The sequence below is a fragment of the Gopherus flavomarginatus genome, chromosome 7, assembly GCF_025201925.1.
Source record: "Gopherus flavomarginatus isolate rGopFla2 chromosome 7, rGopFla2.mat.asm, whole genome shotgun sequence".
NCBI classification, from domain to species: domain Eukaryota; kingdom Metazoa; phylum Chordata; order Testudines; family Testudinidae; genus Gopherus; species Gopherus flavomarginatus.
Genome location: NC_066623.1, coordinates 53560642 through 53848999, shown reverse-complemented (window position 1 = coordinate 53848999; position 288358 = coordinate 53560642). Strand labels below are relative to the sequence as shown.

The 288358-nt window shown below is 46.3% G+C and overlaps 2 protein-coding genes across 2 annotated transcripts; both read right to left on the bottom strand.

Annotated features, from left to right (window-relative positions):
- Positions 1–65562: 65562 nt before the first annotated feature.
- LMX1A (LIM homeobox transcription factor 1 alpha) lies at positions 65563–211525 on the bottom strand. The gene is made up of 9 exons (XM_050963316.1): positions 211209–211525; positions 210730–210835; positions 208380–208566; positions 103628–103860; positions 75609–75778; positions 71570–71647; positions 71340–71409; positions 69467–69637; positions 65563–68690 (listed from the first exon to the last, which is right to left on the bottom strand). The coding sequence occupies exons 2-9, from the start codon at positions 210803–210805 to the stop codon at positions 68530–68532; spliced, it is 1146 nt and encodes a 381-aa protein (XP_050819273.1). The 5' UTR covers positions 210806–210835; positions 211209–211525; the 3' UTR covers positions 65563–68529.
- A 20223-nt stretch (positions 211526–231748) lies between these two features.
- Positions 231749–288085, bottom strand: RXRG (retinoid X receptor gamma). Its single transcript, XM_050963279.1, has 10 exons — positions 287978–288085; positions 264831–265090; positions 254341–254485; positions 253409–253588; positions 241985–242145; positions 240356–240485; positions 238535–238667; positions 237967–238058; positions 234102–234207; positions 231749–232127 (listed from the first exon to the last, which is right to left on the bottom strand). The coding sequence occupies exons 1-10, from the start codon at positions 288024–288026 to the stop codon at positions 231980–231982; spliced, it is 1404 nt and encodes a 467-aa protein (XP_050819236.1). The 5' UTR covers positions 288027–288085; the 3' UTR covers positions 231749–231979.
- Between the last annotated feature and the right edge of the window lie 273 nt (positions 288086–288358).

Below are 288358 nucleotides of genomic sequence, written 5' to 3'. Positions count from 1 at the left end.
CAGATTCACGCACCTGCTGCATCCTCATTTCACCAGGCCATGAAGAGGGGAGCACCGAGCCCAGGGGAAGAGGAGGGAAATATACCTCCTCTGCTGCCCCACATTACCTTTAACCGTGAAAATTAGCAACCAATCCAATTCTAAGAGTGACCCAATAAGGATGGTCTCACGGAATGTTTCCTGTATATACCCTAGTCTAGAAGCTCAATCCCACTCTCTCGCCCCATGCAATCTCATTGGCACCAGAGGAGTTGGACATTGCTGAAAGATGACTAAATTTGATGTGGCTTCTTCAGCTCACATGGTAAACCTAGAACAGAGGTGCTGTGGCTTCGAAGGACTTATGTTCAAACCCTCGTGGAATGGAGACAAGGTTCCACGTGATGGAATTTCTGGGAGTTTTCCAGTTTTGTTTTTAAAGAAAACAGGGCATTCCACACAAACCAGTACATTAAAAGAACACAATTAAGGCTGCAAAATCAGGCACTCAGAAGTTAGGAAATGCCAGAATTAAGGTTGCCTTTGCAGCCTTAATCCTGCTTCTTTGTGCCTATACATTATAAGACTGTCTTTAATTATCACTATTTCCACCCCCACCAGAGTCCTGCTTCATCTGATGACTTCCTACAACCATAATCTTCTCTTACTCTAGATTTCTTTTTTCTCAGAGGAATTTTTAAGGAGTTGTGTGTTTCATCTTGTTTTTAAGAACACAGCTAGGGGAAAACCATCAAAAGATCTGCTCAGTATAGGAATCTGAAGCCCAGCCAGCTTGCTAAATTTGGCAATAATGTATTCAAACTCTATAATCTGGAATGATTAGGCTAGACAGTAGACACTGCCAGAGCACCCTTCACATTGTTATTAGTATTATTAATTTGTTCTGCCATAACACATCAGAGCCCTGTTCATGTCCACAGTACATCTACCTCCATCTTCCATGTCTCCTCTGAACTCCGTGGGCTGTTGAACTACTAAGGTGCATCAGAATTCTTCTCCCAGATGTTGACCTTACATAGTCACAGTTGTCCCCCCTCACTCATTCGTCTCTCCTAAACACAGGAAAGGTAGCCACTCGCTCATGAATAGCTTATTGTTTCTTAACTATGCCCTTTACACACTTACCAGAAAACTCAGTGCAAACAGTACTATGTATTCACAATAAGTGCAATTTTCCGAGTCTCAGAGTTCGGTCAAATATTTTTTCTTTCCCCAGCCATTTCCACCGTCATTCTGTTCAAAAACTAGTTACGCAATTCTTTTTTTTTAATTTAGGGGAAGGTGTATTTTTTCCCATTGTCTTGCTCAAAAATAGCTGGTTTTGGTTTTGACTACAAAATCCAAAGATATTTACCTTCAAGCAGCCCCGAAGTCTAAAAAGTATCAGCCCACAAGGTGAACATTTTCAAAAAGTTCTGAGCAATTCAAAACAGGGTTACAAGGGAAAAGAGTTTGTGCACTCTTGACTATAGCCGTTGCCTCTGTTCCTGCTCTATTGATGAATAGTACAGAGAAAGTCTGCTGGGAGTTCCTATCTACCCTGTCTTACAGTACATGAAAAAGGAGAGCCCAATGAAATGAAAATTAAGGACACTGAAAATTGAATAAAGGAAACAAATTTTGCATGATACAAAATTATCCCTCAGAACTCACTGCCACATATTATTGAGGCAAAAAGATCAGCTGTGAAATATCACCCACATTGACCTTATCTAGTTTAAAAATATACACAAGGTATCAACCCCTGCCATAAATCATGCACCTAATTTTTTATCAGAGGATTTTACACCTTCCTCCAACATATCTAGTAAGGGCCACTCTCTGAGGCTCTCCTGAGACTCTACAGCTTGAGATAAAAAGATGCCCTTAGCTACCGAGCCTATTACAGACCCAGATCCTCTGTGGATTGAGCACTGACTAGTAAGCTGCAATTGCCATGGTCTCTGTCCATTCCATCTCCCACCACGCTCTTTCTTTCCATGACTCATCTAGTTACTGACCCCTCTCATGTGGTGATGATTGGACCAATCTGAGGGCTGGTCTACACTAGGGAAGGGGATCGATCTAAGATACGCAACTTCAGCTACGTGAATAATGTAGCTGAAGTCGGAGTATCTTAGATTGAGTTACCTACCGACCTCATGGCACGGGATCGACGTCAGCGGCTCCCCCTGTCGACTCCGCTACTGCCATTCGCGTTGGTGGAGTTCCGGAGTCGACAGGAGCGCGTTCGGGGATCGATATATCGCGTCTAGATGAGACGCGATATATCGATCCCTGAGAAATAGATTGCTACCCGCCGATACTGCCAGTAGTGAAGAGGTACCCTGATATAGCATTTCCTACGTTACTCTGTTATGTCTGCATCATGGCTGCTCTGAAATTAATCAAGGCAGCGGGGATACAGCTGAGATCCTGCTCCTACTATGGGGGCCTGTGCTTTGGGACATGACTGTGTTATAACAATCCTAGATATAACAAATCATTGGTATAAAAGATAGCATTGTGGATAGGCTCTCCTGAAAGCAAGCCTAAAAGCAACCCCACATGAGAGACGTGAGGTTTTTTACCCACGAAAGCTTATCCCCAAATAAATCTGTTTGTTTTTAAGGTGCTACCAGACTCCTTGTTGTTTTTGTGGATACAGACTAACGCGGCTACCCTCTGATACATGAGAGGGGTCAGTAACTAGACGAGTCATGGAAAGAAGGCGCATGGTGGAAGGTGAAATGGACAGGGACCATGGCTAGTCAGTGCCCAATCCACAAAGGATCTGGGTCTGTGACACCCTTTATCTGAAGCTGTAGAGCCTCAGGCTTTTAGCTTTGGAGGTTCCCGTTGTCTGCTGAGATGGCAGTCGTCACTTAAGTGGGCCCCCCCCTCCACTGTAGAAGTAGCTAAGAGCTGTAGCAGGCCAATATCTTCTGCGCACTGGGCACAGAGGGGACATGTGTGGTTACCAGAGCTTCACAGGGTGCTGTTACTAGAATAACAAAAACAAAAAAATCAATTAGGCTAAGTCTTGAAGCAAAGTAGAGTCCCAGATGCCCCTGATGAGTGGACTGAAAAGGCTTTGCTGTCCTACTGCCTGAGTTAAGGGGAAACTCTAGTAGCTGTTAGCAGTATAGGGCCCAGGACACACAGCTGAGTACTCAGATACATGCAGTAGAAAGCAGCGTTATGCATACACACAAGCCAGTTCATTACAAAAGGAAGTATGTTGGATGAGTTCAATAAACCAGAATGAAATGTTTTGATTTGGGGAATGTCAGAATATTTGCTTTAGATCAAAAATGTCAAAACCAAACATTTCAATGTTTCCCAATTGAATTTTTTTTGGAATTTCCATTCTGCCAAAAATTTTGAAATTTTACCCTTTGGTCACGATTTGGGAGCAAATATATGTCAAAGTGTCAAAATTTCCCAGGAGATGGAAAGTCTGAATTTTACTCGGCTTAAAACCTTCCAAGTGCTTTTTAAAACCTTAAAGAACTAATCTTTGGTAAAGAGGACTGGGGAAACTGAGGCACAGCAAGGTTAAGTGACTAGCTCAAATTGGCAGAGTCAGGATTAGAACACAGGCATTCCTGGCATATCATCCCACAGTGAATCCCCTACCCACACGGCCTTGCCAGCCTAACCCACCTTGTCCCTTCCAGAGACTGACAGAACAAAACCTACCTTCTTCACACTGGCCTGGTGAATGAGATCCTGGTTGTGGTGCAGAGAAACCTACCTTCTCAGGAAGGCTTTGTACAGCGTGTAAAGTACCTTGCTGTCAGAATGCTGCATCGCTAATAACTTTGTCAGCTGCCTTGATTTCTCCCTGTCTCTTCCTTGAGGTTATCCAGCTAACAACGTCATTCCCTGTCCCCTTTACCTCTTTGGGAGCACTTTGATAGTAGCTAGCAGTCTCCTGGCTATTCTTCTCAAGGCCAAGCCTTCATGAGTTGCCTCTATGACACAGGATCCAGCATCAGCACAGTCATTAAGAATAAGCTTCCTGGATACATTTCCCAAACAGACTCCTGACAGTAAGAGGAGCAAGATACAAAGTGATCACTGGTGTCTCATAGGCAAGCAAATGGAAAATAGGGTAACAGGGCTAATGGGAAGCGGAGACGAGTAATAGCTGTGGTGAGGGAGTCCAGGGTGACAGCTTTTTATAGGCTGCTCACTGCTCAGTTCTATAGTCTGCAAATGCCTGGCTGCTCCCCGCCTTACAAGAGCCAGGTCTGTCTAAGGGACTTATGACCCTATTAATGTAGTAGGGGAGCACCTTGCAATCATTAATCTCAAGCCATGCCTGGAAGGTAGGGAAGTGCTATTAACCCCATTTTTACAGTTGGGAAACAGAGAAACTTGTCCAAGGTCAAGCAGGGAGACCACCGCAGAGCAGAGATTTGACCCCTTGAGTCCTCAGCTAGTGCCCGAGCCGCTGTGCTATGAATGTAATGATGTGGCTTTGCAGCCAGAAGACACACTTGCCTGGAAGCACGGGAACATTGTCAAGGGCGTGGCACTCTCCAAAGATGCCCACTCCATCAGGGACTGTCTGAGGATGCCCAGGACGCAGCATGCTGACAGACACGATCCTCCAGCCCACAAGGGGGATGAGGTGTTCCATTGCAAAGGAGCCTAGTTGCAATGCCCCCTGGTGGAGAAGAGGACAAGTCACCCAAAAGAGTGCTGCTGTGCCCGGGAATGGACACTCCATCCAAAAGCCACCCTGGGCCAAGTGCACTGGGCATGCCACTAGGGTTGCCAACTTTCTAATTGCACAAAACCGAACACCCCTGCCCTGCCCCTTCTGAGGCCCTGCCCCCTGCTTGCGCCATCCCCCCTCCCTCCCTCCTTCCCTCCCACCAGAGTGGTGCAGGGGCTTGGGGAGCTGCAGGGACCTGGCAGCCGCTTCCAGGAGCCGGGGCACCTGCCTTAGCTCCGGGCCCCGCTGCGCTGCCAATTGGACTTTTCATGGCCCAGTCAGCGGTGCTGACGGGAGCTGGCAGGGTCCCTTTTTGACGGGGCATTTCAGTCGAAAAGAGCAGACCTGGCAACTCTAAGTGCCACTGAAAAGCTCCCTCTGCTGGGGCAAGGTGACTTTGCAGTCCCAAGACCCTTATTGCCATGGGGGCCTGTCATAAACAGATAGCTAAGGGTTAATGTCTCTTTCACCTGAAGCACCTGACCAGAGGACCAATCAGGAAACCGGATTTTTTTCAACTTTGGGTGGAGGGAATTGTGTGTCTGAAGTCTTTGTTTTCCGGCTGCCTGCTTTCTCTGAGCTTTGGAGAAGTAGTTTCTTTTTTCTAGTCTTCTGTTTCCAAGTGTAAGGACAAAAAGATCAGATAGTAAGTTATATGGTTTCTTTTCTTTGGTATTTGCATGAATATAAGTGCTGGAGTGCTTTGATTTGTATTCTTTTGGAATAAGGCTGTTTATTCAATATTCTTTTAAGCAATTGACCCTGTGTTGTATCATCTTAATACAGAGAGAACATTTGTACTTATTTTTCTTTCTTTTTATATAAAGCTTTCTTTTAAGACCTGTTGGAGTTTTTCTTTACTTCAGGGAAATTGAGTCTGTACTCACCAGGGAATTGGTGGGAGGAAGGAATCGGGGAGATCTGTGTGTTGGATTGCTAGCCTGATTTTTGCATTCCCTCTGGGGGAATAGGAAAGTACTTTTTGTTTCCAGGATTGGGAACAGAGAGGGAGATTCACTCTGTTTGGGTTCACAGAGCTTGTGTCTGTGTATCTCTCCAGCAGCACCTGGAGGGGGGAAGGGAAAAAGGATTATTTCCCTTTGTTGTGAGACTCAAGGGATTTGGGTCTTGGGGTCCCCAGGGAAGGTTTTTCAGGGGGACCAGAGTGCCCCAAAACACTCTAATTTTTTGGGTGGTGGCAGCAAGTACCAGGTCCAAGCTGGTAACTAAGCTTAGAGGTTTTCATGCTAACCCCCATATCTTGGACGCTAAGGTCCAAATCTGGGACTAAGGTTATTACAGGGCCACAGAAGAGCAGGCAGGAAAAAAGGGAGTGCTCCTGAGGAGACTGGATTATTGAGAGGGGTTGAGTTCAAAGATACCTGGTGTGCTATGGGAGCTGCTGGGGACTTTGTTAACCATAGAGGAACTACAGTAGAACCTCAGAGTTACGAACACCAGAGTTACAAACTGACCAGTCAACCACATGCTTCATTTGGAACTGGAAGTACACACAGTCAGGCAGCAGCAGAACCAAAAATAAATAAAAATTTAAAAAAAAAACGCAAATACAATACAGCACTGTGTTAAATGGAAACTATTAGAAAAATAAAGGGAAAGTTTAAACAGAAAGATTTGACAAGGCAAAGAAACTGTTTCTTTGCTTGTTTCATTTAAATTAAGATAGTTAAAAGCAGCATTTTTCTTCTGCATAGTAAAGTTTCAGAGCTGTATTAAATCAATGTTCAGTTGTTAACTTTTGAAAGAACAACCGTAACATTTGTTCAGAGTTACAAACAACTTCCATTCCCAGGGTGTTTGTAACTCTGAGGTTATTGTGTTTACAAAAAAGGAGCAGTGCAAACTATGCACTGTGAAAGCCTACAGTAGGCACAATGAGATGTGGTGTGATGTGTTGTCAGACTCAGACCTAGACCAGGTTCCTCACATGTTTGCTAAGGCTACAAACTTCAAGCCAGCCTGAGCACATGGAGGATTTCAGCACAAGGTCTGGTGAAACGTGATGCTTTCGAGGGAAGTTTGCTGGGGAGCAGAAATGTGTGTGTGGGGAGAGTTTGCTGGGGTGGGTTGTGTGGTGGGGTAGGTTCCATTTGGCCCAAAAGCACAGGGGGACAGAGCAAGCACATCAGCTTAGGTGTCTAAGGCTAGGCAATGATTAGCGCTTTTCATCCAAAGGCCTCCATGCACATCATAGAGTTCAGTATCTTTAGCTGTGTTTACAGATGGGGAAACTGAGGCACAAGGTGGCTCACCCAGCATCAGCACTGAGAACAGAATCCAGGTCTCCCAGTTGCTAGTTCAGTACACCATACTGCACCACACTACCTCTGTGAGGCACTTTAATACTCCTCCCCCCAGGACTGGAGAGGTGTTAACTAGTCACTCCATTTTGAATGGTTCCCTGACAGAAAAGTGTTACTTATCCTAAACAATCTGTTCCACCTGGTATTTAGCTGTGACACTGAGTTCGTTTCCCAGACCTGATGAAGAACTCTGCGTAAGCCTGAAAGCTTGTCTCTCTTTCCAACAAAACTTGTTCCAATAAAAGATATTCCACCACCTACCTTGTCTCTCTAATATCCTGGGACCAACATGGCAGCTACCCACACTGCATACACCCTTTTATGACAGCACTGGGGTCAAGTTCCACCAGAAGGGCAAATCTGGAGAAGCTCGGACTCCCAGTGCCAGTGCTGTGCCTGACTGGGGATTTAAAAGGCTTCGTTGGCTAGAGCTGCCGATCTGGCAACTTCCCGCCCCCTCCCCACCTTAAAATTCACTTAAGAAATCAAGAGGAATACAAACGAAAGCAAGTGAGACTCTGATTTTAAATAGATTCCCTGATTTGTGTGGAAGTCAGTCCTGGGTCCTGCTGCTCACAAAGAGGCTGACGGAATGAAAGGTAAACTGATGCCTCATGCATGGCGAAAGGTTGCTTTGGTTGCTGCTGAAATTGACCTGTCTCCCATCGTTGGCCAGAAAGGGATCTGATGCCTTCAAAGCAGCAAAGCCCAGGGAAAGATGTCAACAGGCAGAGAGATGTGGATGCTGCCTAATTTCACCTGACTGTCTTGTGGTTGCCTGAAGCCAACCCTGGATACAGCTTTGAAAAGACTTTGTAACCTTCTGAGATAGACTATGTACTGCAGAAGCAAAGCAAATGGTAAATAAATCAAGGGCAACAGCCAGCTCAACACTGCAGCAGCCTCAGAGTGCACAGCCCCAGGGAAAGGGAACACCTGGAATTAATAGGGTCATATTGCCAGCATGAAGGAAAGTTCATTAAAATAGCTCTTCCTACCAATCCCAGCATGTGCCTTGGGCCTGCTCTTGCTATACACTCTCAACCAGCACTTCTTATACCCTAGAGCTGGAACCAAATGGCCCTTCCCGTATTTGGGAGCCAGCATAATTGCCCATCTATTTGCTTTGATGCCCCTGAGCTGATAGGCATCCTGTCCTGCAACTAAGATCTGGCTTCTTGGGCAGATACTTCCATGTCATGCTGGAAAGCTGGCTCCCTTGGACAGAAGCTCTTTCTGTTTGCCAACAGCTGTGACTCTCATCTGGATGGCCCCTGCCATGTCTAAGGGCTGATGCCCTTCTCTAGCTTAAATGTGCTTTCTGCAAGCATCTGTGCCAGTAACACCCCAAGTGCATAAATGCCTCTGACACCCAAAAGGGCTGTGAATACATTCAAAGCCAATTCACTGCAAAATGCTCTTTGCACTCAGTTGTTTCCTCTATTCACCCAGCTCTGTTAATAACTAGACTACAGCTAGTTGGGAATTTTCCAAGAAATTTTTTTTTCAAATCAGAAAATGTCAACATGCAGAAACGGAACCAGTTCATGAGAAAGGGTCAGTTTCGACAAGTCTCCTGAATTGAAAAGTGTTGGGGAGGGGACAGGGGAGGTTTGAGATGGTCTAAACATCAATTTTGACAGTTTCCAAACAAAAAGATTCATCTCCTGATTCAAAGTGACTTTTTCTTTCAAAATTTTAGTTAACATTTTTAAAAGATCAAAATTGAAGAGAAATGTTTCAAAAGGAAATGTGTCAGTGGACTGATCTGAAATACTTTTCAGATGATTGGTTCATAACATTTTGTGAGATTTTGACATTTCACCCCATTTTGGGATGGGATCTAATTCTGAATTCTTGAAAATTTCCCATCACAGGATGGGAAAACCATTACCCACCCAGCTCTATAAATAACCACTCGCCCACCCTGTGCTGCTGTATCCTTGATGATCTTCCCCAACCCTCTCCCCCCTCAACATGTGCCATCATCACCCCAACTGCCAGACAGGCAAAGAGTCTCTCTGATTCATCTAAAAGGTACTAAAGGGCCTCAGTATGAACCAGGTTGTAGGATCTAGCCCATTGTTCTTCCCAGCCTGATAGATGCCCAACAAAGGGGATGGAAAACGTGTGTGTGTGTGTGTGTGTGTGTGTGTGTGTGTGTGTGTGTGTGTGTGTGTGTGAGAGATAGCACAGACTCAAGAAAACAGCAGAGAAAGGTTCTCAACGGGGGTGAATGAGTCACTACAGGACAGGCAGTGTCAGAAATTCTGTGTGGGTTGTACAGGCACAAAGGTAGCAGATTCCCTTTGGCACTGAAGAGCCCCAGGACCCCCTCTCCATCCTAATGGAGCTGCTGTTCACAACTTGACCACAAGATGGAGGCTTCTGCATGTAGACCTGGGAATCTCTGCAGGTTGAGGAAAGCACAATGCTTTCTACTCGGGGTGACTAGATGGGGAGTGGGAAAAGATCCCACAGGAAGGGAACACAGAGGGTAAGCAGCTGGCCATTAGCCCATTAGATTATGCTGGATTTGACAGTGACGCTCAAAGTGCTTTACAAGAACTCTTGGAGTAGCCTCAGCACCTTCTTTGCAAGTAAGGTTGCCATAGACAGAGAAGTCCCTGGGCTATTCATGCCACATGCTATGCTGGCCTCTGGAGCAGCCAGGAGGTGCAAAGCTGGTGTAAAGCACAGAGTCTGGGCCAAAACATCAAGCGATCCCTGTCTGCCGTATGGTAAAAATCTATTGTTGTTATTCAGAAATGTAATCAGCAATGGACAGTTAGACAATATTCGACACCCTTCATTGCCCATCCCCACTCTCATCCAAACTCACACTGAATGTCTATGGGAGTTAGGCACCTGACTGCTATTTGTGCCTTCAAAAATCTGCCCTTTAATTAGAGCTGGTGGAAGAGCTTCTGACAAAAGCTTCTGGCTGGAAAATATAGTTTTACTGAAAGCAAAAACTTCCCATAGGGAAAGTGTCAATTTTGGCAAAAGGGTTGATTTTTGCATCAGAAAGACTGAAAAGAAAATTTTGGTTCTGAATTGATGTTCTCTTCAAAACATAATTTTAAGTCAAAACATTGACGCATGATGCAGTGTTTAGTTTCCAAGCAGCATTCTTGAAACATTTCAAAAGGTTTCATTTTAAAATTTCTGAACTGAAATTTCAGAATGTTTCATTCCATGAAATGTTTTTGATATTTCAACTTTATGTTGCATTTCAGGACAAAAATGAAAGAATCAGAATTTATTTTGGCAGTGAAAATTCTATTCTCTAATCAGCTACTTTTAGTTATATGAATGTAAAAAAAAAAAGAAAATTTACTTGTCCACCAGAAAAATCAGTTAAGATGCTTTTGGCTAATAGGAACAAAAAGTTGGATGTGTTCTGTAACATCAGATTTGCCACAGCCTTAGAGTGCAGAATTTGTTTTTTCTATTGTTAATAGCCTCAATGTGCGGGGTGCACATAGTGAGAGACAGTCTCTGTCCCAAAGAGCTTATCATCTAAACAACACAGAGAAAGAGAGGGACACAGAAGTGATACAACCTTCCATACGCCAGTGGCAGAGACAGGAATTAGAATCTATGGCTCCTGAGTCCTACTCTGTGTCCTGGCAATTTAATTGAAAAAATTGTCCAAAAATTGATGTTTCAACAAAAAAATATATTTTCCACAAACTCAGATTGATTTTGAAATATTTCCCATGAAGAAAAATGTATTCTTAAGCTTTTTGTTTGTTTGAGAACATTTTGGAATACAGGTGAAATTTTCCCAAAAGGAATTTTTCAGAACAATTATAAAATCTCCTCTTTGCAGGAAATCTTGAATTTGTTTGTTTCAGAGCAAAACAAAACATTAACATTTCCTGCAAAGACAGAAAGTCCAAGTTTTGATGGCTCTATCTGCATTATGGTGTGGTGAAAAAATCCAGTTCAGATATAAAGAAGTTACATAGCTGAAAATGATGAAGATTATGTACAACAACCTCATAGACTTTAAGGCCAGAAGGGCCCATCATGATCATTTAGTCTGACCTCCTGCACTTCACAGCTACAGACCCTTACCCATCCACTCCTGTAATAGACCCCTGACTTCTGGTTGAGTTACGGAAGTCCTCAAATCATGATTTAAAGACGGTGATGGGCCCGTTCATCATTTGCAATTGTTTAATCACTTTTTTTTTTAAATAAAGGTACTGTTCTTTTCCACAGATCCAAAAGCAGTGTTAGTAGAAACTTTCCAAAACAGACAGCAATGCAGGTCATTGCTGAGACAGATAGACCTATATAGCTCAAGGTTCAGCCAATCACACCAAGAGACGTTGCTTGTGCAGAGAGACAGAAAACCCAACTCAAAGCCGAGAAAGAAGGCAAGCTAAACAAACCTAGCTCAAAGTCAAGGAAGGCAAAGAGACACAAATCAAAGCTGACACAGACAGACTGGGGGACAATGCTGCGACAGACAGACCCAGCCCGATCCTGCTTTTCTGTCCAAATCTCTCCTTTGCCGTCTGCTACCCTGCCTTCACGTGCGTCTCATATTGGGTAAAAGGCTGTCATGACTTTGTGGTTGAGGTGATTAATTAGCAGCGTTGTGGTGTTAGGGAACATGTGTCGGACTCCACATCTGCCCCATGACAGCAGGGCTCAAGAAGCAAAGTGTCATCCCTTCCCTCTCACAAATCCAGACCTAATCGGCTGTGACATACATGCCAGCTGTTTGGAGAGGCAAAACGCAGGCATCTTCCAAATGTGGAAATATGCCCAGGCAATGGCCGCAGTCCTCCAAGTCCAGGTCAGAGCAATGGGGACATTTTAAAGTTCCTGGGCATGACATTCCTGATTCCCTTGCAGCTTGGTTAATCTGGTCAGATTGAGATGCTGCTATACCCAACAGCTGGTGCAAAGTCTGTGATGTTGTCACAACTCTATAGCCATCTGGGAACTTCACAGGCATTGCTATGCCACGCATCACAGCAATGCAAGCCTTCCTGCTCCAAAAGCACAGTTCCCATGGGCCTGAGCTCTAGGAGAATAATGACTTGCTCAAAGTCAGGGCAAGCTAGCAGCAAGGCTGAGATTATAACCCAGAGCTCATGATTTCCACTCCTCTGTGGTGTGCACTAGCCTGAGAGAAGATTGAAGATAGAGACACAGATATATAGAGCCAGGATGGAACCAAAGACCTATGTCCCTGCTGCTAGACACTTGGGGTGAAATTTTCAATGGTGCCTAAGGCCCAGGATCCACAGAAGTATTTAGGCACCTAACTCCCATTGACATGAATTAGAGTTAGGCCCAGATTCTCAAAGGTGTTTAGGCACCTACATGACTTAGGTTCCTAGGTTTTTGAAAATGGGATTTGGTGCCAGAGTCTCACTGAAAAAAAGAGATTTATGCTTAAGTCCCTTTCTAAAAATGGGACCGAGCCACTTCTGAAAATTTTATCCTTGGGCCACTTTGTCCCTGTATATGGAATAATATAGTTATAATTATACATGGCTACTGTAAATACTAAGAGGAGATTATCCAAAAAGTTCAGGTTCCATTTGGGCTCATGAATGGAATTTTCAAAGTGTGCCTAAGTGAGTTAGGAGCACAAGTCAATGGCTCTTTTGCAAATTCAACCTCATAAGTGTTAAGATTTTCAATAGTGCACATACTCAGTATACCCAGTGGTGCCAACCCCCTATGATCACAAATAATGAGTCAGGCCCCCCCAAAAAATCATGAGATCTGAAAATAATAAACATTCTGCTCTTTGTCTTTTGGTTTCTGATCCTTTAGAATGCACTTGGGTCACATTTTCAATCTTTACTCTACAACCATGAAGGTTAGAAATATACTTAAAAAAACTGACAGCTGAGCTTAGCCTGTAATCACATGACTCCAGGAGGTGATGTATTAAGTAAAAACACCGAGTATCATGAGAGTTGGCAGGGCTGGAACAGAGCCGTTTTGAAACTCTGAGCACTTGTTTAGCTGTCTAAATAGGAGCCGAGTTCCTTAGAAAATTTGTCCCAATTTGTGGGTACTGAACAATTGAAAATTTGGCCTAGAACAATTTGGAAAATCTGGCTCAAAGTCTAATGATGAACAAAAACTCCGGGCCAAAGGAAAAACTGCCCCCAGAAAATCTAAAATGGTTATGTCATATTGCAGGTGATGTTTGTGCCTATCCAGACCTGGTCCTCTTAGCAGTCTTTGCAACAGGAAACTAAAAGCTGAATGTGCATGATGGCCCTGATTCAGCAATGTGTTGAAGCACATGCATAACTTTGTCGGAGAAAAACTCAGTTCTCGCTTTTTTGTTTGAGTGCAGCAAAATCAAATACTTTATTATTTCTCCAGCAAGTGCAAAAGAGGGAGGGAGTGCCTTAAGACACTGGGTCGCCCCAGTCCTGGACAGGTATCTCAACAGGTAAACAATTACAGCAGGCATTTATACCTTTGTTACAGCCAATAACAAGCAATAATACAGACAATGAGCAACAGCTGCATTTTGTTTATACATAGGCTATCCTGCTATCTTATTTTTCTCACTTCTGGGCACCAGTCTACGTATTTGATTATCAGTGCAAGGTCGTGATAACTTCTCACACAGTTCTTTCGTACTCGCCTCATGCTATCCTCACTTCTACAAATCTCATGTCATTAGGGTTACAGCTGGCCTAACTCTTGCTAACAGACTGACATGCATTAAGATCCCCTACAAATCCTTGTCAATTCTTTCCCTTCTTCCACAACTTGAATCATACAAGTGAACAGATATTTGAATGCTTTCCTAAACTGAAGCCTTAGCCAGCATATATCCTGGTCTGTTCTAAGCCACCTTTCATTTCTGCCTAGCTTGTTAGAATCCTACCAACTCTAAGATGAAAGTTAAAACAAGCAAGGGACAGGCTGATAAGAAAGTTCTGAGTTTCAGGATTGCCATAACAACTCCATAGGGCCAATTAACACTCCGATGCCCAAATTAGGGCACTTAGCCCTCCATTCAAGTGCTCAGCATTTAGTCACACAAATGTTCATTTTAGATGTTTGTCTGCCAGTCTGGGCATTCAGATGTGGAATTGGGCTCCCCAGGATTCATTATATGGACATTATTAATTATTTCTATTGCAGTAGTGGGACCGAAAGCACCCAGGAATCACACCCTTTACATTGTAGTAACTGTTGTACAAAATAGATCTTGTGAGGGATCATTTGAAAATTAATAACTTGGTGGCCAATAATATCCTGGTGTAATGTACATAGCAACCCCTAGTTCTTGTATCACCAAATGAAATTAATAGGCAGCAGGTTTAAAACAAATACAAAGAAGTTCTTCACACAGCGCAGTGTCAACCTGTGGAACTCCTTACCTGAGGAGGTTGTGAAGGCTGGGACTATAACAGCGTTTAAAAGAGAATTGGATAAATTCATGGTGGTTAAGTCCGTTAATGGCTATTAGCCAGGATGGGTAAGGAATGGTGTCCCTAGCCTTTGTTTGTCAGAGGATGGAGAGGGATGGCAGGAGAGAGATCACTTGATCATTGCCTGTTAGATCCATTCCCTCTGGGGCACCTGGCATTGGCCACTGTCGGTCAATTTACCTCAATTTACAGATAAGTAGTAAACTTGATCCTCAAAATAGCAAGGGGAGGAGGTGACAGAAAACAGAACAATTTGCATTGTAGCAAACACAGGTGGGGGAAGAAAGAGCATGGAGCCTCCTTTACCATCAGACTCCATGTCACCTTCTTCACCGTTGGGGTAAACTTTGCTTTTGAGGGGTAACTTTCACAGGAATCCACTTCAGACATTCAATTGGATTATAGAAAAGGGGACAGAAGATCTCAAATTCTCTCTTTCACTGAAGAGGACAAAGGCCCCAGCACCTTCAGTCCTCAGGCAGAGATTATGACCAAGGAAAGGGTCAGTCACCATCTTGCTGGAAGACTGGGAGTGAGAAAAAACAGCCTTGAACCAAAGCTTTCAGATTAAGTATTTGACTTTCAGAGGCATTTTCACTTTGATTTGCTTGTAACCACTTCTAACTTTCTCTCTCATAAAGATCTTCTTTTGTTAGTACACTTGTTTTATTTTCAATCTAAACCAGTCCAGAGCTGTGTTTAAACTGAACTGTTTGGTAACTGCAGGTAAAAGTAACAAAAACAAGAGCAACGAACCTTAAGATCTGGGCTGTCTGGGAGAGGGTTGGACATTGCAGAATCCAGGACTGGGAGTGTGGGATGACCCTGCAAGCCCCAACTAAGGTGGGTGGAAGCCAGATTGGGGCTGTAGACAAGTGGGGTGTTCAGACTGCTGAATCAGGGCTGTCTAGAACACAGACACTCAGGGAGTGACTTACATGCTCTCTGGCAGATATGAGTGGCCCAGATTGGGAGCGACAACAGCAAAGCATTGTGAAGCACCCAAGGTTATGGGGCAGGCACTGACAACCCCCACTGGTCTGGATTGCACCCCCCAGTGTGTTAAGTAGTGCCTAGGAGCCCAGTAACAGAGAAGGACCCCATTGTGCTAGGTGTTCTACAAAGGATTGTAGTGCAATCTGCCATTTTACAAGACTTTCCACAGGAGCCACGTCTGATTGATCAGCCTATAAAAGTAAGATTTTCAATGGGTTTAGATCAAAGTTTGCAAACAAGCTCATTTTTCAACGTACTTGCCAAGGTGTATGTTAATAGCAGTTTGATGTCAATGTGCACTAACTAGCTTTATTGGATTAGCAAACAGAGATTGATGTTTCTGTCTCGATGGCGTGTGTGACAATGAACTGTGGTTTGGAGATCTACAGACCTGAGCTGTGGGTGTGAACTGAAGAGCTCTGTGGTTAGCTAGTTGTATTATGGATAGTACACACACACACACACACACACACACACACACACACACACACACACACACACACACACACACACACACACCTTGTTTTCCATGCAGTATACAGAGTTGATGATTAAGGGAGGAAAGAGTTAATATACCTAGTCTGCCTCCATAGGTCCATTGCAGATTTCCCAGTGCTTTTGCCTTAAAACAGAATTTGGCCCAGTAGGTCATTCTTCCTGCAGGGACTTACTAAACAATATGTCCAGGTCAGACAAATAACCATTCAACACCATCTCCTGATTTCCCAAAGCAAATCTTGGCTTGGCTTAATACATCTCCCCTTTAAGAAGTCTCATGCAGAAGCTCAGGAAGGGTGAAACTTTCTTTCTGGGATAGCTACTTCCAGCCTTTCCACAAGTGGGATGGGAGAAGACGGAGCAGACAGAGGCTGATGCAGCCCGTCAAACAGCGGGACAGTAATAACCTCATTATTAGCCTGGAGATGCCAAGACTGCTGGCGCAGCAGCCCTTCTGCCGACCGCACTTGGTCAGCAGTTTGCCAAGCCAGTAATTGCTAGCGCGGCTCCTGGTTCACACCTTGCTTCTCATTAGCTCCCCACTGCGCTGCCACACGGGCAGATGAGGCAGGTCTGTCGAATGCCTGCCGGCTGCCCCCTTGACTCCAGAGGAGCAAAGCTACAGTTAAACAAAAGCAGCCCTCAGCCCAGCAATGGGTTTATACACTCTGCATAGCAGCACCAGCTTTGCTGGTGCTTAGCATCAACTAGCCGCTCCATCCACCCCGGCATGCAACTATTTAAGAGAGAGGCAGCCCTTTCACTGCTGAATGGCTGCCACGCTGCATTTTAAATCAGGACCAGCCCTGGCATTACCCTGGATCGGAGCCTCAGGCCCAGCCCTCAAGGCCTTTAACTGGTTAAGGGAATGCTTTGCTAGAAAAATGCTTCATGCCACAGTTAAAAGCAGGTGACTCATACCACTTGCCCTCTCACTAGCTGTCTAGTCCAGCACTAGTCAGTGTCACTGGTTAGCCAAAATTATTTTGCTCTTTGGATGGGCGCCCTTAGCTGAGCCACTGTAACCAGTAAAGCTAGTCTTCCCTCCTTCAGTAATTCAGCACAGTACCCTGCAGCGCACTTTCCCATGTATCGAGGATGCCAGTTTATGCGCCTGAGCTTGGAGAACTCGATCTCCCATGCATGACGCATTGCAGAAGGTAAGTTTAAAGAGCCTGTGGTTTGTTTTTCTGGACATAGAACTCACACCACCAGCTGAAGAGCTGGACATTGTGAGCTGCTGAGCAACTGCACATGCTGCCTCTCTGCTGAGAGCCATGAGAGGGTGATGCTGGTTTGAGGTGGGGGAAGAGAACCTGCCATTGAGAGGTCACAGGGCTCTGGCAGCTAGGAACTCCTGAGTTCCAATCCTGGCTCTGTCAGCCACTTGCTGGATCAGCTTTGGATGAAGTTTCTACGGCTTGTACCATGCAGGAGATCAGACTAGATAGTCATAATGGTTCATCCTGGCCTGTAGCTCTGTGGAAATCCTGAGCTGGCTGAAGGTACAAAATGAGCTCAAACTAGCTATGGGAATAAAGGGAAACAAGAAGACTTTTTATCAATACATTAGAAGCAAGAGGAAGACCAAGGACAGGGTAGGCCCACTGCTCAGTGAGGAGGGGGAAACAGTAACGGGAGACTTGGAAATGGCAGAGATGCTTAATGACTTCTTTGTTTCGGTCTTCACTGAGAAGTCTGAAGGAATGTCCAATATAGTGAATGCTTACGGGAAGAGGGTAGGTTTAGAAGATAAAATAAAAAGAGAGCAAGTAAAAAAATCACTTAGAAAAGTTAGATGCCTGCAAGTTACCAGGGCCTGATGAAATGCATTCTAGAATACTCAAGGAGTTAATAGAGGAGGTATCTGAGCCTCTAGCTATTATCTTTGGGAAATCATGGGAGACGGGGGAGATTCCAGAAGACTGGAAAAGGGCAAATATAGTGCCCATCTATAAAAAGGGAAATAAAAACAACCCAAGAAACTACAGACCAGTTAGTTTAACTTCTGTGCCAGGGAAGATAATGGAGCAAGTAATTAAAGAAATCATCTGCAAACACTTGGAAGGTGGTAAGGTGATAGGGAATAGCCAGCATGGATTTGTAAAGAACAAATCGTGTCAAACTAATCTGATAGCATTCTTTGATAGGATAACGAGCCTTGTGGATAAGGGAGAAGTGGTGGATGTGATATACCTAGACTTTAGTAAGGCATTTGATACGGTCTCGCATGATATTCTTATAGATAAACTGGGAAAGTACAATTTAGATGAGGCTACTATAAGGTGGGTGCATAACTGGCTGGATAACCGTACTCAGAGAGTAGTTATTAATGGCTCCCAATCCTGCTGGAAAGGTATAACAGGTGGGGTTCCGCAGGGGTCTGTTTTGGGACCGGCTCTGTTCAATATCTTCATCAACGATTTAGATGTTGGCATAGAAAGTACGCTTATTAAGTTTGCAGACGATACCAAAATGGGAGGGATTGAAACTGCTTTGGAGGACAGGATCAAAATTCAAAATGATCTGAACAAATTGGAGAAATGGTCTGAGGTAAACAGGATGAAGTTCAATAAAGATAAATGCAAAGTGCTCCACTTAGGAAGGAACAATCAGTTTCACACATACAGAATGGGAAGAGACTGTCTAGGAAGGAGTATGGCAGAAAGATCTAGGGGTCATAGTGGACCACAAGCTTAATATGAGTCAACAGTGTGATACTGTTGCAAAAAAAGCAAACAGTGATTCTGGGATGCATTAACAGGTGTGTTGTAAACAAGACATGAGAAGTCATTCTTCCGCTCTACTCTGCGCTGGTTAGGCCTCAACTGGAGTATTGTGTCCAGTTCTGGGCACCGCATTTCAAGAAAGATGTGGAGAAATTGGAGAGGGTCCAGATAAGAGCAACAAGAATGATTAAAGGTCTTGAGAACATGACCTATGAAGAAAGGCTGAAGGAATTGGGTTTGTTTAGTTTGGAAAAGAGAAGACTGAGAGGGGACATGATAGCAGTTTTCAGGTATCTAAAAGAGTGTCATCAGGAGGAGGGAGAAAACTTGTTCACCTTAGCTTCCAATGATAGAAGAAGCAATGGGCTTAAACTGCAGCAAGGGAGATTTAGGTTGGACATTAGGAAAAAGTTCCTAACTGTCAGGGTAGTTAAACACTGGAATAGATTGCCTAGGGAAGTTGTGGAATCTCCATCTCTGGAGGTATTTAAGAGTAGGTTAGATAAATGTCTATTAGGGATGATCTAGACAGTATTTGGTCCTGCCATGAGGGCAGGGAACTGGACTCGATGACCTCTCGAGGTCCCTTCCAGTCCTAGAGTCTATAAGTCAAGAGGAGTTTGGCTTTGACTTGAGTGGAAGCAGAATTTCACCCTAGGAATCCTGACCATTCTGAGTGTAAATCTGTACCAGCGGACCCTTGACAGCCTTACCCAGAACACAAGATGCTTTCATTACCGCACTGGCAGAGCCATCCTCTAGTGCCCCTCTTACAGTGAATTACTCTCACTAGGTATTGGATTCTTCCTGCAGGAGCCAACCTGCCCCATAGCTTGATGGCACTGCTATGCCCAGCACATACCAATGCCACCTGCTCTGATATCAGCTTGCTATGGGGAATAGCTTGCCAGGCGGAGGGTAGGGAAGTCCTTTTGGACACTCTGGGGGAACTGATGGACTGAGAAGATATCCATGTGCTAGTAGGTGTAGAGTGGCTTGAGGCCACCAGAGGGACTTGTGGAAGTAGGGAGGAGGCAGAAGGAGCAGCAGATGCAGGAGGAAAGGAAAGGTCAGGAGAGGTGATGAAGACAGCAGTTTTGAGATGCAGGCATATAGGATGCAAAGGATGAAGAAGATATAGGACCCCTAGTACACTCCAGTCCCATCTCCCACAGCAAGGCCAACAAGTGAAATAGTAATGATTCCCACCTCCCCTCTTCTCCAACTGAACATTACTTATCCCTGAACAGCAGGCCTGAATACTGCAAGAACCATGAAAGAACTGCCTGTCCCAGAATGATCCATCAGCAAGCAGCAGCATTAATTGCACTTCAGTGCATTTTTATGGACTGGCCTGCACAGCTATTAGCCTGGTTTACATTTCTCCACTAAAAATCCTGTTCTGGGGTAACATTTTTCTCAACACCACATTGGGCCACCACTGTTGCATAAATACTCCATTTTAATACATGGCACAATTGTTGCCCGCTCTTATTAATCTGAGTTTAGGTGCATCCATTGTATAAAATAATAAAGCAGAAGCTTGTCAGATGCAGCATCCTTCAACAGAGAGGCAGGTCTCCATGATCTGAAATGGCCACTGACCCCTGAAGCAAAGGATTATGGGGTTTGCATAAGAAATCTCATAATCCTCTGCGGAAGGGGGAAAAGCTGCAGAAATACCCATAGTACTTGGTTTATGCGTCTATCGCCAGGCACTACAGGACAGAATGTCCCCAGATTTACTCCTGAAACCAGTGTTAGGTTGAGGGCTAGTTGTGGACCCAGAAACAAGACAGCAATGGCAGGAAAGTTGCTGTTTGGACCCAAACCAAACTGTGCAACTTGAAGCCAAAGATAACAGACATATCTTATGACTTAGGGTGGATGCGCTCTACCACTGAGAAGAGTATATGGAAGGCTGCTCCATTGTCCGGAAATCTTGCAGTGAACACAGATGGGTGAAGTCAGGCCCTTGGAGATAACAAGCAATGTGTTTGATCTTGCCTCTCCTGCTGAATACATGTAGATTGGAGATGGTCCTGAGCTATATCTGAACTTTCTCAAAGTTCATGGGTGTTTGGCTATCAGGCTTGAGTTTGTCCATCCATATGCTGGCATTCTGTTCTTGACTTGGGATCCCTGCTAGCTCTATAGCCTTTTCTTGGTGCCAGCAGGTTCTATTTATATGCAATGTTTGGCACCTGCTTTTAGCAAATGTGTCATGTGGGAGGCATGTGTAGCTGTACAGAAAACACACAGGAATTGGTGCATGGAAGGATTAAAACAGTGCAACGCAACGTTACATTCAAAACACTTTACAGGGTCAAACCATTTTGGGGAGGGCTCCATGTAAGACATGGGAGGTAGCTGGCCCTTTCTACTCAGCACTGGTGAGACCTCAGCCTGAGTATCGTGCCCAATTCTGGATGCCACACTATGGAAAGTGGTAGATACATTGGTGAAAGCAATAAAAACCTGATCAACGAGGAAAGGTTAAAAAAAAGTGGGCAAAAGTTAGTCTTGAGAAAAGGCAACTGAGAGGGATCCTGATAATAGTCTTCAAATATGTTAAGCGCTGTTAGAAACAGGATACAGATGAACTGTTCTCCATGTGGAGGTGGGACAAGAAGTAATGGGCTCAATCTGCAGCACAGGAGATTTAGGTTAGATGTTAGTATCACCCACACACCTTCTAGGTGTGGTATTGTGTCCTATCTAGTGGCACCGAGACCACTTGAGAGAGAGAGAGAGAGAGAGAGAGAGAGAGAGAGAGAGAGAGTTAAATAAGTCTGCTCTGCAGCCCTAGCTATCAGCCACTTGGTTTTTAGCTCATGCGGTAGAGGCTCATGGACTAAGTTCCAGAGGTCCCAGGGTCTGTTGGCATTACATTGGGAAAAATGCTCTTACTATAAGACTTCCATGGGAAATTTTAAAAACCCTCCAGTGATGAGGATTTCACAAACACCTGTCAGGGATAGATTTGGTCCTGCCTTAGCACAGGGAACTAGACTTGATGACTTCTAGAGTCTCTTCCACGTAGGGTGACCAGATGTCCCGATTTTATAGGGACAGTCCTGATTTTGGGGTCTTTTTCTTATATAGACTCCTATTACCCCCATCCTGTCCCAATTTTTCACATTTGCTGTCTGGTCACCCTACTTCCAGACTACGTTTCTATGATAGAACAATTGCATTGGCGCTAATGAGAGAAAAGAAAGACTTGCTAATACTCACTTGGTACTGTGTTTAGCTCTGGAGAGACAGATAGACCAGGTGACCCAATGGGAATGCGAGCATCTGGAATCCTTGCATTTCCCCACCATGAACACTTGAAACCCCAAGCAGTTTCAGAAGGTTCAAAATGTATGGCTAACGATGATATACTTCATTTTTCATCTTTTGTGCCCTTCTGGGCTTACCGATACTGTCTGGGATCAGAAGCACCAAAGCACTGGGAGAGGTGGATGAAGGGGTTACCATCCTCATCAAAAGTTTGGATCTTGCCACCCTCAGAAAGACTTGAGCTCCTGTACCCCTTCCAGGATGGTCTCTTTCCACCCTCCCCCATCCAAACATGGTTTCATGTCTTCTTCCCAATTGTGAGCCCTGGATATTCCTTCCAGGAGAGGCAGCCTGACTCACCTCCCAGAAGGAATTACTTGTGTTTTGTGCTGAAGCCCGTTACACTGCCTAAGATCCACTGCTCCTTCTGGACACAGCAGTGACCCAAGAGTCACCTCTGTGCCGGCCAGCACTCTCACATCTCACCTTTCCTCATGAGTTTCCTAGCAGAGTGCCTGGAGGACAACAGCTCCATTTCACAGCAGCTTCAGAGGTTTTGAAAATGTGTTTTCATTTCCCACTGGAACAAACAAGGAATCCTCAAATGTTTTTTGCAAAAAAAAAGTGGTGTTGAAATGTCAGTTTTCAGACCAACTACTGAGCTAGGTGGGAACAGGGGAGGTCCATGCTGGTGTTAGTGCCCTTGCCTGCAGTGTAGGAGACCCAGCTTCAAGGCCCTATTTTCATCTCTCATGCAGGTAGACCACTCAAGTCCCAGAGCAGCAACTTGAACCCAAGTCTTCCAAATTCCAGCCCAGTGCCCTCATTGCCAGGCTACAGACTTATGAGCACCTCAAACTCTTTGTCAAAACCAACACCTCTTTCTGAAACATTTTGGCTTTGATTAGATTCCATTTTGTTAAAACTGTTCCAGCCAGCTCCGATTCCCAGCTCAGGTCAGTAGACCCAAGAGGTTGGGATAAACATCCAGACTTTTGAATGCTTATTCACATGGACCTCCTGTCTCCATTGACTTCTGCTTGTCACTAATCCCCACACATTCAGAAACCATACATCTAGCCCGTCCCAGCAATCATGAGATAGGTTTAAAAAAAATCCATGAGCTTTTAGCTGACAATACATATTTGGATCTTTTTCATTTGCTGTCTGGTTTTTGAGCCTTCAGGGTGCACTTGTGGAGAAAAGCTTGACAACATTACCCAACCCAGAAGGCTAGAAACTCACTTTTCTTTTTTAAATGAAAGTTGAGATTCTCCTGTAATCATATGACTGCTGGAGCTGGGGCTACAAGAAGGCCACCAAATATCCCCAGACTCACCAGAAGAATCATGAGTTGGCAACACGATTAAGGATACAGATTTAAAGGCACAAATAGCCCCCGAAACATTCCACTGGAGAGTACCAAGCAAGAAATCACTTATTGGTCTCCCAGATTTTTTGACCTCTCCCTTCTCATGGGACCAGATAATTAGCTGATGCCAATGAGTGTGTATGTAGCTCCATTGAAATCAATCAGGGATAGAAATCCTATTTACATCACTTGAGAACAGGCCCATGGACTTTTCTGTATGTTTTCTCATTTGCAGATAATGACGGGGTGCATTTTGGAAGTGGTGCAGCAGCTTTCTTCTGCCGACAGCTTTCCTCCAATTACATCAAATAATCCTCATTCACCTCGCCCCAGGACTGTCTTAACTTAGATGGGCCTTTATCAGAGTGCCATCCTGGCTGTGAAAACACCTTTGCTCCAGTGCGCAATTGTGTCCGCAGCCTTGCAAAAGGGCGAGAGAGAGGTTGAAGTCTTGCCTCATGTTGATGGAGGAGGCATAAACTATAGGAGCTGAATTTAGAAATAAGTCAGAGCTGGGTCTTTTTTTTGTAGGTGACAACGCACTTCAGGAAACAGGACTGCAGCATGATTTCAATACATGTCTACACCATGCCTGCATTATACCCTGTGTGAGGGTGAGTGGAGAGTGCTGCTAATTAAAACTGCTCCGTCAGATGCTAGAGAGAGATTAGTTGTCACATTGTGTTAAAGGAATCCTTGGCTTATTCCCGAGGAGGGGCTGGACTGCCTGCCAGCCTGTCATCTGTTCATGTGCCATGGATATACCCAGCCAGTATGGCTAATTGGCAGATTCTGTGGAACAGAAGCCACCTTGTTATTGGGAAAATATTGACTCCTAATGAAGAAGAAAAAGAAAGGGGATGTGCCTGCACTAAACTGCTCTCACCAGTTCCAAGGTTGCTCTTGAGTGGCAGATGCTGCCTAGGCTTGGCTTGTGTGACCAGGTGAATGGAAAAGGACCTAGAATAAATGCAGGATAGAAAGGAGGCTGGTGGATCTCTAGCAACTGCACCTAGCTTCATCTCAGCCTTAAGCACAAAGCAAGTGGCTTCTTGGGTTCTGCTGCCTTGGGGTCCTGTATCCAACACTACTGCTGCAGCCCATGGGCACCTCTTAACGGCAGGGCCAGAATGGAAAGTAGCCAAGTGACCTACCCTGGCCATAGCACTGCAGGAAAAACAAAAACAAAAAACCAACCCATGACCTGATTTTTCCCCATTCTAGTAGGTTGGGGCTTCTCAAATCAGGAGGCTGACCCCATTGTCCCTCCAGTACTCATCTAGGGGTTTGGATTGGTTGGTTGTTTTATGACACTGCTAGTTGTTTCTCTGGCTTTTTTCACTTCACCTCCCTCAGCAGGATATAGAATTCTCAGTCTGTTGCCTTCATTTTACTCTATGCTCCCTTTTCCAGCCTATGTCAAGGAGCTTCCATCCATCTCCTCTGCAAGTACATAGTCTGCACACTCCAGTTCACAGCCCTTGGACTGAGGTGGAGATGGACATAGGAGATGGAAGTGTTGAGAGTCTCTGGGTTAGGCTAAAAGGGGTAAAAAATACGGGTGATGTCGTGCTGGGAGTCTACTACAGGCCACCTAATCAGGTGGAAGAGGTGGATGAGGCTTTTTTCAAACAACTAACAAAATCATCCAAAGCCCAAGATTTGGTGCTGATGGGGGACTTCAACTATCCAGATATATGTTGGGAAAATAATACCGCGGGGCACAGACTATCCAATAAGTTCCTGAACTGCATTGCAAACAACTTTTTATTTCAGAAAGTTGAAAAAGCTACTAGGGGGGAAGCTGTTCTAGACTTGATTTTAACAAATAGGGAGGAACTCGTTGAGAATTTGAAAGTAGAAGGAAGCTTGGGTGAAAGGGATCATGAAATCATAGAGTTTGCAATTCTAAGGAAGGGTAGAAGGGAGTACAGCAGAATAGAGACAATGGATTTCAGGAAGGCGGATTTTGGTAAGCTCAGAGAGCTGATAGGTAAGGTCCCATGGGAATCAAGACTGTGGGGAAAAACAAGTGAGGAGAGTTGGCAGTTTTTAAAAGGGACACTATTAAGGGCCCAAAAGCAAGCTATTCCGATGGTTAGGAAAGATAGAAAATGTGGCAAAAGACCACCTTGGCTTAACCATGAGATCTTGTGTCACCTACAAAATAAAAAGGCGTCATAAAAAATGGAAACTAGGTCAGATTATAAAGGACGAATATAGGTAAATAACACAGGATTGCAGAGGCAAGATTAGAAAGGCAAAGGCACAAAATGAGCTCAAACTAGCCATGGGAATAAAGGGAAACAAGAAGACTTTTTATCAATACATTAGAAGCAAGAGGAAGACCAAGGACAGGGTAGGCCCACTGCTCAGTGAGGAGGGGGAAACAGTAAAGGGAGACTTGGAAAAGGCAGAGATGCTTAATGACTTCTTTGTTTCGGTCTTCACTGAGAAGTCTGAAGGAATGTCCAAATAGTGAATGCTTACGGGAAGAGGGTAGGTTTAGAAGATAAAATAAAAAAAGAGCAAGTAAAAAATCACTTAGAAAAGTTAGATGCCTGCAAGTCACCAGGGCCTGATGAAATGCATCCTAGAATACTCAAGGAGTTAATAGAGGAGGTATCTGAGCCTCTAGCTATTATCTTTGGGAAATCATGGGAGACGGGGGAGATTCCAGAAGACTGGAAAAGGGCAAATATAGTGCTCATCTATAAAAAGGGAAATAAAAACAACCCAGGAAACTACAGACCAGTTAGTTTAACTTCTGTGCCAGGGAAGATAATGGAGCAAGTAATTAAAGAAATCATCTGCAAACACTTGGAAGGTGGTAAGGTGATAGGGAATAGCCAGCATAGATTTGTAAAGAACAAATCGTGTCAAACTAATCTGATAGCATTCTTTGATAGGATAACGAGCCTTGTGGATAAGGGAGAAGCGGTGGATGTGATATACCTAGACTTTAGTAAGGCATTTGATACGGTCTCGCATGATATTCTTATAGATAAACTGGGAAAGTACAATTTAGATGGGGCTACTGTAAGGTGGGTACATAACTGGCTGGATAACCGTACTCAGAGAGTAGTTATTAATGGCTCCCAATCCTGCTGGAAAGGTATAACAAGTGGGGTTCCGCAGGGGTCTGTTTTGGGACCAGCTCTGTTCAATATCTTCATCAACGATTTAGATGTTGGCATAGAAAGTACACTTAAGTTTGTGGACGATACCAAAATGGGAGGGATTGCAACTGCTTTGGAGGACAGGGTCAAAATTCAAAATGATCTGGACAAATTGGAGAAGTGGTCTGAGGTAAACAGGATGAAGTTCAATAAAGATAAATGCAAAGTGCTCCACTTAGGAAGGAACAATCAGTTTCACACATACAGAATGGGAAGAGACTGTCTAGGAAGGAGTATGGCAGAAAGAGATCTAGGGGTCATAGTGGACCACAAGCTTAATATGAGTCAACAGTGTGATACTGTTGCAAAAAAAGCAAACAGTGATTCTGGGATGCATTAACAGGTGTGTTGTAAACAAGACATGAGAAGTCATTCTTCCGCTCTACTCTGCGCTGGTTAGGCCTCAGCTGGAGTATTGTGTCCAGTTCTGGGCACCGCATTTCAAGAAAGATGTGGAGAAATTGGAGAGGGTCCAGATAAGAGCAACAAGAATGATTAAAGGTCTTGAGAACATGACCTATGAAGAAAGGCTGAAGGAATTGGGTTTGTTTAGTTTGGAAAAGAGAAGACTGAGAGGGGACATGATAGCAGTTTTCAGGTATCTAAAAGAGTGTCATCAGGAGGAGGGAGAAAACTTGTTCACCTTAGCTTCCAATGATAGAAGAAGCAATGGGCTTAAACCGCAGCAAGGGAGATTTAGGTTGGACATTAGGAAAAAGTTCCTAACTGTCAGGGTAGTTAAACACTGGAATAGATTGCCTAGGGAAGTTGTGGAATCTCCATCTCTGGAGATATTTAAGAGTAGGTTAGATAAATGTCTATTAGGGATGGTCTAGACAGTATTTGGTCCTGCCGTGAGGGCAGGGGACTGGACTCGATGACCTCTTGAGGTCCCTTCCAGTCCTAGAGTCTATGAGTCTATGAGCCCATAGAGTCTGTCTGGATGGCTAAATGCCTTCTAGAGGTTGTATGACTAGCTAAATAACTTTCAAGAGCTTCGCAAGAGCCAGAGGCTAATCTTTGGATCAGATCTAACAAAGCTACAGCCAATATCACCTTTGATTTTTAAACAGGTGTGACTGTCATACAATCATCCCCCTCACAGAAGTATCTAGGTGCAAAAGATGCAGCTATGGCAGGAGATCCACTATGTTTTCCAAGGTCTTTTACACTCAGATGGTTCCAGAAGTCTCCATTGGCTATCTTGAGACTGGGCAAATGGCTCTTTGAAGTTCCTTTAGGCTTCTCCAATTGCTGCCTTTTCAAGGAGACTGAAGTCATGCTCAGTTTTGCAACTTGAACTATGGATTGACTCCTGTGACTCCATCATAAGAGTTCCATCCATAACTAGGTTAATGAGGATAAAAGTGATAAAGGTTACGAATCCTCATTCTTCAAGCCATCAAGTCATCACCAGCTAGGGTCAGGAAGAATTCTGTGCTGGGGACTAGGCATCTTTCACTGAAGCAGCTGGCATGGTCTACTGTTGAAGAAAGGCTCCTGGGCTAGAAAGGCATCCAAAACACACACTTTCATTCTGTGAGCCACTAATTCTCTCTCTTCTTCATGTTCAGGGCTTCTTTTCAGAACAACACTCTCCTGTTTACATGGAAGGAGGTCAATCACTGGTGTCCAAGCTAATCACAATGCTGCTTTATGAGCTACCAGTTTTACTGACCCCTCCCTTCTTACTCTGAGACCTAAAGATCTCACTTCTCAGATACATAGGAGTTCTATGGCACAGATCCAGAAAGATTTTTAGACTCCTAATTTATCTGGGCCTATCTGCCTATGGACTAACGACACCTGAAGTTCCAGCGTCCCATTTGGCTGCTGTCATTACCAGCCTGCCTGGTATCTAAATCTGATCATATATTAGTATTAGATTTAGGCTTCAAAATTTAGCTCCAAAGAGATCTAGTCAATGTATTTGATCAATGCCATTTAGAGAAGCATAAAGATTCCATTGATGGGTCAGCAACATGTTCATTTATCCACTGATAAGATTTCAGTGTTTACATTATAAAATTAGGGCAGGGATTTTCAAAAGTGCCTAAGGGAGTTAGGAGCAGAAACCACCTTGAGTTTCAATGGGTCTTGAATTCCTAACACCCATTCTCGATAGAGAGTCTGGTGTCTGGCTGAGTGCTATAGCTAAGATTTAAAACATTTTCTATTACAATCTTCTGTTTTCACATGCCCATAACTTTGAGAGAGTCAACATCAGGGCTGAAGTTTTCTAGGCCTGGTCATTGACAACAACCACCTTTTCCCATTTTTAGAAGGTTTGAGCAAAAATCCCTTGAGCCTTTTTTAAATTAGGAGAGGATTTAAAACAAAACAAAAATCCACCACAATTTTTCTATTTAAAAAAAAGGTCATTTTTTCACTCTCCAAAACCAGCTGATGTTTGAAAGGTGAAATGTGAATAGGGCTCCACAAGGATGGGCTGCTATATTAAAAATCTGGCTGCAAAACAATGGTGAGGAACATTTGCAAAATGTGCTCAGATGGAAACTCCATTAAGGTTTAAGCTGTCATGCACGTTGAGTTGTAGCAAAATGCTGCCTTGTAATCATGGATGCTCTAAACCAGTCAGTCATTCTCAACCAGGGTACACATACTCCTGGGTTACACAGAGGTCTTCCAGGAGTACAGCAACTCATCTAGATATTTGCCTAGTTTTACAACAGGCTACATAAAAAGCACTAGCGACAGTACCAACTAAAATTTCATATAATGACTTCTTTATACTGCTCTATATACTATATACACTGACAAGAAAGTACAATATTTATATTCCATTTATTTGGTAATTATATGGTAAAAGTGAGAAAGGAAGCAAATTGTCAGTACTAGTGTGTGTGAGACACTTCTGTATTTTAGGTCTGATTTTGTAAGCAAGTAGCTTTTAAGTGGGGTGAAACTTGGGGGTATGCAAGGCAAAAAAATCAGACTCCTAAAAGAGGTACAGTCATCTGGAAAGGTTGAGAGCCACTGCTCTAAACCAACTAGGACACTGGGTATTATGATGATGGTAGCACTTAGAGGGTCAAGTCATACTTTGTGCAGTTTACACCCATAGTAGGAGAGTTCCTTTGCCAGAGAGAGAGTTTACAATCAAATAGGTAATGTAAAAAAACCCTGCTGTTATCTCCATTTTCCAGGTGGGGAACTAGGGCTCTGTCTCACTCCATTGTCTCAGTTGCCAAAATCATCCTTCCAACACCTGTATGCAAGGCTGAGGTTGTGAATTTGATTGAGTTTACCTAATTGTTTGATAAGACCTAGTTCCTCCTGGCAGGATTTCTCTTTCTTCTGGTGGGAGGTAACCATTACGCACTCCAAGCACAGTTCTCAGGGCTGCTTACTGAAGCCAGGTCAAACTTCTTGGCTAGCATGGACAAGGAAGGAGAATTCTCCTATTGGCTTAATAATCACAATCTTATTTTCTTTAGTCAGTAAAGGCTCAAAAAGTGGTGAGAGAGGGTTAGATCCTCTGGAGTCGGCATGAAGCATAGAGGGTGTGGCTCAGAAGAGATAAGACATAGTAGGACACAGGCCTTCTTTTGGTAAGTAAGCTGGGGAGAAAGGATGGAAATCCACCCAGCCACTAGACAGAGCGATCAGAGAAGTGCTGTAGAAGCTCAGAGTTATGAGCTAACCAGTCAACCACATGTCCCCAGCCTCTGTTTGCCAGAAGCTGGGAAAGGGTGACAGGGGATGGATCACTTGACGATTCTCTGTTCTGTTCATTCCCTCTGAAGCATTAGGCATGGACCACTCTTGGAAGACAGGATACTGAGCTAGATAGACCTTTAGTCTGACCCAGTATAGCCATTCTTAGTTATGTTCACATGCCTCATTTGGAATGGGAAGTATATGATCAGGCAGAAGCACTGGGGGGGGGGGAAGAGGGGGAAGCAAATACAGTAGAGGTACAGTACTGTGTTAAACTAGTAAAAACAATTTAAGGGAAAGCAGAATTTTTCTTCTGCTTAGTGAATTTTCAAAGCTGTATTAAGTCAATGTTCAGTTGTAAATTTTTGCAAGAACAACCAAAATATTTTGTTAAGAGTTACAAACAACCTCCACTCCCGAGGAGTTCATCAGTCTGATGTTTTATTGCTCCTAAATACTATACATGACAAGCATCACACAAAACACAGTTTCACGCTAAGAGTCTAGCTCTCAGTCTTCACCTCAAGGAAACAAGTCAAATGACATAGCTAGATATTAACATCCCCTGATCCTCTTATAATCGATTATATGAGAACTCTTTCTTAGCTATCCTGAGGCTAAGATATAGTCCTGCACCTAATGTGTTATTCGTTATTTGTATACTAGAAGTAACCAGGGCCCCCCATCTAAGATCATGGTCCCATTGTGCTCATCATGGTGTGCAGTGAGAGAAGATATCCTTTGCCCCAAAGAGCTAAGAGTTGGAACAGGCAAAGAAGGGGCGAAAGGAAGTATTATCTCCATTATAGAGATGGGAAACTGAGGCACTGATTCAGTTACATAGCCAAGTGGCTTGACAGATGTGCCAAGTGAGTTCCAGATGGCTGCCCATGGCTTCTCAATTCAGTGATTATAGACTGTGATTTCCTACTAACAAAGAAAATTTCTTGTTGTTTTCAGCTCCCTGCATTAATCATAGATAGTTTCACTCGGTTTGGCACATTGGCCCACTCAAGATGGTTCCGAACCAAAAGATTTCCTCCAAATAGCCTCAGACTTGGAGGAGTTCAAAATTTTGGTCCAATGATTTGTGGCTTGAACCCATCTCAAGTGCACACTAACATTTGGGTCTGGACAGGCTGATAGATGTGGTAGGAGGAACCCAAAGATGCAGAGGCTGCTGTGCATTGACAGTGACAGGCACACCTGGGTCAGATTCAGATACGATGAGTGCCCAGGTGAAAGTGACCTTGGGGTGAGCTTGCCTCCTCTTTCCAGCAGGTGGCATTCTCTGCTCTGCCATCTCTCTGCTAAGGTCTCAGACCTGGGCCTTGCTGCAGAAATGAGTTCTGTCTGCTTTATTTTCAGGAGCCTTGTATTGTTGCAGTAATGAATGATAATGAAGAAGTTGTATCTGTGTGCTGGCAAGATAGGAGACAGGTGATTGACAGAGTAATAACGACTCTCCAGCTGGTATCCCAGTTACAATAGCTGGCTTTTGAGAATTGCCAGGAGGCAGAGTACATGACACAGACACATCAGCCTTCCTGTGACCTCTAGTTAGGAAAGCAGATTGGCAGAGTGGTCACCTTTCACAGGGCGTCCTCACCCATTTGCATCACAACGTGGTGACACCGTGATTGTGCACCATCAGTGAGGCCATGCAGAGTCATGAAAACACCACACTGGGTCAGATCTGAAGATAGATTAAAAGCACCCCAGACTCTCATGGTCTTTGAATGCAGAATGTAAGGTAATCTCATTAAAGTCATGACTGTGCTACAAGAATCAGGGGAGAGGGAGGAAAATCAGCCTAGCTGACGACTCTTTTGGAACAGAGAGGATGACCAGATCTTATTTCATACAGAAACGTTCTACACACCTACATGAATGATAACATAACACAGAAATTTAGCAATTGCAGTATCAGTGGGAAATAGATGCATTCCATTTGTCCATGTAAAAAGCACCTATGATAACATGCCAAAGCTGGTCTTAGTTATGTCTTAGGTAGAATATGAGTGCTTGTTTATCATTTGTATTTCATCTGTGTCTATACACCCCAGCCAAGACTCTATTCTGCTAGGGTCTGTACATTCACATAGCAAGAGGAGTCCCTGATTACTAAATAGACAGACAAAACAATCATCATCTGTGTTTACCATAAAGGACCCAAGACACTGAGGACCAGTTTTTTAAAGATATTTAGATGCCTAAAGATACAGGTGGGTGCCTAGTGGGAGTTTCAGAAGTGCCTAAGCACCTAATCCTCACCTTTGAAAATCTGGCCCTAAGTGAAGCTACTTTATCCATTAAATCAACTTTCCTCTACACAACACTGTTGAGGAATCAAGTTGAGTTTTAATGATCTAATATAATTTAATGGGATGAGTGACGATTAATTTCCATGTTCCCACTGAGTGAGAATTGTGAATTTTGGGCACTTGCTCAACGTGAGTGGCAGAGAACATAGAAACAATGGATCTTTGACCTTTCCCTTAAAAGTTACCAAGGGGTCATGGGATTGTCTTATGGGATTTCAAGAATTCAAGTATCCTTTTGGAACTACTCTCTTGAAATCTGGTAGATCACAGGAACATAGGGATTGTGATACAGGATCAGACCTATATAGTCCAGTGTCCTGTTTCCAATCATGGGTGGCAGCAATTACTTAAAGTCCTGAAGAGCAACCAACCTATTCTTTCTGTGGAGTCAGGGCCAGGAATCAGTTCTCATCCTCTTCCACCGAAACAGTAAGGACACCGGAGAAAATCCTCTCACTTTTGTGGAAGGTGCCACAGGATCTGTAATGAACACCAGTGTTCATCTACCCTTCTTCCTTCTCCTCAGTAATCCCCCAACTTCCTTCTCTGAACTGTGGTCTTACCTTGCTTTTTAAAATCTAGTCTTATTGAGATTGTAACCTCTTCAATGTCTCCTTTGACATGCATGAGCTACTGTCTAAATATAAAGGCATATTATAACAACAACAACAAAAGTGAGTATTGATGGTTTCATATAATAATGGGCATGAGCACCTGGCCTTTTTCCATCTCCAGGAGACCATCCATTAGTGGAGACCTGTCTCCAGGTGTCTTCCACAGACAGAAGAAGTTCAAAGAGCTCTTAATGCTTCAAATAGTGTCAGAGAGGCATCAACATACTCTTTTCAATCCTCCTCCCAGAGCAGAGCAGCTCATAACCAAGGCTATGATGGGTGAAATTGTTTCATTATTCCATCCCTTGTAGAGTCGGCCCCGTAAATGTGGGCCTTCTGGCCATATAACCTAGGAATCTGTGGTTAAGGTACTGCATAGCCTCTTAGGTAATCTAGGTTCAGATCCTGGCTCTGCCATGGACTCCCTTGAGCAAGTCTCTTAATGAGTCTGAGCCTCATCTCCCCACCTGTAAATGAAAGCTACAATCCTTCCCTACCCTTCCCCCTCACACACACCAGGCAGTTGTGAAGACAAGCACATGGCCTTGTGTTCAGATGCTACAGTGCTGGGAGACCAAAGTGCACAGAGAGAGATGGGAGAGGAGGCAACTTTGGGAACTTTAGTTGTAGCTTTGCATAAGAAGCCTCTCTCTGCTACCCACCACAACCCACTTCCAGCATGGCTGATCCAATGCCCATGCTCCTCATGCCACTCCCGGCCCTATGACTCCTCCGATGGAGGAGGAGGAGGGGAGGTGACATCTCCTGGATTCAGAAGAAAATATGCCACACACAGGAGCTCTGCCCCTACTCCGACCCCAGTACCCTGACGTGTCCTCCCCATGTCTCTTTCTGCCTCCTCATCTGTGTCTTTCTGTGTTTCCTTCTCACTGCACCCCCACCTATACAGTTATCAGTTTACTCTTCTCTTTGCATGCATGGAGTGCTCTTCACTCACGTGGTGCAGAACATCGGATAATAAAGAGCTCCCTGCAAGCGGGCAAGAGACCAGCGCCGAGTGCTCCTGCTATGCACGGCATTCCCAACGGCGGGCCAAGCTGGGAGATTCACCTGCGTGGGCAGACAGTGAAGGATTGTTCTGAGCAAAACACTGTGCAATCTAGTTGAGATAGTGGAGGCAATGGGGTCAGGCCAGCTGCCTGGGGCATCTTTCATCTCCAGTTTATAGAGGTGGGGTGTAAAGCATGTTCTGGATGGCCCCAAGGTGTGCTCAAAGACAGCCTTGTTCGGCTGCCTATCGGCCATCTCTCTGATGTCACAGGTTTCATTTGGGTAGCTCACTTCAAAGGCGCCTTGGGGGGTTGGATTTTTCTAGTTGGGGAATAATAGACAAGCTTTTCAAAAGCATTTTGCTGTGCAATAAAATCAACTATTCTTAACCGCAGCAGGCTGAGTTCACCCAGTTCAAGCCGGACAGCTCCACAAAGGAGCCAAAGCAGCCAGGCCAGGGCTGACACAGGGCAGCTAGGCTTTCTTCTCTCTTTCACATAGCCCTTCCTCTCTACAGCCCTGCACTAGGTCCAGTGCAGTCAATAGGGGGTTCTCAGCATGAGTGCTTCTGCTCACATGTGGCGCATACCTGCGCGTGAGCTTGCGCATGGAGGTATACACTAGTAGGCATGCTTGCAGGAGCACGTCTTTATCTAGTTCCATTGCAAGTCCATCAGAGCAGCAACTATCTCACACTAGCAGTAGGTACAGCCCCAGCAGTGTTTTCCCCAGGAATTGACATTAGAGGGGGTAGGAGGGGGATTGGAAAATGACTAAACTGGCAACACTGCGATGTCACTAGCTGACCCCTGGCAGGAGGTGGGAGAGAGATGTAGACGTTTAAGTACTGCTGTAATACACAGCACAATATGGTATCAAACACCACTACCTTGACCTGTCTAAGGAAGAGCTTTGGGAAGCTCAAAAGTGTCCCCCTTCCAACAGTAGAAGTCAGTCCAATAAGAGATATTGCCATATCCATACTTGTCTCAGTCTTATTTGAGACAAGCACAATCATATATGATGGTCTTTGATCCTCAATAGCAGGCTCCTAGTCGGAGGATTTTAGGACAAGGTTGCACTTCACCCCTACCTGCTGCATTGATCGAACATGCCAGTCGCTATGGTCCATCAGCCATCACCATTCACTAGAGAGCCTCCAATGTTGCTCCTAACCATAGAGGAAGCAGTTGCATATTCTTGCCTGTCTCTTTAATTTAATTGTACCAGGGTTCAGAATTGGAGGACCACTGTCCCAGTCTTGTTGCAAGGTTGGGAAGCACAGACAGCGTGTCCCATCCCCAGTACGAAACGCAAAAAAATGAATTTATTTATTTCTTGTTTTCCATCACTTATTGCTAGTGAGTCACGTGCATTGTTGCTTATGTAGGCCAAGCTGTACGCCTATGGTTGCCAACTCTCTCAGTTTTGCCGGGATTCTCCCAGAATTGGGCTCTATCTCCTAGAGGTTAGAGAAGCCAATCCAGGAGATTTTAGGCTGCTAAAAGTCTGGTGGAGCAGCGGGGCCCAGGGGCAAAAGCAGGCTCCCTACCTGCCCTGGCTCTGCACGACTCCTGGAAGTGGCTGCCAGGAACTGTGGGGACGGCGCCTGAGGGCACGGGCAGCACATGGAGCCCCCCTGGCCCCACCTCAAAGGACCACTGAGATGTGCTGGCCACTTCCCACTGACTGAGGTATGCGCTGCCTGGCCAGAGCCTGCACCCCAACCCCCTGCCCTAGCCCTGAGTCCCCTCCTGCACCCAAACTCCCTCCCAGCGCTTGCACCCCTCATCCTCTCCTGCACCTCAACCCCCTCCCCCAGCCTGGTGAAAATGAGTGAGGGTGGGGGAGAGCAAACAATGGAGGGAGGGGGGATGAAGTGAATGGGATGGGGCCTCAGAGAAGGGGCAGGGTAGGGGTGGGGCCTTTGGAAGGGAAGGGGCAAAGGTGTTTGGGTTTGTGTGATTAGACAGTTGGCAACCCTATGTACACCAAGCCAGGCTCTCACTCCCACTACAGCTAGCCTCCTCGCCCTCCCCTCCCACTCCAGTCTAAACTTTCTGGCTTTCTGAATGTCACCAAAATCAACAGAGTCTGATTTCCCCTAAAATCAGGCTGCTTTTCACTAAAAAATAAATAGGATTCTAACCAAGAAGTAGAAGGGAACTGAGAGAGTGGGAGCTAGAGGCCCAGATGGGGGGTGGGCTGGCTGGAGTTGTGGGGCAAGTGGCTTGGCTGAGGGGGATTGGCTGGAGTGGGGTGAGGGACCCTAAAATCACTGCCTCACCCTTGTATCCAGAGGGACTCTGCTTCTCTGCCACAGATCTGAGATGGGCCTGTCTGCCGCCTGTATCCAGCACTGATTTTAGTCGACAAAAGGCTTTTCTGGTTCTCATTTTCACCAGATCACTAGGCTTCTGCCCCCTGGTGTCTAGAACGGTCCCTGAAATTTTGGAATAGATTGGACAGTTTTCAGAACGACCTCATTGAACACCAACAGGGACATGCCATCAAGCTGAGCGCAGGGCCTTGCTCGTCAGCCAGCGAAAGCTCAAGGAAAAGAGTGCAAATAAAAAAGTTTTCCCACAAACATGTGGTTAAATTCACTCTTCCCCACAGTCACTCTCCTAAACCCCATCCATCCCAATCTTGGGCCCTGTTGGAGCTGTATTCAGCACAGCACAGGATGGGGGCAGGGAAGCAGTAAGATACTTTATTGCTCATCTCCTAGCAGGCACAGCTAGTTCCCTGTATAACGCAGAGCAGACTCGGGTCTCACCGGGGTGCAGAGTATGCAGGCCAAGCCCACAGCTCTTGGAAATGAAGAAATAATCCCGATTCTGGAGACCAGAAGAGAACAGAGCCACAGTAGTTCTATGCCAGGCAGGGGTTCCTCTGTGTAGGACGACTCCTCCAGCTTCCCTGTTACTTTGTGCCACTGTGAGAGTCTGGATATGGGTCATGATCCAAAGCCCACTGAAGTCAGACACCTCCTAGGCCCAGATCCTCAAAGGTATTTAAAGCCCATTGAAATCAGTGGGGAGTTAGGCACCAAAATCCCTTAGATTTACCTGGATTTTGGATCAGACCCCTGGCCCAAGGAATCACGTGCATGTAGCCTCAGCCTAGCTGCAAAGGTTGCAGTCACAGATCTTTGAAGCTTTGGTGGATTGGAGGCCGAGAGCTACAGCATTTGCACGAGCCACATTGCCTAGGCGGTGCCACATGCTGCACACAGGCATGAGGCCAGAACGGCAGACTTCATTAATTCCAATAAAAGAGCTGCTGAGATGCTCGAGTCGGCTGTAACCTCTTGCTGAATGACAAAGATAATGGAGAAGTGACAAGAACTTTTCCAAGCCTTTTACATTGTACGAGGCAGAAAGAGGCACCCAGGACCAGTTTCAGGCTCACAAGTCTCTAGGCCCAATGCAGACACCTGGTCTAACAGGCATTGTTTAATCAACAGTTCTGAGATTTTTGTAGGGTGTGAATTACCCACTGGGGAATCTCTATTTCCCAGGAAATGAAACACTGAGAATTGTGAAGAACGATGAACACATGCAGATGCACTTCAGGGGTGATACACTTACTTTTGGCCACTGTAACCATTCCAAAATAATGAGCCAGGTCTCAAAAAAATACTCAGAATAGTCCATGAGATTTTTTTTTTTAAGTAATTTTGTGGGTGGGGGGTGTTTGCTGGTTTCTCAGCCTTGGGGGTGTATTTGGGGTCATGCTTTCAAGATCTCCTTTACAACCATTTGTGCTAGAAACTTTTTTTTTTTTTACACTGAATTTCACATGTAATCATGAGTCCTGATGCTGGGGCTTTAAGAAAGACACCAAATATTGTGAGACTTACAGTAAAAATTGAGAGAGTTAGCAACACTGCATTCCCTCAGTGAAAGGCAGACCTAACAGCATGAAAAGTGTTATGAATGCAAGATCGTCAGAGACACTGCTCTGTTGCACTAGCACAACATTTCAAAGTGTCTTAAAACCAACTAGCTCAACGTCTTACAGAATCTAATCTATCTAAATGGTCTCATGAAAAATGGCCAATGACAACAGTTCTTTAACAGCACATGAATATTTCTCTGTAGTATTGCGAAATAAAACCCAACAACCTCCTTTCAGTCCTGGAATCCCTGTCCCCAACACATCACATCAGCATATAGCAATGGCACATTATCCTAGACAAGTCAACCTCCGGTGCGTAAACTCAGCCATACTAAACTAGACAGCCCTTGGGAATGGTTAGAGGAAGGGCCTGTAGTCAGGACTCCTGGGTTTTATTCCCAGATCCTCTGCTGATGTGCAGTGTGCACTAGTTAAAATCATAGACCACATTCTGGACCCCTCATTGGCACAGGTGAGCAGCTACATGCATGAGTAGAGGCAGTTTTGTCAATGAGACTACTAGTATGAGTCACTGCACCTCCCAGTGGGCATCGCTTGACCTATTGCTTCTGTGATTCATTGCGCTCCTCTGCACAATGGAGAGAGCAATTAGAGCTCATCAAAAACCAGCAATGACATGTGGATGACGTTATTCATTGGGAAAGAGACATTTTGGGGGTTGAAATTCAAATTTGTCCCAAAAAACAAACAAACAAACAAAAACCACCACAACAGAATGCAAGCAATGCCCTTACCCCAGGTGCAACCAGTGGTCAGGTTGAGGGCCTTACAGCGGATCCATCTGTGTGGTTAGAGAAATCAGTGATGCAACATCCAACTGTGAAGGCACAACCTCACCTCCAAGGCGACCTATGCTGTCTGAATGTGCGGTTGTAGGGGACCTGGCCTTTTGTGCCCCCCCCCCACCCCCCAGCCACTTCCTTGGCCACAAAGGCCCCGTCTCAACCAATGTCTTCACCCATCTCCCTCTCTGGGCTCAGCCCTCCTGCCAAGTCATGCAACAGTTCACTCCCCAGCCAGGTAACAAAAGTCCAACTTAAAGTCCAAATCACATGCCCAAACTAATAGTGCTTCTGTCTCTCCCAGGCACCATTGATGCCCTCTGCTTCTTAGCCCTGGCAGAGCATCTCTTGTCTTGCTTCTTTCCCAGCAGGATTCTCCTGCTGCTTCCCTTCACCAGTGACTCCAGAGTTTAATTCTGGGGGTCTTCCTGCTCCTGTCACAGGCCCTAATTTAGGGCTCCCCCCACAGAAGCCTGCTGTGCTCCCTGTGGGTCTCTTTCTCCTGCCACAGGCCCTAACTAAGAGCTCCCAGAGGGTGACTCACCCTGACTTCCTCAGGGTCCTCCAGAGGGCACTCCCCTTGTTCCAGCCTCCAGGGGCTCCACCTCTACTGACTTCCCAGCTCTGTTTAAGTAGTGCTCACCTGCTGCATCAACACAGCTGGGGTCAGTCCTTCTAACTAGGCCTCATCACACCCAGTTGGGGTCACTAATTAGCCAGCTCCTCAGGATGGCTGAGGGCTAGCTGCTAAGGCAGAGTCAAGGCTGAGCCCAGCTCTCCTCCAAGTGCTGGCTGGTCTGTGCAGCTGATGTCAGGTAATTTAGTTGTTTATAGGAGGCACCAAGTTGTGTTTGTGTACACGATGCATGTCAGCCTTGTTGATCTTAGGGTATGTCTACACTGCAGTCATGGGATGTGACTGTCGACATGCCCAAGTTTTCATGGAGCTAGCTCTGATCCCAGAGTAGTTGAGTTGAGCCCTGAAGAGAAAAAAAACAACAAAAAAAGAGGGTTCCTGGCAGGTTTGAACTGCTACGGCTTCATTACTCTGGACTGTGAGCTACCAGGATGAAAGTTCATGCAGGTGTGTCTCCTCAAGCTGTAAGCACATCCTGTGATTGCAATATGGACATACTGTCAGGCAGCAGTGCACCAAAATGCACACAGGCAATCCTGCTGCAGAAAGCTCAGTTCAGTTCTCGCTGCCCTGCTACCTAGGAACAGCCCCTCTCAATCCTTTCACTCCTTGGTCTCCAATCACCTGGTCTGTCCCCCTTTGATCCTGGAGCATTTTAGAAAACTCTATTCTCCTCTCCTCCTCCAGCCCTGGGGCTTTTTCTACCTGAGATGCCTCTAGTCCAAACCATCTGTCATAACATAGTTTGTGTCCTAACAATACCCTCCTCAGAAGGATGATGGGAAGCCTAATTAATGTATTTGAAGCATTTTCAAGTCCCTGGAGAGAAGGTAAACATTAGGATCATATCTGCCTGGGGCTCCTTTTCTTGATTTTGGCATTTTAGACAAAGGGAAATGGTGGGGTTTATACAAGTGTGCAACTTTGCAAGAATATATGGTAATGGCAGCTATTGAGGTAATGTAAAGTAATAGAACCCATAAGGATCTATGGGAGACGCACACACACAGATCTGATTGGTGGGTATTAAAAGTTCACAGGAGCCCTAATAGAAATCTGTCAACTCCCTGCTAATCCTTCTTGACAGAAACCCTATAAGACGTTTAAATGTGTTAAATAGCTCTAGAGTCTAATCAGTGTGAAAGCCAAAGGGAATGGGGAGTTTGGAGTAAGGATTATATTTTCCTTCTTCATTTAACTGATTTACTCTGCAGAGTCACAGGGGAAAATGATTTGGCTTGTAAATTGCTTTCTTATGCAAAACCAGATTACACGTTTCAATGTCCACAGGCTTGCAGTCCTTATTTCCCTGGACTCTAGTGAGTTGTGGCACAACCTCCCCCACCAATATGCATTTGATCTCCTGCCCTGCATGCATCTGATGAATATGCATTGGACACCTTGCTACCTTCAGTACAATAGTGCGTCTGTCTGCCTGAAGGTAGAGTGGAATGCATGGGGGGACCAGACTAGCACACCTGTGCTCACCTGAGCCCAGTCAAGAATGTGAATAATTTATATTTTCAAGTAGTCGGAAACCCATCAGCGATGAGAGAAGCTGGATGGCCTAGCCCTGATGGGGAATTTTTTTCATACTCTGTTAATCATTTTGGTGTGGGCAGTTCTATCAACTAATCATGCTAGACTCCTAGATTTAGCTTGTGTTATGCAGGTGGTCTCACTAGAAGACCATAATCCTCCCTTTGGGCCTTAAAAGCCATGACTTTTAAGGCCAAGCAGGACCATTACGATAATCTAGTCTGACTTCCTGCATAACATAGACCGAAGAACGTCATCAAGTCCCCTTATGTGCAGTTGCACTACAGCATCTCTGTTAGCAAGACATCCAGTCTTGATTTAAAGATTCCACATGGAGACTCCACCATTTTCCATCAGTTAATTACCCTCACTGTTACAAATTTCAAGCGTGAACGTGGCTGACTTCTGTTTCCAGACATTGGTTCATGATGTGCCAGAGACGGTTCTGAACCAAACCCCCATGCACACACACTGCTGAAATCTGGAGGAGTCTAGATCGGGAAGCCAACGTTGTGGCATAGCCCCATTTCTACTGATTGTTAGGCACGAGGCAGAAAGCACCATATTATTTGCTTTTTGGCTGAACAGCTAGAGTATATTTCAATAGTGCCTTTAACTATGTTGTGTGACAAAGGTCTTCACAAACTGTATAGATGTTTTTATATCTTGCCCATCTTCATGGTCTTTCCGTCTTGTGGTACAGGGATCATTCTGCCCACCACTGAAATGCAGCCACATTTGGGGTAACATGTGACATCCACTCGTCATCTGCAACATTACACAAAAGTTCCCAGGCGATACAAGAGCTGAAGGACCAGAAGAAATTTTGGGGATGGAGAATGTAAACGCCAGACCTGCAATTTGTCCAGCACTCCTCAGCCAACACAGAGAAATATAATGATATCAAGGATTTTGATGGCTAGTCTTCGGACTCCCTCTTCAGCAGCATAGAAACATCAGGTTGGGGAAGTGGGTTCAGTGCTGACAGAGGGATGAGCCAGAGCTACTAAACCACTAACGCCACTGGGTTTTCCTTTATAGTCCTCCATGTAAATACTGACCAAACTGCAACCTACATCAGGCCTAGTTCTCCACATCTCACTCAGATCCCTGTGCATTTGAGGCTACTTGGCTAAGTGTCCAAGGAAAGCTTGCACAACCGGGTCCTTACTTTCTAAGCTCAATGAGATAACAGCCCAGGACCATGCGGCTAGAGAGAAGCACAATCCCTTAAATGTAGGCAACATAGTACACAACGGGTCATAGCCAGAGAAAATGAACAATTTACCTTGGGGTAGGATAAATCATTTACAGTTGGATTGGACAGAGCACTTCAGATCACATGCTGTGGGGAACAATCTTTCTTTGGTTGGAGGTAGGTACGCTGAATAACCCAACAGGCCTTTCTCCAGCTCTGATTCCTTTCATTTGCTGATGACAGTGCACCATAACGGGGCAGGACCCTGGACTGGAAATCAGGAAACGTGGGGTTTATTTTCAATTCTGCCACTGACAAGCTGTGTGACTTCAGGCAAGTTGATTGTCTAGGCACGCCTGCCTTGGTTTGGGGGGAATGAACTAGATGACCTCTTGAGATCGCTTCCAGCACTACATTTCTATCATTGCTCCGCCTCTGTTTCTCCTCCCAGTCTTTGTCTATTTTGATTGTAAACTCTTCAGCGTAGAGATGGTCTCTCACGAGGTGTTTGTACAACCTTTGGCACAATGGGGCCCTCTTCTTACTTAGCACTATCATATAAATAACAACAGCAGCAGCTCGTGGAAAGATCAGTACCTTTGCTAATGGCCACTTGAAGCCATCTGTTGAAAGCAATCACCAGTCACTCCTCAAGTCCGATTTCCAGGGAACATCAGCAAGGAGCAAAGACGTCACACTCTGGTGGAAGTGCCCCTTTCTGGAAAGGGTTAGAATATATTATTCTGTCGTAAACTCACTGGTTTGACCAAAGCCATCTCAAACAGGGCTGTGCTTCTTTCACCCATTAGCAGATTCAGAGGCCAAGGGCTTGTAGGCTTGACTACTCCACCCTGACAATTACGGTCACCTCAGAAGCAGTGCACATTTATTGGGAGTGTAATATTTATTAGTTGCACAGAGCCTAGAGGCCTATCAGTAAGTGTCTTATAAACAGTCTGAGATTTTCAAGGGGACTAAACCCATTAGACTTCCAACTCCCACCAAAAGCCAAGGGGATTTGGGTGCCTGATTCCCTTTGAAAAAAGTCACAGGGGTATTAAATAAGGACCAGGTTGGGAAAGGCCCTTTCACTTCTGTGCACACAAAGATCCTGCCCCCTTGAGCATCCTGCCCAACTGACATCCCTCAGTTAAGCTCAGAGACTGCTCTCTCCACACACACAGATGTGGAGGGAGATGGGAAAAGATGGGACCATGAATCCACCCCCGTCCCCCATATTCAGAGGAACTAAGTGATGGGGTAGGCCTTATGCTGCCCTCTATGCAGCATGTTGGTGAATTTCACCCTCACTGGTTTAATCCTGATTTGTGGTGTATCGTTTTCTTAGCCTCAGTTACTCCCAGAAGAAGCAGTTTGGCCTTAAGAAGAGATTCGGGCGTTAGGGGAAGAAGCGGAGATGTGTTTTGTTGATCGTGAATAAGGCCTGGTCTACATTACGTGTTTATACCGATTTTAGCAGCGTTAAACCGATTTAACGCCACACCTGTCCACACTACGATGCCCTTTAAATCGATATAAAGGGCTCTTTAAATCGGTTTCTGTACTCCTCCTCAACGAGAGGAGTAGCGCTAAAATCAGTATTATTATATCGGATTAGGGTTAGTGTGGCCGCAAATCGATGGTATTGGCCTCCGGGCCGTATCCCACAGTGCACCACTGACCGCTCTGGACAGCTATCTGAACTCGGATGCACTGGCCAGGTAGACAGGAAAAGCTCCGCGAACTTTTGAATTTCATTTCCTGTTTGGCCAGCATGGAGCTCTGATCAGCACAGGTGACCACGCAGAGCTCATCAGCACAGGTAACAATGCAGTCTCCTGAGAATAGAAAAAGAGCTCCAGCATGGACCACATGGGAGGTACTGGATCTGATCACTATATGGGGAGAGGATTCAGTGCTAACAGAACTCCTTTCAAAAAGACGAAATGAAAAAACTTTTGAAAAAATTTCCAAGACCATGAAGGAGAGAGGCCACACCAGGGACTCAGTGCAGTGCAGAGTGAAAGTGAAGGAGCTCAGACAAGCCTACCAGAAAACCAAAGAGGCAAACGGAAGGTCTGGGGCATGGCTGAAAACATGCCGCTTCTACGCTGAACTGCATGCGATTTTAGGGGGCTGCGCCACCACTACCTCCCCCGCCCCCGTCCTTGGATTCCGTGGTGGGGGTTGTAATCTCAGCCATGCCTGAGGATTATGCGGACGGGGAAGGTGAGGAGGAGGAAGAGGAGGACGAGCTTGAAGAGAGCACACAGCACTCTGTTAGACCCAACAGCCAGGAGCTTTTTCTGACCCAGACGGAATTACCGTCCCAGCCCTCCCAAGCCACTAGCCCAGACAGTGAAGCCATGGAAGTGACCTCTGGTGAGTGTACCTTTGTAAATATAAAACATGGTTTAAAAGCAAGCTTTTTTTAATGATTGATTTGCCCTGAGGGCTTGGGATGCATTCACGGGCAGTAAAGTTACTGGAAAAGTTTGTTAACATGTCTGGGGATGGAGCGGAAATCCTCCAGGGACATCTCCATGAAGCGCTCCTGGAGGTACTCCAAAAGCCTTTGCAGAAGGTTTCTGGGCAAGGCAGCCTTGTTCCGTCCACTATGGTAGGACACTTTACCATGCCATGCATGTAACAAGTATTCGGGTATCACTGCATGACAAAGCATAGCTGCGTATGGTCCCAGTGATTGCAGGCATTCAAGAAACATCCGTTCTTTATCTTGCTCTGTTATCCTCAGCAAAGTGATATCGTTCGTGGTAACCTGGTTGAAATTCAGGAATTTAATTAAGGGGACAGAGATGGCCTTTTTCCTACAGGGGTGTTTGCCTGTTGCTTACAAGAAATCCTTCCTGGCATGTAGCCAAGCAGGGGGAGGGGAGAAAGGATAGCGCTGAGCTTTCTCGCGTTTGGCTAGCAGGAATCTTCCCAGCTACCAGCCGCACGGTGGGGGGGGAAGGGGGTGATTAGCAGTGATCTTCCATGATACCAGCCATGCGGTGGGGGGACGAGGTAAAGCGATCATCCTAGAGAATTGGAGGAGGGGTGGGGGTGGCTTCTGTGAATGGAAGTGAAGGCTGCTGAAGCCGAAAGACAATGGCTTACCATGGTCGCATGCAAGCTGAATTCTGATGCCTGGACCTGCGTCTGTGAGATCTGTAACACCAGAGCCCAGGCACTCAAAGTTAAGATGCAAAATGCGACCTTGTAGTGAAATCAGATGTGCTGTGTAAGGTGAATAGAGTTGTTCACTGTGAAAGAGTATAACCATTGTTCTGTAAAATGTATCTTTTTAAATACTTCTCTCCCTTTTTTCCCTCCCTCATGCAGCTGCACATTTTTCAAGCCTCCCTACTCCATCCTGAAGGCTAGCTCAGATAAGGCGGAGGAAGAAGAGGACATGAGACGAAATGTTCTCTGAAATCATGGAAGTAACCCGCAATGAAAGAGCTCATCTGAATCAGTGGAAGGACGTGGTATCAAATTACAGGAAAGATACTAGTGAACGTGAGGACAGGTGGGACCAAAGTGAGGAGAGGAGAGACGCTCGAGATGAGAGGTGGCCGCAAGAAGATCAGAAGTGGCAGAATGAAACGCTGGGGCTGCTGCGTGATCAAACTGACATCCTCCGAAGTCTGGTGGAGCTTCAGGAAGAGCAGCGAGGTCACAGAGTGCCACTGCAGCCCCTGTGTCACCACCCTCAGTACTCACCATGTTCCATATCTTCCTCACTCAGACGTGTAAGAACGCATGGGGGAAGGCTTTGTGCACCCACCCACTCCATCCCCGTGGACAGCCCAACCAAAAGGCTGTCATTACATTGAAATGATTTTAGTGGCCTTTTCCTTCCCTCCTATCCTCCTCCCAAACCGCACCCTTGCCAGTTCTCTCCCTCTTTTTATAATGAGCTTTTTAATAAAGAATACATGATTTTTAAACGATAGTGACTTTATTTTCTTAAGCAAGCTGTAATCGAAGGGGGAGGGTGGGTTGCTTACAGGGAATGAGTCAATCAAGGGGGTGGGGTTCATCAAGAGGAAACAAACACAGCAGTCACACCGTACCCTGGCCCGTGATGAAACTCGTTTTCAAAGCTTCTCTGATGTGCACTGCTTCCCGGTGTTCTCTTCTAATCGCCCTGGTGTCTGGCTGCGCATAATCAGCAGCCAGGTGATTTGCCTCAGCCTCCCACCCCGCCATAAAGGTCTCCCCATTACTCTCACAGAGATTGTGGAGCACACAGCAAGCAGCAATAACAAAGGGGACATTGGTTTGGCTGAGGTCTGAGCGAGTCAGTAATGTGCGCCAGCGCACCTTTAAACGGCCAAATGCACATTCTACCAACATTCTGCACTTGCTCAGCCTGTAGTTGAACAGCTCCTGACCACTGTCCAGGCTGCCTGTGTATGGCTTCATGAGCCATGGCATCAAGGGGTAGACTGGGTCCCCCAGGATAACTACAGGCATTTCAACATCCCCAACAGTTATTTTCTGGTCTGGGAAGTAAATTCCTTGCTGCAGCATTTTAAACAGAGCAGTGCTTCTGAAGACGCAAGCGTCATGAACCCTTCCTGGCCATCCCACGTGGATGTTGGTGAAACGTCCCTTGTGATCCACCATTGCTTGCAGCACCACTGAAAAGTACCCCTTGTGGTTTACGTACTGGGTGGCCTGGTGCGCTGGTGCCAAGATAGGGATATGGGTTCCATCTATCGCCCCCCCCACAGTTAGGGAATCCCATTGCAGCAAAGCCATCCACTATGGCCTGCACGTTTCCTAGAGTCACAACCTTTTGTAGCAGCAGCTTAGTGATTGCTTTGGCTACTTGCATCACAGCAGCCCCCACAGTAGATTTTCCCACTCCAAACTGATTCCCGACTGACCGGTAGCTGTCTGGCATTGCAAGCTTCCACAGGGCTATTGCCACTCGCTTCTCCACTGTGAGGGCTGCTCTCATCTTGGTATTATGGCGTTTCAGGGCAGGGGAAAGCAAGTTACAAAGTTCCATGAAAGTGCTCTTACGCATGCGAAAGTTTCGCAGCCACTGCAAATCGTCCCACACCTGCGAAACTATTCGGTCCCACCAGTCTGTGCTTGTTTCTCTGGCCCAAAATCGGCGTTCAATGGGTAGAACCTGCCCCATTACCAGCAGGATCTCCAAAGCTCAGGGGCCAGCGGTTAAGGAGAATTTAGTTTCCATGTCCTCATCACTCTCGTAGCTGCGCTGGTGTAGCCGCCTCCTCCTCCTCGCCTGGCTTTGCAGTTCGTGGTTCACCATAGACTGCACAAGAATGCGTGAGGTGTTTACAACGTTCACGATCGCGGTGTTGATCTGAGGGGGGTCCATGCTTGCAGTGCTATGGCGCCTGCATAGTTCACCCAGCAAAAAAGGCGCGAAATGGTTGTCTGCTGCTTTCACTTAGGGAGGGGTGAGGCTGTACCCAGAACCACCCGCGACAATGATTTTTGCCCATCAGGCACTAGGCTCTCTAACCAGAATTCCAAGGGGCGGGGGAGACTGCGGGAACTATGGGATAGCTACGGGATAGCTACCCACAGTGCAACGCTCCAGAAATCGACGCTAGCCTCGGACCATGGATGCACACCGCCGAATTAATGTACCTAGTGTGGCCGAGCGCAATCAACTTTATAATATCTGTTTTATAAAACCGGTTTATGTTAAATCGAATTTATCCCACAGTGTAGACGTACCCTAAGTGTGGCCAGTCTGAAGGAGGCAGCTTAGTTTCTACAATGGGTAGCCCTGCCCCTGCCTACTCATGGCCGCACACTGGGCTTGCTGGGCAGAGATTAAAAACACAACCTTCCCCTCATCTCAGCAGGCTGCAGAGAGCTCCAGGCATGAAGCTGTCCTGCAAAATCTGATCCTTGCAAAGATGGGAGAAGATAGAAACAGCTGAGTCACTCTGGCAACAGACTCTTCTTCTTACCCTCACTCCATGACACGTCTATAAATGCAGCACATGTCCTCCATCTGCACTTCTTCCCCACCCCTTAGCTACACATTCAAACCAAGCTGGCCCTACCTCACCGTGCCTGTGTGCAAACATATAGCGTATCCCATGTGCACACACTTGTGCTCAGCCCACAGATCCACCTAGTCACTTCCACATCCTCGCATTGTACCCATACGCACTCACCTTGCGCACACCAGCATCCTGCCACACACTTGCTGTAATGAGCTTTACTCAGAATTCCTCTAGTCATTCCTCACCTGTCCTGCCCCCTATCTCCTTCGTCCCACATCCTCCAGCAACCCCTCCATCTCCGCCAGCCCCCCCCCCCATTTTCCCCTGCCATCTCCTCCATCTTCTCCTGCCCCCATGTTTCCCAGACTCAGTTTTCGGCCTTGTCCAACACTCTCCAGGCTGCGAGCTGTGACAATTCATTCCAGTTACACACCATTATGTATTAAACAACAACGGCAAAACCTGGAATAAAGAGGCTGTAACTCACTAGGTGGCATTTTATACCCTAGCTTTCCTCCATGAAGAGAAGTATAAAGTTACACTGAAGGTTCTGTTTAAAGACCAGCCATTTCTCCCTGGCGATTTGTAAACACACACCGAAGCACTGTGAATGCTAACCTCAACTCAGATGCTCACTCCTCTGCATCTTAGTGGTTGGCTTATGTTTGTTAACATTTGGCACGTCTTTCTTTGCAACTTACATGTTTCAAGCTTATTTTTTCCAGACTTGCCAGAGCCCATCACCTGTTTATAAAGGACTCCTTGATGGAAACACCCTGTGTAATTTAAGAGAGGCTGGTGCTCAATCCCATAGAATTGAATGGAGAATTATCTTTCTGTTGTAAAATTCTAAAGGAAAGTTCAAACCAGTTGTACAGGAAGGACCTCATTCTCTGTTCAATTCCAGAGATGTTGAGTCATTTCTGAAGAACCCTCTTCATTTCAGTGTTACTAAATTCAGTAGAACTCATCCTTAAGGGAAAAATTTTCCACCCCAAAAGGCACTGAATAGGTTAGTGGCATAGCACTCATTACGTGTATTAATTATTGAAGAATATTGATGACTTTTCCAAATATTGGGCCAAATCCTTAGCTAGTGTAAATGAGTATGAATGGCTGCATTACTCTACTACCTACTACCCACTAGTGTACTTACACTCGGTGTGACCCTTACAAAAATCCCACCGAGGTAGGACAGTGGCATTAGCCCCATTTTACAGATGGGGAAACTGAGGCAAGGAACAGCTAGGTGATTGGCCATGGTCACGCAGGAAGTATGTAGCACAGCAAGGAACTGAACCCAGGTCTTCTGAATCCCAAGCTAGCCTCTTAAGCACAGGATCCTCAATGAAGCTATATTAATGCATATTAACAAAGGATCTGGTCCTACCACATCTGTGCTATTGAGACTACAGTTACAAAGCATTGCCCTTGTTTTATGTTGTGAATGCTGATACACATGGCATTAGCCCCTTCAGTTCTGCTTTACTCATGCGATCACATGGGAAGCTTTGGTACCAGCAAATTTGCCATTGGTACCAGGCCACTTCCAATCCAGCTTAGGGCGGTAGTGGCTGAAGAGTGTCACCATCTGATGGTTATTCTGTGGCTTCCTGAATGCAAAATGAGTTCAGAAACTTATCGTGGTCATTTTAGACACCCGTCTGCTGGCACTGGCCCTATTCCTCCCCAGTGCTGGATGCCTCAGCAAAGAGACCAAGGACTGAGTGATGTTTTAGCTCCCCCACTTTTGCTTTTCCATGTCAGGAGCCAGGCCCATTTGTGGAGGTCAGAGCAGAAGAAGCCAGCAGGGCTAGTGTTTGGGACGTGAACGAGAAATGGTTTTCTGCTACCTGACATTTGGGGGGGAGAAAGGTTAAATACTATTATTGGGGGCTCCAGTCTTGCTTCAGGTACCAGTGAATGGAACCAGGTTGGCAGCAAATAGGGAATTGCTTCTGTGAAAAGGAAGCCATACCATAGCACAGTAAATACACTTTCCTCTCCCCTGTGTATGCTATGCTCAGCATGCTCCATTATTACTGTAGCACGGCAGCAGCGAGCATACTGGCAAATCTCCTGCTGGAAACCCCTATAGAATGAGCTCTCAAACCAACCTCAGGTACTCCCCCAAATTCCCTCTGCATGAAGAGAGTTTAACAACAGTGATCAGGCTGATGAATTGGGAAGCACCTTAAAGGACAATCCGATAGGATTTCAAAACCAATCTCTTTTAATGCCTTTTTTACTTAGTCATTCCCTCGTTCTTGTCATCTTGCACTCAGCCTCCATTGAGCGGTTTCCAGGTAACCAGATCCCTTCCTGTACACAATGTGCCTACTATACTCCAAGTGATGTTATCAAGCCAAGCTCGGCCTAGTGCATGCGGTCAGATAGTGGCTAAGCTAGGGTGGCCCTGGGTTGATGGAGCGAAACAGGACTCTTCATCCCCAATCTAAATACACAGTGGGCTTTGTGAGGCCTGTTGGGATCAAAACACATTTATAAAGACTCATTAGTACTTAATTGGGTCGTGTTTTACTTGCTAACTTCGGAATTCTCTATATAGTCATCATATGTATCTATCTGTCTAGCCTTTCATTCCAGATAAATGAGAAACCACGGTAAACATTTGATAGTTCCTTGAGTGTTATGAGCCTGAGGTGAGATGGACAGTGCAGTAGCTGATATTCTGAGAGAGAGAGAGAGAGAGGAGAAAATCAAAGAAACAGATGTTAAACTGTAGGAATTATTAATTAAGGGATAATTCCATTTTCCTTACTAAGCTTGTTTGCACTTAAAAGCTTTTGGGAGCAAGCAACTAGCATCTGCTTGATGGGACTTTTGTAACTGAGGAGGAAAAAGACGTAATAAACCACAATGCACCAAAAGATATTATTTAAGAGAATTACTGAAACTCAGACCTACTAATTGCATCATTCTTGTTTAATGGGCGAGGGATGTGATTGCCAAGATGCCAAAAAGTTCTAATGACACTGAAGGGCTAGTCTGCCAAACAGTTCTTTGGCCTACATGGGGACTGAAAGAGATGGGGGGTGGGGGGAAGGACACTTACAAATGCATGGCAGACAAGTATCTTCACATGTATAGCTTCTGTGGGCCAGGTTGTGATCTCCTCTCTCATACTGACTAGGATCTGACTGAGTGAAGTCCTGATCCCAATGAAGTCAATGGGAATTTTGTCATTGATGTCAATGGAGTTCGCCCCGTGATTTCAGTGGGACTAGTCATGGTGTAAGGCACTCTGGCCTTCTGTTTGTAAGAACCGAAGAGGAAGGCAGGCATCAGCAGATTATGAAAGAGTGCCCTAAAATATAGGCATGTTACCAAAAGTATCACTGGGATGAGAAAGTTCTTCCCATGGGTTGTTTTAGGACTAGGTCATCCCTACAGCAAAATCAAAGAGCTCATTGAATGATGATTGCTATTCAGGAAAGGCTATAGTAAGAGCTTGGGAGTTTGAGATTCATGCCTCTCTTATGGGTCCTGATTCAGAAGTCAACTGAAGCCAATAGGAGCCAAGGCTGGTCATGCAGTACATGGTATGTAGAGCCAATAGACTGTTGGCCTTGCTCTTTTCTATTTTGAAAAAGGTAAAAGCTGTGCAGATGTTTCTAGGTTACACAGCAGCAGCTCCTCACTGCCAAAAAGGAGAAAGAGAAGTGGATAGATGCACTATTTAAACTGAATGGGATGAATTTTAAATCCATATTTGGTAGAGTAAAGAACTTGTGTCAAGAGTTAGCAGAGCATAGTGGTGAATTCTTCTTCAGTCGGGGGTTTGTTCCATAATGTACAATACCCTCTTGGGTGTTATGATAGGGAAGACGGTTTGTTATTTGACTTTTTAACATTTCTTAGTGTCTGTGCTTTATGGTTTGCTATTCTGAGAGTTTGTACATCATAAGCACCATTTGACAAATAGGGGGCAAGGATGCTCTTGAAGAAAAACTAGGGTTGAGATTTTGAAAGCCACTTTAGGGATCTGAGCACAGAATTCCTCACATTTTAATGGAAATCAGGCTTCCACAGCCCTGAGATGGCTTGGTGTGTTTCAGCCCAAGGTTGCTGCACACGGTGAGTGCATAGTCAAAATGTGCACGAGTGATCTGTAGAAAGTACGACTTCAATAAAATCATCTATTACAAAAGAAGTCTTAATTATATTTTTGCCCCTTTAATATCTTGGGCCAAGTTCTCTCCATTGAAGTCATACTGAATTATATCACGGATAAGAAGATTCTTTTTTCTCCATCATATTTGACACATTTTGCATTGTCTTAGTTTACATGGGAACACAGCTGACCCTTCTTTCCTCATTCATATCATTTCCCTTTAGTCCGTCTATTCCCGGCCAATCACTCCCTCTTTCATTAAGTGTAAAACTTTCAAAAGTATCTAGTGACTTAGACCACGGAAAGTCATTGAATCATAGGGTTAAAAGGAACTGCAAGAATCAACTAGTCTAATGCCCTCATCTAGTCTAACCCCCCGCTCACTAGGACTTGGGCTCTTATGTCACTTCTGATAATTTTACCCTAGATCTTTAAGGAGTCAGATCTCTTTACTTTCCCCCAAGTCATCCAGTGCAACCTTAATTCAGCCTCCTTGCATGTCTGCAATTGTCTTTAATTGTATGATCACATACTATTTGTTCCACAGGCCCACTGCCTCATTCAGGGAACTGCTAGTTATTCAATATTTCTTTTTATCTTCTACATTCACTGTGGGCCCCTCATCATGACAGATATTGCTACCTTAGTGCACAGACAGCAAGGGGGCAATTGAGACGAATCACTCAGGTTGCACACACCTCCAGAGAGGCACAGCCCCCCCCCCCCCCCCCCCCCGGGCAGCTTGTATATACTGCTTCAAACTAGGTTTTTCAGAAAAAACAGACAAAGAAAGGGCTTTTGCTATACAAAAGTTGCATTTAAACTGACTCGGGGCCTTCCTTCCGGTCCAGCAAACAGAAGGGTTGGAAGAACTTTGGCTGACTACAGCTTCATAAGACTGAGGGGTGACCTCTGGTAAGCTCTTAGTACATTTATAGGAACTTTTATATGGTTTTTTGGTAATGCTTTTACTTTAAGAATAAATATGCCTGTTTAGAAAGCGCTGGGCGGGAACTTGTAACTGCTGGCAATATGCAGTTCACAGTACTCGGAGAGAAAGCAAAGTGCAGTTGCTCCTCTTAGGCAGTCTGATTTGCTGGGGGCAGCACAGTGTAATGCAGGGAGCTGTGCAGCCTTAAAAACCGAGTCAGAAGGGAATGGGTCAAGGGTCCGTACCTAGAGACATGGGATTCCTGGAGCGGGCCACGAAGGGGAGAGATACAAGTGCAGTTGCTATGAAACTGTGACAGCCCTGTGCCTTATTTACCGCATGCCATCCAACCCCTGCACTGAACACAGAATTATTTGTTTCCTTCTGGGTGTTTCTCTGGTGCTTTCACCACAGTATCTGAGTGCTTCACAAATGTTAATTTCATTTCACACACCCCTCTGTGATGAGGGGGAGAAACTGAGGCACATGGAGATTAAAGCCAAGATTGTCAAGCATGACAGTTAATTTAGACTCGCCTGGCCTGATTTTTCAGAGAAATTAGAAATTTTGTGCCACTTAATATGTTCAAAGTACTGCTCCAGTCAACTTCAGTTGCAGCTGTGCGTGCTCAGCACTTTGACAAACCTGGCCCCAGGTATTTCATGTTGGGCACCCAGAAAACAAGAAGCATATAATCAGTGACCACCTGTGAAAAGTTTGGTGTACGTGACTTGCCAGCATCACACAGTAACTCTGTGGCAGAGGCAGGGATAGAATCCAGTTCTCCAGGGTAGCATTCAACTGCCTTGACCATGAGACTGTCCTTTTTCTTCCTACAATCCCTTGCCTCATTCATGACACACCTTCCCAATTCTGCAACAAATGAAGCAGAGGTCCTTCAGACAACAGCCTCTTTCACAACACAACCCTGATTTATCCCCAGAGCAGGTCCATCCTGTGCACTGAATGAGGCAGGGATCCTGTGAAAAAAATATTCTGTAACCATGTAATTAAAGACAATCATAATGCATATGCACAAGAGGGTCAAGTTAAGGTTAAATGGATAGCCTTAATTCTGGCATTTCCTAACTTTTGAATACGTGACTTTACATCCAAAAACTATATTAAACAATATAAAGGTTGCAATTTCCTGTTTTAAAAAATAGAGTAACTGGTAGCAGTAGCAGGCTGTTATCCTTTATGTGGACCAGTGACTAGAGGAGGACTGAGACATTTTGCTAGTGGGTTTCACAGCTCTTTTTTTGGCTCTAGCATGACTCTGTCCCTGTGTGCTCCCATCTGCCCACTCCAGTTCCTGCTGCTCTCCCTATTTAGCCTCCCCATCCTTTGCTCCTTGTGCATCCTCTCCCACTGGCCCCCACCTGCTCATTTTCACCCTTCTGCACTGCAGTGGGGCTGCTCTCTCTTGGCTCTTTGTACCAGCAGGGGGGGGCAGTAAATGCACAGGACACACTCTCACTGCTATCAGTTCCAGTGCCCAGCAGGGCAGCAGCCAGGAATAGCAACAGCAGCAAGCCCTGCTCTGCCCTGCAGCCACAGGAGGGAGCATGCTCAGTTGCTCTATGGGGACAGTGCATGCAGTCTGTTCTGCTCTAGGAGCTGTGAGGTGACGGAGCATGCTCAGTGAAGAAGGAATCTTCAGCGGTTGTAGGTGGCGTGCTCTAACACGTCCCCACTGAGCATGTGCACACTGAGACGTTTCAGAGGCTTATAACTTGGCTAAATTTTCCAGCTGTGGCAAAAGGTGCATCCTTGACACATTCCAACTCCCTGCTCCAAAGTAAGGGGGTGCTAGAGCTTCTCAATGGAACAGAATTTTTCAGCATGGGCAAAATACATATTTTTCCCTTAATCTTAATCTCGAAAACAGCTGAATTGTTTGATCTGAAACTTAAAAACAAAATTCAGTCTGAGGCATACACCCAGCATGGGATATTTTAGACCAAATGGTTAAAATTTGATAAAGTTATAAACCCCTGAAACCAGGGTCTTATAACGGACAGCATCTGGCAACTGTAACAGGCAGTGCTGTCTGTTCCCCTAGAAATGTTGTTGCTCTTTTCCCTGCTTTTGGTATCATCCACGTTAGTTGGCAGCTGTGCAGCACATTCCTAAGCTGGATTCTGGCTCACTGCCTTGGGCTCAGTGGTGGTGGCAAAAGACAGCTGGCCCCCCGACACAGGTATGGACAGCATCTTGTGATACAGTGGCTCACAACACAGACGTGTCATGCCTCCTACGCACAGGCCTCTTATTCTTGATTGTCCCAGCTGTGATCTGTTCCCCATGAGCTGTGCATTTGGGCAGCCCTGCTGATGGCTGTCACGAGTCCCTGGGCTCCAGGGTGCATTGGTGGGCTCCTGGTGTTAGGGTAATGCTGTTCACACTGCTCCGTGCCCGGCCACGTCATGATCTCAGGGTGGGAGTGATTGTTGGTCATTACAGACACGGGTCGCATCAGCTGCTATTTACATGCACTTTCTGGTTTCCATTTCACAGGGACCTGGGGGTCTCTCCTGCTGGCCAGTGCCTACTGTGGTGAGGAAGGCCACAGCTTCTCCTACACCCTGCTCTTCCCCACCATCCATGCCTGGTTTCTGCTGCACTGCTCCTGGTGAGGAACATCTCGGTGGCAGGCTGGCACTCACCCAAGCCTGTCCTTCCAGCCGGCCTTTGCATGGGCCACCCAAGGGAGGCTGCAGTCTGTCCCACTCACATTTGCGTCAGTCAGAAGCAGAGCTATTGAAGCAAATGAAGTCACAGCAGTATAAACCAGAGGCGGAACAACAGGCCATTGCTCTTTCCCTGAGAAGCTGCTATCTGTGACTGCACGTAATTTTTGCCAGTCAACTGCCGGCCATCACTACTGTAGCCAAACCCTGCTCTTCATTCTACCCACATGCCTTCAGAGTAACTCCAGTCACGGTCTGGATACACACCATTCCGAGTACAGAATTCACTTCATCAAGTTCCCCTGTGAAAGGAATCCATCTCGTTTTCACGGGCAGCTCACAAAAGGAGAAATATGAGACATTCTTCGTGAGCAGCAACCTAGAGGGGACCGAGGTATCTGGAATCTGAGTTCTTTGTTAAAAGGCCCATCAGTTGGATATACTCATCTTCTGTCTGTGACCTTATACACGTCAGCCTGGAAACCACCAACTGTAGGAGGTCTGCGGTCACCTCTAGATGACCAATGCTGAGAGAAGAGCAGCACTCAGTGGGACTGCACCTCAGCTAGCCTCAGCCATTGCAGCTGTATTGACAAGCACTCTGCCCATTTACACCAGGTGAGAATCTGGCCCTTTGTCTGCATTTCCATTGCACATTTCCCTTGCCACAGGTTTATATAAAACTTTGAGTGAACTTTTCCTCCTGCTGAAACGGTGCATAGAAAGCCCTCAGCAGACAGAACTCAGCAAAAGCAAAGAAGTTATGCCATTTTCACTACTGGAGGATCTGGCTCCCAGCGTCACTTTTGCACCTGAAGAGTTTGCAAAGCTATTGATTCAACCCCTTGAACTTGATACAAAGGGTTTTAAGGGGTTTTCTAGCATTGGATGGTGCTTTGTGCTGGACAATACATCCAGGAGTTAAAAACTCTGATTTGGTTTAAACATGAAGACACTCAGCAAATGATTAAACCATAGAAGAGATGAAATGGTGATATATCCACCACCTCTACCCCAAGGGACCGGATATCAATGGCTTCACTGTGCAAGACACTCAGGATTTGGTAGCCATAAACTCTGAGGAATCTCTACTTGTACCACCTGCACGAGACCAGATTTTACTTGACTCATGGCATTTTGCTTAATGCTTCCCAGTCCACTAACCCAGTCGTCAAATTCTTTAAGAATCTCTTCTGCATCCTAGTCTGGAGACAAGAAATGCACCTGTTTGCCCAACCACCTCTGCAGATGGAGCCCACTCTCGTATCGGACTCGTTATGTGAGTTACCTGATCCTCCATCGGAGTGGAGAACTCCCCATTGACACGTGGGAAATGAGAACCTCGCTGTTTTGCCACAGCAAAAACCCTAAGCCCTTTCTGCAGCTCCAGCTCCAGTGCCGTCCGCTTCTGTCACTCTCTTGGGCTTGGGAAGCTCCTCTCATGGAGCTCTGCCTTCTTGCTGGCTGCCGAAACTGGGCCTCACCAGGTGAGGGGAGCTGAACAGGGAGCAGTAGGCAGAGCTGGTGCCTGGCTATGGAGCGCATGAGACTCCAGACCTTTCCTGCCACTAGGGAGAAGAGCTGCCCCATCGGAGTCCCCCACTTACCTCCCCTCCTCTCCCGAGGGGGAAAGAGACAGATCCTTCTGCCTCCAGCTCTCCCTCCCCTCCTGGGGAAAAGGGAGACCCTATCCCCACCTTCCCCAGTGGTACAAGACCAAGGACTGAGATCCTCCCACCCCTCGAGGTGGAGAGAGGCAAGAGACCACCTGGAAGCACAAGGCATTCCCCTACACAGCTCCACACACAAATACACTCACCTTCCCATGTCTGGCTATGAGCTTCCTTCAGGTGCACTGATTCCCTTCCCCACACAGACACAAGACAACGCAGTGTCCTCCCACCGACAACCTGCTGCCACCAGAACTGGCAAGCTTCACCTACCCACTCCTCTCTCCTTTTTGCAGTTTAACTTCTGGGTTCCCGAACATGCCACTTAGCAACCACCGCTTTTCTCCACTGCTGGGGTCTATTTAGGGCCAGATCCTCAGCTGGTCTAAATCAGCATCGCTCTATTGATTTCAACAGAGCGATGCTGATTTAAGGCAGCTAAGGATCCGACACATAATTTGGAGTGTATTTGTTCTAGACACAGAATTCCTGCTCCCATTGTTACGTGCTTCTGGACAGCGCAGCCTTGGATCTCTGCTGCTTAGAAGCTCACATGCTCCATCTGACTTCGGCTGAGTTTATTTCTGCTTCATTCCATGCTATGTCTGGCCAAGCTACTGTATAAACTCGTCACTGGAAGCAAGTTAATTAACATAATGTCATTCAGAGCTAGCTAGTTCCTTCCTATCAATATCATCTAATCAGTAGCCTCACCTGAAAGGTAATCTCTGCCTTGATCTCTGGTTGGCCATGGAGCAGCCTCTGAAAACACTGGGGGCTTTGTTAATTCAGTGCTCCCACTGAGACGCCAAGGTCGCAGCCTGGTCCTTCCCCTTCAGTGTCCTTGCTTTGGGTAAAACAAGAATGACTTGGTTTCTGTAGGAGACTCCCAGAGAACCCCCTCGTTTCTTTCCTTCTCAGTCTGGTGGCAGGCTGTAGTTTGTCTGACCCAGAGAAGGAAACAAGGCACTAACTGGGCCGGGAGCAGGCTAAGCAGAAATGAAATTGAAAGTATTAGTTAGCACCACAAAGGGGCCCCTCACATGGAGACGGTTCCCCGTGAACTGGACAACTCAGGAGATCAGTAATGGGCCATAGCGAAGTTTTAACCTGATACGTAGCTGATAAGAGGGCTGCTAGTGACAGGGGCTGAAAGTTGTCAGTCATGTGCTGACTGCTGGCTCCCCTAAGTCAGATGATTTGATGGGCTTCAGTTCATGCTTAGGAGACAACAGTCACCACTGCAGCTGGTGCTGCTTGGCCACTTAGGACATGTCTACACAGCACTTAAACACCTGCAGCTGGCCTGGGTCAACTGACTTGGGTTTTTTGGGAGGGGCAGGGTAAGGGGCTAAAAATTGCTGTGCAGACATTTGGGCTCCAGCCCAAGCCTGAGCTCTGGAACCCCACAATGGGAGAGGGTCCCCGAGTCCAAACATCAGCACAGAAGTTTGTAGCCCCATAAACCCAAGTCAGCCAACCCAGGCAAGCTGTGCCGCAGGTCTTTTATTGTAGTGTAGACATACCCTTACGAACGGCCACACGTCATGTGCTGAATAATTAAGGCACATTCGTGGGAAGACAAATGAGGAAACAGCTTGTGCTACTGATTGATTAAAAAGATACCCCAGGTGTGTATGATACCCCAAGAAACTGCCCAGGAGAGAATTTCCTGCACTAAGAAATGAATAAATGACCACTAAAGGGCTGACTGGCCAGCTGCTAAGCCACAACTCCTATGCTGCAATAGGTTCAGGCTTGATGGTTTTCAAGGAGAACTGGAGTCCCAAGAAAGACGCCCCACTCACTCCTTCATCGAGGCCAAAAACCACCCCAAGGGGGATATCACAGAGCAGAGGCATGAGGATTGGTGCTCCCGCAATCCCATCATCCCACCACAAGGGGACAAGGGTCAAAATAGAGAGGTAGCCAGTGAAAGAACCTTATCAGATGACCACCCTAAGCTGCTTCAAGCCCCCTCATCAGGTGATCCATTGCTTAGTTCAGGCCCACCTGAGCATTTGGGGTAGAGTCCATGTACACACAATGAAGGGGATTGTGTCCTCCTCTGGGCCAGAGGATCGGGATTTGCCTAACATGTGCATTGCCCGGTACAGCTGAACCTGCTCTGTTGAAAGCAGAGGGCTGTAGTCTCCCAGAAACGTTAGGAGAAAGGGTTATGCCACGGTGATAGGAAAGACAGCTAGAAGAATCCTGGCCAAGATTTTCCAAAGAAGCCAGCGATTTGGGTTGCCCAACTCGAGATACCATCCCGGGGTCGATTTTCAGAAGGCGTTGAGCACGTGCCCTCTGACACTCAGACCCCTTTAATGTTGCTCATGTTGGGCACCCAAAAATATAGGCCCCTCTTAAACCCTTGGAGGGGATCCCCTGGTGGATGCTCAGCAGATTTCCTTGTTTGGACCTAAGCCCCTGGATCTGTCATGCTCAGTTTTTGCTAGGGCTGGGCAGAGTCTAAGCATTGTCAGTGACCCTGGATCTCTCCACCCACAATCAAGGAGGAGATCCTGTGTGTAGCTTCCCTTTCTGAGAGCTGGAGACAGTCCAACTGTCTAGGCCCTGAAAGCAGCACCAGCTCTCCCAAGCCTGCTTAGGAGCTTTTGCACATTCCCAGAGTTCCACTGAATCTGGTTTATTGTTCCTTTGTTCAGGGGCCAGATGACAGTAAAAGCAAGTAACAAAGAGACTCTGCAAAGGAATTTCTAAACACACACACACGCTACTCTTTGACAGCACTAGAGATATGCAGATCTATGAAAACACAACAAAACCTTCATGTAAAACCCTGCCTCAGTTTTCGCACCACTCTGAAAGTGCTGTGGGAGCTGGTCCATGTCCTTTCAGGATCTCAGGACCCTTCCTTCCGCATAGCCTTACCTGCTTCTAATCTGCTTCTAAAATGGATGGGGCAGTGAGAGCTCCTTCCTTTTATAGAGTTCCAGGTCCTTGTCAGGTGACCACCCTGAGTGGCTTCAAGTCCCTGTCAGGTGATCTGTTGCTTAGCTATGGGCCACCTAATTAAACTGGTTTCTCTACACTGCAGCCAGCTCATTGTTCCAGGGATTTCCCATTGAACAGAAGATCATCTAATTTAATGATTCTTGATTGTTCTCCATTGTTAGCCTTCTGCTAGGTGGAAGGATTTCTTCTGACACTTCTTGATGTTTTCAGCTCTAGAGAAGGTGACAGAGCTAAGGTGAGGGCTCAGAACAGTTTCACAATCAAAAAGACAGTCACAAAGGCTGGGGGACACTACCAAATGAGTCTGGCTTAACTGCATTGCTCAGAGTTGTGGAAAATTTCACACCCTGTGCAACATAGTTAAGCCGACCTAAGCCCTGGTGTAGACAACACTAGGTTGACAGAAGAATTCTTCCATATATCAAGCTGCCACCTCTTGGGGAGGTGGATTAACTACACTGACAGGAGAATCCCTTCTGTCACTGCAGGTAATGCTTACATTGAATCACCTCAGTGTCTACACTACAGCTGTGCAGCTGTAGCATTTCTAGTGTAGCCATAGGGGTGGGCTCCACAAAGGGACTTAGGCGTTGAGATGCTGAGCATCACAGTACCTAACTTTTATGTGTCTAGAACTTCACAGGAAAAATACTGCACCCCACAAATCTTGAGTTAGGCACCAAGACTTCCTGTACAATGAATGGGGAGAAAGAGGCGCCTTAGAATGCAATCCACAAAAGCCAGCATGCAAGGCATGCAACCTGAGAGGTGCCACCAAGAAAGGGGTGTGCTAAGCCCTTCCCTTCCCTCAGAGCTGAGCGCCTAAATCCAGGCTTCAGTGAGGGGACCTAGCTCTACTTTGAGATACACAAACTGTCTGGAGTGGGGGGCTTAGGTGTCCAAGGCACTTTTTGAGGGAATGCATTAGGTGCCTACCTGGTGCCTCACAAAATGGCCAGAGGAGGAGGTGTCCACCTTAGAACCTTCAGCCCGCCCAGTCATAAGAGCACTTGTCTGGGATGAGGGAGATCCAAGTTTAATTCTCCCTCAGACTGGGAAGGAGAGTGACAAAGGATTTGGACAGGGGTCTATTATCCTGCACAGCCCGCTCTAACCAGTGAGCTTCAGTAGATTCTGATAGAAGTGTCCCTCAGTCTCTCCTGTTGAACCTGCTGCCCTCTGGATAAATCAGGAAAGTGTGATTGGAGCAGGGGGGCTGGACCCAGGGTCTGCCACCTTCCAGGTGGATGCCCAAACCACCAAGCTACAGCGTCTTCATGCTGTCATGCTCTCTTTCTCTGGCCTAATCAGGGCCAGCTCCAGGCACCAGCATTCCAAGCAGGTGCTTGGGGCGGCAATTTGCAAGGGGTGGCAGTCTGTGTGTTTTTGCCCCCAAGCAGCACACCGAATTGCTGCCGTGGACGGTGGGGGCAGTCTGTGTGCCGTTAGGGCAGCACATGCGTTTCCACGGTTGTGACAATGCGACAGAAGCTTCTGTCTTCAGCCGGAAGACAGAAGCTGCGCTGCCGCAGACAGCTGAATATAGAAGCTGCTGCCGAATTGCCCCCGCCTTGGAAACGTGCTTACCGCCCTGACAGAAGCTGCGCCGCTGCGGGCAACTGACTATAGAAGCTGCCGCTGAATTGCCACCGCCGCGGAAACATGCGTGCCGCCCTGACGGCAGGGGTTAGGGCGGCACGCACATTTCCACAGCAGCGGCAATTCGGCGGCAGATTCTATGTCCAGCTGTCCATGGTGGCACAGCTTCTGTCTTCCAGCTGAAGACACAAGCTGCCGCCGAATTGCCGCCACCACAGAAACACGCGTGCTGCCCTAACGGCCCACGGACTGCCCCCGCCATCTGCGGCGGCAATTCGGTGCGTTGCTTGGGGCAGCAAAAACAGTAGAACCGGCCCTGGGCCTAATGACTATGTATGTATTTATCCACAGTGGGCCAGACAATTACTCTGTTGCCCAGTGGTTTGGGCACCTACCTGGGAGGTGGGAGACTCTGGGACCAGTCGCCCTGCTCCAATCACTCCTTCCTTAGTTATCCAGCATGCTACAGCTTCACCAGGAGAGGCTGAGGGAGATTTGAACAGAGCATCCCATAATTCAGGGGTTAGAGTGCTCTCTCCTGAGAGGCGAGAGACCCTTGTTCAAATCCTGGCCCCCCATCAGGCAGAGGGGGAATGCACTGGGTTTCCCATGCCCCAGGGAAGTGCTGTAACTACCAGGCTAGGAGTTATAGCACATACCTCCTGCTCTTTCCCCCCTGCATTTTAAAGGGGCCCCAATCCAGTACAAGTGCTCAGAGGCCACTTGCCAGATTGGGCCCTGCCCATAAGTTAGACTGGTGAACTCCTAACTTCCCCTAGTTTGTGAATCGCCCTGGGCTTAGGGGACCCTAAGAGTGACCGTGTCCAGAGACTGGAATGTGGCCACTAGGGAAGATAGGGGACTTTTACTCTGAAAAACATAGGCAGCCAGTGAGTCCAGATGCTTATAGGAGGAGTTTTGCGGATCACAGTGGAACCAAAATTGGGATTTAGGCACTTAAGTCTGGTGTTTAGATGCCTATGCACCTTCATGGGTGCCACCCAATGCAAAATGGAGGATGCAGATTGATAACAAGTGACAACGGCCCAGCTCCTCAAAGGTACTGAGGTGCCATCCTGCCATTGATTTCAGTGGGAGATAGGCACCTAAATACCTTTGCAGATCTGGGCTGCTGTGGCTATGAACTTGCCGAGACCCACAATCAGGGCAAAAGGAACGAGCTCATTAGGCCAGAAGAGGTATTGTCCCATTGAGCGGGGCCATTTCAGGGGCAGTTGGCAGTATCAGGAGCAGTCTAGCTAGCAGCTTTGTAATGCTACTTCTGAAGGTGGCACAGGAAAGACCTGCCACGTGCCTAGAAATCATTTCTGGTGGAGGACAGGTTTAAGAAACCATATTTTCACTGCAATCCAGGGCTTGCTGTACCCTACACACCACTGGGAGCATCGCTGTCTTACAAAGAAATATCATCAATGGGGAATAAGCTCTGAAATACACTGATGTGGCCAGCAGCCAACCCGCCTCAGACGTTTCTATATTTGTATGGCCAGATCTGGGAATCCAAGAGGCCCAGCCTACCGCCAGCCCTTTCAAAGGAGGCTGAAGGAGAGTGGGTGCTCATCGTCCACTGAATTTCAAAAGGGTTTCAATGCCTGGCTTTGAAAACACCAGCCCAAGCCTTTACTGAGGTGAAACTCCAGCTGGCTTCAATGGGAGTTTTACCAGAGTGAGAGCTGTCTGTATGATTTGGCCTCTAGCTAATACTGTCTTTTACCTGTCTTTTTCAGAGGAGATCTGAAAGGTTTTGATCATCATTGCCTAAGGCCAGATTCCTTTCATTCCAGCCTCTTTAAGCAATCCTATTATTAGGATATTGTTCCATAACTCTTTCCAGCCACAATTACTGAACCCCTTGAAGTCCAGAGGTTCCAGCAGGTACCCAGCAGCTTGGAATAATATCCCAAGCAACCCAGCCTCCTTGGTCTGCAACATTTGGCTGTTTCTAAGGAGCAAGACCTAGATTTTCAAAGGTATTAGGCATCTAAATCCCATTGATTTCCCAGTCTGAAAATGGGGGGGCGGGGGGAAGAAATTAAGATATTTCAGTTTGAACTTCCAAAGGCTTCAGGTTTTTGGTTAGGAGGTGAAGGTGCAGCTGGTTTGTTTTATCTGTGTCAGTTCAGCCAGCCCTGATCCTCACCACCAGCCCTGTAGGGTTTGGTCTCTCACTTCAGCACCCAGAGTGAAAGTCACCCACTATAAGGCCTAAGCACCATTTAAATCTTCTGCAGAGGGGTGAATTGAAATCCCTGTCCCCAACTTCCTCCACCTCTGTGCTTTTCTCTTTGCTGTCTTCCCCCCAGGCAGCCATACAAGCAGCAAAGAAAGACACAGGAACAGCCGGAGAAACCTTCTGTGACCTTGTTAGTATTAAAATCTCCCTAGTGCAGCTGGCAGTTCTGACAGCATTTACCTGTGATCGAGATCATGTTGGTGCAGGGCATGGAATACATGTTGAATTACCTGCAGCACCACTGTCAGGAGACAGCCAGTGTGTCAGCCCCATGTCTAAAGAACATGGGGGATCAGGGACCCATTGTGCTAAGCACTGCCCCGATTCAGCTAGACACAATCCCTGTTGCACTTCTCTGTTTTGAAACCAAACTTGCCAGAGTTAAAGGAAGGGACAACCACTGCTTGTTTTAAAAGACAGTTAACCAATGGTCTGAATACATGCAAGTGAGGATCCTGGTGGTTTCCGTATAAAGTGGGTCTGATCCTATGGTGACCACTGAGTCAGTGCAGGAAAACAATGAGTTGCGCAAAGTGCTTCAGTGAATGGTTACCAAAAGACAGCAGCAGAGAGACCTGATCCTACGATCAAAGAAGTGAATGGAAAAACTCCCACAGTCCTCAAAGGCTCTTGTGCAGGCCTCATAAAGTGAGCAAACACCAGGCAATGCAACAGAGTAGGGCTGTAGCATCCCAGGAGTTAGAGATGGAAAATCCTTACTGCTATAATTCGTTTTGTCTACCAGATTTCCCCAGCCCTGGTAGGGATTCTCCAGGGTTTTGTCCTGTTTGATGTTACCCCTTTGACTTTGAAATGCCAGTTAGTGGGGCTTTCCAGTTGGAAAGCAGCAACTGGTTTATTTCTAAGTGGGAGGCAGGGGTACAGATCAGTTGTGGACTTTTGATTGCTTCTATATATATATATATATTCATTCTTTGGTCAGTTTCTCTCACTATGCCCTGTCCAACTCCTCTTCCTCTTAACATCCCCACTCTTCTGATAAATGCAGAGAAAACAAAACATCTCACACACAAAGAGACCAGCCACTTTGCGGAGATTTTTAATTTAATCTTCGTACATCAGTTCCAATGGTGTGTCATTTTCATCCATTAGCCCCTCGTAACATTCAGTGTCAGGTCTTTAACATGGCTGCTAGCTGGACAGTACAGCACCACAGTTACTTTCATTCATTTACATTTTGTTGTTTGCATAATTTATCCATAACAACAGCACAAAATTACACAACACATAAACTATAATAGGATAAGGACTCATCTGCACCTGCCTCAGCAGAGGGATTGATTCTAAGAAAAACTCTGCCAAGGTGCCCATGGCTTCCCCAGTGGTTCAACGGAGCATGTGGGTGGTAAGCAGGCAGCCCTCCCACACTTGATTTGTCCCAAAGACCATCGGGACATTGACACTTCATGCTTTTGTGCTGCACTGGGGAAGCAAAGAGCAGGGTAACCCATTGCTTAAAGAAAAGTGACCGTGTGAGGCTCCATATGTATTCTCTCTTCCAGAGGCGGAAGAATAGCTCACTTGGATCCAGAGTTGAGCCTCCGTTTTCAAATGAAGGGCTCGATCAGAAACCCTCTGATGTCAATGGGATTTGGATCAGGTCCAAATAGAGGGTGTTTCTCAGGGCTCATCTATGCAAACACTTAGGGTGCGGCAAGCTAATGCTGGGTAGATTGACACCTGGGCTTGCTGAGCACCAAAGGTCCTGTAAGTGCATTTTGATCTAGCCTGCTTTGCAACTGGAGAAGATGAAAATGCAGTAGGGAACGGTTAGTGCCTGTCAGCAGGGTCGGCATGGACAGCTAGTGCAGTGTAGATTCACACCCCATCTGGCCGCAAACTAAGCATTCGCATGAGAAAACCCAAAGTGCTGGCTTCACACTCCTCGCTTGGGTACTGAAAATCCATCTGTGCTCAGCTGCAGCAGCAACGTAGGGCTTGTCTACACCTGAAACGCTACAGTGGCACAGCTGCAACACTTCAGTGTAGACACTATCTGTGCTGAACAGGATGGGTTCTCCCATCCGCATAGGCAATCCACCTCCCTGAGAGGCAGTAGCTATGTCAAGAGAAGAATTTTTTCCATCCACCTAGCGCCATCTACACAGAGGATTAGGTCGGTTTAACTGTGTTGCTCAGGGGTGTGGATTTATCACACCCCTGAGCGACATAGCTGCAGGGGTGCTGGAGAAATTTGTACAGTGCAGATGCTGAGAGCAATTGAACCAAACTGTAAACCTGGATACGATGGAAACCACTTCAAGCCAGGGAGTGTGGCAGCACCCCTAGTTCCAGCACTTATGCGTAGCTGTGCAGCTGCAAGTTCCCAGTGTAGACCAGCCCTTAGATTCTGCCATCTGAGCTTAGCTGATCAGGGTTGGCCCAAGGTCAAATACAGCCCCCGGCAAATGTTCACACAAGGATCTGCATACTCTCCCCAAGATCATGAAAAACTACTTCCTGTTCTCCTTCCAGGGTCTGATTCAAAGCACAGTGATACCAATGGGAGTTTTTCCATTGACTTTGATGGGCCTTGGATCAGGTCCTTACTGGGAGAATCGAGATCCTGTGCAGGTCACCAGATCTGCAGTTGTCTAGGGCTAATCCACTTGCTGATGATGCATGGGGCAGAACATATTCCATCTCACTCGTCCATCGCTTTATTGGCTCCTACTGGGTGGGCTAGGAATGGAAAACTCCTGAGATGGTCAGTGAAGCCAGCAGCTGTGACTCAGAGACACAGAGGGAGCAGAGCAGATACAGGGCTCGATCCTGCCCTATTAAAGTCCATGAGAATTTTGCCTTTTGCTTCAGTGGGCCCAGGATCAGGCTCCAATGACTGACATGGACACTCTTTGGATTATAACCAACCTTTAAAAGCAACCAAGCAGATGGAAAGCACCAAAGACCTCTCAACTGCAAGGAATCAAGTGTTCCTTCCCTGCCGCTGGGCTTTTGCAAACTAAACATAACCTTTATAAAAGTAAATTATTGTCTTATAACTTAAGTGCATCAAGCATTTCCTTAAATATGGTTCACGCTGAAAATAAAGTTACTTTTGCTGTACAGTACATTTCTGATAGAATTAGGAATAAACTTTGTTGATACTATATGCAGGTGTGTCTGTGCAGTACATACATTTACACACCCACCCCATGTGCAGGCACATAGGCATACACCCAAACATACCTATCTTTTTCCAGGAATTTCCCAGTTAGTGAGAGACAGATTAGGAGTTTCTAGATGTCTAAACTTGCATGAGAATGTCTATATTAAAAGTCCCTGTTTTCATCAATAAACACTAGAGCTGGTAGAGAAACAGGAAAAAAATGGCGAACATTTCTTTGAAATTTCCCCTGTTTTTTCATCAAATTTTGCCAAAATTACAAAATTTGAAAAGTTTTGGACCATTTTTACAGGAGGACTGAAATCGTATGGTCAGAAACTCTAAGGCCAGAAGGTCACTCAATGCAATCATCTTGTCTGACTTATATGTCGCAGGTCAGAGAACTTAGCTGAAATAAATCCCATAAACCGCAGGAGGAGGGTGCGGATAACGGAATTGTGAAAACTTTGCACAAAGTGTTTCCTGTTTTTTTCTTTCCCCATCAAAATTCAGTCTAAATTTCAAAATAAAAAATAAATAAATATATGAATAATTGTTTCCTAAATCAATCCTTTCTATAGCTGGACAGGGGGGCAAACAGGAGATGGGGGATGTCAAAATTTCATAGAAATGTTTAACCTGTTTTTCCCCCATAGTTGAAATTTCAAGTTGAAAACACCTAGCAGCCCAGCTCTAACAAACACTTAATATCTAATACTAGAATTCTAATAAAAACATTACACTATGCGATCCATAACTTAGTCAGTCTTTGGAAATACTGAGCTACAAAATATTGTCTGACAGCATTCCAGCAACATAAACCCCTTGCCCGCCATATCTGAAGTGGGTTTAGCCTGTAATGTCATAGACGCCTGTGCCTGGCCAGGTGACACAGACAAGGTTCAAGAAGTGAAATAGGAGTTCTGCATGGAGTACAGATGGTCGATGGGATTTCCCATTCTTGACTGCAGCGGTCCAGCTTCTGAAGTTGCTAGGAAACAGTCGCCCAGGTTGCTAAGTGAGGTATCATCACTATCCAGGTCATGGAAAAGGGGCTCAGCGCCTTAAAGTGAGGCAAACAAACGATGTTGAAGTATTATTGGCGATGGACAGTCCTAGCAAAGTGCTTTGCAGTGACATAGCGCTGTCCCCCTGCAGAGCTAAAGGGCTGGAGTGTGGGCATTCAGCAGCTGCTCACACTAGGGGGCGCTGCTGATCCATGACACTTCAGCTGGAGCTCTGGAAGGCAGCATGTGCTTCAGGAAGGTGCCAATCTCATCAGCCATGGAGACTCGCAGGGAAGGTGAGAACTGGCATGCAGGGCCGGCTTTAGGAAGTGCAGGGCCCAATTCGAACAGTTTTGACGGGGCCCCAGCAGGGAAGACAAAAATAATAAAATAAATAACTATAAAAAAAACACATGGGGCTTGTACTCACCGGGTGGTGCTCCGAGTCTTCGGCGGCACTTCGGCGGCGAGTCCTTCACTCGCTCCAGATCTTCGGTGGCACTGAAGGACCTGCCGCCGAAGTGCCGCTGAAGACCCAGAACAAGCGAAGGACCCACCACTGAAGTGCTGCCGAAGGCCCAGAGCACCACTAGGTGAGTAAAAATTAAAAAGGTGCCTTTAGCCAGGGAAGAGATTCTCACTGGGCGTGGGGCCTTCTTAGGCGTGGGGCCCGATATGGGAGAATTGGTGGAATTGGCCTAAAGCCAGCCCTGCTGGCGTGTGTGTGTAAGTCAGAGTGGAATCTCCACTCTGGCCCTGTATTGGTGGGTGGAAAGAGACTTGCTTCAGAGCTGCCTAGAGATGAGCACTGCAGTTTCCCAGAGGCTCTTACCATAGGGGTGCATGTGGTCTCCTGGCATCTGGGGCGGGGTGAGCCCTTGCCGGAAGGGGTCCGAGCTGTAGACGCCCTGTTCAATAGCCAGCAGATGTTGTGGTGGGGCCAGTGTGGTGTATGGGTTTATGATCCCCTCCAGGCCAGCATTCCCACCATTGTTTGTCTGAGCTGTAAGACAAGGGTGAACTGATGTCAGAGCCAAATGCTGCTGTACACCCACCCTGTTTCTAACCTCCCTGGGCTGCTACACAGGTCTGCACTCCAAACCCCTCCCCAGGCAGCAGTGCTGGTTCCCTTCTCACTCCTCCGGGCTCTCCTCTGACACACATCCATGAGCCTACAGTCCCACAGTGGCACCCTTTACTCTACCTCACCAGCGCCAGGACTCAGCTCCCCCGTTCTTGCCCTGTCACCTAAGCTTCTGGCCCCCTTTGGCCAGAATCAGCGTCTCTTTGTGCAGTGCTGCTGTCATCCCTCCTTTCCTGCAGAAATGGGCAGAGATGTCAGGCTCCATCCACTCCAGACTTCTGGACAAATCATAGCCTTGCATGCTCCCAGGAGAATGCTCTGTCAGTCACTCTAGCCCTGTGCTTGGGGCCCGGATGGAGGGGTAACACAAAGGTGGCTTTAAGTCACTTTCACACACCATGTATGCTGGTGTCATTCTGGGGCCACCATGCCCTGCAGTGTAAGTTAGAACCTCCTCCGGGCTGCTCTAATTGACTCTCGGCTTCCCATGACTCCTCATGGGCCTTGGAATGCAGAGAACAGATGAAGAGCAGTGTGATTTGGCCATGTCCCCTCCCACCCCTGCCACGAACATAGCCCTCCCTCCTGCTCCCTAGTGCAAAAACTCCCCTTGCCCAGGGTCGTAGCTCAGGACTGTGGTAGAGCCATTTCACCAGCTCTGCATCAGCCTGGGGGCCATTCTCGTTCCCCTTCAAGCTCCTTTCCACTCCCAGAGCAGCACCAAGGGGCCTTATCAGAAATGAGAAACTCTCCCTCGCTGGCAGGAGCAGCTTTGCCACCTCCAGTGCACTAGGCAGGTCTTCAGAGAAGCATTGAGTCGTTAGTCATTAAAGCCAAACCACCTTTTCCTAGCCTCACCCCTTGCAGCAGTGAGAGGCCCTGACTCCCTTTCCCATGCTAGCTGTCCTTTCCGGCCCCTTGCCCTTATGCTGTAAGCCATGAAACGCTACTTCACCCAGCATGTAAACAACCAGTGGAACTCACTGCTGCAAAGAGATTATCAAGTCTCATGCTGTGGCTGGGCTTTTAAGTGAGCTGTTTATCTTATGACAGATAGTAACATTTTCAGCTCTGCTGCCCACGCATGTAGGGCATTCTACAATGGGCTAGTGCAGTGATTCTCCAACTTTTGTACTGATGACCCCTTTCACATAGGAAGCCTCTGAGTGTGATCCCCCTTATAAATTAAAAACTCTTTTTTCTATATTTAACACCATTATAAATGCTGGAGGCAAAGCAGGGTAGGGGTGGAGGCTGACAGCTCATGACCCCCCATGTAATAACCTTGTGACCCCCTGAGGGGTCCCAACCCCCAATTTGAGAACCCCTGGGCTAGTGGCTCTAGGGGTAACACACCACAGAGCTGGGGGATCCCGAGCAGAGTTCTGGAGTGCAGTAAGGGCCGGTCTTGCAGCAGAATGGGAGACCCCAGCTAGAAGAGTTGGGGTTCTAGGCCAGGAAATGGGACATGGGCAGCAGAAAGCGGGTACTGCAATTAAACTGGGAATACCATTGCGTCAGATTGGGGCGAGGGGCAGCATTGTGCAGCAGCTCTGTGATCTCCAACAGTGGTCATGGGGATCTCATGCAGCAAGGGGGCTAGGGGGGCCTTGGGCAGTACCTGAACTGAGCCGCTGGGTGTTTTGCTGATCTTGCTGCTGCTGCTGCTGTCTCCTTGCAAGTTTCTTCATCTGTTCAGGAAGGAAAGGAATGTAGAGGGTTGAAACAAGTCAATCTATGGAGGAGGCAAGAGCAAAGCTCTAGGACAGTGTTTTTCGGAAGAATACAGGGCCAGAGCGACCTCCTGGGTCACTGAGTCCAGACCCCATATCATCCCCCAAGGTTACGTACCTTCGCTCTCTGATTCTGGAACCAAACCTGCACGACTCGCACACTCAGCCCCGTCTCAGCTGCCAGTGTCTCTCTGACCTGGAATAAACGACACAGCAGATGGCCTCAGTCTTTTAACCAGCGGTTTTGCAATCTCATTCCAGGGGAGGAACAGCGATCAGGCAAACCCCAGTGACCCAGAACATCAGGGAGTCTCCAGTTCACACAGTCCCCAGGAGGCCCGGCAGGCAGCCATGCTTAGCTAGCAGCCTGCTGGCAGGGAGTTTTCCTACCACTGGAGCCAGCTCAGAGACAGAACCATGGACTGCACCATCCCCTCCAGATCCCTTTGGGTAGAGGCTTTGCCTTGAGGCCTGTGAACCCTGCAGCTGGCCACCAGGGCCGGCTCCAGCTTTTTTGTGGCCCCAAGCAGTGAAGAAAAAAAAAACCAAACCCCCCGCAATTGAGCTGCTGCCGAAGACTGAAGCGGAGCGATTTAGCTGCCGCCAAGGAGGAAGAGAGGGACTGAAGGACCCGCCGCCAAATTGCCACCGAAGACCCAGACGTGCCTCCCCAAAAACGGACAGACTGCTGCTCCTTTCTATTGGCCACCCCAGGCACCTGCTTCTTTCGCTGGTGCCTGGAGCTGGCCCTGCTGGCCACACAGATGGTGAGCTGTGAGCTGCTTCCCATATGAAGCACTTGTTTCACTATCCCCATCTTTTCTGCCTTCCTACAGTCTCCCCTCACTTTGTTTGCTCTCCCTCTTGGGTCTGGTGTAGGGAGACCAGACAGCAAGTGTGAAAAATCAGGACAGGAGGTGGGGGTAATAGGAGTCTATACAAGAAAAAGACCCCAAAATTGGGATTTTCCATATAAAATCAGGACATCTGGTCACCCTAGTCTGGTGATCAGTCTAGACCATAAGCCCTTTGTGCTAAAGACTCTTTTTTTAAATGACCTACATGTACAACAATTAGCACCATGGGATCCCGATCCCTGACTGGGCCCTCTGGGTAATTCTGTAGTAAAAATAATAACGAATAAGGAATCACACAATGTGGTTGCTTTCTGCCTCACATGTACACACAAGCAATCAAATGCCTAGGGATGAGTCCCCAGTCTGCACTGACTGGAATTGAAGGGATTTAGTTCAGCCTATGAAGCCTGGGGGTGAAATCCTGCTCCCCACATCTGTTTTGCCATTGATGCCAACGGGGCCAGGATTTCAACTTAATGGCAACTCTGTGCCCTGGCCCAGAACACGGCCCCGGGGGAAGAGAAGGATGCCTGGTGCCTGCCCTCTCCTTCACATCCCCACATGGGGATGGGGCACAAGTGCAGTGCTTGTGTTTGGGGGAGCACAGGGACTGTTCCCTCCTAGCTCCTCCAAGGGCACAAGCTGCACCAAGGGGGCAGGGAGGAGATGGCAGCCATGCACGCCTCCCTTGCCCTCACCATCCCTTGCAGCTAAGGCATGGTGTAGCAGCTACACCCTCATGTGATCTGGAAGGAGTCCATGGAGCTCCCCACCAGTGGGGCAGTGCCAGCAAGATACAATCTGGCCCTATATGAACTGGGCCCTGGTTATCTCAAAGACTATCTCATGTGATCATACAGCAGCATTGAGCAAGCACTCCTCCTGTTGAGCCTGGGTGTGACTAGAGGCAGGGCCTTCTTAATGGGGGGGTTTCAGCTATGGACCAGCTTCCCCATCAGTTCATCAGAGCCTGAGTTTGTTGACCTTCAGGTCATGCCGGAAGGTCCACGCTCTTCCTAGGTGCCGGAGGGTAGGCAGATGGGGCTGGGGGAGGGCTGTACTACTGGGGAATCCCAGACAGGTTTCAGCTGTGGGACAGACTGAGCACCTCCTTTTGCGACCAGTGGAGAACCTCACAGATAGGGCACGTGACTGTAAGATGCTCTCTCTTCCACAGACGCAAGATCACAGCCAGGCCCAGTCTGGCTACCTGCAGCTTCCGATCATAAGAACTGGCTGGGAACATCAGAACAGAGATGGGGTCTATAATCTGGCCCACAGCCACTCAGGACATTAAACACAATAGAAGAACTTTAAAGAAAATCAATGTCTAGCTTGACAAGGAGTGAAGGCAACAATTTCTGCAGCGAAGTAATGTCCTCGGGCAGCTCCATGCCTGCAAAAATGGAATCCGCAGCAGCCTGAATGAGCCGTTAGCCTCGATAGGTGATGAGAAGGAGCCCCGTATAACAAACAATTACTGTAATCGAGCCTTGAAAAAACAGAGCCGTTTAGCCGTAACTCTAAATCTATCTGCCGGAGCACTGGTGGGAAAAGGCCCTTTTAATGATGAAATGGCGAGAAGGGGCCAGCTGTCCAGCGGGTGTCAGTTGGCGTGGCTCCATTGTCTTAGATGGATTTTTGCTGATTTACATCAGCTTAGTAGCTGGCCCAGGAGAATGGCCAATTGGAGGATAATATGAATTTCAGAGTTGGGTGAGGATGGAGTCAGGGATATATTGTCCAATGGAATTACCAGGACAGACGCACTGCTCAGCAACTGAATCAATGTTATTGGAGTCAATAATCAGAGCCCCTGCTTTCTTTGGGTTCAACTTCATGAAGTTCTAGGACATTAAGGTCCATCAAACACCTAATCTGAGTAGAAATTGCAGGTGCTTGGGACCTTTTTAAAAACTAGACTTAAAACACTGAGAAATGTACAATAGAAAGGAAACAATCCTTCATTTTTCAGGAAATAGCCTGGATGATCTAAGAGATCCTTTCCACCTCTAACTTTCCTGGATGATTTAAGTCAGTGGTTCTCAATCAGGAGTCCAGGGGCCCACCAAGCAGGGCCAATGTTAGACTTGGTGGGGCCCAGATCAGAAAGCCAAAGCCCAAGCCCCACCATGCGGGACTGAAGCCTGGAGTCCCAAGTCCCATCACCAGGACTGAAGCCGAAGCCTGAGCAACTTAGCTTTGCAGAGCCCCCTGTGGTATGTGGCCCAGGGCAGTTGCCCTGCTTGCTACCGCCTAATGCCTTCCCTGGCTTTCATATGCAGAATTTTTTTTTGTTGTGGCATGGTTGGGCCATGGAGTTTTTATAACATGTTGGTGGGACTTCAGAAAGAGAAAGGTTGAGAACCCTTGATCTAAGAGATCCTTTCCACCAGAAAGTCCTTGGCACAGAGGTCGTATCCTCTACCATGTGTTGTACGGCACCTAGTACACAGTGTCTGGGACAGACGCTGCCTTACAGAGACTACAATCTCAATAGACAAGACCAAGGGGAATTAAAATCTCTATTTTACAGACAGGGAACTGAGGCACAAGGGACTTGCCCAAGTTTGCACAGGAAGTCTGGGGCAGAGCGAGGAACCAAACCTGTTCTGCTGAGCCTTGTGCCGGTGCCGTAACTACAAGACCCTTCTTTCCCCAGCTAAGCGCATCAGTGGTACGAAGCAAACCCACTCCAAAGATAGGATATTACTTGTTAACCTTCCTTGCAGACAATACCATTCCACCTGACTCCCACTAGGATACTGAGCACCCAGGGAGATATAAGCAGGCTCTTCCATAAGATTTTTGGAATCTCTGGGGCACTGGTAGGTGCACTTCATGCATGTCACAGACAGCAGTAACTCTATCCACCCTCCCCCAGTGAACACGGCATGGGACTGGGACTCAGCAGGTGTAAATCGGTGTTGGTCCAATGACTTCAGTGGAACTAGGAGGATTTACTGCCGCTTGGGGGTTGGCCCAGAGTCAAAGAATTACCCATCATGCTGTGCACACACAGGCGTATATACACTTACAGCACATACCTTCATTTCTTCTTGCATGCACAGCTGGGAAATTTGCTCACATTTGGAGGTGCTTTGGAAAGCTGGGTTCCCTGGGTACGTCTGGCTGCACAAGTACATGTTACACACACACACAAACATGCAGCAGAAATAGAGCAGGCCAGATCCTCAGCCGATGTAAATCAGCACCGCCCCAGTGGCTTCAATGGAGTGACACCGGCTGAGAATCTGGCTCAACATCTCCAACATGCGGATGGGTCTCTTCTCACTGTACCTTCCTACACGGCTTGGAGGAGACCTCGAATGATGCTTTGAACGCCCTCCGCTGCTGCGTTGTCAGGATTGTCCTTGGTCTCTTGGGGCGCTTGTGATCCTTGCTGTCCTCGGCGCCTTTCCCGGGACCATGACCCATTTTGCATAGACTCTCTTCATCATCACTTTTACCTGAAAGAATTAAGCAGGCCCATAAAGGTAATGGACAGAGCGTGCCAGCTTTCTGGGCAGTGCGTCTTGGTTTAGCTGAACTGTGCATTTTAGCACCCAGATCCTCAAAGGGATTTAGGTGTCCAACTCTCACTAGGCCTTAGGAGCCTGAGACTTATTGACATTCAATGAGTATTAGGCTCCTAAGTGACTTTTGAAAATGGGATTTAGGAATCTACATTACTTGGCAACTTTTGAACCCATAGTACACGTATCTACACCTTTTAAAGACTTCTTGCTGCAAGTTCCCCAGCCACCCAGCCAAACCTCACATAGATTTATTTACACTTTCATCTGGCCACGGATATTTGATCCAAACCACCACAGACTTTTTGGGGATTCCACGTTCCCCTGCCTCCTCATAGTTTTCTATCCACCCTCCTAATGACAAAGTGGCAACCATCTTCCTTGAGGGCAGCCTGGCTTCACTGAAAGCAGAGGGGATGGCCACCTTCACTAGAGGCAGCCTCACTTTTGCATGCAAAGCTATTGTGGAATTATGCCATCTTGACTGGGGAACATTTGGCTTCAGCTCTGTTGAAAGCAAGGGGAAGTGGTGGCCATTTTGAACAAGGTGAAATTCACAAGTTGGAATGCCAGGATCATGTGAAACAAACTCCACCAAATATTGTGAGATTCATAATAAAATCACGTGGATTGGTCACACCATAATAGGGCTTAGAATGGAAGTCTAGATGCAGCCTTAGCTATGGAGGCCCAACCTGCACTTCCCATAATTCCAGATTCTTGTGTTAAGCACTTTACAAAGGTATCATTATTCCCATTTTATGGATGGTGAGACTAAGCCTCAGAGAGTTGAAGTGACTTAACCAAGGTCACACACCAGATCAGGGGTAAAGCTGGGCCTAGAAGCCAGGACTATCCATTGGATTGTGTCTCTATTGTACAATGACCTCCTCAAACCACCCTTCTGTTGTTGTCTTGTGGGTCTCATCATCACACACTGTGTCTGGACAGCTTATATTGATTCAAAAGAAGGACAAAGCCATTCTTGACTGATCAAAAGATATTGCTGTGCATTCACTTGCAGATCATAGATCAGGCCCGATATAAATGTGCATGTATGCAGTTTATATAACAGGACATTATGATTTTGGGTAGAAATACATCCAAGGTGAAACATGAAACTGTAGAAGCTTCTCCCTAGAATTCATGTGGGCGAATTTTTCTCTTAAGAACTAAAAATGCTGTAGCAGTCAAATATTACAGAGAGATAAAGAGGGGACAGGCTCTGACCCCCAAATCCAAGGTCTAGATCAGGGGTAGGCAACCTTTGGCATGTGTGCCAAAGACGGCACACAAGCTGATTTTCAGTGGCACTCACACTGCCCAGGTCCTGGCCACCAGTTCGGGGGGCTCTGCATTTTAATTTAATTTTAAATGAAGCTTCTTAAACATTTTAAAAACCTTACTTACTTTACATACAACACTAGTATAGTTCTATATTATAGACTTATAGAAAGAGACCTTCTAAAAACATTAAAATGTATTACTGGCACGTGAAACCTTAAAGTGGAGTGAATAAATGAAGACTCTGCACACCACTTCTGAAAGGTTGCCGATCCCTGGTCTAGATGTTCTTCATAATTTAACCTGACAATGTGAATGCGAGATGAAAGGACTAGCACTCGATGTTTGCCGAACTGTAGGCAATAGGAGCATACATCTCTTCTCTGACATAAAACCACCCAAACTCAGGCACTTGGGGAAAAACAAGAATTAATGCCATGTGAAGTTTAAACTTGTTTCATATGTTTGTTAAAGATTGGAAGGAATTTGAGGGGGGTTTTCTCTTTCCCTTTTTTCCTCTGTTCATACCACCAATTTATGATGTGAGCAGTCTCCACTGAAGGTTATATCCTGTGAGAGCTAGACACCTGTGGAGCCTTGCTTGAGACAACAGTGTCAGCACTAGAAAAAGGAACAACAATTTATAAATCCGTTTTGAGGAAAACTGAACTTTCTACACAAGGACAGGAGGTGGAGCCTGAAGCCATACAAGCTGGACATTTTTCCCTGGAGGTCTAAAATACTTAACAATTTATAAACTCCCTGCTTAGTGCCTCAGGTGGCAGATTAAAAGCTGAATTGTCCAAACAGAGGAGCAGGAAGGGAAGTAATTTTGGCAGCATGAGAAATACAGATGGATCGGAGTTCAGCTGATGAATTCATTGTATTTTCAAAGGCTGTAACTTACCTCTCAATCCCCAGACTCTGAAATGAGGGACAGTGACATTCAAAATGAGAGACAATGAGGGACAACCCACTTTAAAATGAGGGACAATTTTTTTTTTATTGGACACACTGGGTTTGTTTTTAAATCAAAGTACAAGCATACAAATAGCCTGGAACTTATTATGATGAAACTAAATAATGATTCTGTGCACTAAACGCATACTTAAGATGCTAAGATGAAAATAATACGAGTGCTTGTCTCTTTAGAGTCTGGTTCTTGGCCATAGCCATTACCTTCAGCCATGAGTGTCACAGGCTTTGGAAGAGCAAAACATTAAAGCAAATTACTGATTTTTTATACTAACGAAATGCAATAATACAGAAAGAATGTTAGGATGAACCCATACAGTTAAGATCAAGCTCCAAACTGTGGAGTGAGGTGACGGGCAGGTATTATGGCAACTCCAGTTTTCTTGATCCAAGTTTGCAGCTCATTGAAAAGGGGAGCAGGTGGATCAACGCAATGGCCCCTCAGTTCCCCTGGGATGCTGATGGCCCTGGCTACAGGGAAGAGCATGGGCAGGGGATCCCCCTCCCTGGCAGAATGGATCTGCCTGTGAACCACATCCTTGCAGCTGCAGATGGTCTCCCCGAACCTGGACTGGAAATGTGCCTCCACTCACCAGAGCCTGCCCAGCTCCAGCACAGGCAGCTCCATGTCCAACTACTCAAGGAAGCAGGTGACTGAGGAGCAGTCCAGGGAGGTGCTAAGCAATTGCTCGGCTGCCCCTTCCTTGGCCCTGGGAGCCAACATGGGTGCCTGAAGGATGCCCTTGAGCTCAGGCTCTGAGAGGAATTTGGGCACATTCCCCTGGTGTATGGAAGCTCTCAAGGCATCCCTGCTCCACTTACTTGCAGCATGGCAGTGACTGGTTGCGAATGTGAAGTGTGACAACATCACGCACCAAGACATGCATCTCACAAACAGGAACCTGGCTGAGCAACCGAATCGGGACTTCACAATGGCAATGCACAGGACTGAAGGACAACTTTAAAAATCAGGGCCAGCTGTGGGATGCCCTGCACAGAGCCATTGGAATAGCTGTTCCACATGACTAGCAGCTCACAGGATTTGCTCCAATAGTCTAGATCACTGGTCTGTCTAATTTGAAACCCGTTCTATACCACAGCAGACCATTGTTCCATTTTATACAGCAGCCAACCTCCTAGTGTGCCAGACAGTTCACTGATCCATCCACTCTGGGCTCTTATCTCCTGCCACCCAACTAATGGTACAAATGGCCTAAGACTACCTAAGACCTTCTTTCCCCTGCCGGTCATATTAGTCAATATTTACCTCTTGGGTTAATAAATGTCAATTTCACATCAACAGATGTCAAAATTCATTTATTATTCAGTAGACCTGGCTGAGATTTTTCAACCAAAACTTTTTTGGTAAAAAAAAAAATTCAGATTCAGCCGCATCAAAAAGTTTCACCAAACTGGGCTCATTTTGCTGAATTGCTTGGGTCAAAAATACTACAAAAAAAAATTAAAAATCAAAACATTTCATTTTGACTTTTCCTAAATTAAATGTTTTGCTTTTTGGTTCAAAATGACTCTTCATTTCAAAATTTCCTTTTGTTTTATTAGAAACAAGCAAAAATGATTCCATTTTCTGGAGACTAATCATTTTGTTCTAACTGAAATGAAGATTTTTTTGTTTCTTTTTAACTTTATGGTTTGTCAAAAATTTCTAACTATTTCATTTCCAGTTCAACTCCAAACCCTTTTTTTTCCCAGCATTGCCAGTGAACTGAAAAACTCATTATCCGCCCTCCCACCCCCCATTATTCAATTCCATAACGGAATTTTCTAAGAAAGTACAGAATTCTGGAATACCGCTTAAAAGAGAGACACTATACAAAATACAGGCCTGGGTGCTTCCTACAAGGTGCTGACTTTGTTGACTCCTCTATCAAATCCGCATTTTTAAATCAGCAAGTCTGAAAGATTTGCATCCAAGAGTTTTAAAAGAGCTGTCTGAAGAGCTCTCTGGACTGTTCATGTCGATTTTCAGTAAGTCTTGGAACATGGGAAGTTCCTGAAGACCGGCAGAAAGCTTAGAATGTTTAATTTACCCTGGTCTCTGCACTTATTTCACTGCCGCACAGGCTGTGTCCAGGGAGATTCTCCAGACTGAAGTATCCCTTTCACAATATACTGAGGTTCAGTTTGGAAAAGAAACATTTTATGTCCTTGAAATTCCACAAGGATTTTTTCTGTGCTCCTGCACTGAGCTATTGGAGACAATAACCCACTGGGTCTTGTCCTGTTCCAAGCCCCTCGACGTCTACCAGCTGCAGCTCCTTCACAGCTTGCCCACACTGCAGCAGAATCCTGGACCAACATACCTCCACGGACCGTTCCAAGAGGAAGCGTTTCTGTGATGAACTCACAGTTGAAGTTCCGGGCAGGGCCAACGAGCAGGTCCAGTTCCAAAGATTTGTGGCTAGGGAAAAGACATGGCGACAGGCAAGCGGAAAGATTCCGGCTGGCCGCACAGAGTGAGGACAGGGTTTCAGCGCGGGAGCAGGTACTTGCTTCCCAATTCTTTGAACAGGAACAGTGGCTGAGGGAGGCGGACATTGGTCAGCAGAGAGAACTGTTTGAGCAGCTCATATCTATACTGGCTCCTGCTGCCTCTCTCACACCACAGCCTGAGTCCCTAGCAACATATCCTCATTCCAGAAACAGCTCAGAAAACTCCCTGGTTGGGTGACCCATGCAATCAGTCCCACGAGCAGCCGGGCAGGGCAACTTAGCCCCATGCAGGCCTTAGTCTTGAACCCCCTTCTCCTGGAAATGCTTCCACCCCCTTTCCCCAATGTTAAATGTGCGAAAAGAGGGAAGGAATCATGCCCCAGCCCATTTCATAAATTGTCATGTCATTTGCAAGTATGTTGCACGGTAACCAGCACCCCTGCAGCACTGAGCCCCCCCAAAATCAATTAATCCCATTCTCTCCCCCCCAAAAGCACATCCATAAAGGTGCTAGTCTCCCTCTTCCATTGGTCTGTACACATCCATAACACAGAAGGGAGCACAAAGCATCCCTGACTTCTGTTGCCTGGGCATGGCCAGCTCCAGCTGTGGTAGCTGCACTTTCTGGCTGTGTGTATCAGCTCAGTGGCCCCTTGCCCACACAGGTCCTTTCAGGGGGAAATGGCTCCGGCTTCACAAAGATTGGGAGGAGCACAGCAAGCCACGGTGAGGGGGACAGCATTGATGACACTGGCCTCCAAATGGGTCTGCAGCCACCTCCAATGGGTTTTCAATCTGCCCAAAGCACATTCAACCACCATTCTTCACCTGCCGAGAGCATAGTTAAACCGTCTTTTGCCAGGGCCTTTGCAATTAGGGTATGGTGTCATAAGCCAAGGCAAAAGGGGGAATCCAGGGTCCCCTGGAACAATGGTGAGGACAGTAGCTCCACTGATGACAATGTCATGTGGTGGAAATAGTGTCCCAGCCTGTCCATGAATGTAGGCTCCTGATCAGCGAAGAACCCTGGTCTCATGAACTTTCCCAATGCAGCCTACATTGGCATTACTAAATCTCCCTCTGTGATCCACAAGGGTCAGCAGAACAGTGGGGTAGTAGTACCATTGTGGAGGGCAAATTATGGGCATGAGTCCCACCAATGGCTTCACTGCAGATAGGAAACCCCATTCTCTGAAAGTCAGCAATTACCTCAGGAATATCTTTAATGCCCACCGCCTTAGGGTAACCCATACACCTGATTGCCTGTGATTTCCACCACTGATTTATTCGCAAATTAACTTTCCAACACCAAACTGGGTTGGCAACGGACCTGTAGCAGTCTAGTGTAACCAGCTTCCAGATGGTTGTAGCAACCCTCTTCTGGACTGGGAAGGGTGCCCTCATGCATGTGTCTTTATGCCAGACGGTCGGGGCAAGCTGCCCACAAAGCTCCAGAAATGTAGCTTTCTTCATGCAAAAGTTCTGGCCCACTGCTGGTCATCGCAGGTCCTCATGATGATGGGATCCCACCAGCCTACGTAGGGGACATCAGTGGCTATATTGAGTGTCATGAGCAGCATTAGCGAGTGCGAGTCTGCCATGCCTGGATACATCTCCTCCTCCTCCATATTTAGCTCTGTCAGATGCCTTTGGTGGGTCAGAAAACACAGCCTAAATGCCCACCAATGCCTCATGGAAGCTCTGCCCATTTCCTGACACAGAAGTGAAAGTGCAAGCAAGAGAACTTGAAAAGGAGCCTTCTCCATGTTGCTCGGCTGGCAAGGTTGGCAGGCTGTTAAAACTTCCTGTAACATGCTGGGTGCACAATAAAGCTTTCCCATGGTGCACTGCAGTCAAAGGCCTAGAGCTGCCATTTCGAGAGAGTGGTAGGGAGTCTGCGGTATGGTTGGTTTGACTTGGGTCTTCATGCTGCAGTGTGGATGCCAGAGCCCTAGGTTTGAAAATTCTTAACCTAGGGTTAACAATCAGTGTAGATGCTCTAACCTGGGTCAGCTGACTTGAGTCCCACTAACTCTGGGCTTACAGTGCAGTGTAGACATCACTCAAGAAATTCAATCTATTTAGCTTAACAAAGTGAAGGTTAAGGGGTGTCTCCATCACCATCTATAAGTAACCTACATGGGGAACAAATATTTAATAATGGGCTCATCAATCTAGCAGAGGAAGGTCTAACATGATCCAATAGCTGGAAACTGAAGTGGGCCAAATTCAGATTGGAAATATGATGTAAATGTTTTTAACAGTGAGAGTAATTAACCACTGGAACAACTTACCAAAGGTTGTGGTGGATTCTCCATCACTGATCATTTTAAAGTCAAGATTGGATGTTTTTCTAACAGATCAGTTCCCAGAATTATTTTGGGTTGAGTTCTCTGGCCTGAGTTATACAGGGGGTCAGAGTAGGTAATCACAACAGTCCCTTCTGCCTTGGAATCTGTGAATCTTTGGACTTGCAATACTTCAGTGGGAGTTCAGAGCACCTGGTATCCCATAGTGCGCACTCATCAGATAGCAGGATCAGGCCCAAAAGTCATTTTAGGATTATTTATTTTATAGTAGCACCAAGAGGCCCCAACCGAGACCTGGGCCCCTTTTTGCTGGGTGCGGTATAGACACACAGTGAGAGATAAGGCAAAAAAAGGTTGGGGAAGAAAAGAGAGAGGGGCTGTGACTTGCCCAGGGCCACAAAGTAGGTCAGTGGCAGAGCGAGGTATAGAATGGTAGTCTCCTGTGACCCACTCACTGACACCTCCTGGATTTTATTATTGCTCGTTTACTTGGGAACAAATCAACAGCGCTTGCCCACCAGTTTAAGTGGTGTCTGCACTGCAAATTAGCAGAGACTGCAGCAGGAAGATAACCACCAGCGTTTCTGTTCTGCTTGCATATGGTTGAACCAGAAGCCACAGAGATAGGGATGTGAAATTTTTTTGAAAATCACTAAGCACTGTAAAATTGTTTCAAACCATTTTTATTCCAAGGCTGAAGTTATCTTGATTAAAATAATAGTAATTCATGACGTGGGCATGTTTTAAAAAAAATTAAACCATTAATTAGTGATTTTTAATACCCTCCACTGTAATTTTCTATAACAAAACTTCCTTTTTCATTTTTTAATTCCTCAGTTATTAGCCCAAACTGCTTTAATGTCTTCACCCCCTCAGTGCCTCCCCACAATTGTTCTCTTTAGCTTGTGATGCTTTGTGCTTTGTGATGCTTAACTCAGTGTGGCATTTTGGGACACAGCTTGCACAGAAGATGCTATGCAATGAACACTTTATTGTGCTGCATAATTAAGAGACCTTATTTATGACTTAAATACTGTATTGGTCACCTCGGTTATTAATCCTCAGAGGAGCACCATGAAAGCACTTGTAAAATGACCATTGTACTGTGTACGAACTCCCCTCTAATGTGCTGTAAATCAATCATAACCTTTCCAGCAAAGCTCCTCTAGGATCCATTGGGGAAGTGTTTATGGTAATTACACCTATAATAAAGCTAAGCGGCTTGTTTTAACAACATGATACACACAGTGTGGGCAGGCTTGGAAGGGGCTTCACTGTAGGGATAAGCAAAATGGCAGTAATTAAGGCCAACCTTAGAGGATCTGGGGAGGGCCTGGGAAGAGCCTTCCAGGCTCTATGTTTCCATGTGCCCTCAAGGTGGTGACCCTGCTCATGGGGAGCTGAGACTGACTGCGTCAATACAATGCAAGCTGAAATGCAGTTCTAGTAGGTCTGCACTGAAGCCAGAAAAGGTGAGTGTGGTCTTTGACAGACATGGGTGTGGTCTGGGGAAACCTCAGCTGTGCTCCACACCTGACAAGCTGTAATTTAAAGCAGGCAGTTGGCTGTGATCTCTCTGGCCCATTTTCACAGTAAGAATTGGGGGGCTAAGCAGGGCTCTGAAATAGAATGGGCCACATTGAAATGCCCAGATTTGCAGACATATTTCTGTTCCACTTTCAATTAATTATAAGAAACAGTCAAACCTTACTTCACCTTGCAAGGTCTTTTGAAATGTGTGTTAACTACTTACGTTAAACAATCTGTTCCACCTGGTATTTGCACTATTCCAAGACCTGAAGAAGCTTGTCTCTCTCTCACCAACAGAAATTGGTCCAGTAAAAGATATTACCTCCCCCACCTTGTCTCTCTAATGTCCTGGAACCAACATGGCTACAGCAACACTGCATATGCCTTACTAAGGCAGTCTAAGAAACTGGGAGTTACTCCAGGCAGCAGCACTCCACAGAAGATACATTCATGCGGGACCAGGGAATTTCTCTATCAGTGGACAATAACTTGAATCACAAATTCTAGAAAGTCAGTGAGGATCTCACACTCATTCATGACCTGTCAATTGCGCTAGAAAAATGTAACTTCAACATCAGACAGACTTACAAAAAGTGTATTCGCAAAATAGGCAAAAGTTGTTCCTGGCAAAGGGAGGAAGGATGGCGCTGTGTTTAGAGCATTAGACTGCAATTCAGCAGATCTGAGTTGACGTCTCAGCCCTGCCACAGACACCATATGTCACCTTGGGTAAGTCACTTGATCTTTCTGTTCCTCATCTGCAAAGTGGAGTTAATAGTTCATTTTCCTGCTCTAATTCTGCTGTGGCTATTTAGATTACCAGCTCTTTGGGGGTAGGGACTGGCTCTTGCTATATGTCTGTACAGTGCAGGCTCTGACCTCCACTGGGACCAGTAGGTCCTACTGGAATAGCAAAAAATAAATAATAATACAATGTTTGTGTGTTGAGCTCTTCCTCTCCTGATGTCTGCAGCAGCTGCTGGACAGCCAAGAATGGATCCTGGGAAACTGAAATGAGGAGAAGCTCTATGCTACTGTTGGGTGTTGGGCTGAAAGCACATTTCACGCTGAGGCGGGGGTTGCGAAGGGCTACCACAATACAACTGATAATGATCATTAAGGCTTCAGCAAGATACAGCATAGATTTTAAGATCAGCAGGGACCAGTGCGATCATGTAGCCTGACTTTCTGCATCATTACACGGGCCATAGGACTTGCCTGAATTAATTCCTACTTCCAGTCCAATAGCTGTGGTTGAAAAAGAGCAGATCTTTTAGGAAAAAAACAGCCGATCCTGATTGTAAAATGTCCAGTAATGATGAATCCACCACGGCTCTTGGTAAGTTGTTCCAAGAGTTAACGACCCTTTCGGTCAAAAATTTCTCCTTATTTCCAGTTGCAATTTGCCTGGCTTCAATTTCTAGCCTTTGGAACTTAATATATCTTACTCTGCTAGACCAAAGAGCCTTTTATTATCAAATCCCTGTTCCTCGTGTAAATACTGATAGATGGTGATCAAATCACACTTTAACCTTCACTTTGTTACTATAAATAGATTGAGCCTAAGACAGGTTTTCTAATCCTGCTATCATTCTCATGGCTCTTCTCTGAGCCCTCTCCAATTTATCAGCATCCTTCTTGAATTGTGGGCACCATATCCAGCAGCAAATGAACCAGTACCAAATAACTAACTAACTAATCCCTCACTCTTACACAGCATTTTTCATCAGTGATCTCCAAGTGCATTACAAAGGAAGTCAGTATCACACAGCGTTAACAAACCTCCTTTCTCCTACTCGATATCACCTTATTTATTCATCCAAGGACCGCATTAGTCAACAGGAGAGGAGTGGCACAGTACTGCTCAAGAGATTTTGCAGCTGGCATATCATCATCACCGCTGTTATTATTATAGCTGTGCCTAGAGGCCTGAGTCCAGGATCAGGGCTCTACAGATGACAAAAAGACAGTGCCTATGTGCAAGAGCCAGCAGCGGGATAGGACAGGCAGATGGGAGGAGCACGAGGTAACTAGACTATGATTGGAGTGGTAAGCAGCCATCATAGCACAGCTGCCTAAACCCTGTACTTAACTAGCTCCTTATGGCACCCCTGCCGTTTTGCATGCTTCCAGCCCCACTCTTCCTTGAGCACACACACCTGGTGTGGCTAATAGGCACTGCGGACATGGAACAACATGCTTTATTAGCAGCATGCAGCTGCTTTCCTTTCCCACCCCACAGGCAGCTTAGGTTCAGGGGGCAGACCGGTCACACTAATTCCCACCAATCTCTGGCTGCTGCTGCAGGGGTTTTCTCTCCCTCCCTCTCCAAGAAAGAAACCCACTCTCCTTGCAGGCTACTGGGAAATGAAGGAAGAGGGTTTGCTCACTGGGTTTCAGATGCAATATGTAACTGCAGAGTTAGCCACTTATTGGTTCTTTGCCACTTTGTGTATGTGTAATGCTGCATTAATGCCAGTGTCCTGCTTACATTCCAGTGTGAGTAATTACATTTTTCCGTCTGCAGTTCCAACTCCACATGACATTCTTATGCCCATTCTAAACCACTGTGCAGCAATACTGTGCCGTTAGAAACCTGTGAGGGGTGTTCCACACCAGAGATGGCTGCATTTCAGTAGTAGGTAAAGCGATGCCTATATAAACAGCTATATTCCACTAAGCATTATGCCAGCTTCTGCAAAAGAAACTGCTGCTAGATCTGAACTTTCCCAAAGCTAAAGGGGTCAGGCCCATTTCTATTCAGAACCTATTCATGTTTGCCTAACACTATGTGTAATTTATCAATAATTATATACGGCCTAAAAGAAACCCCCAGATCTGAACTTGGTGGCTTCAGCCCATTGCTGGAGACTTAAGAATAAGGAACCTGAGATTTTTCTGCTCGGGACAAGTGACCGTGTTGTCTTCATTTATATCCCACCGCAGAGGTGATGGCAATAAAAAACTCTCTCTCTTGATCTCACTAAAGGAAGGCTGAGTTCTTGAGAGCATCTTATGGCGATGCCCGTAGGTGTTGTACTGCCCTGACGCTATTTCCCAGCTAGCATCTGGCTACTATTTCTAACCACATGATTTCAGAGTGCAACAGGACATTTTGCTGTTAGTGCAGGACAAGTGCAGCTCAGGGGATGATACTGGAGCCGCTACAGCTTTCAAGACATTAAAAAAAAAACCCACTGAAAACAAACAGATCTCTGCGCTCTACTCTGCAAGTGATGAAAAGGGGACAAAACTCCTCAAACACCTGCTCCAAGAATCCATCTGAGTGGGAAAAAAAGTTGAGTCGGATTTAGTGTGGTAATACTTTTAATTAACTCTGCCTTTAAAGCCTTCCGTGAACGAGGTAGGAATTAATTAATCTTTAAGGCTCCTCCTGACGTCACATGGGAAAGGGCTGGGGGCCATTTCTATTGTCTGTGGTGACCTCTGGGTGACCCCACAGCTCAATGGGGAAGGGAGCCGGGTGGTGTGGGGAGGCAATCCAGGGCTACTCAATTTCTTGCGCGGAGATGAAAAAATTCTTTGGTTGGAGGGAATTAGAGAGAGGAGAAATGTTAGTACACTTTTAATTGGAAACCAGGGTCTTCTTTCAGAAGGGCTTGTTTACTTAGGCTTGGCCACTGGAGCTCAGGGGAGGCAGTTATTGAAGCAAGGGTTTGGGAGATTAAAGAGAACATATGGCTTCCACAGCCTTGCTTTTCAGCTGCATTTTCTCACAAAATGGCCTTCGGTCTGTGTCTCTCCCTCCCAGCCTCTTACATTTCTGGAGGGCCTTTGGGAAGGCAGCCACTGGCTGGATACACAGCTCTTAATGTCACAGCTCCTTCCAGCACAGGGAAAGTCAGGGACTAAGCTCCATTGGAGATCTCGATGGGTTCACCTGGCACTGGGGGAAAGCCGGCTGTGGTGACAGGTTCAAGGCCTCAGGGTCTCACTCCACCCAAGGTGAGTTCGAGAGACAGGAAACCATGCAAAGGAGAGTCACAACCTCGCAGGGAAGCACTCTCTGGTTTCATGCCTGTAGCTCTCATTGCCTTGACTGGGATTTATGGCTGCTCAGCCCTTCTGGAAATCAGGCCAGCAGCCTGAGAAGAGTTAGGGGACTCAGAAGCCATGGCAAAAAGTTAAAGGAGCATGGAGGTGGCTGGCCAGACCGCACGGGTGACTCCTTCATGAAAGGCTGTACTGGAGCTCTGCTTATACTGTGGTTCTGCCTGCGGAAGCACAGCCTCGTCCTCTTCACACGACATGGTATTACCCCACCTTCCTGGAGCACTGCTCTGCTTTGGGGCTTACAGCTCGGTCTCCTTTCCACAGGGCATGGCAGCAGTCCACTGGTTCACGCAACTGCTCAGCCATAGTGAGTGCAAAGCCATCCCTCTCCAGAAGAGGGCAGCGTATCTCCCATTTCCCTTTCACTCCACCTCGAAAAAGGCACACTGAGATGTTGGGTTGCCAGATGGCATCACAAATCAAAGTCACCGTGTCACACGTACACCACCACATTTAGTGAGATCCCGCTACTGAACCCATTGGATGGGAGGAGCAAAGAGATGAACATCCTGGACTGAGCTACAAAGCAGTCACGTCACAAGCAGCAATGGCGGACCGCTACTAAAAGTTTAGGCATTGAGTCTGCTTTGGGGATAGGTTCAAAAATTTGGATCCTGTTCTGAAGTTTGTCCCAACCCTCCAGATCTCCTGGGTCTCCAGAATCTGGCTGGAGTTTTCATAGGAAGAGACTTTTTTTTCCCCTGAGGTTTCTGCCACTCCTTTTGGTTGGGCTCGAAGTACTGTAAGCAAAGCCGAGGTTGTTGAGAATACCTGGGAAAAAGTTAGCCAAACTTTTTCAAACCACAAAAAAAAAAAAAAAACCCTCACAAATCAGATCTGGTTCACTTTTGGGGTGAGACTTCCTGTTGGTTCTTATTTTATCTGAATTGGCTCGCTTGTTCCTCAATATAGATATTTATCTCCAGTAAGTTAAAAGTGGAGGAAAGAGGGATTTTTTGCTAGTTGACTTTCCAAGGTCTGATTCAGCACCATAACAGCACCATGTTCCCAATTCATACATTCCAATATTGGACAATCATCTACTTGACTTTCTAGCAACAATACTTGCAACTGCTCCCTCGGCTGTTGGCGTTCATCATTCGTGACGCTAATTGACTCAATATCACATGGCATGAAAGCCCTCCAATACAGGCCATCCAAATCTGTAGAATATCAGCTTCTTTCTCCAGGAGATCCACTGGCTATAAGGGATCTCACTCATTCTCTGGATACTCACTCACCATAACCGCTGCATCCAAAATATACAACCCCACAACAGCGAAATCAGCAATGCACCCAACACTCACTACAACAGCTGCAATGATTTTCCACCTCCATTACAAGTGCAGAGAAAGGTCCCAGTACATCTTCATCACACCTGTACTGGAAAGGGACATTCTGAGTCAGTGGATAATGATAACTATTTGTTTTCCAAATGGCTTAGGGGAGGCAGTGCGACCTAGTGAACAGAGCACTAGACTAGGAGAGCTGTGTTTTATTCCCAGCTCTGCGACTGGCCTGCTGGGTATCCTCGGACCAATCACGTCGCTGCTCTGTGCCTCAGTTTCCCCGCTTGTGAAATGATGCTGACCCCTTTTGCAAAGCATCTTGAGATCTGCTACAGAAGAGCTAGCTGTTATTACAGCGACAAAGACTTGCTACAAATGACTGCCGGCTGTTCCTTTCACAGGGCTCCGGCCTCCAGGTGTTTAGCACCTTATCGTCTGACAACATGTTTCAAAAAGGAAGCAAACGATATTTTGGAAAATCAGATGCAATTGCAAGACACGGGGAAATGGCATGTGCCTGTCTGCCCCTGCTCTTAGACAGCGTCTTTAGGGACTGCAGCCTGTCTTTAGAGACACCGTCTAATTGAAATATTTCTGCTTAAAGTTCATTTTCTTTTTCTAGCCTTTGCTGCGGGACTGTTCTTATTTAGGATTTGTGGTTTTTTGTTTTTTTTTTTTTACAGGAAATGTTAAAGATTTATATGTAAAATAATGAAAGAGGCCAATCCAAAGCTCTGGCATCCTAACACATCATTAATAGCACAATCAAATTCCAGCAGCATTAAAGTCACCATTTCAATAGGAACTCAGCCAGCCACGCACCTACCGAAACTCCTTCCCAGCCCTTCATCATTTGGGGAATCACACCCTCAGCCCTTTCCAGACATCCTATCAAACAGCTCCTTTGGCCGTATGCCCACAAGGTCACCAACTCTGGGGTATGTCAGGCTCAGTTTTGGAGTCAGGCTATTTACTGTGGTTCAGAGGCTAGAGAATAGGCAGGGAATTTGGGAGACTTGGAGTCTAGTCCCAGTTCTGTTCCTGAGTCACCAAATGGCCTTGAACAAGGTATGTCACATCTCTGTGCTGCAGTTTCCCCTCTGTAAAAATGGAAATAATGATAAAAATACCTAGCTTTTCTAATCCCCAGATCTCAAAGCATTTTACAAAGGAGGTTACTATCCTTAGACCCCATTTTACAGATGGGGAGACTGAGGCACAGAAAGGGGAACTGACTCACCCAAAGTGACCCAGCACACCAGTGGCAGAGCTGGGACTAGAACCCAGGTCTCCCAATCCATTGTTCTATCCACTAGGTCACGCTGCCTAATATTAAAACTTACTTTTAGATTGGAAGCTCTTTGTGGCAGAGACTGGCTTTGGACCTGGACAAAGTTTTTCAAACTAGACTCCACACCCACCCAAACTAAGGGTATAGTCAGTTTGATCAAAATATTTCACAAGTTCATGCAGAACTACTAACTGTGATATGTATCAGAGGGTAGCCGTGTTAGTCTGGATCTGTAAAAGCAGCAAAGAATCCTGTGGCACCTTATAGACTAACAGACGTGATATGTAACCTATTACTTAAATCAGACACTGTGCCAGATGACTGGCAGATAGCTAATGTGACATCAATTTTTTTAAAAGGCCCCAGAAGTGATCCTGGCAAATACAGGCCAGTCAGCCTAACTTCAGTACCAGGTAAACTGGTTGAAAAGATGGTAAAGAACAGAATACAAGACACATAAACAAACAGGATTTTTTGGGGAAGAGTCAATGTGGCTTTTGTAAAGGGAAATCATGCCTCACCAATCTGTTAGAATTTTTTGAGGTGGTCAAACAAATGTGCAGTGTAGCGAGGCGGTGTGGCTCCCCTCCCCCTCAGGGAGGGTCGAGCCCCGTCAGTCATCCCCGGGGGCGGGGCCGCTGGGCGGAAGTCCCGCCCCCCAAAGGGTCAGGCGGCGACCCGGAAGAATAAAAGCCGGGCCCCAGCCTTCAGTTGTGGCTCGGCCACCGGCAGAAGCAGATGTGCCTGCCGCCGCTCGTGACTGAGAGGCTGCCCAAGCCAGAGGTCGAGACCAGGCGCTGCCTCGCCCCTACTACGACGAGGAGCCGCCACAGCTGCCTCGCCCCTACTACGGCCCCGAGGAGCCCCCAGACCAGGCATGGCCCGAATTCCCCGAATCCCTACCGGACCTGCCGCCCAGCCCGGATTGGGAGGAACCGATGGTCCTGGACGTCTCCGGAACAGAGGCCCCGGACCAGGTAGGAATAGAGGGGGAATTAGGAAGTAGCCCGGGGGCAGCTGACTCCAGTCAGGCTGCCGAGCTACCGTTGCCCATGTCAGTGTGTTGCGGTCAGGACCCCACTGACCACCGGTAGAGGTGATAACCACTACCAGGGCCCCGGGCTGGAATGCAGAGGAGTGGGTGGGCCTGCGTTCCCCCTGCCACCTGCAACCGGGTGGCAGATTCCCCCTCTTCCCAGTCGGAGAGGCCTGTAACTGTTTAAACTGTGTTTGGTGCCCCGCCCGAACCAAGGGCTGGGCCCCTGCTGACTTTGCCACTGCTCTGCCCTGCTCCAAAGGGCCAGGGCTGTTTAAACTGTGTTTGGTGCCCCGCCTGAACCAAGGGCTGGGCCCCCGCTGACTTTGCCACTGCTCTGCCCTGCTCCAAAGGGCCAGGGCTGTTTAAACTGTGTTTGGTGCCCCGCTCGAACCAAGGGCTGGGCCTCCTTTGACTTTGTCATTGCTCTGACCTGCCGAAAGGCCAGAGCAGACTGTAATTGCAGGGAAGACCTCGATGCCAGTGTGGCTCCCCTCCCCCTCAGGGAGGGTTGAGCCCCGGCGGAACCCTTCTACAACTGGCACCTGACCAGGGACCTTCTGAACCCGTGCCCCTGTGAGAAGGGGCTGGTAGAAGGACGCTAGCGCATCCGGTGTCCCCAGGGCAGGGAACATGGATGTCGAACGGCTAGTCCAGCTGCTGACGGAGAGCCAGGAGTGGCAGCAGGTGGCGCAACTGCTGCAGCAGCAACAGCAAGATGCCGCCCACCTCCAGCAGCAACGACAGCAACATGCCGCTCAGTTGGAGCACCAGCAACAACTCATCCAGCAACTTGGGGCCCAGCTACAGACGCTTCTCAGGCCCGCCACCCGAGTCCCCGAAGGGGCCACAGGGGAGGACCTCGCGAGACCTCGGCCACCGGCGCCCCTGCGCCTGACCAAGATGGGCCCAGGGGATGACCCTGAGGCCTTCTTGGTCACCTTCGAGCGCGTGGCCCTGGTCGCTCGATGGGCCTGAGCCCAATGGGCCACCCTTCTGGCCCTGTATTTAACCGGGCCCGCCCAGCTGGCCTACCGCGGGTTGGCCACGGAGGACGCCAAGGACTATGATCGGGTGAAGGCCACGATCCTCGATGCCTTGGACGTCAGCCCCGAAACCTTCCGACAACGGTTTCGGGGCCAGACCTATCCGACCGGCGCCCGTCCCCGCTTAATTGCACAAGGCCTGAAAGAGGCCTGCCGCCGCTGGCTGCAGCCAGAAACCCGGACGGCGGAGGAAGTGACCAAGCAGGTGGTCCTTGAACAATTCGTACATATCCTGCCGGTTCGAGGAAGGGCCTGGGTGCTCCGCCACCGGCCTACCACCCTGGGGGCAGCAGTCTCCCTGATGGAGGATTTCCTCGCGGCGGAGGCTCCTGTGGGGCTGGCCTTCCGGCCACCCGCCCCAGGGCCTGACCAAACTCGTGGAAGCAGGAGAGGATCCGGCCCGCTGGGACAGCGGCGGCTGAGTCACGGACTAGGCCCTGAACCGGCACCGCAGACCCAACGCGCGGAGCCTGGCCCGCACACGGGTTCGGGGACCTCCCCTGCGGGTCCGTCGGAGCCCCGCCGAAGCCCCCGAAGCCCTCAGGCCACCGGTCCCCGGCGCGGACACTCCGAAGTAGGACCTTGCTTTAGATGTGGGAGGACTGGCCACTTACAGCGGGACTGCCCGGAGATGGAGTGTGACTTCGGGCAGGTCTGCGCAGGAGAGGGCCGGGCCCGGTGGCCTCAGTCCCCAAAGCTCACAGTCCCGGTACTCGTGGGGGACCAAGCCACGATGGCCCTGGTCGACTCAGGCTGTGGTCAAATGCTGGTCCGTCAGGCTCTAGGGCCCCCGATCGATCCTAGCCTGGGGCCCATTCATCTACAATGTATCCACGGAGATGTTCAGCCCTATCCCAGTGCTCGGGCCTGCCTGACTGTTAACGGCCTCACTCGGTCGCTGATCGTCGGCGTGGCCCCTTGACTGGCCTATCCTGTCATCCTGGGATGTGACTGGCCCGCCTTTGACGAGCTCCTTCGGTCTATACCGGCCCTAGCGGCTGAGTCCCCGGAAACCCCTGTGGAAGCCGAAACAGACGCCGAGGGGGCCGGACTAGAAACCCCAGAGGCTGAGGAGTTAATTGAGGGAGCACCCCCTGCACCCCATTTTGACATGGACTTCTGCCGGGACCAGCGGGCCCACCCCACTCTCCGACGGGCTTACAAACAGCTGGCTGCAATTGATGGGTCCATTATTGACCCTGGCTGGGCTACGCAGTGGCCCCACTTTGAGCTCCGCCGGGACTGGCTTTATCGGGTGGAGCGAGACCCCCGCACACAAGAACCGCGGACGCAGCTCCTCGTGCCCCAATGCCATCAGCGGGCCGTCATGAGCTTGGCCCATGATGTACCAGCCGCGGGCCACTTGGGGTATGAAAAGACCCTGGCACGAATTCGGGCTCGGTTCTTCTGGCCGGGGCTGGACGGAGAGGTAAAACAATACTGCAACTCCTGCCTGGAGTGTCAGTTGGCCGCACCAGCCCGAACACCCAAAGTGCCCTTGGTTCCCATGCCATTGATTGACACCCCGTTTGAGCACGTCACAATGGACTTGGTAGGCCCGCTTCCCCGGAGCGTAGCCGGCTTTCAATACGTCCTGGTCCTGGTCGACTATGCCACCCGGTTTCCAGAGGCCATCCCCTTGCGGAGCATCACGGCCCGGACCATCGCGGGCGAATTAGTGAAGGTCTTCGCCCGCGTGTGGCTGCCTAAGGAGATCCTGACGGACCAGGGCACTTATTTTACATCCCGGTTGCTGAACCAAGTCTGCCGACTCCTGGGGGTAAAACAACTGCGGACCTCTGTCTACCACCCCCAAACCGACGGATTGGTAGAGCGGTTCAACCGGACCCTCAAGGACATGATGAGAAGGTTCCCGCCAGACAAGCTACGCCATTGGGACCAACTCCTCCCGCCGCTGCTCCTGGCTGTCCGAGAGGTCCCCCAGGCGTCAACCAAATTCTCCCCCTTTGAGCTCCTGTACGGGCGGAGGCCTCGGGGCCTGCTGGATCTGATGAAGGAGACATGGGAGCAGTCGGCCTCCCCGACCCAGGGACTCCTCCAGTACGTCCTCCGGCTACGGGAACGCCTAACTCAAGCGGGGTCCCTAGCGCAAGAAAACCTAAAAGCGGCCAGGAGAAGCAGGAATTTGGCCCCGGAGACTGAGTCCTACTGCTCCTGCCCTCCAGCGAATCGAAATTGTTGGCCCGGTGGCAGGGCCCCTACGAAGTACTCAGGAAAGTGGGGCCCGTCGACTATGAGATCTGCCAACCCGGTGGCCGGAGGGAGAAGCAAATATACCATGTTAATCTGCTGAAACCGTGGTGTGACCGAGAGGGCCTGTTAATCGACCCACGCCCGCCAGAGCTGGAACTAGGTCCAGAGGTGGCCCAGACGGAGGAGGTGATGGAACCAGCGCTGGGGAGTGCCCTGACGGTCGAGCAACAGCGACAGGCCAAATGTCTCGGGAATGTGCTAATAAAGTTTGCGGATGACACGAAGCTGGGGGGTATTGCTAACACGGAGAAGGACAGGGATACTATTCAGGAAGATCTGAACCACCTTGTAAACTGGAGTAATAGAAATAGGATGAAATACAATAGTGAAAAGTGCAAGGTCATGCATTTAGGAATTAATAATAAGAATTTTGGATATACGTTGGGAGCGCATCAGTTGGAAGCGACGGAGGAAGAGAAGGACCTTGGGGTACTAGTTGATAGCAGGATGACTATGAGTCGCCAATGTGATACGGCTGTTAAAAAAGCAAATGCGATTTTGGGATGCATCAGGCGGGGTAATTCCTGCAAGGATAAGGATGTGTTAGTACCGTTGTATACGGCGTTGGTGAGACCCCATCTGGAATACTGTGTGCAGTTCTGGTGTCCCATGTTCAAGAAGGATGAATTCAAACTGGAACAGGTTCAGAGACGGGCTACGAGGATGATCCGAGGAATGGAAAAACTGCCTTATGAAAGGAGACTCAAAGAGCTTGGCTTGTTTAGCCTGGCCAAAAGAAGGCTGAGGGGGGATATGCTCGCCCTATATAAATATATCAAGGGGGTTAACGTTAGGGAGGGAGAGGAATTATTTAAGTTTAGTACTAATGTAGCCACGAGGACGAATGGGTATAAACTCGATATTAGGAAGTTTAGACTTGAAATTAGACGAAGGTTTCTGACCATTAGGGGAGTGAAGTTCTGGAATAGCCTTCCGAGGGAAGTAGTAGGGGCAAAAGACTTTCCTGGCTTTAAGACAAAGCTTGATAAGTATATGGAGGGGATGTTATGATAGGATCGTTAATTTGGGCAATTGATCTTGAATTACCACCAGACAGGTCTGCTCAATGGTCTGCGGGGAGATGTTGCATGCGATGGGTACTGAGTTGCTGCGGAGAATTCCTTCTTGGGTGCTAGCTGGTGACTCTTGCCCACATGCTCAGGGTTTAGCTGATCGCCATATTTGGGGTCGGGAAGGAATTTTCCTCCAGGGCGGATTGGCAGGTGCCCTGGAGGTTTTTCGCCTTCCCCTGCAGCGTGGGGCACGGGTCGCTTGCTGGTGGTGTCTCTGCAGCTTGAGGTCTTCAAACCATTTTTGAGGATTTCAATAACTCGGTCCTGGGATAGGGGTTGTTATAAAATTGGATGGGTGGGGTTCTGTGGCCTGCTTTGTGCAGGAGGTCAGACTAGAAGATCAGATTGGTCCCTTCTGACCTATGAGTCTATGAGTCTATGAGTCTCATGCGGGCCTTCCGACAGACCTTCATGGCCCTACCGGGCTGCATGACTGTCACCTCATAGGATCCAGACCGAACCAGGGAAGGTCGTGCGGGAGACCGCCCGGCCGATACCATACCAAATGCGCCAGGCGGTGGAGGAAGAGGTTCAAGCCATGCTCGCCCTGGGGGTCGTTGAACCGTCCCGGAGCGAGTGGCGCAGTCCGGTGGTCCTGGTACCCAAGCCTGAAGGCTCTCGACGCTTCTGCATAGATTTCCGGAAAGTTAATGCCATATCCCGTTTCGATGCCTACCCGATGCCCCGAGTCGACGAGCTGCTCGGCCGCCTCGGGGAGGCCCGGTACATCACCACGCTGGACCTCAGCAAGGGGTACTGGCAAATCCTGCTGGAAGAGACGTCCAAAGAGAAGACCGCCTTTGCCACCCCATCCGGACTGTACCAGTTGACCAGGATGCCTTTCGGTCTCCATGGGGCCCCCGCGACCTTTCAGCGGCTCATGGATCACCTCTTGCTGCCACACCAGGAGTATGCTGCTGCCTACCTGGATGACGTGGTGATCTACAGCCGCTGCTGGGACGACCACCTAACGCGGGTCGTGGCGGTTCTCCGGACCCTTCGACAGGCGGGGTTGACCGCAAACCCCCAAAAGTGCCAGATAGCCTGGGAAGAGACAACGTACCTCGGCTATACCGTCGGACAGGGACAGGTGAAGCCCCTCGTGGGGAAAGTGCAGACCCTGGCGGAGTGCCCCACCCCGACAACAAAGCGGCAGGTGCGGCGCTTCCTGGGGCTCGTGGGGTATTATCGGCGGTTTATTCCTCATTTCGCGTCCACAGCAGCCCCCCTGACCGAGCTACTAAAGAAGAGCAGCCCTCGGACGGTACAATGAAACCCCGAGTGTGAGGCAGCCTTCAGGACGCTCCGTAGCTGCTTGTGTCAAGAACCAGTTCTATACAGCCCCGACTTCGACAAGCCCTTCGTCCCTCCAGATGGATGCGTCTGATGTTGGCTTGGGGGTCGTCTTGTCCCAAGAAGGAGACGGAGGTGATCACCCCGTGCTGTATATCCGTTGGAAACTGTTTCCCCGAGAGCGGAATTATGCCACGATTGAGAAGGAGGCCCTCGCGGCCAAGTGGGCCTGCGAGGCCCTCCGGTTCTTCCTCTTGGGTGGCCCGTTCACCCTCGTTACGGACCACGCCCCCCTTCAATGGCTTATGAGAATGAAGGACAACAATGCCCACATCATGCGCTGGTATTTGGCCTTGCAGCCCTATGCGTTCACCATCCAGCATAGGGCAGGCAAGGACCATGCCAACGCGGATTTTCTGTCCCGCCTCGAGGAGATGGGACAGCCCGGCCCCGACAGGCGGGGGCCGGACTTGAGAGGGGGTGTGTGTAGCAAGGCGGTGTGGCTCCCGTCCCCCTCAGGGAGGGTCGAGCCCCATCAGTCATCCCCGGGGGCGGGGCTGCTGGGTGGAAGTCCCGCCCCTCAAAGGGTCAGGCGGCGACCTGGAAGAATAAAAGCCGGGCCCCAGCCTTCAGTTGTGGCTCAGCCACCAGCAGGAGCAGACGTGCCTACCGCCGCTCGTGACTGGGAGGCTGCCCAAGCCAGAGGTCGAGACCAGGAGCTGCCTCGCCCCTACTACGACGAGGAGCCGCCAGAGCTGCCTCGCCCCTACTACGGCCCCGAGGAGCCCCCAGACCAGGCGTGGCCAGAATTCCCCGAAACCCTACCGGACCTGCCGCCCAGCCCGGATTGGGAGGAACCGATGGTCCTGGACGTCTCCGGAACAGAGGCCCCGGACCAGGTAGGAATAGAGGGGGAATTAGGAAGTAGCCCGGGTAGGAATAGAGGGGGAATTAGGAAGTAGCCTGGGAGCAGCTGACTTCAGTCAGGCTGCCGAGCTACCGTTGCCCATGTCAGTGTGTTGCAGTCAGGACCCCACTGACCACCGGTAGAGGTGATAACCGCTACCAGGGCCCCGGGCTGGAACGCAGAGGAGTGGGTGGGCCTGCGTTCCCCCTGCCACCCGCAACCGGGTGGCAGATTCCCCCTCTTCCCAGTCGGAGAGGCCTGTAACTATTTAAACTGTGTTTGGTGCCCCGCCCGAACCAAGGGCTGGGCCCCCGCTGACTTTACCACTGCTCTGACCTGCTGAAAGGCCAGAGCAGACTGTAATTGCAGGGAAGACCTCGAGGCCGGTGTGGCTCCCCTCCCCCTCAGGGACGGTCGAGCCCCGGCGGAACCCGTCTACATGTGGACAAGGGGTATCCATTACATATAGTGTACCTGGACTTTCAGAAAACCTTTCACAAGGTCCCTCACTAAAGACACTTACGCAAAGTAAGCAGTTATGGGATAAGAGGAAATCATGAATCAATGGTTAATAGAGAAGAAACAAAAGGGTAGGAACAAATGGTCAGTTTTCAGAATGGCAAGAGGCAAATAGTGGTGTCGCCCAGGGGTCTGTACTGGGACCAGTTCTGTTCAACATATTCCTAAATGATCTGGAAAAAGGGGGGAAACAGTGAGGTGGCAAAATTTGCAGATGATACAAAATTATTCCAGATAGTTACATCCAAACCTGACTGTGCAGAGTTACAAAGGGATCTCACAACACGGGATGACTGGGCAACAAAATGGCAGATGAAAATCAATGTTGATAAATGCAAAGTAATGCACCTTGGAAAACATCATCCCAGCTATACATACAAAATGATGGGGTCTAAATTCACTATTATCACTCAAGACAGATTTTGGAGTCACTGTGAGTAGTTCTCTAAAAAGAAATATCTGCTCAATGTGCAGCAGCAGTCAAAAAATTAACAGACTATTAAGAACCATTAGGAAAGAGGTAGATTATAAAACAAAATATCATTCTGCCCCTATATAAAGCCATGGTACGTCCACACCTTGAATACTGTGTGCAGTTCTGGTCACCCCATTAGAACTGAAAAAGATACAGAGAAGGGCAACAAAAATGATGAAGGGCATGGGACAGCTTCCGTACGAGGAGAGATTAAAAAGACTGGGACTTTTCAGCTTGGAAAAGAGACAACTAAGGGGGGATATGATAGAGCTCTATAAAGTCATGAATGGTGTGGAGAAATGAATAAGGAAGTGTTATTTACTCCTTCACGTAACAAGAACCAGGGATCCCTCAATGAAATTAATCGGCAGCCGGCTTAAAACAAACATAAGAAAGAACTACTTAACACAACAATATTAGTGTGAATGAGGTTCTGTGGCCTGCAATGGGCAAGAGGTCAGACTAGATGATCATGATGGTCCCTTCTCACCTGAAGTCTATGAGAACACACAGTCAGCCTGTGGAACTCATTGCCAGGGGATGCTGTGAAGGCCAAAACTATAACTAGGTTAAACGAAAATCAGGTAAGTTCCTGGAGGATACAGCCATCAATGGTTATTAGCCAAGATGATCAGAGATGCAATCCTATGCTCTGGGTGTCCTAATCCTCTGATTTGCAGAAACTGGGACTGGATGACAGGGGTGGATCTCTCGGTAATCGCCCTGTTCTGTCCATTCCCTCTGAAGCATCTGACATTGGCCACTGTTGGAAGACAGGATACTGGGCTAGATAGACCATTGGTCTGACCCAATATGCTGTTCTTTCCATAGGCAGTGAGTTATATGGGCTCGAGGTGTCCGGGCTCCAGGAATATTCAGGGCCGGGTGCCCTGCTCCAGCAATATTTGGAGCTGGGTCTCTCCCCCGGCCCTGCCTGGATCGGGTCCCGGCCCCGGCCCTGGCCCCCGCGGGTCTCCCCCCACCGCCCCGCCCCGCCGCGTCCCTGCCTGGAGCGGGTCCCGGCCTCCGCCTTCCACCCCTCCCCCTGCGTCCCCCCTCCACCGCGTCCCTGCCTGCTCGCAGATCGGCTCCTGGCAGAACTGCTGTCTGCTGCCCCAGGGTCCTAGCGCCTGCCATCCACTAATGGCAAGGCAGGCTGCCCTTACCCTGCTCTTTTGCCCTAGCCCTGTGCCTCTCCAACGCCCCAAACCCTCATCCTCAGCCCCAACCCTCATCCCCCTGCACCCTGATCCTCTGCCCCAGCCAGAGCCCTCATCCCCCTGCACCCTGATCCTCATTCCCAGCCAGAGCCCTCATCCCTCTGCACCCTAAGCCTCTGCCCCAGCTCTGAGCCCCCCCGCATCATGAACCCCTCATCCTCAGCCCCAACCCTCATTCCCCTGCAGCCTGATCCTCTGCCCCAGCGTGCACCACCTCCCCCTTCCTACACCCCCCCCAGCCAAGCCTGCACCCAAACTCCGTCCCAAAGCCTGCACCCCTCACCCCCTCCTGCACACCCACCCTCTGCCCTAGCCCAGAGCCTGCACCCAGCACCCAAACTCCCTCCCAGAGCCTGCACCCCTCACCCCTTCCTACACCCCCACCATCAGCCCAGAGCCTGCACCCCTCACCCCTTCCTACACCCCCACCACCAGCCCAGAGCCTGCACCCAAACTCCATCCCAAAGCCTGCAGCCCTCACCCCCTCCTGCACGCCCACTCTGTGCCCCAGCCCGGAGCCTGCACCCAGCACCCAAACTCCTTCCCAAAGCCTGCACCTCTCCTGCACCCTAATCCCCAACCCAGGACCTGCACCCAGACCTCCTCCCTGAAACCCTGCCCAGAGCCTTAGGCAGGTGGAGGCGGAGTTTGAGGGGGGCAGAGTTGGGGGGGCGGGCTCTGGGCACCACCAAAATTTCTACAAACTTGCCTCCCATGGTTCTTTCGTTCATGGAAAACAAATTGCTTTGGCCAAACAAGGAAGTGAACTCCAAAAGAGTCAAAATGTTTTGTTTCAACATTTTCAAGACAAAATGTTTTGATTTTTCTATTCAAATGACTTTTCATTTTGAATTTACTTCCATTTTATTTCATAAAAAAGGTTAAAACCCTCAGAAACTAAACACAACATTTTGGTTCGTATTGACTGAAACATTTAGTTAGACCTGAAATGAATTTTTTAAAAAAACTTTCTTTTCACTGAAAAGTTCAAAAAAATTTCATTTCAGGTCAATCCAAAACAGATTTTTTTAAATTTATTTTTCAGATCCACCACTGAACCAAAAGATCAATTTGTTGCACAGCTCTATGGGCATTTGCACTGTGTATTTGTACAGCACTCAGCATAATAAGGCCTGGAATCAGTTGAAGTTCTTAAGCTTGAAAGCTTGTCTCTTTCACCAACAGAAGTTGGTTCAGTAACAAGCTATTACCTCCCCCACCTTGTCTGCACAATATACATACTCATTATAATAACTTAACTCGCTTTTGTAAAGAGATCTACCAAGGTAAGCTGCTAAGTATTATTGTCACTGCATAGGGAAGGCATATGTCCATCATTTCAACATTCCAAGTCCCACAAACCTTCTGCATGTCCATAATTCTGCATAACCCTTGTAAAATACAGTCAGAGCTGGCGGGCTGGTGTAAAAACCTATCAATGAAAAGTCCATCAGGGGAAGGAGTGTGACCTGCTTTCACGACAGCGCAGAGAGGACTCAGGCTGCATCATGGATTACTGCAGGAGTCTCCATGGAGCAACTCTTCCACTTCCTTGCAGGTGGAGGAGTAGGTAGATAGGGGCAGGGAATGGGCTGACTCACAGTTGAATCTTTGTCCACCCCTCTGACACACTGGCTGGAGTATATATCTGCAGCAGATCACCTCCCCTCTGGAGCAAGAGGGAAACCAGACTCACAATTCTTTCCCAAGTCTATTCCTGGGGCAGTGCAGCTATATGCCATCTCTGCCTCAGGCAGATTGGGAAGTGACAGTCCAGCCTCAGACCTCGATTGTATCAAACATAAGCTACTTGTCTGCACTTTCAAGATCCTCCATGGGCTTTCTCCACCCTCCGTCTCATCCAGTAGTGAAAGGTTGACTCCCACCTCCGACTGGCTCATGACGCCAGCCTCCATCACCCACTTATATCTTCAAACCCGCACCTTGGTACTTTCTTCCCTACTCTTCCTCGTACTTGGAGAAGCGCCCTGAGAACAGCCACAAAACTAACACATTATTCTCCTTCGGATCCCTCATTAAAACTCCTCTCTGTCATGAGGCCTACAGAAATCTTAATAACAATTCGGCTGTGGGTGTGCAGAGCCCACGGCCAATCATTCGGACCGGAGTGATCTCACTTCCTAGTGCTCCCACCTCTGTCGGTCTCCATTGGTTGTCTCTTGGCTTGTGCTTAGTTTGTTCGGGGCAGGGATTGTTGTTTGGTTTGGTGTTTGTACAGCACCTACCGCAACGGGATCCTGGCCCACGACTAGAGCTCCCATGATTATCTCTGTCTCCCTCTAGTGGCTAGACCACACCTAGAGATTTAAAAGCCTGCTCCTCCCTATCCCTACAAGTTAATGTTATTGGATGCCAGACATAGAAGTTGGAGCTTTTAGAGGCAGAGGTATGGGTTCAGTCATCACACAGGAGCCAAGAAGGAGTCTCATTACATGACTTGAGTGGGAAAAGCAGCCACATTATCATGGGTTACATACCCACCCCTACAGCTTGGAGTGGTTCTCAGTTTGTATGTATATGTCCCAGCTGGGGTCCATCTCTCATATGCTCTCTGGGGCTGGGGCCGTCTTTTTGTTCTGGGCCACAACATGGGCTCCTATGCGCTAAGGTCGTACAAATCAATAACAATAGTCAGGCATGTTTCTGTGGGGGCCTGGACTCACTCCCCACAGCACAGGCCACAAGCTCCTCTCTGCTCCGGGTTCCCCCTTACCGGAATCCGACAAAGCCGGGCTCACCAGGCTGAGCAGCTCCCTCTCCTTCTCATAGTCGCTCTTACACAGCAACTGGCCTTCCTTCAGCACGAACTCATCGCCCTTCTGCAGCTGCCTCTCGCAGACGCAGCAGCAGAAGCAGGTCAGGTGGTAGACGCTCTTCTGGGCCCGCATGATGAACTCACTGGGTGCGATGCCTTCAAAGCAGCCACCGCACTTCACAGCAAACAGCCTGGCAGGAGAGAGAGAAGGAACACGTTCCAGCGGGGCTGCCAACTTGGGGGCACCGTGACCCCTTCTGCTGGTTGCCACCTTGCCCTGATGGGAGGGACATGCCAAATCTACATTAAACAAACCTGTCCTCGTCTTTAATATGGAGCAGTGGCTTGTTGAGCCTGCACTGCAAATCCCAGTGCCCAATGCTCCACCTTCCCTCTGTGGTCTATTGAGGACTGTGTTGGAATTGCAAGCTATCACTTTAAAAGTTGGGGGGGTTTCCTGGTCCCGCTTGCAGCCTAGATGACTCTTTGGTGAAGCATGAGATCCAGGGCTCAGAGAGGCAGAGTCAGGCTGGAAGGAGCCAACCTACAACATGGCGGGGTGAGTTGTGTCCCTGTTTTACGGAGCAGCCTGCTTTGTCTCTCCCTGGTTTTGGATTTTCATGTGTTATCACTCTGACCATTGAGAAATAAAGTAGTGTTACACTGCAATCTTCCAGCAAATTAGAAACATCAAATAATCTTAACTTTTCTGCGGGTGCGCCGTGAACATAACACCATCAGTTCAAGGTGGAGCATTGCATGATGGAACCTGTAGTATCCATGGGCCTATCACTCCATTTTACGGTGCTTACTTCTGACAAATAAGAAAATTGTGGAGTCAAGAATTATGTAAATGAAGTAATTCACAACTTTCAATTACCTAAAGTGCTTGGGGGAAAAGTACATACCATAATTAAACTGCAATACATTTCTAATGTCTGTGGGTAATAGAGTGTAGCAAAGTCCGTCTTACTAATTATCAGAAGTAATAGAAGTGTTTGGTTTATTTATACTCAAGATATTAACAAGAATAAAGTCAGAGTTAAGGTCAGTAGTGGACTGTGGTTCATTAAGTAGTAAAACAAGTACTAAGATAAACAAAATAAAAGCTAGAAGTGCTGAAAAATATTTCTGGATACTGAAATGAAATGATCTGAAATTTCCTTAACTACATATTTCCCAAATTTTAAGGCACAAGGGTTTTGTTTATTTAATTGATAAAAGCTAAATGGAAACATACTTTTTTATCCTATGAGTTAAAAGGTAAACACAACTCCCGACCACATCATAAGCATCTATGCCTTGTATTAGGTCCAAAAGGTATCTTATGTCTACCCAGAAGGAATGCAGAGCTCTGCAGAGCTCAAAAGATTGTCTATTCCACCTATGTAAGTTGGTCTAATAAAAGATCTCTCTCCCATCTTGTCTCTCTCATATCATGGGACTAACATGGCTACAACACTGCAAATAACAGTTTAAAAGCCATTTTCGTTTGGCAAGGTTAAAAACGGAATTATTTTTCATTGTTTTGCAAAATGTTCAATTTTTTGTCAAAAAAATTGTTTCAGAATTGGGGTTTTTTTTAGATCGTATCTCCCCCTTTTTAATTTTTTTTCTACTGAATGCACTAAAATGTCATCAATATTTCTCTTTTTCCCATTTTTCATGTCATTTTTACTTTTGCAGTTCTGACACTTACAAAAAATTGAACACTTTTGCCAAAGTTACAGAGCAGCAAAAGGAAAAAAAGAAAAGAAAAACCACAGACCTGGGCCCCAATTCTTCAACTATTTCCTCGCGTGCTCAACTTTACTTCCTGAGCAGGTTCATTTATTCCAATGGGGCCTCACCTGCTAGGAAAGTTAAGCACCTGCAGAAGCGTTTGCAGGATCAGGGCCTAAAATTTTCAATTCCAGTTTCATCAAATAAAGAAAAAAAAATTGAATCAAAGTGAAAATGTGTCACAAAAATTGTCAATTGATAAAAAAAGACCATTTTTGACTAAACTTTTTATTTTGAAAAATTTCATTTATCTCTAATAATAATTATGGCTAAAATTTTCTTTGAATTCAGAATGTGTAATATATTGCAGACTGTATTGTCCTCCTGATTTGGACATAGATGTTTCAATACAGCACAGCCTGTAAATTGACTTCAAAGGTGCTTTAACAAATTTACACCAGCCAAATATCCTATGTTTAGCCCTTGTAGGATGATGCATTTGAGGCTACAATAGGTTGTTTTACCCATCTTTAATGACCACGATCCTGTAATATAGCATGAAATGTACTCCATATTTATTTTTGCCTAGTGGATAGCACAATGGACTGGAACTCAGAAGACCTGACCCTGCTACTGACCTGCTGGGTGACCTTGGACAAGTTATGCCTCTGCTCTGTGCCTCAGTTTTCCTGTCTGTAAAAAGGGGCTAATGAAACTGACCTCTTAAGTAAAGTGCTTTGAAATCTGTAGATGAAAAAGTGCTAGGGGTTATTAAGTAATAGGTGTTAGTCATAAGAGCAAGAGATTATTAACTAACTCAAATGGAATTTTTCCCCTTTCAAGAGAGGGAATAAGTCTTGTTAGCACTAGTAGGGAATATCACCTGTTCAACAGGGACACTTGACTCTCCCTATTGGAGACTCACACTGAAAAGAATAGGTTCCATCTCCTATTAACATTATTGGGGTGAGCTCCCCATGAGTATGGGGGGTGAAACCTCTATTAATGTGAATGGTGTGTACTTCCCTTTCTGGTGGATGTGTATCCCTGGTTAATATTACTGGAGTCAATTCCCCCATTCATAAAGCCATTAACATTACAAGTGGCTATTCCTTCTCATTAGCATGGGATGTGGACTATTGTCCATCTTTCAGTGTAGAAACCACAGAAATCAACCTTTGTCTCCAGTCTGCCCCCTTTGCTTATTCACATCTCTGGAAAGAAGGGCTATTTCCATTAATGCCATACATTACAAGGCTGCTTTGGTTTATTGGCATCAATTCTTCAAGTGCACCGTGTAAACATAACAGCAACGGCAGCTGCCACCAATTAGCACCAACGCCCATCCTACTGGAATAGCAGTCATTACCGCAGGAGGACAGCTCTACAGGGGGACGAGGGAGTGGGATTCAGAGTCTCCCATACAATCTGTCTCTCGATCTAATCTACAAAGAATCTCAGTGCTGAGCGAGGTTAAAATGCAGAGAACCACCCAGTGCGCAGTCTCTGCAATTGTCCAATCTACTCCAGGTATAATCAAGGGCCATGATTTTGAACATGATGTTATTTCTTTATCCTGATTTCAGCTCAGTCATAGGCTGTTATTTTGCCTGTGCTGCCAGGTCTTCATCCTCTCTTGCTCTTTGGGGAATGCTATTCTGAAGACATGTCTTACAGAAATGACCTGAAAATATCACGGGTAGGACTCTTCTCAGCTGCCTTTGAGAAGGTGTTGACTGGTTCCTGCTCTCTTGAATCTCTACTTGCTACATACCCAACGACTGTGACTGCCACAAAGGCTGGTCTTTGAAATCACAATGGTCTAGCCCCTCTGGGGTTTCCAAAATCGGCAGGAGAACTTCAGCTAGAGCTTGTGGTTCACAGACAGCCCGTGCTGGATGCGGCATGCTGGGATGTAAAGTGTTCTCTTTGGCTCATTCCACTGATCAGCATGTGCTGCTCCTTTCTGGATGTCTCGTCTAGGCAGAGGAGTGAGAGCTGAAAGAGTCTAGTCATGTATGAATTACAGCGGCTGGGTCTCCATTTGAGGGGAATGGGTGGAGACGTCAGGGTTGACCCAACTGCTCCCAGCCAAGTCGGTGGTGACGTGTTCATTGACATCAGTAGGAGCAGAGTTAGGTCAATGCTGAGTACTTTTGAAAATCCCTCGTTGGCCAAAGGTGAGGGAAGGTGCTTTAGTGCCTGCTGCTGATTGATGCACCAGGGTTAGTGGGGAAACCAGAGTGACCCTGAAGCTGTGTACTCCCTTACCCACCAGCCAGAATGCAGTCGACAGAGAGGTGATAGCTTTCGCCAACACCTCCAACTATTTACCTCTCCCAATTAGCATTACTTCAGTCCTTCCAGGATTCTGATTAAGCCATCTGTTCTCCATCTTGCCTTGAACCTCCCTGAAGCCCTGGATGATATGAGGACACAGTGGAGGGAAAGGATACTTAGCATATTGTTGACAGCCTATGTTTTCTCACTCTATCACTGAGGTTTGTACTAAGGTACATAAGAGGAGCGGTAATAAGACCAAGCCTTGTGCAACTCTAGATGGCAGATATTTTGGGGAGCAGGAGGTGCCTGCTCACCTAATCTGTTGGGAAGGAGTGAAGAAAACCATCCCAGTGCAATTATGGTGATTTTTATTTATTTATTTATTTTTGCTGGATCTGGTAAGTGAGTTAGCACTTCAGAAATCAGACAAAGATGCTGATACTGCTTGACTCATCTCCTTGAGGAGGAAGTTCAGCAGTGCGAACAACAATGGCCTGAAGATGACTTTGAAGGATCCAAGTTGTCTTGCCTCATAGATTCCAAGGCCAGAAAGGACCACTGTGATTATGTAGCCTGACCTACTGCAGAACACAGGCCATAGAACTTTCCTGAAATAACTCTTCCTTGAAGTACAGCAGGTCTTCTAGAAAAACATCTAATCTTGATTTTAAAATTGCCCATGATGGAGAATCCATCACAACTCTTGGCAAATGGTTCCAATGGTTCCTGAGGATCTTGCCCCAGAAGGAGAGGACTGAGACTCAATCAGTGGCATGTTGTGAATTGGGTGGGTTATTGAGTGTTTCAGAGTGACTGATGGTGTCATCCCTGAGGGATGAGCTCACTATTTCTATCAGCAGAAGAACCAGGCATTGCAGGCTGGATTTGATCACCCCTGAAGGGCAGAGTCCAGGTGCCAGATGGTGCCACAGAATTCACTCTGAGCTCCAGCAGCTGAAGCACTGTGCCTAATTCTGATGAAGGGTCTGGTTTGAGAGTCTCCTTTTGCACAGGTTCATTGATCAGGCAGCCGAGGTGGTTGGGATGGGTTCACTTGATTTGTTTAGAAAAGTGAAAGGAAAGTTGCTAACTGCAGGCAGTGGCTGGGCTTGGGGTAGAGCGGACACAGTCTGGGCTTTTGGTTGACTGACTATTCAGAACAGCTTCCAAGGCTGGAATTTGGAGGGTGTTGTGGTAGAGCAGAGGACCATGAGTAATTGACCAGAGACATTGCCTGAGTTTGTATAAATTCCTTATGTTGCCATTGGTTGGATTCCAAGGAGAAAGTGTCCTCTGGCTTCCTGCCTTTGCATTTCAACTTCCTCCATTTGTCCAAGAACCATGGCAACCTGTGTGGGTGGTTCCATGGTGGGGGATACTTCCCGGACTAGGCTGTTGCTTGGTGCTCACATCTCCTAGGCCGCCTTTCACCTGTAGATCACTGGTTCAAAGTCAGCCAAATTTAGACCATTTGATGGCCTTCAAGGGGCCTATACAAATGCTGATCAGAGTCCAGTTACACATCACATCACAACAGGAGCCACTGATGTTAATCTCAGCAGAGAGGTCATGGAGACAGAGCGAGGTTTGCACCTTGGTAGATTGTTCTGGCAATGCGCGGTTTAAACACATGCCCATTTGGCATTTAGTCTCTTGGGCTTTCAAACCAGCACTTCCCCGCACACTGAAGTGTTTAAAAGAACTGTAGAAAACAGAAGGTGATGGGCTGTTCTTGGGAGGGGGGTTTGGAGTGTCATTCAGATGTTTCCCAAACTGTGGTGTACCACTTGTGTCTGTGGGATAAGACCAGTGACTATGGTCTGCACTTACCTCTTGGTTTTGTTCATGAAACACAGGTACCATAAGCTAATGTGTTCATCTTCACGGCACCCTACCAGTATTTTACAAGTTCCCTGTGAGGCTCCAGGGGTCTGGAACCCATCTCTCTGGCTCCTGGACACACTGCCACCCAAAAATCTCTGTTTGAGTGGAGAACAGATGCCTATTAGCCCAATGGGCTCAAATACCACCAGATGTTCTACCACAGAGGCCCGGACTGACAGTGCCTACCAGATTCCCTGACTGGCCCAGGCATGCTATGTGAGGCCTAGGGAAGACATCTGCAGGCTGGCCGTGAAACTAGTTAGACTCCATTCTTGCTGCTGCGACAGACCCTGCTGCACACTCCTAGTCTTGCTCCTGGTCCCAATTCATGGTTCTTGGCCCCTGCTCCACTCTTGATTTCTCACCCTGCCTCTGTTCCACTCACATACCTCAGCTGACCAACTTGGCTCCAACCCAGAGTGGCTCATTGACCTCAAACATGACCTTGCCCTACAGTGTGACACTAGTATAGACTGCTGCTTCCGGCCTGGACCCCCTGGACTGAACTCAGAACCTAGTTACCGAGCTGCCTCTGGCCTCCGTCTGCATCTCATAGCTGGGATCCTGACATTCATAGATACTGAGGACAAACGGTACCATTGTGATCCTCTAGTCTGACCTTCTGCATAAACACCCAGAGAATAATTCTTCATTACTACATGACACTAATTAAGTCCAATCACTTGGCCTTGAACTACAGCATGGTATTTAGAAAGCCTCCAACCTGTACTGAAAGAGTTCAAGCAATGATGAATTTGCCACTTCCCTTGAATACTTCATATTTCCCTGGGTTTCCAGTGAACAGCTTGGCAGACTTTACCAGATGATAACATTCCCCATCAGGTTCTCGGAGTAGATAAATTTTTTTTAAAAATCTATTGAAACCCCCCCACACCCACAGAGGAAATGAAATGCCTCAGTCTTGAATCAGTCTCATTCCAACAAGGAGAGGAGCAGATGTGTGCAAAATATTGACAACAAAATGCAGAAACTACCAGAAAATAGATTAATCGGTTCCGAGGGCAGAAGAGTCCACTGTGATCATTGGGATTTTCAGATTTCATTAGCAACGTGAAAGCTTGTAGGCCAAAACAGTTGCTCAGCTACATCCTAAGCTGGTGTAAGTCAGCCTAGGATAACTGAAATCAGTGCAGCTAGGCTGACTTACATCTGCTGAGGCTGTGTCCTGTCCATTTTTTGAGTGCTTCAGAGACCCTTTTGGAGAGAAAATGAGCACAACGTGGACCCGTTTTAGACTGCAAAGATGGGCTCACATAGAGATACACAGAAATCCTCCCTCTGCCCCCCCCTACTCATTTTAAAATCTCTAAATAGTCACTCTGCATCAAGCACAATTTGGGGTGTCTGTAAGAAATCACACCAAACAAAAAGAACCACAACAACAAAAATGGTGCTAATTTGCACCTTTCTAGGCCATGGTCCTGGCAACTGGAACCATGTGGATGGACCCCAGCACCTACACAGCACCTGTGCAAACCCAGTTACATGATAGGGATCCTAGAGATGAGATTATGGATCCCCAGGAGAGAGAGACAAAGCACGTACAAAAAGAGGTGTGGGGGGGTGTATATGCAGACAGATATAACCTATGTGCTATATCCAGCTGAGAGAGCTCCCAAGCCATACATGTCCCACAAGGCCACAGAAAACAGTTGGACTGAAGGCCAGACTTATCTGTTAAGAGCTGAAGTAAGGAGCTGCCCGAAGGCAGCCATTTGCACTGCCCAATGTGTTTTATTAGTCCAATAAAATCCAGGGGGTAGGCTGCCTATTGTTGTGCGCCATCTACTGGTGCACCATCTGCTAGCTATTGATGCAGACATACGGTTGGGAAATGGCCAACGCTGGGAGACATCTCAGCTGCCCCTCACGGAGCTACAGAGCATCTCGGGGGAGGGGAGGGGCAGGGGAGAGCTCTTGCGAAGACATTCTCATGCACTCACCTCTAGCATCTATCAGTCCTAGGCTCAGACACAGACCCACATCACCAGAGCACCAGACACTCACGTATTTTGCCTCACAACCCCCCAGTGACAGAGGGTAGTGCTGTTATCCCCACTTCACAGGTGGAAAACCGAGGCTCAGGCAAACCAATGGGCCCAGATTTCAGGACCTTTGAGGATCTGGGCTAGAGAGAGACTAACGGACAGGTATTTCGGCACCTAGAGGGCTAGATATGTGCCTAGTGGTATTTCAAAAGCACCTAAACAGATTGAAATCAGTGGGAGTCAGGCACTTGGGGAATTCTTCCAGTAGGCGACAGCCTACATCTTTAGTTGTCTAAATGCCTTTGAAAATCTGGTCCTAAGTGCCTTGCTTTGGCACACAGAAAAGCTAGGCTGGAGCCAGGAACTGAACCCAGGACTCCCAAGCAAGCACCGTATCGACCTGCCCCTCCACTCCTGAGTCTGCTGACTATTAGTCCTCACACGCTGAGTGCGGACACTGGGCTCACAGCTGCCAGCCGGCAGAAGCCAGCAACGCTCCCTAAATGAGCAACACTGAGGGCTCATTGTTCCCTTCTGCCTCCCTTTGCCCAGCCCCCACCCAGCCCATGTCAGCTGAATAAACTTTCCATAGATTGGGACAAACACTGCTGGGGAGTCAACACGCACTTCAGAGCCCGCAGCAGCTGGTGCCATCTGTGCCAGTCTCATTAACCTCTTCTCTCAAAGCATCATGTTGACTCAGGCAAGGTGAGGGGAGTAAGCGACAGTATCAGCCCTGAACCTGTCTTCAGAGAAGGGAGGGGAAGATGATTAACCTCAGTCTCTCTCCATATGTAGGTAACACCGTGGACACCACCCCCCCAGCTCCCCCAGTATCTGCCAAGCTACGAAATACAGAATCAAACACCTGCGAGCCAGATGTGTGCACAGCTGACTGGGTGCCACAATTGACCCAGTGGCTGAACACCCCACCTGCCAGCTGTTTCCGCCAAGGTGGGCTGGAGGAGGAGGAAACCCTTTAGAAAGCTCCCAATGTTATTAACACTCAGCCTGCGCTTCTCTTCCTGTTGGTGATCCCACTGGATGGTAAGGAGAAATGGTCTGAAGTTGGGAGCCTCCTGCATCTTACTTACACAGAACAAATGCTGCATCCTTCCTTCCCTCCTCCACCTGCACCCCCCTTGCCATCCCTGCTTTGCTAAGGAGCTGGGTCCCTGTCACAGCCTCAGCTATATAGTTTCGTGCTCAGCCACACAGGGCACTGCAGGGTGATGCAAAATGCTCCCTTCCCATCTCACTCCAGGCCAGTGTATTGCTCCAGCTCTACCCTGGTGTCAATCTGATCTATTGATGGGAAACTGGAGTGGTGCAGTGATGAAGCCGGCCCTCTGTCTCCTCAACCTGCCCAGCCCCAGGCAGGGAGAGGTGGTGAGCAGAGGCTGGGTGTGCTTGCTCTGCAGCCCATCCATCCCTGCCGGTGAGAAACTGGGAGCTGAACATGTTGCTTGCACTGAGATCTCCATTCCGACCACCCTGGAGAGACCGGAACTGGGACATAGGGTGTGTCTACAATGCAATCGGACACCTGCAGCTGGCCCGGGCCAGCTGACAGCCTCCTGGGTTTGGGGCTAAGGGGCTGTTTCATTGCAGTGTAGACCTTCAGGTCCGGTACTGAGCCTGGGCTGTACGACTCTGTGAGGTGGGAGGGTCCCAGAGCTGGGGCTGCAGCCTAGCCAGAACGTCTACACTGCAATGAAACAGCCCCTGAGCCTGAGCCCAAGCCAGCTGGCACAGGCCAGTGTCTAATTCCAATATAGACATACCCTAAGAGGGAAACTGCCTACAAAAAACTTCCAATGCTGGCCAGCCGGGGGAGAGAGAAAAATGATATGCTTCGTTCATGGGCCCACTGACACTTCCAGGCCAGAGCGAGGAGGACCAGCAGCGGAGCATGGAATCCCCAACCCCCTTCTTTCTCCTGCTGCCACAAGACGCAAAGAGACCAGAGACAGGGACTAAATGGACTGTAAAAAGAGAATCCAAGCACAGAAAACGAATCTGTGCTCTCCATGTTACAAGACAGAGAGCTAACCCCCGGCCAGGGGTGGGGAGGGGGAAGCACTGGCACTGCTTTAGGGTCCGGCCGATGCATCGCAGCACACAGACTATCCTCAGACACAATGGAACCCACATTTCATGGAACCCACAATGGAACCCACAATGGAACCCACATGCCAGGCCCTGCACCAAGTCCCTCAATAGGAGGCACCCAAGGGCGGGGTTCTGCAGTGATTGGGGTGAGGAATAGATAGATGGGATCTGCCCTACTGGGTTCCTCCAATCTGTAGTAGCTTCTGTCACCGCTTTGTAGCGGGATGGTTCAGCCAGTAGATGCTCATCATTCTTGAGCCAACAGACATGCTGTCCCCCTTCCCAGGCCCACCTACTGAGAGCCTGCTTTACCCCTTGAAAGTACACACTGCAAAAAACCCCAACCCCTAGACGCACTCCAAACATGCTCATTGCCTCCCCGAACATGAGGATTATCTAAGCTATGATGGGAGAGAGAGGGAATTCATTCGATAAATGCTTGGTGAGCAATAGTCACCTTGCAAGTATGCTGATGACAGCACTGTCAGAGAAAGTGTGGGACAAATGCCTGCATAAATCAGCTCCCCCCGCCAACAGGTCTCAGACACCCCACAGTAAGCTATGGCTCCTCTGGGGGCTGTAAACATGCTGTATCCAAGCTGTGGGAGGATATTGGACACTGATCCTTCACAGCTGAACTAAGCGTCGCAGGAAATAGCAGCACGTGTTGTCAGGTTCCTTCATTCCACCGTAGAAGGCGGTTTGGGGTTGAGGGAATTATCCGAATGTCTGATGTAGGCATCAGACTCTGCACACAGGAGGATGTAGCCCACCCGCTGCCAGATTCTGATCTCAGTGGTTTAAAGCTGGGAGTGGCTCCATTGAGATCGGGTGAGTTCAAGCAGCATTGAAGCAGAGAAGAATCAGGCCCCAGAGGCTGGAGTTTATTAGCCAGATTTAACTCCTTCAAATCCATTAGCACGAGGAGAATTGTAGTCTTGGTGCCCGTTCAGCATCTGGTCTCTCTCTCCTCCATAACAGTGGAATGAAGAACAAGGAACAAGTGGTCAGAGATGCTCATTGTCTCATTTCCTTCGCTCAATCACTGTGTGGCAGTCAACTGAAACACACAAGGCCACAAATTTCAGAAACAGAACTGTCCCTCCATGTGCTGCCCACATGAGAACCATCTGTCACCCATTGCCAGCTACCTGAGTCGCCTACGCCACCCGGTCAGAGCATCCCACGGAAATGTTGGGCTCTTGACACTTTGGAAACAGGAACGGTCATTTTCCTGTACCAGATCTGGACTGGGCACAGAGCTTGCGAATACACTCCAGCTGTGTTCATCCTAAGATCCTTTAATGTTCTGCCAGGTATAGCTGGGGTTTGTTTAAATAAGGTATTTACACACACACACACACACACACACACAGAGTGGCTGAACAGTATAATAGGTTTTAGCATTCCATTCCGTCTCCCCCTTTAATTTTGACGTTCCTACCATTTACAATATTTACACTATACTCCGTCACTGAAGTTCAGTATGTATTGGTTTGTTAAGGGTCTCTGAATTGTACTGCTTTCTTAATTATGCAGCCCGAACATGTAATTACTTGGTCATTTGGCTGTCCATTAGTTGCAACAACAGGCTATGGTCAGTCTAGAATCCTTGAGTTGTCGTCTTCTTTTTCTGCATCTGCTACCTGTAGAGGTTGCTCTTTTGATTGTTCTCTCTGTGGAACAAACTGTAGATGTCAATGGCTTCTGTTGAACTCTCCACTGTCATTCTCAAATGACGTATGATCTGGGTGCTGAATTCCTTTTCTTTTTGACAGCTGGAGTTGTCCATCCTTTTTCTCCATCCAGATTGAGCTGAATACAGTCACCAGGTTCTAGATCTAGCAGTTCTCTGTGTGATGTCCATTGTAAATGCATTCATAAATTCTGTTAGCCTTTTTATCTGATTTGGCTCCTCTCTTCACTTTGGAGACAGAACTACTGTTCCAACTTTGGAAAAGAGTCTGAATTGTCTTCCCACGAGGACTTGTGCTGGACTATATCCAAGAGCTGCTATTTGGTGTTGATCTGCCACTCAGAAGAGCAAAGAATTGATCTTCCTGCTGTAGCATTTTCTTGGCTGTCTGAACAGCTCTCTCAGCCTCTCCTTTCACCTGAGGGTAATGTGGGCTGCTAGTAATAGGATCAAAATCATTTTTTGTTCAGAATGACAGAATTCTGCAGCAGTGAATTGTGGTCCATGGTCCATCACAAGTTCTGGAATACCAAAATGAGCAAAAGTCCACTTCATTTTCTTGTTAACAGTGCAACATGTCTTTCAAGAACTTATATACCTGAAAAAATAGTCCACAACAACCAGGTAATGATATCCTCTGAATCTGCATAAATTTGCAGCTTCTTCCAAGTTCTGTCTGGTAAAGATGTTGTTATTAAAAAGGTTCTTTGCATTGGTCTGTTAATTCTGCAATTGTCACATGCGGATAATTTATTCTTTATGTCCTTGCTGATTCCCAGCCACCATGCTGACTGGTTAGCCCATTCACAGCATTTAGTTAATCCTTGATTCCTTCCTGGATGAGATTTCTCCTCTCATTTCCCTTGGAATTACAATGCAAGTGCCTTTAATCATGAGTCTATCTGACTTGCTTAATTGTCCATGCTCCAGAAAGCAGTCTTGTCACTTCCTTATGATACTTTGGCCAGCTGCCCCTAAAATAACTTAGAACGTCCTGAAGTTATGTCTCTGTTGAGGTTGCTTTTTGTAGCTGGTCATGTAGTCTCTTTTCTGACACTGGTCTGTACGCATCCACATATGCTTTTACCTCATCTTTGAGTGCACGGGTAACTGAGTTCAACAACCACAATCAGGCATTCCTTTTCATTCTGTGAGTGTGTGAGAGCAAAAGGCACCTAGCTTTCACTCAGAGCCATGTCGTTGCAACAGTGCACCTCCTAGGCCATAACTGCTTGCATATGCACTGACCATCATGGATTTGTTCACATCATAGTACTTCAAAACTGAAGAAGTTGAGATCATTTCTTTTTGAAGGCAATTTCTTGATTTGGGCCCCATAGCCAAGATGTGTTGGACTTTAATAGTTCATCCTGTGGTTTTGTCAGTAGGGAATGGTCTTATAGGTATTGACCAAACTATTTTACCATACCCCATATACATCTCAGTTCTGGTACATTCATTGGTGCATTCAATGCTCAAATTGCTTTTAACGTCTCAGGGCTAGGACTGATTCCATCTTTGTTGCCTGTCCCAAAAACTTGCATCTTCTGCCTACCCTCAAATCATTTTCTCTTGTGTTGCTTCAGTCCAGAATGATCTATTAGGCTTAGGAGTTCGTTGAGGGTTTCGCTGTGTTCTTCCATTGAAGATCCATATATCGCAATGTCATACAGGAAAACTACAACTCCATTTGTGCTCATTAACCATTCTGCCATCTTTCTTTGGAAAATTTCAGGTGCACTGGTAATCCCAAAGGTAATCCTTGAAAGCAAAGCCTCCCAAAGGGTGTGATAAATGTAGTCAGTTTAATACTTTCTTTGACTAAAGGAATTTGCCAAAATCCACTCACAGCATCCATCCTGGAGAATACTGTAGCTCAGGGGTTGGCAACCTTTCAGAAGTGGTATGCCGAGTCTTCATTTATTTACTCTAATTTAAGATTTCGTGTGCCAGTAATACATTTTAACATTTTTAGAAGATCTCTTTCTATAAGTCTATAATATATAACTAAACTATTGTTATATGTAAAGTAAATAAGGTTTTTAAAATGTTTAAGAAACTTCATTTAAAATTAAATTAAAATGCAGAGTCCCCTGGAAGAGTGGCCAGGGCACGGGCAGTGTGAGCGCCACTGAAAATCAGCTCGCATGCCGCCTTCGGCACGCGTGCCATGGGTTGCCTACCCCTGCTGTAGCTCCTTTCACTTTGGGGAGGCAGCCCATTCAGTGTTGGGAGGATAGATTTTTCTCTTACTATTTAAGTCTTTTATGATCCACCCATTCATATGTTTCCATTTTTCTTTATACTGGTACCATTGGGGTACACCATGCTGTTGGCACAGAGATTTTCTCAATTATGCCAATCAGTTCCAGTCTCTTTAACAAGTTTTCTATTTAATGAAATAATGGGGGAAGAAGGCTGTGAGGTGCTTGTACACTATATGGTTCAGCATCATCTCTTAAGATGATTTGTACCACTTCTCCTTTAAAAAATCCAATATCACCAGGGGTGCCATTTCAGATTCTCTTTGTGGGGCGAACAACTTTAACTGCGATTCCAGGGGCTACTTAGGCACCTGAGAACTCTAGGTTTTTTTGCAGATAACTTAGAAATTAGCTGAAAGGAGCACTGTGTCTAATTCCTATATAAAGAAAGAAAAAAAATTTAAATAAATACCAATTAAAGCCACATTTTAAGCTTATATGTAAATTTAGAACAATCAGGAGATAATGCAGCAAGATATTCCCAATCTCAAACCTTAAAGTATCAGTTCTGAAGATTTCAGAAGCACAGATATGATCCTTTGTACACTATCTTTGGTAGAGATAAATAAAAATAAAATCTGCTTACTTCCTCTAACAGACACACTCTGTGTTACTGCCATTATCTCCTCTATTTTAGTCAATTGTTTTTCACTACAGTAAAACCATATTTATTTAATTTTAACATACACAATTAAGGTTTTTAAATCTTTTATTAAGAAAAGAAATTTATTTTTCTAATTATTTTGGCATTTAAGTTTACCAATCACAGTCATGTATGTGATTCACTAACATTTGACTCCATTATTACTATTAGTATCAGTAGTGGAACTGCATTTATTTTCACACAATTTTTAAGTTATTTTACAGATAGAACTAAAAATACAATTTGAAAATAAGCAACCTTCATCTGCCCAGTGTCTAAAGTTATGTGTGTAGCTATTTTTTTAAAACTAACACTACTAAGGTGAGTGTACATTAAATTTACATTCTAGAAGGATACTATTAGTTGATTGTACCACTTTAAATAATGAATGACAAAGCACAATATGGTAATAAAAGTAATAATGATAATTATTCCAGTCAGGACAGATTAGGCATTTTAGAACTCACTACTCAAAGAATTAAATTTAAGCATAAGACAAATTAAATTATGGAATGCACAGACCAGTCAAAAAACTAAAATAACAGCACTGTAATCCTTAATGATCTTTGAAAGAATAAAATTACAGAGAATATATATGCATTGCGAATATTGACAGGAAGTAGCAAGTTATAATAACAACTACAACACAAGTGTGTGTGTGTGAAAAAGAGGAGAGTGTGTTGGGGGGAGTGTGTGTGTGTTGGGAGGAGTATGTCTCTTTAAGCAGAGCACTCAAGAATCTGAATGCTTGCAGCAGCAGCCGCAGCTCCCACTCCTGAGTGGCACAGAGGGGTTCCCTGTTCCCCCACCCCAGCTCAGCAGAGACTGGGTACATGCACAGCAGATCAGAAGGCAGGCTCTGAGCCCTGAACAACTTGGTCAGCAGCAGCCCCATTGTAGTGCTGCGGATGCAGATGACAGTGGAGCAGGGAATCAGGGGGAGGAGCAGCAGCATCTTCCCTCCTGCTGCAAACTTCACCCAAATGTGACATGAAACTCAGCAGGGACAGGTACTCCCCCTTCCCTAAATGGCACCCCTGAATATCACCAAACATTCCATCCAGTTCTTTCACACTTCCTGCTAGGTCCATCATGGCTGCCATGCTGTGGCTGAGAAGGCTGTTGGTTTGTGGTCCTTTGATCACAAACAAAGACAAAAGTTTTGCATTCAGAGTGTAAGTGGTTTCTGTGGTGAACTGGCCCATGCAGTGCAGAATCTCCAGGGCTAGTCTGAGCTGTGTCAGGTGACTTCAGCTCTGGGAGGGGCTGAAGGTGATTGTAAGTCCCTTCTGAGATGACTGACCTCAGCTCCTGAATCAATTTTGAAGTCAATTGTCTTGCCATGAATATTTAGTTTCACTCTCCAGGCAGGTTCTATGTCATCACATGTGATAGATCCCAGAAACAATGGCTCTTGCTTGTCCATAAGACAAGTCAGTTTCCTGACTCCTTTGGAGTGGCAAAAAGCTGCAAAGTGTCCATATTTCATGCATTTATTACATTGTGCTGGGTGTGCATCATCTCTTAGGACCTAACTTTTTCCGCACTTTGTGCACATAGACTAGAATTGGTTCCTCATAGCCTGGGAGTTCTTTCTCCTTGTTTCAGGGGTTTTATGATCATGACTTAACACTCAAGTGTCTGTTTACAGTTTCTAAGCTCACTGCAGGTTTTTCAAGTTGCTCTAGGATTGCTGTTTCACTAGCTCCCACTGCTTTGCTTTTCGTACAGCTGTGCCTAAGGTCAAATCTCACTTCAATTGTAGCTGCTGTGAAAGGTTTCTGTCTGTTACCCCAATAACCAGCCTGTCTGATATTTTCGTGTTCTGTATTCCCCAAAACCAGTTTTCAGCCAATGTATGGCAGAGCTGGTATAAAGACATTCAACCTTTCCCTCCTTAGTCTTGAGTTCTTCGGTGAAAACATGCTCTTTCATAAACCACATGTCTCTGAGGTATACAGCATGCATCAAACATAGCCAGAACCCTTTCACAGTCATCTCTGTGAACATCTTCAGTAAAGTCAGAGGATTTAAAGATTAACTCTGCTTTAATTTATGCTGCAGGGAAGCAAGAAGATACCTGTATATCTCCAGTTTCCCTGTGGAGTTTGCAATTTGAAATCTTGCAAAAATACAGCTTCTAGGCTGTGCATTGTGAAGGTTTGTCAAAGGTGACATCATCTGTGGCAATGAAGAGGCGTATGTTGAGGAGATGTTTCAATCTCTGTAGCTATGCTCCTTTTGTTTCTGTTTTTAGTTTACTCCTGACTCTGTACCATGTTCCTCTACCAGACAGGGACTGGTCGCAGAGGTTGCTTATCCACACCAGAGATGTTCATCATAAAATCCTTTAATGCTCTGCTAGCTGTGGCTGAGGTTCATTTCAATAAGGCATTTCACTAACAGCGCCACCTATTGGTTGAACCTCCAGGAACCATCTTGCTGCTTTTCTTTCTTAACAAGGGAACGTCCAGTTACTTTGATCCAGTTTATTGAATTGGTTCTGTCTCCTAATCTCATTTCAAGTATTAACATGCAGATGAGGAGATTTTCTTTGAAGTGTACAACAGGGAAATGGTTTACATGAATCTCCTGTAATTGGCCCTTCAGGCTATTTGCTGCCAAAAAGGCAGTGAAGCCTATGGATTAAAGGGTCTGGGCGAGGAAGTCAGGTGATTTAGGGTCTAATCTCAGCTCATCCACTGACCTACAACATGACATCGAGCAAGTCACTTCACCTGACTGTCTGGAATAGAGCCAATGGAGGACTGCTCTCCAGCATGTTCTTCAGAATGTTATAGTCCAGTTTTAAATGACCCACAACTTTCCTTGGGTAACTATTACAAAGTATAATAGATCTCACTGTCTGAACACTTTTCAGACAGACATTGAGGCATATTCTCCTAGCTACACCCCTTCCATTCCCAGTTCTCTCTCCTTGGTGCTTACCTACTTCAGACACTTGAAGATACTATTATACCACCAACCTCTTATTCATTGCTTAATATTCCCCTTTGTTGTCTAATGATGCACCCATATCATGAATCAAAGAGCCCTTCCATAGTCTAGCTGTCAGGAAATAATTTATTATAAATCAATCTATTTTGCACAGTTCATATTATTCACCAGGGTCTTTAGAGCTGGTGAAGACACCACCTAGAGCAAACTCAGAACTTGTCAGACTGCTGGGGATTTTTGGATGCTGATTTGTTGTTGAGAAGATCACATGGTTTATAACAATGCCCCTTAACATATCTGAAAGGAAACATTGGAAATGGTTCTAATAGGATTTGGGAAGTACTAACAACTACTTTCTCTCTCTACAGAAAATACTCCTGCCAAACTTTCCCGCAACTGCTTCCATTTAATTTCCTCCTGTATATGCAGAGACACCCCACTCCCCCACACGTTCTGGGTTCTGTGGAAGGCAGAATGCCCAGGGTGCACTACACACTTACTCCGGTATAACTACATCGCTCAGAGATGTGAAAAATCCACCCCAAGTGACATAGTTATACCGATCTTAGCCCCTCATGTACACAGTGCTATGTCAGCGGGAGAGCATCTCTTGTTGACATAGCTACTGCCTCTTGCGGAGGTGGCATAACTAAGCCGATGGGAGAGGTCTCTCCCATTGGCTTAGAAAGTCTTCATCAAAGTGCTACAACAGCTTTATAGTGTAGACTTGCCCTTAGTCTCTCCATGCACTGCTGCTTTCTATTCCTCCAAGACGAAGGGCAAGGAGCGCTAATGATTATACACAAAGTGACAGCGTGCATAGTAAGGGCAAACCTAGGGCCTGATCCAAAACCCATTGAAGTCAGTGGGAATCTTTCCCATCTGTCTGGGGCAGACTCACTAAAGAGCAAATTAACCATCCAGAAAATACAATGGGACCTCATTTATTTCACTGAAACCAGGCGGCCTTCCACCTCTGCTGCAGTTTAACTGCCCTTTTTGAAGGCTGACACCTCTGTCAACTTGACACCTCCCCAGGAGTGTGCCTGTACCATTGGTTGTGAATCAAAGGCTTGAACCTATGAGCTCTGAAACATGAATGACTTGGGCTGTAAACCATAGCACAATAGTTATGTGAGAGATAGGTTCTATTATTACCCATAGCTACACCTCTCAGTGGACCGACAGCAGCATTTTTAATACAACTTTTGTAACCACCCACTGCCTTCTTGATCAGGAAGTACCAATTAGGTTTCTCAGGTCCAGAATGGAATTTCTGGTCAAAGAGAGAATATAACCCACCCTATAAGAGCCAGTAGCCCAGGATGTAGAAGGCATAAAAATGGCCATACTAGGTCAGACATAGCTGTAAGGTGGCAAAATTTGCAGACAATACTAAATTACTCAAGATACTTAAGTTCAAAGCAGACTGGGAAGAGTTACAAAGGGATCTCACAAAACTGGGGGACGGGGCAACAAAGTGGCCGATGAAATTCAGTGTTGATAAATGCAAAGTCATACATATTGGAAAACATAATCCCAACAATGCATACAAAATGATGGGATCTAAATTAGCTGTTACCAATCCAGAGAGATCTTGGTGTCATTGTGGATAGTTCTCTGTTAACCATATCTACTCAACGTGCAGCAGCAGTCAAAACCGCTAATGGAATGTTAGGAACCATTAGGAAAGGGATAGAAAATAAAACAAAACATCATAATATCACCATATAAATCTATGGTATGCCCACAACTTGAAAACTGCGTGTGTAACCCATGCCTGCTTCGTGTGGCGCTCTGTTCCCCTCTAGTGGCAGCTAGACCAGCTAGAGATTGATAAGCCTCCTACAGCCTTGGCTAGAAGACACGTCTTTTAGCTCATGCAGTAGAGGCTCATACAGTAAGCTGCAGAGATCACAGGTTTGATCCCGGCTGACGATGACATGGGTCTCTCGGCATTACACGTGCAGCTTTGGTCACCCCATCTCTAAAAGGATATTAGAATTGGAAAAGGTACAGAGAAGGGCAACAAAAATGGTGAAGGGTATGGAACAGCTTCCGTATGAGGAAAGATTAAGAAGACTGGGACTGTTCAGCTTGGAAAAGAGATGACTAAGGGGGATATAATAGAGGTCTATAAAATCATGACTAGTGTGGAGAAAATGAATAAGGAAGTGTTATTTACCCCTGCACATAATGCAAGAATGAGGGGTTATCCAGTGAAATTAATAGACAGAAGGTTTAAAACCAACAAAGGAAGTTCAGCCTGTGGAATTCTTTGCCAGGGGGTATTGTGAAGGCCAAAAGTATAACTGGGTTCAAAAAAGAATTAGATAAGTTCATGGAGGATAAGTCCATCAATGGCTATTAGCCAGAATGGTCAGGGATGCAACCCCAATGTTCTGGGAGTCCTTAAGTCTCTGAATGTCAGAGTGGACAATGGGATAGATCCATTGATAATTGCCCAGTTCTGTTCATTCCTTCTGAAGTATCTGGCATTGGCCACTGTCAGAAGACAGGATAGCGGGCTAGATGGACCACTGGTCTGACCCAGTATGGCTGTTCTTATGTTCTTTTCTATCTTGAGAAATTTTGTGTCACCTGCAGATTTTACCATCCCACAGTTCACCCCCTTTTCCAGATCATTTATGCATATATTGAATAGCACAGGTCCCAGTAAAGATCCTTGAGGGACCCCACGGTTTACCTCTGAATTGTGAAAACTGACCATTTATTCCTACTCTTTGTTTTCTTCTAATCATTTACAGATCAATTAATCAGTTACTGATCCATGACAGGACCTAACATCTTATCCCATGACAGCTTACTTTGCTTAAGAGCCTTTAATGAGGCACCTAGTAAAAGACTTTCTGAAAGTCCACTATATCCATTGGATCCCCCTTGTCCACATGCTGGCTGACCCCCTCAAACAATTCAAATAGGTTCAAGTCCCTGATCTTCCTGATTCATGGCTGGGAACTGATCCACAGTCCTGCCTGTCCCAGCTGAGTGCCCTAACCACCAGGCTATTTACTATTCTGAGGCAGGACTCTCGGGTTATTCTGTGAAAAATTTCAAGCAGTCTCAGTTTTATTCTGCTCCAGAACAAACACAAATGCCCAAAGCTCACATTTTTTCACAAAAGGGAATGACTGTTTTCCAGCCAACCCAACAGCTGAGTATCTTTCGTAACCCTCATCCCTCACTTGTCTCATAAGTCACAGCAATCTTCCAACTTACCACCTACACCAAAAAAATATTACCTGAGTCGACCACTGCTGGAGCGTCTCACAGAGCTGCAACTGTCCGCTCACATTCCATATAAATCAATGGTTTGTGGCAGTGAGACTAGAACATTCAGCAGCACAGCGGGTGTGTGTGACCTGGGTGGATCTAGAATGTTTAGCAGCATGGCAAGTGGATTTTGCCTGAACTTCCCTGGTATGCTCAGGTGCATCCCAACCTATACTATTACTACTATTTGTGAAGTGCTGAAGATCTGGCATATCCAGCAGGTTCCATGTATGTGGATACATTTAATACAACCAGGAGAACAGTCACAATAAACAATTTCTGAATCACTGCAGCACCAGACAAAGAGCAAAGCTGAGGAAGAAGCTACCAGCATCCAGACGAAGGCTCAACTGCCAAGACTGGAAAGAAAGAGAGAGAGAGAGAGAAAGAGAGAGGTGAAATGCTTGCCGCTTCTGCTGTGGGACACCTCAGATACCCTAATGGACACAGCATTGAAATGGAGATGGTGCTGATTTACTGAATGGTATCAGGAGGCTTTGAAGCCATTTCAACCGTTGATTAAGTGGTGTTTCAGGAGGCCAGCTTCCATCAAATTCTGACAACCCTGTGGTTTGATCAGGGCGAGTGAATGACACACATTGGGTGCATTTTGTGCCAGATATTTGGCTCGTCTCCTTCTCGAAAGATTCACAAACACAAAATCCACCACATATTTAAGTTAATTGCAAACATGTACTGCTCCTGCAGACAGCTCCATTTTTCAAGAGCCCATCAAGCTCTGGTTACTGCAGCAGCCAAAACACCAGCCAACCTTGTTGGTTCACTTCATGCAGCCAAGCCAATGAGTTATCGGTGACAGGAACGGTCTCTCTCTCACCATGCACATAACCCCAAAGAGTGTGAATTCTCCATCAATACTGATAGAGCACAGCAATGGGGATGGTATGAGAAGTCAATTGGTCCATTTTCACCATCTGATAAACTGAAATCAGAGGCTCTGATGAATGCCCATAGACCCAAGAGGTGAAATAAAGCAGGATCAGCTTTCTAGGGGATCCATGCACACAGGTATGGATTGGGTGGGTTGTCCAAGCCACCGGGGTAGGGGAAAATCCTCTGCTGAAATCTTGCTGGTGTCCTCAGCAGGGATTGTAGTGTGGGGAGTTACCAAGTGTAAAGCAGGGCTAGCGGAGAAGATGGTGTTTGGCAAGCGAGCTAACGTTTCTCACAAGGGATGAGGCATTTGCAATGAGATTCCGAGAACACTTTAATGTGACACAATAAGAGAGGGGGTGATTGACAGGCACTTCCAGGCTGCTGTCTTGCCCGCACACTAGCTATCTGCGTAGCATATGAATAATGGCCTTTGTAGCCTTCTAGCACGGGTTGTGGTGGGTCAGGGATTCCATTATTACACAGTGATGGACAAATCTCAAAAGATTCATAGGCTCACTTCAGTTCTGAATGCCTAATACATTACAACTTTATTTGGCAGAGCTGTCTTGCAGATCAGCTGCACCCCAGAAGCTTTTCAGAGTTAAATATTTAATAGGAGTGGAGGGAGAGAAATTAAAAGGTAGACAGACACAAGGGGAAAGAGAGGCACTCAGCTGAGATGGGAATTTCTCCTGTTCTTGGTTGGCAGCTGACAGTCTGGGGGATTCTGCATCAAAGACATCTAACATAGACAGCAATACATCAGCTTTACCCTGTCTCCTGGCACTGTGCTTCAATCCTGACCACTGCTTGGGATAAGAAGGAAGCTCAGCCTGAATACTTGTAGCCCATAGGACTAGCTTGCCTTTACTATATTCATTGCCTTGCCTTTATTATATTGAACAGTATTGCAAGGAACCTGTAGGCCTGTATCCTGTAAGTCATTGGATTCACCATTTAGCATGAGGCCTATGGATTTTGGCACAGATAAATGATCTACTGGTCACCCCTAAGTTTTGAGAAACTGGAAATAGCGTGTAAGGGGGAAATCTGGCCCTATTAGGGTGCCATATCTGTAGCCTGATTTATAGATTATGTATTAATGATATTGATTGCTTAAGAATTCCTGGTTATCACTTTGACGGTTGATAGGTTCTTGTCTCAAGATCAGGCTCAATATTATTAAAGTTACTATATAATGGGGAAGCCCAATGCGCACGATTGCTACACTCACATTGTAGGAACTCTTCTGTATTTACATATTGTTTATTAATTAGGGCTGTCGATTAATCACAGTTAACTCCTGCAATTAACAAAAAAATTAATCGCAAATTAATTTTTTACATAGTGATTAATCGCACTTTTAATCGCACTGTTAAACAACAGAATACCACCTGAAACGTATTAAATATTTTTGGATGTTTTTCTATATTTTAAAATATATTGATTTCAATTACAACACAGAATGCAAAGTGTACAGTGCTCACTTTATATTGTTATTTTTATTACAAATATTTGCACTCTAGAAGTGATCTAATAAATAGTATTTTTCAATTCAGCTCATAAAAGTATTGAAGCATGAGATCATTATTGTGAAAGTGTAACTTACAAAATAGATTTTTTTGTTCCATAACTGCATTCAAAAACAAAACAATGTAAAACTTTAGTGTTTACAAGTCCACTCAGTCCTACTTCTTGTTCAGCCAATAGATCAGATAAACAAGTTTGTTTACATTTACAGGAGATAATGCTGCCTGCTTCTTATTTACGTCACCTGAAAGCGAGAATAGGCATTCGCATGGCACTTCTGTAGCAGGCATTGCAAGGTATTTACATGCCAGATATGCTAAACATTCGTATGCCCCTTCATGCTTCAACCACCATTCCAGAGGACATGCTTCCACGCTGATGATGCTCATTAAAAAAAAATTATGAGTTAATGAAATTTGTGACTCAATTCCTTGGGAGAGAATTGTATGTTTCCTGCTCTGCGATACTCGCATTCTGCCATATATTTCATGTTATAGCAGTCTCGGATGATGACCCAGCACATGTTTGTTTCAAGAACACTTTCACTGCAGATTTGACAAAACGCAAAGAAGGTACCAATGTGAGATTTCTAAAGACAGCTACAGCACTCAACTCAAGGTTTAAGAATCTCAAGTGCCTTCCAAAATCCGAGAGGGACAAGTGGAGGAGCATGCTTTCAGAAGTCTTAAAAGAGCAACACTCCAATGTGGAAACCACAGAAGCCAAACCACCAAAAATTTAAAAAAAAAACCAACATTCTTCTGCTGGCATCTGACTCAGATGAAAATGACCTGCATTGGTCCACATCGCTTTGGATCATTATTGAGCAGAACCCATCATCAGCATGGACGCATGTCCTCTGGAATGGTGGTTGAAGCATGAAGGGACATATGAATATTTAGCGCATCTGGCACATAAATATCTTGTGACACCAGCTACAACAGTGCCATACGAACGCCTGTTCTCACTTTCAGGTGACATTGTAAACAAGAAGCGGGCAGCATTACCTTCCATAAATGTAAACACACTTGTTTGTCTGAGTGATTGGCTGAACAAGGAGTAGGACTGAGTGGACTTGTAGGCTCAAAAGTTTTACATTGTTTTGTTTTTGAATGCAGTTATTTTTATACATAATTCTACATTTGTAAGTTCAACTTTCATGACAAAGAGATTGCATTACAGTACTTGTATCAGGTGAATTGAAAAACATTATTTCTTTTGCAAATAGTGCAAATATTTGTAATAAAAAATAAATATAAAGTGAGCACTGTACACTTTGTATTCTGTGTTGTATTGAAATCAATATATTTTAAAATGTAGAAAACACAAAAATATTAAATAAATGGCATCCTATTATTGTTTAACAGCATGATTAATCGTGATTTTTAATTGCACAATTAATCATGATTAATTTTTTTAATCGTTTGACAGCCCTATTATTAATACATTTAGCAAAATCGAACACTTTAACTCAGTAAAGTAGATAGAGAGACTACAGCATGTACATCCGCACATCCATATACTCATACCATCCCTTGCAGAACAACCTGAAAAGTTAGCTATTGTCTTCCTCATCACCATCACCTTCCTAGTCACCACCAGTGGCCATCATCCTGGCACCTCTCAAGGGCTACATCTCTCTCTTCTCCTGCCCACAGGCTGAGATGTAACGTTTTATAATATATTATGCTGATGCCACTATGCCTAATACATTCAGTAGGGGTTTTTCCCCTCTTCCTTAAGAACATAAGAACGGCTATACTGAGTCAGACAAAAGGTCCATCTAGCCCAGTGTCCTGTCTTCCAACAGCGACCAATGCCAGATGCCCCAGAGGGAATGATAGAACAGGTAATCAAAGTGATTACCTGATATTTGTATTTCCTCACCCTACGAATGTTGAGGTGTCCTTCTATAGGTTAGTATATCAGTGATCTCAACTCATCATCATATACATCAATTCGTTGCCATGGTACTCTTGTGGTTAGATGTTCTTTCCAAAAGCTGGTGTTAGCTCATGTTTCTGTGGTTGGCTGGTGTTGCTACGGACAAACTTCCCCCTTACACTTACATAGGCAAGCTAGTCCAATGGGCTGCATGTGCCATGCAGTTCCCGGTCCCTGCACTGACAAAGGGGCTGGTAAATCCCAGCTGTGGTTTTTTGGGGGTGGAAGCACCTGGCCGCACAACACAATGAGATGCCGGGAGACTAGGGCTGGCTGAAGTTTCTTTGCTGATGGTAATTTCGATGACAGATGACTGTTTTGTCAAAAAAGAAAGTTTTTGCCAAAAATATTCCGTTTTTTTATTTTTTTTTCAGTTTTTTTCATTGGGGGAAAAAAAGGAAACAAAACCAAAAGGTTTTTCAGTCAATTTTTTTGGTTTTCAGTGAATAGTCCAGTTTGGATTTCAGTTTCTGAACATTTTTACCAAAACCCAATAAATTCTTGGCAAAAAAATGCTTTTTATGGGAAACCAGAAGTTTTTGGCTTTCATTTTGGGGATTTCATTGCAAAGCCAAAATATTTTCCACAGGAAATTTCACCACCAATGAAAACAATGAATCTTTTTTTAATTTTCTTGCCACGAAAAATTGATATTTTTTGACCAGCTCAACCTGAGTCTGTAGCAACTTTTGGTCAACTCAAAGTATCAAAGGATTCAAAGCAGGTGATGCAGAAATGAAAATCCCATCAGCTGATTTCACTCTTTTGAGCCATCCAAACGCTATAGAGGAGATGGAGAGCAGGCAAGGTGAAAAGCTATGAGGAAGTTGTTACTGATGGCACTGGCTGCAGAGGGGAAGAGCCTTGCACCAGCAAGGGGGAAAAGGAGAAAAGAAGCCCATGTTACTTAAGAGGGAGGACTGGGTATGGGTTAGAACAGTGGTTTTCAAACTTTTTTTCTGGCAACCCAGTTGAAGAAAATTGTTGATGCCCATGACTCAACGGAGCTGGGGATGAGGGGTTTGGTGCGTGGGAGGGGGCTCAGGGCTGGGGCAAGGCGCTGGAGTGGGAGTGATAGCTCTTCGATGAGGGTGCAGGCTCTGGGGTGGGGCTAGGGATGAGGGGTTTGAGGTGTAGGAGGGGGTTCCAGGTTTGGGGGGGCTCAGGGCTGGGGCAGGGGATTGGGGCACAGGGTTGGGGCACGGGGTTACCCCCAGCAGCTCCTGGTCAGCAGTGCAGCCAGGGTTCAGGGGCAGGCTTCCCACCTTTCTGGGTACTGTGGACTGCGCTGCACCCTGGAAGTGGCCAGCAGCTGGTCTAGCTCCTAAGCAGAGGTGCACAAGCAGCTCTGCATGGATCTCACCCACAGGCATCGCCCTCCCAGCTGCCACTAGCCGGGAACCAGCCAATGGGAGTGTGGAACAGGTACTTGGGGTGTGGGCAGTATGTGGAGCCTCGCAGCCCCCTCCTCAGCCATCTAGGAGCAGGACCTGCTGCTGGCTGCTTCCGGGGCAGAGCACGGTGTCAGAAGAGGTAGGCACTAGTAGTTTTTACTGGCCAGCTGACAAGGTCCCTCAGTGCTGAGCAAGGCAACTCAGTGCCTTGCATTCCGCGAGCCAGTACTGGGTCAGGACCTGAAGCTTTAAAACTACTGGGATAGAAGAGCAAAAGTGTCTGTCTGAAGCTGTCTGGAGCAAGTTATTTAAAAAAAAAAAAAAAGGAGAGGACAAGTTCATCCCTGTTATAGATTCATTGCTTTTAAGGCCAGAAGGGACCACTGTGATCGTGTACACTACACTTACTTTGGACCAAGAAAGACAGCATATCTGACCCTGGTTTGCTCTTGTCAGATTTCCAGTACTTGGTTGCAGAAAGCAGTGGCAGTGGATCAGAGAGGCATGCAACCATTAGAATGTCAAACAACCCAGTAACTCAAGAAGTCTGTTTGGCTTTGGACAAAGGTCAGGACGGGTCATTTTAGATCAGCCCCTCAGAAAGGATGTTTGGTGCAACATGGACATGAATCAGTTATTTCAATCCCATGCCTAGTGGGGCCAAGGACTGAAAAGACAAAAGGGACAAAGTGATGGACTTGCCAGAGTTCAGCATTCATTGGTGGGGTGAGGGACTGCTGGAATCCTTGCCCTTGCTGTATGTCTACACTGCAAGCAGGAGGTCTGATTGCAGCGCATGTAGACATAGCTAGATCAAAGCTAGCTTGGGTAACACAGCAATGAAGCCACAGCAGGATGGGCAGCTGCAAAGACTAGTTTCGTCTGCTCAGGAGCTTGGTTACATACTAGAGCAGCCGCGGCCTCATGGCGAGTGTTACTGGAGCTAGCTTTGATCCCCACTTGCTGCAATCACACTTCCTGACTGTATGTCTTCTGGGGGAAAAAAACAGCAAGTCAATCTCCAGGGCTGACAACCTGGTACCTTCACTCAGCACTAAGTTAGAGATGGATCTGAATCATGAACCTGGGCCCCCTTGGCGCTGTTCAGAATCCAAACCCAGGCGAACAGCCAGTTTTGCAAATAGTCTATCTTCATAATGTGCCTGACTGCACCCTCAGTCCCAAACCATACTGAATCGGGGGGTGGGGGGGATGTTGAGATGTTCCTAACAACCAAAAATGTGGGTTATACACAAGTATTTTCTTCCTCCAGGAAACAGCGGCTATGATGCAGAAGCCAAGCTCTTGAACTGCCATGAATGAGGAGCTGTGGGGAATTGTTCAGCAACGAAGCTGGACTTTTGGTTCTGACAGTATACAGTACAATAGTACTTAGCAGAAGGGACTACTTCCCTTCCCCCAGGCCTGCCTGGCCTCCCTCTGCTTTCTCCTCCCCTGCAGGTGCCAGACTTTTCAGCACCACCTTCCTTCCTTCACAGGACAAGTCCAGAGGCCAAGCAAACACTGATTAAGCCATCTCTGGGGCAGAGACATCTATTGTGCAGGCAGTCCAGCCCAAAACTCTCCACAGCCACTTCCTAAGGAAGAAACAAAAAACCAAGGGGGTTTCGACTGGCTCATTCTTACAGATTCCTTCATGCCCCTCCCCCCGCGGCCCCAGAGTTGAACATTAGCCAGCTCTGCACAGCAGACAGCTCCGCTGATGCTGTGTGAAAGAATAATCATGGCCGTACGTGGGAGGCTGCAGAAAGGGATGCCAGCTCATGAGCTGTCGTATTTGCATACAGTGTGGACATGAACGAGAAACGGTTCTGGAGGAAGGCTGCGATAGTGTGAATGGATCCTCCAGGCACAATGTCCCTGGATAACAAGGCCAAGCATGTGCTTCTGTTTTTCCTTTCCAGACATAGAAAAAGGTTATTTAACAAAGGTTCCTTTGTTATTTAAGTCACACTAAGTTATTTAAATAGTCTCTCTTTGTCCTCTCCAGGCAATACCCACTGATAAAGACTAGAGAACAGCCCCTGCTTTGCCCATTAGTACTCCAGATACCTCCCACAAGGTAATTCCCCCTCCCTTCCTTCCAACACTGATGTAAGACACACCCACCTAAGGTGGCAAGCTGAAGGCTCGATACTATGTTGGACACCCATGTGCTGGCAGTGGTTCTCAACAAGCATTCTGGCCACTTGTGGCTCAGTTTTCAGTGATGCAGCCAGGGGGCTCTCCATGCTGGCAGTTGAGTGGGGCATGCTGGGTCCCTAATCTGACTCAGCCAGCATCCCAGAGAGCACACATCCACGTACCTGCTGTTCCACCCTAGGAGAGGATGCAGCGTGTTCCCAATCTGTGCCTGGACAATTCAGTTGGGGGAATGCTGTGCCTGCCGCCTGTGCCTTTTGTGCTCCTGGCACTCATGGGGGCACACAAGCAAGAAGCAGGGGCAACACTCCCTAGCAGATTTCGGCCAGCTTTTGCCTAGGGACTGGCCCTGGCATAACTCCCCACTGATGAGTGAGAGATGACAAGACATTCACACTCGTGTGTGTTTGGGTGAATGGAGGCACTAGCGTGAATGGACATGTGCATGAGCAAGTATGGAAGTGCCACAGTGTGATAGCATGTGTGTTCAAAGCAGTGCACAAGCATGCATGTGGTATTGTTTGCCTAGGTGCTGTGAAGAGAGATCTGAATATATGCAAGACAGAGGAGTGGGAAGGCAGCTGGTGAAAGCAGAGATCTCCCTGGGGACGAGTGTGGCAGTGATGTACAGAGCGAAAAGGACAGGAGTAGATGCCAGTGGAGACTGCAGCAGGCAGCTAGTGGAACTGCTCTGCAGGAGGTAATTATGTTGGATTGAGTTGTCTTGGCATCAGGTTGCCTTCTCATTCAATGTCACAGCTCCAAACCAGGGACAAGGGCCAGGTCCTGAGCTGGTGTAGATCAGCATAGCTTGATGAATTTATGGAGCAACACCAGACATCAGCAACTGAGGAACAGGCCCACAACAGGGTTTTATTGAAAGAAACAGCCAGAATCTGCTTTCCAGGTAGGGAACCTCCAGATCATGCTGGCCTGAGCTGGGAGAAGGTGGTGATGGTGTGTTTCCTTTGCTGCATTATTTCTACATGCATCTGGGTACATATGAATGAGGGAGAGAGATGGGTGCAGAGCTTTCATTATGTTGACAATATACATGTGACGATGCTCTCAGGGAAGGCTTGGCAGATAAAAGGAATCAGACTTCCAATTTGTGTTAGGTTGCTGATGCCTGACCCCCACCCCAAACCACCTTCCAGTAAGGATGCCAACCCTCCAGGATTGCCCCGGAGTCTCCAGGAATTAAAGATTAATCTTTAATTAAAGATTATATCATGTGATGAAAACTCCAGGAACACGTCCAACCAAAACTGGCAACGCTACCTTCCAGGCACTCACACTGGCTGCACTCACACAGATTTGCAGCTGTCCTTATGTTGTGCTGACCCAGCAGGAGCGACCTCACCTGTTGCACTGTGCTGAGTCCACCTTTTGCCCAGCAGGGGCGCCAAGCAAAGACGGCTCCCCTAACAGTGCGAGAGTGGCGGAGACAGTGCAGCAGCCACTGGCCTAGCAAGAATCTGGGGGTCCTTCTACTTCTTTGTTTTGGGGGGAGGGGAAGGTGGTGACAGAATGTAGGACAGAGAGACCCTGGCTCCTTTCCTCTGAGATGCCAGGTATTCTCTCAATTCCAGCTGCCAACCTCCTTTATCAGACCCCACACTCCCTACACGCTGATCATGCCATATCTCCACCTCCCAAGCTATCCCAGACCTCTGTCTGACTGCTAGGGGAGGGGAATGCAGGGGGAATTAATGTGTCACGTAAACCCTCTACCCACTTTTGAGGGCATGTATGGGAGCCTTTCATAGAACCTGGGACCTTTATAAATTTGGTTCTGTCAGAAAAGAACAAACAGACAATCATCAAAAGATCAAAATGGCCCAAGTGAAACATCTCCCTCCATTTTATCTCCCAGGACTCTGGCCAAAGGAGTAGGATACATACAGAGAGACAAGGTGGGTGAGTAATAGCTATTATTGGACCAAGTTTTGTTGGAGAGAGACAAGCTTCCAAGCTACATAGAGCTCGTCTTCGGGTCCTGTGCAGAAGATTGCTACTATAGAACAAATCCCGCATCTTGGGAGGGGTTAGATTAGCTGACCCTTGCGCTCCCTTCTAACCTATGATTCTACTCATGTGACACTCAAAAGCTTGTCTCTCTCACCAACAAAACTAAGTCCAAGAAATATTACTTCACCCACTCCGTCTCTCTAATCTCTTGGGACCAACACAGTGACACCACCACTGCATAAGATACATGCACAGAGCCACGGCAAGAAAAGGGCATGTTTTCCCATTAGAATTGTATCGGGGGGCATGCAGCTGTTTTGGAGATTGGTAACTCCGAAGGGCTGGAGGCTAAGTCACTGCTACGAACCTACCTCCCAAAAATCACTATCTTCCAATGTCTCTTTGGCAGCTCTCATGGGCCTAACTCTGGCTCCTAGTGGACAGGCCTCTGTGCCCCAAAGCCACTCTGCCTGTTAGCAATTCCTTGCCACGGAGACAGAGCTGCCCTCCGAGTGCAGCACCTCTCGCCCCGGGTGAAAGCATCCTCGGCAGGGTGGTTAGAGGGGACCTGTAGTGGTGACAGGGCGAGAGGCAGGGGAAGGGATCAGTCTTCAGGGCTGATAACTCAACACCTTTCACGGCCATTCCAGTTTCCTCTACGATTCAGCTGGACTGAGGAGGTGGTGGTGGGTTGGGTTTGGCAAAACTTCTGGCCAGTCTGTCAAGGCACAGGGAGAGCAATCCCACCCCCTGGTTAAGGGGGTGAGAGAAATGGGGTTAAAGGTCAGGTGTGGCCCATCTCTAGAAGACAGATAACAGAAATTTAGGAAGCAATCCTGGCTCCAGTGAAGTCAATGGGGTTCACTGGAGGATTACACCCCCATGCAAGCTCAAATAGGTATAAAACTTTAACCCTTTCTAACTCTTAGCAACTCTCCATAGGGAAAAAAATATCCAAAGGTGTTTGGAAAAAAAAACAACCTCCCAAATGGCTTTAAGGAGGGATGTTTTTCTGAGTCGTTAGCATGACCCTTCCCCCTCCCCCCATGTCTGTGTCCCCTCCCCCTGGGGCGGACAAGTGTTTTGCTTGACTGCCTGGCAACCAGGCTGGAGCTAAGCTTGCTAAAATATGAGTGGTTTTTGGCTGGAGTACCGGAGGGCTTGCAGCCCTATGGAGAGAAAAAAATTGAGCGCTCCATGCCATGGCTCCAGAAAGGGGAAGAATTAGGTTTCACACCGAGCAGGCTGGACCATCACATTCTTTAGCTAATGCTTAACAAACCCCAGAACAAAAGCAACCAACTCAGCTGCATGTTAGTAAAATGTATTCTCAGCAGATTCAGGTTTATTGGGGAATTCTATTGCTTTGCAGCAAGTGTGGTTTTTAGCTGCCCTCCTTCCCCCCCACCAGCTCCCTTGTCTCAGTTCTTCCTCATTCCTGCCAGCAGAATGCATCCTCTCATGCTTGGAGGGGACTTAGCAACCGAGGGTAAATCATATTATTTTATCAAGTGCATTAACGTTAGCCTCTCCCACATCACAACTATGGCATGAGAGCTCTGGCAATTTGGCGTCTCCCTTTTGGAAAGGGTAACGAGGGATGGTGCTAAGTGGGACTGAAACGTTGCAGACAAGTTGCTGGTGTGGAGATGGATGTGAACCAAAATCTCAGCTCCAAACTCTGGAGCACTTGATCTGAATTTTGAGCCCTTTGCTACACTTCAGGTGAACCATAAAAGATTCAAAGTTCAGATGAGGTCTGAGCAATCATCTCAACTTTCCTCGGTTGAATCTGCCATGCCCAAACCTCTTGGGCTGCCAAATTCAGAAAGGCAGACTCCCATGGCATTGCACTGTAGAGATTCATATACACCTCTACTTCGATATAACACTGTCCTCGGGAGCCAAAAAATCTTACCGCATTATAGGTGAAACGGTGTTAAATCAAACTTGCTTTGATCGACCAGAGTGCGCAGCCCCCACCCCCCGAGTGCTGCTTTACCACGTTATATCCAAATTCGTGTTATATCAGGTCACGTTATATTGAGGTAGAGGTGTACAACAAGGTCTTGTTCATGGAACCTCTCTTACCCATTTATAGGGGTTTGGGGCTGTTTCAAAATATTTAAGATGAGTGAGACTTGGATTTAGAGCCAGGCTCTCTCCACTGGTATAAATCACAGCATCTCCTTTGGAGCCAGGATTTGGCCATAAAAACTGCTGGCCTGCTCCCCCAGGATTAGGTGTCTAAGCCAGCAGGAGGAAGGCACTTCAATTTTATAACTGGGGCTGTCCATGCTTCAGGATTTGAATTCAGCACTGAGGATGAGGAAAACCCTGAGCTCAAGCCTTCAAACTCTGTAAAGCTGCCACCTTGGTTACCCAGACTCCAGCTCACCTGGAAGCTTTTGGGTGTCTGCTGAACAAGGTAAGTGATGCCTTCAATACTGAAATGCTGCCAAATTCTGGCCCTTCTCCTTCCTGAGGAAAATATCACAATCACAGCCTCTCAAGAGGTAACAACATCTCCAGTTCTAGCCTGAGCTAGAACCTAGGAGCCAGACCTGCCCCTGGGCATAGTGCTGTTGAACCCAGTGGAGCTTCCATGCCAGTACACACCAGCTGATGGTTGGTCTCGAAAGTGCATAAGCATGGCATAGATCTAACAACACGGTGTCTAAACGTTTCCGAATTTCAGTAGTTTGTGTGAGATTCTCTAGGCTTATCCACATGACCCAAAATACTCATGGTCAGTTGCAAGATTCACTACAAACTGTGCTCAGCAAGGGTTTAGCAACCAAATCCAGGAAACAACTTGCCCTTGTCTACTCCTGCATCAACAATGCTTCATAGAGGGCACCCCTTTGTCAGCAGTGGTTGCTTTCGACAAGGTTGATGGTGATTAGAGAACTCATGAAATGGTGAGATCACAAAACCCAAGGACTGAAAGATGAGCAACAGAGAGAGGGATTTTTTGTTGCCTGGCTATTTACAACTCTCATTTTTTTCTGCTGAATCCTCCTGAACTTAAAGGTCTAATTAACATGTTGGAGAAAGGACCTCTCTGTCCCCATTCTTTGGCTAAGGTGTCAGAACTAACAACCTAAGACATTACAATGATCCTCTCAGGACAACCAAGGAACAGCTGATGTTCCTTGTATTTCAGTGTTAAAAGACAAAAAACTTAAAAACCTGACAACTTTCAGGCCTTGTTTATAACACAAAGAAGCAAACATCACCTTGATGGCAGGGCGTGGCAAAGGGTTTTCTAATATTAACATTTACTGATAAGGATAATGGGTAAGAATAATAATCACTTATATTTTATAGGGTCTTTAAATCCTGAGATCCCCATAACAGTTTACAAGCCATGGGCCTGCTCTTATATAAATAAATTATCAGAACCCCCACTGAACTCAGTGGGGGCAGAATCTGGAGGTCTATCTATTATGCACACAGGAATCATGTGACTGCCTCTGTGATGGGAAAGCAATAGCCAGACAGACCACATTCACAAAAGCAACAGAGGAAAGAGAAATCCTTGGCTGAGGGCAAAAGCCTGGTGCAAATCTCCACTCTGAGGGACCTATCATGAGATCTTTCATGTCCACAAAAAGCCGATGGGATCTCACCTGAAGTTCGCACCTTGAACAGCCTAGCACTCGGATCAGGGTTGGGACGAAGTTAGGACAAGCCGGTCTATAGTAATATAAAGTCTGTGCTAGTACCAGATCCTCAGCTGACATAAAATCGCTGTAGATCCACCAATGCCAATCATCCATTGAAGTCTGTGGAACTCTGCTGATTTACATCATCTAAGCATTTGGCCCCAGCCTGCCGCTTCCCTAATTGCGGTTCTGCATGGCAGAAGGCACAGCCTGAACCAACTCCATTTACTAGTAGGAAACCCCCCCAAGAAAGCCAAGGTAATTGAAAACCAGAATATCACTAGTCAAATTTAATATTAGAAAAGAGCAAGCAGGAGCCAGAGGTCAGAATTAATTACACCCTTCCGTGTTTTGCCACAGAGCTGCATACACATGCCCTCTCCTGGGGGAGCGGTAGCTACCACAGAGAGGCCGACAGACATTATTAGAAAGGACTGATTTAAATGTACCCCCAAGAGCTTTTCAACTTTCCTCTTCAGAGCTTTTGTTTATATTGAGATTAATGGAAGTGAATATGAGGCAAAAGCTGATCCACCAGGAGTATTAAGGTCTCCTGGATTACAAAATTCATTGCCACATCCAAATTAAGCCACTTTTCAGAAAAGCTTATGAGCAGAAAATTCAAAAATTTGCATGCCAAAAGTTTTCCTGCTGAAAAATGTGGTTTTATTGAAACTGAATTTCTCCTCCTTCCCCCCTTGGAAATTTCTAAAATGAAAACATTTGTTTTGTAGCAACATTTGAAGTTTTGCTTCAGCTTCAGCTTCGATTGTTTTATTGCAGTTTTTCTAAATGAACATTTTTGTTTTGAATTGGTATGAAGCTTCCCCTGGGAAAATCAAAACATTTTGAATGCAGATTTTTCATTCTGTTTCTGATCAGGAAAAAAATGTTTTCCATACCAGCTGGGTAAACGTGTGCGCCAGGGCATGGCTATGTTTTCAAAACAGCTCAACTCCCATGAGCACCAAAATCAGGGCCAGTGACTAGGTTATCCCTCTCTCTTTAAAGCACTCGGCAAACTTTAACTGGGCCGGAAATGATTGGAAGGAACTTCAGTTTATGGTTTCATCTAAAAGAGAGACCTACCAGCAATGAGGTACTCAGTTTTCTTCAGCACAGTCCCATGCTGTGAAATAGGAGCTGCTGTTCTGGGGTTAAAACTACGGACTGGGAGGCAGTACACTTGGATTCTACTCCTAAACTCTACTACTGACTCATGCTTTGGCCTTGGTCAGGTAGCTTCATCTTTCTGTGATTCTGTTTCCCACTTTGCAAAATGGATAAGACAATAGCACCTCCCTCCTTTGGTCGTTGTAAGTAGAACTGGCTGGAAAGTGAGGTTCCCCCTCCCCCAGAAAATTTTGACTTATTGAAAGAAATGAAAACTCAAAACATGAACATTTTTGGCCAAAACCTGCCAGAGAAATTCAGTTATCAGCCAAACAGGTTTCTGGTGAAAAACCCAAGATTTTGAGGAAAAGCAGACACTTTCCAGGAAAATTTTCGGTTCATCAAAACCCAATTTTCCATTTAAAAAAAAAAAGTGCTGATGGAAAAATGTTAACCTAGCCCTAGCACGGAGGCTTAATACTTGTTAGTAAAAAGTTCAGAGATCTTTGAGGGACCACTATCTTCATCAGGTCTGACCTCCTGAATAACACAGGCCAGAGAACCGCCCCAAAATAATTCTTGGAGCAGATCTTTTAGAAAGACCTCCAATCTTGATTTTAAAATGGCCAGTAATGGAGAATCCACCACAACCTTTGGTAAATTGTTCCAGTGGTTAAATACTCTCACCATTAAAAATTTACACCTGAGTTCTAGTGTGAATTTGTCTCGCTTCAACTTCCAGCCATTGGATCATGTTAGACCTTTCTCTGCTAGACTGAAGAGCCCATTATTAAATATTTGTTCCTTCTGTAGGTACTTACAGATTGAGATCAAGTCACCCCTTAACCTTCTCTTTGTTCAGCTAAATGGACTGAGCTTCTTGGCAGTATAAGGCAGGTTTTCTAACCCTTTAATCGTTCTCGTGCCTCTTCTCTGAGCCCTCTCCAATTTATGAACATCCTTCTTGAATGGCAGGCCCCAGAACTGGACACAGTACTCCAGCAGCGGTCGCACCAGTGCCAGATGCAGAGATAAAATAACCTCATTACTCCAATGCTATATCTACACTAAAACTGCTGCAGCAGCTCAGCAGCAGCACCATCGCTGTAGCTCTTCAATGTAGACACATTCCTGAGCTACATAGCTTGGTCACCCTAGCTTTTTACTGTAGACCTAGCTGTACTCAAGATTCTTGTTTATACGTCCCAGGATCGCATTAGCTCTTTCAGCCATAGCATCACACTGGGAGCTCATGTTCAGCTGAGTGTCCACCACGACCCCCAAATCTTTTCTAGAGTCACAGTTCCCCAGGATAGACTCCACCATCCTGTAAGTATGGTCTATGCACTTTGCTCCTAGGTGTATCCATTCACGTTTAGCCCTGCTGAAATGCATACTGTTTGCTTGTAAACTGGGCTCAAGCAGTCTAGATCACTCTGAATCAGTGACCTGTCCTCTTAATTATTTAACACTCCCCAATTTGTGTACCATCTGCAGTTCCTTGATGGTGCTTGTGACGGGTTTGCCTTTGATTACCCTATCACACACATGTGCCTATCAGGTCAGCGATGCTGTAAACAGGGAACACCAAGCCAAGCCAACCTGGAAATGACAACAACTCCTTCCTTTTCAAGAGGGGCTCTCCAGCTACCTGTCCTACCAGTCTGATTGGGTGCCAGTGACACCAGAGAGCTGGAGGAATGAGAGCAGGAAGAAATGGTTAAAGAACCAGATCCCAGACTGCTCTCATGCCTCCAAGGTTACAATCAAGGACTGCATTAAAGCAGAAGATGTATATTCCTGGGGGACTATCTAAACATCTGCATACAGGATCACACATGCTCACTGTCAGTAATGCTCCTCAAACAAACCTCTCTCAGGCATTTAAAATTTATGATGCATTATCATTCCCAGCGCTGGCCCGGCTGGCTATAGATGTGTTAATCCAGAGCATTCTAATTATATGAAAGGCAATATCCTGTCACGTCAGCATGTCGCTTCCTTATGAGCTGGCTGCTATAAAACTCAGCACTCGGTTGTATACAATCTAAACAGAGTAAACTGAGCCTGACGTACAAACCAGCTGTGTAGAGCAAACATGACAAAGAGGTAAAAACATCGGAAAGGGCTATAGAAACAAGCAAGGGACTTATAAAATGAAGCTGTCAATTTCCTGTTAGAATATTTCTTCATTATCTAATCTTTCATTTTCATTAATATCAACTCAGCCATGTGTGTGTGTGGGGGGGGGGAAACTTAAAGTTGATTCTTTCATTACAATAATTGAAATGTGTAGTCAGGGGTTTTTTTAAATGGAAAAAACAACTGTTCTGGTATCACTTACAAGCCAAGTAAAGTGGTTCTTAAACAAAGCTGCACTGCAGCTCTAGATATCTCAGAAGAGGCATCCTTCATTCATAGATCTGTGCACTAGAGAGCACTCTAACCTGTTTCAATGTTACCCAAATTCAGCTAAAGAGAACAGAAGTGCCAGAGGAATATGCTTGTGAATGAATGGAAAGAATGAATACAGGATGGAGGGAACAGTTTGGTGGTTTGAGCATTGGCCTGTTAAACTCAGGGTTGTGAGTTCAATCCTTGAGGGAGCCACTTGGGGAATAGCCCTGCTTTGAGCAGGGGGTTGGACTACATGATCTCTTGAGGTCCCTTCCAATTCTATGATAAATTTATACCACCTTTTCTCTCTGCCTTAATATCATTTTGCAAGATCTTTCCAGAATTCTTTGTGTGTTTTAAACAAAAATCTTCAGTGATGTTTTGCAACGTCGGCAGCACAAAAGCAAGACGCAACCCTAAAATAATATGTCAGCGGGCACAGCTTTCACAAGTGAGAGACTGCATGAGCTGTCCAGAGTTGTATGGCACATTCTTCACACATCACCCAACAAACCCAATTGCCATGGACTATCCAATCCAACAATACCAAACCAGCAAGGGTAGGCCCGCATCACAGGGTACCTCTACATTGCAAAGAAAAACCCAAAGTGCTGAGTCTCAGGGCCCAGACAGAGGCGATGCATGGGGAGAGGCATACAGAGTCATGTGCTTCCCTCCCCCCCTCGAGATTTGCTGCTTAGCTTGTACTGAACAGGATGACACAGACTGAGCATGCTCAGTAACACTACTGAAGCTGGCTGTCCTCATTCTGTCCCCCCACTAATCAGCAAGCACAGGTCATCTGAGCCCAGGTCAATTGATTTTAGCTTGCGGGGCTACAAATAGCAGCGTAGACGTTCTTGATCGGGCTGGAGCCTGGCTCTGAGACCCTTCCTCCCTGGCTTTCTGAGCCCAGGCTCTAGCCCACGTGAGAATATCTACACTGGTCTTTGTAGCCCTGCAGCCTGAGCCCCACAAACCCAAGTCAATTGATCTGGGATCTGAGGTAGCCGCAGGTTTTTCTTTGCAGTGTAAATATAACCAAAGCGACCCTGTATGACGTTATCTGCTTAAAATATGAGCATATAGATCATTGTTGTAACCACTGTTATATATTTGCAACAAATCTTGTACAAAGGTTATCAAGTGAGGTGTCTATGAAAAGATTATGATTTGCTAGCTGTGATTATGCTGTCTGTATATATGTACCATTTTGTATTTGAAGTTATAAGTATTGGCTCTATACCTTGATTTCAAATGTTTGCTCCTGGTGTACCGCCCACAAGGTAGTTAGCCAGCACATCTTGAAGGGCCTATTCAAATTGAGTAGCCCATCAAAAGGACAATTAACTCACAATGGACCATGGGAGACTCCCATCTACACTGGGACCATGGGAGACTCCCATCTACATCCTGTAAATGTGCTATCTGGAATATAGGTAATGGCTTCCTGACTGAGTGAAATTGGGAATGAACATGTGAGTTGCCCAGGTGACTCCAAACACTATCACCTGTGATTCTCCACTAGCTGTGCTGAGGTTTTTGTTTGAAACAATGGGTTTCCCTCCACATGGCATAAATCATAAAAGGCCCTGGAAACCCCTCCATTTTGCCTCTATCCTGCTCCAGCCTAATGGGAGAATTCTAACTAATGGACTGAGGACCTTCCAATGATTTGGAAGCAGCCAGAGACTTGACTTAAGCCAGCAGTTTATTCCATCACTGCTACAAGCCTGAACCAAGAACTTTGCAATCACTGTATGTATTTGATTCTGTTAACCAATTTTAACTCTCACCTTTCTTTTTCTTTCTTTCTTTCTTTGAATAAACCTTTAGATTTTAGATACTAAAGGATTAGCATCAGCGTGAGTTTGGAGTAAGATCTCAGTTATATATTGACCTGGGTCTGTGGCTAGTCCTTTGGGATCAGAAGAACCTTTTATTTTATGAGACTGGTTATGAAGAACCACTCATCTCTGAATCCAATGTTTTCGGTTGTAATATAAGAACTGGAATGCCTGAGCAAACTGCCTTTATGTCTTCTTGTTAGCCAGTGTGGTGAAACAGGAATTTACTTTTGTTGCTGGTTTGGTACATCCTGTGGGGGATTAGCTACCAGTTTTGGGGTGTATCTGCCTATTTTCTCAGCAGTTCATCCTGAATTTGGCACTCTCAGTTGTGACCCACTGAGGGCTGGTCACACCCTGAACACAGGCATCCAGTCTAGAAAAGTACACTTCCCCTACAAAAAAAGCTGTAACTAGTAATACTTAGAGATCACTTTTCATCCATAGATCTCAGAGCACTTTACAAAGTAGCTCAGCATCATTATCCCCATTATGCAGATGGGAAACAAAGGCATGGGGCAATCAGGTGACTTGCACAAGGTCCCCCAGCAGGGCATGGCAGAGCTGGGAATAGAACCCAGGTCTGAGTGCCAGTCCAGTGCTCTGCCCATCAGGCCACACTGTTTCCCTATCAATAACTGAAGGGGAAAATCCTTAGTAGAATGTTCTAGGGAATGGATGAGTCAGAAGAGGCTAAAGCCAAGAAATTCAGAGTTAAAGGTTACAACAGTACAAATTCAGTCATTCCCGATATCAGAGGAGTAGCTCTGGATTTAGAGTCTCATCCAATGACTCCTGATGCCAAAAGAAAGATTCCACTGATGTCAATGGACTTTGGATGTGACTCATATTGGTGTGACTAAGGGCAGCTTTTCCAGAAGGGCTCAGCACCCACAACTGGAGCCAGATTCTGAAAAGTGCGAAGCGCTAGATTTTTGCAGCAGGGTACGGGGCAGAAAATGTAGTTTCTGCAAACTTAAAATTCAGTTTTCCCCACCAGGAAAATCAACATGAAATATTTCATTTGGAGTTGGTTCAACCTGAATCTAAACATTTCAGTTTATTGGGTCGAACTGAACCGAAATCTTTCCTTTTGAGTCACTTCAACATTCAAGTGCGTCTCCCTCAGGGGCCACATTGCCTTATGGGAGTTGTAGTTTGGATGCCTCAGGCCCCAGAAGGGCTGAGCTTCTTGGGTGGACCACATTTCCCATGAAACATTTCACCATTTCCTAACTGAAATTTTGCAGAACTTAAAACTAATAGTTCAACCTTCCATCCCAATTCAGGACCAAACCAAATGCTGAAGTATTGGAATTTCCTGGGAGAAAGTCTATTGCTGGTGAGCAGAGCAGAGCAAAAATTTCCATCAGCTTCTCTGCCCCACTCCTCCTCTATACACGCACAGAGAGGAATGGATAATCCCCTCATACAAACATCCCCCACACTGCCAAAACACACAGAGCAATGGACAATCCGTCCCGCCCCCCATGATCATGGAGAGCAGTGGGAGCTGCTGTGTGTTGCATCTCTTTTACAAATCAGACCCCAAGAACAAGATTTAGTTCAAGGTTACAGTTACAAACAACAGCTCAGTCCAGATCTCATGCCCAGGTCTTTAACCGCTAAGGAGCATTTCCAGCAGTAGTTGCCAGTGCTGCATGAACTAGTCTGAGGCAGCATGTGAGAGAGGAAAACGAATCTGTTTCCAGAACAAAACTTCCAGTTTCAAGTTTCCCCGGGGTTATTGGTGCATCGATTGTAGTAACTATTCCCACCAGACTTTGGCAGCAGGATATTACATTGATGCTTATTCATTTTATTGCTTCTCCTTTCTAAATATTTGCTTGGCAGGAAAAGGGTTCGCTTCACTCAGTATCTATTTTTACAGGTCAATTTAATTTCTGGCTCTCTAAATCCCTCTTTTCCTCCCATTGCATTTACAAAACAAATATTGATCATTCAAATTAACCGCTAGCTGCACCAAAGGTTGTTGAGCATCTCCTATTCTGTGCAAGGGGCTGGGTGAATTTCCAGCATGCAAACGGAGAGCTAGCTAGCACTTCCTTGCTCCCCAAGGCTATCTTAGGCACAGGTGAAGTAGCTAGATGTCTTGGGCGTGGCACCTCGGGCAACACTGCCAGTATTGGGCCCAATCCAGAACCTACTGAAGTCAATGGGAGTCTTTCCACTGACATGAATGGGCTTTGGAATAGCTCCATAGCACTGGGGCTGCTGGAGCCATGCTCCAACAGGCCAATAGCCAACATGCTCTTTCCTGGCTATAGTATTTCTGCCCTGCCTGGTTCAGCTCCACTGGGTGTTCGGGGTGGGGGCACCTTCAGTTCTGACACCTCCCAGAATCCCTTGCAGTGACCTACTGCAACTAGGGAAAAGGATTCTGGGGCATGACTGTGGACTAAGGGGGCACATTAAAGATAGCTCAGGAAGGAAGAAAATGGTGCAAGGAGGGGAGTGGATGGGGAGACCGGAGGAAGGGACAAGGAAGCAACTGGTAAGAGGATCCAAATCCAGTCTTTTGAAGACATCTATATCTGGCCCTGCTCCCAGACCCGACAGCAACAAACTAGCATGTTAAGCCCAGTATTCTCAGGTGACCCAATAAAAACAAGCCAATATGCCCCAAGGGATGGAAATATAATTTGCTAAGAACACAGAGCCAGATTCATCCCAGGATATACCTCCACTGACGTCCACAGAATCACACCAGAGAAGGTTTCAAGAATTCATTCCCTTTCATGTTCTAGAGAGGTCCTGATGACTAGAGATTCTGAAGAAAGTGATTTCATGGCTTACAAAATTAACTCCTTGACACAGCATGGTCATAAAGAACAAACGCTATTATGACGGACTTCAATTGCTGCCCTAATTAGCTACAGAACCTGACACTTTGCCCTTTTTGCATTCACTATCTACTGCAACCCTCTGGGAGTTACAAATCTGTGTAGCCTAATGGCAACAGTTAAGATCTAATTATATAAGGAAGGTCTTGCCACTTGACTAATGGGCTGCCCAGAAACATCCTTCCATTAGAAACCTTTGCGGATACAGGTATGATGGCACCATACATAGGCAAAATACCAAGGCCCCATGGGTTCCACAATCAACACCTGCAGCATTTGCCACAGGATCCAGCTGGTGCAGCAAAATGGTACTTCACAGTCTAAGGCTATGTCTACACTACCACGTACATTGGTCTAACTTATGTTGTGAAAAAGCCACCCCGCTGAGCGACATAAATTACACTGACCTAAGCACCAGTATGGACACTGCTATGTTGACGAGGGAGCTTCTCTCACCGACTTAGTTACCGCCGCTCGTGGGGGTGGTTTTATTAAGTCAATGTGGGAGCTCTCTCCCATCGGCACAGAGCAGCTACACAAGCCCTCTTACAGTAGCGCAGCTGCACTGGTACAGCTGTCAGCTGTAAGCCCACTAGTGTAGATATGGCCTTAGTGTTTTTTAAAAAGTACATTTCTAACCCTTCTGGTAAGCTGCTGAAGGTGAATTTAGTGTAAACCAATTCTGTGTTGTCTCTCTGAGCCTGAAACCATCAGTCAGAGAGGTGTGAACTGGTTGATGCATAGTAATTGAGTGTTAACTCTGGAGCCTAACAACGACAATTTTGTTAGCTGTTTCTCCACTGAAGATTTTAGCAGAAATATTCAGTTAATGTGTCTATCCCATAATCTCCAAAGGCCTGACACCTGGCTGGGGATGAGAGAAGCCCCATTTCTCCTTAGGGCAGCTGCTAAAACCTTCAGCTTTCCCTTTGTCAACCGTTACAAGCCAGTTAGTATGAAGATCTACAGCATGCTGGAACTGCAGGGGCTGAGTATGCTGATGCTAACCTCAAAATAAGTAATTTAAGAGATCCTGTAGGGACTGTGTTATTCTGTTTCATGTTTAATTCACTGCAAGCTTCCATTTTAGAATATACCTAAAGTCTTCCATTCCGGAGGTTTAGAATATTATTCAATTTGTATTTCCATAGCGCTTAGGAGTCCTCATCATGGACCAGGACCCCACTGAGGTCAGCACTGTATAAACACAACCCAACTTGCTGCAGAATACCTGGGTGCTTGGATATTGCACACCAGGTCCTGCAAGCTGACCACGCTACGTGCAGCATCTGCGGGGGATCCTCCACAGGCGGAACAGGCACTGCCCCTCTCCAAGGTAACGTCCTTGGGTCTCTGACATATGAAATGAGATCTACATTGTTCTGCAGAGCTGGTGCTTGCATAGGTGACTGTAACATGCATGGCGTGGGAGGGGACAGATGTCCCCTTTGTGAGAGCACGCAGTTGCTCTGAACTCAGCTATTTTTTGAGGAAGTCATCATGATGGACAAGCAATATTTGGAAGGATGGAACAGGTGTGTTTGCTCCGCATGTACGTGGCAGTCACTTCAGTACTGAAATGTTAGAGGCTGGCCTTTAAGAGAGGGGAAACAAATTCTGCTAGCTCGAGAGACTCTGCTTGAATATTTGGCTGGCTGCTAAGGAAACGAACAGCAGTGAAAGAGTAAGAGGGCTGCAGGTCAGGATTGTCAGAGATCTATCAGGCTCAGGACTGGAACAGCAGAGAGTGCTGAATATCAGGCTTTGAGGTGCATTGGCAGAGCTGTATGTAGGGATGCTTGTCTTCCTAGCCTGACTTTACCCCCTGTGACCTTAGCCCAACTATCCCAGGTGCACAAATATCTACAAAAAATATCATAAGGGCACTATAAAAATCCATGGTACGCTCACACCTTGAACACTGTGTCCAGTTCTGGTCATCCCATCTCAAAAAGGATATAGTGGAACTGGAACAAATTCCAAGAAAGGGGAACCAGGATAATTAAAGGTATGAGATGGTTTCCATATGAAGAGAGACTAAAAGGATTAGGGCTGTTCAACTTAGAAAAGGCATGACTAAGAGGGATATGATAGAGGTCTATAAAATCATGAATGATTTAGAGAAAGTGAATAGAGATATGTTATTTACCCTTTCACATGATACAAAAAACAGAGTTCATCTGATGAAATTAATAGGCAGCAGGTTTAATACAAACAAGAGAAAGCATTTTTCCACCCAATGCACAACTTATCTGTGGAACTCATTGCCAGGGGATGTTGTGGTAGTCAAAAGTATAACTGGGCTCAAAAAAGAAGTCTATGGGGGATAGATCCATCAATGGCTATTAGCCAAGATGGTCAAGGACACAAGCCCATGCTTAGGGCAACCCTAACCCTCTGACTACTAGAAGCCAGGAGGGGAAGACGGAACACTCCATAACTGCCTTACTCTGTACACTCCCCCTGGGGCTCTGGTATGAGCTACTATTGGAGACAGGATATTGGGGCAAAATTGATCATTGGTCTGAGTCAGTCTGGCAGCTCTTAAGTTTTTATTTGGAAAAAAAATCTGAACATCCTAATTAGCTCTGTAATGAAAGCCCAAGTGAGGCAGTTGTCTGGTTGTAGATCACACTGAACATTTCATAGCACTTTGGGAATAATGTGACAGACAAAGAAGATTTTGGGGATGAGATTTAACACCTGGATTTGCAAAGGCACCTGGAGGAATTAGGCACCCAACTGATATTCAGTGGGAGTTGGGTGCCTCAGTTTACCCCCCGTCCTGCCATTTGGGATGGTTACTAGTCTCCTGTGCCGTTCATTACAGGTCACTGGGAACTGGCTCCCAATACAACAAGAAGTAGCGGGTATGTTCATCCATAGTCAAATTCTCCTCTGAAAACATAGCTGGTTACTTTTTGTTACTGGTTTCATTTTTCCTGGTAAAAACAGGATTTTGTCAAAAACATCATTTTTGGATGAAAAAGTCAATTTTTAAAAATTAAATTGTTTCTCTTTTTCAGTGTAAGATTTCTGAACAAAATCAAATGAAAGTTTTCTGGAGATTTTTTAATTGAAATTTGTGTACAGTTTTGGGCTTCCAAAAACCTTTTTTTTATTATTTCAATGTTCATATTTCCCCCTCACACCTTTTTTGCCATGAACTGAACAATGTCTGGGTTTTTATTTGCTCATTTTTCCAGTCTGTAACTTCTAAAAATTGTCTCAATTTTAGGAAAGTTAGAGTAGCAAAAGGAAAAATGGAGCATTCTAATTTTGCCAAGTGGGAACTTTCCCAAAGTTGAGGAAGTTCAAAAATGTTCATAAATAAATATTTACTTTTTTAAAAAGTTATTCCATTTTGAACCTGCAAACCAAAAACAACTTTGAAAGTTTAAACAATTTCCTACCCTGCATTTTTCAACCGGCTCTTGCGAAAATGCGACAGAGATTCATTCAGCAGGCTAAGAAATAAAATTTGCTTTCAGTTTGTATACTCAGAATCCACACTTTGGGTATTTCTTATCTGACTTGAATGCACTTCTGCTACTGTCTAATGTCTCAGTTTAACACTTGGGTTTATATTCTGAATTCACAATTAAGCCACTATGCTGCTATACCAGCAAATGAAAACTGATGTGACAGAGGAATATGAAATGACTGCACAGTGACTGTAGGGTTGTTTCAGGGATAGTCGAACAATGCAATATGCTGAGTTATTTGCAGTGAAATGATACAGTTTCATGTTACACTCAGAGAAATGTGACAGCATGTTTTGTGATCACACACTTATGAAGCCTGCAACCTGACAGCTTACCATGAAAAAAAAAAGAAAAGAAATCAGAACTCACTGCTAAATATGCACCAGCAGTGTCAAAACTCACAGCCCAAGCCAAAGATGCACTAAAAAAGAAATCTACAGCTAAATTAGTCCTCAAACGTAGAAGAGGGAAAGGCAGCTTATGATGACTCAGGAGTTCTTGTTTTCAAGTTCTGATCCCTGGAAGTTAACTTGTTAGTTTGAATAATACAGGCTGTATTAGAAGCAGCGCTGTGGGCATCATACTTGCTGATTTCTAGAGACGTACAGCCCCCAGTTTGAGCTGTCTTCAGAGTTGCCTATGAACGCGTAATCCTGGAGAAACCTGGCTGTTTCCAGGTTTGTTACTCAAAATGATGCTGCAGTTCACTGGAAGCAGAGGGGGTCAAGGACACCACACTTGACTCAGGATCTGAACTTTCCCTAAGTACAGGGCTGTTCAGATAGAGGCATTATCCATTATAGAAGAAGGGGACCGTTGCAAAATGCAGATACCCCTCTAAACTTTGGGAACATTTGGGGTTCAGGCCCATATCTCCAATTTAAAGAGGGTGCACTCACCCCACAGACTTATTAAGTCAGACAGAGTGGTCGCTACCTTGCTTTCACTTCATTCTAAATGTCTGCTTTGAGCTGGTGAAAGATGACAGTCTCATTGTTGCCAAGTCTGGAGATTTAATCTTGAGTCCTGCAAGCCCCAACTCCTGGAGACAAGTGATTAAGTGAAAATCTCAGCTTTCTATTTTTTTAAAATAGGTTTCTTGCCCATGTGGTTGCAGAGAAAAGCTTAAAAATGTGATTCCTTAAAGGCACATAAAAAGAACTCAAATATTTATTTAAATCTCATGATATTTTTTAGGTTTGACTCCTGATTTGTGAACACTTGGGTTTGGCAATATTATTATCCATGAATGACACAGGGCAGGGGTAAGAAACCTATGGCACGTGTGTCAAAGGTGGCATGCGAGCTGATTTTCAGTGGCACTCACACTGCCCGGGTCCCTGCCACCGGTTCGTGGGGCTCTGCATTTTAATTTAATTTTAAATGAAGCTTCTTAAATGTTTTTAAAACCTTATTTACTTTACATATAACCATAGTTTAGTTCTATATTATAGACTTATAGAAAGAGACCTTCTAAAAACATTAAAATGTATTACTGGCACGCGAAACCTTAAATTAGAGTGAATAAATGAAGACTCAGCACAGCACTTCTGAAAGGTTGCCAACCCCTGGCACAGGGCATAGGCAGTGGTGGTGCAAACTTCCCCTTCAGGAAGCACATGTATCTATTTGCCCCTTCCTTCTCCAAACAGACACTGAGATGCAGTTATCAGCCTTTCGATCCATATTACTGACCTATTTAACCTTGCTCTCACTTCAAGGTCAGTGTCTTAAAGCACATTCAAACCATATGGTTATTAGTTCATTGTGGGTTCAGGGCCTCTCCTGAGTCATCACAACAGCTGGGTGAACAGGTCACAATGCATAATTTATTTGGTGGATTAAAGCCCATATTCCCTTTGCATGTTGCCTGCAAAGAGTTTGTATTTTATCAGTTGTTTTCCCAACCCCCACTATTTGTAATCACTCAAATTTCAGTCTGCAGTTTAACTGCAATTGGTCAGAAGCCACGTTTGATTTGAATATTCAGTATCAGCAAATTGCTATTTGAGATGTGTGTTTAGATAAGTCACATGATATCTGTTCTGTTACCTGACTGGATGATGAGGAGCTGTCGCAAAAAAGTTACTGTGATTTGAACAAGTGACAAAAATTAGAGAAAAGGAGAGACTTCTGTATGCAGAAAGATGCAAGACATTCAGGCTGTTTTGAGAGGAGACAGAGGTATGCAAGATATAGTGACATATGATAGCGAGAAGGTAGGTAGGGTAAACAGGAGCACCGGTCTCATAATAAATAGGCCATGCAATGAAACTGAAAGCGATCAAATTTAAAACCGAAAAGAGGAAATACATTCCCGCCCGACACACAATTAGCCTGTGGACTTCAATGCCACTACCACTGAGACCAAGCATTTAGCACCACTCAAAAAAAGAACTGGACATTTACATGGATAATGAGGACACTGACAGTCTCTATGACTGTGAGCAAGTCACCTCCCTGCCTTGTTCCTCAGTTTCCTCATCTGTAAAATGGGTATAATGATACTGACCTGCTTTGTAAAGCACTTCAAGATCAATGGATGAAAAGCATTACATAAGAGCTACGGATTAGCAGGAATAGGATTCATTTTAAAACTGTTGGGAAGGAATATAAACATTCTTGTATAAAGGTACAAGTAGGTTGTTAATAAGCAACTATGATAAGGAAGAAATATCACCAGTAGGAACGTTATTCTATAACTGCCCCAGTTGTTGCACCTCCCTCTGAAGCACATAGCGCTGGCTGGTGTCAGAAACAGGACACTGGGCTAAATGGGCCACAGATCTGAAAATTCCTCTGTCCCTATAGTACGCTTAAATACTTTTGTTACTGTATTAGCCAGTGCATATGATCATCTCCCTGCTATTACTAGGAAACTTACAATACAGGAATGCATCATATTGCTGGCTGTGCCACAGGCTCACTGTGTGACCTTGGCTAAGTCAACTTACCCTGCCTCAGTTTCCCAATCTGTGAAATGGAAATACTTACCTACCAAATAGGGCAGTTGTGAGAGAGCATTCATTAATGTTGGCAATGCACCTCCAAGTCCTTACAGAAGGACCAAAAGAAGTGCAGTGTAATCTGTTTTTTTGAGCGAGAAACTCAGCAGGTGTAAGACAGAATAGTTCTGCAGTGGAGCTATGCCAATTTATACCAGCTGATGATATGTCCCTTGGATTTTAATAAAGCAGTTGATGTCTCACTAAATCTTTACTGAAAGATTAATTCTAATTGGATGGCTATCATCATACTCACTTATAGAAATCACAGGATTCATTGTGACACTGCAATTGACAGCTCCAGCAAACTCAGCCAGGATTTCACTTCACCACCACCCCAAACAAAGACAAAGACAATACCAATTTAATCCTAAAATACCTCCACCAGTAGGTGGCACTGTATTGGCTCCACTGATCAATACAATAGGAACATTCATTTGTAAACTGAAAATTGCTAAAGCCCTGAAGAAAAAGAGTAGAACAGTGATAAATGGCAATATGTATAATTGAGGGAAGTGGATCCCGCAGGGATCAAAGTTAGGACTAGTCCTATCTGACATCATCAGCCAGCTATACTAAGTTGTAAATAGCACACTAATTCCATTTGAAGATAATCACAGCAGTCAGGAGAGCAAAATTATCTGAAAGGACCCCGAGAGATTAGAAATATGTATAGAACACAAATGAAATTCAGCTTGGGAAAATGCAGCTATTACATCTGTGGGAAAATAATCTGGAGCCCAGATTCTCACTAGGAGGGGAAATTTGGGAAACAGAAAGGTTGCAAGAGACAGAGGTGATAGTGGACAGTAAAATAGACATAAGGTGACATGTCTGCAAAAAGGCCAGCGCAATACAGGGCTGTAGATGCAAAGGCATTATGCCATGGAGAAGGGAGGTAATAAGCGCTCTCTGTCTCCATGGCTCTGATGTTACTACACCTGGAATATTGTACTCAGCTCTTGGCAACACACAGATAATGATAAATGGGAGGGAATTCAGGAGAAGAGCAACAAAAATGATCAGCAGGTGGGAAACAACTTACAAAGGAGGATTAAAGAGCTAACAGTGTATCTCTTAGCTAAACAAAGGTTATAGTTATGATCTCTCTTTGCATATATCCAAAGGGAACATGTGTGAAATGGGGAGATAAATTATTTCTTTACATGGATACATATTCGGCTGTGCGATAATCTCCCAAGGAATGTAGTGGAAGCCCCAACCTTTGGAACCTTTACAGCCAGCCTGGACAAAAAACACTGGGGGAAAAAATATACCTTAAGGAACAATCCTTAAGTGGCAGGGGGATGGGACTGGTTTAGCTAAATATTCTTCTCCATTTCTAGTTTAAGCAACTTTGCTTATACCAGGGGTGGAGTAAATGGGATGCCACTGCATTCATTTTAACGGTAGTTGCAGATGTTAGGCAAATCTGAAGAATCAGGCCACTTTCAATTAGGAGCTTAAACGTGGATTTGGAAGCTTAATGTGCCCAAATTTAAAAATTCTAGCCTAAGTGAGACATGCAAGGTTACGTAGTGTGACAAAGTTCCTCCTCTACCTTGGTGGGTCCTGTGCTTATTGGCAGATTTGCTCACCTCAGTGATCTTCCCCACAGTCTGGATCAACTCCTCCTGTGTCTGATCAGGAGTTGGGAGGTTTGGGGGGAACCCGGGCCCACCCTCTACTCCAGGTTCCAGCCCAGGGCCCTGTGGATTGCAGCTGTCTATAAGGCCTCCTGTAACAGCTGCATGACAGCTACAACTCCCTGGGCTACTTCCCCATGGCCTCCTCCAAACACCTTCTTTATCCTCACCACAGGACCTTTCTCCTGGTGTCTGATAACGCTTGTACTCCTTAGTCCTCCAGCAGCACACCCTCTCACTCCCAGCTCCTTGTGCCTCTTGCTCCCAGCTCCTCACACGCACTTCCTCTCCTCTGGCTCCTCCTCGCCTGACTGGGGTGAGCTCCTTTTTAAACCCAGGTGCCCTGATTAACCTGCCTTGATTGGCTGCAGGTGATCTAATCAGCCTGTCTGCCTTAATTGGTTCTAGCAGGTTCCTGATTACTCTTGTGCAGCCCCTGCTCTGGTCACTCAGGGAACAGAAAACTACTCATCCAGTGACCAGTATATTTGCCCTTTACCAGACTTCTGTACCTGGGTCTGGATCTGTCACATATTCCTCCCCTATGCTCAACATCAAGGGGTTGGGCAGCTTGGGAAGCCAGACAGTGCACACATGACAAGTCATCGGCATTGCCATGACGGCTCCTTGCTCTGTGTTGCACATGGAACTGGAAAGATTGGAGTGATAAGAACCACCTGGTCACCCTTGTGTTCTTCTCCTTGTTCCGCTGTATCCACTGAAGAGGGGCGTGGTCGGTCACGATGACAAATCTGCGCCCGAGCAAGTAGTAGCGCAATGCTTCCATGGCCCATTTTACGGCGAGGCACTCTCTCTCCACCACTGCATATTTTTGTTCCCTTGGAAGGAGTTTCCTACTGAGGTAGAGAATTGGGTGTTCCTCCTCCCTGACCATCTGTGATAGAACAGCCCCCAACCCTACTTCCGATGCATCTGTCTGCAGGATAAATTCCTTGGTGAAATCAGGGGCTATCAGTACAGCGTTACTGCAGAGGGCAGTCCGTAGGTCTGTGAATGCGTCCTCTGCTGCATCAGACCATCTCACCAGATCAGGTCCACCGTCTTTCACTAGGTCTGTCAGGGGGCTTGTCCTTGTGGCAGAGTGGGGGATAAATCGTCGGTAATACCCCACTACACCTAGGAATGCCTGGACTTGTTTCCTGCGACGTGGTCGCGGCCAATTTTGGATGGCCTCCAACTTGTTCACCAGACCCTTTCCCACAATGTAGCCAAGATATTTGGCCTCTGTAAACCCTACAGCGCACTTGGCAGGGTTTGCTGTAAGGCCAGCTCACCTGAAGGTATCAAGGACTGCCTCCACCTTCTCTAGGTGGGTTTCCCAGTCTGGGGTATGAATGACCACATCGTCCAAGTAGGCAGCAGCATAACTGTTATGTGGGCGTAAAAGCTTGTCCATGAGGCGCTGGAAAGTAGCTGGGGCCCCATGTAGTCCAAAAGGAAGGACAGTATATTGAAAGAGACCCTCTGGTGTAGAGAACGCAGTCTTTTCCTTTGCATCTTTCGTAAGGGGAATCTGCCAGTACCCCTTTGTCAAGTCTAGAGTAGTCAAATACCAGGCATTATCCAGATGGTCCACTAGCTCATCTATGAGAGGTATGGGGTATGCGTCAAACTGAGATACTTCGTTTAGTTGCCGGAAGTCATTGCAAAACCTTGTGGTGCCATCAGGTTTGGGCACCAGCACGATTGGGCTGGACCACTGACTGTGGGATTCTTTGATGATCCTCAACTCCAGCATTTTTTTTACTTCTGCTTTTATTTCCTCCCTTTTGGTTGCTGGCACCCGATAGGGCCTCATTGTTATTCCGGCCTCAGGGTTCGTAACGATGTGGTGATATGTCTCAGTTGTTCGACCCGGTTTGGTTGAGAACACATCTTGGTTCCGGAAGATAATCTCAGACACCTCATTCTTCTGGTCTGGTGTTAAATCGGGAGACACTCTCACCTGTTTGGAAGGCTTGTTTTCCTGGGTTAGGTCTTTTTGGACAGTTATGCATGCCTCTTGTGCATGCCAGGGTTTCAGAAGGTTGATGTGATAAATCTGTTCTTGTTTTCGGCTTCCTGGCTGCCGCACCTTGTAGGTTACTTCCCCCACGGGTTCAGCCACCTCATAGGGTCCCTGCCATTGGGCCAGAAGCTTGCTTTCTGCTGTGGGTACCAACACCATCACCCAATCCCCTGGTTGGAACTGTCGGACTTTTGCCTGGCAATTGTAATGGGTTCTCTGGGCCTCCTGTGCCTTTTCCAAATGTTCCTGTACAATAGGGGTGACCCGGGTTATCCGGTCTCGCATCTGTATTACATGTTCTATTATATTTCTCCCCTCATTGGGTTCCTCTTCCCAGATCTCTTTGGCGATATCTAGTATGCCACGAGGATGACACCTGTATAATAACTCGAAGGGGGAAAACTCAGTTGAGACCTGAGGTACCTCCCAGATAGCGAACATAAGATAGGGTAGTAGGGTGTCCAATCCTTCCCGTCCTGACTTACCACCTTTCGTATCATAGCCTTGAGGGTTCGGTTAAACCTTTCTACCAACCCATCAGTCTGCGGATGGTAGACTGAAGTTCTCAGGGTATGTATATGGAGCAGCGTACAGAGGTCCTTCATTAGCTTTGACATAAATGAGGTTCCTTGGTCTGTTAATATCTCCTTTGGTAGCCCTACTCGGGCAAAGATCCCTACCAGCTCTTTGGCTATCGTTTTAGAGGCTGTGTTCCACAAGGGGATGGCTTCTGGGTAGCAAGTAGCATAGTCCAAAACAACAAGTATATATTGGTGGCCGCAAGCCGTCTTCTCCAGGGGTCCCACTAGGTCCATGGCTATTCGCTCAAAGGGGACTTCTACGATGGGAAGGGGTACTAAAGCTGCCCTCAGGTGGGGATGGGGACTGTGCAGCTGACACTCTGGGCAGGATGCACAGTACCTCCGCACTTCTTCATGTACTCCAGGCCAGAAGAACCGTCGTAGGACTCGTGCCAGGGTCTTCTCTACCCCCAAGTGCCCCCCAAAAAGATGACTATGAGCAAGGGCTAATAAATCAATAGGTCTCTACACCTGGCCAGGGCATGTCAGTTATTAGTTAACTAGTAGCTGAAAGCCCGTGCTGTCACATGGGTGCAATTTGTAAAGTTGTATGTATTAAAGAACAAAAAAGCCAAAAATGAAATTAAGAACTGGATGGTAACTGACCAAAATTCCCACTGATGATCGAAGCTGGTGATATTGTGAACAAAAAGAGCTCTCAGTCACTCTTGTAGCTAATCCCTTCACTTCACACTGACTCCACAGACCTTCTGGGTTTCAAAGGGATGTTTGGGGATCTTGTGTGTGCTGGTTGTGTCGTTGGATGTGCTGATTATATTGGGGAGGGATGCTTTGTGGTGGGAGATCTGTGTTGATTTGTGTAGATGGTGAACGTTGGTGTGTGCTGCTATAAGAAGCTATATGTTTGGGGGGAGTGTGTTGGGAGGGTTGTATTGATTTGTGTCTACTGGGAGATTTGTGACAGAACACTTCAACTTCCCTGGTCACTCAATTACAGACATAAAAGTCGGAATTCTTCAACAAAGAGACCTTCAAAAACAGACTCCAACAAGAAATTGCAGAACTGGAATTAATTTGCAAACTGGACACCATTAAGTTAGCCTTGAATAAAGACTGGGAGTGGATGGGTCATTACACAAAGTAAAAACTATTTCCCCATGCTAATTTTTCCCTTACTGTTACTCACAACTTCTTGTCAATTGTTTGAAATGGGCTATCCTGATTATCACTACAAAAGTTTTTTTTTCTCCTGTTGATAATAGCTCACCTTAATTGATTAGTCTTGTTATAGTTGTTATGGCAACATCCATTTTTCCATGTTCTCTATATATATACTGTATTTTCCACTGCATACATCTGATGAAGTGCGTTTTAGCCCATGAAAGTTTATGCCCAAATAAATTTGTTAGTCTCTAAGGTGCCACAAGGACTTCTTGTTCTTTTGGGGAGATTTGTGTTGATTTCTGCTGGTGGCAGCTGGGCCAAGTAAACCATCATCTGTGCCGCCTCCCTCATACAACCAATGAAATTACTGCATGAAAATTATCTGCAGAGTAAGGATGGTGATTGGTTGAGTTACCTAATAGCCCAATGGTCTAGGACTCTTGCATTGGCATAGAATACATGTCTTACTGTAGCTGTACCTCATCCAGGTGTAATTTGTAAAGTCCAAACCGCATAAATGAAACAGATCACAAAATCCACTGATGCTATTCTGAATCATTTATGCAGTTGTTTCCATCACATACTGAGTCCAGAGCCATTCTAGGCTTCAGCCATTCTAGGCTGCTGACAATCCTGCAATCTTATTATATGGATGATTAGAGAAGGCATCAAGTTACAACATTTAGAGCTAGACACTAATCGCTCCTTCCCCTCAAGTTCAGGAGCGTTTGGAACTGAAGCATGTCACAGAGATTACGCCAGCTGCAAAATTGAGATCAGGGTTCAAATTCCATCCCTCCCTCCCCAGTTTTAAAGGTGTTTGAATTTGGGCCTCAGGGTTGGGACCATCTCTAGTAACCAACACTAAAACTTGGCTTGGATAAAACACAGCCCAACAATCCTTTCACCACCATCTTTGTGTTTGTTAGACACGGTTATTATTCGAGGTGACATTAACTGATACTCACCGACATCCTGAATGCTATTCCCAATCCTATTTGGAAAAATAAGCTGTTTAAAAAAAAATCACTTTCCAAAGAGAGATCCCAAGTGAAGACATTCCTCATGTTGCTGGTGACCACAAACTCCATTTGGAAACGATTAGCACCAAAATAGCTTGACAAAGTGACTGATGTGAAGAGTTTAATGGGGACAATAAGCAGTAAGCTCAAGGCACAGCCTTTGGCATGCGCTGCGGCTGAGGGCTGGGAATCTTCCTTGGATGCTTATTGCAAGGCTTTTCCTCTAGTTTCCAGCACATGGATCAATTATCCAAAGCTGTCGGTGCAAGATACCCCAAGCTTCCAAGGTTCGTGGCGGCAGAAGCAAGCCAACCAAGGATGCTGTCAGATCACTCTTCTGCCTACATCCCATGCTCTTAGCAGCCCAGCTCAGCAACGTTCTCCACCCAGCTGACCCTGAGAGAACTGGAGGGTGGGGAATGTTCTTCTTCACTGTGGAAACTATGAGCTCATGTGTTTGAGGCGGGGAAGGTTGCAACATCCCATAAAAACTGTCTTTAAGATTCCTGGTGGCTGGGAAAATGGAGCCAGAGTACCCCCTCTTGTGAGAAAATCCACAGGACGCAGCCCGGCAATTCAGCCTTTGGAACCTGTACATTGCCTGTGTGGTCTCCATAGCAACCTAGGGATAGGTTACCTCTTCTGTGGTTGTCAAGCGAGATGCATACAGCACACCAATTCCCCAAGCCCGATTTTTGAGGCCTGACCCATAACTTGCCCTCTCCCCACATGCAGATCCCTACTTTATGGATGCCTTCCATCGGTTTCAAAGATGTGGAGTGTCTCCCATGAGGTTGAAGTGCTGAACCAACCCTTCCTTGATTTGAACCTGCAGCTCCAGGAAGACTACATATTCCACTATGACCACTAAGCCTGTGTATTCCATGAGCCATCCTAAAATTTGCTGCAGAATCTGCACCCTACCAGGGAGCTGTGCAGCAGAAACCTAATCTTTCTGCCATTATACTTGTGAACAGAATGCAGAGGTGAAAGTAAGCGGGTCTGGTCCGGTCCGGCGTACCAGCAAGAGCCAGTAGGCTGTGCTGGACCGCACCAGCTTCCACAGCAGGGATTGAAAGGGCTCTGGGCTACCCGTGGTTGCAGGCAGCCAAGAGCCCTTTCAATCCCGGCAGCGGCTGAGACTTAAAGGGCTCAGAGCTCCCCACCGCTGCGGGCAGCCCAGAGCCCTTTAAATCCTGGCCATGACTCCGGCGGCTGGGCTTGGACTGGGATTTAAAGGGCTCAAAGCTCCCCGCAGCTACGGGCAACCCAGAGCCCTTTGAATCCCGGCCGCGGCTGGGATTTAAGGTGCTCAGAGCTTCCCGCCACTGGGGCAGCCCAGAGCCCTTTGAATCCCAGCCACGGCTCTGGCGGCTGGGCTGGGGCCAGGATTTAAAGGGCTTGGGGCTCCACTCAGCAGCAGGAGCTCTGGGCCCTTTAAATCCCTGCCCCAGCCCACAAAGCTCAAGGTTCCCCCGGTGGCAGGAGCCCCGGGCCCTTTAATTTGCCCCTGAGCCTGGGGGAGCTCCCAGCCACCTCTTCAGCTGGGAGTCCCTGGTTGATTTAAAGGCCCTGGGGCTCCCAGCCACAGCCAGTGCCCCAGGGCCTTTAAATCTTGAGAGGCCATGCCTCTCTGGATGAGGCCATGCCCCTTCCGGATGAGGCCACGAATCCTCAGGATTCCGGCAGTACCGGTAAGTCCTGTAAGTTACTTTCACCCCTGACAGAATGGAAATTGAAACAGCATTATGTTCCTGAGTCTGCAGACAGCCTGAAACAATAGCTCCAAGAGGAGTGTAAAATGCCCCCATTCATAGCAATGGCAGGTTAACACTAAAGCCTAACGATGACAAATGTCAATGCTGCTAACTATTTCACTGCTGATTCTGTCCATGGTTGCTGAGGTGGGGAATGAAGAGTTTAAGCCTTCCTTCCTAAATGTAAAGTCACCTCCAAGCCCTGCTCACCAGGAAGGGAAACAGGAAATGTACCCTCCCCACAGTGCAAAGAGCCTTAACTACCTCCTGCCTACTAAAACTCAAAAGCACCTCCCACTTGTCACGCATCCCTCACCAAGCTGCCAAAACTCTAGCTTTCTCCCCTGAAACTTCCACAATGAAATTCTACATCCTCAGTACACATTCCCACAGTAAAGCAACATTTGAAAATAGGAAGCAGCAAAACTACATGTAGCAACCTTGACCATTAGAATAAACACCAGAGAGACTATGGTGCTGATGGTATTGCTCATTTCCATGGTGCATTCTTAATTCACTAGAATGCTCCATTTTCTAATGTACTGAGATCGACCAGAGGCTTTTCAAACTTGGAGCCCCTTAGAAACCAGGAGCTCTGCTGCAGAACGCAGGCCTAGTTTGCCACACAGCACACTGGTCCTCAGCCAAAGCATCTAGCTGACGCTCAAAGCTGAGCCCTTTGCTTAGATTGTAAACTCGTTGAGTCTTTTCGTTCTGTGTTTATACAGTACCTAGCACAAGGGGCTGCTGGTCTGTGACTAGGTCTTCTCAGTGCAATGGTAACACACATGCTAAATCTCTGAGAGTCCATGTATCTTCTCTTTTATTTGCTTTGTACCATTAATCATGTTCTCTCTCTGCAGGAAGACACATCTGCCAAGTTTCCTTCTTGACAACCCTTCCGATTGCTTCTCCTGCTTCCTTGTTGGATGAACGGTATGTCTACACGGCCACTGGAGATGTAATTTCCAGCTTGGATAGACAGACCCACGGTAGCTCTGAACACGTTAGAGTGCTAAAAATACCAGTGTAGCCACAGCACTGCAAGCTTTGGGGGAAGGGGCTAGCTGCCTGAGCACAGGTTTCAGATGGACTCAGACTCAGGGTGGCTATACTTGTATTTTTAGCGGCCTAGGTCGAGTAGAGCTAACATGGGTATTTCTACTCAAGCTGGAAATTACAGCTCCAGAATGGACCTACCATTAGGGCTTGTTGATACTTAAGACATTACAGCAGTGCAGCTGCATTGCCATAGTGCTTCAGTGTAGACACTATCAATACCCATCGCCATAGGTAATCCACCTCCCTGAGATGTGGTAGCTAGGTCGATGGCCAAATTCTTCCATCAACTTAGCTCTGTCTACACCGGGCTGAGGTTGGCAGAGCTACATCTCTCAGAGGTGTGGATTTTTCACACCCCTGGGAAATGAATGTAAAAATCCAGTGTAGACCAGCCCTTGACTCCAGGGAGTTATGGTTGTGCAACCTTACTGGCACAGGGTTATTCCTGGGAACACTTGACATGAGTGGGTGACCTATGCACAGTGCTTTTTCTACAGTCTATTACCGCTTTCAAAGCACTGCCCAATCCTCCAAGCCCCTCTAGCCTTCTCTTTGCTAGAAATCAAGGTGTGTTCTTCACTCAGGTTAGTTAACTTGAGCTAATTTGCTTGAACTAAAAATCCTAGTCAAGAAATAGCAGGCTGTAGTTTTCACACACATTAACTAGGCTCCCCTGCAGACTTGACTGTGATCCGCTAGTGTGTGTGGAAACTCCAGCCCGCTTTTTCTTCACTAGGATTCTACCTCGAGTGAGTTAACTCAGCTGGCTAATTTGAGCACCTATTTGCTGCTAATGGAGACACAGCCTCTGTGAAATAGGTAAATAAGTAAAACCAGCTGAAACGTTCCAAAGTGAAAACAAAAAACAACCACCACCTGCAAGTACTATTACCAACTGCCACCAAGACAACAGGGAATTATTTTTGTTTAATTTCTTTTCATGAATTTTCCCCCTTGTTTTTCAAGCAGCTTTATAAAGAAGCATTATTTCCACTTTACAGATGAGGCGACAGTCACTGAGATATTATTTTTTCACACTGTGGAGACCTAAAAGTGATTCATCAAAAATCCGTAGTTAGGGGCTTAAATTAAAAACAGCACTTTATACAACAAAAACAGTATGAAGAAACCATATAGGCACAGTTGTTTATTAACTATACACAAACATGCAAGACCTACCTACACACACTGCTGCTCTGACTGGGTTCTGAGGGCTTCTGAAATACAAAACACAGTGAGTACCACTAGTGGACTCACCAAGAATTAAAAGGGAGACAGCCAGATTTTTGTAGGGAGCTGCTGGTGCTCCAGCCCTTATTCAGGTCCTTAAAGATAGAGTTTAAGTGCCTCACTTTAAGGAGATACGTTTGAAATTTTTGGCCACTTGGTTAGCTTTGCAGAAGGAAATGTGGACAGGGAACACTTTTTAAAATAATTCATTATTAGCATGTGGGACTCACTGTCACAAGATAGTATTGGGGTCAAGAACCTAATAGGAGTTTAACACAGGATTAGAGGGTAATGGGAAATCCCCTTGTTACACTGCAGGAAGAAGAAAAAGAATAGAAACTCTCAGACTTCAGAGAACTATGGAATAACTAGCCTCTCACTGACAGAAGTTAGAAATAAATTTCTTCTATAGGCTGGTTATTCCATAGTTCTCTGTTATGGAGTTTCTTGCACCATCCTCTGAAGAATCTAGGGTGAGTCACTGTCAGAGCCAGGGGACTGGGCTAGATGGCTCTGGCAATTTCTCTGCTTTGTATGGCAGAAGCAACCCTCAAACAGTGATGCTGAGCATGCACTGTTTGCTCTAATCCTGGTCCAAACACTGACTTGCTGTGTAACCTGAGTCCTGATCTTCCAGCTTCTAGACAATGGCCTTAAACCTCATTGCTCCTTGTAAAACAAAAAATAGGCAGTATGGAGGGAGGAAGGGCGGGTGCGCGTTGCATCTAGGCAGCTTCTTATGGATTAAAAGAAGAAGCCAGGAACCCTAGTCAAAGCTCCAGAAATGAACCCAGCAGCCTGGAATTTAGGAAGGACCATGCAGTCTGGCCACTAGACATTTACACAACGGACTTAAACTGTGCATCATGCTCCTGTGTCCATTAACCAAGACAAAAAAATTGGATTCATCCTGGAATTTGATGGATTCTGCCCCAAATTGATCTCAGCAAGACATTTCTAAACACTCAAAACTGGACCACTCCGTTGAAAAGGGACCCTGGCAGCTCTGGTCAGCACACTGACTGGGCTGTTAAAAGTCTGGTTGGCAGTGCAGGCAGGCTCCCTACCTGGCTCTGCATGACTCCCGGGAAGCAGCAATCTCCCTCTGATTCCAGGCAGAGGGACAGCCATGGGGACTCTGCGTACTGCCCCCGCCCCCAGCACCAGCTCAACAGCTCCCATTGGCCAGGAACCACGACCAATGGGAGCTGAGGGGGTGGCACCTGCAGGCATAGGCAGCACACAGAGCCATGTCGCGCCTCTGCCTAGGAGCCGGAGAGAGATGTCACTGCTTCCCAAGAACTGCCTGAGGTAAGTGCCACCTGGAGCATGCACCCCAAATCCCCTCCTGCACCCCAACCCCCGGCCCCACTCCAGAGCCCACACACACCCTGCCCCAGCCCAGATCCCCCTCCCACTCCCTGAGCCCCTCATTTCTGGCCCCACCCCACAGCCCACACCCCCAGCCAGAGCCCTCATTCCCCCCTTGCACCCCAACCCCCTGCCACAGCCAGAAGCCCACTCCTGCACCCCAAACCCCTCATCCCCCACCCCACACCAGAGCCTGCAGCCGGAGCTCTCACCACCTCTCGCACCCTGCCCTAGCCCGGTGAAAATGAGTGAGTGATCGAGGGTGGGGGAGAGCACGTGATGAAGGGAAAGGGGACGGAGTGAGCAGGGGACATGGCCTCAGAGAAGGGATGTGGCAGGGGGTAGGGCAAGAGTGTTCGGTTTTCTGCAAATAGAAAGTTGGCAACCCTACTCTGAACACCTCAGTTAGCCTTGCTCAGGTGTAACAGTCACAGTGCAAAGCCCTTCCTGAGTTATTGTGTTCTCGTGGGTGCTGTGCTCCCTCATGCATGTCACTAGGATTTCTGGGGGCACTTCCCATGGTTCTTTGCACTACAGTAAGCTGAGTCACTCCTGTGATTCCTTCCCAGTGAACTGTGGGAGAACTTCTGTCTTTCTGGGCACACAGAGGGAATTGTGGGAAGGCACTGGAGGACTACTGACATAGGAGTAATTTAGCCTGCCTCCCCACTGCAAAGGGGAAGGGTTACCAGCTGGAGCAAAAGCATCACCTGAGCTCCAGCCCAGTCCAGCTTGAAAGCACCATGAAACACAGGTTAGAGGATATAGCAGTGTGGCCACTTACTGAGCACCCCCTCATGGCCAGGGGTCATGTGACAGGCACCCTACCCATGACAGCCCCATTGAGCTCTCCAGACAATCTCTGTTGTGGCTCAAGACCCCCTTTCTCAGGCAGATTTAATATCAAATAAAGTTCCCCTGAAGTCAGTAATCCAAACAACGCTCAATGAGCCCTCAGCATACAGCCCCAGACCACAATTCAACCCTTCCTACTTAGTGCCGGTTCTTCAGCCATAGCCAGAGCTCTTTCTGTGTCAGTCTGCTCCACCTGCAGCTACCACCCCCTGCCCTTTCTGGCTAGAGCTTAGCTCTGCTTCCCTCTCCTGTTGGGATTCCCTGACTCCTCCTCCCACCCATCCCAGCAGCTTTGAAATACCTGCTTCCCCTCAGGTGGGCTCAGCCTAGGGTGACCAGACGTCCCGATTTTATCGGGATCATCCCGATATTTGCTTGTTTGTCCTGCGTCCCGACTGAGGAAGGTGAATTGTCCCAATATTTTGCACTCCAGCGTACAGGCGGAGGGGCTCGTGCCCCCAACTCAGCCCTGGCCCTGCCCTGACTCCACCCCCTCCCTGCCCCATTGGATCCCTCCCCAAATCCCCGCTCTGGCCCCGCCTCTTCCCCAAGCATGTCGCATTCCTCCTCCTCCTCCATCCCTCCCAGGCTTGCGCGAATCAGCTGTATGATTCGGCTTTTTTTTTTTTTCTTTGCTCCGCCACCGGTTCTGGTTGTTTTTTTGTTTTTGTTTTTGCTCTGCCGGCGAGCCCCATGTCCCGATATTTCATGTCTCTCATCTGCACACCCTAGCTCAGCCTGTCAGGAAGGCTGGCCTACCTCATTCTCTCCAGCCCTACCTGTTACAGAGGGATTTGTGTGTGGACAGGGGTGGTGTTGGGGTAGCACCGGGTAAGAGTCCAGGCTCTAGCTGCACTGCAATAAAACACTGAATCTCACTGCCCAGGTCAATTGACTCATGGGCACAGGGATGAAAAGAGCAGTGGAAGTGTTTGGGCTCAGGAGGGTCTCAGAGCCTGGACTCCAGCCCAAGTGTCTACACCAGAGGTGGGCAAACTATGGCCTGCGGGCCACATCCGGCCACGGGAGCATCCTGTCCGGCCCCCAAGCTCCTGGCCTGGGAGGCTAGCCCCCTCTCTTCCCCCTCCCCCGCTGTTCCCTTCCCCCGCAGCCTCAGCTTGCTCTCTCTGCCGCCAGTGCAATGCTCTGGGTGGTGAGGTTGTGAGCTCCTGGGGCAGCGCAGCTGCAGAGCCCAGCCTGACCCGGTCTCTGTGCTGCATGGTGGCGGCAACAGCATGGCCCGGCTCCAGGCAGCGCAGCAAGGGGGCACGGAGCGGAGAGGGGTGGATAGAGGGCAGGAGAGTTTGGAGTGGTGGTCGAGGGCAGGGGTGTGGATAGGGATTGGGGTGGTTTGGGGGGAACAGGGAATTGAATGGGGGCAGGGGTTCTGAGGGGGCTGTCAGGAAAGAGAGGAGGGGTTGGATGGGGTGGCAGGGATCCGGAGGCAGTCAGGGGACAGGGAATGGGGGTGTGTGAATGGGGCAGGGGTCTTGGGGGAGGCATCAGGGAACAGGGGGGTTACCTGGGGCAGAAGTCCCAGGTGGGGCAGATAGGAGGAGCGGGCCAGGCCACAACCTCCTCCTCTAACCAGCCCTCCATACAATTTATGAAACCCGATGCGGCCCTCAGGCCAAAAAGTTTTCCCATCCTGCAATTGTATAGCCCCTCAGCCTGAGCCAATTGAGCTGGGCTCTGAGACTCAGCATCAGAGGTTTTTCTTTGCAGTGCAGACGTACCCAAGTAGGTAAGTGCATGGGTCTCTTAAGGCAGTCAGGGAAAGGTTAATTTCCCCCTCCCACCCAGGGTAAGGGGCATGACAAATGGCTGCAAACAGACTGAAGTGATAAATGCTGGCTTTGGAACTCATAATTACTTGTGAAGTAGCTTCTCCCTGTAAAGAACTGTCTCTACTCCAGCCACCCTCACAGCAACAGCCTCAGCCCTGCCCCAGTCTCCCCTGCACCTCATCTGCCGCCTCACTGTGGCTGCGAACCCGGCCTACTCCACTGGCCCAAGAGAGGGAGTGAACTGTCCCCTGCTCTCACCTTGCCTGGAGTGGAGCAAACAGCTAGCACACCGAGTTCAGGAATGAGTTAGGCCAGGTCTGAATTAGGAAGCATTTGCCACTATACCAGCAATCCTTCCGAGAGCAGATGCACAAGAGTGCTCACGCTATTATAGCTTAGACTGGTTCCCCAAAGCGAAATAAGCTATACCAGCAAAATAACTTTTTTTGCCAGTATTACTGTGTCTACACTAGGGTTTTGGCCAGCATAGAACTGACATATTCCCTCTCTAACATCAAACCAACATTGCTAATCCAGCAAAAGTTTCTAGTGTATACCAGGCACAAGACTGAAATGCCTACCCAGATTTGTCTGCAGTTATAGTTGGGTAGGGCCTGATTCATCACCACATTTTACCCTGACTTCACTGGGGTTACACTGATGTAGAACTGAAGCTGGGTGGTAGCGGATCGAGCCTACGGTCCAATAGCACATATTAGTGCATCTACAGTTTAAAATTAGGGATTGGATGATTCCAATTTTTTAAGAATGGTTGCGTACCAAACAGCAGCTCTCAGTCTGACTCCATAGGACTCAGTGGGAGTTGTGTCATTGATATCAATGGGGCCGGGATTTCACCCTCAGTGCTTATATACCCCAGTGATAGGCACATACAAGGGTAGGGTAGGCAGGAGAGACATGTTGGCAGCAGAAAAGGGTGATGCCTATGAATGCAACATAAGGATCTTGGTACAAGGGAAGGCGAAAGAAAGTGCTAGCTCTAAGGATGCTGTGTCACGATACAGCCTGACCAGCAGGAGAGGGATTCTGGCCCTAGGGAGTGGCAGCAGGACAGTTTGCAGATTTGAGGTCATGGTGGATAATCAGCTGAACATGAGCTTCCAGTGTGGCTCTGTTGCCAACAGAGCTAATGCAAACCTGGGCTGTATAAACAAGGGACTCTCAAGTAGGAAGAGAGGTTGTTTTACCTCTGTATTTGGCACTGCTGCGACTGGTACTAGAATACTGTGTCCAGTTTTGGTGCCCACAATTCAAGAAAGATGGTGATAAATTGGAGAGGGTTCCGAGAAGATCCATGAGCATGACTAAAGGATTAGCAAACCTACCTTATAGTGACTGAGCTTCTTGTGTCTATCTATTTAGCTTAACAAAAAGGAAGTTAAGAGGTGACTTGATCATAGTCTATAAGTGTCGACCTGGGGAACAAATATTTAATAATGGGCTCTTCAATCTAGCAGAGAAAGGTCTAACATGATCAAATGGCAGAAAGATGAACAGTGACAAATTTGGACTAAAAATAAGGCGTAATTATTTAACGGTGAGAGTAACTGACCACTGGAACAATTGACCAATGATTGTGGTGGATTCTCCATCGCTGACAACTTTTAAATCAAGATGGGACGTTTTTCTAACAGATCTGTGCTAGGAATTATTTGGGGGAAGGTCTCTGGCCTGTTAGGCAAGAGGTCAGACTAGATGATCACAGTGATCCCTTCTGGCCTTGGAAACTCTAAGTTCAGATCTAGTGGAAAGGAGCTGTCGATGGGACGACCCCACACAAAAATGGCCTCACTCACTGCACAGCTGGTGTCTGAGAACTTTTACTGAGATTCCTATTAATACAGATCAAAAGCAGGTTGGGATTTGTATATAGGATCCAAACCCATATCATGTTCTTCCCTTCCCTGCAATATCTTACGGCTGGCAAAGGGAGGCAGGCTTTTGAGGATGCCACCTAAGAAAGGTGAAACAGGCTACTTGGCCCATTGAAACAGGCACCCAGGACATCTGGCTTGGAGAAATTTCCCAGTCATCATCTTACAAAGGCTTGTCACTGTCAAGTTTATTATTAGTTCTAATACAGAGGCCTCAGAACATGCTGGGTGCAGGAGAGACTCACAGGAGGAGGCAATCTCTGCCTTGTGGAGTTTATGATCTAGAGAGTGAAGTGAGGGTGTGAAAGTGAAAAGCAATGGTGAGCACTCAGTGCTTGAGTCTTGTCTAGCTGTTAGAGGAGCAGGATTCTAGGGTTCTAATCCTGGTTCTGACAGATATTCACTATGGGGCCTGGGACAAGTTGATTCTAAGCTCTCTGTGCCCGTTTTCCCATCTTTAAAATGGAGCTTACCTACTTTGCAGGCGGGCTGTGGAGGTTAGTTAGGTGTTTTATAAATTGGTTTAGCCTGAATGCCCTGTTTTACAGTTTTTGCTGGAGTAATACCATATGGCTGCTGCCACCTGGCACCCTTGCCAAAATGAGATATGTATCTCAGGAGCAACAGGTTTAAATAAATAAACGAGGCTGACTTTCAAAGCTGCCATCTGAGCCCTTGGAAACCTCAGCCGTTCCTGGAGGCAGCTTAAGTCACTCACTGTTTTTGTCACACCCACCTTCACTGGAATTCTTTGAGTCTCCTTTGCCATTGCAGGTTAGGGGATGGGACAGGGTGGAGTCTCCAAAATACTTGGAGGGGTTTAAGACTCTTCTGGCACCTTCTTTGTTTGATCTTGTTTGGCCTGGAGTTCTGTTCAGGTTTAGGTTCCTTTATCACAAGCCCCGTGGGGTTTTCCACATGATAGGTTTCCTTTAAAGGCAAATCCTGCTGGCTGAGCAGCAGGGAGCTGAATGGAGAGCCAGGTGCTCAGCTGGGGTGAATCAGTGCAGCTCCAATGGAGTTATGCTGATTTACACCGACTGTGGATCAGGGCCTATATGTTTAGCAGAATCCCCCTTCCCCATACGATGACCTCCTCCTACTTGTTCGGATTATAACAGTAACCACATATATAGCACTCAACATCAACAGCCTCAGCCCTGTGCAGACATTGACTAATGGATCCTAAAGCCTTGTCTACACTACCGCAGTAAGTTGACATAAATTATGCTACTTCAGCTATGTGAATAACATAGCTGGAGTCAATGTACCTTACGTCAACTTACTGAGGTGTTTACATGGTGCTGGATTGACGGGAGACACTCTCCTGGCAGTTTATCTTACTCTTCTCATTCCCAATGGAGTACCAGGGTTGACCAGAGAACGATCTGGGGTCGATTTGGTGGGTCTTTACTAGACCCGCTAAATCGACCCCCAGTGCATCGATCACCAGAGTGTCAATCCGGAGGTAGTGTAGACATAGCATAACAGTCCCAATTAAGGCTCAATTCTCAAGCCCTACACAGCAATTGTACTACTTTAACAATACTGCTGGAGTTGAAATGATTCAACGCCCTTCCTCTAGTGTGGATGCAGTTATATTGGTATAAAGATACCTTATATCTGTATAGCTGTTCCCCTAGAGAACAGGGAATAAACTATATCAAATAAGGCACTTTGTACTGATAAAAGTGCATCTATACTAGGGGTTGTGCCAGTTTAACTATTTTGGTAGCAAGTCAGCCCCTCCCCCCAACTGAAATAGCTACACTGGCATAAGATCTGTGTGCAGTGGGGGTTCAACAGGGAAGTCCCACTGAAGTCAGTGGAGCAATGTTAGTCCGTGAGGAGTAATCCTAGGACCTTACCCTTTCCCTAGTACTTCCCACTTCCAAGATGTGCAAGCCAGGAACAGATCTGTTCCTCAGGTTTTTTCAAAAGGGACCCAAGATCCGTTGCCAGTTTTGATCCAAACACTTGTGACAAACAGCACATCATCAGCAAAGCTCTAATTAGAACTCTGTCATTTATTCATGCTCCGTTAAGTCAAGATACAATTCCCACTTTGTAGTTGCCTGTTACATGGCTAATGGGTTTTGGGGATAGCTTTTTGCCCCTGTGGAGAATTTCTCTCTCATGTCCCCATTTTAGACGCAAATTGGTCTAACACCGTCTGCTTAGACTGTAAGCTCTTTGGGGCAGGGTCCATGACCGGAAAGTCAACGCATGCTGTTAGTAAAATACAATAGTCAATCATCAGTGAAAGTGTGAGAATTACACTTGAATGTAAAGTTCCTAATTTGCATGAGTAGGCGCCATTGTTTATTACCACCCCAGACTATTTCACTAATACAATACAGTCTTCATTCTTTTGCATTTTTAAAGAGCATGTTGGTACTAGTGATGTTACGCTCACAGCTTTCACACAGAAAAATTAAGAGTATTTTCTGTTTTTTATCATGCTGTAAGGTTGCAAAGAAATCCTACTTTTATTCCTAGAATCTGGAACGATATCACACAGTCACCAAAAACAAAGGGAGACAAATCAGACTGCTCCAAGAGGTAGAGAGGCATAAATTACCCCAAATTATTCTAGGCTGCTTCTTTCCAGATTGCTGCTCCTTATAGAGCCCCCTAATCTGCAATCAGGACCAGGAAACTCCATAGCATTTAAAGTGATAGCTCTACAGTTTTAATACAGTTTTCCATATACCCCAAGTAAAAGGTGTTGGATTAATAGCCATGGGGACCAATGTCTTCTATTTACAAAACAGGAACAAGCACAAGTTGTGGCACTGCCAACTTGCCCCATACTGTTCATCAACAGGCCTTAACCTTGGAAAGACACCAAGGGAGTTTGACTGTTGTGACCCTTTCAGCCCTAGGCCTCTCTGGTGAGACTGCCACTCATGGGTCAGTTGTGATTGGTGGTTTCATGGTAGGTCGCTTTCATGATGTGGGCACCAATCCAGTCAAATCAGATGAGACTCCCTGTACTCAAAGGCTGATGGATGGTCATGGCTAGATTTTTCCAAAGAGATCAATGCCGTGGGTTCATATTGGGAAATCTGCTCCAAATGCGGGTGCTAAGTAGGGTTAGATGAAAACTTTCCATCAAAACTTCTCATTTTTTAATCAAAAATGGCCTTTTGATTAAATGGAAATTTTCCTGTAAAGAAAAGTATCAGGTTTCCATTTTTTAAAAGTGTGTGTTTTTGGCCTCTGAAATTTTTTGACCATCTAAAATTTTTGTCAAAACTTTTCATGGGCAGGGAGGGGGGAAATAAATTACTTCCCAACAAGCACTAGAGCTACATACTTAAAAACCTGGCTGTAGCTGGCCCCACCCAACACCAGCTTGGTCTGGATTTCAATTTGTAACTTAGACATGAAACGCCCTGTATCCCGTGTCTATTCACCTCTACCCCATGCCCATTACCAGTCCAGGAAACCATCCTATCTCGCTAGTATTTTCTTCTTCCCCTCGCACAGTGCATTCCTGTTTGGGTGGATACCTAATTTGGACATCCCCCTTTTGCACATGCTCAGTGTTTCCAGCTCATTCCCCTCTCCTTCCAAAGAAAATGAAAACATAGGGTGGTAGCAGCAAAGTGACAAAGGTAGCAAGCAAACGGAAGATGCTTTCTGGGGTGAAGGCAGCAAACTTCTCCACACGCCAACACCCCCTTGTGAAATAACTCAGCATCCCCAGGCAGGGGTGAGAGATGGCAATGGGGGGGCCCAGCTCAGACCTGCTAGAAGCTGTCAATTGACAGGAGAGACAGATAGGTGGCAAGAGGAAAGGGAGGCCATCCTGAGTTTCAGGCCTTCATAAATTAAATTGCTACTTGTCCCTCAGGAAGGGCAAAGAGACCAGGTCTCACTCGGTCCTCTTTCCCCGCAATTCTCAGTATTAGGAAGTCCCAGGTGTTCTGGGAATCAATGGATGCCATCACTCAGGAGCTCTGGTCATACCCCCTTTAATACCCCCATGGGCAAAGCCGTTAGTCTCTCTGTGCCTCAGTCCCCCCATTGGTAACATTCAGATAAGGACGCTGCCTCACCTAATTGGAATGTTGTGAGGTGCTTTGATACTGTACCAGTGGGAAAATCTAGGAAACTCCCTGGCTCACTGAGCTGAAATTTTGGCTACTGCTTCACGAGAGTCTATGACAGCGTGGTCAAACTGTGGCTAGCGAGCCATATGCAGCTCTTTTACAATTGAAGTGCGGCACACAGAGCTCCCCATTCTCCACCTACCAGACTGGAGAGAGGAGCTCAGGGCTTCTGCCCTGCAGTTGGGTGGTGGGGCTAGGGGCTTCTGCCCAGTCCAGAGGGGATCTAGAGGCATCAGCCCTGTTCTTGCTGAAGCCCTGAGTCCTGGCAGGCACCTCCCATGGGGCTGAAGCCCGAGCCCCACCACCCTGCCACAGGAAGAAGCCCTGACCAGGTGTGCTCGGCTCTCGAACTTCTAAAGATTATCATATGCAGCTCAGAGGATCAGTAAGCTAGGCCACCCCTGGCCTATTATCTAAATGTCAAACGGACCAAGCACCTACAACTTCTGCGGAAGTCAGCGTAAGCTAGTGGATTCTCATCGCCTCTGAAAATAATGCCACATACTCAAGTGCCTGACCATTCGAAATCCATGACAATAGTATTTGTGTTGGGCTTTTAGAGCTTTGGATGCAATGCTCCATAGAAGGGCAATGTATTGGGCTTTGTTACTGCAGTGTGTATAACAAACCCTAGACATGCCTGGGATCATCTCGTTTTTCAGGATGTATAAAAGCACTTGTTAGTTTCTGGGATAACAGTGCACGAAGGCCCAGCATCACAATGTCATATTTATAATGCTCTAAAGATCCTCAATGGAGATTCATGCCCAGCCAGTTTGTGCAAACTATTATTTAGTCTCATTCCCTTCATCCTATTAGTTAAGGATTTACAACACACGACCTCCGCTGAAATGGTTTCTGGTAAATTTCTTAAGAGCTCTCAGGGATCTCGCATCATCCTCAGGGTCAACAATGCATTAATGGCAGCGCATTTATCCACTGGCTAACTCGTTCTCTGGCAAGCTCTTGTGTTTATGCTTTTCAAATTCAGGAAGCAATTAATAGTTGCCACAAAAGCAACGTGCTTCTCTTGATTGAGGGCCATGCAGCCCTGCTTTATTTTACAGAAAAGGAATATCACCATGGTCTTCCGGAATGAAGAAGCATGTCAAATAAGAAGCAGAGAGATCTTAGAGTAGCTTGGTAGGCTAGCACAGTATCTTCTGCCTTCACTTTTAATTTTTATAATTAGAAATAAAAAAAAGAGGTTTGGAAGAGTTATAAATCTGTAGACATCAGGGTTTAAGCCCTATTAATTTCCCTCTGGGCAGATTTATTCTACAACCACATCATTTCTTGTACACTCCTTTGGAACCAGCTGGCACGGGACACTGTGGGAGGCAGAATACTGACTAGACAGACCACTGGTCTGATCCAGTGTTGTAACTCATACCTCCCTACATTTAGTGGTCACAAAAGTGAGGATAGGTAGACCTGGTGGCTCAGTGATCACAGGAGAATGCCACTCCCTTCCTCTCTTTCCAATCATTTTCAGGCAGCATAACAACTCTGCAATTATTGAACATCATGAACATAGGAGCTGCCACACTAGAATAGACCCATTGTCCTTCTAGCTCATTTCATCCTGGTTCACAGTCTCCCCACCATGCTGCTTTTCTGAGCAGACAGTGGAAATTTTGTATCATTTCTAGAGCTGGTTCCTCCTGGTCAAAGTTCAGAAGTGCTGCACGGAGGAGTAGCCTGCAGGGATTGAGCCAGGGAACTCCGGATGTAGCAGATTCGTAAGTTTCTATATGTGCTCTAGTCACTGGAGGGAGACAGAGAGCCACATTGTGTTAGCATGGGCCACTGTTCCTATGCACTTCACCCCACAGTGGCAGCTCCTGTCCCGTGGACCTGGGCCCAGCTCCCTGGTCCAGGCATTGCAATCTAACCCGTGGTCATAGTACCACATAGGCTTGGCACCTCCACAGCTCTGTCAACTGAACCAGAGGGGCAGATGAGCCAAACCTGTGTGGCACTGCGACACCATGTGCCAAGTCACAACAACATTGGGCTCGGAGCATTTCACACACTTTAATCAAATTAATGGTTTCCATGACCACCAGGAGAAAATTGTAGACCTAATTATCAGAGGCGGCTGCTGTCCAGGCTGTCAAGCAGAAACTTTTCATCAACCCAAAATTCACTTGGAAAACCCTAACAATGATTATACCTGAATGCATTTCCCCACTGCCACCACCAGGAGTTTGGTTCTGGTTTCATGGGAGTTTTGAGTCACAAAGTGGTGGTCAAACATTTCAGGGAACAGTTGGCATCTTCAATATGATTTTTAAGCCAATGCTACATTTATCTTCTGTCTTTTGAGTCTTTAGGGTGCCTTTGGGTCATGTTTTCCAGCTTTCCTCCACAGCTCTGAGAGACAGAAATTCCTTTTTCTCAGAATGAAAGCTGAGATTCTCACTCAATCACGTGTCTTCTAAGGATGGGGCTTTAAAATGAAATACCCCAGATATCACTAATCTCCCAATAAAAATCAGTAGAGTTGGCAACCCAGCATTTTCCTAAAAGAATGATGTAGATGTCTTGACTGATGATGTGCCAGGCCGACAGTCCTAGGCCAACGTAATTGAACTTGGGGGCCTACAATTAGGCAACTTTAGGCTCTCATGTTTGAAAATATTGGCCAAAGTCCTCTTATTGGCCACAGAATGGGTATATATCATGGATAGCAACAATACAAGCTTCTTCTACTCTACTCTGTATCCACATGGCTCAACTGTTACCGCAAAGGACCATCTATGAGAGTGACAGGCAGTTCAGTTCCCATGTCCCACTGAAAAACATCAGCTTTTCTGCTGAAACCACTAACAAGAGCGCCTACTAGCACCAGCTGAGTTCTCTGGTTTCATGACACAAACACCTGACCAGCTCAGTTCACACAGGCTACCAAACAGCCATCAGACAGTAGGTTATATTCATTCACTATCATCCTGGCCTAGACTCAAACCAGCTGCATAGAAACCATGCATATCCTATCCCCAGTCCCTCACGCATGATCTCTAGATAGCCCCTGGCCTCGATTATTTTTTGGCCTGAGAGAGCTACCCAGTATCCCTCCTGTACAGCTGTACTACAAGTGTCTCCTAGCACATCCCAAGTCTTGTCCAAACTACAAATGAAACTTTCATGTAACAGGAGAGCTGGCGAGAGCCAGCTGTCCATTAATATTTTAAACCTCACTAATTCCGATTTAATAAGACATCCTAAAGGTACTTGGAATTGTTATGTACAGTAATAGGCCTGAACTGCCCATTTATTGATTAAGAATGCAGTAAGACTCTCCCGGTTGTTTTGGGGATAGTACTATTTTTCTTTAAGAGGTTCGCAGTCAGAGGAAAGAAATAAACGGTGAAGTCACTTTGTTGGAAACCAGCAATAAGCAGACACTATTCCACCATCTATAAATTGATAGTGGGGGCTCCAGCGGGATTACAGATCCATGACACTTTACCACAGGACTCAGCCAAAGCAGGTGACCAGCAGGGCTGTAGCTCCTGTACTGTATCCCAGTCACAAGCTGGCCACATACTCCCCTTTAGCAGCAAGACCAGACGGAGAAGCAACTCCCATGCTGATCTTCCCACACTGCTCTCTAGCAGCCTTGGGCTGCTCACACATACACACTTATACCAAGAAGCATGACCACATCATCCCCCATCTCAAAGATTTCTAGTGACTCCCTGGCATCCCCGCTGCCTTTTCAAGGTCATCCAGATCTCACAGCAGTGTGGCCAAAGAGCACTGCTGCTTCCAGAGTGGCCTAAGTCTCAGAGATTCACATGGAGGCCACTGCCGTCCTTTCACAGAGTCCTAGTAGTTAGAACTAGAGCCGCTTGCCATAAGATCTAATGAGAGAAGAAGGCTGTAAGATAGAGCTGCATAGAACAGCTGGCCAATTAGTTCTAAGCAGGGATACTCCCAGGGGCCAATCTCCTTCTTTCACTGCTTCTCCGCCTGCTTTCTCCATCCATCCCCCCTCCCCTCGCCCCACTTCTCCTTACTCTCACAAGTCTCCTTTTCTCCTCTGCTCTAACAATGTCTCCCCATCCTCCATTCCCATCTTCTCCTCCTCGTGCTCTTTCCCAGGCCTCCTTTCCCAATCTTCCAGCACTAACCCCGTAGGCCCTAGAGGCATCCAGTGTGCTCCATTCCCCTCCACCTTTTTGGCTTGTCAAAGAAACTCTACCCTCCCTATTCCTTGCATCCTTTGAGGTCCATTCCACCCAGCTTTCCCCTGAATGCCCCCTCAGGGTGATGTCAGCAACCATGTCTACGCTAACAATCTCTAAGTCCCCATTTCTACCCCAGCCAGCAGCATTTCTAGCTGCCTCCATGATGTTTTCTCCTGAGTACCCAGTTGTCCCCTCCAAATCTGTCTCTCCAAGGCTGAACTTCTCACCATTCCTCCTACTCCTCTGCCTCCCTTCACTGCTCTGTGCCTGTTTCCACCTCGTAAAATGGGGCTGGTCATACTCTCCTCTGCCCCATGCTTTGAGCTCTGCAGATGGAGCGCGTTGAATAAGAGCCAGGTGTTGTCATTTCTCAGCATATTCTTTTCCTTCAATGAGGAGAAACTATACTCTTTAATGTGATGAGTCTCCAAGGCACAGCACCAGCTGGGGAGTTGGGCTGATTTCAGGCCCCTTCTCAGTAACTGAATAAAACCACTACCACAACTGGCCCCCATGTTGGCAGTTTCAGAAGAGGCCAAAGGTTAAAAGGATGACAGAGAAGGAATTTCCTGGCCTCCCCTAGAGGTGGTTTCTCCAGGTCAGAGACAGGGTCAGGGCTGCCCGGGGGAGGCAAGTGGGGCAATTTGTCCCAGATCCTGCAGGGGCCCCGCGAGCCGCTCTGAGTTTTTGGCGGCACTTCCGTGGCGGGCCCTTCACTCACTCCGGGTCTTCGGTGGTGGGTCCTTCAGAGCAGTGGAAGACTCGGAGCGCTGGTGAGTACAAGCGCTGCAAGCGGTGGAAAAAAAAAAGCCACAATTGGCGGCACTTAGGCTGCTCTACCGTCGCCGCTTTCTTCATTCTTCGGCAGCAATTTGGCTGCAGGTCTTTCCCTCCGAGAGGGACCCACCGCTGAATTGCCATCAAACACCCGTCCCTGCCCCAGACCCCCTGAATCCTCTGGGTGGCCCTGGACAGGGTTGGCTAGGTTATGAGGGGAGAAGGAAGCATGCATTGTTGTTGACCTTGCTGCACATATGAATGAACATAAGAAAGGCCATACTGGGTCAGACCAATGGTCCATCCAGCCCAGTATCCTGTCTGTGGCCAATGCCAGGTGCTTCAGCGGGAATGTACAGAAGAGGTAATCATCAAGTGATCCAGCCCCTGTCACTCATTCCTATGAACAGATGAGTACAGCCTGCAAGAATGGCTAGGCAGCACCTTCCACCAGCACTGACCTTCCCTTATGAACGAGAGAACGTAGCATTAGCCTACTTTGATTCAACCACTGACTCAGTCCCAAACAGACGGGCAAGTATGGCCATTTGTCACATCACAAGGAAGCGTGAAAGACATCCCCAGGTGTCAGGTGCTGGAAGCCTGGATGTTCCAAAGCACGTATAATACTCACAAGCTCTGAGTCTGTAAGCCTTCTAAAGGGAGTTTCAGACAGCTACTGGAGTATGCCCAAGTGCCAGGTTTAGTGGTTAGAAAGTTAGGTAGGTCACTGGTAAGCAAGCAAGCTAGTCCAGTTAATACAGCAATGGGATCCTTAGTGGAAAGTGTGGGGGGGGCTTCCCGAGTAGAAGAGGAAAGACTAATACACACCCCTGGAACAGCTCCTGGGCATTTTTACAGGCCTGAGTCCTGCAGTGAGCTCTGTATGGGTGCAGATGTCCCAATGCAGGAACAGGAATATAGCAAGGATCCTGTTATAACCGTTTTTGACTGGAACGGTGTAACCCCATGGAACCACAGTGGGAGAACTATGCTAGTTTCAGGTTTTGTTACAAACTTAAACTCCATCAGGGCTTGTCTACACAGCCCTGCAAATCAGACAACGGGGGGGAGGAAGAGGGGGGGAGGGGTAACTTGAAGCATGTAGCTCCCTTGTGTGAATGCTGCAGGTGCGAACTGAAAGGTATCAAAAGGGCAACGCTAATGCAACGTAGGTACCTTTTAGTTCGAGTTAGCAGCATCCACACAGTGGAGTTACAATGCCGCACTTTGGTGCGCACTGCAATTAACACCCTCATCGTCCACATTACGGCACACTGTAGACATAGCTTCCGTGCAAGTTCACCTAAAGGACCACTAAGGTTCATGGGCCTTTAGAATTAACCTGGGCTGAATTTATGGATTCACATCCAAACTGCAAAATTCACAGTTACAAAGTGTAAATCTCAGGGAAGATACCTGTGTTTCACCTCCTTGACTTTGAATTTTTGAGTTCATTCAAACCCTTGCCTCAAAGCAAAACTCAGGTGAGGTGTGGACCACAGCCATGTTTTTAATAACTTCATGCTGATTTTCTTGCAATTATTTTTAGCTTTGAATCTCTCTCACGTGCAGTCAGCTCTTGAGGAAAACCACAGATAGTGAATTCACCGCCTCTCTGATGTACTTATATGGCCCACATTACTATGCCATCTGAGCAGCACACAGTGTATAGTGTCCTTTGCCTCTCAGCACCCCTGTGAGGCAGGGAAGTGTTATTGGTTCCATTTTATAGATGGAGAACTGAGGCACAGAGAGATTAACAGTGGAGTTTCCAAGAGCACCTAAGCTAATTTCAGTGGGAGAATATCAGACCTCACCGACCCAGAGCGCCCCTTAATGGCATTGTTGTTACCATCCCAGGGTATCTCCCTGTGGTGTTGTGATTGGTCTCACCTAGTGGGGTACCTAACCAGGTCCCTCTGGAGTCCTGTCCCTTCCAGGGAATCAGTGTCCTTAACATCCTAAGTAGTGTCCTTCAAACTCATAGCAAACCAAAAAGTCTTTGGCACCACCTGGGCTCTTCCTTCCAGTCTCTTCACCAAGGGATGTAAAACAAAACAATAGCACCAACGCCCGCCCACCCATCCCATACAAGTTTGAGATTTTAGCCTCTCTTCCAATTCTTCTTTGTCCTCTACCCCACTGACAGGACACCAACCTACAAAACCATGTCCCTCGAGTCCTGTCCCCTCCCTAAGGGCTGCACACACTAGCTAATACTGACTTCTAGAACATATTCCTCTGTTACACCCGTGGGTCCTTCTTCAGCCTCCCCACCCAGCAGAGGAATCCCACCCCGTCTCTCCCCATGGCATTCTCCTCAGGAGAGAGCACAAGACCTTCTGACCCCGGGGCCTCCTCCACCTGCTGCTCTGAACTCCTTCTTTTACAGCAGCCACCCGGATCCTCCCCTGCGGGGTCTCATACTGAACTGAGCCTGACGCCCTCCAAGTGCAACCCAGGTGGGCTAACGGGGCTCAGATTCCCATTGACCCTTTGCTGGCCCCTGTGGGGTTAATCCACACCATCCCAGGGAGCTAAGTTTTGAACATCCCACTGAATGGTGGGATTCATTGTCAGGCTGGCACCCCAATGACACAAACTCCTTAGTTATACTGCTCTTCCACTACTGGGATGGGCAGTCCCAGCCCATGCTTATGCTGGTCTGTGTGTGAAGTCTGAGGACAAATTTCTGGTGTCAGTATTCTGGAGCATGCCGGAAGAATTCCCAGCACTTAGTCAATAGTCACCCACTAGCGTAATAGACTAGATATAATAGAATCTATTCAACTTCACATGTACAGCACCCCACCTCAGAGAGAGACAAATAAGACATATGGTACCCGGCAAGGTGTATATGTTGATGAATCTGGCGATCAGGGAACAAAAAAAGCAGCCAAGGGTGATATCAGTACAATCTCTGTATGTGCAACGGACCATGGGTGGGAGCAGGGGGGAGAAATGGTATTTTACAACATTAGGGACAAGAGTTTCAAATGGGACTGGAGATTTTGGGTGCCAAATTTGAAACACATGAAAAGGCCCTGATTTGCAGAGGGTGGATGCCCAGCACTTTCTTAAGATCGGGCCTCTTTGAGATGTCTTTTAATGAGCATCCTCACTTGGGTGTTGGTCAGGAAGCATGGCCTAGTGGTCAGGGCTTTGCCCCATGACTGGCTAGGGGTTGTTGGTACAGGAGCCCAGACCATCCCACTTCACTGAGCTCCAAACCGGGCCCTTTGGGGCGATCAGTGATCTGGCAACTGAGGCTGCTTTAGGCTGCCCTCCCTGGGCCACTTCCTATCTTCCCCCTCTGAGCCAGCTCAGTCCAAGGCTCTCCCCTGCTGAGGTAGTCCAAACCAAGAGAAATAAAAGGGATTACCAATGTCCAGGGTCCATATAGAAGGGAGAAGGCAATGCTTCTCTCTCTGACTATTTCTGGCGTGGGTCCTCCTTCCCTCAGAGTGGGCCCTTTGGGGCAGTTACCTTAGAGATTTCAGTCTTCCCTCTGCTCTGCACTGCTGGGGTTGCCGGTTGTAGGTCTGCTCTCTTCCAGGTTTGCCCCCAAATGAGCTGTTTCTCTGTCTTTTAAGTCCTCCACCAGATGGCGCATTTGCTGCAGGTGTGGCAGGGTGGGGCTGGCTGGACCCAAAGTAATTCCTTAACCCCTTGTTGCCTAGTGTGGGGTTTGTACTGATGTGAGCAATCCAGGGAGCATTCCTGGCCACCCCAGGATGCAATGCATTCTGCTATGGGCTGCACCTTGCTCACTTCTCTTCATCTGGCAGTCTTCCTGGGTCCTGGCATGCTGGCAAACCCAACAGACCACAGCTGATGGGTGCAAAGCCTACTGGCATGCCAGCCAACTGACTAGTGCATGCATCCCAGAAGCCTTTCTGGTCAGACCTCTCAATCGTAGATGTGCAAAGACTGCTGGGAGGAAGCAGCCAGCCAGAAGGCAGAGCCAAAAAGTGTCTGACCAAGAGATTTGGAGGGCAAATTAGGGCAGTAGGAAAGGAATGAAATCTCTGATGCCAGTGTTGGCTACAACTTCATGGAGAGAAGTGTGACTCATATAACTGCATGTACTAAGTTTCTGGCACTAAAGAAATATCGGATTTGGGGAGCCAATATGGAGGAGACAGAGCTGGGGCACACCCGTGACCCGAGAGATGATAAGACAGAAAAGGCACTTGGGAAGCCTGTTATTTTTATCTCTAAGAACCTACACTTAATACCCTATGATCTCCCATGAAATGTCAGTTCAGCTCAGGCCAGAAAGTTTACACCAGTTCTAAACACGGGCTGAAACTTAATCGCGTAATCCCTGCTCTGCTCAAAAGTTTTAGCTGGATTCAAAATGTCTAGACGTGCAGCTGAGCGCAATCCATACAGAATTGCAGCAAGCTGGAGAACACCTGGGATCTGACCATGCCCCTCCTACACCTGAGTCAATAGCAGAGCAGGTTTGCCAGCTCCCCTGTATTCCATGGTACATTTGGCCTGGTAGTGCCATCACAGACACACACAGCTGACAAGTGTCCCAAAGGCACAGAGGCCTGAGCTCAGTAAAAACAAGGGCCCTTCTGGGCAGTATCCTTTCCTTCTCCTGGCTCCACCGCCTCCTGGTTGCCTGTTCCTGTCTCACCACAGATTGAGAGAAGAGGCTAAGGTGTAGCTTGTGGAGGCCTGGAGTTTTCTAGACACAGCATCAGGTGCCTACCCCCACCCCTTTGGCTCACCAGGGTGTTGGAGAATGTAAAGGGGGCCTCATGAGGTGGAGGCCAAACAGCAAGAGAAGTGGCCCCACCACCCTCCCTCTCTCCTATGCAGAGGGCTCAACCCTCTGTCTCATTCCCATGCAGTCTTCCTCTCTCCTGGGACATCACAAGATGGAACAAGGGAAAGCTTGAGGGGAGGGGGAGAGAGAGACTGAAGAGATGGAAGGGGTCAGGGACTCAAGTGAAGGAGAGAGATACTGGCAGAGGGGTAATCCTCTGGGGCAGAAGCAGAGGAAAAGAGGGGTAGGATCCTGAGGGAAAATAAAAGAGGGGGAAGAGAGGACCCCGTACGGTGTGTGCGGAAAAATACAAGGTCGAGGAACAGCAGGAGTTGGGTCTTAGGCGGGTGGGGTGAGCACAGAACGGCAGTGCTCTATAGCTGTGAGCTCACCCGAGAAGCCATCTCTGCTCAAATGCTGGGAAGGTTAGCAGATGCCATGAGGGAATCTACACAAAGGTATGAACAGCCCTTGGGCTCCCATGCGAGCAGCCAGCGTGGCCCTCAGCATCGCAGCAGCCCTGGCCATGAGGCAATGGCTGGGAAACAAGTGAGCCGCCTCCTTTGCCTGGCTAATCCCCAGCTCTGGCCTGTGCGCGTCATTGCAATGGAGTCTCTCTAATTACTTCAAATGCCAGCCCCTCGCCCTTCTCTCTGCAAGAGCCTGGGAATGAGGAACCCAGACAAGCCTGGGGCATTTACCATGATGAACAGAGACTTTCTCATCTTAATCAAAGAGGGAAGCGGCGTTATTATTATCAGAGCATGGCTGGGACCCTCCTCTCCCCACCCCACTGACAGCAGTAATATTGTGTGAGTAATCCCAATGGAGACCCTCAGTGCTGGCCTGCCAGAGGAAGCAATAACACAGCCCGTGTATGCAGCCCCTGGTCCCTCCAGGCCCACCTCTGCCCTTTTATATTACACACCGTTCACTCAAACCCAGACCTTTCCAGTGGGGGTGGGATGCACAGAATGATTAAAAGGGAGGGATGGAGGGGGATTTGGGTCATGCCTGAGCTGTCAGCAGCAAGTCCACTAGCTCAGATTTCAATATGATCATCTCTAAGACTCCATATTTTTCAATACCCTCCAGGCAGACAGCTCTCCTCCCTTCCCCCTCCCAGATAACTCTGGGATATCTATAAGCATCAGGAATATTAGCCAGGCTCCAACTGTGTAATCCCACATGAGGAACTCAGCAGCACATTCATTTCACCTCCCTGGAATCTCTACTGGTATCAGTGACCAAGGTCAACTGGTCCAGATCCTTGTTGGCTGTCTCTTCTGATCTACAGCAGCCAATGCAGAAAGACAGCCAAAAATAACAAGACAATAGTATTCTCATGCCATCCCATAAGAACCATAGCCCTGATCCTCTGAGGTACTAGACACCTTATTCCCACCGATTTCAATATCTAAATGCCCCCGAGGGCAAGCCATAGGGTCACAGGGGAAACAACAACACAGTATGATGCCACAGAATTATTATCCACCTATTCGGACAGAGATTCTGAAAGCTACCTTTGGCATCTGGAAACCCAGTTTCCATTAAAATTAAAGGGAGTTAGCCATCCAAATCTCGTAGGTGGCTTTGAAAATCTCAGGTGAGAAGTTCAGGGGGCTTTGGGTCTTGGTTGGAGCTCAACTCTGAGTTATGTAGCATCTTATATGTTGTCCCAAAGCGCCTCCCACCAAGGGAGTTGCTATGAAGGAAAGGGAACTTTCAACCTGAGTTTCAAAGTGTGCAAGTGAGTTGAGGACACATTTTCAAACATAAGGTCTAATTTTCAAGACAAGGTGCCTAAAGTTAGTCTCATCTTGGGACATCCCAATAAGTGCCATAATCTCCAAAGCTCAAGCAGAGCTGTTGGTTGCTCAGCTGTTTTGAAAACCATGACACCTATTTAGAAATAAACGTCTAGGTTTATGGGCAGGATTTTTGAAAGTGCCTAAGTTACTTAAGTGCATGAGTCCCGTTAAAAGTTAACGGGATTTATGCTCTTTAATCACTTAGGTGCTATTGAAAACCCCCACGCTATGAGCTAAACTTTAAGTTGCCATTTTTAAAATCTTGGCCCAGATGTCTATATCTGTGCACTCAAATTTGAAAATTCAGAAGGAGATTTTCAGACGCACAAAAGGGAATTAGGACACTAGCCTCCATCCAAATCAGTGGCAATGGGGGGAAATAGCTCCTGTTCGTGAAGATTGATCCAAAACTTTTGGGGGTCAGGAAGGACAGGGAGAGGGAGCCAAAAAAAGTTGAAAAATTTTGCTTAAGGTTGAACATATTGTTGAGTTTGACCCAAAAGGAAATGTTTCTGTTTTGAGTTTGAGGGTTTTTAAAAAAAAATAAAATTAAAGTCAAATTAAAAAAAATCATTTGAAAACCAAAAAAAAAATCAAAAATGTTTTATTCTGAAAATGTTCAAAGATTTGTTTTTTCTACTTTTTTTTGTTTTTCAACCAAAACAACTGGGTGATTTGATGTGAATTCATGAAATTTTGCAGTCCACCCAAAATCTGCATTTTTTAGAAAAAAAAAGTTTCATCTGAAAAAATTCACCCAGCTCTAAATGAGAGTCTTTCCATTGACCTCAATAGGCTTTGGTGCCAATGTCAACTATGTAACTTGGCCAGATGGTAATCGTGTGTGAGGATGATAACCATCTACAAATATCTGAAGGCTGTAAACACCATGCAGGAAGAGCAATTGGTTAGTAAGTCATATCAGGGAATAATGATATGTTAATGATATAATAATGATAATCAGTTTCATGAAACTGAACAATGAAAAACTGTAGATGGATCTCAACAAACAATCTAAGGTTCTTTCACTCGATTTAACAAAATCACTAGAGAATATGCTGTACAGAATAATCATGCAATGGACTCCAGGGATGGGCTAGATATGACCCAATAGGATCTTCATCTATAATTTCTAAGATCCATTTCTGAGGTTTCATTAGCCAGGAAATGGCAGGTCATGAGCCTTGTTTTTTAAAAACAAACTATAGTTAAAACATGAAAGGTTTCAATAAAAGTCTTACATATTTTCAGGGGCACCAAGGAAATGCACGTTTCTTTGTGGACTTTAAAAAAATATGCCCAGTGGGATAAAATCATTCAGAACTGCTTAACAAACACAAAGCAAAAAGCACTTATAATTATTTCTGTGCCAAAGGCTTGTAAGCTAGAAAACTCAGCTCTTGAACACTAATCCTTATGGAAAAATGCAGATTCTATAATCGGTGCAGTCACTCAATTTTTTCTACAATTTTTGAATTAGATGAAAAATAATAATAATAAATGCAAATGTCTATATACAGCATCTATCACCCAGCAGGAGCCCAACACCTATCATCAATAAAACATGCTGTATGAGAATCATTCATAGAACCATAAGGTAAGAAATGACTGCAAGGGTCATCTAGTCTAACCGCAACTGAAATGCAGCTGCCTCTGTGGTGAAACACAGCAGCCAATCTCTACCAGTTCGGGAAGGGAAGTGGAGAATAAAGGGTTTTGAAAATTGGGTACCTGAACTTAGGCACTTACGCCAGGATTTTCAAGAAGGACGGGTCAGTTTGAGTCCCTCTGTTTTTTGGTGCCCATTCTGAGATGCCTTAAAGGGGATTGATTTTCAGAAGACGGGTGCTCAGCACTTTCTGCAAAGGTGTCATAGGGCAGGCTCAGAAACAAATGGCTCTTTTTCATAGGTGCTGAGCATCCTCAGCAGCTATTGGAGTCAGCAGAAGAATTGGGTGCTGAGCATCTCAGAAAATCAGGCCATTTTTATTGTAGCAAGATGCCTAAGGGTGGATTTAGGTGTTGGACTTCAAGCATCTTAATTTGAAAATTTGGGCCCAAGTCTTCATTTCAAACTCCAAGGGCAATTTATGGAAAAGAATGATACTGCATAAGCTAAGCTGCAGTTCAGCCATGATACCAGGTCTATTATCTAGACCCTTGTAAAAAGATCCAAGGAGTATTTAATCACCATAACCATTATGACCTCACAATCCACTATCATCCAAGTGTCATTCAGTTCCAGTCACTAGTAGAAAATTCAATCAAGTTAGGAATTCTAAATAAGTCCACCAGGAAACAGCTTCTCTTCAACCAACCTCCGCCCCCCATCCTATGAAGGTGCCTTCACCCTGCCATGGAAGAAAGGATCAGTTCTTGGCTGTGAGAGGAGAGACCAGTCTCTGTTGTCCATTCAGACCTGGGCCTTGTTTCTGAGATTGCCAGCAAACATGCAAATCAGGGATTCAGTCCTGCAGTCCTCATGCAGAGAGAACTTCCCTGATGGTGCTTTCCATGATATGGACAGCTGTTTCCATAGGAACTGGACTGAGGCCACCAAATCATTTCATGTAGACCATCAAATGGTCAGGACTCATCTGCATTCCTTACAGCTTGGACAGTTTCACTGCAGAGAGAAACTGACCCAAAGGAGTGCACATTTTATTGGACAATTCAGAGACAAAGATGAAAATGACCCTGACACAGACTCACCATCCCAGAGCATCTCCTTGTGGTGAGACCCAGCACTGCAGCCCCACTGTCTAACCCTTCTCCTCCAGACTTTGGTGGTCTGGGCCCTCCAGCCATGTCACACTGAGAGTCTCACCCCTTCTAGGGTAACAATGTCCAAACTCAAAGGAACAGCGACTCCACCACCTTTCCTAGGCTCAGTCCTCCACAGGCTCTTGGCCTCTCTCCCAGACATCGCAGAGATCTTCCTCACTCTATTACAGAGGGCTGCATCCCAGGGCTTTCTGCCTGGAGGCCCAGATCCTCTCAAACCACTGACCCTTGGGTCTCTCTTCTCCTGGGCCCACTTTAGAAGTCTCCTTTTCCCCAGCAGTTTCTTGCTTCAGGGAGTCCCAGGGTACAAACTCCTTCCTACAGGCCCCTCTGTGGTTCCTTCCCCAGAGAGAAGAAACTTCCAATCATCTCTGTCCTGTGCCTCCTCTCCCTACTGCTGTGCAGTCCTTCCTCTATAGGAACCACTCAGTCTGCTTCTCCCCAGCTGGGTCTAATCATTAATTACCTGACTCCCCTCCAAATGCCACAGAATGGGCTAATTAGGCTTGCCGGCTCCCCTTAACCCTGTCACTGCCAATGTGGGGTAATCACCTCATCAGAGACTGGTAAATTGCAGTGAGCTAGTAATCCACCCTCCTGGAGCCATAGATTCTAAGGCTAGTCTAATCTCCAGCATTACACAGACCACAGAATGGGAAGAGTCCTTCCCTGCTCCATAAGGGAAGTCTACATCCTTTGGGTCCACTTTCCTACACAGAGCCTATGCCTCTCTATGGTGTGTAATGGTCATCTCCCATTACATTCTCCTAATACAACTTTATAAGTGTGGGTTTTAACATCCTAGAGGAAATATCTGCAGTAAAAAGTCTCTCTTTCTTTCTGGTTAACCAACATTCTCAGGGCCAGAGCTGAAACAAGCTTGGTCTTAATAGTCCAACCCATAAAACTTTTAAGTGTCATTAAACTTTTAAGCTGGTCCATTGAGGTTGCCCTTTAAGCCTTTCATAATTATAGATGCAGAACAGTGGAGCAGCATTTACCTGAGCAGATATTAAGTAGATTCTGCACTAATGGCTTTCCTACCAATGCACTGCAGCCATGTTGCCATTTAAAAGGATACATTTAATATGGCTCCAGCTCTTTAACTGTCAGCGGAGAAGTCAAAAGATATACATAATTAAATATTTCATCTGTCTGTCTCAAGCTCCTAGCACACTTGTAGCCCCTTTGTCTGGTCTGGGGAGCACTGCACTGCAAAGGGAAGGAGCCCATGTTTACACAGGTTAGGTTTCTAGTAGCTCAATAATTATGTCACATGTGGTACTGTTACATTTCAGAGCAGGGTGGCCGTTTAATGTCAGTGTGTGTGATGGGCAAAGACCAGGGGCTCCAGAGAGAAAGTGAGAAATGCATGGTGCTACCCAGACCATGCCTCAGAAAAGTAGAAATTCAATCCAGCCCAGGCACCTCTGAGCCGCATCTTTGTCCTGAGATGCTGGGGAAGAAGAGGGTATGGTTAGGGCACAATGTGACTCTCATTCCTGCTCAATCGCAATATATTATGGATAGGCACAACTGGGCTTCATGTCACCAGGGTTAATGGAAGCAGAAGCATTTGGTGCCCATAATATGTCCTATATTCCATATTCTCTAACTACTCTTCAAAAACTCAGTTGCATGGTTGCTTTTGATTGGCCACCAGTGCCTTTTAGTGACTGACTTTTCAGGGGCTGCCTGAATATCTTGTTTCCACAAAATAAACCTCGGAAGGGGGAGAAGACACATGGTGTGTCAGTTGCAGTTTTTGATGCCTGCAACAATTGGTCCTGCCTCTCTGCTACCTGGGGTCCCCTCTCCCTCTGTCTTCATACTAGAAGCTACCTCCCTGCCTTCAGCTTGGGGAGTGTCCTACAATGTAGAAGTGAGAAGACCAAGGTGATCTGAGTTCTTTCTGCCCTTCCTGTTCAGCTTAGAATCCTAAAGATGAGTATCTGTAATGATTAATAAGGATCATTTTGCTTCTTATGAAGGTGTATCTGAATATGTGTAATCTATTTCTGCTGCTTAGTCCCAACTGTAAACCAGAATCCTCTCTGAAACTGGAAAAAAAAAAAGATTGGATGTCTTTCTTCAAAACACCCTCTAGCTCATCCACAAGATATGGGCTTAATGCAGAAATTAGGGGTAGAATTCTCTGGCCTGTTTATATAGGAGGTTCAGGCTAGATGATGATAATTGCCCCCTTTCAGTCTTAAAAAAACCCCTATGAATCTACTAAATCAAAATTAGTTGCTGTGGAGACATTTGTAAAGGCATCAATACAGACAAAAATCAAATTTCACAAGAAATTTTGAAAGTTACAGTTCAAATACACAGGGTTCCAAAAAACTGTCCCATTTTTCCTTTGTTCCCTACCCCCTCAAAAATTTAATCAACAGTTTTTGAAATTTTTCATTTACCAAAGGCCTGTTTTCCAGTAAAAGAAAAACTTCATTAACATTTCCATAGCAAAAATTGGATAGAAATATCAATTTTAAAATGTCACCACATTTTTTTTGGAGAAAAAAATTCGACAGCTTTGATTTGTGAAAAACTATATTTGAAAAAAAGGCCATTTTTCCTACCAAAAACGCTTTTCATTACAAACATTTCAAATGAGCCGTCGTTGCAAACAGGAGATTCGAGGCCTAATACTCCCGGTGCAACCCAGTTGGCTTTGACGGGATTTCACAGAGTGTAAATAAACTCATAATTTGCATCTATGAATTCAGCTGGACGAGGAAGATTCCCTTGAGAAACAGAATTCCAGATTCATTCAAATAGCCCCACGTCATAAAAATGAGGTAAAGGGACATGCACCAGCGAGACAGACTACAATTACAATGGTATACAATGAAACTTTTCTCCGTGACTTCCTGGATAAGATGCTCATCACTATGTTTCATTTGCACTTTACTTTCTTCAGGTGGGGAAAAAGTTTCTTTCTTTCATTGAGTTCTGCCCCTGGCACATCATCCCGTCGTGACTCAGAGCTATAATCATTCCGGAGGAATAGATTCGCAACTGGGAGATTTGCACGGTGTCAGTGGGGGTGAAGGAGAAGGGAGGAGGACAATGGAGAAAGGAGTGATGGTTGTGTTAAAAGGGATTTGTTCCGCTGTCAACGAGAGAAAGATCTCCCTAAGAGCGGCATTAGGAAATGAAGCCCAGGAGGGGAGGAGAGAAGGAGACAATGTATAGACAGCAGCGACAGGGAGACAGCTGTGAAGAATCAATACATGCAGCCCTGATGGGCTCAGAGAGTACAATTACTGTCTGAGGAATACCCAGCAAACATGCTACGCGCCTCTAGGTATTTATACCCTGGAGAGGAGCAGAGACACTAAACTGACTCACACAAATGCCTTGCCGCTCAGCTCATTGCATCTTGAGAGGTCAGAGCACTAAACAAGTTAGCATTGTGGCTGTCCCTGCTGTACAGAGCCAGTCCTCTCTGGCTGCAAACCATCTCATGGCAACAACATTGAGAATAAACCTCCGATCTGGGGCAGGTGTGGCTTCCCTAATAGTTTTAGAGGAGAAACCAGGATCTCAGGGAAAAGCAGCTCCAAATAAAGCCAGGAGGAGTCTATGAAAATGAGAGTGGGCTAAAAATTCAGGTGGAGCAGAGGGATGAGTTAGGTGAGGGTTAACTGGCATTTTTGGGCAGGGGTGGAATATTTCTGTCCATATTAAAACTAGGTCACTGCAAAAATAGGGAATCGGAAATAAGGGGGGGGTGCATTTATATAGCACCTTCCATCTGTGGTGCTCAAGGCACACTTTCAAACCAGAGTGAAGTATTATTATTTATTACTGGTATTACTGTACCAGAATCCCATTGTGCTAGGTGCTGTACAAATACAGAACAAAAAATATAGTCCCTCCTGAATGAACCCTTCAAACACCCCTTTGGGGATATTAACTCCATGGTACTGTTGGAGAAACTGGGTCACAGAAGGGGCTAAAGAACTTGCCCAAGGTCACTCAAAGTCTGTGCCAACAAAGCCAGGAATTGAACCTAGAATTTTTTTCTGATCCACAAGGACAGAGAATACTTTTCATTCATGACTGATTACTAAGGTCCCCTGTTTAATTTGATCAAAAAAATCAGGCAAGGAATCACTTGTATTAGACATAACATGACTCCATCCCCTTTATTTTGATCTATGTAGACAAGCATTGTTGTATTAGTCAAACACTAGCTAAAGAAAGTAGGTTCCAACTCTGCAAGCTCCTCAATGAGTGCTGACAGGTCTCAGCACATTGAAAAATCTAGCCCTGAATTAATCAAGCGATTCTGAACAAGACAGATGATGAGAGAGCCCATGGAAGAACCAACTGATAGTGAAAAACAATGCAGCAATAATTAGTGATACTGGGACAAATCCTGAAGTCCTAACACCCTCCAAACTCCTGTTGACTTCGGCCCAGATCTGCAAAGATATTTTGGCTCCTAAATGATGTCAGTGGCATTTTGGAGTCTATATATCTTTGAGGCTCCATCAAGCCTGAATCAGAACTACAGGATTTGGCTGGTAACTAACCTGTGCTTTCGGAGAATCAGGAAAGTCAGAGATGGAAAAGCCCTTGTAGGTCAATTAGGGTTTGATGATCTTAGTAACCCCATGGAATGGAACACCATTGACTTCAGAAGCCCTTGAAAGACTGGGCCTCTGGTCCATTTGTTGGGAGTCAGATTGTCCCCTGCCTTTTGTAGTTAATTGTTCAGTCTGGTTTTACAGATCTCCTATGAGGATAGAACTATGGTGCCATGTATTAGGGAGAAGGCTGGCTTGTTTTGCCCATAGGGTATTTATCAATTTGCTTTCAGTTTTGTAGTGTCAGCCATGAAAAAAGGACAACTATAGTTTACACTTTCAAATAGAGCTAGGCGAGAACTGGAATTTTCATTTGGTTGGAAATGCCAAAAAAATCTGTTCCAAAAGGAAGTAAAAAAACAAAACAAAACAAAACAAAAAACTCTGAATTTTCCTATAAAATGTCACTAAAAAAGTTGTGGAATGAAATTGAAACATTTCATTCTCATTGTGTCTTTTTTATTTTTATAGTATACCATATAAAATTTTAAAAATTGTAACCACAAGTCCTTTCAGAACAGAAAATCAAAATGTTCTGTTTCAAAAAGATTGAAAACCATTTCACTGGAAATTTTCCAACCAGCTCCACTTTCAAATAAATATGCATCTTCTCATTGTAGTTCTAATTAATTCTTATTTATTCAGAGCCCGATTCTGCCATCCTGATTCACATGGAATTGTACCTTACTCTGCTAGAAACCATACTAGTTGCCATGGAATTACTTGGAGAATAAGGTGATAGTCAATGTGAGTAAGGGTGGCAAAATCTGGTCGGTAGTAAACAAAAAGAGCTGGTATGTCAACAGTCTCCCTAGATAAACCTGTGTAGCTCTGCATCCAGAAGCAATATCATTGTCACAGAATAAGGGAGTGCGGGAAATTTCAAGGAGGTTTTTCAAGAGAAAAATACGCAGCATTCTTCTCATGACACAGCAATGACGTTGCATCTTTCCTGGTAATTTCTGTTCCTCTTCTATTTGGCTTTGTAAAAGCAGCAAAGAATCCTGTGGCACCTTATAGACTAACAGACGTTTTGGAGCATGAGCTTTCGTGGGTGAATACCCACTTCGTCAGATGCATGCCCAAGTGGGTATTCACCCACGAAAGCTCATGCTCCAAAAAGTCTGTTAGTCTATAAGGTGCCACAGGATTCTTTGCTGCTTTTACAGATCCAGACTAACACGGCTACCCCTCTGATATTTGGCTTTGTTTCCTTCCTCAGAAGCCCTCAACTGTGGAGCCCCAGAGGGATCTAACCTGTCTCTCTCCTCCTCTTCAATATCTATATGAGATCACTTGCAGAGGCTGGAAGACCAGTGGACTCTGCTCCGATTGGGTGATATCTTCTGCCCACATGGCCATTGACACCGCACAGATGGCCCAATGCCCAGAACAGTGAAGCTGTCTCAGACTTCACAAGTGATACTGGCCAGAAGGGGAAGATGCCTTGTAGCATTAGCCAGGACACTGACCCTCACTCCCAACAAAGACATCACCCCATTTCACCACAATGCTATGCCACTGCCTCAGCACAGGGGATTGAACTAGATGACCCTTCCAACCCTACATTACTATGATTCTATGAAGGCTTGGGGTCCTTCTGGACTCATCACCCTGGAATGACCAGGTAGCAACAGCATCAAGAAATGCCATCTTCTGTCTTCATTGTATAAGAGACTTCACTCCTTCCTCTTGGATGAAACTCTGGCCACATTCATCACCTCCTTACTGGTTTACTGTAATCCACTGTGTCTGAAGGTGAACTTGGAAGCAAGGTGGAGGCTTCCTCTGGGTCAGGATAAGCAGCCATAAGTACATCATCCCTGTGTTCTGATTACTCCTCTGTCTCTCGGTCCAATTCAAGGACTTGATCACACTTCCCATGGCCACCAGTGGGGTCAGGACATCTCTGCATCAGCAACTACACCTCCATCTATGACCTAACACGACAGCTGAGCTCCTCTGAGATAATGCCGCTTACAAAGCCCAGGGAGTGTATAGGAGAGCCAAAAATAAAGCGTTGATCAGTTGAAAGGGTCTGGCTGTAGAGGGAGCTACCAGAAGAGATCAGAGTAATCTGGAGTCTGGCTACTTTTAGAACATGCTGCAAAGCTCATAATTTTGATAAAGATTTCATATCACAACTGAAAGCTTGATGTTATGTTAAAAATGCTATTTAAAAAATTCACATATCTCAGTAGAACCTGAAAGAAGGTGAAGAGCAGATTAGCTAGAAGATAGATGATAGATAGTCAATATCACAGGTAAATGCTATCATTACAGCCGACTGAAAATTGAAGTTTTCATTAAAACTTTCCCTACAATTTTGGTTTCCATTTAGTTTCTTCACTGAAATGTCAATGAAAAAAATATTGTCACCATTTGATTTTTCTGAACCAGCTCTAACCTGTCCCAAACCTGCCCACCGGTAGACAAGGGGGTGAATTGTTGGGGTACAACAATTTAAAAAACAGTCCCAGAATAAGAGCCAGTTGAAAGCTAGTAGCACAAGAAGCTTAAATCAATGTTGGACTCACTTTACCAGCACCGATAACAATCCCTGTCTGCTTAGTTTCACAATTTAGCCTACCGCATGTCCATAATTCTACAGCGATAAAAAGGAGGTGAAAGCAGGACTCTGAGGACTGGAGGAAGAAGGATCCAAGATGAGGTATGTCCCAGGCAATGAAGGACAGATGATGTATTTATCTGTCTTATTTGCAGGCAAGGATGCCCAGGGCTAAGGCTGCCAAGTATCCATCACTCCCCGTCCTTTATATGAAATTATAATTGTCAGGCACAAATCTAATTAAGGGTGGAGTGAAGGGGCAACAATCCAAGTCTATTATTTGCTCCCTTTCTAAAATAGGCTACTTAAAGAAGAACTCTGGATGAGAGGAGCCGTTTCACGTGGTTCGAGTTACAGGCTAGGAATGGCAAGCAGCATTCCTTGTATTTTTAGTTGTCATCACATTATGGTCGACTAATAAGAGGAGCCCTGACAGCAGCCACATCAAACTCTGGCCTGTCCCAACACAATGGCTGGCTGGTGTGGGGTCCAGCAATCACGCCAGGCCCAACACACTTGAGAGAGACCCTCTTGATCTGGCATGTCCCAATTCCAGCTACCCTTGCATAACAGAACGTGGGTTTCCGCCATGGCCCTCCCCTAGAATTCCTGTCTGCAAAGCTAAACCACTTAGAGGTACCATTCCCAGTACCTCAACTGGTACAACAACTGCCGTATCCATCAATGCTCCCTTAGCAGGCTCAGGACCAGATTCAGCTCTTAGCTACACAGGTGACAATCTGGATCTGGATTCACTCTGAGAGCTGAATTTGCCCCGTAATGCAAACAAGAAAGGCAGTTGAGACAGACCAGCAGAGTATAGAATTACCTGGCCTCCCTTTTGTATTCTTCCTTATTCAGGGCCAAATTCTGCCTGACACTACACTTGGAAAGGGTGCACTGGACCTCCCGCTGCCTAAGAACCTGGCAGAACTGCAGTCTCTGAGCTCAGGACATGCAGGGAACATTCCAGGCCCATCCACCCCAGAGACATACAATGCTCCAGAAGGGCATAAGGAGCAGTCAGAACTGTGATGCTGGCCAGGGCAGGCCTGGGGCACAGTGGGAGTACACTGAATGGAGAGGGAGGATCGGGGGCTGGGGTGGGTGAATAAAGAGACAGGGGAAATAAGGGGGGATGCCAGCCGTTAGGAGGAAAGGGGATGGAATGAGGAGCGATTAGTGATGCTGGAAAATGGGGGACAGAGATCAATGCAGGAGAAAGTGGGGGACACAGGGAAGGGGTGACAGGAGCAACTGGTGGGAAAGGGTGAACAGGATGGGAACAGGGGCAGATAGAGGGAAGGTGAGTTTATGGGGCTCATGCCAACCTATGGCAGCACCCCAATTCCCTCCTGCCCAGTAGCCGCACACCCTCTGTGGGCCCTGGCCACCCCTCACAAGCCTCCTTTGGCTCCCCATTGGGCACTCCTCTTCTGAGGGGAGAAAGGGACAAGGGCCAGCTCCCTCACACTAGCTCCCACTACTGGGTGGGACCTCATGAGTGAAATCCAACCTCAGCCCCATGCCTCTGGCCAGCGCTACATCCACATGGGGCTTTACAAAGGAATGGCTAGGATCACATGCAAATTATCTATAGGCATGCAAGCTAGCCAACGAAATAACTGGCATCAAAGGTCACCCCGAGAGTCACATTACCTTTGGGGGGCTACATGAACCCAATAAAGGGGTGCAGGCACAGGTGCACATGCCAAGGGACTCCAAGATAGAGTCACTCCTCGTAGTGTTGACCCACAGTAGCATATCTCCCCCACCCCCCGCCAGCTTTCTCCAGGCTGGGACTCAGAATTGCATTGCACTGATGTCTAATGCCTCAGGGAGGTTGGGTTCAGATCCTCAAAGGTATTTAGGCACTTAATTTCCACAACTGAAGGACCTAAATAACTTTGAGACTCTGATAGCTCAGTGGTTTGAGCACTAGCCTGCTAAATCTACGGCTGTGAGTTCAATCCTTAAGGGAGCCATTTGGGGATTTGTCCTGCTTTGAGCAAGGGGTTGGACTAGATTATCTCCTGAGGTCCCTTCCAACCCTAATAATCCATGATTACCATCCAACTTCCCATTTTATTCACTCCAATTCGTGTGGAAAAGACCCCACGGACATACAGTTGCCAGAGTATGCTCCCCATAAACTAAAACAGCATGAAACCCTCCTGTAATTAGCAGTCATTAATTTAATAACCTCTCCTTAAGAATAATGGCAATGCATGTGTGTCATTTTTTAATAGCCCAGTATTTAAAAGACATTTAGCTGGTTTGTTTCACTGTTAAATATTCACACTGAAAGAAATGACTGTGAGCTGGTGTAGTGGGACCCCGGGTTCTGCTGAAAACAGTCAGCAAGATTTTATTCCAGGAGGAAGGATAATTGAACTCCAGTCAGATAAACCCTTACCCTGCCCTACAAATGGAGGTGAAACTCTGCTTTCTCAGAAATCGTCCCCTCTTGTAACAACCAAGCAGATGGTTCAAACAGAAATTTCTAAATGCTCCCCTTTGCCCCATGCAAGAGGCTTTGGGCGCTAGACAAAATACATTAGTTGGAGGGCATAACTGGAGGAGGGGAAAAGGGGCCCAGACCACCTACCCGTTGGCCCCTGACCACAGATGGAAAATTGAGTGGCATTGCAACTCCACACACCGGCTTGCCTCCTCCCACACTTTTGTAATCCTTCCAGTGCCCATGGGTACCAGCTCCCCACCCCCAGTGAGAAGTGAAGCAGGGGGTGTCTGGAACCCCCAGGCCCCAGAAGGGTGCAGAACTGGACCCAGGCTTTTGGTGCTGCCTGGGGAAGCAGGGACGCAGAAGGAGGGGGTCTAGCGCTCCCAGAACTGCCTGACCCCTGGTGGGGATGGTGCTTGTTAGCCTGACTGCCTCATTGGGTATGAGCTTGGGGCAGGGAGACCACAGGACTGGGTGCAGGAGAAGAACTCAGAGCTCGATGTGGGGCAGAAGGAGAAGAATAGGTGCAGATTGGGTCGCATGGAGGACAGTGTGGGGCAAAAGGAAAGGAGGGGTATAGACTGGGGTGCATGGAGGAAAGCATGTGGCTGGGTGCAGAGGCAGTGTGGACAGCTCACGCCTAGTATGGGAGAGCAACAGGGGGAGAGCTCAGGGCTGAGTACATAGGGACAACTTGGGGCCGGATGCAGGACAGAGGAGGGAGATCTCTGGGCCCCCTCCTTAGGAAAACACCAACTGCATCCCTGAATCCATTGTGCACTCATTCTGCACAGCTGCGGGGCAATGGAGAATATCTATAATGAGCAGAATCAGAATCCTGGACCAAAACACTCCTAATCTTGGAGGGTAGAAACCCAGGTCTTAGTCTGCTTATGGATTCCCATGACCACTATGATCATTTCACATGACCTGCCAGATACAAACCAAAGAGCATACCTGAGTAATTTCTGCATCAAAGCCATAACTTGTGTGACTGAAATAGGTCCAGAGTGATCAAGCTGGGCCCATTATAAAGAAATCTCTAAACTGTAAACTTGGATCTCAGACTTACTCCAGGCTTTCAGCACATGCCCACCCTAAACATCAGAATGTGAACAACAGAACCACCTGACAAAATGCTAAGGTGAAATCCTGGTTCCACTGACGTCAATGGCACCCCCTACCCCTGTGCTTGATTTCAATGGCATCAGGATTTCATCCTTAAAAAACCTGAAGTGTATCATTAGCTCATGCTAAGGCTCCGAATTCTCCTTTCCCTTTATGCTGAGATAAAGTTCCCGACAAGAAATATCATTGTGAACTAATTGTTTAATACTAGTGTTACTGTGCTTGATAATTACATTTTTGGAAGGTATTAGTGGAATGCCTTTCCTAAAGGTTGTAGGCTGAGGGAGCAGTTATGTGATTTGCAGCTAATTGTGCAATTAGGTTTGTTGATTATACACAGCAAGTCTGCTACTCTGTAATGTAACAAATGAGATAAGTAGTGAGGATGGTTTAAACCACTTCCCCTCTCATCCACTGCAATAGCCGCCTCAGATTCTCATTTAATTTATTCAGAGCATCGTAGACGTTAAGGCCAGAAGGGATCATTGTGATCATCTAGTCTGACCTCCTGTATAACCCAGGTCTAAAACCTCACCCAGTTATTTCTGCATCAAGCCCATAACTTCTGTTTGAGTTACAGTATGTATTTCAGAAGGATAGCCCTTCTTGATTTGAAGATTTCAAGTGATGGAGTATCCACCACACCCTTAGGTAGATTGTTCCATGGTCAAATACCCTCACTGTTAAAAAAGTACACCTTATTTTTAGCCTGAATTTGTCTAGCTTCAGCTTCCAGACATTGGATCTTGTTATGTCTTTTTCTGCTAAATTAAAGAACCATCTACTTCCAGAAATCTCTCCTGCTATAGAGACCTTCAGACCACAATCAAGTCACCTCTTAAGCTTCTTTTGGATAAACTAGATAGATTGAGCTTCTTAAATCTCTCACTATGTATTGCCAACCCCTAGTGTTCAAAAATCACAAGTCAGATCCCCTGACATCATGAGTTGTTTGTTTTTTTTAAATCCCAGGATTTTTAAGCCAAATATATTGAGGTTCTTATTTGTCTTCCGGCTTCTGAGCCTTAAGGACCACTCATGTCACTGTTTTGAGCTTTTCTCTGCAACCAAGAGGCTATAAACTTACTTTAAAAAAAATTTAAAAAACGCTGAGATGCTTGCACAATCACATGACTCCAGGAGTTGCCGCTTCAAATAAAACACGTAACATTGGGATACTTGAGATTACACTATGAGAGTTGGCAACCCAACAATGTACCCTGCAACAGGTTCTGAATAGAGTTCCTTTGGAGAAATATCTTCCATTTACTTAGTACCCAGAAAAAATGACAACAGTAATAATGCTTAGAGCTTTATAAACTTTAGGCCAGCTCCCAAGCTGGGGTGAATCATTGAACCAGAGAATCCGGCACATTATTCTTAACAGAACCCCTACGAAGAGGGGCAGGATTATTAACCCAATTACACAGATGCAGAGAAGGAAGCCCAAGAAGGATAAGGCCCAGTTTGTTGAATTAAGCCACTGGCCTGCGGTGGCCCATGGGGAGCTGCAGGAGGGATTGTGCTTTGGGAAGAACAGTCCCCTTCCACAAGCCGTGGTGTGTCGGAGCAGCATGCACGTCACGCTGTCCTTTTGGAGGAGGCAACTTGGCACTCCCAGCTCTGCTTTACACTAGTATTAAAATGCAAACCAGAGTGATATCATGGAGAAACATCAGGAGCTGGTGGCTTTTTTCTCCCTAGAGCTTCCGTTCCTTGCAGGTGAGGAAAAAACAAACACTTAAGCTAGCCAGAGACTAAATAAGAATCATAGAATATCAGGGTTGGAAGAAGCCTCAGGAGGTCATCTAGTCCAACCCCCTGCTCAAAGCAGGACCAATTCCCAACTAAATCATCCCAGCCAGGGCTTTGTCAATCCTGACCTTAAAAACCTCTAAGGAAGGAGATTCCACCACCTCCCTAGGTAACCCATTCCAGTACTTCATCACCCTCTAAGTGAAAAAGTTTTTCCTAATATCCATCCTAAACCTCCCCCACTGCAACTTGAGACCATTAGTCCTTGTTCTGTCATCAGGTACCACTGAGAACAGTCTAGATCCATCCTTTTTGGAACCCCCTTTCAGGTAGTTGAAAGCAGCTATCAAATCCCCCTTCATTCTTCTCTTCTGCCGACTAAACAATCCCAGTTCCGTCAGCCTCTCCTCATAAGTCATGTGCTCCAGCCACCTAATCATTTTTGTTGCCCTCCGCTGGACTCTTTCCAATTTTTCCACATCCTTCTTGTAGCGTGGGGCCCAAAACTGGACACAGCAATCCAGATGAGGCCTCACCAATGTCGAATAGAAGAAACATTTCTATTTCTATATTTTCCTTTCATTGAGGAGAATATAATATTTCACTAAGGGATTTAGGAGCACAAATCCCACTGAAAGTCAATGGAAAATCTGTCCCCCACTTGTTTGGTTGCCTATTCTTTCTCCTCAGTCATGCTCTCACACTATAAATACCATTGTGTGCTGTTTTAATGTTGCCACATAAAATCATGTTCATGTTTTTACCTTGTAAAGTCTGTTTACATTTAAAAAGGGAGGGTCTCAAATAATGTCCCAGCTCATTAAATTTCGGGGGAAAGGGCAGATTCTGAAAAAAAAATGTTTTCAGTTATTGCTTAATTCTGGGCTGGGCCTAGATATATATTAAACTTTCAAGGGCTCTGATTTTCAGCCCCTGAGCCACAAGAAACGAACATGCTTGTCAATGTATGGTTTTTATTTTTCTGAGTGTTCTTTTTTTCCCCTCTGTTTCATTTTACCAGCAGTGGTGCCAAAAAAATAAAAACTAAAAGCCAAAGCAAACGGCTGTTACTGGATTCACAAGTGCAGTCTTATATGAGCAACTACAGATGTAGTTTTGATCTGTGAGTAATGTGTTTGTATCCCAAAAATAAATAAAAATACCAACCCAAACTCCACAGCAATGATGAAATCCAGAATGTTAATCATCTCCATTTTTAATACTGAAAAACTTCCCAGAGTAGGCACCAACCCCATGGGTGCTCCGGGGCTGGTGCACCCATGGAAAAAAAAAATAGTGGGAGCTCAGTATCCACCGGCAGCCCCACAGATCAGCTCCCCCCACTCCCTCCCAGCACCTGCCACCCACCATGGATCAGCTGTTTAGCAGCATCCAAGAGGCGCTGGGGTGGGGAGGAGAAGCGAGGGTGGGGTGTGCTTGGGGGAGGGGGCAGAACAGGGCAGAGCGGAGGTGGAGGCTTGGTGGAAGGGATGGAGTGGGGGCGGGACCTGGGGTAGAGCAGGAGGTCGAGCATCCCTCAGCAACTCATAAAGATGGCACCTATGCATCCCAGTTGCAACTTGCATCCCTCCCCAATTTAGGGCCTCATCCAATGGACTTTGGATCAGGCCTTTAATAATTTTGCCAATCGTTAGCTATATAGAAATTCAGACTTCACTTTCTCGACCTACTTCCCTTTCTAAACAAGGACATTTCTTCCAAGGAAAGGTTTTCCAAAATCTCTTGAGATTTACTGAGCTGCACACAGTTTGATTTGGCATGAACGGCTGGTGATCGTAGTGTCACGGTTGCTATCTTGGGCAATAACACACTGGAGACTGAAGCAGGGACATCCAGACCTGAAACCTGAGCTGCTACAGTTGAGCTAAAGAGCCAACCCCCTGGGGTGGAGGCTATAACAGACTCCTGTCTTCTGTGGTGTGGGTACAAGGAAGACAGGTAGTACACACTCAGCAGTCGGTTACACTGACATCAATATTCCACACTGCTTCTAAAATGTCTGACTCCAGCTCTCTCTGTAATGATCAATTTCACTTGCACCCAGAAATGTCTAGGCTTGATTCACAAACACATGAAAGTAACAATGAAAACTTGAGGCCAGATTCTGCTCCCATTAAAGCAAAAACACCCTGGACTTCAACAGACGCAGGCCCTGGATTCCAAGTCAGGGCCAATTCCACATAGGGTGACCAGATAGCAAGTGTGAGAAATCGGGACAGAGGGTGGGAGGTTATAGGAACCTATAGAAGAAAAAGCCCCAAGTATCAGGACTGTCCTGATTGCCAGAACAAGTACCATGCACCATTTAAGACTTGTTCGTTCACAAAATAAGGCTTCAGAGTTGCTGTTTATAAATGGAACCTTAATTTGCTGGGCCTAGCTCTATGCACATAGGCAAATTTCACCCAGAAAGTGAATTTTGACTCCGAAATCACAAGTATGCACTGTGCAGACCTGATTCCAAGATACACCCTCATCCACTCAGGGAATAGAAACAATGCCAGCTGACCTCTGTGTCCACTCCAAAGGACATCAGTTTCAAATGTCACATGCTTGCAATGAATGGCTTGCAAATCATCTGCAGACCTGGCATTATTCGGAGAAATCAGTGGACAAATAAGTTCTAATGACCTGGTCAACTGGAGGAAATTGGGGTCTGTTCATGGACAGAAAAAGAGGTGACTCAGGTCACATACACACCCACCCACTATAAATATCTTCCTTTGGCACTAAAATAAATTCTGCAAATTCCTGAGAGATTTGGGGCATTTGTAAGAGGATGCTATGCCAAATGACGAGGGGGTAAGAATAACTAAAAAATACTGGTTTGTTTGGTTGCACCATGAGGCGAGCAATACTTGGGGCCCTGCCTAGGGGCAGTGCAGTGGATATTACAGGCAAAGTGGCTTCACAGGAGCCTCTCTGCACCAAGGAAATGGTATCTGCATCAGCCCTGCTTAATGCAGAAGGCTTTGAAGTGAGCCAGGGAGACTTCCCCCTCCTCCCCACACTGCCTCAGGGCTGTAGTCACAGCCTTCTAATGGCTTCGCAATTCCCTGCCATGGAGAGTTTGGGGAAGACGAGCATTCCCAGCTCAACTCTTCCTAACTAAACACTACCACAAATAAAAATCGTAGAACTAACATAATGTTTCCCATCATCCCTCTGCTTGTTCTCTTTCCCCCTAGCCTGTGTCAGTCTGCCCTTTCAGGGCAGGAACTGTCTAGTGCATTGTTTTTACAGCCCTACCACAATGGGGTCCCTATCTTGGTTGATCGGTAGGCACTACTGTATTAAATGCCAATCATTCATTATTCCCCCTGATTCTGCTTTCAAGATACCCAGGGCTTAGTGCTGTGTACTGAATGGCAGGATTAATACTTGTGTGAGCATTTGGATTTAGGCAACTTCAGTATTTGCAATTGTTAATGGATTCCCCTTCACTCTTTATGTTAAGGTGCCTTTCATGAAAGCTTTATAAAGGGGTAATAAATGATTAATAGATGTTTTAAGAAATGGTTAATCAATTATTATACAGCCAATAAATCAGTTGCTCATAACTCAGGCTGGGAAGGAAAGGTTTTCTTGCCCTGTGCAAATCTGGGACATTTCGAAAAAATTTCCCCATCTTCAACTGGGCCGAAAAGTCATAATCTGGAAAAGTCACCTCGACTCAAAGCAATGGAAACTTTATTTTAAACCAAACATTTTTCAAGTTGGAAGCTTCACTGAACCCAAGGCTGCTTCACAAATTGGTGTTTTTCGGTGAAAAATATTTTGTTGAAAAATCCCCAACCTGCTCTTATTTGAACCAGCCATAATGCTTTCTACTGATGTGCTTATACCCATCCATAAATACATACTAGAACATCTAATAATCATTTCTAAACGCTTTATGAATGAAATCTTAATCCCATTGTAAGCAGAAAGAAATGCTCCAGATACTGGGGAATAGTAACTATTTATCTTAGGTAAAATGTTTTTTAAAGCCACCATAAAGTTTGTCCAAATCCCTCATCTGCATAATTTTGTTTTAAATCAGCATCTAGACACATAGGTGAAATCCTGCTCCCACTGAGTTAAATGGCAAACCTCCCACTGACTTCAACCGACCAAGATTTCACCATGGGGCCCAATCCTGCTGGCACTGAAGTCAATGAGAGCTTTGCCATTGATTTGTATGGAAGAAGGTCTAGGCCAATAAACAACTATTTTGCATTCCTAAACTCTTATTTAAGTACCCCTGGGTGAGATTTTGGATGTAATATTTAGGGGCTTACCTTTGGAAATTGAGCCAACAGAACTAACTTATAAATCACCTACAATAACACTAACCATTACAGAATCATAGATCAGTTTAGAATAATTAGATGTTTCCAATATTAACTGTTCTCTCCATGTTAATTTAGTGCTAATAATGCCAATACAATACATATCAAGACTGTGGGTCTGTTTGTGTGCATCTCTGTGTGGCATTGTCACTAAATCAGGCACATGAAAAAACCAAACTATAAGCAGAATGAGAGGAGGATAAGTATGTTTGGAAAATAGTTATTAAAAACATACAAGTGTGGGAATCTCAATACAGCTAAAAGAAACTGAAAGAGTATAGAGATCTTTGGGGGTTTCCCCCCCTCTTCTCTATGCTGTTACACTAATTAAAGTGATCTGGTTATCTTGTATGAAAACAATCTGCATACCCATTGTAACTCATACTGTCTCCATTTTGCTGTATTCCCTTAACTTCTGTATTTTTCACCTCCTTAAAGGTCTGATCCTGTTCCCACAGAATTCAATGGCAAAACTCCCACTGACTTCAATGGTGCAGGACTGAGTCCTTAATACTTAGGTAACAACTAATTTAATTGATAATTATACTGTCATAGGGTTGGGTTTTTTTATTTCTAGTAAAAGGCTAGTAATAAAATAAAACCATCTAATAATTAGGTCAAGTGGGTATATTCACAAGAAATTGGCTTTTCATTTGTATACATTTCTGAGTATCTATCTATCTATCTCTGGGTTGGAACCATTTTCCCAAGTAGTTCTTACTCATGCAAAGAGTCCCAGTCAGCCAGATCCCCTCCACTTGGTGGAAATCAGCATTGCTCGGTGCATTTCAACAGAACTATTGCAATGTGCCCCAGTTACAAATCTGGCTCAGTGACTACACTGTGACGTCTTATTTCAATAAGGTAGATCCATATGAGTAAAGGCAGCAGGATTGGGCCCCTTATCTAGCTAAACGTTCAGAAGCCATGAAAACAGATATATATAAGGCACAACCTCAAAAGCCAAGCATACAGCAACTTAGGCAGGTGTTTATATTGTGACATTTCATTATATTTTCCGTTCACTACCATAATAGCAAGGAAGTATGTTCTGAAGGCTTGTTTTGATTTTTTTTTTAAGAGGACACATTACATTGCTTTTAATCCCACAAAGTACTAAAACTTGCAGCTATATTTTTACCAATGGATTAACATGACACACACATACCAAGTCAGGAGACCGAAAAACCCACAATCTTTTTTAATTTTTTTAGCTGAACCTCTTCCTTTCATTTCAGCTTCAGAGAGAGTTCTTTCCTTGTTTCCTGAGCGTTTGAAAACAACGCCAAGCTTCCACTCTCACAAATTCTGCTTCAAACTTTACTTGTAGCTGCAGTAATTAAACTCATGTCCTCTACACAGGCCTTAAAGGGAAGATACAGAAGCCGCTTTAGCAAAATATAAGATTTGCCCTAGAATACACTCTCCTTATTAACATGGTGAGAGAAGAACTTTGCCAGTATACTCAGTTTTCTAATAAATCAGATACATTTCCAGTGGTCCTGAATGAATATCATGGGGCTTGTCAATACGTGTAGTACTCTCATGCATAAAAGTCTGAACTTTTAACTCCTGGGAAGTACCATGTTAAACAAACCCACTGACCCACAAACTTGGGTGGCCACTGATGTATCTCCAGCATACTGGACATTATGGTACTTCTGGGAAGGGCGTGGGCCCACCCTCACCAATGTGACCCTGCCCTGCCACCCAGATGACAAGATTTTGAAGAGCTGCAGCGATCACACCTCCTGGAGCGGAGTGGTGTGCTCTTTGGTGTTGCCATCTGGGATAAGGCACAGGGGACAAAACCATAGGAAAAAAAGAGGACTGTCTGACTTAAGATGGGATGAACAGCCAGCCTCCCACCAGCACAGGCCTGCAAAGACACAAACTAAACAAGCTGCAGAACCTGGGAAAATGAGCCCCAGCATTAAACGCTGAGAAACCTGCAAAACTGCTACTGACTTCAACGGCAGCAGGATCTGGCCCACTTTTCCTGGTTTGCCAAGGGCCTGATCCAAAACCCCTTTAAAGCAGTAGGATTCTTTCCATTGGCTTTAAACAAGCTTGGAAGCAGGCCATCCTGAGTGTCCAGCTCTGCCATGTAGGTAGCACCCATAGTAAAAGGCAGCAGCAGGCCTGGAGGAGCTGTGCAGGGAATCACAAGCCCTTCCTAGCAGTCACAGGGAGCCCAACCCAGAGAATGAGAGAGAGAGGGAAATGTCACCCCTGCTGACCTGCCTTCAATGTCAATGCTTTTAAGAGAATAATTTCCAGAGTAGATATGAAACTTCTTAACTATTATCTGCAGATACATCACACAATGATTACGGTACCAGTGAGCTACTGGTTCTCAGTAGAGAACTTACTTGCTGCCCTTTGGTGAATTATTATGTATAAGCCCGATTTAGGGAATTCCTGTAAACCCCCATGCATCCCCTCTGCCAAACTGGCATCAAGAGGTCCCTGGTGCGATGCAGTCTGGAAGAGAGGGCGGTCCCATGGGGTGCTGTGTCTGTGGGAAAGTAGCAGTTCCAAGGCAACTCCTGGGTCCGTCTCTTATGCTGGGGGAGAAAGCTCCTTGCTCTCCAAACAGCCCCACAGCCCTGCCTTTAGCGCGGCAGAAGGATTTGAATGGGAAATAGAACAAGAGGGACTCCCATTCCACCCCAGTACCTACTAACGGCCACATCCTGTGGTTCTCACCCAAGTCAAACTCCTGCTGAAGTCAAGAGAAGTCTTGCCTGGGTGAAGACTTCAGGAGCAAGGCCCTGCTCCCTGTCTTAACAAGAAGGTGCCCTCTCTCTCTCCACCTTTCCAGCCCTGCGGGCTAGTCCCAAGGCTGGGACTCTGCAGATATGGGTTCAGTTCCCCCTGGCAGCTTGGCTAAGTCACCTAAAATGAAATCCTACCCCCCACCGAAGTGAACGGGAGTTTTGCCATTGAGCCCAATAGGACCAGCATTTTGCCATTAATCTCTGAGTGCCTCAGTTCCCCCATCTGTGCAATGGGATGTAAGGGTGAACACACGGAAGACTGGGAGGTGCTCAGACACTGCAGTGATGGGGGGCTGGTAGGCTGCTTAGATAAATACTTTGTGTGCATTTGAGCTCACCTGAAAGAAACCAGGACTCCCTATTTTTAAAGCTAGGTAGAGGGGCTTGGGGAAGTGGTGTGTGCTTCCTCCCTGGACTAACCCAGCAGATGTGCGGCTTGGACATACTGGGTGTGCAGAGTTCTGTGCTGCAAATACAGCCCCTGTGCACGGGAAGAACCCATCCGCTCTAGGGGCCACTTTAGGCCTTTCAGGAACCCGAATCCTTCTGGCTTTCCACGGGCTCCCGGGTGCACAGGGCCCTTCGGACACTTCAGCCCTTGCAACACGTGTAGTTGTTGCCCAGGCCTCTAGCCTTAGCAAGGTGATGAGCGCCACACAACCCCCGCTGGGGGTCCGGCTGCGCCCCCGGAGTGCCCCGAGCCCAGAGCTGCAGCCAGACACTAGGGGCGCTTCCGAGTGAGAAGCGACGGAGGGAAAAAGCCCCGCACAGCCCTGGCCAGCTGCTGGACCCGTCTCGGGCGCGGGGCAGAGCCTGGGTCGGCAGCCGCGTGCCTGCGGGAGTGCGCGTTTGGCCGGGCTGCGCTCCAGCCGCGGGCATTGCAAAGCAAAGCGATGCACCTGGTCGCCACGCACCGGCCCCGCAACTCCGTTCTCAGATCGCTTCTCCCCGCGGAGCAGATCCGGACCTGCAGCCCCCAGCACAGGCCTTTCTCCGGGCAGAGGTCGCGCTCTGACAGGACTGGGGCTGGCTGGCTGGTCTGTCTGTCCATCCTGCCGCTCGGGGCGGAGGCGATCGCGCTCAACTTACTTCTCATAGTCGAGCTTGCAGTAGAGCTTCTTGTCGCGGTAGAAGCAGGTGGTCTCCAGAGGCTCCTTGCAAGAGGCGCACTGCACGCACTGCTCGTGCCACAGGCTGTCATTGAGCCGCAGCAGAAACCGGTCCGAGATCACCCTCTGGCAGCCCTCGCACACCGACCTGGGGCTCACGCCTCTGCCTGCGACCAAAGAAACACGGGGAGGGGTGGCACCATGGGCAGCACAGAGGCCCCTTCCCCAAGCCTCCCTTCCCCAGCGCCCCCAGGTCTCCAATGAACCACAAGCCACTTCCAGAGGCTCCTTGGGCTTGTTGTGCCTCTTTCTCGGAAGAGCTGGGGGCCGGGGCAAATCAAGACGATCGTTCCAATGGCAGGGGATGTTTTCTGGGCAGAGAAATGATCCAGTGAACTTATTTCACCGGAGCAAGAATTCCCAGGCCGCCCTGACACAAACCCGTGGGATTTGCACACAAGCGCCTTAGAAATATACACTCCGCAGGGACACACACGCGAGAAAATACACTGCCTGCTGTCTGCTGCGTCCCCTCCGCAACTGAGTCAGACTCGAGTCTCAAGAATATTTTGTCGGGTTTTTTTCCTAAACGAATTTGTAGGAAAATAACAAAAATATTTGCCCTCCCAAAGATAGCAAAAGATGATCGGCAGGAAATCCACTATGGAGATAAACATCTCGATAGGAAGCGGTTAATTTTTCAAAGAATTCACCTTCCTTATTTAAGTTCGTGTTTATGCTCACGAAAGCGCCGCCCCTCATGACACATTTTTTGAAAAGTGGCATTAAAGGAATGAAATGTTTGGGGTCGAAATACTCCTAAGGGAACCCGTTTGACTCACGAGATACGGAGAGAATTTATAGATCAACAAAAACCAGGAGCAGATATTATCAAAGGGGAAATTTTGTGCCTCATGCTAATAGAGGAGTGAAATGAAGACGAAAAAGAAAACACTTCAGCTAATTAGAAGAAGAAATTTCACTCGTCTGAATTTTAAGATTTTTATCAAACAGTTGAACTGTGGTACTTGCACACGAATTTAGTTTTGAGTCATCTATTCTGGAATTAGGTATTTCTTATAAGGATTAAACAAAGTCTTCAAAATATGGGTATTTTCCTCTTAAATGAATCTAGATAGATTTAGATTCCACAAATGTGTAGTGTATATATTATCGTATATGTGCACAGTATATATGTGAGTATATATGTATGTTTTATATATACATACACACTATATTTGTGTTATAGATCTATAGTTAGAAACAAAAATGAGTGCAGCTAATATAAAGAAACGCGCTATAGAATAACAGGAATGGTATCTGAGACGGTAAATTTGTACACATTCCATCGGTATAAATCCACAATGCTATCTGCACCAATCTGTGATTTCCAACACTGTAATGATTATGTGTATTATTATTACTAATCAAAGCAACAAAGAGGGAGACATCTAAGCGGTTCGGTTTTTTTTTTAAAATCCATTCATTTTATAACCCTAAAATCGTAAATTAGGTGGATATTTTTCATTTCTTTTAAGAGCGGGGAAGACAATTAAAAAACAAACGATTCAATGAAAAATCGCCCGTTTTCCTGAATCCTAGCCCGAAATTCTCGAAGGCAATTTTCAAATAGTTTTGATTTTGATATTTCAAGGCCTGTTTAACAAAAACAAAAAGACAATCCCGGGTGAAGAAAAATGCAGAATCCCCCGCCTATTCCACGCACAGAGGCTGCGGATTTCGATCCCTGGTTCTTCTACACTTGATTTTATTTGTAACTTTCGTACAGGTGGGAAATTAGTTCTAAGCTGGGGTGGGGAGGGGGGTAATGTATACACCTAACTGGGCTGTTTATTCTTGGTCACTGGAGCCAGGGCGCGTGCTCACCGGAGTGAAATCGTGCAAACTTTCGCTGAGGCTTTGGCTAAATCCGATTTCTTGCCTTCTCGCTCTGAAAACGTGAGCGGCACGTTCACACATGCATTCGGTAGTGGAGTGCGGGAAGGGCAGGGAAGAAAAGGCCCTATTTAACCGCAGCTTTAGGCTGGACAGTGATTTCAGGGGGAAGCTGGATCAGCGGCGCTGGAGGGGCGTCAGATTTCACCAGGGGCTTGAAATCAACCATTGCCCCAGAGAGCGCTCGAAACCGAGCCGAACCCCTGGTCTCTCACCGGGGCAGCAAGGAGAGAGGAGCTGCGCAGCGCCTCACGCCCTCAGAAGATGCAGCAGCCTTTTCTTTTCTCTGTCCAACGGGTGGGATGAGGGGTCCCCCTCCCCCGACCCCCTCAACCCTGGGGCGAGATCAGCATGGGAAGTTTCTTGCAACTTACCCAGCAAGGAGGAGAACGGGGCCGAGGTCTCCAGCGCGTTCTGCAAATTCTCTTCCATTTTCAACCCGTCTAACATGGTGAGGGAGCTGGAGGGGAGTTAGACCGGCTGCAAAACAGCAATGGACACGCGGCGCTTAGACTCACCCCAGAGCCGGGCTGGGGCCGAACTGGACAAGGCTGGGGGGAGAGGGGAAGGGCGGGGTGTGGGGGGGGTCACTACTGAATCAGATTTTGTCCTGGGTCGGTTGGCTCGTTGCAAGAGCTCCCCTGGCCTCCACCTCCGGGGATCCGGGGCTGCATCTTTCCAACTGGCCCCCTCACAGCGGACCCCGCTTCAGCTCCATCCCCTCTTTGCAGGCGAGGCGCGGATTCATCTACCACCGCTTCGAGAGGGACCCCGGGCAGTTAGAAAATCGCTGGGGAGCCCCTCAAAGCCCCTCTCTTTGCGCCCAGCCCCGCCCCCCGCAGAGCTAGCTTACCTGCCCGGCCGGGGGGCAGCTGCAAAGGGACCGCAAAGGGGGAATCCCTGGTTCCTGCGGACAGACGCGCCTGGGGAGCCCTGGAGCAAAGGCCGGTTCCTCCCCTGGGCCGGCAGCCCCCGCTGCAGCCCCCCGGCTGCTCTTCGGCAGCGCTTTGACCTCCTCCTCGCTCCCAGGGGCCGGCAGAGCCCTCCTGCCCCGAGACCGATTCGGGCCGCTCTCCCCGGGGGTTGCGCTTTTGCAAAGCGGACGCGGCCGGGCCAGCTGCGTTTGCTCCTCGGGGTGGGGAGCTGCAGGTGAGCGGGAGGCGGTTGCCCGGAGTTGCTGGCATATGTCCGCTTCTCTCTCGGGTAGGCGGCTTCCCCTAACAGTTCTCCTCTGGCCCTACGCTGCGCTAACCCGGGGGAAAGCGAGCTGGGGGCTCGGCTGTTTCCCTGCTGCGGGCGCTGGTTTCAGTTCCTGACTCTGGTACCTCCCAGTCTCATCTCTAAGTTTCCTCCCCATCTGCAACTCTCCTGCCTCACCGCACCCTCTCTCTCTCCATACCAGCCTGCGCTGCTCCCTGTCTCTGCAAACACAGCTCCGAAATGAAGAGCGAGGACACAGGGTGCAGTAAAGGCGTGTAAAGCACCCACGCCGCATGCATATTTAATAGTGGGGGGGGGAACCCTACACCCATGCAATATTAGGGTGGTACATCTAACCACTCACAGCCGGGAAATGCTCACGTTAAGATCGAATGTGCAATCTTAGCATCCCAGTGCATGCACTAGGATACAATCTTTGGCGGAAACCCGAGCTCCCTTGAAATCCATGGCAAACTCCCATTAACTTCAGTGGGGCCGGAATTTCACCCTTTAATTTGGAGATCGCGCTATTCTTCAACTAATACCTTGTATCTTACTTTAAAAAAAAAACTTAACTAGACGTGTGTAGCATTTTGTATGCCTACTTCAGCTGTACAAACAGTGCCTGATAATCATCGATAGGAAAAGCACCCAGGAAAAAGTACTTAGGCAACATATTTCAGACTCAGGACAGCAAAGCGGAGCCAAATTTTAACGTCTGAATTCAGTTTTTGCCTGATCTGGAGCTAAGTAAATCTCCCATTCATTTTAAGGGCAGCTGTATCCAAAACATGTAAGGTCTAATATCTTGAAAATATACTGTAATTATTTAATATAATAAAATAATTAGTTCTTGGGAAAACATACAATTTTATGTCAGACAATGAAACAGTAAAATCAGCTTGCATCTTGACAGGTTAGGAACACCGTCTTAATTGGAAATACATTCTGCCTCGAAAATTATCAGTATAAATGTTTTCAGCTGCTATAGGACATTAAAGAAACCGTTTTGCAATGTGATCATTTCATTTTGTATTGCAAAGTACTCAAAATATTTTGGATTTCGCTAAAGAACTTGGGTCTAGGCTGCTCGAGGAAGAAATATTGGACCAACTCTTCATATTAAAGATACATTTTAATAAATTATAACATTCTGCTATTCGAAGGACTGGGAAGGTTATTATTTGATCATGCATAAATGTATCTTCATCCAAAGAGGGAAATCACTGGATTTTGAATGCATAAGGTTCACACCATTATTTAATGTCATACTTTGAAAAACAAACAAAACAAAAACCCTTTTAAAAAAGCCCAAGTCAGTCCAGATATCCTGTAACAATGAACTCAGAAAAAATTAAGATACGAATATATTATAAGATATTAAACGTGTTTATCCATGGCATCTACATTACATTCCTTAATAATATGTTACATTAGATATCATTTGAGATGTCATCTGTGATCACTCAGTTAAAGACTATTGTTTACATACACTTAAGATGGTGTTTAAATTTGTACAAGCAACTTTAACCCCAGCATTTGGCTTTTGAGTACTTCTCAGAGCCATCTTAAATGTGCATTATTTGCGTTTTAATTATATCACATTTTGATTATCAACCATTTATAATAGTACAACGACAAGGCATATTTCCACTAGTTGTGTTACAGTAGTGCCTAGACGTTCCAAAAGATGTCAGGGTCCCATTGTCCGAGACCAAGAGTAGAGTGGATTAGCAAATGTTCCTCGAAACAGTTTTCCCCTGGAAAATGACATTTTAACTTAGTTGCGATGTTTCATGAAATTGCATCAATTTGGGTGAGAATTGTGTTTTTAAAAATGGAAAAAACAATTTTCAAAACGTTGAACATCCCATTTTGACATTTTTAAACTGCAAAATTTTGATGGTTCATTGCAAAGTGCCTTTTCCTCTTGTATTGTATATTAGAAATATATCTTAAGTAATACAAATAAAAACAAACCCCCCTAGCAATGAAATGTTTCACATTTCTAGAAACAACATATTTTGATTGACCCCAAACAATTTTTTTATTTGGTTTTGCCATGCTTTTTGAATTTTTGACTTTTTGCTCCAATTTGGGACAACTGTTTTTTTCAAAATCTCCAAATTTGTCATAGGAGAGAAAGTCCATTTTCTGACCAGCTGTACCAGTAACAGACAGGTTACCCTAACCCTGAAGATCTTAAAAGCTAAACAAACAAGACTGAGGATGGGTTTGAGGAGAATCTAAGGCACCTCAAGGTGAAATGACTTGCCCAAGTTCACACGGCAGTCCAGTGGCAGAGCCAAGATGAGAACCTAGGCGTCCAGAGTCCCAGGTTATTCCCCCAGCCCTGCTACCTCTCACAATAATTTAACACATAAGAACAAGAGTGGTACAAAAAATTCTTTTTATTTGCCTGCCTGATGTGCCTTGTTCATACGTCCACAGTCTCAGATGTGGGGTGAGGAACAGGGATGGTGGAACAAGAGATGCTGCCGCACCCCTGGCTTAAAGTGGTTTCCATCACATACAGGGTTTACAGTTTGCTTCAATGGCTTTCAGAGCCCCCACTACACAACTCCACTGCCGGAGAAAGAATTTTTCGGCTAGACCAGATAAGCAGAAATCTTGGAGGGGAAGGGTTTCACCTTCCTCTGCAGAATGGGGGATGGTTCACCAATTTGTATCATCTGGGCATCTCTCACCTAACTAATTACTGGCCATTGCAAGTGGCACCTGGGTCTCTCCTATTCTCTGCCTATGGCACATAGTTTAGTTTCCTAAGGACTGAAATGCTTTGGTCTAACTAAAATTGTTCAGCTTAACATAGAGGTGCAATTTAATAGCCTGTGTTATGCGGAAGGTCAGACTAGATGAGCTGATGATCCCATCTGCCCTTAAAAATCTATGAAATGAAAGAGCAGAATTCATTTTAATCTTGCAACCTCAACATTGTATTTTCAGACTTTTGAATGGAGGGTTTCTCCATTTTCCTTAACATTGCATTAATGCTTGGTCTTTCTTAGACACAAAATTGTAGCCAAGGCCCTAGATACCCTGTGGAAAGCCAGACTTCAACTCCGTGGCAAAATCCCTGGATTCTGCCGCACTCTTGTTCAGAAGACTGGCAATTTGGTGGCAGGGTCAGATAAAGTAAGAAATAGAGGTTGATGTTGATTGAGATATGAAAATAAATAATACACTCAGTGCAATACTCCTTGGGATATTTAGTTTGATATTAAATTTAATTAATTTGATACTACCCCCAAATGTGTAATTTTTAGTGTGCTTCAGAGTATTGTTTTGAAAATACATAAGTGTAGATGCTATCGGGGGAAGCTGAAGGGAGTGGCAGCTGGTTAAGGGGCAAGCTGAGGTTTTGGCATTTGACATGGGGAAGTGTGGCAGGCAGTTTGGGGTTAGCACATTAGCTAAATATGCCTGCTAAAGTAACCAGCAGTTAAATAGTTAATAGTGTAGACACTGAAACTGCCATCATTGAGTTTCAAACCTCACACCCCTTTGAGATGAATGGGTCTTTCACCCCTCTCAGAGCCAGCCTTTCAGGCTGACTGCAGACTCAGGCAGACAGAACTGCATTAGTTATATAGTGGGTGATTGGAAGGTTATTGTAACACAACCATCAGGGCTAGACTTCCAACCCCCTTCCCAAAAACTGGGATTCTGGAGCTGAATTTGCATGGCAAGGTATGGAGTCTTCAGCCAATTCTGTGGCTCTGGGATCTGAATACCTGAGTATAGTTCTTGAGAAATGTGGCACTTTCTGGTGCTGTCTAAAAAATTGGTCCTTTCAGGAGTATATGGAAGCATCTTCTTGTTCTCAGAAAGGAACCTGCAAAGGAACTCTGTCCTCCAGTTACACTGACCTCATCTGCCTCATCCTGGACAACAGCGCATCTCTCTCTGACCTCAGCTGGGATACAAGCTTCAAACAACATTTTGCTGGGCCCAGAGCAAATTCATAATCTGGGCCTCCAGCCTGTCCCACACAGACCAACTAATTAATGAAAGAAAATTCTCTCTCAGTTCCAAAATGGCATAGATCAGTCTTATCACTGCACAACTTCACCTTTCTGCCCTTTTTCATTGCACTATTACAAACGACCTCACTAAAGTGAATGTCTCTTGTGAGTTCACATTCAATAGACAAGCCAGCATGGTGACTGGCACAAAATAGATGGTCTGCAGTTTCTGATGAATGCCAGCTTGCTGGAACTTCTTTCGGCTTTGGATGCAGTCATTGGAAATGTGCAAAAAATGTGTACGGCTATGCACGGCTTCAGGGAAAATTAGATGTAATTTTTTGTTGTAAATCTCATTAAGTGGGGGTGGTTCAAAGTCTTCCCCAAAAGTAGACTTGAATATTTGTTTTCAGTTGCAACATTTTAAGTGGAAAGTTCTCCAGAAGATCCATCTGATACTTAAGAACTAGACATTAGGATGTGTCTTCTGGTCAGGGCCGGCTTTAGGGGTGGGCCACACAGGCGACTGCCTAGGGATGCCATGGTCAAGAGGGTGCCCTGTGTCAGTGCAGAGGTGCGCACTGCTGGTCTACTGTCAGAAACTGTTCCCAGCTGGCAGGGGAGCGCTGCCTGGAGAGGGGGGTGCCCAGATTTTTCCCTACTTCCTCCAGGTGAAAAAACGTGTGTGAGGGGCAAGTAGTGATGCACAGATACAGCTCCCCCCACATTCCTCTGTGAGGAGGGGAACTCTAGCAGCGATGGCCCAGGCACAGCTTGGCTCAAGGCCCCTGGAAAGGAAAAATCTTTAAATGTTCTAAAGATTCCCCAGTCTTGCTTCTGCTCCCTCCCACCTTTCCCGTGAGAGATCAGTGACCTGGTCACAGCCTCTCCCACTTTATTAGTTACACTCTCAAGTCATTAGCAATGGGAACAAAGCCCGGTCTCTGCTAGCGTTTCCCAGGAACTATCCCCCCACTGGAGTCCCACCCTTGCAGTGCCGCTGATGAGAGCCCTAGTTTAGACAAGACACCTGTGTTTGCTTACCCCGTCTCAGCTAGACTGGCACTGATTAAGTCTACTGTAGTGCTCCCGCAGTGATGCTGTGCAGTGAAGCCCTCTGATGAAGGATTGAGGCTAATGACTCACCTTCTGCACTGTTCCTTTGCATGTATGAATCGTGCCAGAGCTCTCATAATCCCATTGATCTTGCCTATTGCACCCCAACGGGATGGATCAGAGTGTTGGGTACAGCATCCGTGGCACATCATAGCCATGGGCCCCTTGGATCATCCATGGATCTCAAAGCACTTTACAAAGGGTGCTTACTGCATGTGCTTCACAGGTTGAAAGGGAAATTGGGCCAATATTTCACTCCCCTGGCCAGTGCATTGGTAAGAGGCCAGCCCGGGCCCCAGAGGTGGCTGCAATTCAGAGCTACTCTGGATGTAAGAACAAATCCTGATTCCTCCCCAGGGCTCATTCTCCTCCATGTATGATTCCTAGGCAGGGAAATCGAAGCCAGCTGAGTTTCACTCTGCAGAGTTTGCTTGAAGTTTCTCTCATTGTGAGGCAGGGTTTGCTTCGCATCTGCTAGGAGAGAGGCCCAGATGCATCTATCTGAAACCCACAGGTCTTCAGGGAGCTGCTAGAATCCAGGGCCATTGATGCAGTCCCCTTGCTTCTAGCCAGCTGGCTTCCTGCTCCCCATTTGAGAAAGTAGCTCTCACAGGGATCCGAGTGCCAGCTGCCTCAGGGCCCTCACAGGAGGAGGGCACCGGAAAGGGGTGCTACACAAAGGGGAGAGAATCTGCTAGTGCTTGGCGCTCCCCACCCTGCTGTCTCCCAACCCAGCAATGTTGAACTCCATGTGGGGGCACCCGCCGTGTCATGCCCCTTTATGCACTGTGGGCACAGGCTACCACCATGCACAGGGACAAGGAGAGCACAAGGCTGGCTGTTTCTAACTGTCCTTACTTGTGCAGCTCTCTCGTTGGCATCAGTGGGAATTTGGCTCAGAGACTGGATCGTACTGGATTAACAGTACGTATGCAGCGGGAGACAGCTGCATACGTACTGTTAATTGGGTTACAGTTGCCCTGCAAGACCCTAGGCTGCAATCAGAGCTCCACTGTGCTAGGTGCTGTACAAACACATAGTAAGAGGCAGTCTCTGCCCTGGAAGTTTATACTCTAAATAGGAAGGACAAAGGAAGGGTGAGGAGGGGAAACTGAGGCAGAGAGAAGAAGTGACTTGCCCAGGTCACACAGCTAAAAATGAGGTATGGGTGTATCTCCCTACACACAAATTACAGGAATCCATCCACTATACTTCTTCTCTCAGAGATCATTTGACAGGGTGCTACGTGCACAGCGCACTGCAGGGTCTAGAAGTTGTGGTCAAGTCCATGGCGCTGATTCAGCAGAGCCCTTATAGGTGCCTTGTGCCCTTTCAGAACAACAAGGGAAGCCAGGAAATGAAGAATGAAGGTGGCATTACCCCCATATGGGGAGAAAATCGTATCACACCACAATTCTGGAGAAAAAAGGACATTCTTAAAGGCTGCATTGTAATGCATCCCACATGTGTAATACCAGATCAATTGTACCTCTATGTTCCTTCACAGCTGTGGCCCTCACAGCAGACACATGACATTATATTAGGCAGTGTTGCCTTATAGTAGAGCACTGGCCAGGGGCAAGAGACCTGGGTGCTACTCCTGACTCTGCCACTGGCCTGCTGGGGGATCTTGGGCAAGTCACATAATCACTCTGTGCCTCAGTTTCCCCATCTGTAAAGTGGGAGTGAGGATACCAACACCATTTGTAAAGTGCTTTGAGAGCCATGGATGAAAAGTGCTGTATTAGACCAAGGTATTGTTACAATTAGCATATTCTTTTGGATGGAATTTCCCTGGTTTTATTTATTTTAAAGGAAAATTATACATATTTATCTTTAAAAAGGTGTCTACAGCACCATCAGAGCATTGCAAAATAAACAGACGATCATAAACACACGCTATTAAAATTCATATACCTTCAACCAATCCAGAGGTGGGGTACAAATGGAAAGGGAAGGTAATAGATATAGCACCAACATGCTCTCCTTTGGCCAAAGAAAAGGAAAGGAAGGCAGAGTCTCAGCTGGTGTAAATCAGCACCCCTCCATCGGTATGGTAATTTACAAGCTGCTGAGGAACTAACCCAGGTGGGGTTTTTTTTTGAAAGCGAGGAGTGTTGAACTAGATAGATTTTAGAGGAAAATAGTTTAATCTCTTAAGGACCAGCTACAAACTCAGTTAGTTGCTAAACTACTATGTGACTGTGAGCTCAGCAAACAAAGGCAATGGGCCCTGAGCACAGAAACGTATGCATAGGCTATTCTGTAGTATTCCACCACTGAGAAAAAACACCCCTGCCTCACTCTGGACAGACACACTTGGGAGCTATGCCAAGGTCTGTAGTCTGCCTCACGCAACCTCCCAGCAACTTCCCTCCACCAGGTCTGATGTTGGAAGGTACTTGAGCATGTGTGACTCGTTCACTGCATGAGTCCTTCTGTTGACATCCGTGCTTGATGTTAAGCCTGACTCAGGGCCTAAGTATGAAGAGGAAGGGAGAAAGCGCCGTGCGGTAGAGAAAGGACAACAGAGCCTGGAAGGTAGAAGACATGATTTATGAACTCCGCTGAGTTATGACGCTGCAGCTGGGTCACAAACTTTCTGCAACACATTCTCCCCATCTGCAAACGTGGAGGTGTTATTCCCTTCCTCAAAGGGTGCTGTGAGGCATAGTTCAGATGTTTGGCTGCTGCTGAGAGACTCCTGAATGAAAGGGGATAGAGAAGGGCATAGTATTATACAGGGTGCTGGTAGCAACTTTTACAGATAAAGGCACAAAGCATTTTCCATCCCAGAGTTAGACTGTCAGATCTTTGGGGCAGGGACTGGCTATGTGTTTGTACAGCACCTAGCACAGTGGGATCCTCTTGCTGCTGCATCAGTATAAGTATCATCACCACCATCCCATTATCCTGCTAGGGGCACCTAAGCACCTTCACAGACCTCCACCTGCTCCCGGATCTCCCATCACCCAGCCAGAAGTGTGTCCTTAAGGGAGGCAGATGTGTCCTTAGACCCCTTGAATCTTTCTTCTTACTCCAAGGGAGGGCCTTCCCTTTCCACCTCCCCTGCCCTGGGTTGCTATGGATTCTGTGAGGGAGAGACAGCTGCTTTTCCTCACTGCTATTTTAGAACTACAGCTCTGATTCGGGGGGGGGGGGGGGGGGCGCTGAGTTCTTTCCAGGAGCTGACCCCCTCCCTTTTAAATTGTGGCTAGAAGCCCTGCCCCTTTCAAGGCTATGGGGAGGGAGGCGCCTTCTAACCGTAACCAGGAAGAAATAAATGAAGAGCCCCAACGTTAAGAATTCACAAAGAAGCATAATAGATATATATGGTGAACAGACAGCGGGCCAGTAGAAATAGCAGCTCACTGGTGCTTTAGTAATATTTAAAGAAAGTCACACCAGAATTTTAATATGACTGACCATGAGCCCCACTCATTTAAGAAGGACACTTAATGCATTGCTGAATAGGAATGGATTTAAGGACCGTCATAAGTGCTTTCCTGAATTAGAGCTACAGTTTGAGGATATTATCTGAATTATACATTTTAGCTCAACTTCTACCTTAAAAGAGACAGACAAGATCACCTCAAATATGCACTATGAATACAGGGTACAGTTACAACTCCACAGGTGTGTTCTGCGCAGATGCAGCTTAGCACATATTATTAAAACAACAGTTGAGATGTAGCTGTCAGTACAGGAAAATGAGTTTACCCTGTTAAATAAAGATGCAAATAGTACGTGGGTTTTAACAGAGGAGGGTAGTTAACCACTGGAACAACTTGCTAAGGGGTATGGTAGATTTTCCATCACATGCGGTCTTTAAATCAAAATTAGATGCCTTTCAGAAAGAGATGCTCTAGTTCAAGCACAAGTTGCTGGTCTCTCTTCAGAAGTCACTGGGTGAAATGCACTAGTTTGTGTTACACAGGAGATCAGACTAGGATCAGAATGCTCCTTATGGCCTTTCAAATCTATAAGTATATGGGCATTGACAAAATTATTAAGACACCAAGCTTCCTGAGAAGTGAGTTAGCTATACAGGAAATCTGAGGTCCACATTTTCAAGTTGCTGATATGTACAGCATTCCAGTTAAGGGGGCCTCTACTTGAGTCTCTGAACACTTAATTTCCAGAGGTACCTCAAGTTGAATCCCCGTCAAACAGATGTGTCAAGTGGTGTAACCCATACCTGCTTGATATGGCACTGTCCTCCTCTAATGGCAGCTACAGATTGATGAGTCTGCCACAGTCTTGGCTAAGAGACATGTCTTTTAGCTCATGCAGTAGAGGCTCATGCACTAAACTCCAGACATTCCAGGTTTGATCCTTCCTGCTGCCAACTGGCCTAGCATTACAGTGGATTTCATCAAATATAAGTCACAAGTGCTTTGTCTCACTCTCTCAAGGCCAATACAAGTTTTCTTTGTCCTTTGCCAGCTCAGACATACACAAAAACATTCAAAACACAAGAGACCCAAAGTCAAAATTCAGATTCCTCACAGGTTTATTTCTTCAGCCTGCAGGTCTCCAAGGTTTAACCCCAACATTCAGATTCAGGAGGTCAGTAACCTCCCATAGAGGAATTGCACCACCATGAGGAGTGCTGCATTTATCTTATCCTAACTGACCCCTATCTCTTCTTTCTTCAACAAGCCTCACCTGACCTCTAAGGATGACAAACAGGGCAGTCATCCTCTGTCTTTTCTGGTTAATGCGTTAGTAAGGTAACCCAACAGATTCCCAGGTGTCATGACTCTGGTACTCATTTGAGTCCCAAAAGACAGTGAGAACATAAAAGTGTTATAGCATAGAAAGACATAAAAGGTGGGAGGAGAGGACGAGATGATGACATGGTGATCTTTCATACTCCATTTGTATCCCATTTACACAATTATATCACAAGCAATATTATGAGCTCTGTAGACTACAGAAACCTTCCTAAGCACTAAACCACTCAGAAACAGGCTCCAAAAGTGAAGCCCCACAATTATTGAACACTTGAACATTTCAATCAGTGTCAATAAGGACATGTTGAACCATAATGTCATTGTAATGAATGTACATATAGAAGGATTTAAAAATATAATCACACGTTTCTGCAAGTTATACATAGCCAAGATTGTGGGGAAAAATCCTATGGTATGTCTTACCTGAAAAATGAAATATGATCAGAGATTTTTGAGACAGCATCAAAGCACACACATTTAAGTTAAGATTTTGTGTCGAACATTATTATAGGCATTTTTTTGACTTCTGAATGCTTTAAATTGGAAAATTTGATTATTGCACTGACAGGTTTGTCTTTTTTTAAATCAAATTATTTTTAATGGTGTCCTTTGCCCTTCTGCAAGAATTCTGTTTTCCCAGGGTTGAAGATCGGAGCACTCCAGCAATAGCATCCAAACATTCTTCTAGCCCAAATATTCAGGATCCAAAGAGCAAGAGCTGTACAGTTGTATTATTGCTAAATATTGTACATTTAGCTCTTAGGTATTTCTAAGGTGTTTAATCATCTTGGTTTATAATCACTACACAGAATTAAGAAGTCTGTAACAATAACAATAATCCCTAGCTCTTTTTTAGCCCGTCTGACCAGTAGATCTCTGAGTGCTTTGCAAAAGAAGTCAGTAGCATTATCCCCATTACACAGATGGGAAACGGGGGCATAGACAGGTGAAATCCAGCAGCTAAGCCTGGTCATCCAGCAGCTGAGCCTGGAACAGAATCAAGGTCTCGAGTTCTAGCCTAGTGCTGTAGCCACTGCAACACTGCCTCTCCTACTGAAGTGTCTGTGTTCTCTTGTGACCAGAGATGTGTGACTTTAGTGTTCAGGTTACTGCTGTTGGGTTTTTTTTTCTGGTGGTGATGATAGCAGCATAATTCACAGATACTGTTCCTGCAGGAGAGAATTCCCCTAAGGGATGTGTTCCTACTCAGTGTTTAGAAATGGCTGTACTAAGAATCATATGAAGAACATGAGAGTTAGGACCAAACCCAGAGGGATGCCACACACCAAATCCTAGGTGATGGCAACTAGTAATAGTTCATTACCACCAGCTGACTCAGCTTTCTAGGTAGGGCAGAATACCCTGGGGGCAGTTCCAGGCAAACCAGCAATGCCCCTTTGGCATCAAAGCAATAATCCATGTTCAATGGGATCAGTATTTTCAAGAACTGGTATTAGAGGATTCTGGGAAATCTAGCATATGTCCAAAACTCAAGAAAGCCGCTTCCATCAGGAACTTTTGCAGATGGAGCTCATGGGCCTCTTTAGTTCTGGGTGAGAAGGATTTATAGATACTGCACTTAGCAGAGAGATGTGCCTAACCCAGACAGTACAGGCACCAGTGATGCTTGTTGCTGATGGAGAAGCAGCAAGGCAGGAGACTCAGTTCTTGAAGACCAGGGCCCTAGGCATAGTCCTCGGACTAGAAGGGTTTCTCCCCAGCTGGGGGTGGTATTTTACTCTACTTATAAACTATACGCTAACTAGAATTCCTGTGCTAAGATATAAACTAGCTACAATTACATTTTTACAAGATCAGCAATAGTGAAGGAGGACACGATGCAGACTGACACCATGCGTGGTAAGAAGAAACTGGAGACCTCTCAGATGGGAGAACAAGGAGAGCAACTGAGCATGTGCAAGTCAATGGACACTGCTTTGAAGGAATTCCAGATTCCGGCGCACCGTGCCCATGCATATGCACATGAGGAATACACATAGGGACCACCACATGAGGAACCCAAGATTTCCAGAAGTGACTGGCCATTTGGGGTGTCTGACTTGAAACCCACCCAAGGGTCTTGATTTCCAGGAAATGCAGAGCACCCACCTCTGAGATTCAGACCCCTTTCAAGTGTCTCAGGTTGGACACCCAAACATAGAGTATCCAACATCACAAAGGCCTGATCCTTAAAGGTATTTAGCCACCTAGCTCCCATTGAAATACATGGGAGTTAGGCAACAAAATGTCTTTGAGGGCCTAGGCCAAAGTGCTTTTGAAAATCTTGGCCATTGACCCCAATTTAACACCAGCAAGAGATCCTTTATGACCAACATAGCAATGATCATAATCCTCAAGGGAAGCCTGCAACCTGACTAAAACGTAGGATGTGATTGGCATCCAAGTACATTATCTTCTCAAGTATCTTCTGCAGATGTGTTTTTGTATGAGAGAGACCTGGGAGTAAACAGCAAGCATTGCATCGTCCACAGATAGTTTAAGGAAGGGGCAGACTTCCACATGTCTGAGAAGTGACCACATCCTCTTGCTAAGTCAGGTATAGATAATGCCTCCAAAACATCCCTGCTACTTGCTTTAAGCAATCAAGATGGAGAAAGATCTGAACCACTATTGGTGGGTTTTAGGAAATCCAGAAGACATGGACTTCATAATCAAAAACCAGCACAATGGTTGGGAGACAGTCCATTGGAAGCCAATGGTTCTTGAAGTGAAAAGGCCAGAAAAGATGAGCCTAGAGCTGGAGGTTTTTAAGAACTGATTTGACAAACACCTGACAGGGATAGTCTAGATAATATTGTCCTGCCTCAATACAGGGGAGTGGACTAGATGACTTATCTATGATTCTCTCTTCCCTGTTTAATGAACCCGTCACACTGAGCAACAGAAGAGAGAGCTGGTTGAGCACAGCAGTCTTGATCAATAATGCTGAATGGCCAACCTTCAGGATTGTCCTGGAGTCTCCAGGAATTAAAGATTAGGTCATGTGATGACACCTCTAGGAATACGTCCAACCAAAACTGGCAACTCAGAAAGAGTTCAGCTGGCTGGTTCTTTGTGTTGTCTACAGGTGAGGATAAGTAACATCCCAGAGTCTCAGTCATAGCTCTTATGTAGAGCTGGCTAAAGTTTGTGCTAAACTTTTATTTTTAATTTTAAAAAAGGTCTTCTTTAAAACTGAAAACTTCGGTGAAAAGTTCTTGGTTATTTTGAAATTGGAGGGGGGCGGTCCATCTAAACTGAAATATTTCAATTTTTGAAATGTCACGTTTTCTGCTTGTTGTATTTTTCCTCTCTTTCTCCTCCTCACTCTGTTTTTGCCACTGAAAGCAGTAGACTGATTGGTGTCTAATTCCCCCCTCCCCTTTTTTTTCTTTTTCCTTTATCCTTTTGCCACTGTAACTTTTCAAAACTTCCACAACTTTTGACAAGTTTGAGTTGCAGATTTACAGTTCCATTTACTGTCACCTAGGTCCCTGCTCTAATCTCCAGACCCCCAGTGGCTCTCAATGATCTCTGGGCAGGGCAGGATATAAAAGGGGAATTGATTAACCAATACATATATTTATTATTATTTAAGCTATATATGAATTTATAGGTTTCCTATATTATTCTGCAAGGATAAACTCCACTTAGAGAATGAATTCATTTCTTTAACTCATTTATGCTAATTAACTCATTTAGAAAGAAACTCCCAGTGCTACCCCTTTTTGGGGGGAGGAGGAGCAGTAGTACAGTTTTTAAGTGGCATTTGTTAGCTTTTCTTGGACTTTTTCTCAGTGCAAGTTTCACAATATTCAGTCTCTTTTTATTTCTTAAATCCACAGCTCCTGGAGGCATGGGATTATGAGAATCTTTTTTAAAGGTCAATTTCTAGGCCTCCTGGTTGCAAGGAAGAGTTTGAAAATGTGACCCCTAATGGGTCAGGAAAGAGAAGGCAAAGGATAAGAATCCCAAATGTATTTGTTTTTAAAAACTTGTGATTTCTAAGTCAATCTCATGATATTTTAGGGCTGACTAGCTTAGATGATTAACTCTTTGGGGCAGAAACTGTCTTTGTTCCGTATCTGTACAGCACCTAGCACAATGGGGTGATGGTCCATGACTGGGGTTCCCAGGCATTATTGCAACAATATAATAACAATGATGATGATGGTTTTTGATTGCTTGGCCCTGGCAATACTGTGTACTAGAATCACTGATGCTTGACTTACAGCTAGGGTAACATTTGTCAAAACTAAGGTCAAAAAGTGTCTGTAAGCCATGGCCCACACCAAGTAAGGAGGGGCTCTCCACTAGGGGGCATTACCTTGCCAGCTGACTGGAGGTGGCGTAACAACTCCATCTCTCTTGTCCATTGGGGGTGCTGTCCCCAAACCAGTCACAATGCTCCAGGGAATGCTGTGAGAGTGGGTGCCAGTGCAGGCCTTGCTTCCCGCCTTTCCCATAGCACTGTACCACTGCCCCCCACCCCAGACCAGCTGAGCGCCACTGGTCGGTGCAATGGGGGCAGGGCCAGCTGCCTGCCCACTTCTGGGGTGTAGCCTGTGCACACGAGACTCCCTCCACCCTTTCAGGTGGTGAGCCCAAGAATCAGGTTGTGCTGGGTTCTAGTGCACAAGGGAAGAGAGAAAGTTTCCTTGTGCTTTCATCTCCCTCATCTCTTGTGCCCTCTTCCCCCATACAGGGCCAGACCACGAGCAGGTGTAAACAGACTTCATCAGCACTACACCGATCTACACGAGCCGAGAATCTGACCCAACACCGCAGCAAGCTTTTCTCTTCACCCTCAGCTCTCCTCCTCCTCAAGCCTTGTTGGCGGTGGCATTTAGAAAGGGCTCAGCAGCCATTCCATTGCCTTGTAATGCTTCTAAAGGCCAGAAATCGGATTAGGGGACCCAGGTGCAGCAGGAGTGAAGGCTGACCCCTGCCTCTGCTGTAGGTAGCCAGCTTAGTGAGGGCTGCCTGTTAGTACATGCTGATTTCAGTGCCTGAAAAATCTGACCGGGAAAGATGTGTCCTAGGGAGCCCCCTAGTGGAAAACAACTGAAAGTATTTAAAACTAAATGTATTTGATGCCAGAGAGATCAGTATTGAAGGCTGATATTAAATAGTTAACAGACAGTTACTAACGTTCCCCTACTATACTAGCCACTTTCCAGTCACCCAGGAAGACACAGTCCCTGCCCTAAAGAGCTGGCAATTAGTATTTGTCTCTCAGCTCCCTTGTTGGGTATGTCTACACTGCACACACTGAAACCCATGCTTGTGGACTCTGTGTTTCCAAGCCCAGATTTACACTGCTGGGCCTGGCTCTCACAGCTGTGCCAATGTATCCATATGGCACTACACAGACCTTCTGACTCAGGCCTGTGGCTTCGCCTGCGTCCACACTGCAAAAATGATAGGGCTTGCAGTGAGTGATTGCTAAACTTGGGCTCTGACCCACTCCTGTAGCAGGGTCCTAGGATCTGGGTCCTGAGTGCTTGCTGACCAGAGTCAGACTGATCTGTGTGTGGATGGAAGGGAAGCTTGGGCTCATACCTGAATCAGAACCAAGGTTTAGTGTGCAGTGTAGACATGACCTCAGGGCAGTTCTTTGTAAGCTTGTCTGTCATGGAGCACAGTGACCATTGTGGAAGCTCAGGGGAAAGTCTCACATTCTTATCTTTCTTTGGCTGCGTTTGCTTGATGGGTAAGAAGTTATCCCAGGAGCAGATCGCTCCAAAGTACAATAGACTGGGGAGGACGTACTGTGTGTCTGGAGAAAGCAAAAGGAGCCAAGGGGCTGTGTAGAGTTTTTGTTCTGTGTTTGTGCTGGGCCTCTCCCTAGGGCTCCTAAAGGCCACGGTCATAAAACTAATAGATTAGTCACTGATGCTTCCCAGATCAGGCTCGGAGTCTTTAACAGCACAGGGATCTCCCTGGGGATAATCGTTACTAGACTAGGAGAAGCACATCAGAACAGATCAGTTCTCAACTGTCCCAGAGCTCATGGTTCAGGCTGGTTGCAGACAGTCAAGTGTCACTCCTCCACTTTGTTTGTGGAAGATTTTCTTCAAAAGGGCTAGAAACTTGGGGTTTTTCTACACTGCAGAGTTTGCTGGACTTCTAACCTAACTTCTGGCCACACACCAGAATGGCTAGTTCAATTTCCATGGTGCTTTCAGTTCAAACTAGCTGGCCCATCACAGACTGAACCTTAATTGCTCTCCAGCTAGTACAGCTGTGTGGGGATGCAGCAGCTGGAGCTCTTCAGCAACTAATCCAGTCACTCAGTAGGCTCTGCTAGGCTAGCTTGGATGGAATAACTCCAGTGCAGTAGTTTGAGTTAACTGTTGTGGCAAAGTCTAGCCCTTTGGTTCAGTTTCCTCAGGTGGAAGAGGGATTGGTGGGAGTTTATTGGGAGTCAGGATTGCAGTGATTTTATTGTGAGTCTCACAATATTTGGTGTTTTAAAGCCCCAGCTCCTGGAGACCTGGGATTATGTGAGACTCTCAGCTTCCATTTAAACTAAAAGAGCAAGTTTCTAGCCCTCATGGTTCCAGAGAAACACTTTAAAACCAGACCCCAAAGGTAAATACAGAGAACTCAACATTTTGTTTCAGTCTCATGATCTCTGAGGCCCTGGCTTGTGATTTTTGAATTCTGAGGGTTGGCAATACTCATGCTGGAATGATGGCGGTGGGTTCAGGTCTCATCTAAATATTAGGATCCCCACGAACAAATATCTCCTAGCTCTAAATGCCTGCAAGTTTGTTGGATGGACTAATAGCCATGTGAATGAATGGCCTAGCATTACTGCAAGGTGGTCCCAGTGCACTGTTTTTTCCTTTACTGATTGTTCCCTTGGCAGCACAGCTGCCTGGAGTCTGGGAAGCATAAGCCCAGCTCATGTTGGTAGGATGACATGTTGGTGATAGTAGGAGGTATATGGTATGGGGTGGACCAGGGCTCTGGTGGCTTCTTGCACCTAGGCCCTCTGCTATGCGGACCCAGGAGGTTGCCAGCCAAGCCATCTGCATTTCTCTCCACTAGCCACTGGGTTTCCAGCACTTGATCCTTATGCCATGTCACATTTAAAGCCAGGTGAATTATTCTGATCTGTGCTGAGCTTTTCCTGGGTTGGGGGAGGTGGGGAGAATGGGGCCATTGCTCTAACAACAGCATTTTTAGTCACAATTGAAGATGCTGCTAAGGGACGGACAGCTGAGCGGCTGGGGGCACTGGCTGGCTTAGGAACTGCCCAGCATGCAGCTCTGTTTGCCCCCACTGGGAGCCAGGGCTGCTCTGTACATTCAGAAACCAGGCCCAAGGGCTCTCAGGCTAGACCTGCAGAAACCAGAGCACCCACTGGTGGAAGCAGAGTCCATCTTTCAGAACACCAGGCTGCTGCACATCCCACGTAGCTCTTATTTCTTTGGCATTACCCCAGTGTCTGTCTCTCCAAGTACCCAGCAGGCCCTCATCACCCTAGTGTCTGAGCACCTCATCATCTTTACCCTCACACACCCCCTGTGAGGCAGGGCAGGGCTAACGTCCCTACTGTACAGTGGGGCACAGAGAAGCTAAGTGACATTCCCGAATTCACCTTAGCAGATTAGGTAATTGAACCCATGGGTCCTATGTCAGTGCCCTAACCACTGGGCCATAGGAAGCTGGGGCTTTGGCTCCAATTGTTAAGCCTGGCCCCAGACTGGGGCTGCCCTGGTTATACACTTCGGCTGGGTGAAAAGCCATTAGACGGATGCTGTTAGCAAGTGCTAGGCAAGGACACTGCAGCAGCACCCACAGAACTGGCCCAGCATGGGCAGTGACCCTGCATGTTCCACGCGTACCCCCCTGACCCTAGCATGGAGGGACCCCACTCAGGCGAGGGGGTAGATCAGGCCTCAGGACCTGGACTGCCCACAAAGGTGCCAATCAGTGCTCCCTGGGCACTGTGAACATCTGTGGCCAAGGAACAAAGCTCATCTCCAGAGACCGCTGCGGCCAAACCCTATGCAGAGAATAACAGCGCTCCCACAACAGTAAGGGCTTGGGCCTCCCTCCTTCCCACCACGTTGCCATACAACTCTTGTACACTGGCCTAGGGCAGCCAGCACCTTGCAGCCTGAGCCCTACATTTGCCTGCATTTGAACCAGCCCCCTCAAGAGGCAAACGGCTGCATAGCCCATGACTGCCCCTCTCTCCTCCCGCCTAATCCACACACCCTCATTGCAGCCAACTGGTTGCATTGTGCGTTTTAATTCGGACCAGTTTCCAGCTGAGAAAGGCCAAGCCTCTTTTCAGCCGCTTACAATAGCTTAACAATGGCCAGCCAGAGCAAGTTATGTTCATGACTGGAGTACAACGGGGGCAAGCCCTACCCCAAGGGCCGGAGCCCCCTAAGCTGGCCATGACGAATGGGCTCAGGGCTAGTCTCTGCTGGGTAATTACCTTCACCAGGGCCCTGGCAATCCAGTCTCGCTGTGGTAGGGTGACCAGACAGCAAGTGTGAAAAATCGGGAGGGGGGGTGGGGGCTAATAGGCACCTATATAAGACAAAGCCCCAAATATCGGGACTGTCCCTTTAAAATCGGGACATCTGGTCACTCTACGCTGTGGTGAGAGCAGTGCTTTTGACACAAGGCTGGCTGGGGCGTGGTTAGAACTCCCCTCTACGCCTCTGCCAGGGCGTGGGTGAGAATTGCAGATTGCACAGTCCACCTTTACTGTGCGTTGCACGCGCCATCTCCGTGGCTGACTCCACGGACCTTCTCGTCCCCTCCCGAGATAGAGGAATTGCTGCTGTCCATTGCCTATTACTGTCTTCACCCAGCCTCTTCTCTGCCACCTGCTCCCTTCCCCCTCCATCGCTGCCCCCAGGAGGGCTGCCATCCAACCCCTTCCCCCATCACTTTCTTTCCCTCACTTCCACCCCTCACATTGCCTAAATCTGCCTCTTGCTCCTCCCAATGCCCTGCCGTCCCCTACTGCTTTCACCCATCTTTCCCAGTGTCTTTGCTGCTCCTTCCAGGCCTTGTGTCTCATCCTGGCTCCTGAGCCATCGAGTGGCAGCCATTTTGCCCATGGGCATGGCTTCTGGTCCCGTTGCACTCAGCTGGGTGTGGGTCAGGCACTGGTGTTTTGCAGCGGAGGGCTTAAAGGCTCAGGCTTTGCACAGACCCCCAGCTAGAGAACGCCACCTGAAGGCAAGCCCTGTCTGCGCTCACCTGCTGCAGGCTGGTTCCCAGCTCGTGGGACGTGGCAGGCCTGTGTGGGGAGGAGAGGGTGCAGCTGTGGGGGTTTTGCGACATGAGCACAGAGAGTAGAGTCACGTGTGATGGCATCTTTCCAGGGCTCATGTGCAATTTGGCACCAGATGAGTTGAAGTTCTGGACTCGGGTACTGCACTGGTGGACGCTTCAGCAAACCCTGGCTGGGTTAGTAGGCAGAAGTGGCATCAGCTGTGCAAGCTCCCTCCACCCCAGCCCATGAAGGTCCCATCACACCCACCTGACAAAACGAGCCATTTCTGAGGAGAAGAGGGAAGATCCCTCTCCAGGTACCAAATGCTGGAAGAGAGGGAGCACAGATCTGTACCCAGAGTGCTGCACTGGGGCGCAAGAGAGCTGAGTTCAATTCCTGGCTCTGCCACAGATGCCCTGTGTGACCTTGGGCAAGTTATTGAATCTCTCTGGGCCCCAGTTCTTCATCTGTAAAAATGGGATTTTCTCCCCCCTTCTAAGACCTTTGTCTGGTCCCCAAACTTCACGGCCATCTCTAGGTGCTGCCACAATAAAATTCTTAGCATAGCTGCTCAGATGACCCCTGCAGCTAGTGCTTTTGTGGTGGAGACCCACCTCTCTGCTAGGAACTAATCTGGGACTCCCCAAAGAAGCTGTGATGGCAGCAAACAAGGCCTGGAGCCCCCAGCCAAGCTCAGAATCTCCTGGGGCTAGGCCCCACACACACATCCCAAAGATCTTACAAACTAGACAAAGTGTGGGTGGGGAAATGGAGGTAGACAAGGTTCTACAGCAAGTTGGTAGTAGAGCTAGGAACAAAACCTACATCCCCAGAATCCTAGCCTGGTGTGCTGGCCATTGGACCACACCAGTAACTGTTTCCTAGTGTGCTGCTTCCAATCTAGCCCATGCCTAAGCCCCTGGGTTATCCAGCCCCTTCCCTCTCCCAAACTCTATGCTAAATGCATCCCAGTGTGATAGAATGACACACTCTCGGCTCTGATCCAGGCCGATCTCTTATATATTATTTTAATTTATTTTTTTGCTTTTATTGCGAGTGAAAAAATAATTTAAACCAATTACATGTACAGGGGGGAAGGGTCTTGTTAGCGCTCTGATAAACTGCAGCGATTCCACAGCTGGCAAGGAGAGGATCTTATCAGTCAATTTGTCTCTGTACAGATATTCTCACCTAAAAAGATCTGAGGGTTTATAAAGCCTCTCTCCTGATTACAAGCTGTCGCAGCACAGGGCAGGGGCAAGGAGACTGGGCAGGAGCTGATGTGGGTCCACGATATCCTAAACTGTCCTCTACCATCTCCTTCCCAGCAACAGGGTCAGGTGATCTGAAGTGGGGTCTCGAGCATCTCCATGAGAAAGGTGTCAATGGGCGTGTCCCCGATCAGCTTGAAGAAGAAGAGGTGCTCGAGGCATTTCAGCCCAATGGATCTCAGCGCCGGCAGCCGGAGGAGGAGTTTGGCAAATCTGGAGGAACAGGCCATGGAATCACAGACGTTAGAGATGGGAAAGGACTATTATCATTATTATTCCAGTAGAACGTAACCAAAATCAAGGCACCATTGTGCGGGGGCTGTACAAACTCACGGTAAGGGGCAGCGCCTGCTCTGAAGCGCTTACAATCTAAATAGACAAGATCTGTGAAGGAAAGGAAACAAAGAGGTGAAGCCTTTTACCCAAGGTCAGCAGCAGAGCCAAGAACAGAATCCATGGCTCCTGATTCCCGTCCAGTGCCCTATCTATTAGCTCACACTGCCTCTTCTACATCTACTTGTACAGTCATAGCACTGTATCCCTGTCAATGCAGGATTATCTCCCACACTGCTAAACAGAACTGAGCAAATAACTGATTTTTTTCCATTTCAAGGGCTGAACTGAAAAATCCAGGAGCAAAATTCAGTTAAGTTCAAACAAGAAACTGATTTTTTTTTCAGTTTCTCTCTCCAAAATTGGTGGGGGAGGGAGGCACCCCAAATAATACCTTTTTTCTGACCTGAAATGATTTGGTTGTTTTTTCTTGGGTTTTTTGTTTCAGGTGCTTTTCACCATTTTTTTAAATAGTGAAATTTCAAAATGAAACACTATTTTGAACCAAAAAGTCAAAACAAAACATTTTGATTTCTTACATTTTTTTCAGCCAAAACGATTCACCAATTTGACCTGAATTTGCAAGGAATTTCAGAGCCCCCAAAAATGCAATCTACTATTCGCCGAAAAGATTTCGCTACATGGTCTAGCGTCTGTCCAGTCTAGTTTTAAATAAGACAGGGATTCTATGACATCCCTTGGGAGATTATTTCACAAGCCACATATATCTGGAAGCTGTCTGATGCTCACCCTACATTTTCCTTCTCATAATTTCATCCCACAGTGGCAAAGTCTGTCACTTAATTCAGCTGCTGGTTCCTTTGCTCCTCTGTTTAATCTGATCAGAATCCCAGGGAATCAACGCATCTGTGTTAAAAGCGCTACAAACCCCTCTCTTTTTTTGGAACATTTGGGGCAAATTCCAGCAGCTGAGCAGGATACATGGGGACAACTGGATGGTAAAAACCGGCATGTCTTTGGAGAACAAAAGAGGGAGACATTTTTATCCCACATTTTCAAACCTCTAAGGCCAAAAAGAGTTTGGAGTCTCCCCCAGCCAGGGCTTAAACTAGTGACCTACAGCTAAAACATGCCACTGAAATCATTGTGGAACTCTGTTTAAAAATGGATGGACCCTAAAAACCTTCATAGCCTATTATCAACCTCCTCTGCCCACCGCTTCCTTTGTATTATGGACCAAACGTGGCCATATTTACAGCTGACTGACCTTTATCCATGTCCCACTTCCTGTCTGTAGCACACAAATCTGTAGCCAAAAATCACAATGTTGGCTGCACCTTGCTTCTTAGGCAGCTTAAATAGCAATATGATCTGTTATGTGCGCTGACATTTCTAGAAAGTAGCCAGGAGAGGGTAGTGTTGTACAACCCAGGAGAACGAATTGCAATGGGCTCCTGTAGTGGCAAGAGGACACTGCTAGTGTAGAGGACCAGAGATAGGATCAGGTGGGTTACAGAAATGTCTTCTTTCCTTGAACCAGCTATGATTTTTCATCAGAGAAACAACAAATTTCAGCCAAAAGCAGACTTTTTTTTGGTTTTCAGCCAAAAATTCTCCAGTTTGGGGCTGCAATTTTGCTGACACAAAGTCATTTTATTCTACTGAAAGTGTCGGTGAAACGGAACAATGTTTACTGTTCATCCAAATTTCCAGCAGGGAAAAAACATTTTCTAGCCAGCTCTTTACAGATTCCTGCACTCCTAGAAGAGGAGGAACAAAGAATTGCTTCGGAACTGTGATTGGTGCAAATCTCACTAGTTCACACCCCCCAGGGAGCGTGCCACATGTGTCTGCTAGAGACAGAGATGCAGCACTCTGCTACTCAATATTTACCTTCCAGGTTGTTCAGGGTACTTCTGCTTTGTATATGCTTCGAGCGTGGCATAGACCTTTTCTCGTAGGGACTCCACCTCGAAGGGACTGGATAAGCCCTTGGCATCTGGACCAGGGAGAAACCCAAAACAAGAAGGAAATCATTGCAGAGTTGACGTTTCATACTTCGTTTGGTTCACAGCTGAACAAGATGATCAATCACTAGAAAGGAGCTGGAGACAGCTCCTGTGAGCTGGCAGCAGTCTCTCCTCTCCGGCAGACTTTCTTCATTAACATTATCTGTCATATTTTACAGTGGCACCTAACAGCTTCCCCAGGATGTTAGGTGTTGTATAAACACAGAGTTAGGGACAGTCTCTGAGTGTGCATTATGATACAGTCTTTAATGATATGATCTCATACTGCCTCATTGCACGCACCGCCTGGACAGAATCAAAGCTGTGTGTGAAAAACTGTAAATCGGATATTTCCTAACTTTCAAGTGCTTCCCTTTTGTACCCTAAATCATGTTCTTTTTATGTAGATTTTAGCATATTACATATATTTGTGTACACACACAAAGATAATATCTGTCTATCTATTCCCCATCACGCTGAAATGATCTTTATTGGTTTGGGGATTGAACCTGCCATTCTTTTCCATACAAAATAGCAGTTGCTCTGGAATGTGAAGTGCTCTGAAGTATGGCTGTAATTTCCAAAGTGATGAGCCCAACCCACGCTGCCCTGTGCTGCTCCAACAGAGCCTGCAAGTGGACATAACTGGTCTCTGCAGGTAGCACAGTTGGTTCTGTTACCGGATACGGAGATGGCCAAGGGAACAGAGGGCAACAATTCCAGTAGCACAGTACCTCGGCCACCACACTGGGGGGAGAACTGTGGTCTGATGGAGAAAGCACTGAACTGACAGTGATGAGAGGTGGCTTCCATACCTGGATCTGCAACCTTGGACAACTCTCTGATTCTCCTCCTGTCTCTCTATAGTCTCAGCTCTGCCATGTGTACGCATACAGCACCTAGCACAGTGGGACCCCACTCTAGCTTGGTGAGCTATTGCATGAAAGGAAGGTAAGAGTGCTACCTACCGAATTCCCAGTACCCTGGCATGGAATTTGGCCTCCTCTTCCACAGCTACAGAATGTGCAATATCATGGAAAGGTTCCTTTCTGAGCAACACTTCGGATGCACTACTGAGGTAGGGCACAAGCTAGATTTCACCCAGGGCCAGGACTTGCTCTTTGTCAATGATTAGTTCCAGGGTTGGATTATCCTTTTGTGGGCCCAGCCCCACACTCTGCTCTGAGGCCCCACCCCCACTTGGCCTCCTCCCCCTGAGGCCCTGCCTGCCGCTTACATGGGGGTGGGAGGAGGAAGAGGCAGAGAGGAGTGGGGCCATGGTTCAGGCATCGACCCTTTTCTGAGTGTGGGCCTGGCACCAGGGTCAGTGCAAGGATGTTTTGTGCCCTAGGCAAAACTTCCACCTTGTGCCCTCCCCCCACCCTGGACTCCCACCCTGAGGTGTCCCCCCCCCCCCCCGCAGCAGCTCCCCCCCTCCGATCCGAGGCACTCCCCCTTGCAGCAACTCCCCACCCTCCACCTAAATGCCAGCGGCGATCGGGGAGGCCGAAGATCCAGCCGCCGCAGTCGCTGCCAAAGAAAATGGTGCCCCCCAAATCCTAGCGCCCTAGGCGATCGCCTAGGTCACCTAAATGGTTGCACTGGCCCTGCCTGGCACCATTGTAAACCTGGTAATGATTAGGTCTTTTTCTTTACAGATTCAGTGAAGCTATATGTTGCTCATAAGGCTACTACAGTGATTCATTGATACTGAGATTTAAGCACATTCTTTCCAGGCATCTGGTAACCCAGGACACAACATTTTTCCGGATTTTCAGGACTAGATGCTTGTTTTTGTCAGCAATACAGGTGTTAAAAAGCCAGCTCCTGAGCAACCACTGGAGCTAGCAAACGGGAGATTAGAGAGGCAGATACACATAATAAACATACTGTAAGGTTGGGCCAATGCCCATCCCCAAAAACAAAACAAATCCCTGCAAGAGTACAAAGACTGCAGGGAGACATCCAGCAGCAGAGTGGGCTATCCAGTGTATTGCACTGAATGCAGCAGGTATGATATCTGCCTTGTGGGCAGGTGGGGTGTGTGTGTATTCAGTGCAAGCAGCTCATGGCCCTCAGAGACCTAGTACAGGCTCTGGAGACCAGAGTGGTTGAACTGAAGGAGCTAAGGGAGACAGATATGTACACAGAGGAGACTTTCAGGGTCACAGTAGAACAGTCCCATCCCCAGTCTGACAGCCTCTGTGCTGTTGAGGAGGAAAGTCTTGGGGAAGGAGAACATAAAGATGGAGAAAAGGGAAATAATCCCATAGTTGGGACTCTCTTTTCAGGTGATGTCATGATATCCTCTTGCACTGAGTATACCCCTCTGGGGGAGGGGACCCCTGTTATTAGGAACATACAGGTAATAGTAATGGGTAGGGTGACCAAATGTCCCAATTGGATAGAGACAGTCCCAATTTTGGGGTCTTCTCCTTATATAGGCTTCTATTACCCCACACCCCCTCCCGATTTTTCACACTTGCTGTCTGGTCACCCTAGTAATGGGGGTATTTTATTATTAGAAATATAAATAGTTCAGTTTATGATAATCAGGAGAACCGCACGATGAATTGCCTGCTGGGTTTTAATTGAACTCATGTCTGTATGTATAATGATCTTTTAACCAGCAAAGAATCCTGTGGCACCTGATAGACGAACTACGTCTGTCAGTCTATAAGGTGCCACAGGATTCTTTGCTGCTTTTACAGATCCAGACTAACACGGCTACCCCTCTGATACTTGATCTTTTAACCAATATTCACTTTCTTTTCTTTTTTAATAAATTTTAGTTAATAAAAATTGGTTATAAGCATGTATTTGGGTAAGATCTGAAATCTTCATTAACCTGATAGGTAATGTGTCCAATCCTTTGGGATTGGTAGAACTTTTTAAAATGATAAATAAGATTTTCAGTAATCCTCATCATATTTGACTTGGGTGTCTGGGTGGAGGCCTAAGCATTAGTTACTTTATGGGAACTGTTGTTGGCTTCTGGGTAACCAGTGAGGTATTATAGAAGCTGTTTTGTGCTGGCTTGGTAAATCTAAGTGTTGGAACATCTACTAGCTTTGGGCATTGTCTGCCCCATTCTTTGCAGTGCATCCTAATTGAGTGACCTCAGTTGGCTCCCCTGGGACTCCGTCACACCTGTCCATGACTTTTACTAAATGACTAAATCTTAGCCTTAACTTACCAATCTATCAGAATTTTTTGAGGGAGTCAAGAAACATGTGGCCAAGAATGATCCAGTGGATATAGTGTACTTGGACTATCAGAAAGCCTTTGACAAGGTTCCTCAACAAAGCCTCTTAAGCAAAGTACACAGTCATGGGATAAGAGGGAAGGTCCTCTCATGGATCAGTAACACTCACTTTTGTCTAGTCATATTAGGGCTTACATCTCCTGGAGGTTGCAGCAGCCAGATGGCAACGTGATCTTAACACGCTCTAAAGAAATCAGAGCAGTAGCATATGCACTATATTTAGCCACTAGAGGGTGACATATTCCTGCACCCTTGAGAGGGTCTGACCTTCCTCCTAGAAGATGGTAATGGTGAACGCACACCTTGTGGTGGGACACACTCACAGACACAGCATAGTATGAATGACCATAACAATAAGAGGATGCATAATAATCCAGAAAGCATCTCCCCTGGATGTTGCTGAATGCCAATAAGAATTATTAGAGGGGCCTTTGAAGGTGGTACCTGAAAGAGCCTTGAAGCATCCATTACCACCAAGACTTACCCGGGTTAAACAGGACAATGGCTCGCAGGCATCCCAGCTCAGATTTATCCATCTGCATGTCTTTCATTTTAGACACTAATTCTGTCAGAACTCTGCACATTGGAGACACAAGCAGACAGACAGAGACCGTATGGATGGCAAGGTCTGCATCTAGCATTAAATGCAACACCATGGAGATCTAGGGTGGAATGCTCCATAGATCAGCACTGGCAATGCACTCAGATGACTCTTGTGAGATTACAGGTTTATAGGCATAATCATTCTCTAGGCTGGTGCATCAGACATGGCCCAGCTGTGGGGTCTGCATTAGCAGCAGCTGAATAGGAGCCTAAGAAACATGGTGATCTAGCTTGGAATGGAAGCTGCTATTATCTTTATTATAAGGGGGACCATAGAGATGATATGGGGGCAATGCTGCGTACGTGGCTTGTGAAAAACCTGGGGACAAAGGCCCAGTGTCAAGGGGAGATGTTAGCAGGAATACGTGGCAGATCTCCCTTGGGCATGACCTTGCATGGAGGGGAACAGATGTCACTCTAGGTGGATGGCAGAGAAACAGAGGCAATACCTGTCGAAAATGGAGCCCACGCCGGCACTGTGCGCACTGCTGCGGTGCACATGTAAGCCTGTGGCGAGCAGGATGCCATCTTGCACGGTCACCGAGCGATGGGAAAACGAGGCAATGAGCAGCTCATTCCAACCTGCAAGAGCAAGAGACAGGTGAATGTGCAATGCCAGCAGCTCCCCACTGAAACACAGGGCACTGTCCCTTTAAATCACAGCTGCATGCAGGGACCAGTGCAGGCTCCATTACACCAGCCCCTCTGCAGAGATGTGATGGGAGAGGTGTCTTCAGCCCCATGGCATCTTAGGAAATCCCAGTCCTCCTGTGTTATTAACAAAGGGCTGAAAGGGAGGCTGGGGGCAGGCAGTGAGGGGGACTGTGAGGAGTAGGATGCTGGGACATGTGAGGGGCTGGAGACTGTGGGGGATCCCCAAGGGGCAATGTGAGGCCAGGAGGCTGACAGAGAGGAGTTGGGAGGGACGGACACGAGTATGATAAGGAGAGTCTTCACCCCCCAGGGCTTAGGAGAGGACTAGAACGGCAGCTCCCTCAGGGCAAGCAAAGCCCCCTCTGAGCAGCCAGCTTTTCTGTGCACACAGGTAGGGATGAAATGGACCCTGAAACGATCACACCCAAGTGAAGATAGGAGGCATCTCCCGAGAGGCGCACGACTCAGAACCCAGGTGAAGCCAATGGCTTTCAGGGTGATGGGGCAGGGGGAATCCGACTCATGATTTCTGAGCCCAATGGCTGGCGAAAGGGCAGCCAGGAGGGGACAGGGGCAGGTTTCCCAACAGCCCAGAAAACACAGAAGCAACAACAGAAAACGTCTGGAAAAAAAAATCTGCTTCTTCCTAAAATCATGTCCCTCCAGTTTTCTCTTACCCTTGTACTAGAAGCTGTTTTTTCGTACAGGAGAAGGACACATTCTGTAGCTCCAATAACCAAACAAAGTACACTTTCATAAACAAGAAAAAGAAGGACTGAGGCATATTCTGTTAGCAGCCGGTCTTTCCCAGATGACATTAATAAGTTACTGGGGCCCGATTCAAAGCCCCTGAAATCAATGGGAAGACTCCAATGGGCTTTGGATCAGAGCCTTTGCACACCCCTTTAGCACCTCATAATGCCTGCAACACTAGCCCCAAGGCTGGTGGTTCTTTGCTAAGGCCCAGTTTTCCAAGCTCTGCCAGTTTGGCTCATGGCACAATTAAAGAGCTCCTGTTTTATTACGGACCTTGCAATATTGCTATATAACACCAATACATGAGGCCACTGACACCAGAACATGAGGATACTGTCACCATGGTGTTTGGTGCAGCGTCTTACCACAATTATTTTGTTCCCCAGGACAAAGCCATTAGGTGGCAGCCAGGGCGGCTCCAGGCACCAGCGCTCCAAGCATGTGCCTAGGGCGGCAAGCCACGGGGGGTGCTCCGCCGGTCGCTGCTAGGGCGGCAGGCATGGTGCCTGCGGAGGCTTGCCTGCGGAGGGTCCACTGGTCCCGTGGCTTCGGTGGACCTCCTGCAGGCGTGCCTGCGGAGGGTCCGCTGGTTCCACGGCTTCAGTGGACCTCCTGCAGGCACGCCTGAGGGAGGTCCGCCGAAGCCGCAGGACCAGATGACCCTCCGTGCTTGGGGTGGCAAAATGTCTAGAGCCGCCCCCTGGTGGCAGCCCGTGGATAACTTTGTGACATACCAAAGCACCCCAAGGGGCCAAGAAATCAGCAGACATCTCCAGGATGCTGTAGGAAGAAACAAAGGAATAATGCAAGATTCAGATAAACAAGAGCATTTGGGGATGCTGGGAACCAAAGAATTTTACCTGCCCGCAGAAGAATCACTTGGTCTTCCAGTGTCAGCTCTGAGAAGTGGGGGATTCGCTTGGCCCATTCAACTAAGGTGAAGAGCTGCTTGTCCGCTGCATGGCATATATTGGTGACAGGGTCATTTGTCTAAGAAAGGAATGATATAAAGAGAGAGAATGTGCCACTGAGAATTTCAGCAAATCAGTGACAATAATCTTGTTCCCTGCAGCCAATATTGTGTCAGGTTAATATTACTCAGAATCACTATACAGGTGATCAAATCTTTTGCCAGTTACAATTCAAAATGTGCATTTAACATTCTGATTTATTGCTAGGCTTGGTAGGATGCGATTTTTATTTTTTATAATTCTGACTCATAATAATGTTTATTTGTAACCATTTTTTATTATTTTTATCTATTTAAATTTTCGCAGTTGCGCAAACTTATGGGTTACAAGCATTTTTTTCCAGTTTTTATCTATTTAAATTTTCACACTTACAGTAAATTATGGGGCATCAGACAATGAGGAGGGGTTAGACAATAATTATTTAATGTAGTCAGTACTGATATAAAAAGTTAAAGCTTTATAACTGTTAAAACACAAATTGTCAACATCACATGTCAAAATATACTATGTAAATATCCTTAAATGAAACTCTAAAGTTTTCAAGCAGCTTTTTCCTTCCTTTGCCAAGCTGAAATTTTGATCATCGTTGATGGAAATATTTGTGCATGGGGGGGCAAAATTAACCTTTATTGACATTGATAAAAATTGAATCCTTCCAAGCCTCTTTATTACGTACATTTCTAGGGTGCTAGTTCAAATCCAGCCAAAGTTTAGTTGCTGATTACAAAATGTTCCATGTTTGTTCAGTGTCCTTTGTGAAATAAGACACTGAATCTCAGTCTAGTTCTCACCATACCGTCCATTTCACCCCACCATTGGCAGTCCTGGCCACTGGCTGAACAAGCTCAACTGTCCTGTTCTACTCAGAAAAATGAGTCAATAAAATCAGATATTTTTCATCCAAATTCCACCCACTACCTCACAGATCCAATTTAACAGAACACCTGTGCTCCAGACACTGCAGTGCCCAGACCAGCAGGGCGCACCAGAGCCTGGAAGTCTTCAAGATCGGCCTTACTCATTATTGAATGCTGAGTTGGTTGAAAAAAAAGGGAGGAAAATTCACACCTGTGGTTTGTGACCTTCTTTCCACATGATTTTTTGTAAATAGCTGGTCAATGACTGTGGATGATTCTGTAAAAACCTTCTTGGAAAATTTCTGCCATTTTTTTTTATCAGAATTCAAATTTTTAATGAAAACTTCCATTGAGAAACTTGAATTTTTAGCCAGTCCTACTAAACAGTCTGTCAGCCACAGCAGCTCACTAATGGCCATTGGAAAGTGACTCTGCTGCAGATCCCAGAATCAATTAACAATCACGTTGCTTTGATCTGGAGCTGCCACAAACAAGATGCCTGTCTCACTCCCAGCAGTGGTTCCTTCCTGGATATACAGCCCCATCAATCAGTTATCTATTGTCAATTGTAAATACAGGGTAGAATGCTGCCATCACAAGCTGCAAGTGGCTTCACTGAACCTGACCCGCATGCAAAGGCCTGACTGAAGCAGACACTTACCGAGTTCTCAGCATTCACGTCGCTGTACGATTCCGTTTTTGGTTCAACAGCCAGTTCTGCTTCTAAAATCCTCTCCACAGGCATATCCTCATTGCCATTGCTCGTGGACTCGGCTTCATTCTCGCTGCGCTCTCGGCTTCTCTGTCTCTCCTCTTGCACAGCTGGAACACAGAACAGTCCTCTGTACCATGCGGGAACCTGGGAACGCTTCCCATCTTTCTAACTCAGCAACAGCAGGGGGATTGGTCCCTCGGATAAAGCCCCGCCTGCTACTGAGGATCTTGGTGAGGAGGATAGGAAACAAAACAGAGGCAGCAAGATGCAAGGCTCTGTTGACATGGTAATATTGGAAGCAGACTTTATGGGCTTGACTGATCATTACCACGCATCTTGTGTCATCATTAACACCACTGCAACACAACCGCAAAATATGACCATTCTGACATGGGTGGTGTGTTACACCTGTCTTGCAATGGTTTAGAATGACTGTGCAATGTGCTGGGCACCGCTCAATCAAGCTCTTTTGGTGGTCAGAACCAGGAGAGGTTTTAATTTGGCAAGACTGCATCATATCCGGATTTGGTTTTGCAAACCCCAAGCCAGGCATGATTTGAACGGAAGAACCAATTTTATCTAAAACCTCAAAGTTGTTCGGGTTGGGAGGATAGGGGAGAGTTCAGCTAAATGACTCTCACTTGGGGCCATCGCTGTTCACTAGAACGTTGCATTGGAAAAGCAGCCCACAAAAGTCACAAAAAAGCAATTGTTCGAGAAGTGACACGCTGCTATTCCTGCGGGGCAGTGTGAGAGCAGCAGCCGGCCACCCTTCATGGAGCAAAAGCAGAAGATGATGCATTTGCAAATGTCAAGGATCCAATGGGGAAGTTTGTCAGAGCAACTGCCTCAGTTGGTTGCAGTACGTCAGGCACTTGGAATCCATCATTTAAAAGAGTGGGGCTCAACCTTTAGCAGTCAAAGAGCAACTTGGTCACTGAATAGAGTGAAGTAGGTTGAGACTGCAACCCACAAACATACGTTACGTGTTTACTGTAGCTCAGCAAACAATACACTCATCAAACCTGGCAAGTAAAGGTGACAGCATGAGCTAAGCAACACAGCACTTTTTACTTAATTTAGCCGCTAATGCTAATACAGATTCATCCCGCCTGTCTACGTGTCTCTCTTTCTGGATTTAAATTGCCACACCTGCCATTACACACTAATTTACACAACAGCTAAGGATAAGACCCAATACTGAACAACCCACAGCTTTAGAGAAGAGCAGATACATGTTCAGATTTTGCCCATGGCCTCTCTCTAGTGAGCTGCACTGAACATCCCTGAAATTTGGGGCCTTAGCTCCAAAACGTGTGATGCAGGGAGACCCGCTGCTAGGACCAGAGTCATCCAGATTGGAAATATGCTGTACATTTTTAACGCTTAGAGTAATTTACCACTGGGACAATTTACTAAGGGTTGTGGTGGATTGTCCATCACTGGCAATTTTTCTAAAAGATCTGCTCTAGGATTATTGTGGGGGCAGGTCTCTGGCCTGTGTTATACAGGATATCAGACCAGATTATCACAATGGCTCCTGTTGGCCTTGGAATCTATAAATGAAACTGGCAGAAAATGGGAAAATTTATTTCTAGATAATTATATCATCTCACAAACATTGTACTGAGTGAGCATTAGCATGGACAGCAGCGGTTCTCAAACAGCTCTCTAGGGATCCCATTCACAGGGCCACCAGAAATCCCAGGAGTGACTGCCAAGGAGAAGGTGAGGCTTGTGAAGAAGAGTGGGAAAGGAGGTGCTCCATGAATGTCTATCTTATGAAAAATGAATTCCATCTCTCAGCTGAGGGCGACTGCACATGTATTTCCCTCTAGTGATTCAGCAAGGGAACCCACTCTCAGGTTTCTGGCTCCTTTGGCTGTCAGCTCTCTTGGGCAGAGACATGCATCTCACTCCCTCGTGATTAGGTTATGTCCAGGCTGAACTACTCTGTGAATTCAGCCAATAAAGACAGTCTTCCTCTACAGACCTACTCGCTTTCTCTTGCTGGGTCTGATAACAGTGTAATGCCACAGGTATAAGTTACTCCCACTGCACTTCGTATGCATGTCTATTTTATTCTTAACATAAAAGCAGCACAGAATCCAAACATGAGAAGTAGGGGTTCTCTTTTCTGATATTCTCCCACCTCACTCTAGGAGATGCTAAGAGATGGGGCTTCCCAAAGACTATTGCAGAGTCTGGTCTGTTTCTATGGTTGTCACTCAGTGTTAATTTCCATCATGTCTGTCCTGATGCATCAGCTCTAAACATGGCTTAAATCTGACACCACGTGGTCCAGTGTGTCAGGAAAGATCTCCTTGGACGCATCTGAAGGTCTCCCTGTGTGTAAAGGGAAAAGTTGCCCAAGGATATTTCCACTAAAGTGCCTGATAATGGATGACCCTCAAAATGTTCATTGGACCAGGATGGCTTTGAAAAATACCTCAAAATCTGAGTGCTCAGCCAAGCATTATTTGAATTATTTGCCTCTCCTGGGTCTGCATAATTGGGCTGGGAATTTCATAAGAGATGTCTTTCTGAGATAACTCTTTTCCATCTCAGCTGAACATTCAGAAATGCACAAATATTTTTATTAAAGGCATTTTATTAAAGGCATTTTTATTAAAGACATTCAAATTAAATGTATGAAATATTTTAAAAAATCTTTAAAGCTAGATATTCAGCCTGTGTAAATTGACATAATTACAGTGAGGACAGCTATGGAAAACCTATGGTCTAAGATTTGGTGAAAGATTGAGGCATAGGTTTGCCTCAGTTCTTATTTATCCAAATCAGTTATATCTTAGATATTTAGATGACCCCCATCCCCACAGTACCTGAGAACCTCATAATCTTTAACGTACTTTTCTCCCAACACCCATTGTATTATATTCCTGTTTTATAGACAGACAGACCGACTTCCCAACTAAAGTATTTCTCTTGAGCAGTCTAATCTCAATGTCCGTTGGGCAGGGACACGAATGCCTTTACTCTAAAGGAGTTTGACATCATCGGTGTGACATAAAACCATGTTAATGATAATTAAATGGCACCTTGGCTTTGATTTTGATGTGTGCGCACTGGAAGATGAGATCTTTTCAAATGTGACCCAGTGGGTGGTTGTAGCAAGAGCATCAGTGTGGGGCAGAGAAGGGCTGGGCTGGGGATCTGGGTAGCTGTCATGTTATGACCAGATTGTTAGGTTAACATACCACATTTTTCTGCACAATTACTCTTCTGCAGAGATAAGGCTAATGAGGCGATTTCTTGCAATGGGCTTTAGTGAGGTCTCTTCCAGCACTCATAGGCGAGGTGGTGATGCATAGCACCCATTCCTCACCCCTTTTGGGGAGAACAAATGAGATGTAACAACTAATTTGCATGGCATGGGTTCCAACAGAAGCTGTGCTGTCACCTGGTATCAGCTCTTCCCTGACCTTCTCCTATGCATAATTGGCAGGTGTGCCAGCTAATCACATGGCTCTGGCACGCTGGAGCCCACCTCCATGAGTAGCCATGGGGTGGTAAAACTGGTTTCAGAAAAGCTCAATTCTGCTGGCTTTCCCTTTTCTGGCTGAAGGTGGGTCAAAGGACTCAAGATCCTCCCTTTAACCCAGCAGGAGAGGAGTCCTGGAATGAGGGGCTATATGAATAACTGGAGCGGCCCAAGGAATGAGAGTGTAAGGTCCAGCTGGTATAAACCAGCATAACTCCTCTGTAGTCAGTGGAGCTCCAGGCTCCCCAAGTAGCTCAGTGGGAATAAAAGCCTTGTCTCAGCTCTCTGCCTTGCTCTGAAACGATCTGTAGCTCTCTCTGTTTTTTATTCCTGTGTGATTTTGCACTCCTGGGTTCATGCACCAAGATACCATGAAAAAGCCCATTCTCACAGCATTTCTCACTCAACCAGGAAGAGGAAGGACATGAAGGTTCACTAGAAAGTCTGTTCTCATGAGATCTGTAATTGGCTGCGGAGGCCTACGAGGTTAGCCAGCTAGGATGTAATTCTGGCCCTGTTGACGTTAATGGCAAAACTCTCATTCACCTCAGTAAGGTCTATCTATATAAAATGCTTATATGGCCTGTCATAAACAGATAGTTAAGGGTTAATGTCTCTTTTACCTGTAAAGGGTTAAGAAGCTCAGTAAACCTGGCTGACACCTGACCAGAGGACCAATAAAGGGACAAGATACTTTCAGATCTTGGTGAGGGAAGTCTTTCTTTGTGCTTTTTGTTTTGGGGGTTGTTCACTCTTGGGACTAAGAGGGACCAGACGAACATCCAGGCTCTCCAAATCTTTCTGAATCAGTCTTTCATATTTCAAAATTGTAAGTAATAGCCAGGCAAGGCGGATTAGTCTTATGTTTGTTTTCTCAACTTGTGAATGTTTCTTTTTGCTGGAAGGATTTTTACCTCTGTTTGCTGTAACTTTGAATCTAAGGCTAAGGGGGGGTCCCTTTGGTCCATATGAATCTGAGTACCCTGTAAAGCATTTTCCATCCTGATTTTACAGAGATAATTTTTACTTTTTCTTTCTTTAATTAAAAGCTTTCTTTTTAAGAATCTGATTGATTTTCCTTGTTTTAAGATCCAAGGGGATTGGGTCTGAACTCACCAGGGATTGGTGGGGGAAAGGAGGTGGGATGATTAATTCCTCCTTGTATTAAGATCCAAGGAGTTTAAGTCTGTGTTCACCAGTGAACTGGTGAAGCCTCTCAAGGCAACCCAGGGAGGGGAAAGTCTGCGGGGGGGGGACAGGGAGTGTGCCAGGCACTGAAATTTCTGGCTGGTGGCAGCGTACCAGATCTAAGCTAGTAATTAAGCTTAGAAGTGTTCATGCAGGTCCCCACATTTGCACTCTAAAGTTCAAAGTGGGGAAAGAAACCTTGACATGGCCCTTGTCACCAGAGTATCTGAATGCCTCTGTCTCTAATGTATTTATCTCTACAAGTACTGTTTTCCCCACTGTACAGATGGGAAACTGAGGCACAGAGCGATCAAGGGCTTGTGTACACAAGGAAATTTACCAGCATAATTATACTGCCGTAGTTATACTTGTACAACTGGCATAATGCCTTCGGTGGATACTCCTATTCCAGAATAGTAGTATAATTGTACTAGTAAATTTCCCCTAGACAAGAACCTAGTGGCTTGCCCTTGGGCACACAGAATGGCTCTGGTGGAGCAAGAATAGAACCACAGTCTAACTGCCCAGGCCAGAACTCTAACCATTGAACCATCCTTCCTCACTCAGGTCAAGCTTTCACTCCTGATGTGCTGTGATTGCTGCTTATTACTCTAGTCATAATGGTCTCCCTCTTCCTTTGTGCTTCCCCCATCCGCTTGCTGGCCCATCCACCTGTGGTCCTAGGTTATAAACTCTCAGGAGCGGGGCCATGTGTACCCAGCGGCTAGCACAGCGGGGCCCCAACTCCTGAGACAGTTTGGGAAAGGTTCTGATCAGCTTCTGATCTTTTGGATGTTTGGCCAAACTCTGACCTTCCTGAGGCTCACCCATCAATATCTTCCAGTTCTGCTAGGCAGCGCTTGTCTCTGTCTCATGGGAAGCTGCCGTGGCCCCATGAACACTGATACTTCGAGATCCCGTATTCAACTTCTTCCTGTCCTGTAGGTCCTGGAACCTATCTGAAGCCCCAGTGACTATTGCAGAAACCCCCCAGCAATCTCATAGATCCTCCAGAGGGTCCTTCTCATGCTGGCTGTCTGTGGAGTTTATTCCCCAGGCACGCAGCCTGCTGTTAGCATTATAATTACTTTAAAAGAAAGCAGCAGCAATTTCTAACTCCTTGAAACCACTTGGCACCTGGCTGGTGCAGAGACCTGTGCTTGGAATTAGGTTTTGGTTCACAACTAGCAGAGTAACCTCCCGCTGGCAGTGGCTGCACTAAGCCACTGAGACAGAGCATCATTAATCACCCTGCAACTAGAGAAGTGGCCTAAAGACTGAGGGCAAAGCTCCAGTTCAGCCTTACCCTCCATCTGGCTTTCAGGCTACCTTGGCAAGGGCTAGATTGTCCCTCCCCTTGCAGGGGGAAGTGGGGCAAGAGCGGGGACTCTTCTGTGTGCTCCCTTGCGCTAGCTCAGCTGGCTACACTGATTTTCGGCACAGGCATCCTCCAGCGTAAAGAATCACAGGGGGTACTAGAGAGAGGAGGTGGTCAGGGGTGTGGGCCTGCCCTCACATGCAGCAGGCTGCGTCCATGTCCCAGCCTCTCACTTACCATGACAATAGCAGCTGGGAGAAGTGCAGTGGCAGAAAATTCATCCTCAGAAGGACAGGAGCATCCTATCTCTCGTAGTTTGTCTCATCGGTGCCCTCATCCCCACTGGCTGGTTTAGGATCAGCCCCAGTTGGCTCTGAAGGGCAGTAGGGATAATCCTAACCAACCAACCATGCTCTTGGTGAGTGTATAATTGCCATTGTGAGGCCTGCATAGTCCCTGCTACAGCAGTATCCAGTTCTAACATGCCTAGTCACGCCCTGAGCAGGAAACAGGCTATGCTGTAAGGCCCAATCACCCTTGACACCAGTGTCACAGCAATCAAGGCCAGAAGGGATGACCGGATCGTGTGCTCTGACCTCCTGTATATCACAGGCCACCAACACCACCTGCCCCCGCACACTACAGCCCATAACTGAAATGAAACCAAAGTGGTACAGCTGCTCAGTGGTGGGAGGTTGCTCTATCCTTCTGCTCAGTCAAAGCAAGAGGAGGTGAGTGTCACAGGGTCTATCAGGCCTTCTCCGCCCCCAAGCTGTAGCCATCAGTGCTGTCATAAACAGATAGCTAAGGGTTAATGTCTCTTTCACCTGAAGCACCTGACCAGAGGAGCAATCAGAAAACCGGATTTTTTCAACTCTGGGTGGAGGGAATATTGTGTCTGAGTCTTTTGTCTGCCTGCCTGCTTTCTCTGAGCTTTGGAGAAGCAGTTTCTACTTTCTAGTCTTCTGTTTCTAAGTGTAAGGACAAAGAGATCAGATAGTAAGTTCTATGGTTTCTTTTCTTTGGTATTTGCATGAATATAAGTGCTGGAGTGCTTTGATTTGTATTCTTTTTGAATAAGGCTGTTTATTCAATATTCTTTTAAGCAATCGACCCTGTATTGTATCATCTTAATACAGAGAGCACATTTGTATGTATTTTTCTTTCTTTTTATATAAAGCTTTCTTTTAAGACCTGTTGAAGTTTTTCTTTACTTCAGGGAAATTGAGTCTGTACTCACCAGGGAATTGGTGGGAGGAAGAAATCGGGGAGATCTGTGTGTTGGATTGCTAGCCTGATTTTGCATTCCCTCTGGGGGAATAGGAAAGTACTTTTTGTTTCCAGGATTGGGAACAGAGAGGGGGAGTCTCTCTGTGTAGTTTCACAGAGCTTGTGTCTGTGTATCTCTCCAGGAGCACCTGGAGGGGGGAAGGGAAAAAGGGATTATTTCCCTTTGTTGTGAGACTCAAGGGATTTGGGTCTTGGGGTCCCAGGGAAGGTTTTTCAGGGGGACCAGAGTGCCCCAAAACACTCTAATTTTTGGGTGGTGGCAGCAGGTACCAGGTCCAAGCTGGTAACTAAGCTTGGAGGTTTTCATGTTAACCCCCATATTTTGGACGCTAAGGTCCAAATCTGGGACTAAGGTTATAATAAGTGCCCTCACACATCCCACCCAAGGAAAATCCACTCAGACCAGGTGACCAGCAACACAAGCTCCTAGACGAGTAAATACTGACCAGTCCAGAACCAGCAGGTCACATAAGAAGGCAGTGGCAGGGCTGGGTGAGAGGATTTGCTCCTCAGTTAACCCAGAACCCAGGTCCAGACTAGGGCCTTGCCCTAAGCACTGCAGCTAAGCTCTTGTATTTTGAAGGATAGTTTTTTCCCTCTTTGTTAAAAGGTGCAGACAGACGAATCCTGAATTGCTGTTTCTGTCCACAGACTGATGCCAAGAGTCCCCTGCCCCAAGCTGGTGGCCAGAGTTTGGGGTGGGGAACAGTTGCAATACCACATGTGGCCCTGAAGAAGGCACTACAGAGCAGCCCTGCCTGCCATAGGGAGGATAACAACAGGTGGGGAACGGCTGCAATACCACATGTGGCCCTGAAGGAGGCACTACAGAGCAGCCCTGCCTGCCATAGAGAGGATAACAACAGGTGGGGAACGGCTGCAATACCACATGTGGCCCTGAAGGAGGCACTACAGAGCAGCCCTGCCTGCCATAGGGAGGATAACAACAGGTGGGGAACGGCTGCAATACCACATGTGGCCCTGAAGGAGGCACTACAGAGCAGCCCTGCCTGCCACAGGGAGGATAACAACAGGTTTGAAACGGCCAGGATTGTATGGCACCCACCTGCTTGTGTGGTGTTGTATAAATACCAGCTGGCTCTGTCTTTTCCCTACACCAGGAGACACCTGTGCAGCTGACTGGCTGTTCATGCCTACTTTAAAAGGGAATAAATGCTTCTGAAGGTGTGGGTGGAGGACAAATCTCCTTTGAAAGGAGAGTCACTGGAGCAGAACTCTGCTCTGGTGGCTCAGCATAGCTGGGTAGGTGCATGTGGACTCAGTCACTTTGCTGAAGTGGAAGGATGCTGCCCCTGAGCTATTTGCATCCCCAAGTGTCTCCAGACACATGCTCTGGGCTGGAGAAGAAAGGGAGTCCTTTGAAACTATAGCAACAGGGTTCTCACCAAAAACAATGGAAAGGGACAAGGAGAACAAAGTGCAGGCGCTCACGGGGTCAGATCTCAGCTGGACTTAGCTGTATGGCTCATTGCATCGTTCCAGCTGGAAAGGGCTCAGCTCGGTGCTCTGACAGCAGCTATTTTTGTAGATAGAGCATGAAGAGTCAGACGTTTGTGCTCTCAGTGTGGAGAAGCGGGAAAGGGCAGCATGCTCCTTTCGCCCCGTGCTCAGTCGCCCAACAATCTGCAACCGCCGTTTGCTTAGAGTGTGCAGCAGAGAGTAACGGCACATACCTGTGAGCACAAATACAGGCCCCCTAGCTTTGCAGGTAAGGGCTTCGTCCCCAAATTGCACCTGTACAAGGCTGCAATGCTGGCTGAAAGGACATTGCGACTGGCTAAGGGCCTGATCCAAAGTCCAGTGAAGTCTATGGGAATCTTTGCACTGACTTCAATGGGCTTTGGATCAAGCCCTCTATTAACATTCTTGACTCATGGCCAGATTGTGCCCAGCTGCCTGCATGGCCATGCAAGGGTGGAGAAGCAGGTGCATGAATTCTTCTCCGCCTTGCGCTCCTGCCCAACGCCCTAGCCCTGTGATTCCAGCCCCGCTTGAGGAACAGAGGCTGCTCTCTCCTAGCTCTGCCTGTAGCACAAGGCTTCCCCCGAGGAGGAGAGAAGGGAGAGCTGGCTCAGCACACATGGGGAGGGGATGTGGCACCTCCTGGAGGGGTGGAGCAATGGCCACGCTGCCCCTGCACAAACCTGCAGCTGGCCTAGCTGCACATCCCTTTAAAGGGCTTGCATGAGACACAGCCACCATCACTGCACCCACTGGCTACCTGCTTCTCTCCGTAACTTCTCCAATCAGCCGCGGGACACTCACTAATTTCCCAGATGGCCTGGCTGGGTAACTCCCTGCCCAATTCACTCAGCACCCTGCAGCTGCATTTCAGCTTTGCACATTTCCCCTTTCCTGCCTATTCGAGCTGGTCTTTGCATAATTAATTCCGTGCCTAATTTCTTGATTAACTCACCTCATAATTAATTTGTTCCTTAGTCGATCATGCCCCGCATTAGCGAAGCTCTGCCTGCCTGACTGATTCTGCATAACTGATTTTCAGCCTGCTTGATTGACAGGAAGCCACCACTTCGTGGTTTCTCTACCTGAGTGATCAGTGCTGAGTCACAGGGGTATCACCTCCGGTATCGCCTAACTCAGCCTCTCTGCACCCTCCGGCCGTTCCCACCTCTCACGCTGCCCCACTGGCACCTGCCTTGACAACCTCACCTGCCTCCTCATCTCCCTCCATCCCTCCTGCCCCCTCTGGAATGCTCACTCCATCTCAGATGAGATCACGGTCACCCATGAGCTTTTCATCTCCCACTCCTTGGTACTCGCCGAAGCCCTGCAACCAGGGTCTCCAGCCATGACCTCTCCTTTTCTCATATCCCAAGTTGCCCCCCAAGAACAGTGGGCTTCTCTCTCAATCATGATATTCTAATCTCTTCCCACTCCTCCTCGTCTGAACTCCACTGGACTCTCCTTCCTCATCCCCAGTTCTTTCCCACCACTTAGCTCTTCCCGCCCCCCACCGTCTCCCTCAGTGACCGCATCCTCCATGATGCGGTCCCATTTCAACCCTTAGCCCTCCTGCCTCCTCACCCTGTGACCGTCCACATGGATTACCTTCCCCCTCTTAAAATGCCCCCCCGACTTCATCCTCATTAAACACCACTCCCTCCCTCTCTGATAATGAGAACCAGAGCTGGAGGACAAGAGGATCATTGGGAAAGTCACAGGGCGCTTGAACCTGAGACATTAGAACAGTGTGTGAAAGGAAAGGCCTAGCACAGTCTCATTACCTGCAAGCCAATTTCTACATGTAGAGCAGCCTAAGGGCTGATCTAACATAGGCCTCTGAGAAATGGCTGGGCCACACAGAGTCGGTGCAACTTTTGTGGCATGTGCTCAGTGCCTGATCCACAGAGGATGCGAGTCACCTTGCTACAGATCCCATCATGTGGACATAGGTCCAGATCCTCAAAGGTATTTAGGTTCCTAACTCCCAAGGGATGTCCCCATGGGAGTTAGGCACCTAAGCACCTTTCAGGCTCTGGATTTAGTCCTTTAGCACAAGCTGCAAAGACTCTTGCTTTAGCTCTAATGATCCCTGGTAATGACTAAACTGGAGGTTGTTGCAGACACATACTAGGGGAGGAAACCTCGGTGATGGGTTTCCACTGTGTGTGGGTCTGCCAAGAGGAATCCCTCAGAGCATGAAGCTGTGATGAACCTCGTTATAGATTTTAGATGCCTCTGGGAGGCCACCAACTACCTTTCCGGAAAGGAGAGGGCTTGGGTTGCTATAAGAATCAGAACCAGCCAAGGGCAGTACGCGAGGATGCTCAGCCTGGACAGTAGAACCTCTGGAGCAGAACTGGGACCCGTAGCTCCAAATCCAAGATGAGGCCGTGCTTTGGGTGCCTGCACAGCTAGGGGCTGAGGAAAGGGTGTGTCCTCAGACTGTCTATAAAGCTCTCCTGAAATACCACCTGCCACTGCCTGGAATCCCACCAGTCCTGGAACGTACTGAGGAGTCCACTTCTTCCTCACACTAATATCCAGCATGTGTATTTATATACCCACCCTGGTGCATATTACTACCTACCTTCTCTCTTCATACCCATAGCCAGGCACTTCTGATAGCGGCAGTACTGGCAGCGGTTGCGCTGACGCTTGTCTATTAGACAGTCTTTGTTATCGCGGCATGTGTAGATAAGGTCCTTTCTTATTGTCCTCTTGAAGAACCCTTTACAGCCTTCACAGCTGTACACCCCGTAGTGCTTCCCTGAGAACATGAGGAGAAGAAGTCACAGATCAACATACTGTGTTTTTCCCTTGGTCAGAGGTTCCCTTTAAATAAGACCGATGAGGGAGGAGTTTGGAATGGCTCTACTGATGCAGTTTTGGAGCCTTGCTTTCTAGTCCTGACTGTGGGTGGCAGCAGAAATGCTTTTTGCTGGTCTCGGCCTAGTCCCTGTTTGTGCACATCACAAAACCAGCACAGAAACAGGCAGCGTTCAGCATACTTAGTGAGGCCAAGAGAGACCCTGGATTGGAATAGTCGGGCTATTGCAGATTGCAGTGGAGGTGCATTAGTACAAATTGTACAGAGTGTCATACCAGCAAAACAGCGAGTGCTGCTGGCCAAGACTGAGGTGCAGTGACAAGGATGGGTGTGTGTGGGGGGGGAGACAGGACTTGGGGCAGAAATGGTCTGGGATATTCCCACCAGGATTGAGGTGCAATGCTCGCTAGGGGCCCAGACAGGAAGAGCAGCGTGTGCTAGAGGGCTCGGTAGAGAGGTGCATTGTAAAAACGATAATGCTACTGCTCAGGGGCAAGATGCATTGACAGAGCTGTGTGCAGGAAATCTGCATAATAAACCTGGTCGTGTTATTGTGGCATCAGTATGTTCTAGCAAGATCCCTCAGCAAATCTATGCAGTGTTGCTTCCTATGCAAATTTCACACCACGGCCCAGGGAAGGCTCCCTTTGTTTAAAGCTGCTCCACTGAAATAGCGAATCGGAATCATGTACCTGATGATCTGTCCCCGCAGATTGCACAGATGTGTTTGGCCAGGGACCCTGGGCTAGTGGAGGGATAATTCACGTTTCCAATCCCTGGGAGGCCTGGCAGGGGCTTAACGTCTTCAGAGCTGCTGACATTGTTCATGACATTGAGCTAGAAAAAGAGGAATTTACAAGAGATAAGCCTGATTTATGATTCACATTGCAGTAGCATCCAAAGATCTAAACATTGTGCTAGGGGCTGTCCAGACACATATCAGGACATATTTTTGGTTAGACCTGGTTGGCATATTTCCTGAAAAAGCGTTTTTGTTACAAAACAGTCTTTTGTTTAATAAAAAGGTTTAAAAGGAAAAAGATCATTGTTGCAATTTTTCATGAAAAGTTTTGTGATTTTTGATGAGAGCTGTCTGGAGGACACCAATTCCATTTAGTGGCAATTTTCAAGGTTTTGAAATGTCGTTTGTTCATAAGAACATAAGAACGGCCGTACTGGGTCAGACCAAAGGTCCATCTAGCCCAGTATCCTGTCTTCTGACAGTGGCCAATGCCAGGTGCCCAGAGGGAGTGAACCTAACAGGTAATGATCAAGTGATCTCTCTCCTGCCATCCATCTCTATCCTCTGACAAAGAGAGGCTAGGGACATCATTCCTTACCCATCCTGGCTAATAGCTATTAATGGACTTAACCTCCATTAATTTATCCAGTTCTCTTTTAAATGCTGTTATTCCTCACTGGGAACGAAAACAAAACCTTTGGGACATTTTCAATTCAGGAAAGATTTTTGGGTCAAGGTCTCCGATCACAGCACAGCACAAATGGGTGGTTGGGACATGGGGTTGGGGCAGACCCAGGTTCCAAGCCGCTGCTCTGCCTGATTCAGAGCCCAGTTCTACATCCTGGATCACTCTAACTCAAACATGTGAATCTGATCTGCCCATACCCCAGCCACTGGACTACAGAGTGAGACACTGGCTACGTCCACACTATTGCGGTAAGTCAACCTAAGTTACTCCAGCTATGTGTCTACACAATGCAGGGTTGACGGGAGATGCCCTCCCGTCAACTTACTTTCATCCTCTTGTTCCCAGTGGAGTACTGGAGTCGACCGGAGAGCGCTCTGCTATCGATTTAGCGGGTCTTCACTAGACCCACTAAATTGACCATCGGTGCATCGATCGCAGAAGCATCGATCCCTCAGGAGTGTAGACGTAGTCTCTGTCTTTCCACTCAGAAATGACCACACTCACCAGATTACCCTGGATCCAAAAAACCTTACAGAGGAAAACTAAGCAAAAACAAAGTCCTCTCCAGGGAATTTTTTCAGCTTCAGTGTAATAGTGTATTTCGACCAAATGAAATTGGGTCAAAAATGTTCCAGCCAGCTCTTCTTTTATTGACATTTTTAAACTGAAAAAAATTTCAAACCATTTCATTCATCAACAACAAGGTTTTTGATACATCAGTTTTTTAGCCATTTTAATACTGTTTTCTCATACAAAAATCAAAATAATATTTCATTAAAATAATTGTGAATAATTTCTTTAAAAAATTGAAACATGGCTCCAGTTTGAACAATACTTGAAAAAAAAACAGATTTGAATTTTTTCATGAAATTAGTTCAATTTCTGACCCACTCTAGCATGCACCTTGACGAAATAAAAGAAAAACACACATTTACACATACACCCCTCCTTTAAGACGTTAATGATCTTGTCAATGTTGCCCCACCTGCCAAGTGGTGGGAGTTCTGGGGTCTTGCAGGTCAGTTTCCAGTGGAGGAGAAATTGGCAAATGGAATTCAGGCCTAGCCTAATTGTAACTTGCTTTATTTATGTATATACACCAATCCCCGAACAGAGGTGGTCAGAAACAGCATGCAGGCAATGGATAACTCCAAAGCATGGGAGTCTTTGGAGCCATGGTTTTGGTTTGGTCCGTTATAGAGATGAAGGGCCATTTGCAAAATTTAGCTCCAAATTCAAATATCCCTAGAGCAGTGGTCCCCAATGTGTTGCCCGCGGGCGCCATGGTGCCCACTGGGACATTTATGTGTGCCCACCTAGTGCCCAGCAGGGGAAAGAAGTTGTGGCCCTGTGACTGCCGGGGACAGAGAACTCAGGCTGTGAGCATGATGTTCTCTGTCCCCAGCAGGTGCGGGGCCCGCCTAGTGCCCAGCAGGGAAGACAAGCCGCGGCCCTGCGCCTGACGGGGACAGAGAACTCCAGGGCTGCAGACTGTGGGCGCTGGTGTTCTTGGTCCCTGGCAGGTGCAGGGCTGCGGCTTAAGCCAGAGAGAAGCCACGGCCCCACACTTGCCGGAGACAGAGAACTCTGGGGCTGCAGGCTGCAGTCGCCGGTGTTCTCTGTGCTCGCGGCTTCTCTACAGCTTCTCTCTTCTCTCTGTATTCATATATTATGTTATATTAAATATGATGTTTTTCATATTATTTAATATACAAATATAAAATAAGCCTTGAAAAACTGTTGGCGCCCGCCACACTCTTCTGAAAACATGAATGTGCTACTGGCCACAAAAAGGTTGGGGTCCACTGCCCTAGAGTGTTTGGATGGGCAGGTTTGATCCCTGATTGTGCCCAGCTCTGCTTTCTATCTCAGTCATTTTTCCCCCAGTTCCTGTGAGGTTTGTTATCGTAGGTCTGCTTTTAACTCTAGAGCTGCTGAAATTGACTTTTCTTCTTTTAGAGAAAATGCTTTGAGCATGTCTGAATCCTCCTCTTGTTATGGCTCAGCTCAGTTTGAAACACCAGTAGAAGGGAAGACCTTTTCCAGCCTGCAGAGCCATAGCTCTTTCATATTGAGAATATAGGCACGTGACAGCCAGTTTACGTCCTTCAGTGGATGGGTACACTTTGAATCCATGAATTAACACAGGATAAAGCTCTAGCATGTGTTCTTCACTTGTAATGTCCCTGTGTTCTTTGACTGTGCTCTAAACCTGAAATGGTGACTTTGGCATGCTTCAGCTTGCAGCGGATGAGTTTGTGGAATGCACCCCCCAGGCTGGCAGGTCGTCTGTGTAAAATGTGTCAAGCATCCATAGGCTCCGTATCCATGAGACCCAAGCACGGGCGAATGGCAGACATGTATGCTCCAAACATCAACCCCTCCTCTTGCAACATCTGCAGGACTTGTTCAGAGACACAGATGTCTCTCACATCCCTCTGGGGCTTTACAAAGGGAGCGTGGCGCAGCCAGCCTGCTCTCTTCCGAGTGCACTGCCTGCTGCGTCTAGAGAGCTTTCCTTTGTGCAGGTCAGAGTGCACATTCCAGGCAGGATTCAATGAGGAAAACGACAAGCTGCCACGGGAGCAGGTCAGTATGTGTGCAAGCTCCAGGCAAGAGTGCAGACATGAGTGATAATCCGACATATCAGAGGCAAGGGAATTCCCCTGTTTCTAACACTACACATAGAACAGCAGCATGGACACCGTTATGTAGCTGGAATTTAAATCCCGACTCCAAGAGCATCTTAGCATTTAGGAAACTGGCTAAGAGTTTGCTGCTTACAACTTGAAGTGATAATTGCTTAGCAATGAAGCATATTATCCATCAGACAATCAGAGCCTTAATTGCTCAGTGGCTGGTGGAGTTCAAGTCCACAGTGATGATGATTTGTGAATAAAAGGCCCTTTCCATGAAAGTTCTCCTCTTAAACCAAAACATTTTCAAATCCCAATTTTTTTTACAAGTTTTCAAAAATTGCTTGAAAAATCTATTTTATTTTCCATGAAAAATGTCAAAGATGAAGAATATTTTTCGGTTTTGCCAAAATTTTTCCAGTTTTCATTGAAAAATCAAAAATAATTTTCCCTCGTTTTTGAAAACCAAAAGTTTTCCAGGGTTTTGGTTTTTCAACAAAAAATGATTAAAAATGGAACGTTTCTAGTGAAAATTTCTGTGTTGTGAAAAAGTCATTTTTCACTGAAAAAAAATGGGCTTTTCATGCCCATGGTCAATTTTGAACCATCGCTGCACATTGCATTGGCAGATGTGCCCAGCCCCACCATAATGAGGATTGAAGTACAATCCTGTTTGTGACTGTGGAAATGGACTGTAAACTTTTGAACACCTCATCAACCAATGGTTCAAGCAGTGATAGTCCTGCAATTCTTTTGCCATCCAATCCGCGTCACCCGGGGCAATTAATTAGATCACCAACCTCAACTTGATGAGCTGACATTGCTGTTTTTAAGGAATGAAGGAGAAGACTGGAAAAAGGTTGACCACCCCTGTTCCCAAGAAACATTCTGCGTGACAGAGGACTCGCCTCCATGAATGGACGGTAATAAACCCAAGTGTGCTGAGCCCTAACCTCTTTCAAAAAGTGGAAAGAACAAGAGAAATTCCAGCAACCCTCCCTCCCTGGGTGGCTTTCTCCCACTAGGACACTGAGCAGAGATGAATTCTTTATGGTTTTAAATGTTATGTGGGGATGGGTATCACGATTTTTTCCTCTCTTTGGCTTCACTCATAGATCATAACAGCAGCAAAGGGCAGGGGTAAGTTTAGCCATCAATGTTTTTGGAGCTTGGTTCTGCATATTAAGTGCAATGATGTGTGATATTTGGGACAACTGCTTGAATCCAAATCCATTAGCAGCCTGCCTGCTGAATCCCTGAAGTCCAGCTGTCTCATTCCGTTAGGGGGAACACAAGTGAAGTGCACTCTTCAGAGTTGCTAACTCAACATGACAGGTTAGATCTGCTGCCCTGATCAGAGAAGCTGCTTCTGGATTTATCCTAGGCGCTGAAGAAAGGACTCAAACTCCCTTTTTTCCCCCCTGTGCAATATAAGTTTGACAGTAGCTCTGCCCCAGTAAAGTAACAGCAGCAACTTTCATCCTGAAATATCCTACTGTACAAATATAATCATTTACTCGTCACTGAAATGCTGTCACATCTGGGGTGCAGGCCAGCAGCTGGTTAAGAATGCAAAGCTATACAAGTATTTAGGCCAGGAAGTGCAGAAGACTCTTCTACTTGAAATTACAGGTGGAATTTAGGCAGGCAGGATGAAATTAATCAGGATGCAATTTGACCAAGACACTATGGCTAACACATTTATGGGTGGAACAATATTCTCATGGGCTTCCAAATTCAAAGTGTGGGGCAGTAGGAAACACAGGTCTGGAGCATCCCCATTCTTACACACTGGTTTCCACTCACACAAAGTGTCCACCTTAACCCATACCACCGTCTTGCTTTCCCCAAGGTCTCTGATGGCTCTGCCCCTCCTCACAACCCCACCTCCATTCCCAGCTGGATGTCTGGCCTTTTATGGCAGTAACTGTCGAAAATGGCACTCCTGGCTCTTCCAACATGTTTTGCCCTGGGCCACACATCAGGCAGGTAGCTGTGTGTGCAGGTCCAAAGCAGTGTCCAGTCACTTCCCCCCCATTCCTTGTCAGTTGCTGGAGCGAGATGAAGTTCAAGAGGAGATGCGACTTGCTATCCCTCTGATGCATCCTCTGCCTCTCTCTCCTCATGCCAACAAACCCCTTGGGTGGGATTCTCCCCCCTACTGTAGAGTAGGTCTGGAAGAATCCCTGGATGCCACTACTCTTCTGAAAGGCACCATGGGACTTCCAAGAACCTCAAGCCATCAGGACCTTCATTTCACAGCTCATCCAAAAGGTGTAAGGAAACCATCGGCAGCTTTAAATCAGCATTGCTGCCATAGGAATGGCACCGAGCTGGCTCAGCAGGGTCAAGGATCTGGTCCCATATGTTTACATTCTAACACTTGGATGCTATTGTCAGGAGTAGAGCTAGTTTTACAAAAAAAGGAAAATGCAGAAATGTCACCATTGGGTCCCTTTCCAGGCTTGACAGAACAATTTCATTTTTTTCTGATTTTTTTAAATTTCAATATGGACTAAATTCCTAATATTCCTTTTCCCCTCATCTTTTTGCCTCCCCATCCCACTGAATATAATCAAATTAATAATATCTAGGTTTGCTTCTTTTCCCCACTTTTTCATTTGTGCTTTTGCCATTCTCTCGCTGTTTACAAATTAAGGCCATTTTGAAAAAGCGACCGAGGCACAAAAGGAAAAAAGAACCCCAGATATAATTCACCCCACTGCATTCTGCACGAGAAAAAGGGGAAAGAACATATTTCACATTTTTACAGTTTGATTAACAACATTTAAAATAAAATTAAAGTCTGGGGTTTGGAAAATGGCCATTTTTCATTGGTGGGGGGGGGAGAGTTTTGACATAAAAGATTCCAAGTAGCTCATGTTAAAAGCAACTTACAATTTTGCATTTCTGTAGTAACTTGCATTTGAGGATCTCAAAACACTATAGAACAATCTAATCCAACTTGTCCTTGTTTTTCTGTAGTCATGTTCCCTGTACCACCTGCCCCAGGAACCCTTTCTACCACCTGCTTTCTCTTACAGACATTTACCTAATATGCAGCCTAAGCTTCCCTTTTAGTTTCAGGCCATTAGCCTTTGTCCTGCCACCATCTGAGCATAATTCTCTTCTTCCATTTATGTTACCTTGAAGCTATTTATACACTGTTATCCTAGAGCCCTCTCTTTTCTGGACTACACAAATGTAGCTTCCTCAGTCTTAGCCTCTTGAATCTTTATATTATTTTCCATGCCCTTATTTTTAGTTGCTCCACACACACAGTATTCTAGCAGTGGTCCCAGCAAGGATGAGGTGAGAGACACAACTACCCTCCCAATTTTTACATGTGATTCTACTGTGGCCTCATGGCTAGGATGCCCAGACTTAGGAGACCTGAGTTCTAATCCTGGCACTGCCACTGGGTAACCTTAGACATGTCACTTTATTGCCATGGTCCTCAGTTTCCCCATCTGTAAAATGGGGACAATGACACCAACTTCCTTTATCAAGGGCTTTGAGATCTACGGATGAAAAATACAGTGCAGGATCTAGGTATGATTATACAGCCAAGAATGCAGTGGGGGTTCAGATAACACACTGGGAAGAAGGTTACAGTTATGATCCTTGTTTCAGTGACAGGAGTGACTTGCCTAAAGTCACACAGTGCATCAGTGGCCCAACCAGGACTGTGACCTGAGAGTCCTGCCTCCTCACCCCTCGACTAACAACTTAACAATACTCCCTTTGCCAGGCTGAAGAGACAGCGCAGGGTGCAGCTGCATAACTACAGAGTCAGAGCCGGCAGCACCGGCATAACACTGCAGAGAGTGACCCAGGACAGGCTGGAGTCAGGAGTAAAGAAGTATATAGCTGAAAGACACCAGAGGACTTAAACCTTCTCTGTGACGGACTGTGGGGCTGTTTGGTGTGTAGGTGACAGGGCTGTGGAAATGGTGGGTGCATGAAAAACCCCAACGGCTTAGCAAATTCTTTACCCAAGGTGTTAGGGGTCCTCTGGGGACTATTCTGTGATAGATTGTCCTTGGCCCTGGGACAGGCATGTCTTAGGGTAGGCAAGGAGCCATGCCCCAGAGCCAAGAGCAGTTGCAGTCTCTGCATGCAAAAGACAGCAGAAGCTGCTCTCGCCTAGCTATCGGGGGGAAGGGGGCACAAATCAGCCAAACTTGCAGCCCCCTTAGTGTAAGGCCACTTGGGCCTGATTCTCCACAGCACTGCTCTAGCATGTCATGCTGTCAAGATCAATGGAGTAACACCAGTGTGTCACCAGGGTAGTGCTCGGAGAATGAGGCCCAGTCTCTTCAACTGTGTTAATCCTCATTTTCCCTGATCTGAGAGCAGAATCCCCCCTGCATCTGCTGGGGATACATGAGGCAGGGGAGATGAATGAGGCGTTACTGGTGCTACTTCGGGATGGCATGCACACCTTATCACTTGTGAGTGACACGGCCGCTCCAAACACAGGCTAATAAAATGCATAAACCATGCCCAAGCCATGTCCTCACCCCCCGCCCAAGGCCCTCGATCCAGAAAAGCACTTAAGCACGTGCTTAACTTTAAGCATGTGCTTAGCCCCATTGAAGTCAATGGAACCAGAGATTGGGCGGGTGGGGCAAAAAGAGAGCGTCTAGCCCAGTACAAGGCCACTTGTGCCCAGCTGTGGCTTTCCTACTGCTGATATCTTGTGTTCAGAAGTCTCATAGTAGCTGCTTGCCTGGGAGAATGTGCAATGGGCAGGTAAATGTAATGCAGTCTTGTGTCACTCAGCAGCATTTCTCTCCCTCTGCTGCCCGGCTCTCAGGGATTGCTCCTTCATGACCTGTCCCTGGTGCTGAATATTAACTCCAGGCTAACTCCAGCCAGTCATTTTCACTTATGCAAAATACCCTGGACCTGGTTCTCAGTTACTTTGTTCCTGCACTTGAGGTAGAGAGGGAGGTCTCTAAGCCACCTCATATTCTGGAACTATGTGCACATTTGATCCCTGGCGCAAATCAGAGGTGCCTCAGGGCTGCTGGAATGTAAACTGCTTCCCATGACTCCCTATTAGCCCTGGGAAGCAGAGAATAACCACAGAACACTGCACTGCCACTGTACAACCAATCTACCCCCTACACCAGAAGCAAGGAGTCAGCGCTGGTGTGGAGCTCTTAGACCAGCTCTGAGGATCGGAAGCCCTTAGGCCAGGGAGGTTCCCTGTGCTGGGATTTTCTGAGGGGGGTGTTGATGGTCCCTTTATACTGCCAGAATGGCCTAATGGGGCCTTAGTGTAACTGGGAATCAGACCCACCATTGTTGGCATTAAGCTGGGAAGCCCAGTTACCACATGGGGTATTTCAGTCCACTCGTGGGCTGTCTTCACTGGCATCCAAACATCTCCCAAGCCAATTCAAAGTGCCCCTGGTCACATCAGAAAGCATCTCTTGTCATCTCAGCACAGTTACAGGGATACCATCAAGGAGTGTAGGCCGGAAGTGGACAACTGGTTTTTAAATAACAGGGTTCACACCAACCTTAGTATGATAACAAATCAGCAGCACCTACATACTTCATCATGGCTGCTATTAAGCTCCTCACCTGCCAGTTTTAGCCAGGGCATTTATTTAACAATGGACTGAACAAAGCAATCACAAGAATGCTGTAGAGCAGAGGTTTTCAAACTGTGGTCCGTGAACCACCAATGGGCCGCAAGCTCCATTCAGGTGGTTCCCTCTAAGGTGTGCGCCTGGATGGCTGCACACAAGACAATGAAGGGCCATGCACCTAATTAGTGGAGCCATGCAGGGATGGCTCCACTGATTAGGTGCCTGTACCCTGGACCTCATATAAGGTGAGGTGGTGGCCTTGGGGGGGAACAGGGAGTAGGTTGGAGGGGGCAGTGAAGTGATAAGAGAGGATGAGGGGAATTTGAGATGTGCAGGGCTGCAGCAGCCAGAGAAAGAGAAGACTTTCCCCAGCTCCAGGGCTGCAGCTACCAGGGAGCGACAGCCCTCCTTCCTAGTCTCAGCTCTGTGGTGGGGGAGAGAACCCCCTTCTTCCCAGCCCCTGTTCGGGGGCTGCAACGGTCGGGGAGAGAGGGCACATCCATTGCAGTAGAAAGGTACGACTATTGATATTCAAATATGACTTGTGTGCTCTTATATGTAGAATAAAAAAACGTTAATTATTATTAAGGTTTCTTCTATATAGCGCTTTTATCCAAAGCGCTTTACAATAGTTAGCAACAGTACAAACAACATTTGGAAAGATCATTAAGTGAACCGCTGAGACCCTCAGCAATTTTCAAGTGGTCCGCAAAAAAAAAAAGTTTGAGAACCACTGCCATACGGTTTGATCCTGCCAGGGCCAATTATAGGCACATAACTAAAACAGGTTCAAAAAGACAGAAAAAAAACCATTGCAATATAAAATTCCTATTTTTGTATTTGAATTTGAAAATTCTAAGACAATTTTTCATCAGTGTTGCAAATTGTGAATATTTTTTACTGTCCCTCTCTAAACAGTATTATTAAACTCAAACACAAGCTGAAGCAGTATGCAGTATGTAATGAAATTAAAGCTGGGTGAAAGTTTTCAAACAAATAGTTTATCAACCCAAAAATGCAGTTTTGGTCAACCCAAAATATTTGACACAAATAGCTTTGCCCAGCCCCAAAATGGGCTGAGGAGGAGGAGATTCTGTTCATTTTTTACCCCTCCCCTGTGACCAAGAAGCCCAGGGGTTAGCGCTATCAGCTGGGATGTAGGCAACCCAGATTCTCAGTCCCCAGCTAGAACAAACCTGAAACAGAATTTTCTGATTCCCCCAAAAATTCCAAAAGAATTCAGATTTGATTCAACCCAATTTTTTTTTCATTTTTTTGGAATTGCCACCAAACTGAAAAATCAATTATTCACCCAGCTCTAAATTAAATAGAAAAGGGCCTATTCTCTCTGTCCATATTAATGGGAGTTATTTAGGAACAATCAGAGGGCCTCTTAGGTCAGATCCTTGTAAATGGCTAAACATGCACCGCTGAAAACTAAGTGTTCAAACTCGGTCATTCATCCCAGAAATATAATGAGCTGTAGCAAAAGGACAGAGTCACTGGTACCCACCTGAGGGCTGGTGTGCGCCACAAAATTCATGCCAGGAGCTGAAGACAGGGAAACAGAATGAGATCCAATGGATGAAGCAATGACTTTGTATGGCGAGCCTAGCACATTTGCAGGTGATCCTATTGTGTTCATTGGAGACGCAAGAGTCCTTGAAGCAGTCACTGGAGCCTCCAGGTAGCTGGGATGGCCATCCACTGAATTTCCTGGGGAAAAGTTTGATGATGAGCTCACCGATGTAGAACTGGTGTGAACGGGGGAATCTGAAAGCACAGGAGAAAAGCCTTAGTAAAGGGAGGGGGAAGGGAAAACAGACCAATATCTTCTCCATATCGGTCATACTCTGGATTACCCTGTCGGAGTGGCTCATGAGCGTGAGTGCCAACCTCAGGGCAGACTGCTACAAACCTGGCCACAAACCCCAAATTGGTTGTGAGTTCTTCATTTCGATTTCACGAACAAGGTACCAAGGGTGAACTCCTCAAGCACTCTAACAGCCTTTATAATGGAGTCACAGACAGTCCCCTTGGGTACGCTGATGTGCCTTGTCACCCAGGTGAGCCTGCCTTTGTCACAGATGGACCCTTACACCAAAAATCACAAAAATATTCAGGATCAGTCACTTACTCTGGGTCAATTTACCTCAGATCTCATGCCAAAGACAATACTTGTAGCCAATCCAATAGTAAGCTAGCTGAAGATTTATTAACTAAACCCTGGTCTACACTACAAAATTACTTCAGTATTACTGCATCACTCAGGCGGGTGAATAATCCACCCCTGAGCCATGTAGTCATACCAACCTAAGCGCCCGTGTAGACAGTGCTAAGTTGGTGGGAGAGCTTCTCCCGCCAACATAGCTACCACCTCTTGCAGAGGTGGCGTTATTAAGCCAATGGGAGAGCTCTCTCCCGTTGGCTTAGAGTGTCTTCATCAGATGTGCTACAGCAATGCAGCTGCAGCTGTAAATTTCTAGTGTCGACCTGCCTGAAGAAAAGAAACAAGACAATTATTTACAAGGTTAAAACAAGTAAAAATATACTCACAAATGAGTTACGGTCTTAGGTTTCAAACAGTGATAGAAGCTGCTGTAATGAGCAAGCTCTCTATGTTCTTTAGAGCTGACCCCAGCTGCACAGCTGGGGATCCCTTGCTTCTCCTTAGAAGTCCTGCCCTCTCCCTAGAAGTCCAAGGTGCACAGGGGTCTTTGCTTATGTTAGGAATCTTTGCCCCTCAGAATCCAAACAGCAGAAAGGGACGTAATTTTTCTTGCCAGGGATTTTTATCCCCTTCCCTCAGAGGTCAAGCTGATGGGACAAGAGTTTGTGCACGTCTCCACTTCTTGGGTGTTGGCAGAGCAATCAACAAAGTCTTTTGTCCACTGTTCCAGGATGACTTGTCTGATGTCTGTGGGCCTTATTTTGCTGGGCAGGAGGCGACACTTCTTGTGGTAAGCTAGTATCTCACACTTGGTAAGGCTTCTCTCCTGACTGGAGGGGTTTGCAGTTTCAAAGCAAACACTTTTGTAGTTACAGAACAAAACACTTAAAATAATACCTTAGAGCTTGGGATACAGATATTCCAAGTGAGATTAATGCAGGCAGCAACTCACAAACCATTCAGAAAGTCCAAACGCTAAACACATTTCTATAAAGCCAATGCCCATTTTAAAAATGCTAACACACAGGTGAGCCAGACTGGTTTCCAGCTATGTATTTGTCAGTGTTTAATGAGGCCTATGCATGAGCTGGCACCTGGTCTGCCAGCATCACACACCCATGACAGTGTATACAGAAAGGAAGGAGGAGCTGCACTGGTTGAGACCATTGGAGCATTTTGCTGGTACCTCGTCTGGCCTCCTGCCATACCAGACCATACCATTGACTCATCCAGTCTTGCATTTCACCCCTCCTCAACCAAGAGCAGATTGTTGATCAGCATCCTTCCCCCTGCAATTCCACATCAGATCACTGTTATCTCACCTCCTGCCATATAGATCAGAACTTTGACCCATCTAGTCCGTATCTTGCCTCCCATGATACTGTTTGGGTCATTTGTCCATTTAGTTTGGTATCAAAATGCTCCAGTTTCAAGAGTTATTTCAGACTCTTATTACAACCTTTGCTTTGATTATCATGTTGGAAGATATGCTAAGATAATCAGTGCCAAAAAAGCTGGAATTGAAAACTCATGCCAGTTTGCAAATTATATATCATTATCCTCTTCTGTTGAATGAATGTGGTACTGATAAAAGCTCTTTGGTTGACATCTCAAGCTAAATCAGTGCAATGGATTCTGGGTAAGATTTCAAGTTTCTGCACTTACAATACCGAGAAACACAGAGTCTGAAAAGTACATTCATTTTTCTGCATTTAAAACTAGAACAAGTCAGCTGTGTTCCTCTAAATCCAACTGAACAACACAAAAAACAATACATGGATCTCTCTGAGCTGAACATTTTTAGAAAGTGTGCCACGTTTTGAAGAGGCTGGTTGAGTTAGATAACAGTCAAGGGCCTGTCTCCTGAGGGGAAAGTGTTCTTACTTGGAAACCATTAGGGAACAGGACATTTTCCTTATAATTTCTCTTCCAGCTGAAGAATCACTATATCCCCCACTGGGGATACTGAGGAAGAAACAAGTGAAGTGACTCCCTTAAGGTCACAAAGGACTTTGGTAGCAGAGCTCGGATGAGAACACAGAAATCTTGCTTTTCGTGCCTTTGCTCTACCTATTAATCAAGACCACCTCTCTTTGCCTTGAAGGCTTCTGTGGTTGTCATTGTATCCTTTTGGTATGTGTTCCTTTCCCACTGGGAAAATTGATCCAAAAAGCAAAAGTAAGAATTGACAAAGACCTTTTCCCCTCCCTGTGCAGAATTAAATCTGAAATGGGTTGATAACAGCAAAATCCAGTCCTCCTTGACTCTGACAAATGTCTTTAATGTTATTCAGGAAGCTGACCTTTTCCCATCTTTATTGTGCAGCTTCCCTCTGAATCAGATTTGATTGTTACTTCAGGTAAAATAACAAACACTGTCACATAAACAACTTTGCAGCAATGTTAAAAGAAGAAAAGCTGCCTTGCCTGCAAAGCCAACAGAAACTAACAGTCATGCTCTAAGCCAGTGGCTCTCAACCTTTCCAGATTACTGCACCCCTTTCAGGAGGCTGATTTGTCTTGCATACCCCAATTTTCAACTCACTTGAAAACAACTTGTTGACAAAATCAGACGTAAAAATACAAAAGTGTCAGAGCACGCTAGTACTGACAAATTGCTGACTCTCTCATTTTTACCATATAATTATAAAATAAATCACCCGGAATATAAATGTTGTACTTACATTTTGGTGTACAGTATATAAAGCAGCATAAACAAGTCATTGTATGAAATTTTAGTTTAGTACTGACTTCGCTAGTGCTTTTTATGTAGCCTGTTGTAAAACTAGGCAAATATCTAGATGAGCTGATGCACCCCGTGGAAGACCTCTGCGTTCCCCCAGGGGTACATAGACCCCGGTTGAGAACCACAATGGTAGCCATGGAAAATCAGTTGTGACGACCTTTCCCCTATGCACCCTCATCTCTCCACTCAGAGTGGAATACTCTAGGCATGAGAGTTCTGCTTTGAGAAAACCAACAGAAGAAATACCACTCCACTGAAAGGTTAATGGTAGGTAACGCAGATCACAGATGGGCCAGCTAGATCAGAAAACATTAAAGATGGAAAATCAGACAGCAAATCTAAGGCTGCTCATGCAGTGAAGAGAAATGACCACACATTGCGAAACAAGAGTTCAGTCCCAAGCCTTGCTACAGATTTCCTGTGTGACCTTTCACATTGGATGCCATCCAGTGTAGGCACCTTTCACATTGGATGCCATCCCCAGCCTGGATATCAGTAAGTGGAAATTGCAAGTTACAGTCTTTGCAAGCCCACACCCAGAATCTGGGTTTAGAGACCGGCTCTGTTCAATATCTTCATCAACGATTTAGATGTTGGCATAGAAAGTACGCTTATTAAGTTTGCAGATGATACCAAACTGGGAGGGATTGCAACTGCTTTGGAGGACAGGGTCAAAATTCAAAATGATCTGGACAAATTGGAGAAATGGTCTGAGGTAAACAGGATGACGTTCAATAAAGATAAATGCAAAGTGCTCCACTTAGGAAGGAACAATCAGTTTCACACATACAGAATGGGAAGAGACTGTCTAGGAAGGAGTATGGCAGAAAGAGATCTAGGGGTCATAGTAGACCACAAGCTCAATATGAGTCAACAGTGTGATACTGTTGCAAAAAAAGGAAACGTGATTCTGGGATGCATTAACAGGTGTGTTGTAAACAAGACATGAGAAGTCATTCTTCCGCTTTACTCTGCGCTGGTTAGGCCTCAACTGGAGTATTGTGTCCAGTTCTGGGCACCGCATTTCAAGAAAGATGTGGAGAAATTGGAGAGGGTCCAGAGAAGAGCAACAAGAATGATTAAAGGTCTTGAGAACATGACCTATGAAGGAAGGCTGAAGGAATTGGGTTTGTTTAGTTTGGAAAAGAGAAGACTGAGAGGGGACATGATAGCAGTTTTCAGGTATCTAAAAGGGTGTCATCAGGAGGAGGGAGAAAACTTGTTCACCTTAGCCTCCAATGATAGAACAAGAAGCAATGGGCTTAAACTGCAGCAAGGGAGATTTAGGTTGGACATTAGGAAAAAGTTCCTAACTGTCAGGGTAGTTAAACACTGGAATAGATTGCCTAGGGAGGTTGTGGAATCTCCATCTGTGGAGATATTTAAGAGTAGGTTAGATAAATGTCTATTAGGGATGGTCTAGACAGTATTTGGTCCTGCCATGAGGGCAGGGGACTGGACTCGATGACCTCTTGAGGTCCCTTCCAGTCCTAGAGTCTATGAGTCTATGACCTTGGGCAAGCTCATTTCACCTCTCTGGGCCTTGTTATCCCCAGCTGGAAAATGAGGACAATAATGCTTACCTGTGCGTTACAGGGTTATTGGGAGGCTTAATTCATTAATGTGTGTTAAAAGCATTGAGAGTCTCACTGCTATAGGAAAAGAGTATCTTGGTCTGATAAAATCATGAAATCTATCTGTCTATCCAGATACTTACACAGCCACCATCATTGCAGTATCTGAACCCCTTGCAAACACCAGTGAATGTATCTTAACATCGTTCCTGTCAGCTAGGGAAGTATTACTGTTCCTTGTGCATATATAACAAACTGAGGCACAGGAAGATTAAATGACTAATGGCTTGTCCACATAGGGAAACTGACTGGAACAGCTACTCTGGAATAGCTCCCTTTGTGGACTCTCTATTTCTGAATAAAAGTCACTTTATTCTAAAATAATTAGTGTGCTTCCAAATGAGAGTAATTATTTTGGAATAAAATCACTTCTATTCTGGAACAGAGTGGTCATACAAGCATCTCTTCTATCATAGCTTATTCCAGTCCATTTCCCTACGTAGACGAGCCCCAAGGTCACATAGGAAGGCTCTAGGAAAGCCATGAATTGAATCCAGGCCTCCAGAATGCCAGTCCAGTGCCTTAACCTCAAGACCAACCTTCCTCCCTTTCGTCAAAAAAATTAACAAATCAGTTTACACACAGTAAAGCTCTGAACATCCTTCACAACACCCACCCATAAATCGTTTTGTTAGGTAAGTAAGCCATGGAATGTGCCAGGTGTGAAGACAGTGAGGTGACAAAATATCTAACATCCTACACTGCAAACACAGATGCACTGCCACAGTTCTAGCCTCTAGGCATGCCCAGATCTGACACGGATCAAACTGATAATGACAATGGGGAAGATCCCAGGTCCAATGTTGCTAACGCCTGCTAAGACAGAAGACTGAATACAAATATGTATTTCATGTATCATGGAGGATTCCTGGGGCAAACCAGATTAAAGTGGACCTCAGTCTATTGGCTGAAGAAATTGAAGATGGAAAATTTAGGGGTAATTGTCACATTAGATGACCCTACCAAGGGGATAAATTTCCTGGTGGTCATGCAGAAACCATGCACATTACAACTATGACAGTGCCTAAATCCACAAGACCGGAACAGAGCTGTCAAGCAACAGGATTATATTTGATAAGGTAACAAAATTGACTGATGCCTCCTGGGTGCCAGACAGCAGATAAAACTGGACAAAGAAAGCTCACTGCTAACCACAGTTAATACTCCACATGTAGAGTTGGCTGCCCTTGTTCAAAGTAAATGGGCTGAATTTTTATAGAAAAAGGCTGTTTTTTCCACCCAAAGAATAAAAATTGTGAAAAAATTGTTAATGTCGTCTAAATTTTTTGGTCTCCTCTAAAATTTTCTGCAACAATTTTTATCCAAAATGTTATTGAAATTTTGCATTTTTCAAAAAAACTGGTTTTCAGAAAATAAAAAAGAAACATTTATAAGCATTTTGGTAACTGTTTTTATAGCATTTGTATTTTAGTTTTTGAACCCAGTGAAATGGAAATATTTTTAAAAAAGAACACAAAAATTAAAAATAAAAACCATTTAGACCACCTCTACCAAAGGGCAGTATGGATTTACCTGCTCATCTTTCAGTATTCTTTCATCCTAAGCCGTGCTTCAAAAAGAAAATGGACTAAAGACACACTGAGCTCTGTGGGCTACAGCCATTGGCAATGACATGCATTGGTGTTGAGAACCATGGCAGAGGAAATGCTGCGGAGTGACTAAAGGGAAGAACTGCCCCCAGTACTTTGTGCACCTTTTCAAGCATGTGCTTTTTGTAACGCTTATTGGCAGAAAAGCATAACAGCAGCATAGACCCCACTGTGCATCTGTGGTCATGAGATATTCTGCAGACAGCGTTCCCATCTTTTGCAAATTTATCAAGGGTGTCACTTTTTTTGGAAGTCTCCCAGAGTTCTGTGGGTATGGGGGAATGTCAGCTTTCATGAAAGACCAAAAAAATTATTACAACATTTGTGGGTTGTTTTTTAAATTCCAGATCATGGAGCCATGTTAATATGTGAGAATCTCCACTTGCACTGCTTAAAAAAGTAACTTTCTAGCTCTTCTGACTATAGAGAAAAGTTTGAAAACATGAACCCTAAAAATTCAAAATCCAGAAGGCAAATTTAAAAAAAAAAGTTTTAAAAATAGCATGATTTTGGGGGACTAACTCATGACTTTTGGGCTGGCAATACTGCGTGCCATTAAATGTCTCTATGCGTGTGTGTATGAGTGAGCACCCATATAGGTGACTGGCTTCAGAGAACGAGAGAAAAGGGAGTCAAGTGAGATCCAGCCAAATGCATCAGCAGAGCAACTGAGGATAAATGTTGGTCATGTGACACAGCAGTGGCTATCAAGCCCAACCCTGCAGAGATAGCAGCAATCACTAAGAGGAGGCCACCAGGGAATCGTGTAGAGCTAGATAAGACATCAAGGATGTTAATTTTACCTCTCCACATTCACATCGCACTTTGCAGGAGTTTTGTCACCACTAAAATCTCCTTCTGAAAGTGTCAGTGTTTCAATCAGACACCCAGCAAGACATTACCTTGACCCAAATGAAAAAACAGATTGCCAATACAGGCAAATACTGGCGTAACATGATCTAAATAAAGAGGCAATCGTTCAGGTGGACACATCTAAGAGAGAACTGGTGGTTGCTACTACTGCAAAACACCACTGGCTTTCCGTTTATGTCCAAGTCTCTCCCATCCATGGAAACACAACTGTGCACAGATTGAAAAGAGCAGTGTGAAGGAGCGATCTGCTGGGCAGGGGCAGATAGCACTGTCAGGGGAGAAAATTCACAGTGGAGTTTTAGCACAAGCCTTTCAAAGCAATCATGAACCAAAAAAAGTACATAGAACCACCAGCTCACCCAAGAATGGTATTGCGCTTGTGGAAGTATGACACTGTGGTTAAACACAGCGCAAGAATGGATATGGCAGATGGTTTGTGTCAGGGTTTGACACTATGAAACTGTCATTCAAGGCCCAGTGTATTTAGCTGAAGAAGAGCTCTCTGTAAGCTGGAAAGCTTGACTCTCTCACCAACAGAAGTTGGTCCAATGAAAGATATTACCTCCCCCACCTAGTCTCTCTCATATCCTGGGACCAACATGACTACAACACTGCAAACCGTTTGGCTGTGTCAGGCAAGACATTGTCAGTGAAGAAATCAGACTAAGCAAGAGCTCCCAGTTGTCTACATGGCTGGAGACTATCACTGCTGGCTGGTCAAAAGGAAAATTATGGGGGTCAACCACACGTGAGACAGCTCTAGATACTGAACAAGGAACTACCCTTCACAGAACTTTGTGGCTGCTCGGACAGGCTTCTGTGGAGCACACGGCAAAAAGAAAGGTTTGTATGGACTCCAGCTGCGTTGTTTGAGTTACTGTTAATGCACAGTGACTTATAGGAACCTGAAGAACGGATGGCTCAAGGAACTACTATTGGCACCCAAGACCCTCTGACCCACTGGTTCTCATCACCATGGGATTAGCAGCAAACAAAAGCTGCTGCTATCTATTAGCCTCTTCAGTGGCACCACACTGAAGCATAGGGATGAGATCCTTACCCCAATGAAGATGATGGGAGTTTTGCCTGGTCACAAATTAAGAGAGTAGTCTCACACTTAGGAGTCAGGGGCATGCCTAAGATCTAGTCCCAACAATACTGCTGACTCACTGTGTGACCCAGGGCAAGTCACTTCACCTCCCTGTGCCTCAGCTTCCTCATCCATAAAATGGAGACAATACTCCTGAATGTTAGGCTTCAGCATCTGTAAGATGCTTTACAATTCTCAAGTGAAAATGTCGTAATTCGTATCACAGTAAGGCCCAGAGGCCCCAATCAAGATCAGGGCCCCACTGTGCTAGGTGCTGTACAGACACATGGTAGGAGACAGTCCCTGCTCCGAAGATCTGGCAGTCTAAACAGACACAGGAAGCATTTTACAAACAAGGAGCTGAGGCACAGTGAGACTAAATGACATACCCAAGATCACACAACAAGTGGGTGGCAGAATCAGGAACTGAAACTAAGTAACCAACATCACAGCCCAACCATCTTGCTATGCAAGTGTGGCGTGTATAGCATTGTTATGGTGGCAATCACTAGATGGCGCTGTAACACATAGTGTTACACATTCTTTTTGTTAGCGGGGAAGCAGTATACCTTCTTTGACAAAACACGGTAGTTGGTTTGCTGATGTCGATGCTTTGGGGGAGCTGTCGCAAACAGCAAGAGTATTTGTCATTAGCCTTAACCTCTCTCACTAGAGTCATTTTTTGGTGCAGATTTCTTTCTTGGGACCTGAGCACTGGGGTTTGGGTGAGAATCCTGAATGAGGGGATGGCTTGTGTGCAGTCTGCGACCACCTCTCTTCCAAGACAGGTGTATGTAGCGTAAATAAAACAAACTACGCTAGCAAATTACACTCAGGCTCCACATCCCTGATTTAACAAAGCCCAGACACTTGTAACAGCTCCACAGAGGGACAGCAAAATTATTCTTATCTTTCAGTTGACAAGGAGAAAATGTCAGCCTAGAGGGGATGAGGAGAGTCAAGTGGCCCAGCAAGAAGAAGACTTTCTGTAGAGACTGTGATGTTATTGTGGATGTGAATGGACACTAAATCCAGGGGAAAAAAATCTCTGCACCAGCAGCAGCCTGGAGGGATTGAAATCTCAGCCTTTCCCGACGACTTTGGTACACATGACATTTAAAGCAGGCTAACATGGTCCCAGAGTCTGTCCGTCAGGTAATGAAACATGACAAGTGAATCCTGGAAATTCTGCCCGACTGCAATGTATCAGTGTGAAGGGGAAGGGCAGGCCATTGGCTGAGCAAAACAAGAATCCCAGCCCCACTGCAGTTTCAGGGAGGGGAAAGAGCTCAGATCTACCTGCTCCAGCTCTCACCTGCCTATAGGAAAGCCTGGCTCAATTTTCATATTTACTGGACTCCAGATTAGCTTTGCAGCCATGCACCAAACATGAGGCCTGATTTTCCCTGGCGCATGTTGGTTTCACGCTGGTGTAACTCCTCTGACTTCAGTGGGGTGCCTCCTGATTCACACCAGCATCAGAAAAAGATGAACTGAGCCCTTATCCTTCTGTAGCATTTATTAGCTCAGGAATGGCTGGACACAAGTTACAAGAGCAATACAATGACGTTAACTCTTTAGTGTCTGAATACTCGGCAGGAACATAGCCAGGTATTGCCATGCTGGAAGAGAGCACAGATAGTCTGGTATCCTGCCTCTGGCAGTGGCTGATACCTATGAAGGAGAGCCAGCCTCCTAGCCAACAGTGCAATAGTGCACAAAATTTCTTCCCATCTCCTGCAGAGATTAGCTGACACTGCAGCATGCAGTCTGATGACCCTGTCAGAGCATGGATAACTACAAATGTGATTAGTGCGAGCATAAAAGTATTTAGCCCTTTGTAAATGCAGTTTCAATAAGTTCCAGATCCAGGACTGGGTCTATTTGTTCATTTATTTTCACTCATTGATCAAATGTCTAAATGCTGAAGTTAAAGGGAGGCGCTGAGTGAGTACTTCACCTGTCTTGGAAATCACAGCACATTTCTCTATCTCAGACAGCAACAGTTGGTTTTGAAATTCATGTATTGATTAAATACATTGCTACAGCAAAAAGATAGGGGTTAGGGGAGGAGATTAGCTATGGATAAGATCTGCCCTATTGGCAGAAAAATACCTGACAGGAAAGCCAATAAATACTTCATTTTAAACATTTTAATAACATTACAGCTTAAGGCCATCATGACCTATGGTACCACCTTAGCCAGCTACTGAGAGACAAGAAAAGTACAAAAAGCTTTGATTCTCAGGTTTTGTCAGAGGGGAGGAGGTGGGTTTAGCTATTGGTGTGGTGCTGGTGCACCCATGTAAACCGTTTGAACATGATTTAGGCTGCACCAGTGCAAACCACAATTTGCACCAGTGCACTCTACGCTGGGAGTTTGCCGCAACATAGGTGTGCTACACAGATGACTAATCCTCCCTATGGACAAAGCCCTAAAGCAAAGGTGTCCAAACTCAGTGAGCTAAAAGAGCAGCCCTTATTCACAAGCCACGTTCCACCCAGCGGAAAGCAGTCACACGTGCACGCTCACTCACACAAATATCAAAAGCACCATGCACCAAAACAAGCATCTAATGCAGGGACCTGAGTTAGAACCAATTAAACTGGCCAGGTTTGCATACCTGCCTGCTTCTTGACATGTGTAAAAATATCAGATGCCTCTCTCCCAGCCACTGAGTTTGTAAATTCTAATCCTTGTTGTTGTCTAGGGACCAGAAACGTAAATGGGGGTTGCTTCCCAGGGATCTTCACAGGAGTGAAGCTGCTAAAGGAGACAGATTCAGTCAAATACATGGGCATATGCATAGGTGTGCTCAGGGATTCAAAAGTACATATAAGTGTGAGGGTCTTGATATAAGTGCATGCCAGTGTGTGAGTGGGGGATGGTATGTCTTCTCTACCCAGAAGAGTCTATAATAAATGAGAAACTAGGGAAATTACAGCACTACAAGTGACAAGTCACCGAAAGCTCAGCACTTGACCAGAGAAACAAGACTTTTTTAGTTACGCTGTTGTTGTCAAGTTTGCATTTGCTAATGTCTGTTTACCCCCAATACCTAATATACTCTTGGGAGAAAGGATTAGTGTGTTAAAGATTCGACTGGCCCGTCAATTAAGGTGTAAACGTCCATAAGAAACATCTCTGAGACTCTCTAGAAGTCCACCAGTAGGTCTAGGGATGACCAGATTTGCCAGTCCTGATATTTCTAAGGATCCTTTTGGGCTTTCTTTATGCATCACAATGAAGCAAAAGGGGCACAAGCTCTTTTTAAAAAATCATTTGTAGCTTGCTTTTAAGAGACTATATATCTTGGAAACAGTTAATTTCTATGGAGAAAGAGATCCAAGACTTCGCTTCCCAAGACAACTGTGCCTTGCCCACCATATAACTAGAAAATATTTACAGCAGGTCTTGATTCTCAGAGGACCAGAAAGTACTATGAAAATCCTTGGAGGTGTGCACAGATGAACACAGTGGGAAGGTCAAAACAAGAAGAGGGAGCTTCTCAGATGCAGGAAGTGTGGGAACCCTCCACTGAGTCTACTGCTTGACAGACATCCACCCTTATGGGAAAGTCTTGTAGAAAAAATAACCAGAATAAAACCAATAGGGTGCTATCAAAATGTGATACAGTTCTATTGAAAGGACTCTGAAAGCTAATTGCACTCCAAGAGGAGTTTTGCCACTGGCCTCAGAATGGCCACGACTTCATCCATAGAAATGAACAGAAAACAAGACATTTTCTATATGTTTTTATAGCCATCCAACAAAATTCTACAGAAGAGAGAAAATTCTCTATTAAATTCTACAGGATGGTTTTCAAAGAATCCTATAGAAAGGTTATTGTTTTCTACACAACCCTACAGGACGAAGGGAAGCATCAATCTCTATGCATCAGCTCTACTATTCAGTAAATAATGCATACTTCCCATGACAGATGACCATCGCAGGGGAAAAGCGATGTTATAGCATCTTCTTTTACCCACACCCTGGAAATCTGAGTAGATCATACAATGATCAGAAGAAAAAATAAAATAAGCTTGAGGAAAGGAAGACAGTTTCCCCAGGTGGTCATGCCTGTTTGAGTTGTGGCAATATATGCATTCTCCTTTGGCACCATTAGAAGCAAAATATGGTGCACTGTTGTGACAAGAAAATAGACGAGCTCACAGCAGCTCTTATGTGTTGCCAACTCCTTCTCTGCTGGGTTTCCCAGCTCAAACCATGCTAACTGTATTTGCTGAGTTGCCCCTGTCTTTTGCCATCTTCCTCTGCTCAGGCCAGAGTTCCTCTCATTTCCCATTGTGCTCCTTTCTCCAGGTTGAGATCTGCACTGTCCCATTGAAAAGACCTGGTCCCCTCCAGCCCATTCTCACTCTAAAATTCAGATACACTCTGCAGCATCACAGAAGCTGCCCTGGTCAGCCATGTCTCTCCAGCACACTAAGGGTGTCTATACTGCAGCTGAGCATGTGCCTCCCATCACGAATAGCTGGATTTGTGCTAGTGTCACTCAAGTCAGCAGTGCAGACATGGCATCTCCAGCTGTGACTCAGGCTATACCACAAGAGCAGCCATGCAGCCAATCAGAATGATCAGCAAATCAAGGATTTCCTGGCCTGTCTCTTCCTTCCCTGGTTTTCTCAATCCCAAAGGTCTCCTCTCCCTGACGCTATACAGTAGCTGCCTTTTATTCATTGGCTGAAGTGGGTGGAGAATAAAATTCAGGAATCCTGCAGGCAGCAGTGACACATTTGGGCTTTGTCCCAGAAAAATGTAGGAGGCTGAGCCCGCCTGTGAATTATAGCGCTGTGCCAGCTCTGTTGAAGTTCAGGTTGAGCATCGCTTTTTGTAAAGGTCACCCGTTCCAAGCACTTTGAAGTCCACATTCTTACTGGGATTGTCTTGAAATTTGCTGTGCCTCATGTTGATGCAGAGTAGGAATTGCAGACCAAGTTTGGGGTAATTTAAGCAGGGGGTTCCCAAGAAACAACCCTTTCCCCAAATCAGCTGTTTACAAAATCACCTGGTTCTTCTATTTATTTATTGCATGCACCAGGGGCACAAACTGTGGCTCATATTGTTCCCAAATTTTATCCCAATTGGGGACTGATCTCAGCCTGTGCATGGCACCCACTGCCCTTTTGGGGAAGCAATACTGGAAAAGTCAAAGGGTAAAGATTGTAACTCCAAGTCGGCACAAGCTGAACTGACGCACCTAGATGAGTGAAATGCTCATGACATCAGGACTGGACTCTCTTGAAGCCAGAGGCTTTGCAGGCAGTCTGTTGTGCCAGTAACTGTGTGGCTCAAGGTGACATCCTGTGGGACATGAACCTGAGCTGACATTTTGAGCACTGCCCTTGGTGGTTTTCAGAGGACGTGTGCTATGCACATCCTCCACCCCTATTCTGCAGGGGCTCCCTTTGGAAGTCAATGGGGATTTGGGCATTGACTTCAATGGGGCCTAGGTGGAATTCCTTAGCAACCGCATCCTCAGAGAATAAAAGCAAAACAACGCTTGTAGCCAATCAAGGTCGAGTGTCCCTTTGGCTACCATTGCACTGTGTTGGAGGCAGCAATTTCCCACACAAAAGAGTGGAACTCAGAGATTTTAAGACCAGAGGGGACCGCTCTGATCATCTAGTGAGATCTCCTCCAGAAAACAGGCCAGAGAACTTCACTGAGCAATTCCTGCATCAGGCCTGTCGCTTCTGGTTGGGCAGGTGCATCTTTTCTAGGAAGAACTCAAGTCTTGATTTAAAGGCTTTCACATGTGCTCACGAGTCTACCACATCCCTGGGTAAATCATTTGAATGGTTAATTACTCCATTGCACCTTATTTCCAATCTGAATCTGTCTGGCCGCTGCTTCTTGTTATGTCCTGGCCTGCTAGTTACAAGAGGCCTCCACCGTTCCATTACAAATGTGTGGCCACCACTACCACCGTGAGCTGCAGAGATCAGAGAATTCTTGTCCTTCTGTTCCAAACACCACAACCCTCTAGCACACAAGGTACAAGAGAATCTTTCCTGCGGCTGTAGCATTTGAACGTATATCTATGGCCACTGGAGGTATACGCTATGGAAATCCCAGGTTAAAGCATTGGGTTTTTTTAGAGAATTTATTGGCATGTGCACCTCCAGCACCACAATGCTCCCTACTGAATCATTTGCAATACCACTGCTTGCAGCGCCTGGGTTTTCTTGGGAGATTTCCTAGTCAAAGACTGACCTGGACTAACCCTATTTAACTTGAGAGAGCTGACAAGATTTCAGCCTGAGGCGGCATGGCTGCAGGCCAAGCTAGATGAGTACTTATAAAGGGGACTTTGTGGCAAAGCCAAATAGTTCTCATCTCCGAGCGAATATGCCAGCGAGCATCAGTGGCAAATGAGACAGCCACTGCAGCACTCCTTGGAGACATATTCTTTATCACATGTATCCTTTTAACAAATAAAAATGTGTACATTTAAAAACCTTTTCAGATCCTCCCAGCCTATACAGCGAGAATGGATGAGTCCATGGAACATCCTTATCACATGAAACGACACCTTGTATCTAGGAGCACACGTTGCAGCAGGACCGTTAATGGAGCGACCCACGTGGCTGATGATTCTTTGAGGCGTTTGCAAATAAGGCAAATTCCCACGATATTGCAGGAATCATTGTGATAAGAGCCACTAACATAGAAAAAAACTGTTTTGTTACCAAGCTCAACAATGGAGAGGTTTCTTCTGGGTTTCAGCTGGGCTTCAGTGATTCCATAGTGAAACCCCAGAGAATCAACCAAGTCAACCCTCACTTCTCCCCTGAGGCAGGGAAATCTGTCCCTCCCCAAACAGAGTTCAAAAACATGCCATAAATTGGAACACCTCCTCTCCTCTGTGTGGGTTATTCCCACTTAGAGAAGAATGGCCCCACAGTATCTTTGGTTTAGAGAAATTAGGGTAATCAAATGTCACGTCTTGGCTCCTGCAATGGTTAGGAAGGATTTCACATCTCCCCCAGTACCTTTACTACCTGAACTGCAAGTTTTCACAAACAGCTGCCTTAGACAAATCTTCCATATCCACTAGCCATAAAAAAGATCACAGATTAAGGGCTTTGGAGGAGGACAAAACCAATTGATAGGCCAGGAAATTATGGAAAGACAAAGGTGGTGGCTAGGGCACACCTGGAGGAAAGAACCGAATAACATAACAAGACAGGCATTGGACTGGGCTCTCCAGCGCAAGAGGTGACAGGGTAGACCCAGGACAACTTGGAAACATACAACAGAAGCAGAAAGGAAACCTATCAACATGACTAGGGAAGAAGCTACAAGTAGGCCTAAGCTTATGGTGGTGTGTAGGGTACAGACATGGCATGCCCATATATCAGGGGTATAAAGAACAGTATAGATGGTGAGGCACAGCTTAGGCAAGTAGAGTAGAGCAGAAGGCCCTACAGGCCTGAACCCCTGGGTACATACTCTACACAGCTCTCTACGTGCCCAAGCAGCGCCCACTCCGTGTTATTTTTAGCAGTATAGCGTCCCGCTGCCTCCTGGCTACCGGAACCTCTTACTGCCGCATGTAACTACACATCATAGTGAGTTTGGATGCAATCTGACATTCAGTATGTCATGTAGCTACATGAACCCTACATGCCACCCCAAGTACAGACAAGGTATAGACCGCAGCAAGAAACCAGCAAAGAATGGAAGGCCTAGGTGAAGGCCCGAGGGTCTACATGGAATAAAGCAAGTTTACCAGAGAATCTCAACGTACATTACCAGCATTGACACAGCCTCCCAACCCCCTGGTAGGCAAGTGTCACCATCCTCATCTCACAGGCAGGCAGCTAAGCTTCTGAGAGACAGGGGCAGGCAAGAAAGAGCTGAGGCAGCATCCTGCAGGTCTGAGGAAGATGTGGATAGTGGTGGGAAGAGGACAGGCAGGGAGCAAAGAGGTTACCACTTTTGCTCCTCAGCCTTGGTCAGGAGCCTCTGAAACCAGCTGATATGGGCCCTCAACTCATCACACACTGCTCCTGAGGGCAATATCACTTGGAGGTTCAGGAGGACCAACTGCATCTCACCTACAGCTGGTAGTGACTGGGTAGACAGACACCTCTGGCTTCCTGACTCCCCTGTCTGCCAGGTGGTGTTGCTGGGTTTTAGCCAATGGCTAGCATGGAAGTGGCCAGCTCTTGAAACCCCATTTCCACTCTCACCTGCCAGTCAACCAGCACCTTGCCGACCCTCAGCGCCTTCTCCTTACTCCAATGAGAAACAACTCAAAGGCCCCAGGGGAAAGAGTGATTAGCATCTGGCAGGGCTGCTGATGTAGCAGAAGCTGCAAAGACGCTGACCCAGAGTGAGGGGTCTGGACAGGGAAGAGGAGTTGAGGAACTGAGAAATGAGATGGGTATTGGCAGATTTTGGCAGACAGGAACTCATGGATTTGAGGCAGGCTGTATAGTAAGGCGTCTACTCCATAACATATGTAGATTGCATGCACAATTTGTGCAAATGGGACTGGTAAATGCTGTACACTGTTTCTGGCTTTTTCCTGCCACTCTAGGCAGACTGGAGGTATATTAGACAGACTCTGTGGGGTTCTATCCAACAGAAGCAGATGCAGCAATTCTGACCACTGCAGCTCTCTCTGCATTGCTACCACCTGCCAGCTTTTGAACGAGCTACCTTTGGATGTACTTGCCCAGTCTGCCTCTTGAAATCAGCCATTAATGGAGGTGTCCATCCACATATCCAGCCACCTCTTCACAGTCCAAATTTCTGGCAGGTTGTTTTGAAAATCTGGCTCCTCATGGGACTTTCTCACTATTGTCCTTCAGTCTTTGGTATTAATGTAAAGATTTGTACGCTAAGCAGTTGTATGGTATTGACTCCCAGGGCGACCAGCAGCTACGAATAAGATCTAAAGTTCGGGGTTTAATAACAATAGTCCCAATTTGATAGTGTTGCTGTGGATTTTTTTCAGAAAGGACAGAACTGCCTGGGCTTAGCAAAGAGTGAAACAAAAGTTCAGGAGAGGACAACGGCAGTACATAATTTCCATGATAGCCTAGTTACACATGCCCTAAATATATCAGGATTACCTTCTTTTCCTGCTTAGCCACTTTGCAATTAGCCTTTCACACCCAATAAGTGGAAATACACAATAAATGAATTAACTCGCAGCCAGAAGAAACTCTGCTTATGGAGGCCAAACAATTGCGTATGCTGCCTGGGAGAAGGTGTGCTAACTCACTCTGGATTACAAGTGGTTTGTAAGTGGCTATTTTATTATTAAACATAAAATGTTCACAATAAAATACCTAACGATAAATCATTCACAATATTTCACACTTGCAGTGCGTTTCACCTTTGAAGACAGTGATTGATTTGCTTATGTATGTAGGCAAAAAATGACATTAAGACTAAGAGATTTCAGGCCAGCAAGGGCAATATGGGGATAATATAGTCTGACATCCTGCATAACACAGGCTGTAGCATTTCACCCAGTGATTCCTGCATCAGCCCCAGGTTGAGCTAGACCCGCTCTTTTAGAAAGAGCTCCAATCTTGAGTTAAAGATTCCTAGTGATGAAGAATGCATCACATCGCTGGGTCAGCTGTTCCACTGGTTAATGATGACCATTGTTAAAAATGTGTGCCTTGCTAGTGTGAACAGAATACAGGTGATATTAAGGGTGAGAGTACATATCAGTAATCTGCAGGTTAAAAAAAAACATTACAGAGAGGTGGGAATTATCCCTAAAACAAGCATTAGTAACCCAGGAAATTCAGAGCCACAAGAAATCCAACCATTTTAAGGTCTGGAAATGGGCAATTAAGGCTCCCAAACCACCAGACTTTTGCCTTGTAGTGATACCCTGCAATCATGAGGAAGGCATTTTAGTGCTTGTGATCCCAGATTAAACCAATTTTTAAAAATAAATTAGGGTGAGTTTTTTTTCATATTTTCTCACACTTGGTGTCGGTGCAAGTAGGGGATATGGGCAGGAGGAAGGGGCTAGTAGCAATGCTAAGGGCAGTGGGTGGAGACCAAAAATGTGCATGAGGTCTAGAGGGGAAGAGGGTTGTGTGTTGCGGGGAGAACAGGCTATACGGTATGCAGGGGTGGGGACAACGTTCCTGGAGGAGCCCTCAGAATGCAAAGACATCGGCGCTCAGGCACTGGACTCCCTAGGCCCCCACTTCACATAACACCAGTGTCCCATCAGAGCCCCTCTACCCGCTAGGCCCACATACATCCCTGCATCCCCATTCCATCTCCCCACTGCATCCGACACAGCTGCTTTATTCTTCCCCCATCCCCATAACACTCTCCTTGCTCCCCCAGTACCCAAAAGCAGCACTATGGGGAGCCAAGAGGAGCGAGGAAGCTGCCATGTGGTGACACTGCGGGGGGGGGGCACGACGAGGGATGTGAGGAGCAGAGGAGCAGGGCTGTGAAGGCGCAGGGTAGACAAGTGGGGAAGTGTGGGGCATCATCCCTATCCCTCATTTGATGGCCACATGCTTCAGAGGAAGCAGAGCCCAGTGGAGGTCCCACACCTGTCAGCCCAACAGCCCATTCAGAGCAGGGCTCCCCTCTGATGGAGCCCAAAAGCCAGAGGTACAGCCATGGAACCTTTAAAAAGATGCAACAATGAGGGTTGAGCAATTTGCCAGTGAGAATCTACACATCTACAGACCCCCTCATGCTGACTCATTACAACTAACGGAAATGAAGCATGCAAATTAGTTAGGGAAGAAGGGCCATGATTGATTAACCTCCCATGTGACACTGCCCCCTTCCCTTTAATTTAAAGGAAAGTTTAGAGTTAACCATTATGTGCAAGCAGGGGCAGCTCTAGGTATTTTGCCACCCCAAGCACGGCAGGCAGGCTGCCTTCGGTGGCTTGCCTGCGGGAGGTCCCCGGTCCCGCAGATTCGGTGGCGCGCCTGCGGGAGGTCTGCCGAAGCCATGGGACCAGCGGACCCTCCACAGGCATGCCGCCGAAGGCAACCTGCCTGCTGCCCTTGCAGCGACTGGCAGAGCGCTCCCCCGTGGCTTGCCGCCCCAGCCAAGCGCTTGGTGTGCTGGTGCCTGGAGCTGCCCCTGTGTGCAAGTCCTATAGAATTTAATAAACAACAACTTACTAAAGCAACCCAGACATGACACAGTGACCATGTGTGTTTGTATCCCCGTGTGGCTGATCCACAGCGGTTTGCTGCTTGACCCAACTAATCAGCTTGGTCCCTTAGCTCAACTGATAGCTGTCTTTACTGAAGAACTAGAGGCCCAAAGTTTGATCTCTGCTGATGACCAAATCAGGGAGTCCTTCCTTACAGATTCCTGTAATATAATTGTCTACTAAATGCCATTGGGTGATACAACTGAAGAGAGAGAATATTGTTTTCTAATATATCCTAAAGCCCTATTTAATTTCTATACATCCCTATTGATTTCCTCCCTATTAAATTCCATAGGGCTTTCCCATAAGGGTGTGCAAAATATGTAGAATACAACAAACATTGCTGACAGATCCTAAAATTGCAGCTTTTACGATTCCCCTACACACACAAAGCCATTGCTTCCTCTTGGTCTTGAAGCTGAGACAGGGTTTTGGAGAACTTTGCTATGTGTGTTTAAATAAGCAGTATTGCCAGCTCTCACGATTTGATCATGCTTTGCAATATTTGGTGTGTTTCTTAAAGCCCCAACTCCTGGAGTCACATGAATACATAAAAATCTCAGCTTTCATAATAAAAGTTTCTAATCTTCATAGTGGCAGAGAAGAGCTTAAAATTGGCTCAAATGGACCCCATAGGTTCCAAAAAAAATTAGATAAATAGAACCCCAAATGTTGTTTCTTTAAAATCATCATTTTAAAGACAATCACGATTCTGCGGAGCTGACTAATAGTTTTTGAGTGCTCAGGATTTGCAATACAGAGTCAGACACAGTCTCTCATTCACAAATTGTCCCAGCAGCCGTCCAGGCTCCTGTCCAACCATCCGCTCACAGGCAGGGAGAATATGCTGTCAAACAACACACATGGCTCATTGAGTAGTCTCTGAAGTGAATTTGCAGTCACTTATAAAGCTTTTCATTAAATCCCCAGCCCCCAAAAGCATTTATCTTTGTGTGGGTCTCTCCCTATGTCAGTGTAGAGTGCCTAACACATTGTGAGAGCTGCTAGAATACAAAGAAATTAATAATTATTAAGAATTATATTGAGCGCTGTCAAACCCATTGAGTTAAATTAAGGTGTTATAAAGGACAATTTCTATTCTATCCTTCAACCACTGCTGAGTTGGCATCACAGTTTATTGTGCCTCAATCAACAGGCGCCTCTCAAAGTGGACAAACAGATGAAATAAACTGGTTTCAGACAATGCTAGTGCTACCTTTTCCCTATCACAATTAAATTCTCTAAAGTATTGAGCTGTTGGTAGGGTGCAAAACACCATTATAATAAAAGCTGCATTTATCTTTGCGGGTGGAGCAAAAATATCTCTCTTCTTCCTCAAACAATTTCATTCACATTTAAACCTCACTAACAACTATTTGCCCAAACTCCTTGGCAGCAGAAAGTGATGCCCTGGAGGAACTCACTTCAGGAATAGGGCCCTACCCCATTTTAAACTTCAGCATTTGTTTTATTCATTTATTTAGCTATGTCACCGTTCAAAAACAAGAGTGTGGTGTGTTTTTTTTTAATAATGAGAAAAGTATGGGTTCCTCCCTCCCACAACTCAGAAATTGATTTTATTCTGATTTTCCAAACACATTTCCCCTTTCTGCCAAAACCAAATCATAGAAAAATTCAGACTGAAAGGAGAATGTTTTGGGCAAGTTAACGGTGTGTGAAAACAAGGAGACATCATCACCAGTGACTGTAAAGTGATATGGAGCCATTGACTTCAGTGGAGCTGTAAGCTGACTCGAGAAGACAAAAAAGGTTTGGTACTTCAACTTGTCAGCCTTGACACTAGCTCATATAACTCTGCTAGCTGAGAAATCGATGCTATGCATTGCTATATAGACACCTCATAGTTGCCCTCAAAGTATGGTTTGGAATCATTTACACACTTAAGGTACATGTTTGGAGAATCACCCTGCATTAGCAATAATTTGCATACTTATGGTAAATGTTCACAACACAATCTACACTTTCACTTTGTCATTTAATTGCAGATTTTGTTTAAGCAGTCACTAGGAAAGTTTAAGTGTGAGAAACGCTAAGTATAAATATTGAAAGAGCCAAATGAAAACCTCTCCAGAGCTTTGTATAATGGAACACAGTGGTTCCCGGCCCCGTAACCACCTTCTATCTAGCCAAGACCCTCTCCCATTTAACTCAGACACCTCTTCCCAATGTCTCTATAAAACTCAGATGCCAGGCTGAGAATCCATGGTACAACATATCAGTACATTTAACCCATTAATGGTAATATCTTCAAAAAGTGCCCAATTTTTTGGGCGCATGCCGAATTTGAGATGCCTGCTGCATTGGTTTTTGTGAGTATCACAAAAATACCCCCAAAAAACATTCATTCATACATACACATGAGTGCCCAATTTGAGTCACAATGGAACTGATCCATTATTACTCTGCTCTGCGTGTGGTCATTTACTCTAATGCAAAGCAGATGTAACACACAAATATACTGATCTAGCAGCATTTTATACCCACTCTGCATTAGTATAAGTGCCTGCACCAACTGCAGGGCAAAAAATGAATTGGGCCCACTATGTCTTATGTTTGGCACCCAAACTGAGCGGCTACAGCTGAAAGCTGTCCTTCATCTCCTCCGTTCACACACAAAAAGTAACAAAAATGATCAACCTCAAGAAATTCAAAGCCTATAGTCCCTGCAAGAGTTCTGATTCCTGCAGCTCAGAGCTTCCCATTGGCATGCGGCATATCACGGTGCATCACAAATTATAACCAAAGTCCATTGCAGACGCCTGCCTCACTTCGTTTGAAGTCCCATTTTGCTACATTTGTCAATGTGTCAGACTATTATTTATCAGTGTCCAGGGCGTGGGGGCACTTGCACTGGACAGGAAAGAGAATGTTCTCTATGGGGTTTTTTGAGGAAAAACTGCTGTATTAAAATCAATTCTCTCCTCTGAAAACACAAACAGGTAAAGAAGTCCAATTGGAAAGATAATTATGTGATATTATCCTATTGCTTTGATTAATATCCACCATTCACAGAACACACAAATAAGTACATGCATCTTTCAAATGTCTTGTCCAATCAATGCCAAACTTTAGAGAAAAAATCCTCTCTGGCTTGGACCAAGCATGCACAATTTCTAGGTAGACTAGTTCAGTTGTGGTGCAGTTGATGGGGTTCATAATAATAAGACAGTTTCACTCAGAAGCATGTAAAGACCATTGTAAGGTTATGGCTAACTAGAAGCTAGGTAAATGCTTTAATACTTCCCATTCACATACTCTGGCAATTTGAACGGTCTGTCTAGCTAACCCAGAAGGCTAAAATTGCAAGTGCAAGTGTAATACTTACTGCCAAAGCCAGCAGGAAACTTAATGAAGTGAGGATAATTCCCATACATGTTTAATCTTCAGTTCATCCCTTTCTTTTTTTTTTAATACAACTGCCTCTCCTCCGACTTCAAAGATCCTTAATATTCAGCGCAGTCTGGCAAGCTTCGGGTAGGGCTCTGTGATACCATGGAATCCCTGACAATGCCAAGGCAGCTGCCTCCTCGAGTCTATAAGAGATACTCCAGACGAGAGACTTCATAGTATCTTCAAGACAGTAGCAGCTGCCGTCTGTAATTTGGCATCCTGTTCTGCTGCTTTCCGATTCAGCTCAGGGCTGGGCTTTCGCACTCAGCTGTTACAGCTCCCTGCAAATTCACACTGCACTATCCTGGTGGCATAA

What these genes read in the sequence shown, in the direction of transcription:
- RXRG (XM_050963279.1), bottom strand. Translation starts at nt 288,026, where the DNA reads ATGTATGGGAATTATCCTCACTTCATTAAGTTTCCTGCTGGCTTTGGC. An exon ending in ACGTGAATGCTGAGAACTCG is followed by an intron (nt 240,486 to 241,984) that starts GTAAGTGTCTGC and finishes TTCCTTTCTTAG; the next exon opens with ACAAATGACCCTGTCACCAA. An exon ending in CATTGTCCTGTTTAACCCGG is followed by an intron (nt 234,208 to 237,966) that starts GTAAGTCTTGGT and finishes TCCCTGGTCCAG; the next exon opens with ATGCCAAGGGCTTATCCAGT.
- LMX1A (XM_050963316.1), bottom strand. Translation starts at nt 210,805, where the DNA reads ATGTTAGACGGGTTGAAAATGGAAGAGAATTTGCAGAACGCGCTGGAG. An exon ending in CCCGTTCTCCTCCTTGCTGG is followed by an intron (nt 208,567 to 210,729) that starts GTAAGTTGCAAG and finishes CTTTGGTCGCAG; the next exon opens with GCAGAGGCGTGAGCCCCAGG. An exon ending in CACCCAGCGGCTCAGTTCAG is followed by an intron (nt 69,638 to 71,339) that starts GTACTGCCCAAG and finishes CTTGTCTTACAG; the next exon opens with CTCAGACAAACAATGGTGGG.